Source organism: Eublepharis macularius, chromosome 11 (assembly GCF_028583425.1).
Source record: "Eublepharis macularius isolate TG4126 chromosome 11, MPM_Emac_v1.0, whole genome shotgun sequence".
Taxonomy (NCBI): Eukaryota; Metazoa; Chordata; class Lepidosauria; order Squamata; family Eublepharidae; genus Eublepharis; species Eublepharis macularius.
The window spans coordinates 17,511,042-17,799,399 of NC_072800.1; the positions used below are offsets into that span (position 1 = coordinate 17,511,042).

Genomic DNA, 288,358 nt, shown 5'->3' on the forward strand with positions numbered 1-288,358 from the left:
GTGTCATTCGTCATGTGTAGCTTGGCCCTCAGTGAATATTTCTTGTTCTGTTATCCGAACACAACAGACAACCTTTTCACTGACATTTAATTTCACTTATATCGCAGATTTAAATACTGAGTAGCTAGGCTTTGATGACCTTTATATCAGAAACTCTCTCCCTCGAAAGTACTCAGCATATTAACCTTAGCCGATGTTCTCATTTTTTTCCTAGTCATAGTCTCAACTTGCTCATCTTGATGGACGCCATCAGAACATTTATTAGCCCAATGTCCTACAGCTATGTTATATCTAAGACCCTTTTAGTACCTCTTTCAAAAAAAAATCTTCAGGGATTTATAACTCACCCATTAATGTTTATAACACAGCCGAATGGCTTTATATACGTGTGTGCTCTTCCTTTGGTGGAGCTTCAGGGACATGTACAAAATAGATGTAACCTATAGCTTTCTCTAACAAAAATGAACAATGTGGATGTACATTTAGCTAAACCTCTTCAGATTGGGCATACAGTTTGCACCATATTAGAATGTACAGCCAGCCAGCTTGCAAATCTAGACTTCCATTAAGGTTCTAATACAACTGGAAATCATCATCAGTGGACATAATAGTAAATCTTGGCTGGACAATTTCTTGCAGTGTAATCTATGGGCTAGATCCAAGCAGCTTTTTTGCTAGTAAAAAGAAAGGAGGGATGCCGTTTGACCACCAGAAAGGGCTGTGCTGAGAATCAGAGGAACTACATGTAAAAACGCCACATGAGACAAAGGAAGAAATAGAAACTGGCTAAAAACAAACCCGTGTTTCCATGTCTGATGGGTCACTGAAGATCTGATTTCTCACGAACAGATATTAGGGTTATGATTACGAATTTTTTTCTTACGACTCCCCTGTTTGTTGGAATTTTTGCCTGTACCTAAATAGTGAGAGGCACAATAAATCCAAACAAGCTGGAAGCACCAAATGAGACATGCCTTAAACTTTCCAGTCACTCATCAGAATTAATAACAATAATAACTATGCTTTTATACTGCTCTTTGAGAAAAATTAGTGCCCCACTCAGAGAGGTAAACAAACTCAGTGTTACTATTATTTCTACCAGGACCCCTGGAATTTTGTCCCCTTGTCACCCTGCTCAGTAGTAAGGAATTGCATGGCTCGCACCATCTCCATCTCCATTTCTTTTCTTTTGTTTAGAGGAGAAAGAAAGAGAACAAGAAAGGACAGCCAAATGGTACTGAAAAGGAGCATTCGTACCTCTGTATGAGAAGCAGCGCCTGCCAGAATAACCTCGTCTATACAACCATTAAGTGACAAAACACACACACCGCCCCCCATTGCATTTGGTTAGAGAGAACGAGAAAAACCCGTGTATAAAAAGGCCAAGGGAGCCCTCGTGCTGGGGTTAAAGGTGGGCCGTGCATTTGCCAAAGTTAACAACTACAGCCGTCTTGGAACCAACAGTCTGCTGATTTAATTGCTTGTGAACACCAACCTATTTTCTGTCTTGTGCCAACAGCGCCTGGCCTAAATTGGATCCCAGAGGGGATCCGGCAGAACCAACTTATTGAAGAGCTCAGAGACAGTCGGAAAACCACAAAAACCCTTCGTTATTCAGTCATGCTTCTATAGCCCCATTTCCCCTCTAGTTTCTTAAAGCGTAGGAAATATCATTTTTATATGCCTCTTTGCAAAAGTTAACATACACACAAAAAAACCTTGTTGGTAAAGAACTCAGCAACCTAGAAAGGCACGGAGCCAGAGTTCAGTTAGCAGTACAGGGCACATGGGGAACCAGCAGAGCAACCTCCATCCAGGGAGGCTGATGCGGATCAGAATGCCCCAGAACTTCTGAAAGGATTTTGTCGATAGATACTTGTTTCTTTTGCTCTGGATCTTCTCCCTGAATGGCAATCACTGATCATGGGAACCAAACATGACAGAAAAAATTGCCTCCCCTGGGATTTTAATGAACAAGGTGCAGTAATATATATATACTAGCAACAAATCCCATTGTGGTGGTGGGGGGGGGAGCCATCTGCTCTGCTTCTGATCTCAGCTGAGTGAAGGGGGGTGGGCATTGCCAAGTGCTCCACTCCTAATACCAGCTGAGTTAAGATCAGGGGTGGCATTGCCACCTGCTCTGCTCCTAATAGCAGCTGTGTTAAGGTGGGAGGGGAAATTCCACCTGCTCAGCTCCTAATACCAGCTGGGTTAAGGCAGGGGGTGGGCATTGCCATCTGTTCCACTCCTAATACCAGCTGGGTTAAGGCATGGGTGGGCATTGCCACCTCCTCCGCTCCTTATACTAGCTGGGTTAAACTGGAGGTGGGCATTGCCACCTGCTCCACTCCTAATACCAGCTGGGTAAAGTTGGGGGTTGGCACTGCCATCGGCTCCACTCCTAATACCAGCTGGGTTAAAGCAGAGGGCAGGCATCGCCACCTGCTCCACTCCTGATCCCAGCTGACTGAAGGGGGTAGGCATTGCCATCTGCTCCGCTCCTATAATCAACTAGGTTAAGGCAGGGGGTGGGCATTGCCACCTGTTCCGTTCCTTATACTAGCTGGGTTAAAATGGAGGTGGGCATTGCCACCTGCTCCACTCCTAATACCAGCTGGGTTAAGGCAGGGGGCAGGCATCGCCACCTGCTCCACTCCTGATCCCAGCTGGCTGAAGGGGGTAGGCATTGCCACCTGCTCCGCTGCTATAACCAGCTAGGTTAAGGCAGGGGTGGGCATTGCCACCTGCTCTGCTCCTAATACCAGCTGGGTTAAGGCAGGGGATGGGCATTGTCAACTGCTCCGCTCCTGATCCCAACTGGTTCAAAGGGGGGCGGGCATTGCCAGGTGCTCCACTGCTGATACCATACAAATAAGGCAATAAACAATCAACACGTACAATATCAACTTGTATAAAGTAATACTCTTCAATAAATAATTCAGCTCAGTCCAAATAAGCAACCAATATATAAAGGTGCAAGAGTAACAATCACTAATTGAATGTAAGCAGTCACAAAACATTCATAGAACAGGTAATAACTCTCTTCGTCTTCAATTTCAGGTGGAGCCAGTGGGGACGAGATGCGCACAGGAGGTCCGCCCCGCCCAACATGCAGAGCCGGCTTGAAACTGATGTTTCGTCTAGTCAACCTCTTCAGGGATGAAAAGCTACCACCATACCACATAGCAGTAACAGTGAATGAAATAAGCTTTAAAGTACCAGCAAACAAAACACAGTCACATCTGGCTGATGGGGGGGAAGCTGATACTGTAGTCTGTATAATTAATACTAATCAAAGAGAGGGAAGGAGGGAAAGAGAATTATGATACATCTATGTTTAGGTATAGCAAATGTTGAATGTATTCTTTACTAATTCAGTGTAAGTTCAAACAAGGTGCTTGTACAACTCTCAAAATTATTCTATATTTATTCTATATTTATAGGATAGTATAAGTCTCAATTTCCAATTTAGTAGTTGTATAATCTTTTATTATGCACTTTCTATTTTTACATCTTTTCTCTTTTAAATAAAATCTTTTTTAAAATGAGCCTTATTTATCTCAGAAGACCATAGAATCAATACTACCGTTGAAAGCCATGACCTCCTTGCTGGCGGGTCCTCATGCAGTGATTCTGTTTAAAAGCCTCTTCACGTTATTTATTCATAGTTTGTTCCCGACTATCCAAAGAATGAGCATGTTAGTTAAAGATTTGTCTCCCTTTTTGCGGCATGAAGGTGGAGCTATTCTGTAGCTGAAATAGGATTTCTTCCCTGATGCAAATTCTCTGCCTGACGTCAATGGTTGTGCGTAATCGGGGGCCTATCCATCATCTCCATGTCAGAGGAGAACGCACAGACAGAGCTGCTCTCAGGAACATCAGCACAGGGGCTGCATAAAGTCAGGTCCTTTCAGTCATCGCCCAAGAGGCAAAGACGGGCAAAGCATCCTGAAACAACTCTGGTCCAGTGAAACATCTTAAAAACATTTAACTAAATAAGGAATGTCTGGGTGGGGAGTGTTTTGTTTTTATTGGCATTTCACCAGCGACAGCAGCTCTGAGAAATATTGTCCAAATAGAGTCACTCCATTTGGATGATACTTGCCTTACTTCTTATGCCATGGATTGCTAATGTCAGGTTCTGACTATGTTTCTTGTATGTTCGAACCACAGAGACTCCATTTTAATCCTGTCAGTATTTTAAGTGTTTCTTTTGCAGATGGCAAGCAGTTCAGTAGCAGTTATCTTAGAGAAGAGGAATGTTATGACTACAACCTTTTCAGCCTTGGGAAACTTTCACTTTCTCAGCCTCAAGCCGTTTGTTTTGAGAACTGTGGGGGGAGGATGGGGCCTGCAGGATTGTGCTATTCTGTACCTTAATCTTTGCCTGTCATTCGTAACAATATTCATGTAACAGCCAAGGTATTGCATCTTGGATAGTGGACTATAAGGGTTGTTTATATTCAGTAAAGTCTTTTGAAACCAATGGACTCATGTCTAATAGCAAGAGATAGTCTGGATTGCAACTTTTAGTAAGCCACTATCTGACAGCTAGGACAGCCGATGCAACTTCTGCCCCTTGCGGTGTGTGATCTTTCCTTCTGCACAAGGTTCCATTTCCATCTACTGGGGAGACCAATTCATAGTGGCTTTCCTCACTGTAAGTAAGTTGCCTTATGCACCAGCTGAAATGTCCAAATTGTCTTCAAGGGCAGCCCCCATAGGATGCATTACGGTAGACCTGTCTACCAGTTTTATGCACCTAAAGCTGCCTTATACTGAATCAGGCCCTTAGTCCATCAAGGTCGGTATTGTCTACTCAGACTGGAAGTGGCTGTCCTGGGTCTCAGGCAGAGGTCTTTCACATCATGTGCTGCCTGGTCCTTGTAACTAGAGATTGAACGTGGGACCTTCTGGGATCTTCTGCACACAAAGCAGAGGTTGTTCCAGTGATCCACAGCCCCTTCCCATGAGAAACTGCTGGGCCTTTTAGGTGGTGGTCATCCCTGTATAGCCCCTTCAGGATGCAATATTTTGCCTAATGACAAAAATGAAGAATGTGTTGCAGAACAAACTGTCTGATTGACCATATTAGGACTTAACCCCTATCTAACTCCAAATAGGAATAAATTATTATATCTAGAGACGGGCACTAACCGAAATACAAACCAAAATTCATCATGAACCGGGCTCATTTCTGGTTCGTGAACCGGAGGTTCGTCGGAGCTCATTTCTGATGAACCGCAATGAACTGTTATGATTTTTAGAGCGATTCGTACGATTTGTTTTTTGGTTCGCCACTGGAAACAGCCTGACACCAATCAATCTGTTACCTAGGCAGTGGGGGAGATGGGCTTTCTGCAGACCTTCTACAGCCCCAGAAGTGACAACCTGACAAACCAAATGAACTGGTTCATGAACTGGGTAAGTTCATGGCAGTTCATGGTTTGTGAAATGCAACGAACCACGAACTGCAATGTACCACCATTTTCCTGGTTCATACCTCCCTCTAATTATAGCATAACAGAGTTGCAATTGGTGCTTGTTTGTAAGAGACTATCTACCTTCCTATGCTATCAAGTATTTGATTGTTACATTTTTTTCCATGCCTTTCTTCCAAGGGCAATATACATGGTTTCTCCCCCCCCCCCATCTTATCCTCACAACAACCCTGTGAGGTAGATTAATCTGAGAGTGAAAAAGAGAGTGAAGACCTAGCATCAACCAGTGACTAGATGTGAACCTGGCTAGGTCTCCAGGGTCTTAGTACAATATTTCAACCGCCAAATCAGTTTGACAGTAGTTTAATTGGACTATTTTGCATGGGCTTAGTCCCAGATCAAACTTTATATTAAGATCAATGCCGTGACCATTTTCATTTTCGTTATACAAAACGTTATCATGTCAAGTTGGCCTTCACAACTAGCAAGTCAACAGCAAGAAAACTGTCACCCAAAGATTTGATTTTACTCTTTGAGTTAATATAATAGTACAAATAAATAAAATCTAATTATTTTACTTCCTGTAAACATATATAATATTTTCACTAAGAGTAATGTATACCTACCAAAATAAAATGACTGTGATAGGAAGTATTTTAAACATACAAATTGTCCTAGATTCTCTCTTTCACAACCATTTTAATAGGTTTTTTTAAAAAATACTTTGCTTTAGTCCTATTATTTGGATAGGTGTGAATTATCTTCTTAGTGTGTTAAAAGAAAAAAACATTTGTGTGCATCATTAGCTCTTTGCAGTTCCTGTAAATGAAAATCTAATATAAATAACATAGTTCAAACCAAAGTATTTTTCACCATTAGAGGACAATGGGGGGGAAGTAAGCACATGGTAACAGCCACCTCTAGCTATGAAACATGGTAATAGGTTTTTTACAGCATATCCTACACATAACAGAGCAGTGCTAATAAAGGATATATTTATGTACAGTTTTTCTTGTAATGGCAGTAAATTATATAAAGATGTTCTGCGGTCAAGCTTCCCGATACTTCAGCTGAATACGTAGTGCACCATGTAGCCTGTTACTAGAAGTTCACTGTGATATCATCAGCCTTTTCTTATGCCCATAACCTCAATTTATGAACCATGTTGACTGCAACATGGCATCCATATTTGCAGTTCAGCCTTCTCATATGTGACCACTTTGTAACAATAATTCTCACATTGGAATCCAGCCAACGTTTTCACTGACACTCAACCCAATTCCCCTCTGTTCTGTAGACGCATCCCATGTGTGTTTTGTACACGATGGTCCCTTGATTCTCAGCATAGCATTCATTTATTATTATTATTACAGTTCATAACCCACACATATTGATTAAACAAATAGTGAAATTTACAAAAAATTAGTATAAAAACATTATAAATTTAAAAACAAGGCTCAGGAATAGGAAATAGAACATCGGCTGTGGGAAACTCCCATTTCATGTAGTTATTTAGGTGTCAAACACACGGTGGATATGCTGCAAAATCATCAGATATGTGTAAATGAGGAAGACTTCATGGTCAAGGACGTGTGTTACCATGGAGTGCGCTCTTCATCCTTCCAGACCAAAGTGACATCTTTAAAAGGTTGGACCCATTCTTCATGGCACATCATAAGAAAGGCAGGTTTTGGAGTCCTTCATGCTTTTAGCTGAATAATCCATAATCACGACTGATGTCAGTTAAGTACACAAGCTACACAACACTCCCGTGAGGTAAGTTAGGCTGAGAGAGTGTGACAGACCCAAGGCTACCCAGCAAGCTTCTATGGCAGAGCGGAGTATTCAAACCTACTCCAACACTCTAACCACTACACCACACTGGCTCTCCTTTAGCTTCAACAGACTTAGAAAAAGGATTCGAAGCTCTTTAACTTCAATAGATTTAGTGCCATTTGCTTAGGATGGCACTGTTTACTATCGCAGTCAAAATTCAAGGGCAATGATTGTCAGCATAGGGCCTAAGGGTACAATGGCACCTATTGGTGGGTTTCCTTGTGCCCATGTGATTCTTCAACCAAGCATCTCTTCTTCACATAAAGAGCAGATCCTAGCTGACCTGTCACTGGAGCAGAAGGTGCTTCAGAAAAAGCCAGGAAGCAACACCTTTGTGTCTGCAGGGAGCCTCCACTGTAGGAGTTTGCAACCTTCCAAAATTTTCTACTTTGGCCCGCACCCCAGGCAGCCATTTTACGATTGCTCCCTATGGAAGCCATTTTGTGGTGATGCCCACTCTCTGTACCCACCACAAACTGAACAAGATGTGGGACCTCAGATCAAGGAGGAGATTACTGAGTGGACAAAGCCAGCTATCAGGAAGGAAGCAGGGAGTTGCCTGCTGTACCAAGGAGCCCTTAATTATTACATTCATAAAACGGCATGCTTGGTTTCTTTTTACAGCATAATCCAGTTTTTGGTTCATGCTTTGGAAGGTCCAAGAGAAGCATTTCCAGTCCTTGTAAATCTTAACCTTGTAAAACTTAACGTCTCCGTTAAAAAAAAAAAGATCGCTGCTCATTAACTGTGTATTTATTTTACGCTGCCTACCTCATGAGCTCCACTGAGAACAGCATGAGTCACCATCCAAACGAAGGCATTTGTTAGAGTAGCAGATTCCACTACATGGCGGTTTCACAACTTCCCAAAACTATTTGAAATTAATGAAGTGCAATCTGAGGAGAAAGATGTCAAAAGGACTGTGTGAGCCAGAATAAGGAATGGTGATAAAACCGCACACACGCACCCAGACCTTGCCCATTGATGGATGCTAATTCAAATATATTTACTTTGCAGGTGCCTTCCCATTCATATCAGGGCTATAATGCTGGAACTACACACTCCAAATTAAACCTTGAAATTTCTGTCTTACCTATACTGGCTCTATTCACAGTCAGTTCACAAGAACACACTAATATATTCTGAATGTGGGTAGATAGCATCTGTGAAGCTTATGGAAAAGAGATTTTGTGATGGCAGTAGATCTCTACTCCGTCTATGGATCAGAGTATCTGCTTGGCATCCTGGAAGGCCTAGATTCAATCCCCACCATCTCCAAGTCAAAGGATCAGGAAGTAAGTCCGTCGTTGCCAACAACCCTGGTGCCCCAGAGCAATGAACTTATCCTGGCATTCCTTCACTTCTTTGAAACAAGAATTACTTGAGAAGAGCCCATGAGCCATCAGCAATGTGTCCATTAGAGGAGGATGCTTGGGTTGGAATCACGCAGTATTATGTGACTCCACAACAGCCATTTTGTTCTGGCATCAACTAACTGTTCTCAAAATTACAAAAATACCTATAGGTTCAACAAAGTTGGGGACTAGAGGTGGGCATGAACCAAAATACGAACTGGGCTGGGGTTTGTTTGTTTTTTGGTTTGGAGGGCATTTCTAACGAACCATGATGAACTGCTATGATTTATAGGCCAGTTCCAGTTTGATTCATTTTTCAGTTCATCACCGCAGACAGACTGGCACTGATCCATCAGTTTCCTAGGCAACAAGGGGGATGGGCTTTCTGTAGACCTGCTGCTGCTTTGGAAGTGACTTATTTACAAACCAAACGAACCAGTTCATGAACCAGGCACTTTCATTCCGGTTCATGGTTTGTGGTTCGTGAAATGCAACGAAACTCGAATCACAATGAACTGCCATTTTCCCAGTTTGCGCCCAGCTCTACTGGGGACTCTTGGAGTAGGTAATGTGAAAGACCAATCAGAGAAAGACCAATACTGACCTTGATGAACCAATAGTATAAGGCAGTTTCATGGACTCACACTGCTACTCAACCACAAGTTAAACTCTGTAGGAATTTTGAGGGGCCTCAGCCATTGTGAATAAGCAGGGAGAGAAATGCATTGTGATAATTGTGCTTCCTCCCCCCTCCCCTGGTTGTTTAGAAGGTTCAAAGCAGAACCTACATGCCTTCCATCCTGGGAGCATGAAGAGATCCATGTGCAATTTGGAGTACATTTGCAGGAAGAGATGTAACTCTTCTAACATTTCTCAGATCTGGGAAGAACACAACACACTAATGCTTCCTCCCCCCCTCCCCTTGCCCGCATGGTTCAGAACACTATTGACTCCACATATAATCCAGTAGGGACACTTGAACTGACCCTAGTTTGGAGGCAGGTTTTTTGCTAGTTTATTCTGAATAGTTCTTTTCTTTTTGATCACAGAACTAACAGACACCAAATAAGTAAAGGCATCTGGAAACTTTTACAAGCATTCAGTTCAGAGAATACATTCATTTTGTTTTGTTTCTTAAATGCAAAGCTGCAAGGTTTTTACTCACATAGGGGTTTGTTGTGATAATATAATATTCAGGCTAATGCAGGGCTTTTTTCTGGGAAAAGACATGGTGGAACTCAGTGGGCTGCCAGCACAGGGGACAACTCTTGGTGGGAGGTGGTGCCCCTGGTACCACATGCATGTGTGCACGCTCCCAAGACCACACCATGACATCACTTTGGGTCAGCTGGAACAAGGGGGGGTTAAAAGTTTAAATCACGCTCGGCAAAAATGGCCACCAGCCATGTGACCGTTTTCAAGAGGTGCCAGAACTCCGTTCCACCGCGTTCCAGCTGAAAAAAAGCCCTGGGCTAATGTGATTTATAGAAGCACATAGTTTATACAACAGCTGGGAAAATGTAAAGCCGTCGCTTATTTTTCTTCCTCATAAAACTAGACAGCTCGATTCTAAGTCTGGAACTTGAAATGTATATAGTTAAAATGCATCTCTGGCCTCCTTATGCACTCTAGAAAAGAGGTAGCAAAGCTGTACGATCAGATTCCCGTGCCTTAATCTGTCTGTTCTTATACAAGCAGCTGTACAGTCAGATTCCCCTGCCTTATTCTGACTGTTCTTATACAAGCAGCTGTACGATCAGATTCCCCTGCCTTATTCTGACTGTTCTTATACAAGCAGCTGTACGATCAGATTCCCCTGCCTTATTCTGACTGTTCTTATACAAGCAGCTGTACGATCAGATTCCCCTGCCTTATTCTGACTGTTCTTATACAAGCAGCTGTACGATCAGATTCCCCTGCCTTATTCTGACTGCTCTTATACAAGCAGCTGTACAGTCAGATTCCCCTGCCTTATTCTGACTGCTCTTATACAAGCAGCTGTACGATCAGATTCCCCTGCCTTATTCTGACTGCTCTTATACAAGCAGCTGTACAACCACATTCCCCTGCCTTATTCTGACTGTTCTTATACAAGCAGCTGTACAACCACATTCCCCTGCCTTATTCTGACTGTTCTTATACAAGCAGCTGTACAACCACATTCCCCTGCCTTATTCTGACTGTTCTTATACAAGCAGCAGTCCTCTGATGTGCGAGGAAAATGGAGTTGCATTTGAGGAACCCCATGTGGCCCAGCGATCCAGCAGCAAAAGCAGTTATTGCGGAAATGAATTCCATATTCTTTTATACAAATCCAGCAGGAAATCAAAGGGAATTTTCATGTTCACACAGACTGAGACACTGACATCTTCTGCACAGTTCAAACAGAGTAATATATCCTGAGCACCAGATGGAAATCTTAGATAACAGTCCGATTTTTGGATGCACGACAGACAACGAGTAAGCAGTTCTAGCTTTATTTAACGACCGCTGGTAGGAAAACAATAATGTTAATGAGTGACTGAAAGATCTTGGTGCTCAAACAGGAACATTTAACTTGGTGTGTAGCAAATCTAATGCTTAGTGTTTGATAAAGGGACATTAATGTTCCGGCAACACAGTATTAAAATATAGAGGCTGCTTGCCAGACAGCATTAAAACTATTGAGTGGAGTTCATTTCCCATCCTCTGTCTGGAATATTCATTTCCAGGGGCCTGGCATGAAAATATATCTCCCAGCACACAAATCCTGAAAGGCACCTGAACTAACATAGCTGCTGTATTTTCCTGTTACTAGATTCTACAGGGCTTTTTTTCTGGGAAAAGAGGTGGTGGAACTCAGTGGGTTGCCCTTGGAGAAAAGGGTCACATGGCTGGTGGCCCCGCCCCCTGATCTCCAGACAGAGGGGAGTTGAGATTGCCCTCTGTGCCGCAGCAGCACGGAGGGCAATCTCAACTCCCCTCTGTCTAGAGATCAGGGGGCGGGGCCACCAGCCATGTGACCACTTTCAAGAGGTTCCGGAACTCCGTTCCCCCGCGTTCCCCCTGAAAAAAAGCCCTGGATGTCTCTATTTAAAGCATATCACAAGCACAAAAGACTCTGGAATTCACAGAAATCAATGCTGCTAAAACTGACAATAAAAATGATAGCAGGATTTGAGTCCAGTAGCATCTTAAAGACAAACAAGATTTTTAAGCTTTCAAGAGTCAAAAATCCCTTCTTCAGGTATAGCATGATAGTTTGTTTTTTTAAAGCAAGGCATATAACAGTTCTTTTGTCATTTTTAATCAGCCATTTCATAGCCACCCAATATTATTCCTTTCTAGCACTGCAAAAATAAATCCATATCCTTCCCTTGCAGGCTTTCAGATTCAAGATGTCATCCGTTAAAGGCATTTTTGATATTTCCTTACATAGAGAAGAGTCCACTCAAGGTTGTGAGTTGATTCACAGTTGATTCACTGTGTTTATATACCTCAGAAAGGAGGACAAGAAAATGGCATCTTTCAACAATACTCATGTTATGTCTCTTTGGTGAGGAATTCACTGAAGTTCACACTTATAAGCCCCATCTGTTTACGTTAAGTCCAAAGGATATAGATGTTCAGTGTGCGTACTCATGCGATCTGTAACACACACAGAGCCATGTTGAAAGATTTACTTCAACTGCTGGGTTTCCATCTTGAGTTTCCACAAAACAAACCTCAACAGTTGATAGCAGGTTCAGACCATGTCTTCTGTTCTCTCAATATGGCTTCCACGACAAGAACCACGGCAGTCGCCAGCCACTGGGCCCATTGTCAAAAAAATAGTTATATTTTTGGAGACGTAATGGCTGTAGGTAGTAGGGTTGTGCGGCTACAGAAATATTCACACACACCCGTATTGCTTGACACACGTTTGAAAGCTGGGTGCATAAAACGTATAGAGTTTTTTCCCACCCTCATTCTCAAGCAAGAAAGAAACCACAAGGAATGGTAAGAACAGAAGAGATCACACCAAAATGTCACTTCTCTTGCTGCACCAGACCACAAGCCCGATCATAGCGATTGTTAGGAGGACGGGTATTAAAATCAGCGTGATCAGAATTTTATCTGGCGGGTCTTCCCAATGAATTTTTTCAGCGCTACAGTTTGAAAAGAATTGTCTGTGGATTCCGGTGATGAACCCTTCAGCTAGTGGGTTAGGCCAAAAGCACTTCGCTGTGGCAGCCTCATGTTCTGTACACAGAGTAAAGTTGTTGTAATACCTACAAAGAAAAGAGAATGGAAGTCAGTGTGAAGAATGCGTTCGAAAAAAACTGCTCCTTCCAGCCCAGCATGCTGAAATTTCTGTTTCAACCAGATGTAACAACTACATAGATAATGAATTTCTAAAAAAACATAGAATGGGTGAGCGCCCTTTCTGACACCATTTACCACAAGTGCACCCAGATCTTGGTCCTGAGACTAATATAACCTTTTAATCAGGACTCATTTCGAGGGGGAAGATGCAGGAATGCAGTTCTGGCAGTTCCCCAAAGAGGTCACATGACAGGTGGCCCCGCCCACCTGACCCTCGGCCATGTTGGGCCCGTTTCAGCCTGAATTGGGGCCAAAACGGCCCAGATCGGGCCTCTGACAGGTGGTGGATCACTCTCCCACTCAGCAATGTCCCGATCCTGACCATTTTGGGCCCCTTTTCGGCCATTTTCAGCCCCCCCCCCCTTTTGCCATTTTGGGCCCAATTTCATCCCTGAATGGCCAGGATTGGGTTCAAAATAGCCAGGATAGATGATGTCAGGGGGTGTGGCATATGCAAATCAGTTATGCTAATGACACACTTCTGGTGATGTCAAGGGGTGTGGCATATGTTAATGAGTTATGCTAATGGGTTCCTCCAGCTCTTTTTCTACGGAATGACCCCTGCTTTTAATGCTGGTACCAAAGTGAAAACACACTAGTAGGGACAAAGTAATCACGAAATGTATCAAAAATACTATAATGGAGTACAACTCTCATAAATAGTCAATCCAATCAGTAACATGAGTCAGGTAAGAATACAAAGACAGGTGCACCAGAAGTCATGTGCAGCTGACTAACATATATGATCCAAGAAATCCAACAGGAAGACATCCAACAGGTAAGTCCAGAGATTCCAAGTATTTGAATAAAGTCAATCAAGATTGATAATATTGTAATGCCAATAAAGGTTGCTGAATTGATTGATTGATAATACATATTTTCTTTCAGGTGGAGCTGTGTTCAAAAGCTGCTGCAAAGAAGCCCACGATGCCCAACAGACCGCGCTGGCTGAGTTCCACTGTTTCATGTTTCCCACATCATCAGGGGCAACATTTAACCACCTTAAACAGAAATTAATTCATACTTCCAACATGCCAAAGTCAAGACAGTCAATTAGTTGTATTGAGTCTCACACGGCGTCCATTCACCTTGCTTAGTTACCTTTACCTTTGCCAGTGGGTTCCTCTTTTGTTTTTGCAAGGTACCTGTATCATGGTATAACAGCGCATACCAGGAGAAAGCACAGGAGTAAATAGATTTTTTAAAATACGTTATCTGAGATAAGTTCCCTCAGCAAACCCTTTCAAAGCTCCATGCATCAATTCAGGGCACTGATGCTTCCAAAGCAGACTAACAATGGTTTCATAATGCACCCTAGCATATGTACTACATGTAGTGCAATGAGGAACAAACCTTGGGATCACCCACCATTGCCACATTTTAATCTCCCAGGACATTCCATCGCTGACTTCAAAGTAGCAGTTCTCAAGCAGAGAAACTTCAAAGAATTGCTGGAATTGCGTTTATTTGCAAATCTGGAACAATGAATCCTCTAGAGTTGAATCACAACATAATTTTTTTGCATTACAGATGCTAATTTTCTGCACTTCACACCCCTGCTCTACCAAGCTAATGACAACATGTATTATAGCTATCTTACTGACACTCTAATTTACAATACCCCTCCCACCCTCTGCCTGGATTATTTAGACGCCTTCCTTTTTCCACTCCTCGTATCTGACGAAGGGAGTTTTGATTCTCAAAAGCTCATACCTTGGAAATTTAGTTGGTCTTTAAGGTGCTACTGCTACTGGCTCTGGAGCTTGCTCTATGCACATGGATGCATATGCACATATGCCAGCATGCCCCATTCACAAGTCGCTGTTGCTGTGTTTCAGTGACAAAGTATCTGATTGACATACAGAAGGTCCCAGATTCAATCCCTGGGACCCCCAGTTAAAAGAATTGTATAGATGGCAATGGAAAAGACCTCTGCCTGGAGAACTGCTGCAGTCTGACCAGACAATACAGACCTTGATGACTCAGTATAAGATAGCATCATGTGTTCAATTAGTCTGTCACAAAAGAGAGCGGAGAATTTTGTCCAGGGATATAGGATGACCCACATCCAACTGGCAACTGGTGTGGGTGGGGAAAGACAGTGAAGCTGAGAGGCAGCAGGGGAGATGGCAGGGCAGCATCAGGGCCATAGGAGCCTGACCTCTCACGAGAGCTCAGAGGACGCACGAAACCAAAGAAAGCCCCTCCAGAGGTCTGCCACAATAGCAGAAGAGTCAGTCCCCTTGCAAGCTACAATGCATGTCTGGCTTTGCGGTCACAAGACGTTGTCTGCAGGTGCTACACTTGGAAGGCAGAAGCATGGTAGATGAGCAACAAGAAGAGGCTTGATGAGAGCTTTCAGAACCGGCAACATTGAAAAATCACAGTCAATCATTTCCCCACAAAGGAACTGAATTTCTGCTGCGTTGTCATTCCATTCAAATCTTGCCAACAATTTTTGAAATCTGTCTGGTTTCCAACATCTATGAATCTGAGTTCTTAAAAAACAGCAATTATTGTGTCCCATTTTTGCTAACATCTCATTTCACAAGGAAGGATCTTTAGGCCAAGTTGCCGATGCAACACTTCCGCAGTACCAATTACCTTGGCTAACGTGGGGAAGTGGGCTGCCCAACATTTCTTATTGGCAGTTTGCAATGTCTTGCCTGGACACAAGAGCCAGTGCTGGGATCCAACATTCCTACCTCCAGCAGAGAGTTCTCTGGCAAAACACTAGATGGTTACTTCAATACACGTACCAAAGGAACGTGGTTTTCTTGGCATAATTGCCTGGAGCACCCATTAAAAAATTACATATTTAAAAAAAGCATTCACTGGGGAAGAGGCCAGGAATTCTCATGCCCGTTGCATCAGCAGCTGAGATGAACAGCCATTCACAGCATAATGACACAAGACACTAAAAAAAAAAAATAATGGTAGCCCCGGTAGTGCCCTGCTGTGATATACAGAGAAAATAAATATTAAATGCCAATGTATGTTGGCACTTTGAAAATGAACACGGAGGAGGAAGCAATTGCCCAATAGCAAAATTATGCTGAAAGACTCGCTTAACAGTCCACAGGAATCAAAAACTTTTCAACCCAAGCTGTGAGAATTCTATGCTGGAATACGCTATGGGGCTCTGAGGCCCCAAAGCCACTGGCTGTAACTGATGTCAGGGCTTGCCGCAGCTGCCGCTGGGCGTGGCACTGGGCGGTCTGCTCCTGACGTCACAGGGGGGCCAGGGACTCTGCAGGACCCTGCTCTGTGGAAGGAGGGGCGGTATACCTCACCCAGACTCCCTCTCAGTCCACTCGCTGGCCTGCTCAACCTGGCCTGCTTACCCTCTGTGTCCTCCATCTCCTCCTTCCAGAACTCTCCTCCAAGCCTCCACCCTTGCATCCTACTGCTCTCACTCCACATCATCACTCCTCACTCACACCCACCACCCCAGAGCTCTTCCCAGCCACCCTTTATAGGGTTTCCTTTCTCCACCCCGCCCTCCTTCCAGGCTTGTTCCCTCTCCTGACTGGGCCCAGCTGTGCATTCCTCCAGGTGTTTCCCTCCAACCACTAATCCCTCCTGGGCCCTTTTGCCATGCTGGCAGGGTGGGGTTGAGTGCGAGCCATCCCCAGCTGAGGGCTCCTTGGCCTTGCTCATGAGGAGCTGCCCCAGCCAGCCCTTGTGCTATTGAGCTTGCCTGGCCTTGCTCACGAGGAGCTGCCCCGGCCAGCCTCTGTGCTATTGGGCTTGCCTGGCCTTGCTCCCGAGGAGCTGCCCCAGCCAGCCTCTGAGCTACTGAGCTTGCCTGGCCTTGCTCACGAGGAGCTGCCCCAGCCAGCCTCTGTGCTATTGGGCTTGCCTGGCCCTGCTCACGAGGAGCTGCCTTAGCCAGCTTCTGCGCTGCCTGCTCAGCAATGCTGGGCGGGGTTACCCATCTCCTCCCCCAGAATGCCTGTGGCAGCCCCCCCTGGAGAGGCTTGGCTTCTAGCAACTCCTGAGCCAGGCTGCTGTCTTCTAGCCATGGTGTGGCTCTGGGCTGCAGCGGCGGCGTCCTCTCCCTGCCAGGTAAGGGCTCTGCTTGGGTTGCTGCTGCTGCTGCTGGACCCACCTTCTCCCTGCTGTGTCCCTTTCCCTCCGGCCTGCTTAGCCCCCTCTCTTCCCCCTGGAGGGTGGGGCTGGCTGGTTTCTCCTTGCCCCCTCCACCCCTCTGAGGTACTGGCCTTTTGCCCCTTCCCCATGGAGTAGGTAGGTTCTGGCCCTGGTTGCCGGCTTGGGGGGTGGAGTTGCTGCCACCCTTTTGTCCCCTGCTGTTCCCTCTTGTCAAGTCTGGGGGCTGGGGCTCAGACCCCAGACACACCCCCCCGCTTGGCTTTGAGTTGTGGGGGTCTGGCTCAGTCTCAAACATGCGGGACATATAGTCCGCGTCCACATGCCGTGCCCCCCGGCGGTATTTGATGGTAAATTGGAAGGGTAGAAGGGAGAGGTACCAGCGTAGCACCCTGGGGTTGTGCACCTTCATGCGATGGAGCCACTGCAGGGGTGCATGGTCCGTCAGCAGTATAAAGGGGTTGTTGGCCAGGTAGTACTGCAGGGCCCCCACCGCCCACTTGACCGCTAGGGCCTCCCGCTCCACCGTGGCATAGCGCTTCTCGGCGGGCTGTAGCTTCCGACTCAGGAAGAGAATCGGGACGTCTGCTCCGTCACGTTCCTGGGTCAGCACAGCCCCGAGGCCGGTGTCCGAAGCGTCTGTGGCCAGTGTGAAGGGCCGGTCAAAGTCCGGGTTCCACAGGGCAGTGGCGTTAGAGAGGGCGGAACGCAGGTCTTTGAAAGCTGCCTCTAGTTCTGGGGTCCACCGGACTTGGTTGGGCAGCCCCTTCCTTAAGCTGTCCGTCAGGGGCGCCGCTCGGGAGGCAAAGTGGGGGATGAACCGCCCATAATACCCCAGCAGTCCTAGGAATCTCCGAACCTGCTTCTTGGTCTTGGGCTGTGGGGCGTTGGCTATTGAGGCCACCTTGTCCGGTGGTGGCCTGACTTGTCCTCCCCCGACCACGAAGCCCAGGTATTGGAGTTCCTGGAACCCCAGGTGGCTCTTTTTTGGGTTCGCCCTTAGCCCAGCTCGTTGGAGGGCCCTTAAGACGGCTTCCAGGTGTTGGAGGTGGGTGGGCCAGTCGGGGCTGAAGATAATAATATCATCAATGTATGCCATGGCGTACGCCCGGCACTCTCCCAGCACCTGGTCCACCAGCCGCTGAAAGGTGGCCACCGCCCCATGCAGGCCAAACGGCATCTTCTTGAATTGGAAGAGGCCTTGGGGGGTGGCAAAGGCCGTCTTCTCCCGGTCCTCTAGCCGTACGGGCACCTGCCAGTAGCCCTTTGTTAAGTCCAGGGCCGACAGGTAGCGGGCGGACCCCAGGTGGTCCACCAGCACGTCTGCTCGGGGCATGGGGTAGGCGTCGAACTGGGCCACCTTATTCAGTTCGCGATAGTCAATGCAAAACCGGGTGGTCCCGTCTGGCTTGGGAACCAGGACTATCGGGCTCCTCCAGGCACTCCGTGAGGGTTCGATTACACCCAGCCGGAGCATCTCATTTGTCTCCTTCTCCACTGCCTCCCACCGCTTCCTGGGGATGGGGCGCCAGGTAGCCCGGGCTGTCTGCCCCGGGCTGGTTGGGATGGCATGTTGAATCAGGCTGGTGCTGCCTGGCCTGCGGGAGAAGACCCCGGGAACCCGTGCGCAGAGGTCTCGTAGCTGGGCCCGTTGAGCTGGATCAAGCTGGGGGTCCACCTTGGGCGCCTCAAACTCCAGGGCTTCAGAGGTCCACGGCAGCTCACTGTCAGGAAGCTCCAATGGGTCCTCAGCCATGCCACACTCCTCTTCGGGGCGCTCGTGCCACTGCTTCAGGAGGTTCACATGCAGGGTCTTCCGCCGACGTCGGCCGACCCCGCACTGGACTTCATAGGTAGTGGGGCCCAGCACCCTTCGAATCGGGTAGGGGCCCCTCCAAGCGTCCCCTCCCTCTCTGGGAAATACCGAGTGGTGCACCAGGACCTTCTCTCCAGCCTGGAAAGTCCTCATCCGTGCACCCCGGTCGTAGGCGGCTTTCTGCTTCGCCTGGGTGCGAGTCAGTCTGCGGTTCGCCTCGGCTTGGGACTGTTGCACCCGATCACGGAGCTGGCTCACGTACTCCTGTGGGGTGGGTGCAGGGTTGCTGGCCTGGGGCCCCCAGCGTTCTGTCAGCCGGGAGAGCATCCCTCGTGGCTTGCGCCCATATAGCAGCTCGAATGGGCTGAAGCCAGTGGAGGCCTGCGGGGTCTCCCTGAGGGCGAACATGAGCGGGTCGATGTACAGGTCCCACTGGTGAGGCTTGTCCCGTGGCATCTTCTTCAGGACCTCCTTGACAGTCTGGTTCAGCCGCTCTGCCAAACCATCTGTTTGAGGGTGGTAAGCCGAGGTGAACACCTGCCGGATCCCCAAATTCCGGCAGAGTTGGCGCATGGCTGTGGCACGGAACGGGCCCCCTCGATCCGTCAGGATTTCATCTGGCAGCCCCACCATCGCGAAAAACTTGGACAGGGCCAGGACCACCCCCGGGGTCTGCATGGTTTTCAGCGGGATGACCTCGGGGAACCGCGTGGCATAGTCCACAATCACCAGGGCAAAGCGATGGCCCCGGGGTGTGCGTGGTAGCAGTCCAATGAAGTCCATCGCGATCTGTTGGAAGGGTGTCTCCATGACGGGTAGCGGGGAGAGGGGGGCCTTCAGTGGGCGGCGGGCTGCCACCCGCTGGCAGGTGGAACATGAGCGGCAGTGGGCCTTCACATCTGCATTCACGGAGGGCCAGAAGAACTGTTCAAGGATCTTCTTCAGGGTCTTGTGGTGCCCCAGATGCCCGGCCCACGCATGCTCATGGGCCGTGCGGAGGACTTCGGCCCGGTAGGCCGCCGGCACCAATAGCTGGCGGACCTCCCCCTGGCCACTTGGGGCACGAGCTAGGCGAACCCAAACCCCTCCTTGCTTCTCGATGTGAGGGAGCCGCTGGGACCTCTGTTCATCCCGCACCTGCTCCTCCTCACGAGCGGCTGTCTCTCGCAAGCGCTGCAAGGACTCATCTGCTCCTTGGGCATCGCGGAATGGGCGGTCTGCCGGGGGTCCCGCTGGGTCTTCAACCTGTGGTTCTGCCCCTGGTCTGACAGAGGGACCCTCGCCCGGGTCGTTGGCCTCCTCCACTTGCAGAGCAGTGGCAACTTGAGGGCCTGCCAATTCCCCTGCCGCCTCCAGCAGCAGCCCGGCATTCCCGGGGGCATCTCTTCCCAATTTCTCCGTTGCCTGCTTGAGGAGCCTGAAGAACCCTGGGGCGTCTCTTCCCAGCAGCACTGGCACGGGTAGGTGGGCTACCCGGGCAACTTCCATTTGGTGGCAGACCCCTAGGTACTCTATTGTGATTAGGGCCGTAGGGTACGGCTGGGTGCGGCCCATCACGTCCGTCACCGGGATCCAGCGGTGCACTGGGGTGGCAGCTGGGAGAAGCTGGGGTTGAATTGCTGAGACTGCACTCCCGGAGTCCAATAGGGCTTGTAGGATCAGCCGGCCTATCCTCACGGTGGCGCATAGACTCTGCACCTGCTTGCCAGGCGGTGGGTTATTTTCCCAAACGAAGGCGCAAACCCTTGGCAAGGCCTCTGTGAGCGCGCCGGCTTGCATCTGCGGCTCTGCTGTCAGTGTTAGTTCCGCTGGAGCAGCTGGGTAGGCTGCCTCCAGCCTTCCCCACATCCTATCCTGGCGTTCCTCCAGCCACAGTCCGAGCTCCACTGGGGTGGCGGCCTTGGGAGGCCGCCCCTTGACTGGCGCCTGCGTCGGAACGTCTCTCCCCGTACGGGCCACCAACTTGTCAGGGCTTGCCGCAGCTGCCGCTGGGCGTGGCACTAGGCGGTCTGCTCCTGACGTCACAGGGGGGCCAGGGACTCTGCAGGACCCTGCTCTGTGGAAGGAGGGGCGGTATACCTCACCCAGACTCCCTCTCAGTCCACTCGCTGGCCTGCTCAACCTGGCCTGCTTACCCTCTGTGTCCTCCATCTCCTCCTTCCAGAACTCTCCTCCAAGCCTCCACCCTTGCATCCTACTGCTCTCACTCCACATCATCACTCCTCACTCACACCCACCACCCCAGAGCTCTTCCCAGCCACCCTTTATAGGGTTTCCTTTCTCCACCCCGCCCTCCTTCCAGGCTTGTTCCCTCTCCTGACTGGGCCCAGCTGTGCATTCCTCCAGGTGTTTCCCTCCAACCACTAATCCCTCCTGGGCCCTTTTGCCATGCTGGCAGGGTGGGGTTGAGTGCGAGCCATCCCCAGCTGAGGGCTCCTTGGCCTTGCTCATGAGGAGCTGCCCCAGCCAGCCCTTGTGCTATTGAGCTTGCCTGGCCTTGCTCACGAGGAGCTGCCCCGGCCAGCCTCTGTGCTATTGGGCTTGCCTGGCCTTGCTCCCGAGGAGCTGCCCCAGCCAGCCTCTGAGCTACTGAGCTTGCCTGGCCTTGCTCACGAGGAGCTGCCCCAGCCAGCCTCTGTGCTATTGGGCTTGCCTGGCCCTGCTCACGAGGAGCTGCCTTAGCCAGCTTCTGCGCTGCCTGCTCAGCAATGCTGGGCGGGGTTACCCATCTCCTCCCCCAGAATGCCTGTGGCAGCCCCCCCTGGAGAGGCTTGGCTTCTAGCAACTCCTGAGCCAGGCTGCTGTCTTCTAGCCATGGTGTGGCTCTGGGCTGCAGCGGCGGCGTCCTCTCCCTGCCAGTTAAGGGCTCTGCTTGGGTTGCTGCTGCTGCTGCTGGACCCACCTTCTCCCTGCTGTGTCCCTTTCCCTCCGGCCTGCTTAGCCCCCTCTCTTCCCCCTGGAGGGTGGGGCTGGCTGGTTTCTCCTTGCCCCCTCCACCCCTCTGAGGTACTGGCCTTTTGCCCCTTCCCCATGGAGTAGGTAGGTTCTGGCCCTGGTTGCCGGCTTGGGGGGTGGAGTTGCTGCCACCCTTTTGTCCCCTGCTGTTCCCTCTTGTCAAGTCTGGGGGCTGGGGCTCAGACCCCGGACAACTGACTGAGGGCCAAGCTAGAATTACACTTGAATGGCAAGTGGACAGACTCAGATATATTCCTCCCTGTTCACTTGTGCTCCATGCAATTGCATGGAGCGCAAGTGGAGTGCAAGTGAACAGAGAGGACTACATGTGAGTCTGTTCAGTTGCCATTCAAGTGTAATTCGCCACTTCTAGCTTGGCTCTGAGTTGTAGCGATGTCACAGAATCTTCACAAGACCCTAACTGCTGAGAGAATGGAACTTAAGAACAGAATGATCACAATGTTGTTTATCTGAGACACTTTTAAAGCTGTCTTTCTCTAACAAAAGGGAAGTTAATGATCAAGTTTGTATGAGAATAGAAAGGTTACCTGGAAAGAGGCATGAAAGCTGCTAAAGAGGGAGGAGCACAACAGCAAGATAGATAGGAGCACAGGTCATTTCGTAGAAAAAGAGCTGCAGGAACTCATTAGCATAACTCAAAAGCACTACTCATTTGCATATGCCACACCCCTTGGCATCACCAGAAGTGTGTCATTAGCATAACTGATTTGCATGTGCCCCACCCCCTGACATCACCTATCCTGGTTGTTTTGGACCCAATCCTGGCCATTCAGGGCCGAAATTGGGCCCAAAATGGCAAAAAGGGGCTGAAAATGGCCAAAAAGGGGCCCAAAATCGTCAGGACTGGGCTGCTGCTGAGCGAGAGAGTGATCCACCACCCATCAGAGGCCCGATCCTGGCTGTTTTGGGACCAATCTTGGCTGTTTTGGGTCTGATCCTGGCCATTTTGGGCCCCAATTGGGCCGTTTCGGCCCCGATCCAGGCCTAAATGAGCCCAAAATGTCCAAAAAGGTGGGCAGGGCCACCTGACATGTGACCTTTTTGGAGAACTACCGGAACTGCATTCCTGCACGTTCCCCCTCAAAATGAGCCCTGGATAGGAGGCAAGCATCAGTTTACAGCACATGAGCATGCATAGAGCATACAAACAGTACACTCGGTATACAATGTACGCAAAGCAGAAGAAGGGAACTTCCAACAGTTCTATAGAAAATAGGAGGTAGGCTGAGAGCCATAATTTCTGCTTTCTATTTCAATAAAATACCTTATTCCAGAGGTAACACTTCTGTTCAACTTGAAAATTGCAAAGGGTAGCCTGCTGGCTGATTTGAAAACAATCTGCCCCTCACTTTCCCCCATTTGGTGTCTAATACTTCCCTTCACATCTGCCCAAATATTTCATACTGCTGTGTGTAGGGTTATGGAACGTGTTTGAAAGCCTGTGCCTGATTAAGAATTATGCATCTCTGAGCAATAGGCTAAATATTTATATGGAAATCTCACTTATAAAACAACACACTTGACACACACACACCCAAAAAACCTAGCAATGATATCACCAGATTTGTAAGCTACGAATTGGGACTCACAACAAGACATTGCATATTACAGGAAACCCTGAGTGGCAGCCATTTTTGGACCACTCATGAGTAGACATGGGCATGAATTGAAAAAACAAACATTGCCATCCATGAACAATGAACGAACATTAACGGACATGACCTGTTCATGAACATGTTCGTTGTTCTTTGTTCATGGGGGCCAGCAGGCTGACCTCCAGCCATCAAGATCCCAACCACACCACTCCCAGAAACCCTACCTGAACAGGCAGCAGGAAAGGTACCAGTAATAAAGAATAGCTTGGTTCCAGAGCCTGGCAGCAGACCTGGAACCTGAAGGGGTAGATCCCTATCCCACCACACACAAAGAAAATTCAAGCTCCAATGCACTCTCCCTGTCTCTCTCTCAAAATGCCAACAGCAACTGTCTCTCCCTCACTGTCTGCAAAACCAGAGCTGGGAGCCCCCTCCCCCCTGCTCTTTGCTTCCTTGTAACAAATTTGGAGCTCCACACAAAAGGAAGACCTGTCTATCAAGCTAAATTGGGCTGATTGGGGTTTCAGGGCAACAGCAGGAGTTCAGGCAGAGTTCAGGCAGTCCCTGAATGGTTCTCACACATCTGAAAGAACAAACAAGGAAACAACTAAATAAGAACCCATTGAACTATAAGTTCTGTAAGGACTAGTAACTAATTTACATTTAAGCTGTGTATATTGAGTCATAATCTCTGCTACATTTTGTTTGTCTAAAGTTGTTAATACAGTTCAATTAATGGTTGTTAAAGTGTTTTACATGACTGTTTTTCATTGCTGAAGTAATTGAGGGTACTTTAAAGACTTCAGCTACTATGCAATTGCTAAATTGCCTCCCAGGGTTTCCCCCTCCTTTTTTACATTTCAGCAGGTTCAGAGGTATCCCTTGTTGTTTGGTTGGCTTCACCAACAGCAACAAATGAGGCTTGCAACGACCACCTGTTCGTTTAGAATGGGGCCTCACGAACAGCTTGTTTGTGTACCCTTGGGCTGTTCGTGGCTTTTTAAAATTCGTATTGCTGTTCGTACTCATCTCTGCTCATGAGGTCCAAGAACTACAAAGGATAGTTGTGAGGGGAATCACAATAGAAGGAAATCCCACCCCACCCTGCTATATCCTCTCTTGTAGGAGTTGATCAGGGCAGTCCCCTCTCCCCACCAGCCAGCCAATCAGCAAGACTTTGGAGAGGAAAGCCTGAAGGACTCACTTTCAGTTCCAAGCCTCCTCTCATTCGTTGGCCATTGATTTAAAAAATCAGATTTTTCTTCAGTCGTGGAACATTCCCAGATTTCTAGAAACAACTCCCATATCCACACATGGCCTCATTATGTGGATTTTTAAAAAATAAAGTTTTATTAAAAATTTTAAAATTACTTATAAAACATACAGAGAAAGAAGAGGGAGGGAAAGACATATTTCTAAAAAAGAAAAAAGAGTAGAAAAGAACAAAAGGAGAGAAAGAAAAAGAAGAAAAAAGATATAACTAGGAATACATACCAATTTTCTCTTTGAAAAGGTATAACAATATTACAGATTGTATACTCACTCTAAAATTACCATAGATCATTACTTCGCCATCATCCCATGGGATCTCCAGCTTTGTTCCTGCTTCCCCATACCCTACGTTATAGTTCTATTTTGTTTCCAGACACCAGAAGTGCTTTTGTTCTAGATTACAGGACTAGTAAACATAGCAGTCCATCTGAGCCTTTCCTTAAAGGTACGGACTGCTAGACATGCCAGTCGGTGTGAGAAGAGAGCTAGGACTGGTGTAGAGGTTGATGGTATTTATTTGTACCCGCTCTTCCACCATAATGCTTTCAAGGCAGCTTCCATACAAGAATTAAACTGGAAAAAACAGTAAATAAGAATAGGAAAGACCCACACTAAAGCCATCAAACCGAGCCACTAAAAACGTCTTTGAAAACAATTTTAAAAAACTTTATCACAGACAAAAATACAAATCAGATCAGCAGGAAGGAAAAAGGAATGCCGTAACAAGAAAGGAGAATCAATGGGGAGGGCAAGAAAATCAACCTGGACAGGAGAAGCAGGAACAACTGCACAGCCAGGGATCTCCCATGGGATCTCCAGCTTTGTTCCTGCTTCCCCATACCCTACGTTATAGTTCTATTTTGTTTCCAGACACCAGAAGTGCTTTTGTTCTAGATTACAGGACTAGTAAACATAGCAGTCCATCTGAGCCTTTCCTTAAAGGTACGGACTGCTAGACATGCCAGTCGGTGTGAGAAGAGAGCTAGGACTGGTGTAGAGGTTGATGGTATTTATTTGTACCCGCTCTTCCACCATAATGCTTTCAAGGCAGCTTCCATACAAGAATTAAACTGGAAAAAACAGTAAATAAGAATAGGAAAGACCCACACTAAAGCCATCAAACCGAGCCACTAAAAACGTCTTTGAAAACAATTTTAAAAAACTTTATCACAGACAAAAATACAAATCAGATCAGCAGGAAGGAAAAAGGAATGCCGTAACAAGAAAGGAGAATCAATGGGGAGGGCAAGAAAATCAACCTGGACAGGAGAAGCAGGAACAACTGCACAGCCAGGGCCGGTGCGTCCATTGAGGCCAGGTAGGTGGTGGCTTCAGGGCACGAGGGCACCGGAGAGGCGCCGGAGGGGGTGTCGGGGGCGGAGGTGCGCACCGCGGAGCTGGCATGGCTGGCCGGCAACTGCTGCAGCCAGCCAGCCCCGTGTTGCCGCCGCTGCCGCCACCGCACACCCCCAGCCGGCTGCAGCAGCCATGAGCCACTGCCGGGCGGCATACGGAGCGCGGAGCAGCCTCCGCCCGCCACCCCAGCCATCTGCCAGCGAATACCCCCAGCTTGCAATGTGCGATGACGTCATCACACGATTACGTCATCGCGCCGTCTGTGGCGCGTGCGCACAGTGCGCACTGGGGGGGGGGGTCGCCGCAGACACCAGAAACCCTGGTGCTGGCACAGCCAGCAAAATTCAAGGACCACATGGAAAATAAACAATTAACAAAAAGCCTGGCAAACCAATGTGGAAAGGGAGTTTTAAGTCAAGCACCACAACAAAAAAGCTCCTGTCTGTGATGTTCAACCAACTCACTTCAGAAGGTACGCAACAGGACTTCACTGTTCTCACCACATTTCAGTTATCACAGTTACTGCTGTGACGCATGCTGCTGCACTGACTGTAGACAGCCTACAAGCTCAAAAAATATGAGGAGGAACACACTTGACCTGAGACATAGAGAAGGGACATGGGGGTGGGGGAACGAACAAAGTGCTTTGCTTATTTCTAGCAGTTCATGGCATAATCCAGTACCCTAAGAGATCATCCAAGCGCACAGGCTTTTAAGGGAACGGTGGATTACACTTATCAGGCACTGACATCTGGTCAAATGACATTCATTCAGGGCTCATTTCAGCTTCCTCTCATTCAACAGTGGAATCTGGAAAGCTCAGTTGCATTCTCTCTAGTGGGTAGCTAAAAGAGAAGCAGATGGGAAGCATGGAGGATCAAAGCTCTTCAACTGCTCCTTGAGAGATGTTCCCCTTAGGGAGCCCGGGGCAAAGACTCAATTTTGCTCACCCCAGGAGAGAACACACAACTGTATTCCCTCATGGCAAAGGGATGAGTAGCACATTTCCTCTTGTTCTTAAACCAGTTGTCCTCCACCAGGATGCCCTTACAGGCAGGCTGGACTTTTTATTGCCTTGGGTGCTCCTATGTTCTCCATCATACCAATGCCAAATATTTACCAGAAGCTGTGGCAATAAAGTGGTGGCCTTGTGGTGGAATCTGTGCAAGTGTCCTGCGCTCAGTCATGAAAGAGTTAAATTGTTGTTCTGTTTGTTTAGTCAGCTAGCTAGTTAGCATAGGACCACTTAGGCTTCGAGAGAAGTTCCTGCCAGAGAAAGTGGGAGTCTTTAGTCTTAATGAGGGAATCCAGGGTTGTCTATTGGATGAGCCAGTTTATTGGGGGGCAATTAGCTAGCAACATATACTAAGGTTTTATTGCTCTTTGTTCACTTCACTTGTTCTTCTACTACACTACTACTACTTCACTAGACCATGCAGTCTAAGCTTTTCTCTCTCTAGGACCTAGTTGAGACTATCAAGATGTAGTCAGAAACTGTTTGTTGTTTTTCCGGACCAAATGTACCCTTTTTACCCTATTATGTAGTAAAGTATTTTTATAGAGCTAGAATCACAGAAGTCTGTCTACTTATTTCCACTGTGCTATTATCAAACTCTGCTACTCTGCAAACTTATTATTATTATTATTATTATTATATCTCATTGCTGGTGCAACTGCCAACACCTTGTTTCGCTGGTCCCCCCAAGCTTCTCTGGTCCCCCCAAGCTTCTCTGGTCCCCCCCTAAGCTGTCCTGTTCCTGCTGTGGGCACACTTTATTCAGTTCTAACAATAACCTCTAAAAAATATTAAGGCAAGTGAGCATTCAAGTGAAGGGGGGGAAACCCAGCCATGCCAACAAAACAATCATGAAGCAGCAATTTATTGCTGCAACTCCAACTCGGATTGTTTATGTATATGACAGTTTGACAAGCTGACAAACCTGGAGGCTGAAGAGACAGTTGCAGAGCTGGAACTATTTTAACAGCCTTTTGCTTAATTGAAAAGTAGCTTCATAATCCTAAATGTAAATTAGAAAGTGCAGAATCCAGTAGCCCACTAGTTTAAAATTCCCAGATAAACAGAAGGAAAATGAAACTTTATTTAGAATACATATAAGGTGCTTCCCTATATATCTATAAATGAGGCAGCTTAAACATGTAAAATATAAACAATAGTACAGAAAAGAATTTAAAATAAATAAGCTGGTGTAAAACTTTCATAACTGGTGACATGTTCCATGTAAGTTAAATCTGGTAGCAGCCACATTTTGGGTTAGCCGAAGCTGCCAAACAGTCTTCATAGGCATTCTAATGTACAACACAATGCTAACCTGGATGCTATCAAAGTGTGAATCACTGTGGACAACTTTTGCAAAGGTCTTGTTGTCCCCTGCGTTTCTAGCAACTAAAAGAAATCAACCAAATCAATAAAAGAGGCCAAGACAGGTGTTTTTTTCCTGGTAGGTTAGCCAACCTATCACTTAGTCAGATCTTGTCTGTGATTTCTTTTCCTAGCTAGTAGCCTCTGGAATGGCACTGACTACACCAAACGACCCCCAACCCTATCAATATAAATGACCTTTGAAACTCAACTCCTTCTGTCTTATGACTGATAGACAAAGCAATAAGCATTTTCATGTCTCAACAGGTTAACTGGAGGTGACCACAGGAAGCTAGCATGGTTGATCCGCTATGCTTCCAATCTGTCTGCCAAAAAGCATTATAGCACTACATAGCCTATACCTAGATTTTAAAAAAGGAAGTCCCAGGAGAGGGATACAAATCCTTCTAGAAAACATCTTGTTTTAAAGTTAAGTTAAATCTTCTCTTTCTGGAAAGTGTGTGTGTATGGATGTGTATGGATAGGTGTGTATGAGAGAGAGAGAGAGAGAGAGAGAGAGAGAGAGAGAGAGAGAGAGAGAGAGAGAGAGAGAGCCAACCACATCAGCCAACCACCTTTGTTGCAAGAATAGTTCTCTTTGAACAAAACCAGCCACAGCCATACAACTCCCAGCAAGAGAATACATGTCTTCAAATTGAACGCTCTCATAAATATGGCTTAACCAGAGTGCAACTTTGTAAAACAATTTTTTTTTGCAAGATTTGTTCCAGTCAAGATTTCCTTCCAGTCATCCAATGATATACTGCAGTTCTTGCTTCAGCTTGGTTCGTAATAAAAACCTACGCTGGCCAGAATACTCTTTTCTGTTACAAATATTTGTCTTCTGTTTTAACAATGACTCGATGTTCACGTAAATACCAGTGAGAGAGGCTTAAAGGGTGATTTAAGGTTCTTGATTATCTGCCGATGGTGTGTGCCAGGCCCTTCTGTAACAGGCAGTGCCACCTAGCAGTAAAAATGTTAGTTATGGAACGGGCGCTTTCTGACAGGGTCTTCACTTACAAAACCCTGAATTTATGGATTGAGAATCATGAACAATAGAAAAAAGAGAGCTCTTATGTTTAACTTAGAATAAGTGAGACTCTGAATATATACGATCCATATTTGTGGCGGAGAAAAACAGAACTCAATCTGTAGTTTAGTTTTAGGAGGGGGGGTTCGCTCTTTTTTCTGTTTTTTTCATTTGTTTATGTATTGTTAGTGTGTCTTCTTTTTAGAATGTTTTTAATCGTTTATGTTTGTTGTCTATAGCTTTTATGTTGGGAAAAGAGGTGGTGGAACTCAGTGGGTTGCCCTAGGAGAAAATGGTCACATGGCTGGTGGCCCCGCCCCCTGATCTCCAGGCAGAGGGGAGTTTAGATTGACCTCCACGCTGCTGAGCAGCACAGAGGGCAATCTCAACTCCCCTCTGTCTGGAGATCAGGGGGCGGGGCCACCAGCCATGTGACCATTTTCAAGAGGTTCCGGAACTCCGTTCCACTGCATTCCCACTGAAAAAAAGCCCTGTTTATAGTCTAAATAAAGAAAAATTCCATGAAAAACAAAATCCTGAAAAAGACAGAAAGTTCCTCTCTCCCTCCCTCCCCCCCTCACACACACACCTTTGAAAAAATATTTGTATCCCCCCCCTTCTACAAAGAGAAGATAATGTGAGGTTATACCATTTTTCCTATCTGGTAGGCTATACTGCGAGGAAGTGAGTTTTTTCTTGCACAATATGAAAACACCGTTAGCTTAGCTTGTTTGATCGTCTGAACATAGCTCTCTAGGCAACGATAGTTAGGTGGTTTCCACATGGGGACAGGCTTAAGTGGTCTCCCTGTTGCCAGTGCAGCAGCTGACACAGCGGGGCAGCAAAGGAACTTGCATGTGTCAAGCCAGTGTGACATTGACAGTTTTCATCCTCACTGCCTGCACAGTGTCACCAGCCAATAACAAATGACATGATGGTGACCCAGGGAAGTTTTGCCTTTTGACTGGGGTTGCAAGGCAAGATGGGATAGCATCCAAGTTTTTGAACCGAAGGACTAGGAAGCTGAAAGTCAGACTTGTCAAAACAAACCAAGATTGAAGGATGTTTCTAAGGGGAATCCTGGTTTCACAAACAAACTGAAGTTAAAACAAACAACAGTTCCACATAATGTCTGAACCGAGCCACTGATTTGCATGAACAACCTAGTTTCTGTGAAGCTGAGAAACACGTTAAGAACGCCCCCCTTCAATTGCCCTGCAACTTCCACATTTGACAGGACAATTCCAAGTAGGGCCAAACTACAAGTGACGCCTGCCACAGGTTGGACACCTGTAAGCTTCCCTCAAGTTTTGATGGGAAATGTAGGCAGCTTGGCGGAATGTCGGACAAGTGAAAGTTGAAACATCCCTTGGACAGCAGTCAGAAAGCCAATCTGCAAGACCAGGATGCCTACATTTCCCATCAAAACTTGAGGGAAGCTGACAAGTGTCCAACATGTGGCAGGCGTCACTTGTAGCTTGGCCCTCATGAGTTTCATAGAAGAGAGAAGATACACTTACCAATATGTTACATTTCCAATAATAGTTGCTGTTTCTTTATAAGAGAAAAGCCACAATATTCGGAGCTCTTGATAATATTAGGCTAACTCCCCACCAGAAGAACATAAGAGCAGCCCTGTTGGATTAAACCAATGGTCCTTTTAGACCACCATTATGTTTCCAAGAATGCCCAATCAGATGCTATAAGGAAGCCCTCAAGCAAGGCCTACAGACAACAGCCTCCACCTACTGACAGCTCCTCAGTGTCTACCAGTTAGAACTGTTCTGCCTCTGAACCTGAAGGTCCTATTTAGCTATCATGGATAACAGCCAGAAATTGACCTGTCCTCCATAAGTGTCTCCAGCCCTCTTTTAAATCCCAGTGAAAACTAGAAGATATCAGAATATTACACTTACACTAGCAATAGCTACTAGAGAACTATGAAATGAAGAAGTGTAAAATCTACACCTTGTGGCCGTGAGTTCCATAAGTTGCATAAAGTAGCACTTCCTTTTGTCTGTCTTTTATCAGTTGTCCATCATTTTTACAGGATGACCCTGAGTTCTAGAATCATGGGAGGAGAGAACTTTCTATCTACTTTCTCCACATCATGCATAATTTTGTAGATCTCAAACTATACCTCTAATATGATTTTTTTTCCTAAATGAAAAGTCTCAGGTGCTTTAGTTATGTCTCACAGGGAAGGTACTTCAAACCCTGTGAATACTTCTGCACTTTTCCCAACTGTTGAATATCAGAGCTCGGTACTACCCTATAATCAGACTAGCAAAGCAAACCTAATTCAGTTGCTGTTATCTGTACTACAGCCTACAAACATTTAATCATTATATTCAGGGCTTTTTTCCAGCTGGAATGCGGTGGAACGGAGCTCCGGAACCTCTTGAAAATGGTCACATGGCTGGTGGCCCCGCCCCCTGATCTCCAGACAGAGGGGAGTTTAGATTGCCCTCCGCGCCATGGCGCAGAGGGCAATCTAAACTCCCCTCTGTCTGGAGATCAGGGGGCGGGGCCACCAGCCATGTGACCATTTTCTCCGAGGTCAACCCACTGAGTTCCACCACCTCTTTTCCCAGAAAACAGCTCAGATTATATCTAATAGTAAAATGACCCACCCCTATACAAAGGACAAAAGCCACCAACGAAAGGCCACTCACAGACCTATTCAGGGGACTCTCTAGGTATGCTGAAAATTTTAATTGTGTAAATTTACCAGAAGAAAAACAAATCCTCAAAACGAAACGCTGAGAACTGGAAATACTGCAGAAGGGAGGGAATGTTGAGTGTCAATTCAAAGAAAAAAGAGGAGACACTTTAGCGTGTTGGTTTATGATCTGGAACAGCCAAGTTCAAATTCCCACTCTGCCATGAAAGCTTCTTGGGTGACACTCTCAGCCTAACCTACCTCGCAGGGCTGTTGTGAGGATAAAATGAAGGAGAAGAGAACGATGTAAGCTTCTTTGAGTCCCCATTGGGAATAAAGTCAGGGTATAAACAAAGTAAATAAAATTAAAGGGATATTTGGGAGGGTGGTAGGCATTCCAAAGGGTTCCCCCCACCATCACAGCCCTCCAGTTTAATTAGCAATATTAATCAGGGTGGGTTTTTTTTAGCTTTAAGGAAACATTGTCTCTTGGAAGAAAGCACATTTTCTTTCTTAAGTTAGTACTGGAACTCAGGAAACAAATGCTCTTATGTCATCCCAAATACATTTTGAGCAATGTCACTGGAAGTCCTAGGATGTTTTGTAACATAAAATATAAGGATTGTTGGCCTTCATTGTTACAAACACATCTGTTCTGCTCTTTGCTGCTAGCGAACAAACACAGCTGTGAGCCGAAGAGAATTTATAACAAAAAGGAAAAGGGCTTTGGCAGAGTCTAGCGGTGATGTCTCTGTCAACAGGGTTGGGGCAACGAAGTCTTAAGGGTCCTGAACAATGTAAGCCAAGGACATGAGTTTGATGTCTTATATGCTTTCCTTCCTGGCCTACATCTGTCCCGTTAGGAAAACATTTCATGGAAATACCTTCTGTTGCAATTAAATTCTTCCTTCTGATCCCCCCATTTAAAGTGCATTAGTCAGATTTTAGAAAGGACTGTAATTTCAAAAATGCAACTTTTCACAGGTTGGGTCTGGCTTCTCCAACACAACTCTCACACCATCAGCTTCACATTACATTGCTGGGCATTCATTTTCCAAGCACGGAACTCCAGTTCAGGCGTGTGGAGTGGGGGAAGTAGGGGCTTTAGCCTCCACTAACCTGAAAGAGCCCTGGGAGGTTATTTGCTCGACTGGGGGGGGGGCTGTACATGTAGCCCTTCAGTACATGTGCAGCCCCCCCAACTCCCCCCCAACTATGTTCTCCAAAAGGCAGGAACAGGCTCCACCTACACATAACTAAGTCCTTGTGTTTGTTGGAGAACAACACTAAGACATTGTATGACACATGATGAGTTTTGTTCCTTGCAGGCTGATTCCGCACACGTTGGATAATGCACTTTCAATGCACTTTATCAATCGTTTGAGGTGGATTTTTTGTTCCGCACACAAAAAAAATCAGTTCCAAATGATCTATAAAGAGGATTGGAAGTGCATTATCCAACGTGTGCAGAATCACTTGCAGATGCACACCAGCACTTTTCTATTTGCAACCACAGCACATTGGATATACAGAGAAGTTGCAGACCATTTCATGGAGCCACTATTGTAGAAATAATGTTACTTACATAGCTATATGTAAGTTTCACAACACAGACAATAGCTGCTCCCTGGGGCAGCTCTTTCTCATTGATGGTGGCATCAATGACCATTAGTAAATAAATCCAGAACAGATAAGAATGGCATGTGTGGTAGCAACACTGAGAGCAAATGAAAACAACTGAGGGCATCGAACTTGCAAAGGTTGTCAAAAAGAAGATGATGAAAGGCCAAATCAAACCACTTAAAAATTGGTTTCCAAATGAGAGGCACTCACTGTGGTGGAGTCGGATGGAGATCTTATCCATAAGTATCAGGACCTATACCTTGATGAACCAGTTCCAAACTGAAGGGTGCCACTTATTTTTTAACTGCACAAAAAGCTAACTCAGTACCCTCATATCAGGTGCTCATTAATGCTGACTATTGTAGAAGAGTACTAGTACTGTTAAAGGGCTATGTGTTGCAATGGTTGGAGCGTTGGACTATGATCTAGGAGGCCTCCATTTCATGTCCCACTCTGCCATAAAACTTGGTAGATGATTTGGGGACACTCTCTCTCTCTCTCTCTCTCTCTCTCTCTCTCTCTCTCTCTCTCTCTCTCTCTCTCTCTCTCGTGGTCAAACTAGACGTTATGATGTCCATGGATCTGATCCATAGACACTGTCATGATGACTAGTTTGACCAGAACTAAAGAGAAGGCTCCCATGGGAGAAAATGCTCAACCAACAAACCAAAGATTCTCCCGCTTCAAGAGAATCACCACTAATCACAGTATAGTATTATAGTAGTAAATTCATTAAAGTGCAATGTGCAAACCTGCATAAAGTGCAATAAATATCAATAAATATCAATCATCACCATAAATATATCATATCATAAATACAATAAATAAGATATGAAAGCTGAAAACAATATTTACACAGGTATGTCAATTAAAGGTATAATCCATTTGCCGCCCAGTGGCAGGCTTAATTCGTCTGTGCTGAAGACGAGGTCCAAGAAAATTCCAATGCAGAGTTCCAGTGGGATTTGAGGTAAGAGCAAATATCAGTAACAGTTAACTCACTGGCTTGTTTTTTTTTCAGGTTTCTGTTTTATCCCGTGGGATGCTGCCGGACAAGGATGCCCAACAGACTGCTAGCCCCATCTGTTTTGCATTAAATTATGCTTTTTCAAGGGCTGCAAATAAATACCTGGACCAAAACGCACATACAATGATGATTCCTGTTTGCTGTTAAATCAATCTAACTGAATAAAGCTTACAAATCCTACTTACAATCAGCGCCGGATCCAGGTGCGCGGGCGCCCGGGGCAAACCTTGCCCGGGTGCTCCACGCGCACAGAGCGTGCTGCGTGATGACATCACTTTTGTGACATCATCATGCAGGGCCAGAGCCATGCCCGCCTGCGCGGCAAGCCAGACACTCCAGCGCCGGGTGAGCCGTGGAACTGGCGGTGGCGCGGGTGTGCGCTGGGGCGGCTGGCTGGCTTGCCGTGTGTGCAGGACCTCCCAGCCCTGTGCTCAGCCACCCGCGCAGTAAGCCAGCTGCCCCACTGCACACTCTCGCTGTCGCCAGCTCCACGGCTCACCAGGTGCTGGGGTGGCCGGCTTGCCACGCGGCCAGCTGAGCGCAGGGCTAGGAGGCCCTCCACGCAGTTAGTGTGCCCCACTGCCCTGTGCCGCCCGTGCAGCAAGCTGGCCGCCCCAGCACATGGTGAGCCGCGGAGCTGGCGGCGGTGAGGACGTGCGCCGGGGCAGCTGGCTTGCAGTGCTGATGGCTGAGCAGAGGGCTGGTAGGTCCTGCGCGCGCAGCAAGCCAGCCAGCCAGCCACCCCATCGGCAGGGCTGGCGAGGGTCTCCCAACCCTGTGCTCAGCCTCCTCAGTTGCTGGCAGCCACGCCCGGCGCCCCCTCTTTGGCGGCGCCGGGGGCAGGATACCCCCCTGCCCCCCTTGATCCGGCCCTGCTTACAATTTTGTAGAATCTACTTTTCACCAGATATTTATTGCACTTCATGACTAGACATGGGCACAAACAGCATTATAAACAGAAAAAACCCACGAACAGCCTAATCTGCTGTTATTGAACAAGCTGTTCATTAGGCCCCATCCTAAATGAACAAGTGGTCATTGCAAGCCTCGTTCATTGCCATCAGCAGCCGTTCATCAAGCCAGACAGTCTGGCACCTGCAATCAATCCCCTCGGCAATGGGAGGCAGGGAGGGACTGAACTCCTTCTGGCTTTCCTTCTGGCTTTAACCCTTCAAAGTACTTCCAGCAGAGAGTCCCATTTTTGCCATTGTGAAGAGAAAATGACAACCAAGGGGGGGGCATGGATCATGCCTTTCCTGGGGTGCAATCTCTCTGAAACTTGGGGAGTGGGTCTTCAGAGGACAGTGACGACTATGTCCCCTGCAAATTTGATGGACATTGGGAAGATCACTTTTGTAACCCCTCAAACTAGCTGCCAGCAGACACTGCTGTTTTTACCAGGAAAGGGCCCTTTAAACTATCAGCTGGCAAGCAGCAGGGGGGAATCCCGCCCACCGCCTGCCAGCTGATAGTTTAAAGGGATCTTTAAAGGGCCAGGTAAGTGGGTTTGAGGGGAGGGGGGCTAAGTGGGGGGAGTTGGGGTTAGGGGTGGTTCTGGCCCCCATGAACAATGAACAATGAACATGTCCGGGAACAGTTCATGTTCATCCACGTTCATTGTTCGTGAATGGCAACGAACGACAAACAGAGTGTTCAGGTTTTTTTCCCATTTGTGCCCATGTCTATTCATGACTAGTTTGGCCTCCAACCACACCTACGTTACACAGTTGTTGGGTCAATTAAACAGTGGGAAACTATGTATGCTGCCCAGAGCTTCCTTAGAAGAAGTGGGATACAAATGCAACAGATAGATGAACATATAACTTGTAATTAGACAAGCTCTTCTCCACCCCTGCAAGTCTCCTTGAGATTTTCTCCCTCTTTAAGTTCTAGTGTAGTGGTTAAGAGCGGCAGGACTCTAATCTGGAGAACCAGGTTTGATTCCCCACTCCTTCACTTGAAGCCAGCTGGGTGACCTTGGGTCAGTCACAGCTTCTTGGAGCTCTCTCAGCCCCACCAACCTCACGAGGAGATTGTAATGAGGATAATAATAATACACTTTGTAAACCGCTCTGAGTGGGCATTAAGTTGTCCTGAAAGGCGGTATATTAATCAAATGATATTATATAAATCGAAGGTTGTTATTGTTATTGTTTCGTGTTTCCATACTGTAGTTTAAAAATTGCAAATAAAGTTTTTAATTCCCCCCCCCCTCCAATTTTTAGAAAAGGGTTCCATTCTGGGTCAGATACTTGAATAATTTTTAAGTTTCAGATTCAGCATTAATTCAGTCATTAACCTACAAAGTGATTCAAACTCTTGCCGTTACAATGTCTCTCTTATAAAGCGAATACAACTGATAACTAAAACAATACTTTTTAAACAAAGGATAGTTGCATGAACAGAACTCTGTCAGTCCTAACTGATCACAAGTATTTTTATTTTTATTTCTATTTTTATTTCTCTTTAGATCATATAAAACTTTCACCTTTTATCTGACTGCTAGCACGACAGAATGAAGACTCCGTTGCACCAACTTTCTTTTTTTGTTGACAAGTACGGTGGGTAAAACAATTTTAGATAATTTTATGTTTTCTTATTGTTGTTTTCCCTTCCGGATAAGAACAATGAATATAATACTATTCTATAAAAGTGTGGAGAAACCATATTTGGACAGTGTGCAAAGCTTTAGAGATCTCATCTCAAAAAGAATACTAGAAATGAAAGAGACACAGAAACTAAAATGATTCATAGGGTCAGAATACTTTCCTATTAGGGAAGTCTAAAGCATATCAGAATTTTTAGTTCAGGAAGAAAGGCAACCTTGATGAAAGCTTATACAATTCCAAATTGTTGGAGAAAATCAACACAAAGTCATTTTTTTCAATCGTTCTTAATAATAGGATTCAGGGACACCCAAAGAAGTTGGTGCAAAATAGATTCAGGCAGATGAAGGAAATATTTCATCACACTGAGCTTAATTAACTTATGAAATCACAAGATATAACGACAGCCACTAGCTTAGGAAATCTATTTTTACAGGGATCAGACAGATTCACGCAGGCTGGTTTCTGCTGTGCTGTCAGTTAAGAACATTAAATGGATCCTTTGTATCCAAGGCAGTGTATCTTCAAGTGCCAGATGGCAGAGAGAGAAAAACGGAGGATGGCTCTTATCTTCAGACCCTGCTCAAGAGCTTCTGCAAGATAGCAGCTGTCAGAAACAGAACGTTGACAGGTCTCAATCTTATCTTACATTTTGATTGGGATTGGGTGTATTGGAAAGAGAATGTTTATGCCCGAGCCCCTTTCATACATTATATCCTAGGGTTGCCAGCCTCCAGGTGGTGGTTGGAGATCTCCCGGAATTACTATTGATTTCTAGGTGACAAAGATCAATTCCCCTGGAGAAAATGGCTGCTTTGGAGGGTGGGCTCTATGGCATTATACCCCACTAAGGTCCCTCCCCTCCCCAAACCCCATTCTTTCCAGGCTCCACCCCCCAAATCTCCAGGAATTTCCCAACCTTGACCTGGAAACCCTATTATATCCACATGTACAGCCTGCACATAGATCATCTCAATATGTGCAGTCACCATGCTGTCTGAACAGGGGTTACACAACAGTTTGCATATAAGATCCAACTACTGGATTTTTCAAGGTCAGCCAACCTGAGCGATAACTTATCATGCTAGTTAATTAAGAGCTTGCTGCCAACTTCCCTGCCTTTATGCTGCTCTCGAGCTGACTTCCTGTTCCTGAAGCAAAGGTGTGTAGTAGTGACCGTCTTACTTTACTGGTCTTCAGATTCTTCATGTAAAAGCTAAAAGGCCAGTTTGTGCAAGGATTTCTGACTTTAGCTTAGCTCAGACAGCATTCATAGAGTTGCCAACCTCCAAGTGGTTGCTGGAGATTTCCAGGAATTACAACTGATCTCCAGGCCACAGAGATCAGTTCCCTTAGAGAAAATGGCTGCTTTGGAGGGTGGAGTCAATGACATTATACAGGGCTTTTTTTCTGGGAAAAGAGAGGGTGGAACTCAGCGTGGAACTCAGGACCGCACAATGATGCCACTTTGGGTCAGCTGGAACAAGGGGGGGAGTTTTTTAAAGTTTAAATTGCCCTCGGCGAAAATGGTCACATGGCTGGTGGCTCCGCCCCCAATCTCCAGACAGAGGGGAGTTTAGATGTGACCATTTTCAAGAGGTGCCAGACTCCGTTTCGCCACTTTCCAGCTGAAAAAAAGCCCTTACATTATACCCTGCTGAGCTACCTCTCCTCCCCAAACCCCGCCTTCTCCAGGCTCAACCCCCTAAATCTCCAGGAATTTTCCAACCTAGAGCTGGCAGCTCTAGCATTCTACCAACAGGTTATGAAGGGGTGGCCCACAGTATGCTGCCCTGTCCTTGTAGAGAAGGTGGAATGAAATATGGCAAAATATTATTTGTGTGTTGGATGTGGTTGATCCTACTTCAGTGTAAGAGGCTTGCCGAAATGATCTTAAGAACAGGTATAAAATCTCAGTGGGGGAGTATTAGGTATGCAGCAGGTTCTGCTGCCAAATCAAATTGATTCTTTCTAACTCTAGTATAATCTGGGATCAGCATCTTGTGAAAATGAATCAGAAGATGCTAGAGTGGAGGAACAAGTACAGCCAATGGCTTATTTTATGGCTTATACCCCACCAACTTTTCCTTGTGGAGCAATACAAGCAAAAATAACCAACTTTTCAGAAGTATTACTTTAAAATACATAAACAATTCCAGAAGAGTAGAGGTAAGTAAACCCTGACCTGGATAGCCCAAGTGAGCCTGATCTTGTCCGATCTCAGAAGCTAAGCAGGGTCAGCTTTGGTTAGTAATTGGATGGGAGACCTTCAGCAAAGACTAGGGTTGCAGAGGCAGGCAATGGCGAACCACCTCTGTTAGTCTCTTGCCATGAAAACCCCACTAAGAGGTCACCATAAGTTAGCTATGACTTGTGGGCACCACACACACACACAGAGGTAAGCAAAGCGACAGATTTCAGAAATCAGCTTGTTAATCATGATAAAAGTCTCGAGCTTTCCAGAGCAAACACTGAGATGGCCTAGAGAGGGAGTTCAACAACAAGCATACTGATGCAACAAAGTCCTCAATCTTTCCCTCATCAATTTAGCAAAGGTGACAAAGATGGTACTCTGAATATCAAGTGGTATCCTTAACATGTGTGGAAGATGGGATGTGAGTACAGAGTGTGTAATTCATCTGGTTGCCATATCTCCAAGTGATGTTGCAGAGCTGAAAAAGTGCAGAAGAGGGCAACCAAGATGATGAAGATGTTGGAACACCTTTCCTATGAGAAAAAAAAGAAGACAGAGGGCCAAGCTACACATGACGAATGACACTTGAACGGCAAGTGGATTGAGTGGAGGGCAAGTGAACAGGGAGAAATACACTTGCCATTCAAGTGTCATTCGTCATGTGTAGCTTGGCCCTAAGTGGAGACAAGCTTTGTGTGTGTGTGTGTGTGTAAAGTCAAGTCATTGCCACCTTAGAAAGGGTTTTCAAGGCAAAAGACTAACGGGTGGTTTGCCACTGCATGCCTCCGTGTTGTCACTCCAGAACTCCTTGGCGGTCTCCCATCCAAATACTAATCAGGACTGACCCTGCTTAGCAGCCAAGATCTGACAAGATCGGAGTAGCTTGGGCCATCCAGGTCAGGGCAATAAAGGTTTATATAATTATGCACAGGATGAAAAAACAAAATAGAGAGAACTTATCCTCTCTCTCCCTGGATGCTAGAATTCAAGAACACCCAATGACATTAACAGATAATAAATTCAGGATGGACAAAAGGAAGTACTTCTCTACTTAATAAATAATTAAATTGTGGAATTCACTGCTAGTGGGCACAGTGATGACCTCTAGTCTTAATGGCTTTATAACAGGATTAGATGAATTCAGGGAGAATAAGTCCATAAACAGCTCTAGAACCTAAAGAGAATCTAGCTCTGAATTCCAGAGCTAGGAGGGAACATTAGAGGGAAATTTTGGCCTCTACACCCTGCTTGCTGGCCCTGAACGGCAACTGGTTGGCCACTGTGTGAGCCAGGATGCTCGACTAGATGATCCACTGGTATGTTCCAGCAGATCACATTTGATGGTCTTAGAATGAATGTGGAGAAAAGCCTGGAGGTTGGTGGAGCATGCATTCACCAGACCAACCCCTCTGCAAAATATGCAATTCACATGCAGATCCCTGTGGAAGTATCAACTGTTGTGTTAATGATGATCCTCGGAATGATTAATGTGACATGTATTTATACTTAACAACACATCCCCACCCAAAAATCCAAATCTCAAATCCAGTTCTCCTAAAAAAAAGAGCATCAGAACAGATGGTGGAAAGCTGCAACTGGAAGAGAAATCAGATCCCCACCCTTAAGGACTACTTTGAGCCAGTGGATAGCGAGACTTTCCGTATCAGCACACAGGGACTGAACACGTCCGGCTTTATAAAGACAAGCAGAGAGTTTACAGTGAAACAAATTGAGTTTGGCTCAGATCCAGGCCTGAATAATACAGCTGGCAACCAAAGCGGTAACCCGGAAGACACCTGGAATGAATCATCTGTTCCACGTCATAGAGGGAAAAGCTGAGGAGATGAGAGCCAGTGATTAACTCGAGAGAGCGCTCAAATCTTGACATTTGGGCTGCCAACCACAAACTTAATGTTCACAACCCATTTTTCAAAAGGGTCATTAAAGTGCCATTTGCTGAGAACTAATCAGGCTTGACCCGGGCCAACATCTTACCTTTTATAAAATGATACTGCAGAGATTTACCAGCAGAAAGAATAGATGGAGGGGAAGCAAGCGATGGTCTCTGACTGTAGAAAAACTTAACAGATTGGTTGTTTTAAAGAATATTTAATTCTTCACCTGCAGCTTAAACAAATTAGAGTTTCAATCCACTGCACTTTTACTTTTTCTGATGTCTTGATTCGTGGGCACTTTGTTGTGTCAGTCAAGCAGTGTTTGTTTCCACAACAAAGGAGTCACTTGCGCAGTTACTGCAATTAGGGGAAGAACATGGAACTAGTTAACTTGTTCTGCCAGGCCCAATGCTAAATGGACTCAGTTGTTTCAAAGTGTGTTATCTCTCTATATTAAATACAATCTATGAACAAACTTTAAATAACATTTACAGAGCTCCCTCAGTCTAGGCCTCCTCTCCTTCTACAAAGACCCCAACTGAGGGGACACAGAAAGTGGGTATTACACCCACCTACTTCATGGCTCCTCCCAGGAACTACAACTTAATCAAATTTTTTCATTATTTCTGCATTGGTGTTGAGTGGTGGTCACATTGGTTGAATTAGATTTTTCAAATACAGCCAATAAGTGTTGCTGTTGATATTTTGGCCCTCTTCAGACAAACTAACTCCAGTGTCACGACTCCTATGCTCCCAAACGATGACTGCTTCCAGTGGAATGAAACTGTCCATCTTTATTTACTGCTTGGTCAATTGTCTTATTGTTTGTGTCAAAGCAAAGTATAAATCTATAGCCAAAATTCACCTAATCTCAAACTGAATTCCCTTGAACACATGAAACTGCTTTCTACTGAGTCAGACCACTATAGAGTTGCCTCCTCCAGGTTAGGAAATTCCTGGATTTTGGGCGGGTAGAGAGTGAAGAGGGTGGGGTTTGGGGACTAACCTCTGTGGCTTGGAGATCAGCGGGGATTCTGGGAGATCGCCAGTGACCAGTCCTAGACCACTGGTCTATCAGGGTCAGTATTGTTCACACTGACTGGCAGGCTCAAGTAGAGATCTTTCACATCACCTGTTTTCAGATCACTTTCTCTGGAGTTGTTGAGGATTGAATCCAAATCGGGGACCTTCTGCATGTGAAACAGATGCTCTCCACTGAACTGCAGAACCCAGGGCACTTCAATGGCCCCCTTCATTCCCAGAGATGCCAAACTCATAGGGAGACTTCAGCAGGCTCTCCTCCACCCACCCTCTAAAAATGCTCTAAAAAAGAAAATAAGCAAAGAAAATTAAAGAAAAAAAGGGTGCCCTCAGTTAAGCTAGGCCCCAGAGCCAGGCAGTGCCCTGAGACTGGGGGTGGGTGGGGTGGAGGAAAGAAGGCACCCTCACCCAATGACCTTCCCAGCAAGGTCAAGAGCTGAAAATAAGAAAGAGGTTTTTCAGTCTCTTTTAAAGCAGCAGCAAATCCAGCCAAAATCTCCACTCTCTCACTCCAAATCCCAGCAACAGGTCCTCCCTCTCCCTCTGTCTACTGGAACTGAAAAGCACGAGGCAAAGAGCTGTGCCTTATATAAGAAATGCTCACATAGAGGAGAACAGGATGTCGCTGGTTGGCAGACAGACCTGCCTAACAGGATTTGAAAGGATGAGATTGGAGTTCCCATGGCTACAGAAGGCCAATTTCCTCAATTGCCTAAGGGATTAAACCCCCCCACTCCTTGCTGTATAGGGCAGAATGGAAGCTCTCCAGTTGGCAGGGAGATCTGCCTATCAAGGTTATGTGGGCTAAGATTGGGGTTTCCAATTTCAACAAAATTGATTCGTATTTTGATTCGTATCCATGTCTAAGTCAAAGTCGCCATTGCAATATGGATGAAAATATTTTGCCTAGGAGATCATCTGTAATTATAGACAACATTATGAATTGTGGCTGTAGACCTGGTTGGTTCCTGAGATTTCCCGCCAGTAAGTTATGTATTTAAGGAATAAGCAAGTTGTGAACTAAGGGCCAAGCTACAAGTGACGAATGACACTTGAACAGCAAGTGAAGAGACTCACATGTGAGTCTGTTCACTTGCTGTTCAAGTGTCATTTGTCACTTGTAGCTTGGCCCTCAGTTGTAGTTATGCACTTTTGGGAATAATTTCCTAGCGCTATTGCATGAATACAGAAGCTTAGGTCAAAACTGACCCTTTTACTTCTTCTCTACATGACTTTTTAAAGACATAGACAAGACTCATCCAAAACATAAAGTTGTACTACATAACAGGTCCCTGTGCTTTTCTTCAAACAACTTCTGAAATATGTTACAGCCTTGGACACAAGACAGACCCTGAACATCTAAGAATCCTGCCCTTGAGATGGTCTCTGATTTTGTTCAGGAAAATAACATACATATTTATGCTATAAAGCAGAAGGAAAATCATCTCGCTCTTGTCCACCCCAGCAAAGCCGCCGGGGAAAAGGGATGTGGTGACAGAAATGTAATCTCTGACTATATATACTCCACTTGGTTACTTCAGTGCCTGGATCCATAGTAATTGCTGAAAACAATACAGCTCTGAAAAAAATATAAGCCGTGTAAAAAGCGTACAATCTTACACAGTCAAACAGCTCATTATAGCACCTCTGCTCTGGAAACACAGTCTTAGTCTAAGCCCTGGCTTTCACTAATCCCTGTCATACTGATAATAGTAGCCAAAATGGTGCACAGTTCAAAAATAATGAAATATATGTTTCGTTAAAGCCTTCTGGGTACAACTCTACCTTAAACAACAGAGCACTTATACGCATTCTGCCTTCTCAAAAGTTCATGAGAATAACTGAAAATTCTGATATTCATTCTAATTTCTGTTCACTTCTTAGAGATAACCTTTGTTTGGATGAGCTTGACTTGCTACCTGAAGTGGAACTCATACAGCAGTGGCAGATTGTTCTCACGACTGTGATTTGACTACTTTCCCAAAGCACTGGAAATTTCTGAACTGTTGAAGGCAACCCAAACAGTTCACAATTTCTTCCTTCTTGCTCACTTTTCCTGAGTCCCTTTGATACACCTTCAAAGATAGGAGGATCCTCCAACATAGGTCACTGAATTGACCAAGAAGGAGGGGACGGGAGGGGATGGGCTAGGGGTCTGGTATTTGAGGAAGGGTGCAATGACCTCATTTCCAGGCGTGACATCATTGCGTTGCACTGGGAGTGCACACGGGAGGAAAGAAAAAAGGTGAGTGCCGGGTCTATTGTAATTTGCCAGTTCCTGACTATTAAATGCTTTTCTTTAGGAAGAACTGCTTTTCAAAAACAGAGGAAAAAATAGAAGGCATTCTGGGTAATGGATGACACCCATTTCTTTTTTGTCACTTCTGTCACAAAGATCATGTATGGGCTTTTAGCAGCTTTGTTGGGATTTTTAAATAGCATTTGTGGTGGGAAGGCAATGAATGGGAGAATGCCAAGAGATTGGTTGATAAAAATGACTCAGGTTTGGGTAATTGTTAGGTATTTGATGCTAGCTGCAACCCTAAATGGAATATCTAAAAACCAGTAGGAGAACACTTCAGTCTACTAGGACACTCCATCACCATAGTTCAACAGAAACATTTCAAAAGCACAATCCAAGGGGAAGTTGCTGAACTGGAATTCATATGTAAATTTGACTCAATCAGACTTGGATCGAATAGAGACTCTGGATGGTTATCTCATTATCAGAAGTAACTCAGGCATTCCGTTTAGATTCAGCTATGGAGGGGAGGGGTCACACCCAGCCTGGATTGTGCCCTCCACCCCTTTCATGACTTTTGCAACTGATTTGCATCTACTCCCCCCTCCCCTCCCCACCTATATATCTCTGGCCAGTTTCTTTATATCCCCCATGCATCTGATGAAGAGAGCTGTGGTTCTCAAAAGCTTATGCTACAATAAAGTTGGTTAGTCTTAAAGGTGCTACTGGATTCTTTACAATTTTGCAACTACAAACATGGCTAACTCCTCTGGACCTAAATAGAATGGACACCTTCCTCAGCCTTCAATGGGCTGAGAAGACTGTAAGTTTGGTAATGATCATACAGAATCCATGATCTTTGGAAACCTTCATCAGAAGTGGGGAGGATGTCTCTAGGTGACAACGAGGGGTGCATCCTGCTATCATAACAGTGCCTTCATGGCCACCATCATTTGGATTAGGAAAAGATAGGAAGGGGAAGAGTTAAGACCTCCTTCCCCCCGTATTAAATCTGCACCTTCAAGTTGCATTCAGCTTTTTAAAAAATCAGACAACTGGATTTGTCCTGTTATGCTTGGTTCTTACAAGGAATATGTTCCAGCGTTCTTGATTTCCAGGTTTATAAAAGGAACACCATTGCTCAATGTTATTTTTTTTAAAAAAAATCCATACAACAGCACAGTTTTTGGTAGAAATTTCTGTTCTCTTTGGGGCAGGACTGTTATTTATGTATATTAGTAATATTCATTAATTGAGTATCATTTTATCTTCCAAGAACCTCAGGGCAGTGTCCATCAATCTCTATGGACCGTATCCTCACAACAACTCTGTGAGGTAGGTGAGGCTGAGAGTATCTGGCCAGCATCACCCAGGAAGGTTTGACAGCAGTGTGAGGATCTAAATATGGTTCTCTCAGATCCTAGTCTAACACTCTAATCACAATACCATGCTTTCTCTTTGGTACAAGCAAAGGACTTTATTGAGGTGGCTTAGGGTTGCAAGCCTCCAGTTGAGGGCAGGAGATCTCCTCAAATTACAACTGACCTCCAGCTGACAGAGATTATTTCCCCTGGAGAAAATGGCTGGCTCGGAGGGTGGACTCGATGGCATTATACCCCACAAAGAACCGAACTACACAAGACGAACGGCACGCGAATGACATGCATATGGACTTACACGTGTCTCCCCATTGCTTTCCTGTACACTCCCCAGCGTGGCCAGACTGTGCTTGATCCTGTGTCCAAGCTAGCACGGGTTTCTTCTGCGCTCCTCCAAGATGCAGGAATGGTATCCTATCACGCACTGCCAGTTTGCGCATGCTTAAACCGTCCCCTGTAACCATCCCCTGTTCCCTATTGCCTTTCTGTGTGGGAAGAGGGAAGCGGAAGCAAAACAGAATCACTACTCTGCAGCAGCGACTCAATGATATTGACCGCAGACACTCACCAATGTAAATACACGTAAACTGCTTTTTTGCCGACACGTGCACAGAGCAGAGCCATGGATGTGAGTTCACCAGGGGTAAAAGAGACACGGAAAGGTAAGGAAAAATAACGAATCTGGCCACTCGCATAGACTTGAGTAATTCGTCTCGTCTAGTTCAGCTCTGAGTTTCCTCCTCTTCCCAACTCCAGCATCTCCAGGCTCCATTTCCAAATATCCAGGTATTTCCTAAGCATGAGTTGGAACCCTAGGGGCTTGCATTATTAGGATAGAGTCAGGGGGGGTTAACCCCAAAGGCTAAAATTTAATTGGTCAGATTTTTCTTTTAATATTGTGAGCCTTGTTCATTCATTAACTTTCTATCCTGCCTGAAGGCCTTCAAGGCAACCCCCACAATGAAAGAAAAGCAATATCAATTCAAAATTGTCAAAATGATCAATGCAATATACTTGACAAAAGGAAAATAAAAATGTCATGGTCCAAAGAAAACTCTTAAAACTAGAGTGAGGTGGGAGGAGAGAGCATTTTCATTTCTTATGCCTATCCCACTTCACTGGTCTTCATTCTCATTTTGCTGGCAGACAAAGGATCTATCTTGTTATTGCCTGGCCATAGCATCCCAGCATGATTAAGCCAAGAGCTCCTTTGGGCAACTTGAGTGTGTCTCTTACACTCGCAGGCTGTCACCTGCAATAACAGCACAGCGTGGAGCTAGCTCAAAGAGAATTACATCCTGCTCTTGGGAAGATACTACATTATTAAATCGGGAAAGATCATACTCCATCCAGTACTCTGTTATTTCTCTCCAATAGGAAAAAGCACAGATTAGCAAACTGGCCTCTCCCTTTGAAGAACATTTATCGGACTGAAATGTTAGGAAATATAACTCCACCATTAGGTTAATTGTCAGAAAATACGGAAATAATGACAGAGGTTTCTGAAAGGATGACTGAGTTAGTATGTATGAAGTACTTGGAATGCTCTTAAGCATGCTAAAATGTATTATTACTAGCATTAGTCATCCTGATAACAAATCCTAATTATCCCAGAACTGAAGGCATAAACGAAAATGCAATTTCAACTCAGTTCCACGAAAGCACAAGCATATGCTTGGAGAAGATACAAGGGAGTTGTTCTCTCTCTTTCAAAATATTAGTAAATCCTTGAGGTCACCCAACAAATGGATTGGCCACAAGTTCAGGACTAACAAAAGGAAGCATTTCTTCATCAGAGTACATAACTGTGGAGTTTATTACTACAAGCTGCGGTGGTAGTCCTTCAGTTTTGGTGGATTTCAAATGACCAGACAAGATAATGGAAGATGGGCCTATCTATTAGAATCCATGTTTGAGCAATGGATGCCTGGAGTAAATATCAGGTGGCCATCACCCCAGTTGTGCTTATAAGATTCCAGAGATATCAAGCTGGCTCTGGTTGAAGCTGGGATGGTGGAAGCAGATAATGGATCTTTAGTATGGTCCAGCAAAGGTAGTTAGTGTGCATCCTGTTCTTATGGCATAATCCATGTGAAGGACCATTTGATATACAAGATGTGCACACAGAAATACATGTGCAAAATGTCAGAGCGATATGCAAAGATCCCGCACACAGAACAGGGAGAAAGGAACAGAATTTGCACTGCATCGACGCTTAATAGCAGCATAAAGCAACCATTTGCCAAGATTATAATTTTTTTATATAATAATAATATGAATAGAAAAAAATCACAGTAACTAAGGTCAGAACAGTTAAACTCAAAGTGGTTTTTAACAAATATAAAATACTCCCAGGTCAGATCAACTGATCTGTATCAGTTGCATAGTTGATTTCCCTTCAGAGGGACCATCATTACCATCACAAACACTAATCAAAAACCAATTTCTACCCAAGAGAATAGAAAAACCATCATACTCAAAAGCTAGGAGGAAATCACTATCTCGTTTATGAGCGAATCCAGTTTCTTTCAACTGCTCTGAATCTGATCTGATACTGTCAAGTCAAGGAGTGCCCTTCCTGTTTCTTTAGTACAGCCCTAAACTGCATTCCACTTTTGCTTGATAGTTAACCAGTGTAGAGTAGTGGTTAGAGTGTCAGACTAACATCTGGGAGATCCAGGTTCAAAATCCCCACTCTGCTGTGGAAGCTTGCTGGATAACCTTAAGCGGGTCACACAGTCTCAACCTAACCTACCACACAAGCTGTTATGAAAGTAAAATGGAGAGCTACGATGGCCACTTTGGAACCCCATTGAGGAGGAATGTGGGCAATAAATGAAGCAAATAAACAGCCTAACCCTATTCAGTTTTACTGAGCAGCTCTGTGGCTTCGTTGTTCCCAACTTGGAGGGACAGGGAAAAAGAAAGACTATGCAAGCTATTTTTTGTTGTTCCATTTGTTCGTTCTTTCTTTCTTTTTCTTCCCTCCCTCCCTCCCTCCCTCTCTTCCTTCCTTCCCTCCTTCCCCTCGATATAGCAATTCACACTTTCCCAACTTCTAGAGTATACTCTCACGAAAAGAAGGAACAGAGGTCTGTATGTACATCTGGGAAAGGATGATGGTTTGGAATTAATTTTTAACCCAAAATCTTGCATTTAAGCAGAAAACAGAATCAGTCTCATGTCCGTATTTCAAGATTGCAATGCTTTTTAGCGCAAAACTCAACCATCACGCAAAAAAATCCCTCTTTTTAGCCCAAGTAACTTCAAACTTAATTTCTTTTTTTTTCCAAGAGAAGCATCAGTACAGCTTCCCCATTATTCAAGAACGTCATGTTAAGAAATTGAATTTATTCAAGACTTTCTGGCTGCTTTATCCTTTTCTCTTATGAAATGAGATAATGCCATCCAGCAGGTCTACACAATGCAAGCTAAAACAGAAAATGATTTGAACCTATTGAAGCTGAAAGCGATTTTTTCTCCTCAGTGTATTATTTTGAGACTGAATTGCCAATAAATTTCTAGCCATCATGTAATTTAACATCTTCCCCACCTTGTTTTTCGTTGCAAATTCAAATTATATTTTAGATGGTCTTAAACAGAATCCCAATTCTGTTCTTCAGCCTTCACAAATCAAATATATTTCCCTCCTGTTGAGGTGGAGATTGAATTAATCAAGTAATTTGCTCAAAACCAAGACAAAGTACAAAAGAGATCTCCTTATGTTCACTATACTGAAAGCCCAGTTGTATAAGCCAAATGAATGCTGTTTTCTCCTTTTTTTCTGCCTAGTTTGAATACCAAAGATTTAATAATTCACTATCTGTGAAGCACACTATGATGGACCCCCCCCCCTTCACTCCCACACTCTAAGGCAGATTTTCCTGCCAAAATCAAAGTTCGCTCGCTATGGCTGAACAGCCTCAAGTTGTGTGTCTCTGTTTATAGTTTAAAGTTCTTTTTGTTCCACCCCAAGAGCAGTTATATTTTAGCCCATCCCAGAAACTTGATGGGGAAAAGCAGGAGCCCTCTTCTTCCTTTGTATGAAATGGCACTAGAGACTGAATAACTCTCAAAAGAAACAACAACTGTATTAAACAGGCAGGAATGGAATATGGGCAATCAGGGGATGAAATTGCTGAAGTAAAATTTGTTGGTAGAATGGAATATTTTAAAAGTAATAGGCAGAATAGTTTTCTTACAGCTTAGTTTCTATGTTTACAATTCTTAAGAGTGAGAGGTGTATAGTTTAAGACTTAGATTGCAGCACAATGTTTCTACATTGAGTTCCTTTTTACCACTCAGGTTTCCAGACATTAATTCTGTTTTCCCTTTACACTAGACCTGGGGTCCTCCACAGAGCCAAACCCGCTTTAGATACTGGGCAGGAATTATTCTTCCTTTCCTCAGAAGAATTAGTCCTTCTTCTATTTGGCTGGAATGAGAGTCTCCACTTACTACCCAAACCCTCTGTGCCAAAACACACTCCAGTTGTGACTGTGTAAATAGATTTCAGTAAATAGATTTCAGCTTGTGCTGGCTTTTATACTGGGAATTCTACTCCCTCAAAACACTGATGTTTCCGTTAGGACAAACATTCTTTTTTTCCCTCATGCCAGAGGGGAACCTGTCTGATCTTCCCCACTAGACACTTACACTCTCTCAACTCCCAACTCCTTACTGAACTCAAAATCCTGTCAGCAACCCACTCTCACTCCTTAAGGCAGGTTCTGACTGGCCAATCGGCGACAAGGGGGAAGCCTGCGAATCAAGTTCTTATTCTAGGCCACTGCTAGCTCCTCCCCTTCAGCATTCCCTGCACCTAGGAAATCCTCCTTTATGCTTTCCATCACATGTGCCATTCTGTGCTCCTCCCATAAGCTAATTTCCTCTCTTATGGCTATGCATCTCTGAATGCATATATTACAAACAATCACACTAAACCTTGACTGCTGTATCAGAAATGAGCAAGCAGAAAACACCATGGGATCAAATCCATTCCCTTTCTGAAGGGGCCTTTTCTGCTAGATCATGTGGCATGTGGAAATGCCAAGCTCCCTTCCCAATGTTGTTCGATATGCATGAGAAGCCTCTGGATGAGATCCCAGGGATCCTGGGAGAGAGGATCCATATTCAGTCACTACTAATCTCATGCCCATCTTGGTCTCATTTCTCAGTGTAATGGACTTCCAAGGCTGGAAGAATGGATGTCAAAAACCTCACTACTTTTGGACCCAGAAACAACAAATATCTGGCATTTACATTTTAAGGAGAGCTATTTTAAAAATTAGCAGTGCCGTTTTGAGCAGAAGTGGCACTTTGTAAAGCACATGCTGATAGTTTCAGGAGGATGGCTGTGTTGGTCTGCAGGAGAAGAGTGTCAGAGAAGCCCCAACATATCTGCCATGTTTTATGCTTTCTGTTTCTTATGTGTTTGGCTTCAGTACCTCTGAGGGAGTGCAGAGAGTTGTGTGAACTGTTTCTCTTTCAGGCAAAGCATTTCTCTTTCAGGCAGAGGGAACCAGAGTTGTGCTGTTTCTCTTTCAGGCAAAGTGTTTTGATTCCTAGTTCATGCTGAGCCTGGGAATGTGTCCTTGAAGCTACTGCACAGAGTGAGTAGTGCTCCTCTCCTTCCCCCCTCCCTTCTTCCCAGGCGAAGTGCGCCTAAACTCCTAACTGACTTTCTCCCTCCTGGAGGAGGGGACACTGACCTATAATTGAACTGCCTTTCCTGTCTTTAGACATTCCGGTCAATGGCCATGTTACAGCATCTTGAAACTGATATATTTCCTTAATAAAATCATCTTTAACTCAAACACTGGAGTGAAGTGATTGGGAAAGTACCTGGCAAGACCTGACAAAGACCAACAAGATTTCCAGAATGTAAGCTTTCAGGAGTCAAAATTCCTTCCATTCCTCTTCTTATGAAGAGAGCTTTGACTCTCAGCAGCTTAGAACCTGGAAATCTCGTTGGTCTTTAAGATGCTACTGGACTTGAAGGTTGCTCTTCTAAATCATATGATAGTAACCATGCTGTCTAATTAAATTAAGGCAATTTCTTACATCAGTCAACTCAGAATATGAAATTATCATCAAGTTACCAGCACATGAGTACAACCAGGGCTGTTTCCAGTTGGCTTACCTGAAGCCGCTCCATGCCGCAATGTTGTGGATCGTGCCGGGGAAAACACGAAATATCGCGTTTTCTCACGCGAGTTTTGCACAACGTCGCGCAAAACTCGTGCGAGAAAACGTGATATTTCGCGTTTTCCCCGGCACTATCCACAACATTGCGGCATGGAGCAGCTTCAGATAAGCCATCTGGAAACGGCCCAGTTTCAGGATATCGAGTCTTGAGGGCCTTGGTCCTGAACCTTACAACTCTAGTGCTTCAAAGAAAATACAGTTCCAGTTCTCAGATGGCTAACAGCTCCAGGGTATCATCAAAAACTCAACAGATAGAACTTTTGTTGTGGCTTCCTACCGAAGTGCAGTGAACAGTCTGGCTTGTCTTTTGTGGATGGACAGGCGCTGTGTCTTAATTCTAGACTTAACACCTCCTTGACAGGAAAGTATGGCAAGCTGGGAAAAGTTTTCTTTCAATGGCCATTCTCTTGAGGCTGTATTAGCAGGCCCAGTCCTTAGCTGTAGAGGCTAGCCTGATTTCTACAACTCTCATCAACTGATAGAGAGTTCTGAGTGATCCCAACCCTCAGCAACAAAGCTATCTTAACTATCTTTATTGTTCTCTGTCTGGTGTATTCTATAGGCATGGCCATGTTAGTCTGTTAAAGCCAAAACAAAGAGTCCTGTGATAGGTTTCATTCAACTTGATACTTTCCTAAAGCACATTAACTGCTAGGAATTCAGTAGGGAAGAGACTCTTAACAGGAAACTCCCAAGTGAATCATGAAGGGCCACCAGGACAGCATCTACAACTGATAGATGGATAAGAACATGATAATGAGATTATGAACCATGAAATAAAGCATGAATAGAACTTCAAAATCCATAAGGTCTGGTAAGAGATAATAAATTCTGCATCTTTAAAAAGAAACAGATGAAGACAAGTCTAGAACCAAAAGTCATCACTAACTAATTACCTAGGAAATGATGTCGGTAGAGGAATTGTGGAGTGAAAATATGTGGCCTCTGAAACGGGACAAATCCCAAAGAACCCTAGAATTTTTCATACCCGAAAAAACAGGATCTGGAGGTACAAGCTGCAGCTATGTTGTTTGTATGTCTCTGCATATTTATAGTTCTGGTTTTAATTGTTTTAATGATTATTTGCTGCTGCTGTTGTTGTTTTAATGATTTTTAAATGTGCTTTTACTATGTAAGTTTTAATTTGTTCGCTGTTTCAGTGTCCTTTATGAGGGCAGAAAGGAGGGATATAAATTATTTTTAGAAATGATCAGGATGAAGGTGTGAAGGGATTACTGATTAAATTTGCAGATGACACCAAAGTGGGAGGAGTAGCAAACACCCTTAAAAACAGGAATAGAATTCAATGAGATCTGAACACACTGGAACACACTGATTTTAAATGGATACATGCCGGGTTCTCCACCTGGGAAACAAAAATGCAAAGCATCCATACTGGATTAAGGGATATACTTCTGGGGAGCAGTGTTTGTGAACAAGATCTTGGGATATGGGTGGATGGGGATATGAGTAGTCAGTGATGTGGCAGCAAAAAATCGAATGCAATCTTCAGATGTATCAACAAAGGCATAACAGTCAAATCACAGGATATTATTGTTCCACTATATACTGTTTTGGTCAGATTCTACCTGGAGTACTGTGTGAAGTTCTGGAGGCATCATTTCAAAAAGGATGTGGACAAATTGGAATGGTTGCAGAGGAGAGCAACCAGGATGATCCGGGGCCTGGAAACCAAGCCCTATGAGGAAAGACTGGGGGACCTGGGAACACTCAGTTTGGACAAGAGGAGGTTGAGGGGAGACATGATTGCTCTCTTTAAGTATTTAAAAGGCAGTCGTGTAGAGAAGGGGAGCTATTTCTGTTGACAACAGAGGACTCGAAAGAATGGATTTAACGGGGGGAAGGTACCAGCTGGATGTTAGGAAAAACTTCTTCACATTAAAAGTACTTCAGCCGTGGAATCAGCTGCCTAGGGATGTGGTGGGTTTCCCCTCATTGGTAGTCTTCAAGGAGCAACTGGATGAACACTTGTTGGGGATGCTTTAGGCTGTTCCTGCATTAGGTAAGAGATTGGTCTTGATGGTCTGTAAGACCCCTTCCAACTCTATGATTCTATGTTAAATAAAATAAACAGCTGGAATTGCTATGCATACTGCCTTGAGCTCCCGAGAGAGGTGGGACATAAACAATACATACATCTGTTTTAACAATATATTTTGTAACTAGAAATATTCCCCTCTCCTGTGTTGCACATGTCATATTCCAATTTCTGTTATCTGGTGTCCTTTTTTCATTTGTTTTGCACTTCCGAACACAATATTCTCTATGAAAAATGATTCGGTCTCGGCAGTCCTCAGCAAAATAAGGGAACTTGATCTGCCAACCATTAAAAATGGCCCCATGTGGTCTCTGTCTAGTGTTATGATTTGAAATGCCAGCTCTTACAAACCTTTAATGGAAGGAACATGATTCAAATGGCCAGATAACTTGCTCTATCATCTATAATCAATTTCCCCACTCCAAGTTTTTGAGTCTAAAATACTTTACTGTTTCACATCAGCAAGTTCACATTTCAGTACTTTTACCTATCTGGGTTTTTCAGGATTCAGGCCAGCCAAGTGGAAAACACTTATATGTTCTCTTCCTTTCCCCCAGATATATTGGACCCTCAGAAAATGCAGAACAGTTGTCCAACTGTATCATTCTGTGCCAACTGAAAGGTTGATCTTTGGCGCAGGCACATGGAAAACACCTCTGCTTTAGTGTCAAAACATCTACACTTAGAAATGAGAAACAGAGAAATGTGTGAACTATGGAAACATATTAAAAGTTCAACAGAGGTCACTGAGTGCCACAGAAATGTCTGAACCTTTCTTGAAGCATGCTCACTGTTGAACTACCAAGGCCAAATTATACATTACGGTTGCCTGTTGTTGGTATTTTTGGTGTTAATTGCTAAGGCTGTGAGTAGAGATGGGCACGAACCGGAAAAAAATCCGAACCATGTGGTTCGTGGTTCATCAAATTTCACGAACCATGAACTTTCACGAACTTGCCCCTGGTTCACGAACTGGTTCATTTGTTTCATGAAAATGTCACATCCAGGTCAGAAAATCGTCACTTCTGGGTCAGCCAGGCCAGCAGAAGTTCACTTCCGGGTCAGCAGAAGGTATGCAGGAAGTCCATCCCCTGTTGCCTAGGAAACTGATAGATTGGCACCAGGCTGTCTGCAGTGATGAACCAAAAAATGAACCAAATGAACCAGCCTAAAAGTTCGTGGCAGTTCGTCAGAAATGGGATCTGAAGAACCATGGTTCGCGAACCACGAACTGGCCTGGTTCGTGTTTAATTTTGGTTTGTATTTTGGTTCGTGCCCATCTCTAGCTGTGAGCCAATGCAATAAAGCTTATGATGATGATTATGGTTGCCTCCAGGCCAGCCCCAAGGATTTTCAGTCAGACTCTGATTTGTAAGTTGCCTGCTGAGAATGCAAGTCCATGCACAGGGGAAATAGTGGCTCCACGGTGTCATTTCAGATCAGAAAAATGGTGTGTGGAGGGGGAGGCTTCAGCTCCCTGTCCCCATGTGTTATAGCTGTAATCTGGCCAGAATGGAAGCCTTTTATGGGATGAGGTGAATTCCTATTAGGGTGGAATTTGTCATTAAATCTTGATCCTCTCCCCATTTTTGGCAAAACCTGCTCTATGGGAGATCAAATAAGCAGTCGGATGAATACACATACTGGGATGTTTTTACTCGTTTCCCTGTTGTCTGTATCGGCCGTGAACACTTGAAGGTGTGTGTGGTTGAATAAGGTTTCAGAGATGGCATGAAAAGCACACCTGTGTGCTGCAAAACAGAAACAAAAAAAGGAGAGTAGCCTGTGGGTGAAAAAATTTTAAGCCAAAAGGTCTAGTTTGGACGGGGCGTATTTTGTTGTCATTGTGTTCATGCTGTAACACATAAGTGCGCTTTTCCAATGACTCCAATTGTGGGGGGTTATGGAAGTGCCCATACATGGGATGTGAATTTCCCCCCCTTGTCCATGATCTCCACCTTTGATCCTCCAGTTCAGTTTTTTAAAATTCTATGAAATTTAGCAGAAAATCATTAGATCAAAACCCCTGGGTTGAAGGAATCCTAATCGGAATAGAGCAGGAAAGAAATTCTTCCCCATCTGTAGGTGTTTTCCCCCCACTGTGTGCCCAGTAACAGCTGTCAGAACCAATAGCTACAGACATCTGGAGGCTTCTGAAAATGTGTACTCTGGACAGATAAGTCATGTTCCTCTCTTAACAAAATAAAGCCACCCAATTAAATGCACTCTGACAGTTTCCTGCAAGCCAGAATTTTCGACACAGCTTTAAATATATTTTTCATTGGAGTTATGCAACTGTTAAGCAGGGAAAGAGATAAGAAGCTGACAGCTTGAAGAAAGAAATGGAACCTTGCCATAACTTCAAAATCCCTTCTATGTATGTGTGTGTATGTCTGTGGGAGAAACCAATGGGACTAAGCTGTTAATGCCAGCATCTAGCAAACAGTAGAACTAGCTGGAACAGTTCAGACATGATGGATCCAGTCTAAAACTGGTTTTAAAGCTCTGCCTGGCAGAAAACAATGGAAAGGAGGAATTACTGCTTTCAATTGAGGGTATTATTGCTCAAGACAGAAATAACATATGATGTAGGGCATTCCTAAGACCTGCTTTCAGATATGAGTACAGATATAGATCAGCTGTTTTCTTATGAGCTCAATGTGTTATAGATGGAAGTATGCGTAACATTTTGACAGCTTTGCTTGAAGGCTTCATGTTTCTATCCTGAAGACTAGCTTGCACTGATATGAAACAGAGGATAACAAAAGATGGAAACAGATCATTTGACTTATTCTGTATTTAGGTACCCTAAATACAATTAGGAGTGATTTCTGGAGATGTAGGGGATTGAACTTGAAACCTTCTGCATGGAAAGCAGAGGCTATTCCACAGCCACAGCATCTCCCCATAAGGATACAGACATTTGCAGTACTATCCTAAGCAGTCTGTTGATTTAGAAGAGTGTATATCTGTTAAAGGTTGTACTGATAGTAGAATATTTTAAAGTAATTGTGGCTGGCAAACTGGCGAGATATCATGTAATATGGAGCTGTTGCAGAGCACATAACAGCACATGCACCATCCACCATGCCTTGGGATGATTTTAGTAATAGTAATAATAATAACAGTGTGCTTATATACCACTCTTCTGCACAGATTAATGCCCACTCAGAGTGGTGAATAAAGTTAGTGTTATTATTATCCCCACAATCCAGCTGGGACTGAGAGGAGCGGCTTACCCAAGGCCACCTGCAGAGCTCATGGCAGTCATGTGAGTTGAACTAGCAGAGTGCTGACTCACAACCCAACCACTTAACCACTATGCTACATTATGTTATGGCACTTTTACTTAACAACTATTAAGCTGATAAACATTTCTTATAGCTAATATACAATTAAAAAAAAATAGATGTAGCTTTGCTTACAGGATAAATTCCGTTAAATTGCACCATTTCCTAGAGTCCACTTTGCGCATCATCTCTTCGAAGGATTTCCCACACACAGGCAACTTTTGTAACATGAGGGATTCATTGCAGACAATCCCCTGTTGTGCACCTAGAATAAAAATTTAAAAAGTTCTTCTCAAATCAACAAAGAAACATGCACAATCAATCTCTCCCCAGAGAATCCGTGGGTTTGAAAACACTTGAGAAGAGCAGATAACTGAATAAAATAAAATCATTTTGTCTTTTTTGCAGGGTTATCCTAAACAGAGTTACACCCTTTTAAGCCCCCTTGGTTTAAATGGACTTAAAAGAGGGTAACTTTTTTATTATTGTTGTTGTTATTGTTTATTTATAGTCAACCTCTCTCACTGAGATCCAAGGCAGATTACATACTGCAAGTGAATACAATGTAATCAATAGCTAGGACAGTCACAGAACAAAAATACAATATGATCAACAGTTAGGACATATAGGCCGTTTCCTCACCTCCATAAAAGAGCGGCACGCTCCCGGAACGCTGGTGGCTTCTTTGCACGATTTTTTTTTTATATTAAAAAATGGCTGCGGGGCGTTTTTTCAGCACATATCGTGCAAAGAAGCCACCAGCGTTCCAGAAGCATGCCGCTGTTTTAAGGAAGTGAGAAAATGGCCTTAATGAAAAAAGATACAATATGTTATGGTAGCCACAAATTTGAAAACTAGCATAAAGCTGAACACATAGATGAAACTTTTCTGAATTAAAGTGTAAGTAATTACCTTAATTAACATAGATCCAGACGAGTTAGCCATATTAGTCTGTAGTTGCAAAACAGACTGATCTGCAAAACAGATGCAGACAAAGTAGGGTTGCCAGCCTCCAGGTAGTGGTCTCCAGGCCACAGAGATCATTTCACCTGGAGAAAATGGCTACTTTGGGGGGCGGACTCTATGGAATTGTGCCATGCCAAGGTCCCTTCCCACCCCAAACCCCACTTTCTCCAGGTTTCTCCAGGTTGTACTCCTCAGATCTCCAGGAATTTCCCAACTTGGAGCTGGCAACCCTAAGACAAAGAGAACTTTGGTTCTCGAAAGCTTAGGCCTCAATAAAGTTGGTTAGTCTCAAAGTTGCGACTGGACTTTTTACTATTTAGTAATTAACATGACCTCTTTAGGATGGCACTCTTTGTAGCTCAGGGCAGATACAGATACTGAAACAGCTGCATAAGTAAAAGGGCCATAGCTTGGTAACAGAGAAGAGGGCCCAGGTTTCAATAATCTTCAGCTAAAAGGAACTAAGGAGTCAGAGAGGACAATTTTGGCTAAATACACCTGCAGCTATAGGGCTGCATTATATGTAAGAATTCTACCTCTGAAGGTTTCACAACCATGAAATGGCTAAAACAGATTTCTGTCACTACACCCTGCTCTTCCTAATAAAGCCATGCTCACGGATAAGCAAGCTCATATAGTATAGTCCTTCTTAGATCTAACCATTTTAGATTGTAGGAAGGAGATTTGTATTCCCATAATTAAAAAAAAAAAAATCTAACACAGCAGGGACAAAGATTTGAGTCAAGCTCTAAGGGACTGGTTTTATTAGAAACATTGCCCATCATAAGGCACTTGCACAATGCATTAGGAATATTCAAAGCACTTCAGCTCTCTTTTCATTAATTTTGCATAAAGTGATTTTTATGTGGGGGATTTTGCTGAAAGTTAGCAGCAGTAAGTCTTCTAGGACTATCCATCTGAGAGCAGCACACTCTGTCATATCTTGACACGAGGGTTTGAGATTTTCTGTATTTGAGTTATGATGTCCAACTACAGGGCAGCAGGAGTGGCACAGGTGATATCAACCTACCCTTTCCCCGTGGCACAGAGTGGTAAGCTGCAGTACTGCAGCCCAAGCTCTGCTCATGACCTGAGTTCGATCCTGTCGGAAGCCGGGTTCACATAGCCAGCTCAAGATTGACTCAGCCTTTCATCCTTCCGAGGTCAGTAAAATGAGTACCCAGTTTCCTGAGGGTAAAGTGTAGATGACTGGGGAAGGCAATGGAAAACCACCCTGTAACAAAAAGTCTGCCAAGAAAATGTCATGATGTGACATCCCCATGGGTCAGTAATGACTTGGTGCTTGCACCCTTGCCTTTAGCTACCTTCCTAGTAACTAGGGTTGCCAGTTGGCCAGTTATCACCTGTGTCAGGTCTTCCTTGGGGTGCCGCGGCAGCGGCAGCAGCGGAGCCCGGACTTTGCCTGCCCAGCTTCGTCCTGGGCGTGGCTGCGCTGGGCGTTGGCGTGCTAGCTGGTGGACCCTGGATGCTGCTAGAGAATATGCAGTGTCCTGCTTGGTGGAAGGAGGGGAGGTATACCTCACCCATGCACCCTCTCAAGCCACCAGCAAGCCCTCTCAACCTAGCATCTCTCCGGTGTACCTCCTCCTCCTTCCTCTCCTCCATCAATCTTCCTCCTTGCATCTTCACATTCTCTCGCTCCTCCACTCCATCACTCACTCCTCTGCTACACAACCCACCACGACCACTCTCCTGAGCCAGCTTTTATAAGGCATACCATTCTTGCCCCTTCTCCCAGGTCCCTGCCCTTGCCTGATGCTGCCCAGCTGTGTCTGCCCCCAGGTGTCCCTTCCTTCCCATTACTCCTGCCCGGCCGCCCTCGTATCTCTGGCGGGGGTGGGGGGGTGGGGCTGAAGGCGAACACCTCCCAGCTGGGGCTTCCCCCAGGTGTGTCTCCTTTCCCTTTTTCCTTCTCTCTCCGTCCTCCCTGCAAGACTGGGCTGGCTGGGTCCCTCCAAGCAAAGTGTCGCGTCCTCCTCTGCCTTTGCTCACGAGGACCAGTGTTCGTTTCCCAGTGTTTCGCCCCCTCCCTTTCCGGGCTGGGGTTGCCGCTTTCCCCTCGTGCTTGGTCTGGTGTTTCCCATATCTCCAGCCCTTCTGCAGAGTTCTGGCCAGGACCGTGAGTCTCTTGCCCTTTTAGGTGGGTTTGGGCATTTTGTCCCTGTCTGGCTTCCCCCTCTGACTCCCCTTTCTCTTCCCTGTCGCTGCCTCTGACACCCCTTTCCTCTCCCCCGTTGCTGCCTCTGCCTCCCCTTTCCCGGGGCTTCCTATGTCCACTGCTGGCATTCCTTCAGGGGGCTGTGGCCAGTCCGGGGCGTTTGGGTTACCCAACCCCAGACAACCTGGCCCATTTGGTATTTTGCAGGACTGTCCAGGGAAAATGGATTAAAAATACTGGACAACCAAAGTCAGGCTGGAGGGGAGGAAAAAGAAAAGGAGGAAAGGGAAGGAGGAGAGCAGTGTACTGGAAGCTGGCCATGGAACAAGTGGGACTTGGCAGGGGCCCCAGAGCCCACAAGGGCTGGACTGGCCAGGCAAGGGAAGATTTGGTGCAGCACACAAGAAGCCAGCCCACTTACCGCCACCTGCAGAACAGGTGGGACTTGGCGCAGGGGCCAGTGCCACTCGCAGGCCAGGTCCATAGTGCCCCTGTCTCTCCACTCCCCATTGAGAGGTGCACCTCTGGGAGGGCTGGCCTGGCCAGGCTGGCTCCTCCTCACCCCTGGCCCACAGTTACATGGCCCTGTTGTGGACAGACTGCAGGGCCTGCATAGCCTGAACCAATGACATCACTTCTGAAAGTGATATCATCACTATGAGCCCAGGACTGCATGTGTTGATTATCAGGGGGCCCCTGTGTTCAGCATTTTTTAAAACAACTTGGCAACCCTGCCAGTAACACAGACTTGGGGGGTGGGAGAATTCTTAACATCTTCATGTGAGTGGTTCCCTGTCCCCAACAGTGCTATAGCCAAATGGAGAAGGAGGGAGAGACACAGTAATGCAATAATGCATCATCCCTTCTATCCACGACCAAATACTTCTTTTCAGATATTATGTCCACATGTACAAGGAGCCTGAAACCATGCTGTGACACATGTGGTTGCCATGTTGCCTGAACAGAGACAATGGGCGTATTTTGCATGTGCGTACAGGTTTGATACACATGAGCCAACCACTGGGTCTTACATGTTTGGACAACATAGCAACCACATACATCAGGAGCTTTGTGAGTAGCATGCAATCCCAATATACAGTGTTTGGTTGCCTAGTGTGCCTGATGGACATAATGTCTGAGAACGGCTAGCATTACTGCACAGAGGAGAGTCAGTCTGGGCTACAGAGTAACATCTGTTTCATCAGAAGTTTTTTTGCAGACCTATGTGATTTGTTTTCAACAGAAGCAGAAAGTTTGCAGTGGATCAACTACAGCTAACTTTGGGCATCACTGGAGGCCAAGAGAGAATCTGACAAGCTGAATTACATTAAGAACACCAGAGTTCAACCATCTCAGTAAATACACATTCTTTTAAATGCCAGGAAATGCATCTGTGCAGTCTTCAAAAGCAGGTGTCAGCTAATCAAGAACGGGAGAAACAGGATTCTCCGTTGTATATAAGTGTTTTCACTTTAACTAGCCTAACAGCTTGTTTAGGTTTAGCTAGCACCGATTCCTCAGATGTGACAGCTGAGAAGGGAAGCAGAATGTGAATCATGATTTTAAATGTTTATTTATATTGCTCATTATGTAGCATTCTGTTCCTGGATATGGATGGAATTAGCTTTATTACACAAATAAATGATGCACATGAAGCGTATGCACAATGCAGTGTATTAACAACCAGATAACTTTACACAGTATGTCCTTTGCATCACTCACGGACTATTTTCATTGCACCAGTACTTTAGATTTACAAGACTCCAGTCCTAATCACACTTTCTTGTAAGTAAACCTTACTGAATGCAGCAGGACTTTCTTACCCGTAAACATAAGTCTCACTTACAATCATGATTCGGCTAGCAGAGTCACCAGCACAGGTACCAGGCCCTGCAACAGACCCAGATGCCAGCTCTGCCCTTATATCTACCCAGGGAATACAATTACAGGACCCAATGGCATCAACTACACTGTCTCTGGCTCTTACAGCTGCTCATCCTCCAATCTGATATATGCCCTCATGTGCCAACGATGTCCATCTGCTCTGTACATTGGACAAACCAGCCAACCTCTACGCAAAAGAATAAATGGACACAAATCTGACATTAGAAATGGCAACGTCCAGAAACCAGTGGGAAAACACTTCAATCTACCAGGACATTCCATCAAAGACTTAAAGGTCACTGTAGTCCGACAGAAATCTTTCAAAAACAAAATCCAATGGGAAGCTGCTGAATTGGAATTCGTATGTAAATTTGACTCTGTCAAGCTGGGACTGAATAGGGACTATGAATGGTTATCTCATTATCAGAGGTAACTGATTTCCTTAACAGAAGCAAACTGATCTCCATATCAGAAGGAGCTGTTTGCATCTCCATATCAGAAGGAGCTGTTTGCATCTACTCTGCCCCCCCTCTCCTCCTCTATATCTGACCAGTTTCTTTTTGCCCTCCATGCATCTGACGAAGAGAACTGTGATTCTCGAAAGCTTATGCTACAATAAAGTTGGTTAGTCTTAAAGGTGCTACTGGACTCTTTTTGATTTTGCTACTACAGACTAACACGGCTAACTCCTATGGATCAGTGAAAATGGTGGGCTATAAATTAAGCATGCAAGTAATGAAAATTCCTACGTCCAGACCTGTGAGCCTCTTTTTATTTTAGATTTAGAACTCTATTCGAGATAGTGTTGCGAACTTCCAGGTGGGGCCTGAAGATCTCTTGGAATTACAACTAATCTCCAGACAACGGTTCCCCTAGAGAAAATGGCTGCTTCGGAAGGTCGAATCTATGGCATTAGATCCCATTGAGCTCAAGTCGCTCCCTCAACCCTCACCGCCCCAGACTCCACCCACAAACTCTCCAGGTATTTCCCAGCCTGGAGCTAGAAATCCTAATTCGGGACAATAGTTTGCAAGTCAGATTCAATGGTGGGTGCCATTTCTGCCTTATCAAAAGTCATGATCTTCTGTGAGCTGAATTTTCTTAGCAACCGCAGACAGCTCGTACATGCACACATCACTTTGGTAGCAATCAGCTGGCACAAGTGAGGTTAAGCATGCCACATATGCACGACACCCACTCATTCTCTTTTGGGGCCATGTGCTTGCTGAGAAATCAGGTTGGATCCAAACTCAATTGGTGATTTCCATCAATTCCTCCTTCCCACTGCAGACCCCCATGTAGTTCCTGAGTGTCCCTGCCCCTACGCACCATGGGCATCATTTCATGGAGATCAGTGGCCTGCAGTGGATGGGGAGAGGCAAGGTAGTTCCATTCTGCCATTCGAGAACTGAGTCCCACCCAACAACTAGATCAGCACACAGTAGAGCTACTGGAGAGAACGCACAAGCCAGTGAGACTCTCACCTTGCTGAATCTGTAAACTTCCTGCTCATCAGGAATCCAACCTGCCTCTCACCAGTACAGTCCCATGCAACTCTCTTCATGAGTAAGTGAAGTCCACGTAGGGCAGCAAAATGCTTACCCTGTCGTATGTGAAGTATGCCATGGCTATTTATCATAACTTCCAAGCCCGCATGCCCAAGCAAAATAAAACGATCGCACTGAACTCGCATGAGTTGGTGTGTACACCATTTCTCCCATAATCCCTCTTTCTCACTAGGAAAGACAATACATGTGAAGCAGTCCTTCCAAACATTTTGGCATTAGCCAGGGATGTAGGCATGGTTTTCTATCCTGAAGTGGATCCAGAGGAGTCAGCCGTGTTAGTCTGTAGTAGCAAAATCGAAAAGAGTCCAGTAGCACCTTTAAGACTGACCAACTTTACTGTAGCATAAAGGACGCATCTGACGATGTGAACTGTGATTCTCGAAAGCTTATGCTACAGTAAAGTTGGTTAGTCTTAAAGGTGCTACTGGACTCTTTTCGATTATCCTGAAGTGTAATCACTTTGGAACACCCCTGCAGCTGTTTCCCTACCAGCTGCTCGCTCAAAATACTATCATGAGACCAATCACCTATCTTTGAACAGATTGAGAAAAAAAGCTAATATTAGAAGGAACTATTCAATTGGTAAACATTAACTTCTTACCTGCTAATCCAATGGTCATTAGGCCATTCACTAAGAGAGAAAAGAAGGTAGTTGTTAGAGTGTCATTATTACAAAAAGATTAAAATTATATTAATAAGAAATGTAACATACAAGGTAGACTAACCATATAGCAATTTGGCAAATGGCCTCAAGTTCCCCCTCACCTCTGTTGTACTATTTTACATCATTCCAAAGAAGATTGGGATTTTCTAGGTACTAAGGGGCAGTAATCTCCTTATAACATTTATTTTATGTCCGTTTTTTAATATATAAAAAGTGGTTGCTAAAACTATAAAGAATCCCTTAAGGAAACCCACAATTTTCTAGGATTCTCTTCTGTTAGAATTCACAGGAATCTCCTGGAAGTACCAAATACATAACTGCTGGTCTCCAGTCCACAATTTAAGAGTGACTCATCTATAGAGAACATAAATCAGTGCGTATATTATTATGCAAACTGCCCCCGAGTTTCACAAAACTGAGAGCTCCCAACATATTGGTTCATATCGACTAAGGTTAGTGATCAAAAAAGACTGCACTCATTTGAACTTAAACCTTCAGAGCAGTGGCTAAACCATACGATATAGCAAAGCAAGTCTGCTTTTGCATACATAGGACTGCCAGGTCCCTTGAGTCCCCTGGTGAGGGTCTGGGAACCTGGTACTCACCCTCTGCTTCCCTTTTGCGTCCCTTCCTATGTCCCTTCCGTGTCACTTCCAGGAAGTGATATCATCACGCAGGTCAAAGGGCGGCCCAGCGTGCACTCCCACACTCACCAAAGGGCTGAATCGCCTCCCCCATGGGCTCGATTTGGTCACACACACCCCGCTGGCCAGGTAAGTGGGGTCGGGGGGAGGAGGAGGGAAAAGGGGATCCCCTGCGGGATTGGCAACCCTATTCATACAGCAAGAATCTAACTCAGTCACTGGCGCAGTGTTTCCCAAACTTTGACCCATGAAGGAACACCTAGATTAATTTTTCGAATCCCAAGGAACCTCCACCAAGGAAAACTTTTACTGGCCAGAAAAAGCTGAGGACAAGAAGTGTAATTCAATTACTGCTAAATTATTATTAAGAAAATCTCTTTGTAAAGAACTGCTGCACACAAATATCTATATGTTAGCTTACATAACCTTAATCATAGTATCTGAGGGATATTTGGATTTTTTTTTGGCATGTCAAAAATTTTATTTATTCTATGATTTCTCACTGAACCACTGCGGAATCCCAGGGTTCCATGGAACTCTGGTTGGGAAACTCTGTTCTGGCCTCTCCGTTTTAAAGCATCTCAGGGCCAAGCTATAAGTGACAAACGACACTTGAACGGCAAGTGGATTGAGTGGAGGGCAAGTGAACAGGGAGAAATACACTTGCCGTTCAAGTGTCATTTGTCACTTGTAGCTTGGCCCTCAGAGTGCTTGGCAGGGAATGATTCTGCTTAAGGTCTCTGAGGCAGTGTGAGGAGATAAAGTGGGCTTCATTGACAAATGGTATGATGGAATATAACATAAGGCGGCTTCATAGGGTCACCATTGGAATGCACAAGGTCAAATCTCTTTAACAAAAAGAATAAGAGCTATATCAAGAACAGTTTAGTTTATCAGCTGTTGAAATTTAATTTTATTGCCATGAATTTAATTTTCTGATTTGATGGTGACTTTATGGTATTTTTAGGAACCCCGGAGTGGTAAGCTGCAGTACTGCAGCCCAAGCTCTGCTCACGACCTGAGTTCGATCCAGGCAGAAACTGGGTTCAGGTAGCTGGCTCAAGGTTGACTCAGCCTTCCATCCTTCCCAGGTTGGTAAAATGAGTACCCAGTTTCCTGGGCGTAAAGTGTAGATGACTGGGGAAGGCAATGGCAAACCACCCCGTAAAAAAGTCTGCCAAGAAAACGTCTTTTTTTTTTTTTTTGAAAAATTTTTATTGGGTTAGAATCCATTATTTCCACATTTACATTCAATTTTCCCCAATTTTTTCATCTCTAACCCCCTCCCTTTCCCCCCCCTTTTTGTTGACTTCCAACAGCTTTCCAACCCTTTGTCCCCTTTCCCTTACTTTTATTAGCTTCCTCTATCTAAAACAAATATATATTCTCCATTATTCTAAGCAGTACATCCTTAACTATTTTTAACATTATATGCCCAAACTGTAAGCCTTTGTTTCCATCTTAGATAAACAATTTATCCCAATTTTTCAATTTCAGGTGTTTCTATATATCATAAACCATATAGATCATACATTCGTTTATATCAAACAATTTGACTTATTCTCTATATATATTACTCATTCTATCTTTTTATAATAGTTCTATATATATCTCCTCACGTAGTCAATCAATTTGACCCATCTATATCTTCAGACATTCAGTTTGGTACAAAACTTGTCAGAAAAAAAAGAAAATATTGTTAGTTAATCGCTCCTTATATTTAGTCCTTATAATTAATTATTTTCTCTATGTTCTGTTTGTTAACCTATATATATCTATATATATGTCAATCTATTAATCTGACTGCTTATTAATTCACATTTATCTCTTCTCCCCCCGGTAAAGTCTCCCCCCTCTACTTCAATACTTCAGTAGTTCTCAAACTGCCACAGTTTTCCTCCCACCTCCCATTTCTTCTCCAGGTATTGTTTCAGCTTCTCCCAGTCTGTGTTGAACTGCCCTGAGTCCAGATCTCTCAGTTTTCTTGTCATCTTGTCCATTTCAGCCATATACAGCAATTTGTAAGTCCAATCTTCAATAGTTGGCACTTCTTGTACTTTCCATTTTTGCGCATACAAAAGTCTAGCTGCTGCTGTCATATAAAATATCAACGTCCTGTGTTGGGCTGGAATTCCCTCCATTCCCAAGTTCAGTAGCAGGAGTTCTGGGTTCTTATTAATTTGAAATTGTAAAATTTCACTCATTTCTCTTATTATTTCCCCCCAGTACTGCCTGGCTACCTCACACGACCACCACATATGATAGAGGGAGCCCTCATGCTTCTTACATTTCCAGCATTTATTAGAAGTATTCAAATTCCCTAGCGCAATCTTATTTGGTGTCATGTACCAACGATAGATCATTTTGTAAATGTTCTCTTTGATATTAATACATGTCGTTGTCTTCATTGTAGTTTTCCACAAGTATTCCCATGCCTCCATTGTTATTTCTTTATTAAAGTTTATAGCCCATTTCACCATTTGTGTTTTAACTATCTCATCCTCGGTATACCACTTCAACAGTACTTGGTATACCTTGGATATTCTTTTCTTATCTTCTTTAAGAAGGGTCTGCTCTAGTTCCGAATTCTCTATTCGTATACCTCCCTTTACAGAGTCCGAATTATATAAGTCTCTGATCTGTCTATACTGGAACCAATCGTAGTTAGGTGATAGTTCCTCTTGTGTCTTTATTCTAAGTTTGGATGCTTCAGTTTTAGTTATTTCTTTATACGTTAAACATTGTTGTTCATTATCAACAGCTCTCGGGTCTATCACCTCATATGGAACCACCCTGCCAAGAAAACGTCTTGATGTGACTTCCCCTCATGGGTCAGTAATGACCCGGTGCTTGCACAAGGGACTACCTTTACCTTACTTTATGGTATTTTACATTAAATATTCATATTTTTCCTGGTAAGGTATCTTGGGAGCCTGGTGGGAGACAATTTTTATAAAGAACTCACTGTACGGTATCAACCATTTTATAAAGTGCAAAACAACATAAATGACACGTTACAAAAATATGCAGCTTAGAAAGTGTTATTAAAATGTATACAAAAACCTTGTATAATACATTATCAACGATCAATAAATATTGAGCTCAAAGTAAATTCTCCTAACAGCTAATGATGGGAACAGTCTATAAGGTCAATGTTAGAGCTCCTGTTGATTTTTCACTGAAAGTATTTTCAACCTCACTCTAGTAACTTCATATAATTACAAAACTTAAATCTTCCCCTGAGAATATTATCCCTATAAATCCATGCCTAATTTCTCCATTCTTAAGTATTCAGTAGAGGCATTTTGCCTGTAACAACAATGACAATCTTTCCCTCAGTTACTCATATACACACCCACCAGCTGCATGTTTATGTATGTACTAGAAACAAAGCCTGTTGTGGGAAAAAATACAACGGGCTCTAGAAAGGGGGAGAGCGGGCAGGCAGGCATTCCCTCCTCCTCTGTCACTGATCCCGGCTGGTGAAGGGGGGGGCGGATTCCCACCTGCTCCACACTTGATCTCAGCAACATGAAGGGGTGGTGGGCTTTGCTACCTGCTGCACATCTGATACAGGCCAGGTAAAGGGGGGCAGGCATTGCTACCTGCTCCACTCCTGATCACAGATGAGTGAAGGGGAAACGGGCATTGCGTTCCGCTCTGCACCTGATTATGGCTGGGTGAAGGGGGGCAGGAACTGCTGCCTGCTCCAAGCCTGATTCCAGCTGGGTGAAGGGAGGAGCAAGCACTACCTCCTGCTCCTTGCCTGATCCCAACAGGCGAAGGTGGGTGGTGGGCTTTGCTGCTTGCTCTGCTCCTGATCCCAACTGGGTGAAGGGGGTGCAGGCATTGCCATCTTCTCTGCTTCTGATGCCAGCAGGTTGAAGGGGGACAGAGATTGCTGCCTGCTTGGCGCCTGATTCTGGCAGGGTGAAGGTGGGGTGGACATTGCCGCCTGCTCAGTGCCTTATTTCAGTAGGTTGAAGGGGGCGGGCATTGCCACCTGCTCCACTTCTTGTCCCAGCTGGATGAAGGGAAGAAGAGAATTGCCTCCTGCTCTGTGCCTGATCCCACCCAGGTGAAGGTGCTGGGTGGGCATTGGCACCTGCTCCACTCCTAATGCCAGTTGTGATAAGGTGGGGCTGGGCATTGCCACCTTCTCTGCTCCTAATACCGGAAAAACCACGGGCGGCCCTGGAACAATTGTTGCGAAGAAACCACACAATACCAGGACACCACTATAACAAATGTACATATATTCCTGTCCACATGTAAAAGTGCAAAGTGCAAAGTGCGATGTGTTCAAATATATACAATACAGAAATACACAGTATAATCATACACAGCACATATGTTATTCAAACAAGTCTTTACAGTCCGTATAGTTCCTTGCTTTCATTTAAAGTGCAACATGCAAAAAAAATTTTATATGGAAGCCCATGGAGAGAATCGTGGAAGATGTAATAACATTCCCAGTCCCAAAATTCAAGATTTGTCCAACAACGCCGACGGGGATGTGCAGGCAATTGTCATTAACCCGTTTCGTGAGAGAACTCACTTCATCTTGGGCATACAAAAATTCAGACTGGATACAAGAAAATTGCAAGAACCAAACTCATTCTCTGAGGGCTTGAGAAGAAGGTGGTGTTAACGGACTCAGTAGGTTGAAGGGGGCGGGCATTGCCACCTGCTCCACTTCTTGTCCCAGCTGGATGAAGGGAAGAAGAGAATTGCCTCCTGCTCTGTGCCTGATCCCACCCAGGTGAAGGTGCTGGGTGGGCATTGGCACCTGCTCCACTCCTAATGCCAGTTGTGATAAGGTGGGGCTGGGCATTGCCACCTGCTCTGCTCCTAATACCAGCTGGGTTAAGGCACGAGTGGGCATTGCCACCTGCTCTGCTCCTAATCCCATCTGGTTTAAGGGGGACAGGCATCGGCACCTTCTCTACTCCTAATACCACCTGGGTTAAGGTGGGGGTGGGCATTGCCACCTGCTCCACTCCTAATGCCAGTTGTGATAAGGCAGGGGTGGGCATTGTCACCTGCTCTGCTCCTAATACCAGCTGAGTTAAGGTGGGGGTGGTCATTGCCACCTCTTCTGCTCCTACTACCAGCTGGGTTAAGGCAGGGGTGAGCATTGCCACCTGTTACACTCCTAATGCCAGTTGTGTTAAGGTGGGGGATGGGCATTGCCACCTGCTCCGCTCCTAATACCAGCTGGGTTAAGGTGGGGGTGGGCATTGCCACCTGCTCCCCTCCTATTACCAGCTGTGTTAAGGCAGAAAGTTGGCATTGCCACCTGCTCCTCTCCTAATACCAGCTGGGTTAAGGCAGAGAGTGGACATATCTACCTGCTCTGCTCCTGATCCCAGCTGAGTGAAGGGGGGGGCAGGCATTGCCCTCTCTCTGCTCCTAATATCAGCTGGGTTAAGGTGTGTGGGGGGGTAGGCATTGCCACCTGCTCCACACCTAATACCAGCCAGGTTAAGGTGCAGGGAGGGCATTGCCACCTGCTCCGCTCCTGTTCCCTGCTTGGGCTTCCCACCACAGCATGTTTTCTGGAGCTATATGGTGAGTTACCTGGGCTTTCCTCTGTGGCAGTGCCCTCTGGTGGTGCACTAGGCTATAAAGTGAATCACGCTTACTCATTATATAGTAAGATTTATTGGCTTCATTTATAACTTGCCTTTCTCCCCAATAAGGACCCAAAGAAGCTTACATTGTTCTCCTCTCCAATAGGTAGGTTAGACTGAAAGTGTGTGACTGACCCAAGCTTTGATGGCAAAATGGGGATTTGAACCTGGGCCTCCCGGATCTGAGTTTGCCAACCTAGGAAATAGTCCACACTGGCTTTAGGATATTCTCCCAGCCTATTGGCATCGTTTGCATCTCAACTACTAGTTTCTCCAACCTCACCCCATCCCCTTCATTTTTTTAGGCTGAATCTTATTGGGCCATTCCATCTACAAAATGCCCCTTCTGGAAAGGTTGCACAAATTAGGACGACAAATCAAGGTCTTCCAATAAAAAACAAGGCCATACCACTTAATTACATTTTAAAACCAGCATTATTAACAGGGCTTTTTTTCTGGGAAAAGAGGTGGTGGAACTCAAGACCACACAATGACGTCACTTTGGGTCAGCTGGAACAAGGGGGGAGTTTTTTAAAGTTTAAATTGCCCTCGGCAAAAATAGTTAGATTGCCGCAGAGGGCAATCTAAACTCCCCTCTGTCTGGAGATCAGGGGGCGGGGCCACCAGCCATGTGACCATTTTCAAGAGGTGTCGGAACTCCGTTCCCCCGCGTTCCAACTGAAAAAAAGCCCTGAATTTTATTACAATACACAAGATAACTGCCAAACTATTAAATAGCAACATAACTAACAAAGGTTCTGATAAAGACTACTGTCTTAAGCTTGCAGCGTAATGCCAGCTGTTGTAAAGGAAATTTAGGAGGGTCTTCCAGGTTCCCCAAAGAACTGATCCCAGCTGCTTGTGAAGAAACTCAACAGGTTTTATTTACATCTATATAAACTCAGCCTAGAGGCCCCAATCGCAACAACACCCGCAAAGATAGAACAAGAGGAACTTTGCTTGAGAGGGAATGCCAGATGCAGAATGCAGCCACAAAAGTGGCCCAGCCCTGTCTGTTGGGGACCCAGGCAATGCTCCTTATGGTTGCCAGGTCCAGGTTGGGAAATTCCTGGAGATTTGGGGAGTGGAGCCTGGAGAAGGCAGGGGATGCAGAGGGAAGGGACCTCATCAGGGTATAATGCCATACAGTCCACCCTCCAAAGCAGCCATTTTCTCCAGGGCAACTGAGCTCTATGGCCAGGAGATCAGTTATAATTCTGGGAGATCACCAGGAGGCTGGCAACCCTACCTTACAGTGAAGGAAAATAGAGAATGTCTCCCAAAGACAGAGGTAGTCCTCCAACAATTTAAATGTGCTGACAGCTGATAGTAAGGAGCAAATCATGAAACACTGGTCCCAGACCATTTAGGGGTTTGAAAGTTTCAATCAGCACTTGGAATTGGCTCCAAAAACTAAACTGGCAAGCAGTGAACAAAATGTTATTAATATGCCCCCAATGGCTTGCGGTTTCCAACAGTTTGACAAACTGCCTTCTGAACTGGTTGCAATTCTGAACTGTCTTCAAAGGCAGCCCCACACAGAGTCCATTACAGTAGTCATCTCGATAGAGGTGAACAGATGTGAATAACTGAATCCATATCCTTATTATCCAGGATTGACTACAGATGGCATACCAACCAAAGGAAGTTGAAGGCATCCCAGACCGCAGCTGCTACCTGGCTATCCAGAAGTAGTGGAACATCCTGGGTTTAACCAAAAGGGCAGCCAGAAGAGCGTCCATAGCTTAAGTATGATGTATCAGGAAGTTGAAAGTAGAGTCCAGTATTCAATATGAAAACCTAGTCATGGACTGATTCCAGTAAATTAAGCTGAATTAATACAGCTAAAGATTAAAATGTGGTGCTGGAGGCTTCAGCAGCAATCTCCTTTCCATCTGATGAAGGGAGCTTGACTCTCAAAAGCCTATATCCTGGAATTTTTGTTGGTCCTTAAGGTTAGGGCTGTCAGCCTCCACGTGGGCCTGGAGGTCTCCTGGATTTATGCCTCATCCCCAGACTATTGAGATCAATTCTGCTGGAGAAAATGGCATTATACTCCTGGAGAAAATGGCATTATAATCCGCGGAGGTGCCTTCCTTCACCAAACCCCTCCCTTCCCAAGATCCATCCCCAAATCTCCAGGACCTCCCAAACCTAGAATTGGCAACCCTACTTAAGGTGCTCCTGGACTCAAATCTTGCTCTTTTATTGCAGACCAACACAGCTACCCACCTGAACCAATCTACTTTCAAAACAGTCATCACAAAGATCACTTGAACTTCTTAATTAAGATGCATTTTTTAAAGAAAAAATCCAAATTAACATGCCAGATGTTCAAGGCTTAATTTTACCAGCAGTGCTCCAATGGACCATTTAATATGCCCTTCACAGAGATGCAGAAATCTACTCTTATTGTGACAGGTAGAACACTGAAAAAAGCCCCAGAACTCAGGAGCCAATGACAGCGATGCTCCAAACAACCAGTAGCAACGAAGCTGGGGAAAACGGTTAGGAACCGAGTGCTGCTTTGGTAGGCAATGGGGAGTTGGAGTTTTAACCCTTGAAGTTGGCTATGAAAAAAGGAGGGTTTGGTAAAGGGGTTGGTGTGACTGGACAGTGAGCTAAAGATAGCAACCTGAAACTGAGTGGGTGAGGTGGATTAAATGTAACTCATGCCATTTCCCCAAGTCTTAAAAATAGCACCCCACTATGGAAAATGAAACATGTATTAATGTTTTTTGTTATTTCTAATTTCTGTCTCTTTTTTCTTTTCTTTTTTTGTACTCTCTTTTCTTTCTTTTATTTGCTTGCCCTTTTTACTGGGCTTTTAATTCTCTTAATAAAATACAAATTTCTTGGGGGGGGGGGAAATAGCTCCCCATTTACAGAATGCTTTGCGCGATTTCTGACATCACTGTTTCCAAAACAGAGGCAAGCAGTTATGGTTCCGTTTTCGTGGTGCCACGAAAATAGAATCATAACCGCCCGCCTCCATTTTGGAAATGGTGATGTCAGAAACCGTGCAAAGAATTCGCCAGTGTCCCATGAGTGGGGTGCTATTTTTAAGACGTGGGGAAACGGCCATAGTAAAAAACAGAACACCCTGGAAAGATTTTCTTTTTAAGCATGGACTTTATTATTTTTATTATTATTTATTATTTAAAACATTTCTATGCCTCCTTTCCATCCATCTCAGACTCCTCAAGGCAGCAAACATTAGAACAATTAAAACATTTCAAACATTAAAAGACCTTGAATGTTAAAACATTTCTAACAGTAAGTGTGTTTCAAATGCAAACACACATGCGCACATATATATTTAAAATAATTTAAAAGATATAAAAACATCAACACATATAAACACACAAATAGGGAAGAGGGCTAATAAGAGAGTGAAAAATGCCAAATAAAACAAAGAAGTCTCTACTTGCTGGTGGAAGGCATGATAGAGGGAGAAAGAAGAATGTCCCTGGGAAGGGAATACCAAAGTTTTGGTGCCACGACGAAGAAGGCCTTTTCTTGAATTGCAACCTATCTAACCTCCAATGGTGGGGGCATCCAAAGCAAGACCACTGAACATGACAAGAGTTGTCAGCCCTCACACTTCTCCTGATTCATTGTTTATATTTTTGTGTTATTTTAAATAAACTTAATTCTTGTTCTGTTTTTTTTAAAAAAAAAAACTATGTATGACTGTCAGTTTACCTGCTCACGCGGTTATCAGCCCAGGCTCAGGTGGGATTTAAACGCAGGCTCACATTTTATGCTTTGCCCTGGAAACCATCATAGCAGCTCCCATAGAGGGCTGAAGCCAAAGGAACAGAAATATTTGAAGAAAGCACAGGAAGAAACGGCAACCAGTAAGTGATTTACTACAGGATATCAGAAGCACCTTGGACTCATGAAGATGCTGTATACTAAATCAGACCAATGGCCCATCAAAGCCAGCACTGTCTGCTCGAGTTGCTGGCAGCTCTGCCAGAGATCTTTCACGTCGAGGGTTGCCAACTCTGGCTAGGGCAATTCCTAGAGGTTCGGGGCAGTGCTTGTAAAGGGATTTTATCTGGAATCTATGGTAGATCATATTGTTTGTCCTCTGAAGCTGCCTCTTTCCCCAGGGAAATTGATCTCTATAGTCTGGAAATCAGCTCTAGTGCCAGGAGACATCAAGATCTATCTGGAGGCTGGCAAACCTATTCACATCATCTGCTGCTACCTGATTTTTTCAACTTGAGATAGCAGGAATTGAACCCGCATGCCCAGGTTCTACAGTACTTCTGAGCCACGACCCCTCCTTGGCTCAGTGGTAGAGCTTATAGAGCTATAAAAGCTTGAGGGTGGCCCAGAGGTGCTTACTTTGGCATGAGCTAAAGGGCTGCTGGCCTTTTGGCTCGTAGCCTGAGGCTTTGGATGTGCCAGCCCCTGAATTTCAAGCCCAGCCTAAGATGTAATGTGTTGTTTTGTTGGTTGGTTTACTTGTATTTCTGCATTGCAGTAAGACATTTTGGGTCCCTCCAAGGGGAGAAGCAGGATTTAAATATCTAAACAAATAAAAAGTGTTCTGCATTTAAAAGATATAACAGGCCAACCTCCAGGGGTAGCTGGAGATCTCCCCAAATTACAATTGATCTCCAGGTGACAGAGATCGGTTCCCCTGGGGGAAAAATAGCTGTTTTGGAAGGTGGACTCTATGGCATTATACTCAGCTGAGGTGCCTTCACTCCCCAAACCCCACCCTTCCCAAGATCCACCCCCGAAATCTCCAGGAATTTCCCATCCCAGGGCCAGCTGTCCAACCAGCAGCTACTCCTGTTGATGAAGCAGGCTGCCAGCTACTGAGAGCCAAACTACAAGTGATGCCTTACACAGATCGGACCCTTGTCAGCTTCCCTCAAGTTTTGATGGGAAATGTAGGCATCTTGGTCTTGCAGCTGTAATGGAGAGCCAAGCTGTAAAACCAGGACGCCTACATTTCCCATCAAAACTTGAGGGAAGCTGACACGTGTCCAACCTGTGTAAGGCGTCACTTGTAGCTTGGCTCTGAGCTCTCCTCCACAAAAGACAGGGCACAGATTCATCTGGAGGTGCACAGGCAGAGAGCAAACTCTTTGTCCTGGGGCTGCCTTTTTATTAAGTGCCGAGTGCCATCTTTTTCTCTGCCTCTTACCCTTAAGATCGTCATTCAACCAGCTGGGCTTGCTGTAAACAAAGCTGCTGCTGCCATGTAACATTTAACATCCACATCCACGTAGGACAAAAGACCTCCTTGCCAATCACCGCTGGCTTTTTTGCCAAGAACAAAAGCGCCCTGTTGATTACCTACACACAGAACAACTGGAGCTTGTCAGTGGGAGTTTCATTCTGAGCAGAAGCTGCTGCAACGCATGGGGAAAATTTCTGCTCTATAATTATGAACATGAAGTAATTACACCTCCAGGTTCTGGTACATTTACTATATTTTAGTCGTTCTAGCAATTTACACCATCACCAAAACTCGTAGATGGAGAGGAGAATTTTATTTGGCTTCTGCCACGTTTTGGAGGATGACAGTTGCGCTTTTTTTAAAAAAAAAGAAAGCCAGGAAAAGGCAAAAAACAACAAAATCCACAAGGAGAAGCTTCAGGAGCAGGAGGGAAAGGTGTACACTAAAAGAAGTGGCGATGGAAATAAGAAGGAACGAGGAACCCAATAAGGCCAGGGATAATGAGGGAGGTGGGATTCTCAAGTCAGGAAACTTTGAAATTGCAGACCAAAATACAAGCACGTGCCAAGCACAGAGTGGTAAGCTGCAGTACTGCAGCCCAAGCTCTGCTCACAACCTGAGTTCGATCCTGGCGGAAGCCGGGTTCAAGTAGCTGACTCAAGGTTGACTCAGCCATCCTTCCGAGGTTGGTAAAATGAGTACCCAGTTTCCTGGGGGTAAAGTGTAGATGACTGGGGAAGGCGATGGCAAACCATCCCGTAACAAAAATCTGCCAAGAAAATGTTGTGATGCGACATCCCCCCATGGGTCAGTAATGATTCGGTGCTTGCACAGAGGACTACCTATACCTTTTTACTCCACTACTCTGTCCTGCCTCTTTGCACTCCCTAATTTCCACCTTAACAAAATATATCAATTTGGTTTTTGCAGGTCTGTTCTGCTAGCAGAGATGTTTTCCTCCAGAGGGTGCATCTTGTGTCTGGATTAGGTTGCCAGCTCCAATTTGGGAAATTCCTGGAGACTGGGGAGTGGAGCCTGGAGAGGGCAGGGTTTGTGGAGGGAAGAAACCTCAACCAGGTGTAATTACATAGATTTCATCCCCCAAAGCGGCTATTTTCTGCAGGCGAAAAGATCTCTGTGGCCTGGAGATCAGTTGTAATGCCAAGAGATCTCCAGCCACCACCTGGAGGTTGGCAACCCGGACAAGGGTCCTTCCACTGGAGGAAAGCACTTTCACCAATGGAACAGATCTGCAAGATCCAACCCTGCCTCCCCAAGCCCCACCCCCAAATTGTCCAAACCACAGTTGGGAACCCTAAAATCACCCAATATATTTTGTTGCTTTGAGCTTTCATTGCCATTTTTAATGGTTTTTATTGTTGTTGTTGTTGTTGTTGTTGTTAACCACTTTCTGAGTTTTTACAGAGAGGCAGGCTACATAAATTTGAAAAATAAAATAAATATTTCCATCCTCCAGATGCTCATACTCGAGGCTGGCTTTTTCAGAAGCCAGAGCCTGCAGATATCTTGGTTGGGGGGGGGCTGTTTTTGCAAAAGTATTTTTATCAACCAATGTTTCTTTTCTTCTAGATATCCTAGAGTATTGCTTAAGGTTATGATATTTTGAAGTCAACAGATCAACGGAAACAGCTACTGTGTGTTGCCTAAAGGGTAGAAAATAGTGAGGACTTTGCTTAGCTGTTCAAAACACAAAAATGCCACTTTTAAAAAGTTTGCTTTGAGTACACCATCAAGAAGAGGATTGGCAAAAGTTGCCTAGAGCATAGAAGGAAAATCATATCAGCAATCATCCCAGAGGTGTTAGGATCTTGCCCCTGGAAAGAACTGTATACCAAGACTGGACAAAATGCATGGCAAAATGTGCTGGAAAGGTCATTTGCCCAAAGATTTAGTTTAGCACTGCCTGGGGAAAACAAAAGCCAAGTTTATGCCTAACTACTATATTTTACTTGTGGGAATAGGAGACTCTCAATTTGGTTTTAACAGAGGCATAGTATCGTTCAATATACGACCATCCTTTATGAAGAGCCCCGTGGTGCAGAGTGGTAAGCTGCAGTACTGCAGTCCAAGCTCTGGTCATGACCTGAGTTCGATCCTGGCAGCAGCCAGGTTCAGGTAGCCAGCTCAAGATTGACTCAGCCTTCCATCCTTCCGAGGTCAGTAAAATGAGTACCGTTTCCTGGGGATACAGTGTAGATTACTGGGGAAGGCAATGGCAAACCACCCTGTAACAAAAAGTCTGCCAAGAAAACGTCGTGGTGCGGCGTCCCCCCATGGGTCAGTAATGACTCAGTGCTTGCACCGAGGTCCTTTACCTTTTTACCTTTATGAAAAACACATATTCAGTGAGATGAGGAGAACACACGAGGCATTTCTGGGGGTACTGCTGGACTTGGGCGCTAAAAATATGCAGCTTTCCTTTCTAAACATAAAAAAGATTGATGGTATATATGTTGCATGTGTTCAATATCTCCTTAGCTCAGTGACATGACTTGGCATTTCACAAATGAGCCCTACTAAAATCTATGCCCACTCAGACAACATTGCAAACCTGGATTAAGCCAGGTACGTTCAGCATATGTGTCTACCGTAACATATATGCAGGGTTTGGGCTGAGTCATAGCAGAGATGAAAGTGATCAAAGCACCTGCCTGGAATGTGATGTGGGTTTGGTTTATGGGAGAATTATACTGTTCAGTTAGGTAGGGCTAATGCCACTGTCAATTAGATTTCAGGTCTCCTTATTTCAGAGCCCTGCCCCATATATTTGTGGGCGTAAAGTGTAGATGACTGGGGAAGGCAGTAGCAAACCACCCCGTAAAAAGTCTGCCAAGAAAACGTAGTGATGTGACGTCCCCCATGGGTCAGTAATGACTCAGTGCTTGCACAGGGGGCTACCTTTACTTTTTTAGGCCCATTGACTTCAATTGTCTTAGACTGAAGTGACTCTGTTTAGGATTGCACTGCTAATCTGTGTAATCTGCCTTGAGTCTCAGTGAGAAAAAATGATATAAATAACATAAATAAACAAAAAACACATTGGCCGTTTCCGTATGGCTTACCTTGTTCCAGAAAACAGGAAAATCTCACAAGAAATCTCACGAGAAAACGCTGCTATTGCGTGAGAAGACGCAATAACAGCGTCTTCTTGCGCGCTTTCGCACAAGATTTTGCTGTTTTCCAGAACAAAGTAAGCCGTGTGGAAACAGCCATACTTTGGCTAATATAACACAATATACAGCATTGTCAAATGCATACATGCCAGTTAAAAATTTTTTCCCAAATTATTGTTATTGTGCCTTTGTAAAAATACCTACCTGTGAAAATACGCATTTTGTCATAGCATTCAAAGCAATATTTGTACATCAGTGGGAAACTCTACTGTTCCTACTCTGTATTAAAAATTACTTAACAAGTGAGTTGAAATGTTTATCAAAGAAGATGACTAAGAAGAAAAATAATTACTTTTCTTACCATTTTTGTTAGGTTTTATAAGACCACTGAAAACTCAGCAGATTTGTTTATAGTTAAATAGGTTCAGCCTTAAAAACCCTGGAGGTGAAGAAACCCCTCATCACACACTGAAGGTCATTATTTCAGGGGAAAGACTTCTTTCTTCAAAAAATCACAGCACTAGAGAATCAAAAGTAAACCACTAGTAGCTCAGTAATGCAAAACCATGGCTTTAATGTATTCATTTGAATGTAATTGTCTTCTTTTTGCATAGCTGCATTTGTTAATTTGGTGGTAATTATGTGCATCTGTGCAAATAGGGGACCACCACCTTTTTCATGACTGCCCTTGGTTATGTGTTATGCCCGATTGTCTATCTAAGTAGCCATATATAGAAGGCGCCTGGACTGTTTTAATGATTGTTTTAAATTATTACTGATTTTATAGTTTTTATCTTTCTATTGTATGGATGAGCCATCCTGAGCCCACTTTTGGGGAGGGCGGGAAATAAATAAATAAATAAATAAATAAATAAATAAATAAATAAATAAATAAATAAATAAATAAACGAACGAACGAACGAACGAACGAACGAACGAACGAACGAACGAAAAGGCCTGGTTTGCTGTTTTTATGGCTTTTCCTCTGTAGGCATGGAGGGCAGTTATGGAATGCCTTCCTCTTTATGCTGCTTGCCTTTCATTAGAAAAGATCAGGATATTTTTTAGGTGAACAATTTTCAGAACAAGGATTTTATTTTGAATGTAAGTTGTATTTTTCTTTTGAAAAATAATTGTAATTGTCTGGTATCTGCAGGTCGTGGAGGCTCCCCCCCCCCCGGGAATTGTCCTGGAGGCATGTAAATAGTTAATAAATAGGGGGTACTTGATAATAATGTTATGTGGAGAGGGGTGGATTAAAGGTTAAGAACCATTAAACTGTATGTTAACATAATACAAGGTAAGAGGAAAAGAAGGCAAGAACAGCATATTATTCATCCATCTTGTGTACAGAAACCTTGGGCACCAACAGTCTCTGGTAGAGTGTTAAGGGACGGAGAAGACGGACTGGTGTAGGGGGCTAAGTATACAAGACAGCTGGGTTTACATGAAGCTGGAGCCAATACTTTGCCAATTATTTAGTGCAATCTCCATACTGTGGATATGAGCAGATCTAGAGACAACAGCGGTTTGCCTAAACCAAACTGGTAAGCTAAAAGCCAAGACATCTTTCCCAACTCATACCATTCAAACTACACATGATCTTTTCTTCTGTGATCTTTTTAAAAGATTTTTTCCCTTTTCCAAATACAGCTGCTTGGGGTGCTTCCTTTCAGAGAGGGGAGGACACACCAAGATTTTTAAATCTTTTCCTTCCCCCTTTTCCATGAGGAAAAAGCCGCCTTGAATGCTTTTTCCTCTTCTGGGGAAAATGTATGGGGTACCTTGTAAAGGACTCAGCAGGGTTACAAGCAGCTAAGGGACAGCTTTTTCCAGTGTGGAGAAAGGCAGAGAAGGAAACAATTCTAAAAAAATCTCTTCTTTGAAAAAGAAGCCGCAGCCAATTAGGAATTCCAGATCCCCTGGGGGGGGGGGATCACCTGCTCCTACCCTTTCCTCCGCCAACACTCTCCTGGCCAGAGTGGGGGTGAAGGCAAGGAAACAGGTCTCCCAGTGGCACTCCCAGAGGCACTCCTAGGGCAACGTGACAACACCACTCCCTGCAGTGATGTCATCATGCCATCCCAAGAGCATGGGAGGCCAAATAGGGGGGCAAAATTGGCCCACTGAGAAGCACACACGCTTCTGGGCCTGCATGATGACGTCACTTCCAGGGAGTGACATCACCATACCACCCTGAGAGCATGTGCACACTCCTAGGCCTGTGTAATGATGTCAGTTATGGGACCACCCCGGGTAAGTGCTAGGTTCCCCATCCCACCAGGAGGGTAAGGGGAGCTGGCAACCCTACAGTTAATGCATTGGCGGGGGGGGGGAGAAAAATTGTAAATCATTGAAGAAAATGCAATGTAATTTGAGCCTTAGCTGACATACTCATTCTCAGAAGTGTCTCAGGAGACATGATGGAGAATACTGAGGTAAGATCCCTGACAGTTCAGCTACACTTACTAAATTTTAGTCTCTCACAGAAAACAAATCAACGTACTAAGGTTGATTTGTACAACTGGGCGTTAGAGTTGCCAGCCTCCAGGTGGTAGCTGGAGATCTCCTGGAATAGTAGCTGATCTCCAGCCGACAGACATCAGTTCCCCTGGAAAAAATGGCTGCTTTGGAGGGTGGACTGTATGGCATTATAACCTGCTGAGGTCCCTCCCCTCCCTAAACCCTCCCCTCTCCAGGTTCCCCCCCCCAAAAAAAACCCTACTGGCAACCCTACTGGCTGGCAACCCTACTGGGTGTTCATTTTCTGGGAAGAAGCTCCCTTCTGCTGTGGGTAGAAAATGACCTGCTGTAAGTCAAGCATCACTGGAGAAACAGGTAATACCTATTTTATTTTTATTTTAACGCAGCCCAAAGGTTGCCTGCTTCTTGAGGCAAAAGGTTGCCTGCTTCTTAGGTTGCGTCCTGTTTAGAAGGTTCTCTTTTGTTCTGGTTTTAATTGCCCATTATATGATTTTACTCACATAAGCAAAACAACCTGCTGCGGGAAAAGAGGGTGAACAATCAGAATTGTTGTGAAAGGACCAAAGGAAATGAGGCAAGTTAAGTTCACAAACGGAGATAATGAATGCTACACAAAGCAAGGATGTGGGGGTATAAACGGAAGACTTCATAAATATACTGCAGTAAAGGAATAGGCCTGGCACAATTAAGAATAGATAGGAGGGAAGATATTTGCCAAAGAAAGGAGCAGGGCTTTTTTTCAGCTGGAACGTGGTGGAACGGAGTTCTGGAACCTCTTGAAAATGGTCACATGGCTGGTGGCCCCACCCCCTGATCTCCAGATAGAGGGGAGTTTAGATTGCCCTCCGCGCCGCTGCACAGAGGGCAATCTGAACTCCCCTCTGTCTGGAGATCAGTGGACAGGGCCACCAGCCATGTGACCATTGTCACTGACGGTGATTTAAACTTTTAAAAACTCCCCCAGCTGACCCAAAGTGACGTCATTGTGCGGTCCTGAGTTCCACCACTGAGTTCCACCACCTCTTTTCCCAGAAAAAAAGCCCTGGGAAGGAGCATTAAGGGGAAAGAAAATACCTATAAAGAGAAAAGAAGAAATAATTCAGCATCAGCCACATAAAAATAGGACCACAGTGGAGGCCACAATGTCCTAAGAGTGAAGGAAAGTGGTATGAGGCACAGAATTGAGGTTACCAAGAGCCTCAACAATTCAGTGTGTGTATGTTTGAGAGAGAGGGAGACCAAAACTTTATCTGCAAATGTAACCCTTGGTCCACTAGAATGAGTTAAAGAGTTGGGGTATTCATTATAAGGGGAAAAAAGGTGCCATTTTCCCTGAGAGATTGGAGGGCTTGAAGGTTGTGGAGGGCCTGAAGTTGCCGGGAGAAGCGCTCTCACCTCAGAAGCACTCCTTTCTATGAATACTCTAGATTAATATTTTAGCTATGAGAATTTCTTCTACTACTTACTGGAAAGGAAGATTATGTTTATAGTAATTGGCTGTTGGTTTATATTTTAATTATTGTTGGGACTATTTGAAATGTTATATTTTCCCCTGAAAGATTGGAGGGACTGTAACTGCAGGGAGAAGCACTCTCACCTCAGAAGCACTTCTTTCTATGAATACTCTAGATTAATATTTTAGAAGCTCCTGAAAAGAACAGAAGATATCCCAAGGCAGAGCACAGGTCCAAGTTGATGCATCTTCAAGGGGCTGGCTAGACAGAAGTCAGAAAGACTGTGGCCCGGATCTGCTCGAATACAACAGGCCTGAATTGTTCCATGATGGTTGTTGTATATGCTTTATTTTTGTTTCAAATAAGATGTCTTTTCAAGTTGGTTCATTACTATTTTCATAAATGCAAGTGTCAGAACATGGGATTACACTGTCGTAGATGTGAACTCTCTCAGTTCTTTAAATAAAAATAAAACAGCAATACATTTGTCTGGTATCGCTTCTTGAATTAAATAGGTTACACAATACAAATATATGCATCAGTTCTCATTTATAGATTTCTTTTGGCTGCTTTTTTCTCTCTTGCAAGTATTTGCTTCCATAAGCGATGTAACACCCAAGCTAAGAGTCCACAGATTTCACTTGCAACATTTTCTGACCACCAATAGTCCATATAATAAAAATCTACAATTTAAAAGATGATAAAGTGCTGTTTATTATGAGGATGAGTAAGTGGTAAAAAAAATGGCTCACTGATAAACCCTTCTGCACAGGAAGCCTAAAAACATCCAAACAGCATGTGATGCTCAAGCAAAGATGGAAATGCACCTGACATTATCAAACCGTGCACCTGCTATAACCTTCTTAGGTATTACTGACAATGCAGAGATGTTACAGAGAAAGAGCATGGCACGGACAAGCAATATTAAGCAGGACGGTTAGTATTGGCTGTCTGGAGTTGCACTTTTGCTAACCCGGAATTAAAGAAGGGCCAGCTGCTCACGTACCAGGAAAACTCTGCTAAATCAGCTCCAAGTTAATCAGTATACAACAAGTACAAAACTCACATCATTAATAGTCACAGTACAGCACAATCATCAAGTTAAAACAGAAAATGTTAAATGCTAAATTGGCTCCATATTATGCATCACAAAGACAATTGATTTCTTATACTTAAAAGTGAACTTTGGACATTTAAATTTGGGGGTATCTTCCAGCATCCTAGAAAGACAGCTAGACTGCCAGGAATCCCTTAGTGGTCAGTTCCATTATCTTGCGACCATCAACATTTGAATATTTGGAAGCAGAAGACCAATGAATTCCAGAAACCTTTGAATACAACCAGGCAGATGGCCCAGAAAAATATGCTTTGATGAGTCAAATATTTTGTGTCATATTTGCCAATTTCTACAATAGCTTATGGAGATTAATTTGCTTTTCAGAGAAAATGTTGAGATAGAATGTTCTGAAGGAGCAGTCGGAGGTCTGGACCTCTTCATACTTCAGGTTCAGATGTTTCTACCTTATGGCAACATTTTACATATTTGTTGTATGTCCCTATCATTTCTCTAGTCCCTAGCATAGAATTTGATTCTTTTGTTGCCCGCAGCCCATCAGTTAACATTTCCGCTGAACTATCCATCACCCCAAGCTGTCAGGTCAGACGAGACTCCCATTATCATATGTAAAGTTGAGAAAATTTCCCCTAATGTGTACAGGTCCTTATATTGCAGCCCAGTCAACCCAGCTCAGGGATAACTCCTTGGACACCTTCACTCTCTGTTTTTTGTTCACCATCCTAAATAATGTTATGTCATCTGCAACCGTAGCAGCTTTACTGGTCTCACCCCCTACTCAGGATCACCAAAGAACAAACAGCCTTAGCCTTAACACAAATTGCTATGGGATGCTCTCACTTCCACCCATTGTGAGAATTATCCATTTTCTCCTACTCTGTGTTTCCTACGCATTTATGGAGGAACACTCAAGCAACTCCAGGTGTGTTTTTTAAAAGCCACCTATCCATCTGCTGACAAAGAGAATTGTTCCTATGAATCTTGGACAGCACAGGCCCTTGGAGTCTATTCAATGGACTATTAGTGTCAGAAGAAAAGCATTTTTAGCCTATTAAGGCAACCATGCTAACTGCTCATTAGAAAAACACTGTGTGAAGTGCTTTTCCCCCAGAAAAAAAAATAGCTTGGCTGCATAACACAGATTTATACAGCAAAAGGAAACAGGTCAACAAGACATTAGTTTAATTATAAAGCAGACCACCTGCAACATAGCCATATCCTCTCTTACAAGACGAAATTATTCACAGGAACAGCCTGAACAAATAAAAATATCATGTATTTTCATGTTATGATGGCACTGTTAAGATGTAATGGGTAAACCACAGGGATTCTTGGACCCACTCTCCTTTGTCTCATGACAAGTAGTCAGCTAATTTGAGATTTTTGCTTTTATGATAAACCCTAGCAACCTGTGGTTTGCAGAACAAAATCTGAGTCCAGGGGCACTTTTCCAGGGTAGAAGCTTTCATGACCCCAACCTAGATGGCCCAGGCAAACCTGATCTTGCCAGATCTGGGAAGCTAAACAGGGTGGGGCTGTGGTTAATACTTGGATGGGAGACCATCAAAGAAGTCCAGGGCAGGCAATGGCAAACCATCTCTGTTTGCCTCTTGCCTTGAAAACCCCAGCTGGTGTGGGGTGGGGTGGGGGTCACCATAAATCAGCCAGTGACTTGAAATCCGCCCTGAGCCTGCTTGTGCAGGGAGGGCAGAATATAAATCGAAAATATAAATAAATAAATAAATAAAAATGGCACTTTCCATCACTAACTTTCTACCACCGTAACCTTTTGTGAGTCAAACCACTCTCTGACTTGTTTCTGTTCAAGAGAGCTTTGACCCAGGAAAGCTAATACCGGAGTCCAGGGTGGAGGAAAGGTATGTAAGCAGGACAATCAGACAACGAATAATTGTTTATGGTAACAAAAGAACTGTTATTAACAGGCCAAAATGGACTTCAGTGGAAAACCCATTCCTCTCAATTATATGTTATGAAACAGGTTCCGACATGGAAGGGAAGCAGTCAGTGGTACGGAAAAGAATATTTGAGGAGAGTTTCCTTGGTTCTATAAAGCACTCAGTCTTTGAAATACATTGCTGCTATCAGTGCTACGTTATCCAGGATTGCATGCCAACCTCCAGAATTAAAACTCATCTCTAGATGTCAGAGATCAGTAACCCTGGAGAAAATGGCTGCTTTGGTGGGTGGAATCGGCGCTATTATACCCCACTAAGGTCCCTCCCATCTCCAAACCCTGTCCTTCTCAAGCCCCATCCCCAAATCTCCAGGAATTTCCCAACCCAGAGTTGGCAACCCTAGGGTACCTCTCAAGTGTATAGCTGTGCTGGTCTGCAGTAGAGGAGGAAGATTTGCATCCAGTTGCATGTTAGAGACCAACTGGAGAAAATACATATTATCAAATCGAGAAAATACGTATTATCAAAGAATATTATGAAGAAGCACATAACAATCTGCCTATAATCTTGGCTTGAAAACAGCCAGCCAGGCACAAATGATGCTGTTTCTTCATGCAGGTATCATATTGAAGAAATGAAGCTCCAATGTGGCTCAGTATGGAACCAATTATGGCCCTTAAAATAAGGGGGGGGGGACTTTAAGTTTACTGCAGGGATAGCTGGAATAACTATTATGTGAAGGAAATAGCAGGCATGAATTCTGATGGGAAGGGGGTTTCTAAGAAATGCTTTACAGAAAAAGTATAAGCTATATGCAAATTTATACCAGTGGATAACAATAACACAGAGGGCTCCTGTATACATTTATAACTTCGTGTGAAACCTTGTGTGTGCCACTTCCTACTAAAGGACTCATAACAAGCAATGCTTTGTCTACAGCAAGGCCGAATCCACACTCACTCACCATCCGCTTATCTTGCGCAGTCGTGGCAATTGGGTTCATTCCGCTACCATGCTGTGCATCTTCACATTCACTCTTCCATTGCGTCTTTATGGCGCAATCAGTTCTCCACACGCCACTGAGTAAAGAGTCACAGTGGGTGGTTCCATCCTCCACCGTCAGAACTGACGGCGCTCATCACTTCCTGTTTTTTTTTAAGGGTCAATTATCCAGTATATCGATATCTTGACTCCGGTGACCGTTTCTTTTCCCGCGCAAACCGCTGCTCACTGCGGTTGGTTTACCGGTATACCGGCCTTTATGCACTGTGAAAAAACCGAGGAGAAAACGGATTTCCGCCAATATCACGTGGTTTTGAGGGAAGGCGGAATAGTGACGCGGTGATGGCGGGGAACACGCGGAATGGGAAAGCGTGTGAGTATCTGCATGAATAGCGCGCCGCTTGCGAAAAAGGCGTGGAAACAAAAAGGAAGTGTGGATTCGGCCCAAGTTTACAGGTTATTAACCAACATGTCAACTATCACAAATGTTAAGTTGTATGTTTTCATTTATGCAAATAGGCTTTGTTATACTAGCTCTTTTTTATTCTGAATTTTGCTGTTGTTTGGTTCTTCAGTTATGGACATTTGTTGAACCCTGAAATAAATGTAAAATAGGTAGTTTTCACTGACTTCCTTCCACAATAGGACTCCAATTCTCACCTCATGCTGTTCTCCAAGGGTCCCTTGTCCCCCCGGAGCAGCATTATGGGGAGCATTTGGGAGCTGCAGTGGGAGGGGGGATGTTGAGAAGTTTTATTCCACTAATAGAAACACTCTCCATCAGCAGAAATGTTTCATGGGACCTAGTACACTAATACGGACACCACGCCCGATTTTATCTGCTATGTATGACAATTATATGACCAAAAAAAAGGATTCAGCTTTCTTGTATGCCATTGTTACTTGGTTCATCATTCAGAGAATTCTTGTTGTCATCAAATGACTTCAGTGCCACTTGCTGCACTTGCCAGATGGTGTTATTGCTTTAGGAAACAAATTCTTCTCAAACGTCACTCTAGTGTGGCGTTCCAGAACTCTGAACGCTGAGCTGATATCCCCTGTCTAGTTTTTGCATGTTTTAGAGGGGAGAAAGAGGAATGGCATATGGGCAGAAAGTATTTAGAAATTATATATTGGGTTTTCAAAACACAACCATTGTTACAATGATAATAAAAGTATGCAAACCTTTCCATTATTTGCAGTGCAAGCTAAGCATGTGAGCTTGGTAAAGAAAGCTAACTACGTTCAATGAGGTTTATTCCCCCATCAAGCCACTGCGCAACTACCACCTTAGCCAATTAATCAATACTCTATTTACAACTTTTGAATCACAAAGACACCCACAATTAACACTTCTTTGCGAACATGCAAGTTTTTAATTTTTTGCAAAAAAAGTGTTAATATATCAATTTTTTTGCACACATGTAAGCTCTTTTAATAGGAGCCCCATGGCGCAGAGTGGCAAGCTGCAGTACTGCAGCCCAAGCTTTGCTCACAACCTGAGTTTGATCCTGGTGGAAGCCGGGTTCAAATAGCCAGCTCAAAGTTGACTCCGCCTTCCATCCTTCCGAGGTCAGTAAAATGAGTACCCAGTTTCCTGAGGGTAAAGTGTAGATTACTGGGGAAGGCAATGGCAAACCATCCTGTAACAAAAAGTCTTCCAAGAAAACATTGTGATGCGATGTCCCCCATGGTTCAGTAATGACTCGGTGCTCGCACAGGGGAGTAACTACCTTTAAGCTCTTTTAATAGGAGTACTTACAAATGCTTCATACATGAGGTGTCCTCTTAGAAGAGGCATTCCCTGGTCATCCTCACATTTCAGGGAATGCTTCTTCTAATATGATGGTGTCTGTCATGACATAGAAATGCATAGTCTAAAAAATGGCTTTTTTTCTTCAAAACTAATGGTTTGGATCTGAAGATACTCTTATGTGAATGGAAGAAATGTGAGTCATGTTACAAGGAGAAGGTCCCTGATTTTTCTGCCTTCTGATTCTACTCTGTACCTTCTGGCAGCAGCTCCTTATATCCCCTCCTACTGTCTCCCCAGCATTCAGGAGTGGCTGGAGGAGTTGGAAGTTCTGCGGTTGGGCGATGGGACAAGGACATATTTGAAGGGCAGAACTTCTGCTCACAGATGTAAGAATCCAAAGCATTTATGCTGATTTCATCAGTGAATTGCTTTAACTCATATAATTCACTAACTGGTTTTTCTCCTTCAGGCAAAACAAGCATTTCGAAGTTAAGAATGATTAAGGCCCAGTATCTGCATTGGGGGCGTGGGGGGGACTGTTTCAAAGTGATTGTAGAATTAACAGTACAATCCTAAGAGGAGTTACTCCAGTCTAAGCCCATAGATTTCAATGGGCTTAGACTGGAGTAACTCTTGTTAAGATTGCACTGTAAATGTGCCAACTGGTTTTCTCCTTTCTCACCCCCTCCCCTAATTTTAATCTTTCTCTTCTCTCCCAGCACTTGTACCATTATAAACAAAAGCAGAAGGGGGAACACACAATGCCAGTGGTGCAACCATCTTTATGTCAGTGCAGGGTGCCCTTGTGGGTCCCAAACTCACCAGGGCCGTTTCCAGACGGCTTACCTGCCTCTGGAACATCGCGCCATCTTGCGGGGAAAATGCGAAATATCACGTTTTCTCACGCGAGTTTTGCGCGACGTCACAAAACTTGTACGAGAAAACGCGATATTTCGCATTTTCCCCACAAGATGGCGCGACGTTCCGGAGGCAGGTAAGCCGTCTGGAAACGGCCCAGCAGAAGGGCAAAGCCCTATGCTATACTGATAGGGAACTGCCTAGGAAAGGACCGAATGGAGTCCTAGCTCTGCTCCTTTAGTTAAGTCGTGCTCAGTATGAACTGTTTTAAATGACGGCTTACCTGCCTCCGGAACGTCGCGCCATCTTGCAGGGAAAACGCAAAATATCGCGTTTTCTCACGCGAGTTTTGCACGACGTCACATGACAGCAGGTAAGCCGTCTGGAAATGGCCCAGCAGAAGGGCAAAGCCCTATGCTATACTGATAGGGAACTGCCTAGGAAAGGAGCGAATGGAGTCCTAGCTCTGCTCCTTTAGTTAAGTCGTGCTCAGTATGAACTGTTTTAAATGCCAGTTAATTAAAAAAAGACACTGTGAATGGGACCCTCGAAAAATAAACAGCTGTAGGTATGAAATAGAGTATTAGGCTTTTCTCCCACTGCATCAGCTCTTATTTCCACACACCAAAAATACACTTCAGACTTACTAAAAGTACTGGAAAAAGAAAATAAAAGCACAGTAATTTATTTGGATGTTCTAAGGCTCTGGGACATAATACAGGCAAGATGTGCCCTCCCCGTACCGTGATCTTTCTGCGTGGCTGTCACTTTTCATCTCTTTCATCAATGTGCTTCAACTTGTATTAAGGCAGCAAAGGCTGTTTAGAGAAGTGAAATGAGGAAGGACGTTGCAAGAATCTAGGAACTGCCAACCCTAACCTGGAGAAATTATGCTGAGCTCAAAGCAGCTCCAGAAAATGGGTACGTGGGGAATGGGAGAGATTAACGGGCATGCTAAAAAACTAATGAGCAAAATATATGACCTCTCCCCATTGGAATACATATTTATCTATTCACATTATTTATAGTCTGCCTTTGTCACTGAGACTCAGTTTCAAGGATATTTCAATGAACAATGTAATAGGGTCTATAAAAGCAAATTTGCAAGATTTAAAACCAGCAGAAATCCAATACAGAGTTGTAGAAATCCTGAAACAGAGCATAAGCAATCCTTAGACTGATACATTAAACATTGAATAACATAGAACTACCCAGTAGCATCATACCCAAAGCAACAGATAGCAGACAGTAGTCATGTTTCTAGTCCCTATCCCCCTGAGACCCTTACAGTACAGCCCTCCTATCTGAGAGTCTCTCTACATGAGACACCTCGGCATGTTTGTCAAGTGTAGGGAGATGCAATGTTAGCAGGGAAGCATAGTTTTAAAAGACGGAGCTGGCAGAGATCACTCCTCAGAGAGTTTGTTAATTTCATCTTCGCCTCCCCAAAGGTTCTGTCAATTTCACCTCTCCATTCTAAAATTATGTGGGATTGCAACCAGAGAGCAGCAAGGAAGGGAAATGGTGTGGAGCTGCCTTCCAGAGCCAGACTTAGACCTGGAGAGGTTATAATGGGCTGAAGTTTCCCTGCTCGCTTTTCACAGCCCCTTCGCACAGCTCCAGTGCATAGCAAAGCCTTTGCCCTGCTTCCGCCTCTGTCTTTTTTAACTACCCTTCCTGGCTAACATTGCATCTCCCGATACATGTTCTTCACATGTCAGATGTCTTGTGTAGAGATCCAGAGGAGTTAGCTGTGTTAGTCTGATTAATAGAACTGTGGTTCTTGAAAGCTTATGTTACAGTAAAGTTGGTTAGTCTTAAAGGTGCTGCTGGACTCTTTTCTATTTTGCTCATGTAGAGAGAATCTGAATAAAAAGCCCTCTTGAATAATTCAGTTTTGCATTGTTAGCAGAGAACCAGGAGAGTGGGAGCTGTCCTTACCCCTTCAGGTGTCCTAGTAGTAATGCAAAGACAAAATGAAGTATTATATTGTGGAATTAACACAAAATGTGACAATGCTGGTCACTACTTGAGGTGACTTTTAAAAAGGTTTAGACAAATATAAAGAATGGCCAAAACTATATGTAACTCAGTTTGTTCTTTTCCTCCTTTTGGAATAGGCATCTGTGGGGGTTGCACTCTAAAGGTTAAACCCACACAGAGGGGAAGTTTTTACCCCCACCCTCTAGCAGCTTTCCATTACAAAATCACATAAACTCTAGCTGCTCTCCCCGCCCCCCGCCCTTGAGTGCATGTGATTTTTAATGGAAGCCACCGGGACGGAGAGTTGGCAAGTCCTACCCCCTGCACAGATCTTCTTATTTAATTGCAGCTTCTGTAGCTACATTTCTAAAGGAACAAATACGAGGAACAAATTCTATGCATCCAAGCATATAATATCCTTTGGTCCCCAGCCATCAAAGCATTAATACTGTGGGGGAGGGGGAGCCTCAGTGTAATAACGTTAAATCACTGGGCCTGACTTAAGATGAGCATGGATAAGCAGTAATGGGTTGATTTGGCCCAACAGTCAGAGCTCCAGGATAGAACCTGGCTTTCAGGGCAATGGTGATACTTCTGGGATTCTTTTTTCTCTATCTGCTGTCGTTTAAGCTGTGTCAGAGAATACCTATGAGACCCTATTCCTTCCCTGAGGATATATCATTCATTAACCCAGGGCTTTTTTTCAGGGGGAACGCAGGGGAACGGAGTTCCGGCCCCTCTTGAAAATACTCGGCAACAGTGCTTGAAAATAATATGATTTCAAAGAATCCCATGTGTTTCTTCCTCATTTCCCTCTTGAGAGTTCAGCCACCTTTTCCCAGAAAAAACAAACAAACCCTGCATTAACCTACATGTTGCAATCTGCCTTGACCCTCAGTGATAAAGGTGTGATAATGGAAATAATAATGTAAATAAAATAAATATTGCTGGCATGGGGAAACTCACTGCAGCATAATGTGGTGTGGTAGTGATGGCTATTAGCTTCGGTAGCTTTAAAAGGAGACAGATTCAAGAAGGCTGGCTCTCCCCTTATTTTGGCATTCAGAAAAAGACACAATGCTGATCCCAGAAAGCCTTTGAGGATCATTTTAAGATGGTTTTAAGGTCTGGGCAGTCATTTTAGCTTGGTACTATTTTAACGTTGGCAAGAAGCGATTGTGTTTTGCAGGTTTTAGTTTAGTTTAGTTTATTCAGTGCTTAACCCGCCCTCCCCACAAGTGGGCTCAGGACGGGGTACAACAGTCATAAAATACAATTACAAAGCAGATTCTACAATAAAATCCAGCAATTAAAATCATATATATACAAAAACCTCCAATGGTTGGCTACACATTCCTGCCCCCAGCATACAAAGAGGAGACGGACAGACACACGAGCTGTACTCAGATACCGGAGACCGGTGGGAGGCTGAGTGATGGTCCTGACGCTGGCCTCAACCGTAAGCCTGGTGGAACATCTCCGTCTTGCAGGCCCACCGAAATGATACAAGATCCTGGTGGGCCCGAGTGTCCTCAGACAGAGAGTTCCACCAGGTTGGGGCCAGGACCGAAAAGGCCCTGGCCCTGGTCGAGGCCAAATGAGCCTCCCTAGGGCTAGGGATCACCAGTAAGTTCTTACCCCGCTTTTTCCTTTTCATTGTGAGTTTGCTCATGGCTATTTCTTTTCAAACGAAGCCGGAGAAACTAAGGGCAAAGCTAGATTTGGGAGGCTGATGGAATACCTTGTAAGGTTGCATTTTGCCCCTTGTTTCTCTAAAAGTTCCCCTGCCCTGCTCCACCACTGTCATTTTACACTCCTCACTTTAAAGGAGGGGTGCCAACTTTTAAACTACTCCTTCTAACTGTCCCTTTAATATTGTGTGCGTAAAGTACCATCAAGTCACAACTGACTTACGGCAATCTCAGCAAGGGGCTTTCAAAACAAGTGAGAAGCAGAGGTGGTTTGCCATTGCCTTCCTCTGCAGAGTCTTCCTTGCTGGTTGCCCATCCAAGTACTGACCCAGCTTAGCTTCCAAGATGTGATAAGATTGGGCTATGCTGCCTTCCCTCCCCCTCTTTAATATTAGTTTGATCTTTAGTAATTAGCAAGTGATGTTATCTACCTCCATGCCATGAAAAGCATCAGCTGTCTATTTCTGCTTATTGAACTTCTATTCAAAGGACAGAATTTCCTTTTCCCCCCTAGGCAGTCGGCAACCTCACCAAGCGTCAACTTATGCCCAGTCGACAGAGATAAGTGCTTCGCTGCTGGATTCTTTTAATGGCCTTCAGGCAGACAAAGGGAAGCTACACAACCATACATACTTGCTTCGCAAGACATTTTATTATTCTGAAAACTCTGGGCTAAATAAAATGAACAGGGGGTCTACATCTGGGTCATAGTGAGCGAACCAAAGTGTAATTGGAGCGGGTGGGGGGGGGAGTTTAATGAAGCCCAAAGCAAAATCTCCTGTGGCTATATAACCTCTCGTAGATTGACCACTGAAACCTCTGTTTTGAACCTCTGTTGTAATTCAACATGGTTTGATGTCATTTTGCCCTCCCAAGCTTAAGAATGCTTAATTTTCATTTTGTTTGAGGACAAAGTCAGGGCTATTTCATCGCCTACACGGCAGCAACCACAGGCTCATTTGTTTATTGCATTAAAATTTTCTTCAGGGCACCCGAGGTGATGTTTACCACTGAATTCAGATGTGGCAAAGATTTGAAAGTGACGCTGGCGCATCTACCCACTTTATGCTGAAACATCTACCCATAAATGCTTCAGATCTTGGTAGGATATAGTCTGCAATGAAAGGAACCCCACTGACTGTTTGTTCGCCAAAAAGGAATGTGTGCGCTCCTTGTAGCAATCAGCCTGCACCCCCACTCTGAACTCAGTCCTCCCCACGAACATTATAATAAACAAGCCAAGTGCACTGAAGTTCTTCGTACTAAAAATGGAATCTGATAGCCAAGAAAATTAAAGTGCTGCATTCACCTAGATTTAACAAGCTTCAAATCCTCTTGTTTCTGTAATTGACTATGGGCCAAGCTACAAGTGACAAATGACACTTGAACAGCAAGTGGATTGAGTGGAGGGCAAGTGAACAGGGAGAAATACACTTGCTGTTCAAGTGTCATTCGTCACTTGTAGCTTGGCCCTATGTTGACTATTTTTTTCATGATCTGTAGACAAGCCATGTAATTCTGTAGGTGCTTTAACCAGAGATCATTGCTAACCTCTGGTTCTTATTTAATCTTTTTTTTTTGCAGAAAGCAAAGTAACCCCAAAAGCAGGAAAAAACCCTTGATTCTTAACAAAATGAACGCAACGAAGTCTAATCTAACGATAAAGTCCATTCAAAATTCAGAAAAACAAGTCTTTAGGAAATTATGATTGTTACATTACTATATGCTCTTTAAACATAATAATAACATATTTTAGGGCTTAATTTCTTAGGGCGAAAAGAAGAAGATCTAGAGGAGTTAGCCATGTTAGTCTGTAGTAGCAAAATAGTAAAGAGTCCAGTAGCACCTTTAAGACTAACCAACTTTATTGTAGCATAAGCTTTCAAGAGCCACAGCTCTTTTCGCCAGACGCATGACGGGTTCCTTTCCACAACACTACCTGGTTTGGAAGCTCTTCTCTTGATACCTGTTATGTGGATTCCCTATACAGTTATTTTGGATTTTGGCTTTACCCAAAGGCGCTCCTGTTGCCCTGATGAGGGCCGAAACAGGACTCCCCTCCCATAGGGCGCGGGTACACCTGGCAGTTTTAAAATACTGGGAAAGGGTCAAATTTTCTAGTTCTGACTCCTTAAGTTGCCAATCAGTAAATTACATACTATCCAAAGACCCCACACGCCTTGGCTTTCTATCCACCATTTGCCAAAGGTATACCATCCCGGATCACCTGTTAGGAGTCTCAGCCAACAACCTCCCACTTAAGGAGTAGATCTTCAAGTCAGATGCAGTGATGGATCGGCTTTCAATATTAAAATCTAAGACAGCTCCTTGGTATAAACTAATCAGATTTGACCATTCAAGATCTCCCTACCTAGCCAGTATTTCTCATTACAACCTCCGAGTGTCTTTCACTGCTCTGAGCTTTCAGATGATGCAGACAGCTCTCTTGGCAGGGCGTTATTCTCACACCCCTATGGAACATCACACCTGCATTTGTGGATTACCTACAGTGGAGAACCTTTCCCACTACCTACTTTATTGTCCATGATATAGTGTACCCAGAGTCAAATTCTTGGCCAGAATCCTATCAGTTCCAAACACATATTCTGAAATCGAGAAGATTGTGTTTTTGTTATCTGACACTGAGTCTCTCAGTTTGCATCGCAGCCAGAAAGATAAGATCTAAGGTGGTACTGGATGAGGCTGTTTCGTGACTCCTGGGATAGTTTGGCATACTATATTGTTTTAATTACACAAACTGTGATAAGGGATTTAATTGTTTATTAGTCAATGTTTGGTGAATTGTGACGGCCTATGGCTATAGACAATAAACTCTTTTGACTTGACTTTGACTATACAGTTATTCAAACTGTGATCTCTCCATATGCTCAGAGGGACTTCAGTCTAACTTCAAACCTTTCAAAAATTGCACCCCAGCAATTAAAACAGTTATCAGCCATGGAGAATTATAGCGCAGCTTAAGATCTACTTATAAATTAAATGAAAAACAAACATTCAGCCACCAACTATGATACTCTAAGCATGAAATGCACAGGGGAACTCTGGACATTATGCAGAAGTAAGTCAATTCATCATGAGGAAAGAAAGCAGCAGTCCAGTTCATAATTTATTTCTTATAAGCAGGGCTTTTTTCCCAGCTGGAACGTGGTGGAACGGAGTCCCGGAACCTCTTGAAAATGGTCACATGGCTGGTGGCCCCGCCCCCTGATCTCCAGACAGAGGGGGGTTGAGATTGCCCTCCGTGCCGCTCCAGTGACGTGGAGGGCAATCTAAATTCCCCTCTGTCTGGAGATTAGGGGGCGGGGCCACCAGCCATGTGACCATTTTCTCCGAGGGCAACCCACTGAGTTCCACCACCTCTTTTCCCAGAAAAAAAGCCCCGTCTATAAGTGTGCATTCTGCTCAAGCTTGACTTGAACCAACACACATGGAGTCAGACTGGCTTACTCTGCACCAGTACAGACTGGAAGATGACCTTCTGGGGACGACCATTGGGTGTACATCTGCTTTACGTGCTTCTCTTTCTTAGGCACTCTGCAAGTCCTTTGGCTTGGTTGCAACCCCCAGGTGGAGTCTGGAGGTCTCCCAGTACTGCTGATCTCCAGAAGTCAGAGTGTCTCTCTCTACACGAAACATCTGACATGTTTAAAATGTGTCAAGAGACGCAATCTTAGCCAGGAAGGGTAGTTTAAAAAGACAGAGCTGGCAGCAGGTCAAGGGCCCTGCTATACACTAGAGCTGTGTGAAGGGGCTGTGAAATGAAAAAAGGGAAACTTCAGCCCATTAGAACTTCTCCAGGTCCAAACCTGGCTCTGGAAGGCAGCTCCAGCCCATTTCCATTCCTTGCTGCACAGTTTTAGACTGGAGAGGTGAAACTGACAGAGCCTTCAGGGAGGCCAAGATGAAATTACTAAGCCCTTTTAGGAGTGATCTCTGCCAGCTATGTCTTTTTAAACTATGCTTCCCAGCTAACACTGCATCTCCCTACACTTGACCAACACATGCCAAGGCATCTCGTACAGAGGGACTCAGAGATCAGTGCCCCTGGAGAAAATAACTGCTTTGGAGAGTGGACTTTATGGCATTATATCCCACTGAGTTCCCTCCCCGCTCAAACCACACTGTCTGCAGGCCACACACCCCAAATGTCCAGGAATTTCTGTTAGCAACCCTATTTTTTTCAGACCCGCATTTTGCTTCTAGTGCACCATAGTCTGGCCTTTATAGCTCAAGTTTCAGTATCCGGAGACCCCCTAGTCAAACCGAGCACCCCACTGGCTGCCAACCCTGAGGCAAAAGCATTGTACAGAGAGAGAGAGAGAGAGTGGCCACTGTTGGGGGATTTGCTGGCAGACGTTGAAGCGAAGCCAGCTCCACATTGCACACATCCTTATCAGCCAAAGCTGCACTCTTATGAAACTATTTCCTGACAAAAGCTGTCGACTGGCGGGAGCGGAAATGTGGTGTGATATGCGTTTGTGATCTGTTAAAGATCTTGCCTTTAGGACTGGCAGTTCGTATATCTCCCAGATTCTTTTGGCCCTGTCTGTCAACATTTTCATTCGTTGATGCGATTGAGCTTTAATGTTTGCCTAGCACAGGGATCTACAATCTACAGCCCCAGAATCAAATGCGGATCAGTACAGAATAAAATGTGGCTCTTTAAAAAAAGAATAGGAAATATTTCAGTGAAGGCTTATTGGAGGGGTAGGTGGGATGTTAGAATGGCCAGTGTGCGAAGGGAATGACAGGAAATGATTTTTATGGGACTAAAAGGCTTCTTAGAGGTGCTTTACAGAAAGGGAAAAGACAAAGGTGATCAGTAATTCAAGTGATTATAATTTATGGCAGTTCATTATATTATGGTATATTACTGATCATGAAAACTTCTGTATGCCATTTCCTGTTAAAGGAATTGCGACAATAGAAGTTTCGTGATCAGTAATCAACTATAAATAATAAAGTGGGAGATCTGTAAGGACTTGTGGGGGGCATCTCATTTCCCCCTGTATCCCCTTTCCTCACTATGTCCCTCCCCTGGAAGCCCCCATAGCCTCTCCTCTTTTCCTGATTCCTTTCCCCCTTCCCATCCATCAGCCTAGCCCTGGCAGCATCTTCCCAGGAACAGTCTGGCCGAGTTGCGCAGTGGCTGCCAGCATGGACCCGGTCACAGAAGCATGGTGGCCTCCAGCGATGGGCTGATCTCACTTGAGCAGAGATTGCCAGCACCAGGGAAAAGAGGTGGTGGAACTCAGTGGGTTGCCAGCAAAGTGTGTGCACGCTCCCAGGACTGCACAATGATGTCACTTTGGGTCAACTGGAGCACGGAGGGAGTTTTTTTTAGTTTAAATTGCCCGCAGCGAAAATGTTCACATGGCTGGTGGCCCCACCCGCTATCTCCAGACAGAGGAGAGTTTAGATTGGTGCGGAGGGCAATCTAAACTCCCCACTGTCTGGAGATTAGGGGGCGGGGCCACCAGCCATGTGAACATTTTCAAGAGGTGCCGGAACTCCATTCCACTGTGTTCCAGCTGAAAAAAAGCCCTGGCCAGCACCAAGCCATGCCAGGTGTGCACTGTTCGTAATGCCCCCAGTATTAGGCAGTACCAGACCCAATGACATGGAGACTGCCTCCACTGAGCCACGGCCAGTGGCCTAGTGACCATTGCCACTGGGCCTCCTTCCTTTTCACCTTCCCATCCACCAGCCAATCTACCTTTAACTGCCCAGATTTCCCTCCTTTCCCACCTGGCAGCCTTTTAGGGATCCCATTCCTCTCGTGAGGGTGGGGGATCCCCTGCTCCCAGCCTAGGATTGTCAGGTCCTGGCAGGATGTGGGGAGGGGACCCGGTATTCACCATCTTGAAGATCTTTGCGTTCGTGAAAGCACACATGTGCTCCCAGCACCAACATGATGGTGTCACGTCCATGAGTGACATTCATGTTGGCTGCAGGAATGCTCCTTCCCCCCCTCCACTGGCCAGGTGAGTTGTGGCAGGGGGGCAGAGGCTGGGAGCAGGGGATCTTTTACAGAAACCAAGGCTTGGAAGGGTTGGCAATATTACTGCGGTTTCCTAGCAACTCCCCAACAGCCACTGAGATTTCAATGGGCATTCTTAAAGATACAGGCATTGTTTCTCTTATTTTCAGGAGTTTGTATTTCAGATTTTTCTGTAGCCTTGAGACTGTCCTTAGATTTCTAGAAAAAAAACCCTGGTCTGTCCCTAGCTCTATTTTACAGCTCTGTCACTCATATCCTCTATGGCATAGTTCAGAAATAGATATATTGCTGATAAATTATATCACTTCAGTTATGTAAAAAGGCTTGCTTATACTGGCTGCTTGCTGATCTCTTGCTCTGAATTTTGTCATAATGTGGCTCGCCAACTATAAAAGGTTGCAGAACCGTGACCTGAAGGTTCATTCCACACCTTACGTAGCATCAGACTTGGGTTTCCTGAGGGTACGCTTGTAGAGAAGCCACAGTCTTGTCTTGGCAGTCTGATAATAAGGGTTTAGACCTGTCCCTATACCTGTCCCCTTAATATATTAGGTAGGTTGCCAACCTCCAAGTGGTGCTTGGAGACCTCCCAGAATTTCAAATGATCTCTAGCCAACAGAGATCAGTTCCCCTGGAGAAAATGGCTGCTTTGGAGGGTGCAGTCTATGGTATCAAAACCTGAGGAGATCCCTCCCCTCCTAAACCCTAACCCTCCCCTGGCTCCACTCTCAAAATCTCCAGGAATTTCACAACCTAGAGCTGAGAACCCTAAGAAATTATCAGGCGATATGATGTTCAGATCTATGCTTGCTTTCAAATTTTCTGCAATCATACCCTATTGTATCCGTTCATTAAATATCCGAACTGTTGATCATGTTGTATTTTGCTCAGTGAGTGTCTTTGCTGTAGATTATATTGTATTCACTTGCACTATGTAATCTCCCTTGGGTCTCAGTAAGAAAGGTGGACCATAAATAAATAAATAAATATTATTCAACTTCATGCTATGAAAAACTTCAACAGTCTATTTCTACTCATTAAACTTCTATTAACAAGATGGAACATTTTTTCCCCTTGGCCAACTGGCAACATTATTGGTGTAACCTGTTGTTTCCAAGTATATTTCTCTTCTCCATATTATTATGGAGCCAGTTTGGTGTAGTGGTTAAGAGTGCGGGACTCTAATCTGGAGAACTGGGTTTGATTCCCCACTCCTCCACTTGAATCCAGCTGGGTGACCTTGGGTCAATCACAGCTTCTAGCGCTCTCAGCCCCACCCACCTCACAGGGTGTTTTGTTGTGGGGATAATAATGGCATACTTTGTAAGCCGCTCTGCGTGGGCATTAAGTTGTCCTGAAGGGCGGTATATAAATCGAGTGTTATTATTATATATAATAAACCTCCCTTTTATACCTCCCTTCAAAGGGAGGTATAAAACCCTCCCTGTGAAGGCTGTCCACCATCCTGTTTTAAATGTGTTGTTTTTAATGAACATGAATTTTTAATTGTATTTGAATTGTATTTTTAATATGTTGTTATCCACCCTGAGCCCACTCATGGGGAGGGCGGAATACAAATTTGAAATACATAAATAAACAAACAAATAAATAATGTTATTATTATTACCTTTTCTAGATTTACACCTAAAGGTTTTTTTAAAAAAAAATGGGTGAAACAACCCTGAGAAGAGAAAAGACTAGTCAATTCATTATTTCAGAGAGTCATAAGCCAACCTCTAATATTATGAAACAATGCCTGCTTATTATCATGCATCAAAATCTGTTAAAATACAAAGAGGGGAAAATCAGTGTCCTTGTATACATGTACAAATTGTGTTTGCAATCTTTGTAATGATAAACGTGGCTTTATTTTTTCAATTCTGTTTCAGGCTTGCATCTCAGGCCATCTGCTGAGCAGCCGGGGGGTTTGTTCCACTCTCCTGACATCATTACCAAGCCCTTGGGTGAAACAAATATTTCACACTGCAACTAATTGATAATGGGGGAGGGAGAAGATGAAGAGGAGAAACTGGAGTGGACAAAGTCTCCTTTCCCAAGGGATCCTTAACTAGTGCTGGGAACAGATGTTTGCTATTGCAAGGAAAGGGGGGAAGAGCTATACACACGATCCCGCCCTTACACGGATGACCCACTGCTTTTAAAAAAACGAATGGCAGATTGGTTTTTACTAGTTTTCACTGACAATATATAGAACATGCTAACTATGCAATGAAATTTTCATCTAATCAGAAACACGGATCTGAAACAAAGAGAAAAGTAACCCCAGCCGCCTCGCTGAGTTGCCTACACAAAACAAGATACAGAATTTGGATAGATTGGCTTTTTAACTTACTAGAAAGTTACCTGTGGGCCACAGACCTGGAGAGCTGTTGAGAGCCAGGAACAAAATGAGCCAAAGGGCCCCCTGCTGTACTGGCAGTGAACAGGGTCCATTTGGCTGCAACATGAGACACTGCCATGACAATGTGATAAGCCCCATCTTTGCCACTACTGCAGCCCAGGTTTGAGCTTAACGGACCATGTGGTACTGCTGCTGCCACCGAGACTACTTCGCTCAGCTTGTTTCAGGGCTGTTTTAACATCCCAATCTGCCCCTGACCTAAATAGTGGAAAGGATAATGATGCAAATTTGTACACAGGCAGGCAAGCAGGGAGACGATGTTCCATCTATCACAGATGCAGTAAGGAAGCCCATGGTCCAGCAGACAAAATGCTGAACACAAACATGGGTTCAAGCTCCACCAGTGTGGAGCAACTTCTCTCCTAACTCATTTAGAAACAGTCACCTAAAACTGACATGCAGATACGCCGCACAAGCACGCTTGTCAAGGAGCTGTGATTGGTGTAGTTCCCTCTTTCGTCTCCCCCTCGGTGGCAAGCTTGAGTTTGTCTGTATTGCTGAAATGGCCCTTAGTGGGAGACCTGAGCAAAGTTTGCAGGCACTGCTTCAGTTATGAAATCCTCTTTTCAGGAAAGCAGAATTTCCTGCATCATAGGATTGATACCAGGATAAATAAAATGAAAGTTTAAAGCTCTGCAGTCAGTTAAAAAGGTACAGGATGAATGATGAATGTCGTGCCTGTAACAATGTAAAAGAGCTGTGTAGATCTGCAAGCAGAGGATGAAATCCAGCCGACGCTTGTGCCCCAAACACCTCCGCAAGCATCCCATCCCTCACAGCTGCAGGCATCAGCTTCTATAAACATTGCTGCTACATAATTCAAGTGAGAGGCTACAGAGGCCAGTGGGCGGTTGTGTTTATCTGCAAACTTTTATTATTTTTCCTCCCTTTCTTCTGGCACATCATAAAAAATCTTTATCAAACCTCCTTTATGGAACTGCCTTGTTTTTCTAAACAAGATCACAATACGGCCAGGAAGATCACAATACAACACCAGATACATTGAGCACTTTGGGAAACTCATTTTATCTTTGCGAGCGCAAATCATTTTATCTTTGCGAGCGGAGCCCATACGCTGCCCAACCGTGCCTTGCGAGTACAAGACTCGGAGATCAAGCTTATGCATATCTTAAACATAAAACACATCAATGCAGTGCAATGGCAGAAACACTCCTAATGCTTTCATTGACATTGGCTCGGAACAAGTCTGAGACCAGCAACGCGATGGACTTACCCCACAGCGCAAGGAGGAAAAGTTGCACCCACCCCGAAGTGGGCATCTCCATCCCGAGCCTTTTGCTAGCAGAGAAGGCAGCCAGGAGTTTTTGAGAAGAGCAGTGGGCATGGGCAGGGGAGGGGGGAGAACGCAAATCCAAATCCTCCGCAAGCAAAAAGCACCCCCCACTCATCCGCTGCACGCTCCAGCAGGGGACCTGTTCTTCATTTCACAGCATCAAGCCACAAGCAGCAACTTGGGAGCCGAGGTGGGGTTTCGCCAGCACAAAATCCTGCTCCTCCTCACAGAGACAGCCACCGCCTCCAACAGCCAGCTCCGAATTCCATTTCCTCTCTCATTCCTCCTTCCCCCACCCCCAGCTCGCTCTGGCTTGAGAAGGAGGATGAGGATGTTGTAGGCTATTCTAGGATCCTCCAAGGGAAGGAAAGCACAGCTGGAAACCACCGGCCAGCCCAGCCGCTACCAGAAGGTGTCCCACTCACAGACACAAAAAATGTGGCTTGACAGAACAGTTAGTGGGTAGAGGAAGAGAAAGAACAGCGCAGGGGTTCTCCTCTAATAATCTTCATATCCCTGTGATTCCCTTTAATAATCTTCATGTCCCTTTTTCCCTGCAGCTGACGAAGAGAACTGTGATTCTCGAAAGCTTATGCAACAGTAAAGTTGGTTAGTCTTAAAGGTGCTACTGGACTCTTTTCGATTTTGCTACTACAGACTAACACGGCTAACTCCTCTGGATCCATGTCCCTGTGTGCTCTTCTGTGCCCATCTCATCCCGCCGTTTGATGCTCACTGTTCGTTTTATTCTTAGATCATCCCCTTCTGCGCTGGAGGTAGGGAGTTAGTTCACAATTAGAAGCAAGCTGTTCATTAAAAAACAATCAAAGACGTGTATTTAGATGTATGTGTCTGCTTGAAGCTTGCCTGCCTGGAGCCAGCGACAGTATCACCACATGCCGCCGCCACAACTTGGAGAAAACTTTTGCCAAGATGGGTCAGGGCTATGACAGCAAAATGATTTCAGCCCCTCGGTTTCAGGGAGCCAAAAAGAGGGGCGCCGTTTTGTTAAAACACTTCAGGTGCATGTTGACAGCAAGAACTTCAACCAGAAGAGAGGAGGAAGGCATGTTAATGCAAGGTTCCCTTATCGGAACAATGTCATCCCTTTCGTGACCAACCCCATGCTGAGAGGAAGAACAACACACCTGGTCTTTGAATCTGTTGACAAAAAATGGTTCAGTAGCAACAATCAAATTAAGGTTTTCTTTTGTTTTTAATCAGGATATACACGGATCAGAGACAGCAAGGGAGGGCCTTTCCGGGGATTAGAGAGCAGCTGTGTACATTGACTGACTCAACTTTATTAAATCTGAACAATAACCAAAATCCAAACTCTGCTTAGGATGGAATGGCACATTACACACAAGTCCTTGGTGCGTTTTCTTTGACAAACTGAAGCACAGAGGGTTTTTTTTGGGGGGGGGACTTCTTCTCCCCTCTGTGTAGTTTTCCCTCCAAAAATCGCCACATCCAAGTTGCTCTTACCCCAATGAAGAAAAAGAGTTACCCCCAGTGAGTTTGGAGCTGATTAGAGGAGCAGTTTTAGCGGGATAAAATGGGGAGAAGGGGTTATAAAGTCCCTATTTCCTTCCTACCACCCCAATCAGTTTGTTCTAGCCTCATTTTTTTTTAATAAAATTCTCTGAATGGCTTATTTACCAAAGGAAGCTAAAAATTCTCAGGGGGGGGGAGGGAAGGCACTCCTATTGGGCAAACTGAGGAAGCAGAAGTCAATTAAATGGTTATTATGAGAGAGAGGAGAAAGAGTTACCAAAGAGCTGCTGGATCCATCCCCAGCTGCTTATTTTCTATACAGACACTGTATAGAAAATAAGCAGGTTAGAGGTTGATGAGATTACTGGCACGGAAGACCCAGTGACCAGGCGCCCCTTTTCACCAGTGATTTACATCCACATTGTGCATTGGTGGTTCTGTGTTAGGCTTTCTGAACAGAACCATGCTACCATGCTTTCTGAACAGAACCATGCTAGTGAATCCCTTGGCTGAGATGATTGATCGATTGATTACATTTATAGCCTGCCCTCCCCGCAAGCAGGCTCAGGGCGGGTTACAGCAATAGATAAATTGCAACAAATAAAACAGTAGAACAATAACATCACATCTCGACACAGCAGCGCCATTCCCCTTTCCCTGCACACCATACACGAGGCAAAAGAGGGTGGAGGTGTGGGTTGGTGAGCTCTAACTCCCCAACGCATAGGGGGGGCAGGTGGACCATATGGCCCCCCCACTGGTCGGAGACCGGCAGGGAGGCTACTTAGATGGATCCAGTGCTGGCCTCAACCATATGCCTGGCAGAACATCTCTGTCTTACAGGCCCGCCGAAAAGATATAAGATCTTGGCGGCCCCGAGTGTCTTCCGAGAGAGTTCGACCAGGTCCGGTCAAGGATGGAAAATGCCCTGGCCCTGGTCAAGGCCAGCCGCGCCTCCTTGGGGCCAGGGACCACCAGTAGGTGTTTGCCTGCAGATCTAAGGGCTCTCCAGGGTACATACGGGAACAAAGATGGTCTCAGATGAAGGCCTGTCAGATTATGGGTACTGTGGGATTTCAATTTATCTTTTTGTGACAGGTTCCTGCAAGCCGTGGTGGCACAGTGCTGGGACAGTCATACATTTCTCACAGGCAGATCAGCATATGGTATGGTCATCAGCTACCCACATAGTGGGATTTGTGGAACATGTATGTCCCAGTTATTCCACCTTTGGACCCAGATCCCTTATACTCAGGGCTTTTTTTCTGGGAAAAGAGGTGGCGGAACTCAGTGAGTTGCCCTCCGAGAAAATGGTCACATGGCTGGTGGTCCCGCCCCCTGATCTCCAGACAGAGGGGAGTTTAGATTGCCCTCCGCACCCCTCTGTTGAGATCAGGGGGTGGGGCCACCAGCCATGTGACCATTTTCAAGAGGTTCCAGAACTCTGTTCCACCGCGTTCCTGCTGAAAAAAAGCCCTGCTTATACTGCAGTTGAAAATGGCTCCATGGCCTCAGTGTGCAGTTTATTGTAGAATAAGGATGGACTTTTTGCAACCACATGTGCAAACTTGCTGTGGAGCATATATTATGATCTTATATTCTATATGTTGGTGGCAGAAGGGTGGCACTTAAGATGGGATTTGGCTCACTCCTTGGCACAGATGAGAATAATTTTTCCCATTTTAGTGTTAATTTTTAAACATTCTCTTTATTATAGTGATTAGAAGTTTATTTTCTTATAATTTTACATTTCCCTAAGTTCCATTGGAAGACATATTTCCAGCTATAACATTATCCCCCATCCAACTGGGTACAAATTTTCAGAAATTGTATCATTTGCACAAGGGATCCTCCCTAACAAATTTCAAGTGATTGGGGCGGGGGGGGGGGGAGAATCCTCCTTTAATATACAATTAAATTTCTCAACTTTACAGGCAGCAAAGACATTCGTTTGGCAACCTTACTTCATTGCATTTCCAGAAACAAAGTCAGTCTGATTTGTTCTGCAGGGCATTTATTTTAGTTGCAACCTAATTCTCCTGAGAGAGCTGCAGACTGTTCTACTGATGTTCTTGATGCATTTTCAATACATTGTGTTTTTAATGTTCTTATGCAATGGTTTTAATTTCCACATTGGAAGCTACCTTGCATTTGCCACAGGAGAAAGACAGGCTATAAATACTGTTAATAAAGAAGCATTCTTCTCCATGCATCCTCACAATGCATTGATATGATTTGTTTAGATATTTCAGTCAATCAGTCAGTCAATACGTTTATTAGCATAAAATAAAATTAAACACGACTAACTGATATTTAACCTCTTCTCCTCAACAGGAAGTGACAGTTTACAGCATCATTCTTTTTCCCTCCAATTTTCCCTCACAACCACCCTGTGAAGTAGGTTAGGGCGAGAGCGAATGACTGGCCCCAAATCACTCAAGTGAGTGTCTGTGGCAGACTGGGGAATCAAACCTGGGTTTCCCACATCCCAATACAACATTCTTACCTCTATACCACCCTGGCTCTCCCACAGAGCTACAACAATGTCTATAATACAGCCAATTCTATCATAGAATAGGACTTAGGAGCCTCAAAATTTTTACATAATTCTCTGCACACAGGGATGCTTCTTTTATATAGTGCTTGCCAGGGCTTTTTTTCTGGGAAAAGAGGTGGTGGAACTCAGTGGGTTGCCAGCACAGGGGGCAACTCCTTGTAGGAAGTGGTACCCCTGGTACCACATGCACACACGCAAAATGCGCACATGCTTCCGGGACCGTGCAATGACGTCACTTTGGGTCAGCTGGAACAAGGGGGGAGCTTTTTAAAGTTTAAATCGCCCTCGATGAAAAAAGTCACATGGCCGGTGGCCCTGCCCCCTGATCTCCAGACAGAGGGGAGTTTAGATTGCCCTCTGTCTGGAGATCAGGGGGTGGGGTCACTGGCAATGTGACCATTTTCAAGCAGTGCCGGAACTCCGTTCTACCGTGTTCCAGCTGGAAAAAAGCCCTGGTGCTTGCCCAGAATTCCCCTGGCCCATAAGCTTCCTCCCCTTCTGAGGCATCCGGGTTGTAAAGTGCCTCAAAACAGGAGCTCAGTTACCTCATGAGCATTTCCTTACAGGTCTTAAGTGAGGGCACAAGGCCTGCAGCCAGTCCTCGCCTTAATCCAATATATTGTTCCCGTTCAGGAATTCCCACTTTTTGTATCCTGTTTCCTGATAAGTTGCCATAACCACTTGGCATGATCGGGTCAGGTACAGGTGAAGAGAGGGAGAGGCAGCCACAATTCATTACTCAAGTTTCCCAGTCGCCCCTGTTCTCTGCCACTGAAAGGAGGCACAGTGTGTTTATGGGCACACACCAGGGGTTTTTTTCAGGGGGAATGCAGGGGAACGGAAAATACTCGACAACAGTGCTTGAAAATAATATGATTTCAAAGAATCCTATGTGTTTCTTCCTTATTTCCCTCTTGAGAGTTCTGCCACCTCTTTTCCCAGAAAAAAAACTCTGGCACACACATACCCAACACAGAATTGATACCACCTATCCAATAGGGAGTCATACTAGAAGAGCCTGGCAGGCAATCCTTAGCCCCTTTGTCACAACATACATACACACAACCACAATACCAGCCTTAGGTTACTGGTTGGGGATGCATAGAAGTGATCAAAGGCAGTCACAGGCAATCAGGGCCGGAGGGGGGCACAAGCTTTGATCTGGGGCTAGTGACCAGCTGGGGTGCAAGCTTCTCCCTTCCTTCCCCACAGAGAGACTACTTCCCTTTCTCGTTCACAGGTATTTCTCAGGATATGGGCTTTTAAGAGAGGCCTTGCGCAGGAGATGTGAGCTGGAAGCTGAGAGCACAAGCGCTTTTGGCTCATGCTCTTAGAGCCAAGCTACAAGTGATGCCTGACACAGGTTGGACACTTGTCAGCTTCCCTCAAGTTTTGATGGGAAATGTAGGCATCCTTGTAAAGGGGGAAGGTAGTTCTTTGCTGGTAGCTGAAATATTTAAACAATAGATAATGATAGATAAGGGATTTTTATTGTTAAATATAGTTTAATAGAAGAGATAGCAGACAGACTGCAATTTAAATAGGGAGGTTGGAAAACTGTTGGACGTCTATTATAAAAAGGGGGGGAATGGGTGGGGGAACCGAAATGGGATGGAGATGTTAATTGAATGTTATGAGTGATATATGTTAACGCATCCAATAAAAACTTTTTTTTAAAAAAGGAAATGTAGGCATCCTGGTTTTACAGCTTGGCTCTCCATTACAGCTGCAAGACCAGGATGCCTACATTTCCCATCAAAACTTGAGGGAAGCTGACAAGTGTCCAACCTGTGTCAGGCATCACTTGTAGCTTGGCTCTTAGCCTGGAACGCACAAGGGAGCAGGCATCACTTGTACCAGGTAGAGGAAGCTAAAGGAGAAGAAGAGCTCCACCAATTACATACCTGCTTACCAGGAGCAGCAGGAATGGAAACATTACCTCTTGGCCAATGCTTACCTAAACACACAATGACTGTAGCCCTGGGCAGAGTTCTTTGTGGCCACTTGCATATTGGACAAGCGAATATGTGGTTTTGGGGGTGCATTTTTTGAGCTTTCTCTACAATGTGCAGGATGTATGGTGAATATAGCATTCCAATGCAGATGGGAGCTGGGAGATATAAGAGAGGGGTTTATCAATGATGCCCACTGCTCATCTGACCTCTGTACCATTCTAACAGTTGCAAGGCAAGGGACACTACCTCCCCCACTGCTACACCAATATTATGCAAATATTATGCAGATCTGTAAGGAACAAAGCTATATGCCTTGCTGGGTTGTTGCAGGAACAGGAAATAGACGTGGCTTGCATAACTGAGACTTGATTGGAGGAAAATGATGTCGTATGTCTGGCTATGTGGTCCTACATCAACCTTGCAATGGCTGAGGAAGAGGGGTTGCTATTATTCTTCATGAGTCATTCAACTTCCTCAGACGTCAAGTACAAAATATAGCTGGCATTGACTGTATGCTCCTTTCATTGGGAACTAAAGATAGGTTGGGTGACCTAAAGAACGCTGGAAGATGTCTGGAAAGACACTGGAGGAAAACTCACGCTGAAACTGATAGAGTGTGCAGCAGAGCCCATTGGAAGACCTATGAAGCAGCAATGAGAGCAGTAAAGAAACGATATTTCTCTGCAACCATTGCATCCACTAGTTCACAACCATACCAGTTGTTCAAAGTATCTCAACTAAAGGTTGGCATGAACGGAAATAGGAACCAAAATTCATCACGAACCAGGCCAGTTTGTAGTTTGCGAACCGGCGATTCGTCAGAGCCCATTTCTGATGAGCCGCAACAAACTTTAGGCCAGTTCATTTGGTTCGTTTTTCGGTTCGTCACTGTGGACAACCTGGCACCAAATTGGGGGATGGGTTTTCTGCAGCCCCAGAAGTGACTTCCTGCTGCCCCGGAAGTGACGTTTTCACGAACCAAACAAACCAGTTCATGAACCGGAGCAAGTTCATGGTTCGTGGTTCATGAAACTTGACGATCCACAAACCACATGGTTCGGTATTTTCCCAGTTCATGCCCACCTCTAATCTCAACTTTTCTAATTTCTCAATCTGACCCTTTACTAGGGTTGCCAGGTTCCCTTACCCTCCTGGCGGGGTGGGTGGGAGGAACTGGCACTTGCCTGTGTTGACCTCCTTGTGTAAGAGCAAAGTGTGCATGTGCTCCTGGCACATGTGATGATGTCACTTCCAGAAGTGAAGGCCTCGTGACCAGCAGCGGACATGCTCCTGTGCTTCACAGCAGCCAATTCTAGAAATGCAGTGGCCACGCAGGCTTTTTGTCTCTCAGGCCCACTCCCCCGGCTTTTCCCCCTGCCTGTCAGGTGAGTGGCAGTGGGGAGCAGATCCCCCGCCCCCACTGGCTGACTGGCAGCCCTAACATCTACAGTCTCATGAGCAGACAGCTGCAATATTGGTGAGATGGAAGGAACGCTTCATATATAATCTGGCTCATGTATGGACCACTTTGACCCAGTTACAACATTAGATGTTAATAGGATCCTGGCATCTGTGAAGGCCACTACTTGTGTGCTGGATCCTTGCCCATCTTGGCTATTAAAATCATGTGAGGACCACATAAATGAGCCATTAATGTTGATCATAAATCAGTCACTAACTCAGGGCAGCTCCCAGCCATTCAAACAGGCAATTATATGCCCCCTAATTAAAAAACCATCCCTAGACAAAAATGACGAGGCCATTTATCGCCCAGTCTCTAATCTGTCCTTTTTGGGCAAAGCTGACCAATTCCATATATTCTTAGATAACTCTTTGGACCCTTTTCAGTTTTGATTCATGCCTGGTGCTTTGGACCCTTTTCAGTCTGGATTCAGGTCAGGCTATGGGACAGAGGTAGCTCTGGTGGCTTTAGTGGATGATCTTCGCCATGATGATCTAGGTCATGCTTCTCTGTTGTTCCTCCTGAATCTATCTGCAGCCTTCAATAAGTAGACCATGCCATCTTGCTGAAACGTTTGGAGACAGAAACTAGTATTCAGGAATGTGCCTTAAACTGGTTTAAATCGTTTCTCATAGAACAGACTCAAAGGGTTGCTATTAGAGATCAGCTATCTCCAGAGTGGGAATTATCTTGCGAGGTTCCACAGGGTGCAATCTTATCCCCCACATTATTCAACCTCCATGTAAAGCCTTTAGAAGAACTATTTTGTAGCTTTGGAATTGGGTGCCATCAATTTGCAGGTGATATTCAACTCTATGTCTCACTATCCAAATCACTGTGGGATGCAGTAAAGATCCCTGGTCACTGCCTGACAGCTGTGGTCAAATGGCTGAAAGCAAACTGAAACTCAACCCAGACACGGAGTTCATCTGACCCCTGCAGACTCGGTAAAGAGCCTAGGGGTTATACTGGATCCAGTGCTACAACTAGAAAGGCAAATTAAGGTAGCTGGAAAAAATGCTCACTACAAACTTAGTCTAGCCTGGTAGATGGCTCCCTAACTCAACATGGCAGTTCTGGACATCTGAATCCATGCTATGGTAACATCAAGACTTAACTACTATAATGCACTCTACCTAGGTTTCCTATTAAGTTAACTCTGCAGATTGTTTATTATTGGGAGCTAGGAGGAGCATGAATCCCTCTCCCATTCTGCATTAACTCCATTGACTACCTATCAACTACCAGGCTCAATTCAAGGTATTGGCTATCATATACAAAGCTCTTCATGGCCTTGGTCCATCTTATCTACGGGTCCACCTCTTTCCCTATGTTCCATCACGACAGCTTCACTCATCTTAACAGGGACCTCTGCAAGTGCTATTTTGCACATGGGCAAAATCAACAGCTGCTTGTACACATGCATTCTCTGTGGTGGCCCCATCTTACAGAATGGCCTCCCACTTTCCTGACTTTCCATAAACTGTGCAGAACTGAATTATTCAAGAGGGTTTTTTACTCAGATAGGAGGGCTGTACTGTAAAGAAGTGGTCTCAAAGAGATGCATCAGTAAAGGGATAGGAACTATAGAATCTACTACTATGTACTGTCTGTTGCTGTAAATATGATCCTACTGGTTAGTTCCTGTATTGTTTTATACATCAGGCTTAGAATTGCTTTTGTTCTGTTCTAGCATTTCTTCAACTCTGTATTGGATTCTTGCTAGTTTAAATCTTTGCAAATTGCATTGATAAACATTGTTTGTTGAAAAGTCTTTGACATTAACTATACTGACTCACACTGCGTAATCGGCTTTTGAGTCTCAGGGGGACTATAACTTACATAAATAAATAAAAAATAAAAAAAAACTGGATAAGGAAGAAAAATGAAGCAAACCAACGATCAACAACTGTGTTTTCTGTTGTGGTCTGCCTTGCAGAATGGCCTGTCTGAAGAAATCAGGCAGTCTTTCACACACCCATCATTCTGCATATTATATAAAACAGAGCTTTTTCTATCATGGTAATAGGCTATACTGTAAAAGAATAGTTCAGGAAGGCACTTTATAAAGGAAAACGGACTGTGGGTTATACCGCTATGTACAGGACGTATTATCAGTTTGCTGCATGCTACTAGCTTGTCGTTGCTTCATTGTTCTCTTCTGAGGTAATACAATTTTTCTTCATTATATCCACACTCTGTATCATGTTTCATATGCTATATTCATTCAGATGTCTGTACATCTGTACACTGACCAGTAGAAAACTCTCTCGCTAACCGGACACTGGCAGCAGCTATATACTGGCCAATTAAAAACAATCCACCTGTATAAATCACGAGTTCCCTCACAAATCCTCATGATCTTTTTTTTGACAGGAGTCTGTCATTTCTGTTGAATCATCATGGATTTATCTGCCGGAAAGATCAGGGGTGCAAGGGGGAGAGGGTAGTGTGGACGGAGTAGGAAACTCTCGTCCTCCTTTCCATTTGGAGGGAGGAGAGAGTCCAGCAAGCTTTGAGATCAACTCGTCAGGAACTTTTGACTGCTACGATCTCTGAGGAGATGTTTCGAAGCGGCCACAGGCGGTCGCCACTTGAGTGCAGAACCACAGCCAAAGCTCTCCACCTGGAGTACAAGCGTGTAATTGTGCATAATTTTGAGTCAGGGAATGCCCCAGCTATGTGTCGTAATATAAAATCTCTCTACACAAGACGTCTTACAGGGTGAGGCTCGAGTGACTTAGGGCCAAGCTACAAGTGACGAATTACACTTGAACGGCAAGTGTATTTCTCTCTGTTCACTTGCTCTCCACTCAATCCACTTGCCGTTCAAGTGTCATTCGTCACTTGTAGCTTGGCCCTTACTTTCTGTGTGGTCTTATATTCAAGTGCACTCTGGGCCAAGCTACAAGTGACGCCTGACACAGGTTGGACACTCGTCAGCTTCCCTCAAGTTTTGATGGGAAATGTAGGCATCCTGATCTTGCAGCTTGGCTCTCCATTTAATTGAAGTTTACAGAGGGGCAGTCCATGGGAGGGAGACCATGCGGTCGGGAGGGGAGTGGAGGCGTTGGGCTCTCGCCGGGCGCCCCCCTTCCCTTTCGCTGGGTGTGTGTGGGGGGTGGGGTTCTGTAAACTTCAATTAAATGGAGAGCCAATCTGTAAGACCAGGATGCCTCCATTTCCCATCAAAACTTGAGGGAAGCTGACAAGTGTCCAACCTGTGTCAGGCGTCATTTATAGCTTGGCTCTCTGTCTCCCTAGCAGTGCATGTGTATCCAACAACGGGAGAACAATTGTAAAGTCTTTCACTTGAGCATCCCTGTGAAAGATGTCTTGTGTAGAGAGGCTCATAGGGAGTGCCACAGAATTTGAAGGGAGATCCCAGCACGAAGCCAAAGAGGCTGACATGCAACATCTCGTTTGAAGTACAGCTACCGGCATGTTCGGATTTCCTCCCTGACATAAATCAACAAGAGAACTTGCTACAGGAGCTGTTCTTTCATGAACGTACCACTATAGATATCAATGACATTCGTTGTATTTATACCGCATACTTTAGTTGTTCTTGCTTTTTACAAGATCATTACTATTCCGAGGAGATTTACACCTCATGGGAAGTCTTTGGTTTCCATTTTTAAAAAAACCCAAAAAACAGACATTCTGATGTTTAAACCAAAGATGTTGCGTCAGTAGCACATTTCCCGTAGCTACATACCCTATGAGATCTGGTCTCAGCTGATGCACCAAAGATGGCCATGCCCACTGAGGCATGCAAACTGTACTTGGCCAAATCTGGCCCTATGTGTATTTCCTACCTTACAGGATTGTTGTTTGCCTTTCCAATCAGAACCAGAAGATCACAGCCTCGTCCGAGTCCACTTCCTGCCCATGCCAACAAATGATTTTGAATGTTACAAATTAAATCTGAAAACAGAGAACATTGCAAGCTGTATTTGGTTAGTGACCATCTGAAGGGGAATCAAGGCAACATTTCAAAAGCTGGCTTTCTATTTGGCCTGCGGGGATGAAAGCTGTTCATCTTCTGTGGACGAAGAAGAGAAGCTAATCTCTGGATGTCTTTTTACATAGTAACCTCTAATGTTTTCAGAAATCCCCAGTTTGTCTTATTACTTGATTTTCACTTGTGTAGATGACTATTAGGACAAAAAATTGATAAGGGTCAAGTTGCATCAGCTTCCAGCACTAAACAGTTCAGCGACTTGCCATGAATGCATCATACATCTAGGCTGAACTCCAAGCATCTCCATCAATTTCGGGCTTCCTAATCTCAGCTCCTCTCTCTTTGAGAATAATGTGTCTGCTTTGATGTGACTGAAGCATGGGTTGCTTGTTCCTTGGAGAACTGGAACATAACTAAGTGCCATTAAGTCAGAACTGACTCATGGTAACCCCTCGCGGGGTTATCAAGGCAAGAGACACACAGGGGATGTTTGCCACTGCCTTCCTCTGCATAGCGGCCCACCCCTTCCTTGGTGGCCTCCCACCCAAGTACTAACCACAGCTGAATCTGTTTAGCTCCCAAGCTCTTGAAATGCTTGCACTAGCCTGGACTGTTCAGGCTGCAAATTATTGTGGAGAACTGGAAGGAACTTTTATGAAACTCTGTTAACAGGATCTCCCTGCACAGTTGGGGATAGGTTCACTGAGGGGGCAAGTGAGCAAGAGGGCCTCCCGCAGAGCCTGAAGAGGTGTCAATGGCGCTAGCACTTCACCTGGCCTTTTGCCCCTAGCTAATAATAATGATAATAATTTGATTTATATACCACCCTTCAGGACAACTTAATGCCCACTCAGAGCAGTTTACAAAGTATGTCATTATTATCCCCACAACAAAACACCCTGTGAGGGGGGTGGGGCTGAGGGCCAAGCTACAAGTGACGAATGACACAGGTTGGACACTTGTCAGCTTCCCTCAAGTTCTGATGGGAAATGTAGGCGTCCTGGTCTTGCAGCTTGGCTCTCCAACTGCTGTCCAATTGACTTTTCAACTGTCACTTGTCCAACATTCTGCCAAGCTGCCTACATTTCCCATCAAAACTTGAGGGAAGCTGACAAGTGTCCAACTTGTGTCATGAGTCACTTGTCGTTTGGCCCTGAGAGAGCACCAGAGAACTGTGACTAGCCCAAGGTCACCCAGGTGGCTCCAAGTGGACGAGTGGGGAATCAAACCCGGCTCTCCAGATTAGAGTCCTGCACTCCTAACCACTACACCAGGTCAGGCTGAAGCCATAGGGCCAACTGCTGCAGAGAGGGATTTGGTAGAGAGGAAGACAAAATCAAGTTTTTTAAAAAAATCCTCTTTATTGGAACAAAAGTGAGCACTCTAGTAGCTCCAATGAATCCCAACCGAGCCCTTCACTAGCAGAGTGACACTAAAGCCATTACTGGAACGGCTGGCCATCTCAGAGGTGCTTGAGGTGGGGAGGGGAATGACTGGATTCTGCAAAAAAACAGTAACAATTAGTCAAGGCCAGCCCAGTATAATGTTTATAGGGAGTAAGTCCTATTGAATAAAATGGGATTGACTTGGAGTGAACATACTTAGGATTTCATACTCCATAAAACGGTCTCGGTAGACCACAACTGTATCGCCACATCCCTAAATGTTAACGTATACCTCCCACCACTACTTCTCTATCTCACACACGATACTAGGGGCATTGATTCTTTCTCTGTCTTTTTAAATGCTTGGGTTAGGGAATAATTGCAGAGTTTTAATGAGTCCCACAAGGAAGCGTACCAGTTACTGCAATTTCCAGCACATAGTACTATTTATTACAATATATTATTTAGAAACAGTAAATTGGTCATTTGCCCTGTTATAATCCACATCAAAGGAGATCAAAATGGAGGGGGAAATAAAGACCAAGACTGCCACCTTGTGGAGTTTTCCATTCTAAGCATCTGAGTAATTATTCAGAATTGATGGTGAACTTTCTCAGAGAAGTGTTGGATGCTTGTTTGGGGTGGCCTGGGGCCTTATAGGAGTAAAGGGACTTCTAGAGAACCTTGGAGCCCTTATGAATCTCCCTGTACTCCCACCAAAGAGACCCAGAAAACAATTTCTAAGAGCCAGAACAGCCCCCAGCCCTCAAGATCTTTATCAAGAAAAACTACATTGAAATGTTCTTAATTTCCTGCAATGCTCTGCCAGGCTATGGATGACAGGCTATGGCAGATAGATCCCTGTACCATTGTAGCAAGAAATCCAGGCTCTTGGTTAAATGGCTTTATTCAGAATTCAGATCATTTCCACAGGTATGTCCATCAGATTACTCAGAGCAAGGTAAGCATCTAAGCAGTAAGAACAGGACTGACAGGAATGGTAACCTAGAAGGAAATCCTTCTTCTTAACACACGTTTGCTCCTTCCCCCTCCCAACCGTAAAACAGGACTTTAGGTGCAAACTCGTCCCGAGAACGTCTCACATATTTGTACTATCAAGTCTAGACACTGAGAAAGCAAGAGATCAAAGTTGAGGCATAGCAAGTGCATGGGAGTGAGCAGTATACAAGGTCATAAGCATTGAAAGTTTCTACAGTAGTCAGATAAGGCACCTAGAGGTTCAATAAGCCTGGGAAAGGAAACAGTTATGACATTGGTAATATGACATCAAGTTATAGCATGAAACATTGGTTCAGAAACAATAGGTCAGCATTAAGTATGGCATGGATAGGGCACAGACATGACATGCTCAGCCCTAATGCAAAACTAGGAGAGGATTTTCAGAGGGGTGAAGTAAACACATTACATCCCGGTAACCAAGAACAGAAGCTTCCCAATGGTTGTTGTGGATTTTCCAGGCTGTATAGCTGTGGTCTTGGCATTGTAGTTTCTGACGTTTTGCCAGCAGCTGAACCTCCTCAGGATACAGTGAAGCCTCCCGCCATTAGCATTCCACACCCTGGGAAACTCTTACAAGATGACTCAGCCCAAACCCACCTTCCTGAGTAGATATAAATTACCTGCCAACATCTTCTCCACACTGACACTGAGAGATCTCTGTCTTTCGGTGCTACACCTCTGAAGATGCCAGCCACAGCTGCTGGCAAAACGTCTGGAACTACAATGCCAAGACCACGGCTATACAGCCCTGAAAATCCACAACAACCATTGTTCTCCGGCCATGAAAGCCTTCGACAATATATAGAAGCTTCCCAGTTTGATTCTGCAATGTCAGGTATGGGGAATCCCATAAGCGGGCCATGTCTGATTGAGCAGGGTGATATTTAAAAAAGCGTAAAAAACCAAAACTAACTAAAAAAGTATAACAAAACACCGTGTATTGTATTGCCAAACCAAAAACCACATACAACGATTCATGTAGAGCAGCGAAGTGTGGCAGCAGTCATTTTTTAGATGTAGAGAAAATTATAGCAAACCGTACATGTAAAGCAAGAGTCTAGCATTCAGAATAGAGCAGGCAGAAATTCAACAGTAGATCTAGCATACGAAAACAAATTACAGAAGATCTCACATGCAGGCAAATCTTGCACCCAGCGCAGAGGTCTAGGACAATATTCATCCGTGACCTCAGCAAGGGGCTTTCAAGGCAAGTGTGAAGCAGAGGTGGTTTGCCATTGGTTTCCTCCGCAAGGTTTGGTGCCCCATTCAAGCACCAATTCTGCTTTAGCGTCTGAGATCTGACAAAATTGGGCTATCCCATGCTGTCTTCCCTCCCTACATGATAAGAGACCCTTGGCACCTTCTTTCTCAAAGCTCATCTTTCTCAAGCCATCCGCCTCTCCCTGAGAATCATGGTAGAGATCTGGCCCTTTGCCCTCTCTGGGATGGCCTAATAAAGGATTTCCTGGGTAGCCTTAATGTAGTGCCCCCTTTTTTTCTTGAGCTGATACAGCCCTTTGCTCTTTTCTTAGCTGCTGCAGGAAGCTTCAATTGGGTTTTGCTGCTTGAGGGTGGAAGGGTAAGAGGGTTGAAAGATATTAGAATAATTTATTCCTGCTTTATAGCAACATTAGCTTTAAACTACTGTCTTGTACTTAACTTCAAAGCTTGTATTTAACTTCAAAGCTTAAGGGCTTTTTTTTCTAAGCAGAAATTTGGAGATAAACTTCTCTATCTCACACACAATACTAGGGGCATTAATTTCTCTTTCTTTTTAAACGCTTGGTTTAGGGAATAATTGCAGAGTTTTAATGAATCCCACAAGGAAGTGTACCAGTTACTACAATTTCCAGCACATAATACTATTTACAATTGAGAAACTGTAAATTGGGCACCTGCCCTCTTATAAACCACATCAAAGGAGACCAAAATGGAAGGGGAATTAAAATCAAGGCTGCCACCTTGTGGAGTTTTCTGTTCTAAATATCTGAGTAATTGCTCAGAACTGATTGTGAACTTTCTCAGAGAAGAGCTAAATGCTTGTGGGTGGGGGGCTCACAGGAGTAAAGGCAATTCTAGAGAACCTTGGAGCCTTTACAGATACTTCCTCTCAAACAAACTCAGAAAAGCTGATCAATCAGTTTCCTAAGCAACGGTGGGGATGGGTTTTCTGCAGCCCCAGAAGTGACCTTCTGCTGCCCCGGAAGTGACATTTTCACGAACTAAACAAACCGGTTCGCGAACCATGGCAAGTTCATTGAAGTTTGTGGTTCATAATTCGTAAAATGTGATGAACCATGAATGGCATAGTTCAGTATTTTCTTGGTTTGTGCCCACCTCTAATCCTTACCCTCCTTAGGCTTAAGAAAGGTGTCAAAATTGGCTAAGTGAGGTGGTTGGATACAAGATCTCACATTTGTCTGGACCTGTGCAGTCCATATGATTATCTGTGCAACTCTCTGCCACAACTGAACACCAAGACCTCAACCAATAATCCCAACTTTCACGTTTAGGAGTTCATAATCATCAGGGAAGTAGAATTTGAAAATGTGAGCACTCAGAAAGGGGCTATTAAGACTTTGTTCAGTCATTCCCACAACCTCTAGTATTGCAGGAAATTAAGAATATCTAGGTGTAGTTTTTCTTGATAAAGACCTTGGGGACTGGGGCACGTGCTGGCTCTTAGAAACTGTTTTTTGGGCTTGTTTGAGAGGAAGTATAGGGAGATCTGTGAAGCCTGCAAGGTTCTCTAGAATTGCATTTACTCCTGTGAGCTCCCCCCCCCCCCGCAAAAAAAAAAAAGCATTTAGCTCTTCTCTGAGGAAGTTCACAGAAAGAACTCCTATGGGCATATTTTGCCTAGATGGCCAGAAAACCTGCACTGACCCTGGATGGGTCACTGCACCAAGTACATTTGGATTGTAGGACACTATAACCAAAAAGCTGAGAACCGCTTTCTGACAGAAGGTGCTTCAACAGCACCACCTTCTGACCAGTGCTTGATATTGCCTCCTGCAATCTGCATCTTATTCCTATTGGCAGTTGCTGAGGGCAGAGCTCTGGGCTCTCTCTTGAGACCCTAGCATCTCACCTGCATGGCTAAAATGTTAGATGTGTTCAGGGGTTCTTGGGTGTCAATCTGCTTTATATCGACTCTATACCGATCAGTACTGTCTACTCTTACTGCTAGTAGCTCTCCAGGGTCTCAAACAACAGGTCTTTCACATCACTTGCTACCTGAGCCTTTCAACTGGAGACATTAGGCTCAGAGGATGTGCTTATCTGCTTATGTTCACAGGAGGACCAGTAGTGCACAGTCTGTGGCTGACGAAACAGCAGGGGCTTTGCCTCAGAGGTAAGGTACTTATGGAAGGGGGAGTTTCTTTTTCCAAAATTCACTTTTTAAATACAGCCATTGATTCCTCCTGTTCTCTTTTTCCCCCTTTTAAGATAAAGATTAGGGGCGTAGGCTTTGTGTTTCCAATTTGGGTTTTTAATCAAAATCGGGCCCGATTCAGAAAGATTGAGTATTTCCAAATCGGTCCTAGCATTGCTGAGCCGATTCAGAAATACCGAAGCAAAGCTTACCAAAGTGCTTTGGAACACTTCGGTAAGCTTTGGGTAGAAGAGCAGCAGCCACAGCAATATTTTCTTGCTGTTTGCAAACAGCAAGAAAAGCGCTGCTTTGAGCTTCCTGCCTTTTTTTTACCCAATGGGGGGCATGAAGAGGGGGTTGAGTGAATGAGAGGCAGAAGGGGGAGGAGGGAGGGGGATCAGGGAAGGGAGAGGGGACCTACAGAGTGTCCAATCCCTGCAGCACCTCTCCTACCATCCAATAGGGATTCTCTGGAAAAACTGCTACTTGTTTGTTCTTGATTGCTTGAGTGTGTGGTGTGGTGCCTGCTCTTGGCTTGAGTGGCTGGGGTGTTTGATTGGGGTGTTTTGCTTGGCTTGAGTTTCTTAATTTTAATTTTGTGTTAATTTTGTTTGCTTGTTAAAGGTTTTTGCTGGGGGGGGCTTGCTTTGCTTGATTGGGGGTCTTTGCTTGACTGCTTTGGGTGGAACGGATGTGATACTCTGGTGTTCAGTTATTCCCTTTGCATCAGTTTGGTTCTGCTGGGGGGGCAGTCCCTTGCTTTCTTTTACTGCTAGTTGCAAGAGTTTCTCTTGCTTCATAGGGTTCAATTTTTACATTTTGTATTTTTGTTTAACCTATATTTGTAACTCAGTTTGTAACTGTATGTTGCATGCTGTTGCCCACCCTGAGCCCGCTTGTGTGGAGGGTGAGCAAGAAATCTAATAAATTAATTTTTTTAATTGATTTTTGTTTTGTGTGATTCCTTGGTGTGATGGTTGGCCCTCATAGGGAACAATGGAGTCAGCCTGCTCAGGGGGTGCTTAGTGTTTTTTGGTGGGCTTCAGTTCGGTTCTGTTGGGGTGGGGATCCAGCCCCTGGCTTCCATTTACTTCTATTTGCAAGAATGTCCCTTGCTCCATAGGGTTTTATTTGTGCATTTTGTAATCTTTGTTAATTCTGTGTTAGTAACTGTAGTGTCTGTTGTGGCTTTGTATTACCGTGATGCAACATTAATGCTGTTACCCTCCCTGAGCCCACTTGTGTGGAGGGTGGGCAAGAAATCCAATAAATAAAAGTACTTGAAATTATTTCTTCATTTATGTGATTCTCTGGTGTGATGGTTGGCCTTCGTAGGGAACAATGGCGAGAGGCTGGCCAGCCTGCTCTGGAGGTGCTGGGGTTGGGGGTTCTGTTGGACTTTCTCAGGGATGAGCTCACATTCAGGAGCTGCTGTGGCACCATTGCCCAGTGCATGAGCGCCCCTGGGAGAGAAATTGTAAAAGTTCTCAGCTTAGGGAAGCATGGAGAGTGGCTGGCCAGCCTGCTCTGGGAATGCTGGGGCTTTTGGGGATGTGTGTGTTTGGAAGTGGCAGTGTGGCTGTGGCCATTGGCAGCCATGATCCATGTGTTTCTGCTGTGCTAGTTTGTAGCAAGGGGCTTTCAGTCATCACGAAACTATACATCTATGCTCACTATTTCCAAGCCTGAAGCCCCCCTCTGGCTCAAGGAGTAGAATATCCTTGTGTCTGCAGAGCCTTCAGGAGTTTGATGTCTGCCTGTCTGATTCTGCCTGTTTTTCATTCTGCAACTATTGGTTAGAAAGCACCTACACCCACTTTTGAGGGATACATGAAGACCTGCATTTTCCTTGCCGTTGAAATATTCTGCCAGGGCTCCTTTGAATGTTACCATCCACTATATCTGCATTAGATGCATCTCCAGCGCTGAGCCTGAACATTCATCTAGGGTGCTTCTCCTGGGCACGTGTGTGATCACCTGTATTCATGTTCATTTGTCCTTGGAAGTCGGTCTTCTCCATCCTGTAGATGCAGGTACTCCATCCCTGACACCGGATGTAGTGAGATGACCAAACCTGGGATGGAAAGTGCTACAGGATATTCCTCTTGTGGATAACTTCATCCATTGAAGGGAGGGAGGACACTGGACTTGCTGTGATAAAGTCATTCTTTTGCGTGGATGGAGGGAATCCTGGCCGGCTATTACAGGATGTTTTGCTATCAGAAGTTACTCTGGAGGGTCCTCCTATTCCCAGGCATATTATAATTTGAGTTCTGGAAATAACTGTATTTTCTTACTTCCTTTCTTCTTTGTATACTTTTGTAAGGTGCTCTTTGGTGCTGGAGAGAGCCCTCAAGTCAGAGTTGACTTATGGCAACCCCTAGTGGAGTTTTTATGGCAAGAGACTAACAGAGGTGGTTTGCCATTGCCTCCCTCTGCAGCCCTGGTCTTCGTTGGAGGTCTCCCATCCAATTACTAACCAAGGCTGACCCTGCTTAGCTTCTGAGATCTGATAGATATTTTTTCCTGATGTACACAGAGACGGTTTCTGTGCAAGACTTGCTTACCAGAGCAAGTATACAAGGAAGAGAATGAATTTGTCACAGAAACATTTACTAGCACACATAAACTGTACACAACCACTACTGCTTTTTGTTCGAACTGAAATACTTTTAAAGATTTATTTAATGAAAATGTTTCTAAAACAGTTAATTCTCTCCACAAAACACTTCTACCATTTCTGCTTCAGAATGGGATTTTTTAAGTATTTGCAATGCATTTGTGAAGACGTGTGAGAAATCTCACTCCTAGAGATGCTGGTTGCAGTCCTACACAAAGTTGGACTACTTAGACATTATGGAAAGAGAGATTTACGCGCTTTCAGTGCAAGAGCAAAGCCAACGTTTCTGATCTTTTTTATTATTGTTAATGATTTTATTGGTTTTTAGATACATATACAACAGGAGGGGGACGGATCAACACAGTCAATAAAGGTTGCAATAAGGAAAGTACAGCAGAAGGAAGGATAAAGGGGGAAAGGGTAGGGGCACAGTCTTCATAGTGTCTTGCTTACAATAGCCTACCATATACCAATCAACCGTGTTAACAATCAATTTATATTAAGTAACTTGGCACATATAAGCCTTCTTTTCATATTTTGGGGATTACAAAAGAAATTATTATTATCATCTAACCATATATGTATAGTTCAACCTTGTTTATAATGGTCATTAATCAATTGTTGGAGCTTTTCTTCTTCTAAATTTATATAAACAGTATTTTCTTTTTCCATCACTACTTTGTCATTTTCTATTAGTATATAACTAAGTTCCATTCCCTGTCTTCAGATATCCATATTTTAGTTTCTCTAACCATTTCTCTTCCTCCCTTCTAAGTTCATAATATCTAAAAAGTTGTTCCATCTGATCTTTCCTGTATACTAATTCCATATTGCGACTAACAGTGCAATCCTATGGAGAGTTACACCAGTCTAAGCCCATTGACTTCAATATGCTTAGACTTGTGTAACTCTCCATAGGATTGCACTGTAAATCTACTGCATTAATAATAAGTATCATTATATTATTCCACTATATACTGGTGGTGCTATTTCTTCTATATTAGAAAGATATTTTCCTCAGGGCTTTTTTTCAGGGGGAACGTGGGGGAACGGAGTTCCGGAACCTCTTGAAAATGCTCACTTGGCTGGTGGCCCCGCCCCCTGATCTCCAGACAGAGGGGAGCTTAGATTGCCCTTCACACCACTGGAGCGGCACGGAGGGCAATCTCAACTCCCCTATGTCTGGAGATCAAGGGGCGGGGCCACCAGCCAAGTGAGCATTTTCTCTGAGGGCAACCCACTGAGTTCCACCACCTCTTTTCCCAGAAAAAAAGCCCTGATTTTCCTTTCATCGGTTTTTAAATTCTTTTTTTGACCTCCCGACTTTTTCATATTTTACCAATATATATCAGGTTAAATTCTAAGCATTATATTCTGATATCCATATCTATAGTTACATGACAACCTATATTTAGTTGTAAGTTCCTTACACTTAATTTCTCACACACTACTGGTCAGTGCATAGACCAATAAACCATACAACCAATTTTCCTCTTAATTTCACAATCTAGACAGATCAATACAAATAGTAACAATGCCTGGCTTAGTTTAAGCACTTCATATCCAACTGCCAACGTTTCTGATCTTAAGGCTGTGTTCCCCTTCTGTTATCTGATGCTTCTCTCGCCTACTACAATGCTGGAAAAAGATGGGAAACAAACCAAAAGTCTTCGACAGTGGGCAATTTAGTATTAACAGAAATAGTGTAATAGAAAGTTTAAAAATCCCCTATATCAGTATTAATAAAAGTTGAAATAGATAATTGACTCCATTTAACATTCATCAGGCTACCACAAAATTAAAACAGTTTGTTTGTTTAAAACAGTTATTAGCTGCCTTTCTACCTTGCAGGAACTCAACACAGCTGAGAAGATAAATAAAATAACAATAAAAATACACTGTGCATGACTCATTAGACCCCGCAGGACTAACGTTCCATTAGAAGCTAGCCGGACTGAAAATCAAGTGAAATGATTCACAAAATCCAGAGGAATTAGCAATGTTAGTCTGTAGTAGCAAAATAGTAAAGAATCCAGTAGCACCTTTAAGTCTAATCAACTTTATTGTTGCATAAGCTTTCGAGAACCACAGCTCTCTTCTTCAGATGCATCTGTAGCATACGCTTTTGAGATCAAGTGAAGCGCAAGTGGAGTGCAAGTGAACAGGGAGGAATACATGTGAGTCTGTTCACTTGCCGTTCAAGTGTCATTCGTCACTTGCAGCTTGGCCCTCAGTGAGAAATAGTATGAATGAATGAATGAATGAATGAATGAATGAATGAATGAATGAATGAATGAATGAATGAATGAATGAATGAATGAATGGAATGGTGGAACAGCCTGCAGTGCTGGCGCTGTACATTTGAGCTCCTGCTGTCACCATCTTCTGCACAAATCCTTCCCAGAACTCCCCTGTGATTCCAGTCTCTGTGCCCGTAAGGGATTTTTGCTCCTTTAAAGGCCAGACACAAGTATTGCTTTGACACTTCTTGTTCGGGGTGTTGAAACTCCTTGAGCCAGCCTTGTATCCACGTTGCAAATGCAGAATCTCTTGAAACCAAAAAGAGTCCAGTAGCACCTGGACTAGTAGTAGACTCTACTAGTCCAGTAGACTCTTTTTGATTTTGCTACTACAGACTAACACGGCTAACTCCTCTGCATCTTGAAACCAGTTTCAGTGCATCAGAACTCAAGCAACTTTCAAGATTAGCAACGAGATGGGCAGAAGCTCCCAAGAAGGAGCCACCACTACCTAGGCTGCCTCCTTTTAGAGGAAATCCACGATGTCTCACTCCCCCACCTTTCTACTCGTCTATATTTATTTACTTCATTTATATCCGATCTGGACCCAAAGTGGATTACATTGCTCTCCTTTCCTCCCTTTTATCCTCACAACAATCCTGCAAGGTAGGTTAGGCTGAGAGGGTATGACCAGCCCAAAGTTACTCAGCCAGATCCCGTGGTAAAGAGAGGATTCCAGCCCGGGTCTCCCAGATTCTCTTAAGGAAGGCGGACATAGAACTTTATAAATGTAAGTCTTGAAAGTTGATTTAACCATAAATACTGAAATACATAATTTAAGAGAACTGAAAAAGAGGAATATAGCTAGAACAACTTATCCATATAAGTACTTTGAAAGAAAGTTTTATATATATGCATTGGTGGTTCAGTGGTAGAATTCTCGCCTGCCACGCGGGAGGCCCGGGTTCGATTCCCGGCCAATGCAACTTACATTTTTCGCACCGCACTTCATATTCTGTAGTAGTGAAAGTGTACTTCTTATAAAAATTACAAAATGTTTTGTCCAAAATAAGGAAAGAAAGCAATACGCAAGCAGGTGACAGCAGCTGTGGAAGCAAAAAGTTTACCTATATCTAGAAATGTCTAAAACCAAGCAGGCAAATGTTTCTGTAGTGAAGGGCACAGCAATTTGAAACGTGAAGAAACAGACATGTAGCAAAAACAATGGAGATGCCGGGGATTGAACCCGGGACCTCACACATGCGAAGCGCGCGCTCTACCACTGAGCTACATCCCCCAGCTGCCAGTGTTTGCTCAGTGAAGTATATGCATTCCACTCAGAAAAACCTTTAATCCTTAAAAATTAATTGGTGTTTTATTGGTCTCCACACAAAAAGACAAGAATGCAAGTCAGAACATTTGAATGTGAAAGCCCATTGCAAAGAAAGACAATAGGATGCTAAGAGAACATTTGTTTACGGTAGAATTACATCATGCAAAGCTCCTCCTCTTTCCCTTCTCTGACGTGATCCGCTGTCCTGAGGATTAACCCCTTCATATACAAAACTAGAGAGACTTTCCGTTTCAGTGGAACAGATCTTTAGGAAACAGACCATTTCTGCAGATGGTACAAAAAAGACTGCTACTATAAGTGGATTGCAAAGAAGAGGGGTTTTTTAAAAGGGAGGGAACAGTAGCTATGCTTCCATCTGTTTCGGCCCCAAGAAACACTTTTGAGGTTTGCTAGAAAGAAACTTGAGTAGTAAAGTATTTATTACAACCACAAAAAGTAAACGTGGGACTGCACAACAAAAACAATGAGGAACAGCACGTCACATTAGTATAAAGTGTGAACTTTCTGCAGCAAACATAAGAGCTACCTTTTCAACAGGAGGATTTGAGTCCAGTGGCATCTTCGAAGCCAACAAGATTTCCAGGGTATGAGCTTCCAAGAGTCAAAGTTCCCTTCTTCAGATACAGGGAGGAACAGAGATCCCTGAGCCTTTGAATCCCTGTCAGGAGGTGGGTGGGTTGAAGCAAAGAAGGGAGTCAGATGTAAAGGTACAATGCAGCTGAGTAGAAATGAAAATCAGATTCACGAAAACCGCTCTGTACAGTGTCTCTCTCTCTCTGGTTATTTGAGTAGGATAGCGAAAGGTGCTATGAAACATTTATATGTTATATGGTTTTTATACGGTGAGCAGGTGTTTTGTTAGAAAGCTGTGTTAATTGATTGTGATTTTATCTTCTGTTGTGACCTGCCCTGAGCCCGCTTGCAGGGAGGGCAGGATATAACAATAACAATAACAATAACAATAACAATAGCAATAGCAATAGCAACAATAACAATAATACTTTCTGTTTGCTTGTAAACCAGGATTACAATCCATAATTTGAAGCTAGTTTTCAAGCTTGGTTTGGAGGGGAAGAACAAACCATAGTTAGTCAATTCAGATGTAACAGTAAATGATGCGGTTTGTGTTAATGCAGAAGGCAGAAATGACAATGAACATGGGTTGGTGGATAGGAGATGCCCAAACACAGAGGCACCAAACTGTGATTTGGCCTCACAGCTGATCCCTGCCATAGTGTTATGTATACTTTTAGCATGAAACTGGCTTTTCTTTCAAAACATTTCTGTTTGTCTTGCCTATGAAGGAGCCACACATTTAAAAAGACAAAAATACGAGATGGATGTTGTGCTCTCATAATTTCAAACACTAGCAATTGTGCATAATCTTCTATATTTCTGTTCTGTGAGTGAGCAATTCTGTCCCTGCCTGTGGAACCCCAGACCAGCCACTATACCCCCATTGAAAAAAAATGATACTCACAGAGAAACCTAAGATTCCCTTAAGTGGATCTCAAATGAATGCCACTGTCATTCATAAAATTCTCACTATCTTATTTGAGGCCATTCCCAGAGACTTTAATAATAATAATAATAAATAATAATAACTACTACTACATTCATTTTATATACCACCCTTCATGACAACTTAACACCCACTCAGAGTGGTTTACAAAGTATGTTATTATTATCCCCACAACAAAGCACCCTGTGAGATAGGTGGGGCTGAGAGAGCTCCTAGAAGCTGTGACTGACCCAAGGTCACCCAGCTGGCTTCAAGTGCAGGAGTGGGGAAGCAAACTGGTTCTCTAGATTAGAGTCCCGCGCTCTAAACCACTACACCAAACTGGCCATAGGCAAAGAACAGAGGCCGTATGAGGGATATGCAACATCAATTTCAGAGGATGGTACAGTACTTAATCTGTAGAAGCAAAAAGTAGAGTTCCTCCTGAAACATGTTATCCTATTTCTGCTCTGCAGCAAACAAGTGCAGAATTGAAAATTCTGCGAAGTTCTTTAGTTTCTTACAAAGAGTATTACCCAAAATAGTTTGGTATAGTTCATGCTTAGTTAAGTATAAATGGGCTCTAGTTTTCTCAAAAAACTTTCTCTGGTAGATTTCACTTATGGTCAGGGCTTTTTTTTCAGGGGGAACGCGGGGGAACGGAGTTCCAGAACCTCTTGAAAATGGTCATGTGGCTGGTGGCCCTGCCCCCTGATCTCCAGACAGAGGGGAGTTGAGATTGCCGTGGAGGGCAATTTCAACTCCCCTCTGTCTGGAGATCAGGGGGCGGGGCCACCAGCCATGTGACCATTTTCTCCGAGGGCAACCTACAGAGTTCCACCACCTCTTTTCCCGGAAAAAAAGCCCTGCTTATGGTAGATAGTTTCAGGTGGGTAGCTCTGTTGGTCTGCAGTTGAGGAGCAAGATCTGGGTTGAATAGCACCCTAAAGACCTAAACTAAATTTCCAAAGTAAGAGCTTTCAAGAGTCAAAGTTCCATTTGATTCTCAAAAGCTCATACCTTGGAAATCTAGTTGGTCTAAGACGCTATTGGACTCAGATCTTGCTCTTCTATTTACAGTAGAGTTTTTAGCAGTCAATGAATGGTCTTGTCCTAAGCTAGCGACTTTTGCTGTTGCAGCCAGACCCGGTAACCCTTATTACCCCTGCCTGCCTAGATGAGTCTTGGCAAGTCAGCATGCCTCTGCATTGGAAGGGGGTTGTAGACTGATGTGCTGCCACATAGCAACAGACATGTCCAGCTATACTAATATTCTTTGCCCTCTGCTCGACAAAGTATGCTTAGTGTATAGCGCAGGAGTTAGATAGACTTTAAAATCAACTACTTTTATTAATAATTTCCCTGTGCTGGCACGGAGGGCAATCTAAACTCCCCTCTGGCTGGAGATCAGGGGCCGGGGCCACCGGCCATGTGACCATTTTTAAGAGGTGCCGGAACTCTGTTCCACTGCGTTCCCACTGAAAAAAAGCCCTGTCTTGGGATAATTGTACTACATAACAACAATCTCAAGAGCGCTGTCTAAAGAATTATCTACAAAAGCAAAAATGTGGTCTTCACACTAGGAACAGAAAATTGCAGGTATGTGTGGCAATCTATTTCTGGGACAGATTAAGCCATGGTACTTTCCTCATCCAGTATTCTTCGGTTATTACTCTAACAGTACAATCCTAAGAAGAGTTACTCCAATCTAAGTCCATGAGTTTAGACTGGAGTAACTCTTTTTAGGATTGCACTGTAAATATACCAGAAGCTTATATGGCACAGTCCAGGATAGTCACGGTGAGTAACTTGTTCACAGTATCTGAACTTAAGATCCTTTCATAAAATACATAGGTGGACGACCACCCCAAACTTTTCTTTGGCCAAATTTCCTTTTGCAGAAGCACAACTCGGAGGCTCGTTATCTGTTTAAATAACTGCTATGGCTTTTAAAATTGTTTACAGATTGAATTCACTTCTGATCGTCTAAAGATGTATGAATGTAAGATTGGTGTCTTGTAGAAGGAAGATTTTTACCTATTATTTTTTTAAAAATGCATTTCCACATATTTAAACTCGTATCTTAAAATGCATTGGAGATAATCCATAATAAAATTCCAGTTTAGAGATTGTTTTTATAAATCAACACAATGTCTAGCCAGGTTTTTAAAAATACTTTGAACAACTTAAACTATACAATGCAGTAATACAGCGGAGTACAGTAAAAAACTTTTGAAAATCAACATAAAAGAAGGCCATGGTGCACACAGAATTATTCTTGGTCAGCATGTTTTGGTGTTTGAAAGTGGTACGCTGCAGAAGCAAAGGGGTTTCAGGAAAACTGCTGTGTGAATGATAAGTTGCAGACATCGGAATGATGCATGCACAGGAATTCATTTATGCCGCTGATGTCTGCACTGTGTCTGAATTCGTTGTATAAACTTAAGCGAAAACACAGCATTTACCTTTCAGCATTCTTCTATATTTCTGGATTATTTAAAAGTTAGTTATACTGCAATGGCAACTTTTGTGAGCAAGAGGGATGTTAACCAGTTACATAAAACAGCGCTACTACTGCCGTTAATTTTTGTATTTCATACTCATTTAAAATATCGACATATGTATATTTGTAGATTCTCTCAACATGTTTAAAACTTAGACTTGTTCCCCATAATTACATGTCAGCACTTTTGAACTTTTGGTATATAAATCCGTTATTTAAAAAGTGGTGTAGTGGTAAGTGGTAAGTTTATTGCAATTAGACATTGGCTGTAGCAAATTTACAAATAACAAATAAAATATACAGTTGATATTGATTTCATAAACTCCAAGGACTGCAAAATATTAACTACAGCAAATAATACCCTAGGACCATAAGAAACATCTATCCCATGGCGTAAACAGGCTAGTTTGTGTAATCTGGTTTGTACATGTGTCTTTCTTTACTATGCTTATGTATGCTTTGTATGTTTATGTCTTTACTATTTCCCAGTATTTTTTCTCATTGCAGGGCAACTGGTTCATGGAAGAATCTATAAAGCCCTAAACAGACTGGGACCAGCATACCTAAGGGACCGTCTCTCCCTGTATGTGCCCCAGAGAGCACTTCGTTCAACCGGAAAACATCTACTGGTGGTCCCTGGCCCCGCGGAGGCTCGGCTGGCCTCTACCAGGGTCAGGGCCTTTTCGGTCCTGTCCCCAACCTGGTGGAACTCTCTGTCTGAGGACACTCGGGCCCGCCAGGATCTTCTATCATTTAGGCAGGACTGTAAGACAGAGATGTTCTGCCAGGCATATGGTGGAGGTTAATTTTTAGCCCATCATTGCCGAGCCTTCTACCGGTTTCCACTCCTGCTGGTTGCCCCGAAAGGGGCACAGTATTTTATCTGTTTTTCTAATTGATTTTTAAGTTGTATTTTAATCAATGTTATACCTTGCCCTGAGACCTCTTGCAGGGAGGGCCAGTTTTAAATAAATAAATAAATAAATAAATAAATAAATAAATAAATAAATAAATAAATAAATAAATAAATAAATAAATAAATAAATAAGAGAATCAGGGATCCCTTTAGAACACTGATATTAAATTCTGCCTTTTTTATCTGTCATATGGATCTATCTGATATGGGCATGTACTCTTATGATGGTGCTGAGAAGTTCTTTTGCAATAGCATGTAGATATGAGTTTCTGTGGGAACAAACTTGTGGGGGAAAGGGAACTCTGGTGTGGTGGCACAACCATTTTGGGAGGCATCCGGTTGAAAATTATAGATTAGGCTATCTTTTCCAGGCCTTTCAGTCTTACTGCAAAGTTGCTGTCAGTATAAGTCTCAGAAGGAATCGACCTGCTTAATCAAGACATGCAATAGTGCTGGGGAATGTATTTTATTTTATTTATCGTATGTATTTCTATTGCACCTTTTCCTCCACCATGGAACTCAACTTGTTCAGGATCTTAGAACATCTTCGTCTGAACCACAGTCAACCCTTCTGGAAGATCATTATGGTAAATATGAATGAGCAAGTATTCACATTTTTTTAGCATTTAGTCACTACAAACTATGGATCTGACAGCCTGAGAAACTGAATGAGCTTTAATCTAACATCCGTTTCACTGGAATCTTTTTCTTGAAGAAAAAAAAATCAAAAAGGAGACTTGAGCCTCAAAGAAGTATAGGGGTGCTCTGTTTTTAACTGCCAAGAATTTGCCATCATACCAGACGGCAAAGTATTTCCAACTTTTATAACTGTCTAAATAAAGTTGTTTTTTATATAGTAAGATAATCGCATTAGGGTATATTGAGATTATTTCTTTTCTTCTATGCTGTTTAAGCTCAGTGTAGTGATTATGTAATTGAACTGCAATGTAGCACTCTCTGGTTCAAATCTCACTACTGCCATGAGCTCAACAGGTGGCCTTGGGTAAACCACTCCTCTCAGCCCCAGCTCCCCAGCTGTATTGTGGGGATAATGAAAGCACTGATTTTCCAAGCATATGCTGCTGTAGCATAGAGGTTAGATGGTTGGGCTGCGAATCAGCACTCTGCTGGTTCGAATCCCATTACTGCCATGAGCTCAACAGGTGAGTTTGGGTAAGCCACTCCTCTCAGCCCCAGCTCCCCAGCTGTATTTGCGAAGGCGGGGGGGGATAATAATACTGACTTTGTTCATCACTCTGGGTGGGCACTAATCTATCCAGAAGAGCAGCATATAATGGATTATTGTTGTTATGAAAAAGATGTAAGATTTTAACAGTGCTATTCTAATAACACTTACCTGGGAGTAAGCCCCATTGAACAGGCTTGAGTAAAACTGCTTAGGTTTGCTCTCTGAAAGAATTGGCAAATGAAAACTCCCTATACATTATCAAAATGGTACTTTAAACAAAAGTTTATCTTTTCCCATCTAATATAAATGACTTAACAATTACTACTCTGTTGCAAAACGAGTCTTCTATATTACAGATACAGATATTATTGAAGAAGGATCAAGCAGAGCAGCAGATGTGTTTTTCCTGTATCTTGTGGCCTTCTGGATCACAACCAATTTAATTTGTGTTTGTATAAATAAATGTTTTGTGTACGTGCCTTGCTGTAACTATGCAAGTTACACTAAGTTGGACTTAAATCTAGTAAAATATTGCTACATAACATGCATTTTAAAGTTTCAAAACAGTTTGATATATATTTAGAGGATAAGTGCTTAAAAGAAAAATGGCAAAACTGTATTTGATCTTATCAGTGATTAATGGATTGCGTGCAGAACTTCTTTCTGCATTAAGACATAGGGGACAGCTGCTGGGAGAACCTCTTGTAAGTTAAGTACTATTCATATTTATTTTGGAGTTAGGCGCTATTATATTGAACTTTGTAATGGGGAGGGGGGATTCTTTAGAGTACATTTTGATTAACCACAGTCACATTTTTCAGTCATTTTCTTGAAAAAGATTCATTTTTGTTCTAAATTCCCTATGGTGACAAATGAGTTGCTGTACTGTTCAACTTTATGACAAATATTACTTCATAGGCTCATGTGGGTTTTTAAGTCAAACTACAAGTACACAGAAGGGCACATCAGACTGGGATCTGGTATGTTCCACCATCCCCTTCTACTTTGTCCTCCATCTCTGCAAGGGGACTGGTTTGATCACTCATGGGCCATCGTTACATTACACAGGAAGAAGAAAGGGGCATGTATTTCATCAGAGAATAAACAAAGAAGAGTCTACATAACAATGCTTTAAAAAATATTGACATTTTAACACTAGTACATAAAAATGTAGAGTGTGAAGGGATTTCTGTATTTCTATCAGTCTTCAGCAGAAACAAGGCCAGGTACAAATTTACACACACATAAAAAGCTCTCTCTCACACACACACACACTCACACAGAGAGAGAGAGAGAGAGAGAGAGAGAGATTAAAATGTGAAATAGAAAAATAAGGTTCAATGCCCTTGTTGCTGTGTACTTTGGTCAATATACTTTATATGGCACTTGTAACAAGGTAAAAAAACCCAAAATATTGAGAAAGCTATCCATAGCAACATTCTTGTTATGTTTATTTTGTTTGATCTGCCACTGATCTAAAATAATCTCTGTACACAGCAGTATACACAGGTATGTCTCAGAAATATCATGTGCTCAGTTGTTTCCTTTTTATTCAATAACCCTGAATTTGTGCAAATGGGCCCTTGGGTGTGATCACTACACAGCCAGTGGCTAGGATCACACAGTGGCTAGGCTCTGAATTTTAAGCATTTAGCTTTTGACGGTAAACTAAATTAGCAAAATGACTTTTTGAGGATGCCATCTTGCAAATGGGAAGGTTCAACAATCGCCTGTACATGTGCATTCTCTGTTGTGGCTCCACACTTCTGTCATTCCTCCAACTATGTAAAACATAATTGTTTTGGAGGGCATCTTACTATATAATTGAGTAAGCGTATTTCAGACAACTCACTTTATACCCTGGTGCACCAAGAGAGGGCGCTGCCATGGAGGGAAGCTTAGGCAAGGCACCATGACCCTCCAGAAAATGTGCCATGGTAGGAAGCCCAGGATGGGAGCAGATGGCAATGCCCGCCTCCCACCTTCACCCAGCTGGTATTAGGAGTGGAGCGGATGGCAATGATTACACCCTGCCTTCACCTAGCTGGTATTTGAAGCAGAGCAGGTGGCAATGCCCACCCCCCTTCAGTCAGCTGGTATTAGGAGTGGAGCAGGTGGCAAAGCCCTCCCCTGCCTTAACTCAGCTGGTATTAGTAGCAGAGCAGGTGGTAATGCCCCCCCGCCTTAACCCAGCTGGTATTAGGAGCAGAGCAGGTGGAATTTCCCCTCCCACCTTAACACAGCTGTTATTAGGAGCAGAGGAGGTGGCAATACCACCCCAACCTTAACCCAGCTGGTATTAGGAGTGGAGCAGATGACAATGCCCCCCCCCCACACACACACACACCTTAACCGGCAATGCCTATCCCCCTTCACTCAGCTGAGATCAGGAGCAGGGCAGGTGGCTTTGCCCACCCACTGCTTTAACCCAGCTGGTATAAGGAGTGGAGCAGATGGCAATGCCCACCGCACCCCCCATCTTAACCCAGCTGGGATCAGGAGCAGATCAGATGGCAGTGCCCACCCACCTTCACCCGACTGGGATGAGAAGTGAAACAGGTGACAATGCCCTCCCCCACCTGAAACTAGCTGGTATTAGGAGCGGAGAAGGTGGCAATGCCCACCCCCCACCTTAACACAGTGGTATTAGGAGTAGAGCAGGTGGCAATGCCTACCCCCTGCCATCACTCATTTGGGATCAGGAGTGGAGCAGGTGGCAATGCCCACCTTGCGCCTTCACCTGGCAGGTGGCAATGCCCATCCCCCACCTTAACCCAGTGGTATTAGGAGTAGAGCAGGTGGCAATGCCTACCACCCGCCATCACCTATTTGGGATCAGGAGTGGAGCAGGTGGCCCACCTCGCACCTTCACCTGGCTGGGATCAGGTGCAGAGCAGGAGGCAATGTCCTTCTTCCCTTCACCCAGCCAGGAAAAGGAGCAGAGCAGGTGGCAATGCCTGCCCTCCTCAACCTACCAGAATAAGCCACTGAGCAGGCCGCAATGCCCACCCTGTCTTCACCTTACCAGAGTCAGGAGCCAAGCATGCAGCAATGTCTGCCCCCCCTCAACCTTCCAGAATCAGGAGTAGAGCAGGTGGCAATGCCCGCACCCCCTTTACCCAGCTAGGATCAGAAGCAGAGCAGGTAGCAAAGCCCGCCACCCATCTTCACCTGTCAGGATCAGGCGCAGAGCAAGAGGCAATGCCTGTTCCTCCCTTCACCCAGCAGGGAGAAGGTGGCAATGCCCACCCCCCCTTCACCCAGCTGGGATCAGTCTCAGAGCAGGTGGCAATGCCTGCCCCCCTTCACCCAGATGTAGTCAGGCGCAGAACAGGAGGCAATGCCCCCCTTTTACCCGGCATGTATCACACATGGAGCAGGTAGCAAAGCCCACCACCACTTCACATGGCCAAGATCAGGCAGATCAGGCACACAGCCGATGCCCACCCCTGTCCTTCAACAGCTGGAATCAGTGACAGAGGAGGAGCGAATGCCTGCCCACCCACCCTCCCCTTTCTAGAGCCCGTTGTATTCCCCCCCCCCCCGCAATGGGCTTTGTTGCTAGTTGCTACATATAAGGATAGCAAAAATTTACATTCTAATTCAATAGGAATCATCTCACATAGAGGAGGCCAGGGCTCATTTTGAGGGAGAATGCAGTTACGGCAGTTCCCCAAAGAGATCACATGTCAGGTGGCCCTGCCCATGTCTCGGCCATTTTGGGCCCGTTTCAGCCTGGATTGGGGCCGAAATGGCCTGGATCAGGCCTCTGACAGGTGGTGGATCACTCTCCCGCTCAGCAGCGGCCTGATCCTAACCATTTTGGGCCCCTTTTCAGCCATTTTCAGCCCATTTTTGCCATTTTGGGCCCAATTTCGGCCCTGAATGACCAGGATTGGGTCCAAAACAGCCAGAATAGGTGATGTCAGGGGGTGTGGCATATGCAAATCAGTTATACTAATGACACACTTCCAGTGATGACAAGAGGTGTGGCATATGCTAATGAGTTATGCTAATGAGTTCCTTCAGCTCTTTTTCTACGAAATGACCCCTGGAGGAGGCTGAAGATATTTCATCTCTTTTGCCACATCTCAGTATTGTAAGAAGTAGAACTACAGGATAAAACGACAGTGCTCAGATGTGATTTATAGATTGTCAGGGGTTAATTCAAACCAAGGCTCACCAGGGTCAGGCCTGGAATAGTTTTAACTGCCAAGACTGAGCCTAAAAACAAGATGGGTAGTCTTTTAAGCATGCGTAGAGCTCATTTTCTTTGGCATGGACTAACCAAACCCACTGCTAGGATTATGGTTCTAGGATCCCGATCCAATCCCCCCCCCTTTTTAAGAAAGTAAGCAGGTACCTGTCTGCTCCACCAGTAGCGAATATTATTTTGCAGACCTCAGCAGAACAATTCAGTTAAACTGAACTGTGCTGAGGGTTTCACATGAACAGAATGTGCTGTTCGAGGACAACAAACATGAAAAATAATTCTGTGAATACAGCTTTATATCATAATGGAAAGGTAATGCATAATCTCTTTGAGAGATTTATATGTATATATTGTTTTCGCAACTTTTAATTTTTACTGAAATCTGTATTCACCTCCCATGTAATTAATCTATCATTTCCTGTGTAAATTTCTGTGTTTATTTTAGACCCAGTTACCTTAGGGCTTATATATAGCAGTAACTGCATTACTATTAAAAAGGAAATTAATCTATGTGCCTGAATGCAGTCTTTTGTAATTACAACCACCTGCATTTTCTCCCAGTTGTTGAAAGCAACATTCATTTATTTGATCTATCACTTGTGTGTGAATTTTAAAAAGAGACATTTTTACTGTTTATTGTGAAAGGAACATGTTTTCCTGTATACTTCTTCAATGGTACCAATAAGAACGATTGGAAATCCATCTTTTAAAACAAAGATTTCTAATGTAAAACTATCTTGAAGATCACTGTGCCAATTATGAATAACCCTCAAGCATTTTGAATTTCAGTACTTATAATTTGTGAAAGTCATGTACGTTGTATATAAATTGCAAATATTTAAAGGACTGCAATACCTCTCTTTGATGTGTGCCTCCTTCCATTTCTCTTAAGATACATCAAGATGGGTAGCCATGTTAGTCTGTCCATAGCAGTGAAAAAGAGCAAGAGTCCAGTAGCACCTATAAGACTAACAAAATTTTTGGCAGGGTACGAGCTTTCGTGAGTCATAGCTCACTTCTTCAGAACCAACTTCTGAAGAAGTGAGCTGTGACTCAGGAAAGCTCATACACTACCATAAATTTTGTCACTCTTATAGGTGCTACGGGACTCTTGTTCTTTTCTCTTAAGTAAAGCGAGATCAGGTAATAAGGAGATAGAGGGGAGTTTAGTCAACCTCACAGTCTCTCTTTTTAGTTCTCTTTCCCTAAAAGTAGTAGTGCAGTAGTCTGTACAATAGTCTTTGTATTGTCAAAAAGTACACTATCGGACCTAAGAGCAGCATCAATGAAGGCATCTGGTATAGTTCCATCTGGGCTCAGATCCATAAAGAGAAAGACATGTTATGGTCCTTGATCATATTTAATACCGTTTTCAAGTGTTTTCTCGAAGTCAAAGCATACTTGTAATTTGCCAAATTTCTGCTGCACTGAAAGTACACAGACAACTGTCTAATGTTCTGGGCCACTAGACAAGAATCTTATTTCAAATCATGTGAATAAATATTTTCTCTCAATTTTTTCATAATTACTTTTTAACCAAATTAGTAACAGAACCAGCTTTAGACACCTGCAAAACTGACAGCCACAAGAAGGTCCGCAGTTCGAGGGCAAGTGAAGTCCAAACTGAAGTTTTAATAATATAAAAACTTTTTTCAAAGGTACATTTCCCAGAAAAGTCAAAAAGTGTCCAGTAGCACCTTTAAGACTAACCAACTTTATTGTACCATAAGCTTTCGAGAATCGCAGTTCTCTTCGTCAGATGCATGGAGAGCAAGAAGAAACTGGTCAGATATATAGGTGGAGAGGGGAGGGAGGAGTAGATACAAACAGTAGCTTCTGATATGGAGATCAGTTTGCTTCTGTTAAGGAAGTCAGTTACTTCTGATAATGAGATAACCATTCATAGTCTCTATTCAATCCAAGCCTGACTGAGTCAAATTTACATATGAATTCCAATTCAGCAGCTTCCCATTAGATTTTGTTTTTGAAAGGTTTCTGTTGAACTACAGTGACCTTTAAGACCTTGATGTCCAGGAATGTCCTGGTAGATTGAAGTGTTCTCCCACTGGTTTCTGGATGTTGCCATTTTTAATGTCAGATTTGTGTCCATTTATTCTTTTGCGCAGAGGTTGGCTGGTTTGTCCAATGTACAGAGCAGATGGACATTGTTGGCACATGAGGGCATATATCACATTGGAGGATGAGCAGTTGTAAGAGCCAGAGACAGTGTAGTTGACGCCATTGGGTCCTGTAATTGTATTTCTTGGGTAGATATAAGGGCAGAGCTGGCATCTGGGTCTGTTGCAGGGCCTGGTACCTGTGCTGGTGATTCTGCTAGCTGATTCATGATTGTAAGTGAGAAGTCATTTCAGGTTGGGGTGCTGTCTGTAGGCAAGGAGAGAAGCATCATTTTCCAGGATGGGTTGTAGATCATTGATGATAAGTTGGATGGGTTTGCGCTCAGACTAACACAGATAACTCCTCTGCATCTTTCCCAGAAAAGGAACCTTCAGGGCATGGTGAGTTTGGATTGCAAACTAAAATACAGGAATAAGATCATCTTGTGGTATTTTCTGTCATTTGATATGTTAGCAAAGGAAATTCCAGACTTGGAAGATTGAAAAGTTTTACCTTACCTTATATACATGAAGGAGAGAAGTACACTTTTAGGCTGGAATCACGCACATGAATTGCTTAATCAAAAGCTCTACTTACATCATTGCAACTTTTTCAAATAACTGCACAGAATGGAGGCTTGCCAAGCAAATCCAGTAAACAATTACACAGGTCTATGCTCCATTATCTTCAGGGCGATTTTCAGTGCAATGCTAAGCAAATGTACAGCCTTCCGAACCCATTACTGTCAATGAACTTAGAAGGATCAAGTGTTAACTCTGTTTAGGATAGCACTGCCACTCTTGCGTAACTGCTTTCTGGACTGTTTCCACGGTGAATATGTATATTCGTATATACACTTCTAATACTGGAACGCTAATGCTGCTCCATTAGCAGTTAACTGACTAGCATTTCTACCAGATGTCCCCATACCTGGATGTTATGTTTAATGTTTAAATGTTACATTAATGGATTATGAATTACAAGAGCAGTATGCTTAATGCTGATACATTAAACATGCGAAAGAGGGAGAGAAAAAAAATTCTCGCGGGAACCCAAAAAGAATTGTTCAATTCTTACGTGATTATACTTAAGTATTTTCAATACCAACTACAAGAAAAATTATACAATCTGCTCATATACAATCTGCTCATATACAAACAATAATATGAGAAGACTTTGTGAAGACTCATCTGCACACCGTGATTAAGGAATACACACAGATGATAGACATTCTGGACATCTTTATTGTTTGTATATGAGCAGATTGTATAATTTTTCTTGTAGTTGGTATTGAAAATACTTAAGTATAATCACGTAAGAATTGAACAATTCTTTTTGGGTTCCCGCGAGAATTTTTTTTCTCTCCCTCTTTCGCCGGTATATTAGCGGGAATTGCCTCCGTTCTCCTTTCCCGATACATTAAACATAGCACATACTGTTACAATAAATGCATTTGTCACTGGAAAAATACATGGAACAAATTAGCCAAATATGAACAATATTTAAGTCCCATTGATTTCAAAGAGTTAAGCATGTGCTCAAATCTCTTCCACAGAAATACAAGAAACTTAAGCTCCATTTTTATTTGTACTTCATTTATACTCCACCTTTCTCCCCAATGGAGACTCAAAATGGCTTACATAGTTCTCCTGTCCTCTATTTTATCCTCACGACAGCCCTGCGAAGTAGGATAGACTGAGAGTTTGTGACGGGCCCAAGGCCTTCCATGGCAGAGTGGGAATTTTAACCTGGGTCTCCCAAATCCTAGTCTGACATTTTAACTGCTACATCATGCTGGCTTTCTAGTTTTGGTTGGAATGTGCTCAGTTTTACTATTTTCTCACAACAGTTCTTCACAAGAACTGTGCACATATTGTGCAACTAGCAACAAAGCCCATTGTAGGAAAAATACAATGGGTTCTAGAAAGGGGGGGCAGGCAGGCGGGCGGGCATTCCCTTCTCCTCTGTCACTTATCCCGGCTGGCTGAAGGCAGGGGGTAGCGGGCATGGCCACCTCCTCTGCACCTGATCCCAGCTGAGTGAATGGGGGTGGGCATTGCCTCCTGCTCCGCACCTTATCCTGGCTGGGTGAAGGGATGGCGAGCATTGTGACCTACTCCACTCCTGATCCTAGCTGGGTGAAGGGGCGGACCTTGCCGCCTGCTCTGCACCTGATCCTGGCTGAGTGAAGCAGGGGTGGGGATTGCCACCTACTCTGCTCCTGATCCCAGTTGGGTGAAGGTGGGGGTGGGCATTGCCACCTGCTCCATACCTGATCCCAGTTGGGTGAAGGCAGGGAACAGGCTTTGCCCCCTGCTCCGCGCCTGATCCCAGCCTGGGCTTCCCACCGTGGCATGCTCTCTGGAGGTCTGGCTGCCTCATCCGGGCTTCCCTCCACAGCAGCGCCCTCTAGTGGCACACCAGGGTAGGAAGTGAGTTGTCTTGAATACGCTTAACCTTTTATGTAGTAGGATAACGCAAATTGTTTACAAGAGAAGTTCATACCATAATGTCATTAAATGCAAAGAACAGAGAACTAGTCTGACTTTCTTCCCCTCAGACTAATATGTTCTATATTTGAACAATTCAAAATTGTAGTAAAACCAAGCTGGGGGCTTATGGGAAACCTCAGGGAGATCATGACTGAGAAATCCCTTTGCTACCTGCAAATCCAGGCATAAATGAATGAGATTGCTGAGGATCAGGAGGAGATGAATAGCTTTCCTGGTCATCTAGCCCTGACCCTGAACCTCAAAAGTTGAGCACTGCCGTACAATTCTCTTTTAGCAGGGACAGACGAGATTCGTAGCTAAGAGTACAGGACACCATTCATGTTATAAAGCCAATGTTATAAAGCCACAAGGATTTTCAATCCAACAGTGCTGGGAGTTCCTCTCTGAGAACTCAGTTTAAAGGTTCCCAATTCAAATTAGAACCCTGGCCCAAAGGAGCCTGGTTCACCTTTATTTGTATGATAACCAAATAAGACAGATATGTAATTTGGACTTTGCTACAAACCTAAGACATCTGTACCTGCAGAATAATTGCATTGCCTGAATTGAAAAATCTAACTTGAAACTTGAATTGTAAGTGAAAAATAATTAATTTTCTCATATTTATCTATAAATTGGCCTAAAGAATGCAAGAGTAAATTAATTGTGCTGAGTATGTTACAAATATGAAAAGATTTTGCTGTATAATAATTTTGTCTTTATGTTCAGTAAATCCAAGGAGGAAAGCAAGTCAAGTTTACCAGTTCTAAGTCCTATTATTGATTTTGATGGACTAGTTAGATATGTGTTTGACCAGGGCTTTTTTTCAGCTGGAACGCGGTGGAACGGAGTTCCGGCACCTCTTGAAAATGGTCACATGGCCGGTGGCCCCGCCCCCTGATTTCCAGACAGAGGGGAGCCAAGCAGCGCGGAGGGCAATCTAAACTCCCCTCTGTCTGGAGATCAGGGGGCGGGGCCACCAGCCATGTGACCATTTTCGCCGAGGGCAATTTAAACTTTAAAAAACTCCCCCCTTGTTCCAGCTGACCCAAAGTGACATCATTGTGCGGTCCTGAGTTCTACCACTGAGTTCCACCACCTCTTTCCCCAGAAAAAAAGCCCTGTGCTTGACTCTCTTCCATTTAAATCAAGGGATAAAGAACCAATTACAATCTTCTGTTTGCCTACACATAAAGAATGTACTAAGTGGGGCATACAGCTAGTAATCTTATTTATTTATTTAGACTATCAAGTTTAGGACAGCTACTCTAACCTGTGAATGTTTCCAGTTCCCATGAAACTGTTTCTTTCTGAAAATTTGAAGTCGATGCTCTCGTATTATACTGCACTTCAGAACTACTTCCTAAAATATGAGTTCCTAGCGATATCTTGTGTCTGGGATCTTTTCTCCATGATCAGTTTACCAAAAATTGATTCATTATAAAGAATGTGAAAGACTCTTCGGGTCCATTTTATCTCAGTTTTATGAAGAGTCAGCTCAGGCTAAACTACTATAAGTATTGGTAAATAAAGACAAATTTGCTACTTGTAAAATGGCAAGGTTTGTTGCATTTGTTAGGTTGGGTTAGGTTAGGTTGATTATTAGATTAGTGCTACCACTTTGGGTCATCTGATATTTTACATGCGGTATTTGGTATTCAGTACTTATAATTAGTTGATACCAGACTGATACTTTTTTGTTGTTGTTAAATTTGCAGTGTGTTTTTGGTTGAGTTTTAAATTATATGTGTTATGTAGTATTTTAATCTTTGGAAATTTTATTTATGATTTAGGCATACATGTGTAATATGTTGCATTTTTACAGCATTAGAATTGTATTATTTCCCATGGTTTCAGAGCTAATACAATAAAACAACTGAATTTATTTATTATAAGTTTTACAAACTGTTACCTGTTTCAGACCAAATGTTTTAAAATGAGCTGATAATTCTAAGTTTTCTAAACTTTGTCCAAAAAAACCCTTTTTTCTTTTAATACGTTTTATTTGTTTCATTTCAGAAGTCTTTATCAGTTCTGAATATCAGCAATAATATTGATGAACTAAGTGAATTAGCAGTTTGGAAAACATCGCTGATTGCATAGCTGCGGACAAGCAACTTCACCATGTGGAAGTAATAGAAAGGAAATGGAGATTGATCATTAATTTAAAAAAATGAGGTAATCAATAAGGTAAAGTTAATTTAAAGGTTTAATTCCTTCACCATGCAATAATCTGTTTATTACAGTTTTGTAAGGTTTCAAAGATAGTATAGGAAAGCAGAATGAAAGGTGATTTTACATATTCATTTTTGTATTTTAAATAAAGCAATCTGTGCAAAGAAATATATTTTTGTGCATGTTAAATGTTGTGAGAAGGGAAATGCCCATACGCAGCATCCCAGAATATACCAATGTTGCTCCTCTATGGTGCAGAGACCACCAAGCATGACCGGCAGTGTGTTTTATAAACTGGTCATAGGATGACAAGGAGGTGAGCCTGAATCCAAAGTGCATTCGAAGAGCCTCGCACATGCTTTGGATAAGCCAGTAGGTTCCACTGAAATAATGGGATTCTTAAAGTTACATGTACATAATCAAGTTCTTAGAATTGTAACAAGGAAAAAATTATATATAAAGTCCGGGGAGAATGGTGTGGGATGTGACATGAGGTGACTACAGTGGGAAGAAAGAATCAGCAGAAATCACACATGAACCCTTATGAACTCACTCAAGAACTTCACTGATTCCTCCATTCTACTGCAGCTCCCTGCACAATATCCCATACAATTCCCGTGGCTCCTTCAGCCCCCGGGAGCATCTTTTGGGGAAGGGGTTTCAAAAGGCTGCAGTGGGAAGGGGATGGCTTCAAAGATATGTTAGGCCACCTCAATCCATTCACAACTGATTGAGCGTTGCTAGAATTTTTTTTTCAACTTGAGATTTACAAAATATTGGAGATGTTTCTGCTAATCTTGGGATTTGTTGACCTTGAATTCTGCAGATTCTGTGGAATTTGGTCTATTTTTTTAAAAGTGTATCAAAAATAAAGGCATAACGATTTATGTGGTTCTAAACACCTTTGCTCCAGTTCAGAACCTCTTTTGGGATATAAAATCCCAAGGTGTGCAGAATGTTCACCCAATGAGAAATGCCCATGAAGAACAGATGCATTTTACTATTCCATGTAATAACTGCAGCTAGAATTCTATTTGCATCTTACTGGAAACAACAAGCGATACCCAAACAGGAGGAAATAATAGAGAATATAATGGAAACTGCAGAAATGGACAAATTAACTTCTATATTGAATGGAGAAGTGGAAGACTTCTTTACACCTTAAAATCCCTTAGAATCCCTTTTATGAATGGATAAATAATAAATGTACAGAATAGAATCCAACATGATGGCAGCAATGTATGAAATATCAGAATTTACAGTTATAAATTTTATTGAGATTAATTAGAAGCCTTGGAGAATTATAATGTTGAGTTAAGCAAGCCTACTGAAACCGTACTGAAAACTTTATTGCTCCTTTTATCTGTTTTCTTTTCTTTGTTATCTGGAAAAAATAATAAAATATAATTTTTAAAAAGAGAGAAATGCCCACAAAAGAGTGAAATGATAAAGCTCTTGCATGTGTGAAGCTCTTGGTTAAGCCTGTAAATTCAGGCTGTAAAGATGTCACTCTCGTATCTATCAAAGGAGGATACACAAAAGAAGGGCCCCGCGTAGTAGAACAAGGCAAAAGGACAACAACCTACAGCAATGAATAAAAGACAAAGTACCAAAGTCTTAATCGTTAGTCTACAAAATCTTACCCACATGGGAGCAGAGAAGAGAAAATTTGAACGAGAGTTTTGTATTGGGAACTAATTCTGACTTTATTGCGGGTTATCAACACTCTTGAAAAAGCAACATCGAAACAGGAGTCCAGCTTGCGAGCCGTCGAGTTGTTGATAGCTGGGACCGCTTCACAGCATGGCAGGTATCTCCACTACGGGGTTCATCACAAGGGCGCCGACTTCTTCGCTTACCTGCATATTGGAATCCATTCAGAGACTTATGGAAGGTTTTCCATTTAATTTGAATTGACTGGAGAACTGAGGACTGTGTTGGGCGTAGTGTTGTGTGTCACTAGCCACTTATCTCAAGTGTTGTGTGGCACTAGCCACTTATATAAAGATTTTGTAGACTAACGGTTAAGACTTTGGTACTGTGTCTTTAATTTACCACTGTAGGTTGTTGTCCCTTTACTCGCATATCTACGGCAGCATATGGCTTGTTTATTTCGAAAGGACTTGTGATGTTTCAGTGTTATGAGGCGATAGTTGTAAATCTTTAATTTATTCAACCTTTGGACATTATTGATTACGACAACAAGATATCAAAAAGATGAATTCCTTTACTTCACAATTCAGTCAGGAACAAGAGGGGAAAATATAGATTTTTCTGAAATAGATAATGGCATCCTGTCAGAAAGATGACAAATTGCTGTCCACAGATGTAGTTAGGGCACTTGAGCTAGACACAGCCGATAAAAAATAGAGCGCACTGGTCAAATATGGGTTCTTAAATGGCCATCATTAATTGGGAAGAAGGCTACAGTCGGTGTTATGGATGTCATTTGAGGCTTTCACACACACGTATGACCCACTGTGCCTAGAACATAATTTGCTTTTTAGTATTTTGTAGCAGGCCTCTGATAGTATGACATGATCATTTATCAAACACAGACTGCCCTCAAAAGTGTCTAGTCCCTTCGGTACAACTTATTGAAAAGCTGAAAAGTGAAACACTTTATTAGAGACAGGAAGGCAATGAACAACTAGAGCGTATCCAAAGGGTAATCATATTTCATCACGGGATTAGTACATTCTTATATAAACATACACTGGCGTGAGCATGTTCTCAATCAATTATCAACTGAATACTGGTCAACAAAAATTTGCAAAATTCTGTGGGTGCATTCATCAAAGTTTAGCTGTGTAATTGGTACATATTTAACAGACATACTATTGGGCATTTTCAAATTTGACTCTAGTTGAATTCATGTTGAGGTGCATTCCCGGTTTTGAGTATTAATTTTTATGATGATTGCTGTTATATATATGGAGCCGAGGAACTTACAATCAAAGAAACAGAGGCAACGAAGGGATGGCAGGAAAAGCTTAGGTTTCTTTTCGGTACTGGAATTAAAATGCAAGTTTGTGCAAATAGGGATTACATAGTAAGGAGACAAAATTTTGATATTTAAATCTTGAAGCAAAACAACATCATTATCTCTGGAAAATAATAAAGCAAATTGACCTTGAATTCTGCAGATTGTTTGGAATTTGGTCTATTTTTTAAAAAGCATATAAAAAATAAAGGCATAAAGATGTATTTGGTTCTAAACACCTTTGCTCCAGTTCAGAACCTCCTTTGGAATATGATATCCCAACGTGTGCAGAAGCAGCTCATTTTCTTCTATAGGGGAAATATTATGTTCACCCAATGAGAAATGCTCACAAATGGGAGAAATGATAAAGCTCTCGCATGTGTGAAGCTCTTGGTTATGCCTGTAAGTTTAGGCTGTAAAGCTGTCACTCTCGTATCTACAGCAGCATAAGGCTTGTTTATTTTGAAAGGACTTGTGCTTTATTAACTGGATACTGGTCAACAAAAATCTGCAAAATTTTGTGGATAAATTCATCAAAGTTTAGCTGTATAACTGGCACATATTTAAAAGACATACTATTGGGCATTTTCAAATTTGACAATAGTTGAATTCATATTGAGGTGCATTCCTGGTTTTGTGTAATACTACAACAACAACAACAAAGTTTATTAGCCAGAGGCCATCACATTCTCGAAATCAATTCAAAATTACATGATTGCACATGAGCGAGACAGACACCATTTTAAAATAAACATTTAAAAGGTACATATTTCAACAAATTGCCACTTTTAGAAATTTACTTAATAAACTAATCTTTAAATAAAATAAAATTGATCACTCCTAAAAGCGTAATTATTTGGCAACAATATAAACTTAAAATATCCAGGCAATCATTAAAATTGTAGCTTACTATAATTTACATAATATAAATACCTAAAATTCAAGGGTTTTGTGTAATAATTTTTATGATGATAGTTGTTATATATATGAAGCTGAGGAACTTACAATCAAAGAAACAGAGGCGACTAAGGGATAGCAGGAAAAGCTTGGGTTTCTTTTTTGTATTGCACATGCTTAGGTTTCTTTTCGGTACTGAAACTAAAATGCAAGTTTGTGCAAATAAGGATTACATAGTAAGGAGAAAAAAATTGATATTTAAATCTTGAAGCAAAACAACATCATTTGATCTCTGGAAAATAATAAAGCGAATTATATCTGCTGAGCAGAGTGTTACGCATAGAAGTTCTAATGCAAATTTATTTGGGGGTTAATGCTACAGAAACAAAATAGACCTACATATAGCTGATTTGTAGATGGGTGAATGCCATCTGTTGCTTTTTTTTTCCTCTTTAGGTTTGACTCAGTGTTCCTGAGGAACAGACAGACACCAGAATTTGATTTTAATCAGCTTTAAAGAATTTGCAATGTAAAGCATTCAGAAAGTAATTCAGGCTCCCTGATCTAGCCTGCAGCAGTACATACATGAAAGAAGGATTCCGTTCTTGTGTTTCAAGCTGGAGTGGGGACTGTGTCACCGATGGCTGTTGCACACATATTCCCTCCATTAGGCTGTTTGTGCAAAGGCCTTTCAAAAACAATACAGTTCCACCACTCAGCTATTGTGACTAGAGAGCAGAGGGTTGGGATTTTTTAATTTTCTATTTTGTCAGGTAGAAACAGCATGTTTGGTCTCACAGTGTCATAAAGTTTGTATTCCAGAGGCATTTTTAAACTTGTTGAAAGGGCTCTGCTTGCACACTGCTTTGGATCTGGATGCAAGTCTGTCACAATGAAGGAACTGTAGGAATACAAATGCAATAATTGTGTGCAGTTAAAGATACTGAGTTGATTCTTACAAACTACCAAGGGCAGATGTACATCTTTCCTTACCTTCACCTTCACCCAGTAGCCCCTAAGAATCCCAAATGCCAAAGCTGTTAAGGGTGCCTCATGGACAAAATTCCATTAGATGCCAGGAGCTGCAGCAAGGAGTGGAGGAACTGGCCTTTAGTATGTCCCCGTTCCAACCGTCATTCTGTTACTCCTTTTACTTCATGGCTTTAGTCCGGCATACCTACGGAACCACCTCCCTCCCTATGTTCCTCCACGGCAGCTTCACTCATCTGAACAGGGTCTCCTGAGGGTACCAGGCTGCACACAGGTGAAGTCAGCAGCAGCCTCTACATGGGCTTTCTCTGTGGTGGCCCCTATCCCGTGGAATGACCTGCCTGAGGAAGTCAGAAGAGCCCCCACTCTCCTGGCTTTCCGTAAATGATGCAAAACCGAACTATTCAAAAAGGCTTTTTACTCAAGTGGGAGGGCTGCATTGTAGGGATGGGGTCTCAGGTACTTCACTAACAAGTTGGGGATCATAGACTTCATCACCATTTTTGCCTCATATTTTATCTGCTGCTTTAAATATGTACTCCTATGTACAACCAGTGCTCCATGCTGCCTAATGTTAGTCCTAGAATTGATTATGTTTTGCTTCAGTATCTCTACTATGTCTTGGATCCTAGCTAATGCTATGTCTTTAAACTTGTATATGTTTACCTTGTGGTATTGTATTGAAATGTACTTACTTGATACTGATTGTATTAACCTCATACTGTGTAATCCGCCTTGAGTCTCAGTGAGAAAGATCCAGAGGAGTTAGCCGTGTTACGAAGAGAATGTGATTCTCAAAAGCTTATGCTACAATAAAATTGGTTAGTCTTAAAGGTGCTACTGGACTCTTTTTTATTTTATCAGTGAGAAAGGCGGACTATAAATGACGTAAATAAAAATAAATAAAATTTAGTATGCCCCAGTGAAAAGAACCACATGCTGGGCAGACGTCAATCGAGGTGCAATTGTTCTTTGTCACCTTCTTCAGAGCTCTGACCAAGAAGTGGCAAAACAAGTCAAAGATGGACTAAAAAGCCTTATTCCAAGATTGAAAAAGACTAAAGATGCCAAAGAAGCAGTGAAAGCATTGTTAGAAAAAGTATCATCTTAATGTAAAGAGTTATGAAATGGACACGTTTAATATATATAAATATCCTTAATTTATTTATTTATTTATTTATTCAATTTATATACCGCCCATCCCAGGGGCTCTGGGCGGTGAACAGTTAAAATTGATAAAAACAAAAACTAAAATCAATATACAAATAATAAAACAAATTAACAAGGTGCAGTGGTGGGGAGAACCTTCCCCACCCCAAAGGTGGGAGGCCGACATGGCACCGCCCCCTTCAATCACCAAACGCCTGGCGGAACAGCTCTGTCTTACAGGCCCGGCGGAACGATAATATGTCCCGCTGGCAAAAATGAATCATTGGGCTAGCTTTTTTTGCAGCTAACTGTAATTTTTAAACAGTTTGGCAAATTAAACTCCTTCAGGGAAAAAAAAGAAGCAGTGTGGATGAACGTTCTACTGGCGCAAGAATGAAGAGCAGTTTCAGCTGATTTCTCCTTCTCACTTCTGAAGAAGGGAGCTTTGACTTTCAAAAGCTTATACCGTTGACAATTCTTGTTGGTCTCTAAGGTCCCACTAGACTCGTATCTTCCCTTTCGCCGCGTCTCTCTACATGAGACATCTAACATGAGAGCGCTCAAGTGTAGAGAGACACAATATTAACCAGGAAGCATAGTTTAAAAAGACAACCAAAGGCTCTGTCAATTTCAGCTCTCTACAGAGCCAGCAAAGATCACTCCTCAGAGAGTTTGTTAATTTCCTTTTCACTGACGGCTCTGATATATTTCACCTGCCCTTGGGAAGGCGAAGAGGAAATTAACAAACCCTCTGAGGAGTGATCTTTGCTGGCTCTGTAGAGAGGGGAAACTATGCTATCTGTCTCACCAGACATGCAGTTCTACATGTGTACAATAGGATTCCCTATCAGCAGCCCCCTAATCAATAACTCACAGCTGTGCATTCATATATAGCCGTGTGTAGAAAGAATTAATTGAAATAAAGTGTTGCTTGATCTCTCTGTTTTATTAATGGAATCCACAGACACACATCTGCATACGGAGCGGCTATTTTCTTCGTTTATGCCACTGGCAGTCAGCACCTGGGAAGAAAAACAAGCTGCATCTACACATCTCTCTTCTGCATATGAAAGCTCAGTGCCCATCTTACATAAACACATGAAGAAATGTGCAAGTGGTGTTTGTGCTTCCACTTTTGGTGCCTGGATTTTAGCCTTTGTTTTACATCTGACCTTTGCATTAGAAAAGTTCCAGAAGAGGTTGGTTGAGATCACGGATAAGGAAAACAGAAAATCATAACAAAAGAAAAATAATCAGAATGCTACATACTTGGATAAAAAACCGTGCATATCTTAATTGCCTTAATGAATAATCATTTGGAAGATAGGCTAAAACGAATACATAGAATTATGAATATGCTGAGTTACAGCATCTTGCTAAATAAGCAGCTATATTGTTTTTAATGCTATTTGCAGGACATGGAGTTTGTTCTGTGTGGACAAAGCTGTGCAAAATAGAGCTGAATTGGAATCCTGTTTGCCACAAACCAAAATATTGGGACAGGCTCATACTACAGTCAAAAAGTCTTGGTAAAAGAACAGTCATAACTTCAGAGCACTTTTACTTTAAATGCTGCTCATTAGTGCACTAACAGTGTTCTAAGAATGCTATCCTGGGAGTAAGCTCTATTGAGTAGACTTCACTAGGATCCTGAGAATATCTCGACACAAGACATTGGGGCGCATGTCTGTCAAGTGTCGGGAGATTTTCACACATACATATAACCCTCCAGAAAATTGCGCAGAACTCACGGCATGAAGCGTCTTCCTAGCGCGATTTCCCGGCACAATCCCCTTTAATGGCACAATGACGTCAGAAAACACACCATTAAACAGGATTGTGCCAGGAAATCACACTAGGAAGACACTTCATGCCGTGAGTTTTGCATGATTTTCCGGACAGTTAGGGCGTGTGAAAACGGCCAAAATGTTAGCTGGGAAGCATAGTTTTGAAAGACAGAAATGGTTTAAGAGGGTGACAACGTGGCAAATTAAAGTCAGTGTCCAAAAGTGTAAGGTGAGGCACACTGGAACAAAATAACCGGACTTTAAATATATGCTGATGGGGTCTGAACTATCCAAGAATGAGACTGCAAGAGATCTTGGGGTAGTAGCATTGCCACTTCCATCCTATTCTTCCTATATCTGTGATACAAACAGACCATGAAGAAGAAAAACAGGTTGCCTGCTTGTAGCCAGTGTTCTTTGAGTGATCATCTCTTTGGTCATATAACCTGCCAACCTTTTATTTTCTCTTGCTATGTCACTTTTGGAAAGAACTGAGTGGGAAGGTGTGGCTCTGCCTACTTGAGGTATGTATGCTACTGCTTCTCTGGAGGCGGCTCCAGAAATAAACTTTAAATTTAGTTTTGAAAGTTCCAATTAGGAGCCAGCGTGGTAGGTTGGTTAGAATGCCAGTCTAGAATCAAGGAGAGCTAGGTTCAAAAACCCATTTTGCCATGAAAGCTTGCTGGGTGACCTTGGACCAATCCCACACTCTCAGCCTAACCTACTTCACAAAGTCATTGTGAGGATAAAACAGAGGAGAGGAGAACAATATAAGATGCTACGTGTCCCTGTTGAGGAGAGAGGATGGATAGAAATAAAGTCAATAAAATAAACATTCTGCACTGGCTCGAGTTGCTATATGTGTAATTGCGCAGATGAGAAAGATCACTAGTTACAGGAAAGCAACCTGATGACAAGTTATTGTGTGAACATACTTTTATAAAGTTTTTCATGATTTTACTCATTCATGTCAATTTCTACAGTTTCTGTATAAAAAACAATATTGGCAAAAAAAATCGTAAAATTTTGTGTCTTCCAATTTTACTGGAGAGGTTGCATAAATAATGTTCTACATGACACATATAACACGTGAAGAACATGTGTTGGGAGATGCAATGTTAGCCAGGAAGCGTAGTTTAAAAACACAGATCCAGTGGCAGGGCAAAGGCTTTGCTATACACTAGAGCTGTGTGAAGAGGCTGTGAAATGCCAGAAGGGAAACTTCAGCCCATTAGAACCTCTCCAAGTCCAAGCCCGGCTCTGAAAGGCAGCTCCAGCCCATTTCCATTCCTCGCTGCCCTCAGGTTGGGATCCCACTCAGTTTTAGATCGGAGAGGTGAAACTGACAGATTCTTCCAGGAGATGAAAATGAAATTAACAAATCTTCTGAGGAGTTCTTTTTAAACTACGCTTCCCGGGTAACACTGCTTCTCTCGACACTTGAGCGTCCCTGTGTAAGGTCTTGTGTAGAGAGACTGATTCACTGTTCAAGGGCCAAACAAATCCAAGATTTCTCCCACATGTAGGAGTAAAAATAGACCAAATAGAAAATAACATCTTCCTTTATCATGTTCACGGCCTCCAGTGGCTGCATTTCAGCAAACATCCATCTCCTTCATCACATCTAGTTTAGCCCACAGTTCAAATTATATGGAACTTAAAACTGTTTTACATCATATCCTCAATACAGTTGTTTGGAAGATGGTCTCATTGATTTCAGGGGAACTTAATGCTAAATAAATGTGTTTTAAGAGTGTGCCAGTTGGCTTACGTTCATGCACTTCAACATAAATGGGATCATAACTGTGTAAGAGCAAAAATCCCCGAAGAAAACATTGTAAGAAATAAAGAAATTATAACTGCAGTCGTAACATGTTTAATCTGTTTAGTCTAAAAATCAGTAGGACAACTCCAGAAGAAAACAATATAAGAACTGCAATGTAAATACCTTTAAAAACAGGACAGGTCCTGTGTCTTCAACATACTGCAGGCTGCACCTTGTTTTTTGTCCTTTAAATCACCTTTTCTCCAGACCGCATTTCCTAATTACAAATTATACTTGAAGTTTAAGCTTTTAATTTTCTTGGCCAAATAAGGGACAGCAAATAATTCAGACTTTATTTTTCTGTCTTGCTGGGTCAAAGATTTGATTTATTGTGTCTATGTTATCATACAATCAAAATTTCATTCCCAGTGTTTGGCTGGGATAATTCTACACCCTGCCTATTTGTTTTGAATGTCTCTTCTCATTAATGTTACAGGACTGTAATTACCAGCCATCCACATATAACTTTTTTCACTGGTCAGACACCCACATATATATGGTTGTGTGTGTATCCGTATCTTTAGGCATTCTAGCAGCTACAAATTTATCAGCTAAATATATTTGTAATCCATTTTCCACCTTGGAACATAAAATGTTTAAATAATGGAATCTTTAAATCCAAAAGCTACTTAGTTAATATTGGAACTTAATTTTTGTTGTTGTTGAGCAGCTAACTCACATGCCCTGTCACAAACAGTTGTCAAAGTGATTTGCCGTACCGATTGGTGGTGAAGGAAATCTGCTCTTCAAGACACAAAAGCCTAAATTACTTCTTTGGTGTTTTTTTAAAACAGGGTTTACAATCTTATTTTTTTTGTGATTTTGACATTTGGGGTATCCAATTCCCATCATAGATCCAGAGGAGTTAGCCGTGTTAGTCTGTAGCAGCAAAATCAAAGAGTCCAGTAGCACCTTTAAGACTAACCAACTTTATTGTAGCATAAGCTTTCGAGAATCACAGTTCGCACGTTTCCCCTTATTGAGGACTGTACCACAATTTGTCAGTAAACTCCTGAATGGTTTCCCAGATTTGTATTCACTGAAGTCAACCTCTTTCCTGTATTAACTCTGGTGGAAATTTTTGAAAAATCAAAAATGTATATTAATTTAAAACATTCCACACAAGAGTGTGGTGATAAGAAAAATGTTGAGAAACTTGGAGGGGCCCATTTAGCCTATTCCTGCTTGCTGTTAAACTATAAACACATCACGGTCTGTCTTCCCAGCTTGATTGGAACAGAGTTAAAATTTAAGTACATTATTATGTTGAAAAATTTTGGAAAGATGTGCTAAGGCAAATAAAGGACATAACTGGATACAAAGTTCCCTTGGAACCAGAAATATTATTCTTTGATCAGTGGAAAAATATTTTAATTCCTCAGATTAGAAGTGATTTTATTAATAATCTATTAGTTGCTGCTAAAAGCATAATTGCTGCAAATTGGAAATCACATAATCCACCAACAATAGACAGTTGGTTTATAAAAACCTGGGATCATTATATTTCTGCTAAAATAAACGATAATATATATCAGACTGAACATTATCCTAATACAACAGAATTTCTAGAAAAACAGTTCCCCTTTTTTGAGTATATTACAATTAATAATATTCAACCACTTTTAAGCTCCTATCAATCATTTATAAGTTTGTAAGGTATTACAGAAAACGTCTTATTAATGTTATATAGTGCATAGCATGACTACAGAAAGTAGACATGAATTGCAACATTTTAAATAGTTGTAAGTTGTTTTGTATGTTTTGTTTAAAAAATTTAAAATTTAAAATTTGTAAAAAGTATCATTATGTATCTTGTAACATATCAATAAAAAAATTAAGTACATTATCACAAATTTCAACATTTGTATCTATAGAATATAGGCATGGCTTTCAGTTGTGCAAATGTCTTCCAGGCTTCTAATGAAAAGATGATTAATTCATAGCACTTGGAACTATTTCCTTGTGAGATATGGTGCTAGCTGATAGTTTGTTGAGGGCAACTATTCCCGTCTTGCGGGCCACAGGTCGCAAAGCATGACTCAATGCCCTAGAAATCAAATACAAAGCTGAAGGCAGAAGGAATTAAAATCTTCTAGAAATGCCCAGCTAATTTAGTGCACTAAAAAGTTCATAATCATTTGCACAAAATGTTTCTTGGACATCAATGAGGTCTGCTTGCAAATAAGAATCCAACAGCACTGATGTCGTTGGGAGACATATACATGCTGACTACACCTGTTGAAATCAATTCGTGAAGAGCTTAACTCTCACTGAATCATGCCTCAAATTGTGTGTGTGTGTCTTCTGTTAGTGCGCAGGCAACAGTTGTTGAGCAGTTTTGCTCTTGTCTTCCAACATATGTGTAGATGGTGTCTTGTATTCCAATTTAGCACCTCAACTCTCATGATCTGGCTTCTGTTTTCCTTTCTGGCTTTGGATCTTCTGAAGAAGGGAGCTTTGATTCTTGAAAGTTTATACCCTGAAAATGTTGTTGGTCTAGAAAGTATTACCGGTACTGGATGCAAATCCTGCAGTTCTACTGCAGACCAACATGGCTACTGACCTGAAACTATCTTTTTGGATCTTCCAAGTGAATGCAAAGATTAGCAAGTGGCAATTCTGTACAACTGTTGCTTCTGGGAGGCCACTCTGCACTTATGATAACAGTTTTGCACCAAACCAAAGAAATTAAAAAAATAAATTAAATTAAAACTGTAAAACCCATGAAAATACAGTAAGATAACAGTGTAAAACAACAAGCAATACAACATAGCTTTCTGAAGTACAAGAAGATACAGCTGGTTGTATAAGTACATGTTCAGAGAGAATATTAGCAGTATCCAACTTGGTAGCACAAAGTATAAGCATACACACACACACACACATATCGAAAGCCTAAATGAAACGTACATATTTACATACCTGTTAAAGATTTTCAATCCAGATAAGGAACTATTATTTTCTATATGATCAAAGAACAGAAACCATTTCTCAATAAAGTTCGTGGTGTTCGGAAAATGCTCGATATTATATATTTTGTCGTATAGTTTTTCGGAAATGAAATGATCCCAGATTTTAGAATAAAAGCAAGGGTCTTTTGAAGACCATTTGGTTTCCTCAGTTAAAGGTGTGTGTCGCTGCCTTCTCAGAAACCTTAAATGTACCTTGTGTACTCCACAAACAAACCAAACAGACCCTAAATACCACTTTGTAAATCACACAGAAGTAACCGAAGGAGGCATGCATCAAAATATGACTTCCAAACATCGTACGCTATTTACCCCACCACCCAGCACTTCAAGGAAATAGATGGGTATGTAGAACCCTCACATGATTACCAAGTGTCTCCCACTCCCACCCACCATTCCACAATATAAGGAAACTGTACTAGTTTAATAACCATCTCTCCCTCAACAATTCAAACCTGTGGCTTCCATACATGAGCAGGGGACAAGGGTTGGCTATAAACATACTAAAATTAGGAACAAGTATGAACAACAAGCTTTCCTTGGACTCCTGAATTTTTAAATCATATATTCCTTTATCATAAGACCACAGCCTCAGAATTTCTGCATCGCCTTCTACTAGCAATTAACACGTTGGGTAAGCGGATAGATGAGATGAAAAGGACTGGGCAAATGTCTGGAATCTTGGGACCCAAAGAGGTAATTACACTAGTAGGGCTATTGGTCACTTGCTTCTATTTTTCTGAGAAATTAGGCGCGTACAACTGAGGAGAAGAGTAAACCTTTGGAGGGGACGAAGTTCCTCTTCTGCCTGATGTCACAGCTTCCTTAGCGATGGTCTAATTTCTAAATCGAGAGAGGCTCGTGGGCTAGAAGCCATGCATCTGATCTTGAGGGTTAATTCTGTTGATTTGAAAGGAGATGTATTCGGTAAATGCGCTGGTTCCCTCTTCATGATGCCTTTACATGTTTCAGGAATGAAACCATGAAGAAAACAGCTTCCAGGGATACAGCCTGGGAGTTTCCAGTTGAGCCCTGGCTGCCAAGAGAACATGGGGTTTGGGGGGATGGCTGCTTGATGTCCAGCCTTGAACTCTTTGCAGGAGAAAGAGTTTGAGATTGCCTGCGAGGGACAGGGGCGATGCAAGAAAAGGAGGAGCAGCTGAGCAGGAGGTGGGCACGCTCTTCCTAGTCCCATAAAAGGGACAGGCTCTGCTCCCACGCCGAGCTGGATTGGCGCTGCTTTGCCGTCTTCCTCCCAGCCAGGCAATACAGCCAGAAGGCAAAGTAAGTTCTTTTTTCTGTAACTTTCTGCCCTGCTCCAGTAGCCAATTGCTCTGCTTTGAGAGAGGAGCGAATTTGATCCCCTGATTCTACGGCAAATCCTGCTGCAGCCTTAGAACTCCATATCAACCATGCCTGCTTGGAGGCAAACCCTTCACTAGAACTTATTGCCAAGTCCAAATGTTGCTCAGTTCACGTCCAAGGGTCACTTGGAAGTGAGAGTAACATCCAAGCAGCCCGTCCAGAATATCCTTAAGGAAAGAGCTGGCGAAATCTGAGAGGAACAACGGGCAGAAACGGAAGATCACTTAGAAGGAATTAGTTTAAGGTGGGTAGACGTGTTGGTGTGCAGTAGAAAAGCAAGATTTAGGGGAAGTAGTTTAAAGTGCGACTGGACCCGAATCTTGCTCTTAGAAGGAATTAGTTACCTCTCCCTAACCATCTCCTCCTGCTTACCTTGAGTAGTAACGAGTGAGTTTTTATACCTTTACATTGCATCACTGTATACGAAGTCAGACTTCTAATCTGGATTAGCAATCAGGGTTAGGGAGCAAGAGATGTAAATCTGCGCTCTCAGAAGTTTCCGCTTTTTAGAATGTGAAATCAACAAGAGATAAAAAGTCAGAGGGTTTTTTAAAAGCTGTAAAAGGGGGAGAGACGGTTGCAGTCTTCTCCGGCTCTAAGCAGCATCCAAGCTGGCTTCATTCATTACCGATCTGCCAAGAGCGAGGAGAAAAGAGAAGAGGTTTTTTGCAGGGAACATGTTTACGCCCCAGTTGTAAAGAGGTGGGGACGCCCTTCAAGTCAGGTTATACATGAGGCTCAAGGAAAGTAAGAACCTGGGACCTTGTAAAGCACCTGTTTGGTTGGGCTGTCCAGCAAAAAAAACAGAAAGTGATGCTTTAAAAACATTATTTATAAATCCAGAGGAGTTAGCCGTGTTAGTCTGTAGTTGCAAAATAGTAAAAAGTCCAGTAGCACCTTTAAGAGTAACCAACTTTATTGAGGCATAAGCTTCCAAGAACCACAGCTCTCTTTGGCAGATCTGATGAAGAGAGTTGTGGTTCTCGGAAGCTTACGCCTCAAATTATCTATAAATGCTCTTTTAGTGAAAAATTGCTGTACATCCCTGACTTAGTTGCAAATTATACTCTTATATAAATTATACTGTCTTTTAGGATGCATTTCAGGTGGGAAGACACGTTAGTCCGTTGTAACTAAAACAGACTTTGTAAATCTGAAGAAATGGCATCTAGCCCGTGAAAGTGTTAGTTTCCTCTTGGTGATGCCTGAAGACTATTATCTTTCAAGAGTTTTCTTACTCAAAAGTTAAGAGTTCCAATCCTAAATTCAGTTCTCTCTTGGCTGTTTTAGATTTCCGGAGTTTCCAGACAAATATATTTTAGTTTGAGGTGTTTTTTCATTCATTTATTTGCAAAGAAGTCCTCTCTGCCCAAGACTAATGGAGTTCAGATAAATGGTTACATGGAATATTAGTACTAAAGTCAATTTAAGTTACTGTTTCTTTCTCTTGTTTGACTAGCACTGCTTGTAGTGGCAAAGAGATGCTGAAAGCCCATTAAATACACCGAGATTTAGTTGTAAATTGGATTTAACTGTAAAGGATCAGTCAGCTGAATTCCGCAACCTGTAAACTCTCCTTTACTACCATCTAACATTTGGAACATAATTAATTTTAACACAAAATGTATAAATTTTACATAAGCCCAAAGGGTGCAAGTAACCTTACCTGGGCCATTAAATAAATTCAACTGTGTTCAGCAAAACAAATGTATGTAGAAGAATACTGATTCTTCTACTTAAATAATTTAAGGGGGGAATAATTGATTGGACAGTAACTATTTGTAAGTAATATTATTAGATTTTATTGATACTAATGCATTTAGAAAATCATAAACTAATAAAGGTTTATAAATTGTGGATGACACATAGCACATTAAATATCTCACCATAGGTTTTGTTCAGTTATTTCCCTGTGTATAAATAATAGTAGTATTTTTATTTTTCTGTCAATTATATATAAAGTGCTGAATGTGGTAGTTTAAATATATACAGTGGGTCCAATCCAGCAAAAATTAGCCGTTAAGTCTCAAGAAAGTGAAGAGTATAGCTAAATGCTGATGGCTTTATTTTAAGCACACTTACTTGGAAGTAAGCCCCAATAAACTTGGTGGGATTTACTTCAGAATAAACAGTTAGGATTGTACTATAACCCTTTAGACCTTTCAGAAAGCTGGCCCTGAAGGAGTATTATCAGGTACAATAAAAATCTATAGTACAGGAGAAAATAAAAATGAGCAAAGCTTCTTTGCATGTTCAAAAACAATTTAGCCACGTGCATAGGCTTTTTTGATTCTTGGACAATATATATCCACATGTATGCATACAGATGTATTATTTCTGTCTATCTATATGCAATTAACCTCACAACTTGTTTTGAATAGCCAAGTGAACAACCCTATGCCACAGAGCTAACTGCTGTTCAGCAAAAAATGGTTTTTTAAAAATCCCACTGAGTGTGCAAAGGTGTGCCTAAAGTAACTTTTTGGACCTTAGCCAATTTGTAATGAGATCCATTCACCGCTGCAAAACCATTACAATATAAATATTTATCGGAGCAAGATCAAAATGTATTTTCTACACAAACATGTTAAAAGGCTCTTCCATTACAAAAAGGCAGACTTTTATCTTTCCTCTTTTTCAGTCATTTATAGATTAACCAATTTTTAGATTAACTACAGATCCAGTTCAGTCTTAGGTAAGTAGTTTGATTTTAATGATACTGAATTACCTTCTTAACAGGAATTTTCAACAAGACTCCCCTGTTCATGCGATTATCATTCATTTTTTCATGGCTGCTGCTCAAACTTAAGGCAGAATTTTCTGCCTAAGAAAAATGGTTATTTATCTGAAAATGTCTTTTATTGATGCCAATCATTTGTAAAGTGGTAGTCTCAGCCATGTAGAATTAAAATAGAATTTTGGGATCACTATTATATGGGCTATTCAAATCTGAACATTTTTAAAATCTAATTTATTACCATTATTTATTTCACTGCCAGATTCTTTTGCATAAAGCCACATTAATGCTAACATCAAAAAAAGAAAAGAGGATATTAAGCTGTTTAAGATTTTATTTCCACTGTAATACCATTTGTTTGCAATTTTATTTCCACGGGAGCATTTGTGTTCGGAATCAGATGTATGAATTACAAAATAAACTGTCAAAGTCACAACCCACTTATTAGAATCAGATTCTGCATGCTTTTAAAGATGCCGTAATCGACAGATATTCACAACAGACTGCTGAATTATGGTCCAGATAGATATACTTGGATTCTTTCGAACAATCCCTCTGTTGAAGAAAATAACACCAGACTAACTGGATAACTTTCATTTGACATTGTTTATTTGTCAACAGGGAGAAACTGATTCTATAACAGACATAGCTGTTTCTGTACCTCGATTCTAAACATGTTTACTAGAAAATAAGCCCATTGGTTTCAGAGAGAGTTATTTCCAAGTTATAGATCCAGAGGAGTTAGCCGTGTTAGTAGGACTCTTTTTGATTTCCAAGTTAATAATACTGAACTCATCGGCAGTTACTCCATTCTAAGGCCATTGAAACTGGCTGAGTTCTGTTCTGCTGCTCCGTAGGCTGCGATGCATATGAGCATGATAGAACTATGATAATTGTGAACCAGATGTTTCAGCTATGTGCCAAGATCACAGGCCTTGCCACAACAAATGTTTCTAAACTGGGTTACAATTTGTGTTGGTGTTATATTGTTTCAATAAGCTATTAATATAACCAGGGCTTTTTTTCTGGGAAAACGAGGTGGTGGAACCCAGTGGTGGGACTCAGGACCGCACAACGACGTCACTTTGGGTCAGCTAGAACAAGGGGGGAGTTTTTTAAGTTTAAATCGCTCTCGGCGAAAATGGTCACATGGCCGGCGGCCCCACCCCCTGATCACCAGACAGAGGGGAGTTTAGATTGCCCTCCACGCCACATGGCATGGAGGGCAATCTAAACTCCCCTCTGTCTGGAGATCAGGGGGCGGGGCCGCCAGCCATGTGACCATTTTCAAGAGGGTTCCGGAACTCCGTTCCACCACGTTCCAGCTGAAAAAAAGCCCTGAATATAACTCTAGAAGGCTCACCCCCTCAAGTGGCCAGCTATGCAAAATAAATGGAAGACTGACAGAAAGGGTTAAATGAATTCATCAACTTTTATTTATTCCATGAAAAGAACCTCTGCTGAAAAGTGATGCAGAAATGTCATAGAATCAGATCATGATATAATTACAGCAATAATTTTAAAAAACTTCAGGCATCTGTCCTAAGCACAAACCCTCAGAAATACGTACTGGATTTCTCCTTGTTGTCCACAGGTTCACCTTCCATCCATGGACTATAGACACATATCTGAGAAATGCAAGGAGTTCTCTGTACCCTGCTCGGACTCCCAAGCCCTGCTACCCTCAGTGTCTGGCACCAATTCCTCTTCCTTGTCTTTGGCTGGACAGCAGACTGGGATGGCCCTGGGGAGACCAGCTGCTGCCAATGCAGCCCGAGAGCGCAGCCGAGTGCAGACCCTACGGCATGCCTTCCTGGAGCTGCAGCGAACTCTGCCCTCTGTGCCACCTGACACCAAGCTCTCTAAACTGGATGTACTGCTCCTGGCCACTACTTACATTGCTCACCTCACCCGCAGCCTACAGGATGAAGAGGAGCTCCCTGGAGAGAGCTTGGGCACACTGAAAGGAGATGGCTACCTTCATCCAGTTAAGGTAAGCCACGGAGAAAATTCTCATTAGAACAAATTAAGTAAGAGTGTGAACGTTTACACAGAATTCTTCATCAGAAAGAACCCAAAGTAGCTAGACTCAGAGTCTCTCTACACAAGACCTCTTACACGGGGGCTGAAGCGTAGGGAAATGCAATGTTAGCTGGGAAATGTAGTTTTAAAAGACAGAGCCAAAGGCTCTGTCAATTTCACCTCTCTACAGGAAGGTGATTTTAAAAGAAAAAGCCAGCAGAGATCACTCCGCAGAGATCTGTTAATTTCATCTTCACCTCCCTGAAGGCTCTGTCAATTTCACCTAGTGTAGAGAGGTGAAATTGACAAAGTCTTTGGCTCTGTCTTTTTAAACTACCATTCCCGGCTAACATTGCATCTCCCTGCACTTGAGCATCCTGGTGTAAGATGTCTTGTGTAGAGAGACTCTCAGCTGCATACTAATCAAGGTTGCTAATAATGACGATACTTTCATACCGCAACCTTAATCCCATCCCTTAGCCAAGTAACTCTTTCACTCCTTGCTTAACGACTTCTGCTCACCAACCCTTCTTCTTCTTTGAGATTCATAAGCCACAAGCATGCAACCTACGACTGGATTTTTGGTTTCATGGGCTGGGGCCATTCCATGGAGATAATTTCTGCAAGGCTGATGTCAGTTGCTGAAAGGACACTTGGAAATCCCACTGATAATTGTATTTATTATTTTACTTAATTTATTCTCTGCCTTTCCCCACTGCGGGGAACAAAAGTGACTTACATCATTCTCCTTTCCTCTATTTTTTCCTCACAACAACCCTGTGAGATAAATTAGGTTGAAAGTGTGTGACAAGTCCAAGGTCACCAAGCAAGCTTCCATGGCAAAGAGGGGTTGCCCAGATCCTAGTCTGTCTCTCTAGCCACACTCCACCATGCTGGAAATGTGTGGTGTATCTAGAATAAATATTCCACAGCATTGCTCTTCTTATCAGTGCCACAGTATTTTAATTACTGTGAAAGTCTGGAGGAAGGCCAGTTACCTAAAGCTCGGTTCACATGAGACTAAGAGTCTCTCTACACGAGATATCTTACATGAGGATGCTCAATGTTAGCCAGGAAGCCTAGTTTAAAACAGAGCCAAAGTCTCTGTCAATTTCACCTCTCTACACAGAACCGGCAGAGATCGCTCCTCAGAAGGTTTGTTAATTTCATGTTTGCCCCCTCCAAGCTCTGAAGAAATAAACAAACCCTCAAGAGGTGCAATCTCTGTAGGCTTTGTCTTAAACTATCCTCTTGTAGAGAGGTGACACTGACAGGGTCTTTGGCTCTGTCTTTTTAAACTAGGCTTCCCGGCTAACATTGCGTCTCCCTTCACTTGAGCTTTCTCGTGTAAGATGTCTTGTGTAGAGAGACTCTGAGTTAGGGTTAGCTGATAATATACGAGGTTTAAAGCCCTTCTAGACAGCATTAGGCTGCCTTCAAAGAGCAGGTTTGCAGCCTGGGATTGCTTTTAGAGCTATGTTTATAGATGGAGATGCAGGTCTCATCCATAGCATATAACACCTCTAAACAAATTCAAGTTGGTTTACTAGTTGCTGCTTTTCTTGAAAGAGCAGGATGGTATCTGGCAACTGTTATCTATGCTCTGATCACATCCATATTAGACTACTGAAACATGTATTATGTAAAACTGCTTTTGAAAACTGGAAACTTTAATTGATCCAGAATGCAGCAGTGAGACTTCTGACATAACTAGGATATTGGGAGCATATCTCCTCTGTTCTAAAAGAACTTAAGAGGCTTCCAATTCATTTCTAGTTACAATTCAAAGTGCTGGCTCTTACCTCTAAATTAAGCCCTAGGTGGCAGTCTGGGACCAGGAAAACTGGGGGGGGGGGGGGGAAGACACCTACCAAGTGAGAATCGGCCCTTAAAGTGCCATGAAAATTCCTGGTGGACTGTTGTCCCAGAGAGCCACTGGCAGCCAAGAGCAAATCAAACCAAGGCCCGGTGCTGCTGTGAATGCTACAGGGGGCAGTGGCTCCTTGGCTTGACCCCAGCCAGAGCCAAGCTACAAGTGATGCCTGACACAGGTTGGACACATGTCAGCTTCCCTCAAGTTTTGATGGGAAATGTAGGTGTCCTGGTCTTACAGCTTGGTTCTCCATTTAATTGAAGTTTACAGAACCCCCACCCCACACCCAGAAGAGGTAAAGGGGGGCACCCGGCGAGAGCCCGATGCCTGCACTCCCCTCCCGACCGCATGTTCTCCCTCCCATAGACTGCTGCTCTGTAAACTTCAATTAAATGGAGAGCCAAGCTGCAAGACCAGGGCACCTACATTTCCCATCAAGACTTGAGGGAAGCTGACAAGTGTCCAACCTGTGTCAGGCGTCACTTGTAGTTTGGCTCTCAGAATTGGTCCACCTACTGCCTCCTCCTCTGCTGCCGCCACCTAAGCTGATCAGCTCCTGTAAAGCAGTACTGCAAAGGTTGCTCAGTTAGGCTAGCTCCTGAGCATTTTGACTTTCTGTTCTGCCCTGGCTGCCTGCTCCCATATGAACCCACCTGGTTGCTATGATCATCAGTGGAAACCAAGTCTTGTGTGCCCTCACCTTCTGAAGTCAAGAGGGAACCTTCCACCGATGAGGGTTTTTCCCTTGTAGCATGTCACATTCTTGAGTTTTAGATACCAGGGCTGCTTCCACACACGTTGGATAATCCACTTTCAATACTCTTTAGTGAAGATTTGAAACTGATTTTCCATGTGTGGAACAAAAAATCCACTTCTAAAGGATTACGAAAGTGCATTGAAAGTGCATTATTCAACGTGTGTGGAAATGGCCCAGATGAAGACAGTTCTATTTCCCCCGTTCTTTGGTGATAGGTGAGGTTTTTCATTTCTTGCCATTTTTACTTAATATTGTTAGCTGTTGTGTTTCTCTCCTCATGTGGTTGTTTTTAGTACTGTCTTAATTTTAATTTTCCCTTGGGGATTTTTTTTGAGAGCCGGCAAAATCTAAATAAATTAATGTAAGTCAATTCTCTAACGGTGAATTGTTCTTTTTCACCCCTTCTTGCTGCATGCAATGTGCATCATATCAAGAATGGTTCCATACAACTGCTTCATTTGGAATTGCCATCATAAATTCATGCTGTTTTGTGGAGCATCTATATTACTCCGTGCTTTATTTTCTTAGACATGATCATAGCAATGTTTAGGGCTTCAAATGCAAGTACCGTCTCAGCCTGCAGAAGTGGTCTGATAAAAACATTACAGAAGTTTCCCTTTTAAATTTCCTTCTTTTATTTATTAACAGAAAAAGACATAGAAAACCATGATCTATATAGGGGGAGGGGGAAAGAATATGCATACAAACTCTCAGCAGTTGAGCCTCTCTAAATGACACCCACAATATCCATGTACAAAAATTCAGAGATATCTCAACCTTTACATTTTCTACCCATTTTACCTTATGCCGGTAAGCAATGAAAGGCCTCCATCCATCTTATGAGTATGAACTCAGCCCTCAGGATCATTTCCATGGAAAAAGACATGGTGGAGTTGTCAAGGGGAATATGGCGCTACGTAAGGTGTTATGTGGAAGTATGATTCTTATCCCACTCTCAGTTGATAATGGAAGAATAACACATCAGCAGTGCTAACAGGCATTACTGTGAAAAGGACACAAGTTATTTGGTGATATGAGGAGGGGGAAAGTCCTAACTTTAAACATATGCTGATGGGGTCTGAAGTTGCTGAGAATGAGAGTTGTTCTACACGAGACATCTGATGCGTGAAGAACACATGTGGGGAGATGCGATGTTAGCCAGGAAGGGTAGTTTAAAAAGACAGAGCCGGTGGCAAGGCAAAGGCCTTGCTATACACTGGAGCTGTGCAAAGGGGCTGTGAAATGCCAGAAGGGAAACTTCAGCCCATCATAACCTCTCCAAGTCCAAGCCCGGCTCTAGAAGGCAGCTCCAGCCCATATCCACTCCTGGCTGCCCTCTGGTTGCGATCCCACACAGTTTTAGACTGGAGAGGTGAAATTGACAGAGCCTTTGGGGAGGTGAAGATGAAATTAACAAACCCTCTGAGGAGCAATCTCTGTCGGCTCTGTCTTTTTAAACTACGCTTCCTGGCCGAGGCATCTCATGCAGAGAGGCTCTGGGGCAGAAAGAGATCTTGGGGGTTACAGTGGATAGCTCAATGAAATTGTTGACTTGGGTCAACTAGTCACAGTGACTAAAGTAAACTTCCACATTCCAAGGCAGTGGACAGGAGACAACATCAGGGGAAGGTCTTGGCTTCTATAGCCAATTTTGGCCCTCCATGGTAACTGATTACCTACTATGTGAAACAAGATGCTGGACTACGAGGGCTACTGGTATGATCTTACTTTCTTATGGGCAGTTTCCACATGTGACATGTGCAGCCTGATACTCTGCATGTTCATTTCTACTGCTTTTTATTAACTGTGTTTAGATTTTTTCTTTTTACATCTGTAATTTGAATGTTAAACCTGTATTTACTAGCCCGTGCATTCAATTTAAAACTAGCCTTTTGCTGCTACTTGTCTTACAATACATTTGCACAAAAAGTGCGTGCAAGAGGTCCAATGTTGCTTTAAACATCATGTGGAAAAAACCCCCGATCTTTCCTTAAATAGTAAAGAATCCAGTAGCACCTTTAAGATTAACCAACTTTATTGTAGCATAAGCTTTCAAGAACCACAGCCCTCTTCGTAAGAAGCATGCGGTTTTCAAAAGCTTATGCTCTCTTCCTATTTACTCTTCCCTAAACATTCCAGCTCCGGTGATATTCTTTTTGTATTGGTCAATAGTTTGTGGGTGATTGCAACTTGTTTAAAATTAGATTTGACCTTATCAGTGTTTTCCCATGTCTGAGTTGTTTTTCTTTTACCTAATTGCAAGCTTTTTGCAGAGATCTGCTGAATTTAAATTTGTAAATAATAATAGTTATAATTTACATATTGTATGTGATAGCAGAACATATCAATAGGAATTTTTTAAAAAATGAGACAATAGTGGAAACACCCATTATATTAAAACTTACCCTCCATTATTCATTGTCTAGAGCTGGTAACTACTTCTGGAAACAATAGATACCTTCAGCACTTCTGTGTGTGATCTCAGAATTATCTGGTTTCTTCAAATCATGATTCCTGAGCAATACTAACCTATTGTGCATCCTGTGTTTGTATTTTCGTATAGAAATGGCCAATGAGATCACGGTTATACACTGGAGCCACGGGACAGTTTCTGAATCACCCCATGCAAAAAGATGATGCACATCAAGGAGAAACATCAGCAAATTCACCAATGTAACCCCCATTTCTCTTTTGCATACGCTTGTATTTATTATGCCAGATCTATTTAAATTAAAGTGCTTCTTCCACGAACTGCAGCATTTCTTCCAAAGATAGATATGACTGACAAGACCTGAAACAGCTGGTCATACTGGAATTGAGGGAATGAACAGATGTAATCTCCTTGTATGAAAAGCATAATGTGTAAGCTAGAAGGACAACAACTTTCACAATCAGTGAAATGGCCAAATGTAATTTTCTTTTGAACATACTGGCTCTACAGAGATCCATGAGCTTTTGGGTTACGTTACGCTGCTTGTACAAAGAACTCCATTCTGTTTGCGAAGGAACCAACTGATTATAACATGTGAACTATACTAGAGCCTGTACAGATCAACACAATGGAAAATCTACAACCATTTAAATCAATGAGCAGGCCTGCCATTACTTCCATGAAATGTGAACTTCATCGCATGATAGTTATCTCAGTTCTGAACATACGTACATCATGAACTGCAGGTGCATATTGTAGCTTAGCACACATATACTGGCCTTCCAGTGTGAGAGCCAGTTTGGTGTAGTGGTTAAGAATGGCAGGACTCTAATCTGGAGAACCGGGTTTGATTCCTCACTCCTTCACTTGAAGCCAGATGGGTGACCTTGAGTCAGTCACAGCTTCTCAGAGCTCTCTCAGCCTCACTCACCTCACAGGGTGTTTTGTTGTGGGGATAATAATGACATGTTTTGTAAACCGCTCTGAGTGGATGTTAAGTCAACCTGAAGGGTAGTATATAAATCGAATGTTGTTGTTGTTGTTGTTGTTGTTGTTGTTATCAGGGCTTTTTTTCAGCTGGAACGCGGTGGAATGGAGTTCCAGAACCGCTTGAAAATGGTCACATGGCTGGTGGCCCCGCCCCCTGATCTCCAGACAGAGATCAGGGGGCGGCACGGAGGGCAATCTCAACTCCCCTCTGTCTGGAGATCAGGGGGCGGGACCACCAGCCATGTGACCATTTTCTCCGAGGGCAACCCACTGAGTTCCACTACCTCTTTTCCCAGAAAAAAGCCCTGATTATTATTATTCCACAACATAAGAGAGCCCTGCTAGTACAGATCATCTATCTCCTGTTTCCAGCAATGGCTACCCTAAGGCCTGCCACCTTTTTTGTCCCCAACATCGGGTCTTCAGAGAAATAACTCGCAGTAAATATGTCATTTCAGCTTTGCTATTGTGTCTGTCTAATAAACCTATTTTTTGTGACTACTCAGGATACACCTGTTTCTAAAAATCTCAGCAAGATTTACAATGTGGTTCAGCTGGTCATTGTGAAGATATATATATTTTAGTAACCTCGATAACTTTCATCACATATAATATTTATATATTATATATCCAAACTTATTTAAAATCAAACTATATACACATGCACACAAAATGACAAAGAAAATATGGAGCATGTATAAATGGCAGATTATCCATTATATAGCCACCAAGTTCTAACAGGCTGTGCAATTACTTTTTTTTTATGGTTCTCATGGTGATATATCAAAACCATGATATTTCCCACATGGTCACCAAACCTTGTTAGTGAGATCAATGGGCTTAGACTGGAATTAAATTTGCTTAGGATTTCACTGTTTGATACCTTTTTTGAGAGAGGATGGTAAAGTTCATCTAGCTAGCCCATCAAAGTGTGGCAGCCTCAGAACAAATGTCCTTTCCATGGGGCTGACGTGGGTCTTCCTTGGCTTTGCCCTTTGTTCCCATATACAGAGCTAAACGGTGGCACCATTTAGGAACAGAAGTGGGGGCAACTGCATGCCCTGCTAGGTTTTAGACAGCATGTGATTATTTCTCAAAATCCCTATCACCCCATCAGATGTATTGATTCTACACAGAGCGATTATAGGTATAATTAAGAACAGTTATGTGGGTGGGTATACTAGGAACAGATACAAAAGGCAGAAAAATTGACCGGTGCTCATAATGTCATATTTCTTAAGAGGTATAAAAGAAAATAACCAAAATAAATGCTCTTAAAATACACTTTTTTGTTGTTGAAATTTCGTGTCGAATATATTCAAGATTAACTGCGTGCTCTATCCTAAGCAGACCTACACCTTTCTAAATTTATTGTAGTCGATGAGTTGAGAAATGTGTAATTCTATTTAGGGTCACACAGTTTGCCTTTAAATCTAGGTCTCAATCTTCCCCTGTTGCCACTTTGTCTTTCTTCCTTCCACCACTGTAACCCACAAAGAGGCTCCAGCCGTGTAGTCCTCCAAGTCATGGAAGAGAAGTTTCCATGGGCACTTCAGGCACGACACCACAGCCCTGCCTATCCCAGGCATGCTACCACATATTTCCTGTTACCTTGTCCTGTCCCCCAGCCCTAACCTGGGGGACAAAATGTATAACTGTCTCATGGTTGGCAGTACCTACCTTGTGATTTTTTGGCATGTAGGAGGGAAAAAAATAATATATTTAGAGCCATAATTTGGAATAAGTGATGACTTTATTCTGATTTTTTTCTATTCATTTTACATCTCTCCACCTTCTCTCCACCTCAAGTTTTTTACTTTACACAAAGACACCTCTGTTCTAAGTGGTCTCTAAGGGAAGAAATGGTGATTGGCAGAGAATACATTAACACAGAAAATATTTAACTTGAGGGTATCGTACTGTAATTATAGGTGAATATTTGAGCCAAAGCGCACTGCATAGACTATTTTGAACATGCACATTAATATGTGTATTATTTTATTTATTGACGTTATATATTTTATTTATTGATGTCATATATTTGTTTTCAGTTGTCTACCAGGATGTTTTATTTAATCTTATACAGCATCATCTAATTGAGGTTGTTACATAAATAAATAGCTATATAAATGTACGTGCATTATATATTTCTGGAAACAGAAGCTGTGATAACAGCAGTAAAGATTTTTAAAAGAGTCTATATCAACTCTTATTTTACATGATTAGTTAAAATAAATGTTGAGGGGGACTAGTTACAGTTAAAGCCAGTTATTTTAAACTGTATCTGTAACACCTTTTTGGAAAGAAATACAATAAGAAAAGCTTCCCTGGCATAGGAGTCTTGTTAGAGATGACATAAGAACACTCACGCAAATTATACCACCTACCCCATGCTCAAACAAGACTAGTCAGTCAGTCATTATTAAGGATCACAAGCCATACAGAAGCAAACACACACACACACACATTGTTATTACACTAATCACTAGGCTTGCCAGATGCCTGCCAATGGTAGGCAATCTCCCAGTGATTCCTGCCTCTACCCGATGATCACCAGCTGATTAGCAGAAGGCAGGCATGGGAAATGGGCCTGCCAGGAGGAAACAGAAATGGGCATGCATCCCCTTGTCCCCATCCAATGACATCACTTCCAGAAGTGATGTCATTGGCTGGGGATGTGAGTGCGCACTAGGAAGACAAGCGAGTACCCGCTGTCCCAACCTCCTGCTGGTTACTTAGCAATCCTACTAATCACCTATGATGATGATGATGATGATGATGATGATGATGATATTCGATTTATATTCCACCCTTCAGGACAACTTAACACCCACTCAGAGCAGTTTACAAAGTATGTTATTATTATCCCCACAACAATCATCCTGTGAGTTGAGTGGAGCTGAGAGAGCTTTGGAAGAGCTGTGGCTGACCCAAGGTCACCCAGCTGGCTTCAAGCGGAGGAGTGGGGAATCAAACCCAGTTCTCCAGATTAGAGTCCTGTCACTCTTAACCACTACACCAAATTGGCTCACCAAACTGGTATTTCCGCATACATCATCAACCTAGTATAGCTGACAATCTAAGGGTCAATATCAGAATAAATTATGCACAAGACCATCTTTGCTCAAATTTTCATTGCAGAGAACAGAAACCTGGCTAAATACAGTAATTGTTTGGTCAACCCCCGCCAATAAAATTTTGATCCAAATCCATAATTTACTATCACGTACCTGAGCTTAGAGGCTATTGGTTGCTACAGCTGAACATGAGAATGTAAGCTGAGCCCTGCTGGATCAGAGCAACAGTCTGTCTAATCCACCATCCCGTCTCACACAGTGGCCAACCAGTTACTCTGGAGAGCCAAGAACAGGGCACAGAGGCAGAAACCTTCCCCTGATACGGCCTCCTGGCACTGATGTTCAGAGACTTACTCTGAAGGCAGAGCAGTAACGTAATTCCTGTGTCCCTCTTGGCTCTTTCTGGGCAGTCATCCAACAGGTCCAAGGCAATAATGGACCCTATACACTATGCGGTGTCAGCCACCGTTGTATTGTGAAGTTGCTAACTCTTGCTCTAGATTGGTTCCTGCACCATTGTATGGTGCTTAACGGAGTTGTTTGACCAGCATATTTACATCTATTTTAGTCATGCAGCAATGGGGACAGCTCTACCTATGATTCTGCAGTCGCTGCAACCTTTAAAGGCTCACAAACCTTGTTAGAGGCCTGTTATCACTGGAGACATCCCACCCACCTGTTACTATGACACAAAGGCAAACTGCACATGGCTACTACATGCTCTAAAAGCATTGAACTCTGTCAGCCCCTGGGACTGAAACTTCCTATATCAACTTGAGTCAATTAAAGTCTAAATTCAAGATGTCAAGATTGGCAGAGAACAGCACCAAAGGAACGCCAAGAGCAGAACATAGAACAGTCAGCACCTCTCCGATCTATACCACCAGCAACTTTAAAAGATCCAGCAAGAGATGCCGCATCCTCTTAAAGACTCTGAGAGATGTGTACACAAGACATCTTACACAGGGACGCTCAAATGTAGGAAGATGCAATGTTAGCCAGGAAATGTAGTTTAAAAAGATAGAGCTGGTGGAGACTGCTCCTCAGAGGGTTTGTTAAATTCATGTTCACCTCTCTGAAGGCTCTGTCAATTTCTCCTCTCTAGAGGAGGGTAGTTTTAAAAAGAGCCTTAATTTCATCTTCACCTCCCCTGAAGGCTCTGTCAATTTCATTTCACCTTTGGCCAGAGAATAATACTTGGTGGCATAATAGCAGAGCGACATGTTGGCATAGTAGCAGAGCATCATGCAGGTGCTCAGGGCACCTGCATGACGGATGTGAACTTGCGGCACGCCTCAGCATGCTGCCCTTTGAGGTACAGCAGGCAGCCCATGTTTGCCTCTGAGTTCAGTACCTCTGAAAGGTCTTTGCTGGCCACAGAATTAGCTTCTGTGACATTGAACTGCTGGAGCTCCAACAGGGCCCTGGAAGTAGACAGGGTCACCCTGCACATAACGGGCAGCCACCTGGAGGTGCAGGGCCCGGATCTGGAAAGCCAGGACGTCAAGGAGGGGGGCTGCGATGTGCAACACCTCCAAGGTCAGCCCAACCTTGTAGATGGCCTGTGCTAGGGTTGCCAGCTCCAGGGAGAGAAATACCTGGAGATTTTGGGGAGAGTGGGCTTCGGGGAGGGGCTGGAGCTCAGCAGGTTATAATCCCATAGAGTCCACTATCCAAAGCAGCCATTTTCTCCAGAGGAACTGATCTCTGTCACCTGGAGACGAGTTGTAATTCCAGGAGCTCTCCAGTCACCACCTGGAGCTTGTGCGTGGTAGAGCTGGTATTCGTGGAGTTCCAGGTACAGCGCCATCAGCTGCTTGTAGTACTCGGCCTCTGCCACAAGGTCCTGCAGCTGGCAGTACCAATAGCCCAGCAAGGACAGTGCAGCCCAAGAGCGGCAGCTCTTCAGCAAGTTGGTGCTTACTATCCCCACCACCTCCATAAAATACCCGACTCGGATCAAGCTGTAAATGACTGCCATTAACTCAAATCAGCGATGGCAGCCTCTGCCGATGCCATCCTGGCCTCAGCCACCTCGCATTGCCTGGGCAACAGCCACTGTCAGGCACGCCGGAAGCCCCACATCCAACCAGCATCCGTTTCTGTGGCAACGACCAGGAAGTCATTCCTTGTAGCCCCTCCTTGCCTCCGAAAGAACTTCACCACACCCAGAAATTAATATTTCTCAGTGTGCCACGTGATTACACATCCCAGAATTCAGTGGGCTCTAGGTCAGGTCGCTGAGCATTCTGGGATATGTAGTTTCTTCTGGAGGAGTTGCTAAAAACGCCCAGAAGTTGTGTCAACCATTGCAGAGGGGGAGGAAATTGTTCCCAGGATCCGTGGGCTCTCTGGAGCGTTGGGAGTTCTGCTTGCCCTGTCTCCTGCCTGTTTTCCCAAGTTGGGTGGGGGAAGAGAAGGAACTTTGGCAGGCTAGCCTTCAGACCCTGCTAAGACTGATATGTCGTTTGTGCTGCTTGGGGCAGTCTTAACTTAAAAATGACCAGTGCTCATAGAAGACATTGAGGAAATTCAAGACTTTTCTTCCATCCCCCCCCCCCCCAAATTAGGGCTTTTCTTCCACACACACCCTTGATCTCACACAATCACAGACGTGCCAGCAACCTCGAGTTCCAGACTAACAGCAACAAAACTAACACTCCACACACAGAGATACCAGCAAAAGACAGGTATTCTACTTCTGATTTTTTAAAATATCTCTCCTAACAGGAGGATATACTAAAAGGAAAGGCAGGATTGCCCATTAGAAATAACAGGAGAGGCTTGAAAGCCCCTTGGAGATCACGGGAGGCAGGAATGCCACTTACTTGCATGGGCTCCACTGAAATACATTACAACACAAAAAAGGGGTGCAAAGAAAATGCGGAATGGATTTTCTATAAAGGTCTCTGAGCCCAGACAGGCTACTCTGGGACTGGAATGACGGCCCCTAGTCGAGTAGACTCAGTGCTCTGCAACTGGGATCACAAACCGTACAGTGGAATTAAATACTTTAGATTTTAATTGATATTTCTGGAAGATGTGTGTAGCTATTGCCCAATCAGCTACCCCTCAATAATTATCCAGACTGTCAGCTCCTCAGTTTCCTTACACAACACTTCTGCTGCCCACAGGGGCTGTCATTCCACTCTGAGGACCCTCATTCCACCCCCAGAGCAGAGATGCTGTTGCTAGGGTCCTTCATTCCACTCTGGGGGCTGTCATTCCAGTCCCAGAGTAGTCTCTCCAGGCCTAGAGTCCATTATGGAAAATCCATTCCGCATTTTTTTACACCCTTTTTTGTGCTGTAACGTATTTCAAAGGAGCCCGTGAAAGTAAATTGGCATTCCTGGCTCCCATAATCTCCAATGGGCCTTCAAGCCTCTCCCATTATTTCTAATGGGCAATCCTCCTGTCATTCCTTTTAGTACACCCCTCCAAAGGGGGACTAGGCAGAGCTGGCCTGTGATCCTGGAAGTCGAGCGCACATGGAGAAGCCCGTCCTGGGCCCACGGTAGCAGCGGCCGAGGGGGGGCTTTGTCATCTGCCAGGAACATGTTCCCGTGGTGGTAGAACATGAGGTAGGAAGACCCCACTATTGCTGAATGTTTCTCCTCCATCATTGCTTTAAAAATGAGCACAAGCAGACTGTAGGCTGGACAGACCACGCTGGGCTGCAACCTCTTTCTGGTGTGCTCACTTATTACTTACCGAGATAGATCAAGATGGGTAGCCATGTCGGGTCTGACTGTAGCAGCAGAAAAGAGCAAGAGTCCAGAAGCACCTATAAGACTAACAAATTGGTGGTAGGGTAGGAGCTTTCACGAGTAACAATACCTGAAGAGGTGAGCTGTGGCTCGCAAAAGCTCGTATCCAACTACAAATTTTGTAGTTGCTCTTTTCTATTTACAGAGAGAGCCTTTAATGCAGAAAAACATTATTAGTCAGTGATATCTGGCTAGCCTCATTGCTTTGGACTAGGTCTCAGTTTGGCTTTTTTAGGCTCATGAAGCATAAGCTGAATCCACACGTGGCATGAAACTGCCGGAATGCCAGTGACTTCCTGGAGTGGTTTCTGACATCATCGTGCCACGAGAGCCACATCATGGCGTGATGACATCAGAAATCGCGCCAGGAAGACGCTGGCATTCCGGCAGTTTAGTGCTATGCCAGTAAGTGTGGATTCAGCCTCAATTTAGCTTATGGGCAGGATATGTGAAGCCTGCTTGTTTGGGCTGATGTACAAATACCTTCTAGACACGTGTTCTTGGCGGAAGAATTGGGGGTGTTAAAAGCCAGGGTTGTCAAACTCCAGGTAGTGGCTGGAGATCTCCTGGAATTATAGCTCATCTCCAGGCCACAGAGATCAGTTCCCCTGGAGAAAAGGGCTGCTTTGGAGGACTAACTCTATGGCACTATACCCTGTTGAAGTCCCTCCCCTCACCCTCTCCAGGCTCCATCCCCCAAATCTCCAGGAATTTCCCAACCCCAGGTTGGCAACCCTAAGCAGTAAACTCAGATTTGGATTTCCCCTCTATAAATCAAGGTGTACACTTTAATAGGCAGTGTGGGTATTTATTTATTTATACCCCACTTTCTCCCCTTTGGGGATCCAGAGCAACTTACTTCATTCTTTGTTCCTCGATTTTAGACTCACAACAGCCCTGTGAAATTAGGCTGAGTGTGTGTAGCTGGCTGAAAGGACACCCAGCAGGCTTCCGTGGTAGAGTGGAGATTTTAACGTGGGTCTCTCAGAACCTAGTCCTACAATTAAACCACCACATACCATCTTCAATCAAACCACTACTGGCTCTCTAAATAGAATAATACGATTTTTAAGAACAACTCTTTGGCTCTGATTTAAATAAAACACTCAGTGGTGCTAGCAATCTGATGCTTTTCCTTAATATGGCTATTGTGATTTTAGTTGCCTATTAAAGTGTTCAGGTTTAAGAAGGTGCTAGCATTACCAAATACTAAAAGCAGTTTTTAACATTTTCATCAACTTGAGAAAGTGCAATAAGCGTAGATACCGAGCATACGTACATTATTGAAAGAATCTTGCTACATCTTGTGTTATACACATTTACACAAGCATACAACTCTTGTTAAGAGCCACTTTATGAGTATTGTGACTAGGTTGCCAACCTCCCATTGGTGCCTGGAGATCTCCCTGAAATACAAGTTATCTCCACCCATAGAGATCAGTTCTCCTGGAGAAAAAGGCTGCTTTGGAGGGTGGACGCTATGGCATAATACCCAGTTGAGGTCCCCCCCCTCCAACACCCCCTTCCTCCTGCTACACCACCAAAATCTCCAGAAATTTCCCAACCAAGAGCCAGCATATCTAATATTTTATCTAATATCTAAAAGCCAGCATATCTAATATTTTTCAAATATTAAAGGCAGTTCGGTTTACTGTAATGTTGTAGAACAGTAGGAGTATTGAGGAACTTACTGTAATAAATAAGGGGACAGACAAGATCCACATTTTTATTTCACCTTTTGCTAGCACTATTTAATCATTAAAATAGTTGCTCTTTCTGTAGGTACATATCTCATTTTCCTTTTGACTGAACTGTGGTTACACTGTTTTAATAAATTTATTGTTTGCCCTTTTATGTTTTTAACCTAATGGGCTATTGTCCTGTCACAGAAAACATCTTTTGTGTAAATCCAATATACTAGTGTGTTTATATACTTTGCCCTGACCTGGATAGGCCGGGACAGCCTGATCTCATCAGACCTCAGAAGCTTGGTTAGTAATTAGATGGGAGACTTCCAGCGAAGACCAGGGTAGCAGAGGCAGGCAATGGCAAACCACCTGTGTTAGTCTCTTGCCATGAAAACCCCACCAGGGGTTGCCATAAGTCAACTCTGACTTGAGGGCCAGATTTCATTTTCATTTTCATATACTTTATTCTTTTAAAACCCATTCCAGTTTGTGAACTGTTACAGTTTTTGTCTTCTTGATGTGCTCTGAATGCTTAGCTTCCAAAGTTATGGAAGTTGCAGTAAGTTTTTGTCCTTAGCTCCTGTGACAGATAAATGCCATTCTAAAAGTGCAAGTACATTGAGCCATCAAAACTCTTTTTTAAAAACAAGATTAACTTATTTGTGTAATTGATGGCAGCATCTTTCTTTGAATACATGTGAAACTGGCCCTTTGGTATGTATTTTGTAGAACTGACATAGGTTTTAATTGGGTGGTATATTGAAGACCCAATGGGAAAATTTACTTCCAGTATTGATTACTGTGAGTTACTTCTAGTCTTCCAAGTTGTCTGAATGGTGATGAATTAGACAGCTAAACATCATTATTGCAGCTGATGTCTTCATAAATCAGCGGCACCAGCTGGATGTCTCGGTGTGAATGATAAATTGCCTCTTTGTCACCTGGGAGATTGGTTAAACAACAGTCATCCCATAGCCCTGACCTCTTCACAGCATAGCAATGTATGTAAGTCTGGGGGATCCCATTTTAATGAGGTTTTATCTTGACGGTGCTAGGAAATCCCATGTACTTAGTTGAACTGAGTCTGTAGAGAGTACGTTCTGCTTGCTTAGATATCTGGAGTCCCAGAGGTACAGAAGTTGTAATCTTTAACCTTGTTTCATCTTTCATACTTGACAAACAGGATTGACTAAAAGAACAATGGTTATTCTTTAGAAACCCCCTGAAAAAATGTTCTGCCTTTGCAAAAAGACCTTCCTTTTGTGGACTTATGAGCCATTAGAATATTGTCGATAAAATGGGTATTCACTGTTTTAACTTAAACTGAGTCATAAATTGTATTAATTTCATTAACTGAGAATATTTGGTAGGACTCAGCAAAGTTAATTGTGGAATGAACTGAAAAATGACAGTAAGTGGTTTTTTTTTTAACTGAACTGCAGCCCGTTTGTTTTGTGTGTTTCTGCAGGCCCTTTCATCACGTGCTGAAAATGGAGTCTAAAATTCTGTTTATATCTAATGGCTTCACAATCATTTGGGTTGGACTGTCTTGTTTTTTCCGCCAGCAAGGTATAACATGAATCTTCAAGTGTATTATTTTTTTCCCTTGATGATTTAAAGGCACAGAACTGGGATAATGCGTTGAACCTAAAGCAACCAAACTTCTTGTTTTCCAGCTTCAAAGAGGTTTAATGGTTCATTTGAGGGGACATATTTAAATGCAACGGGAGAAGAAGCATATGGTGAGTTGCTTTTATTCATAGCAATGTAGGTAAAGGTAAAGGTAGTCCCCTGTGCAAGCACTGAGTTATTACTGACCCATGGGGGGACGTCGCATCACGACATTTTCTTGGCAGACTTCTTGTTACGGGGTGGTTTGCCATTACATTCCCCAGTAATGTAACACTGTTAAAATGTTTACAACTGCATAGATTAACTAGGTAAATTAACAACTGGCTACAGCCAACCAAGAACGGAGTGATAGCACATTCCTAGGTTTTCAGCAGCAGCTGTCACTGCTTTGTTATGGAGAAGAAATTGAAACAGGCGCCTGCCTCATGGCTGTTGTACATGGATCTTGCTAGTAACGTGCAGAACTGTCACGATGCATACACTAATCAACATGTGTCGACTCTGGAATGGCAAGCCAATGGGTTAAAAATATGCATAGGAAAGTGTAACCTGATACCCAGTATTTCATAGATAATAGCAATATTAGGTGGAAGCTACTGGTACTATGGCTTGGATGCAGATTATAGTATCTTTTAAACTATTATTATTAACAGTAATGGTAACAACAACAATAATCTTTCTCACTGAGCCTCAAGGCAGATTACACAGTGCAAGTTGCAGGCAGAATGCTGGCTTTACTAATGTTTTGGTAAGCAGCATTTTCTCAGGTGTGAATGGAAAATTTGTGGAGCACGTTTGATAACTCGCTCTATTGTCATGGCAGATTTTGTGCAAGGTACAACTAAACGAGTGGCTCTGTGCCCTGACTTTTCTTGGATTCTTTAGAAATACAATAATCATATGCAGGGGTCATTTCATAGAAAAAGAGCTGGAGGAACTCATTAGCATAACTGATTTGCATATGCCACACCCCTGACATCACCTATCCTGGCTGTTTTGGCCCCAATCCTGGCCATTCAGGGCCGAAATTGGGCCCAAAATGGCAAAAAGGGACTGAAAAGGGGCTCAAAATGGTCAGGATAAGGCCACTGCTGATCCACCACCTGTCAGAGGCCCGATCCAGGCCGTTTTGGCCCCAATCCAGGATGAAACAGGACCAAAATGGCTGAGTCAGGTGGGCGGGGCCACATCATGTGACCTCCTTGGGGAACTACCCGAACTGCGTTCCTGCGTGTTCCCCCTCGAAATGAGCCCTGATCATATGTCTTTTTTTCCCTCCACACCCATTAAGTGTGCCCAGCAAATCAGGGCAGGGGAGCGATCGTTTCTAATGTCTGTAAGCACGCATAGAGACTTCCCATGGAGATGCCATCAGGATGAGTAGACAGGAGGACCCAAGTCCCGTAACTTAAAATGGCCCTGAACTAGTATCTATAGATTAACAGTGCAAATTCCAGGAGCAAGAAGATGCATATGTTAAGAAAATACTGAATGCTCCTTTAGCTAATTTGTTCCCAAAGAATTCTGTAAATATTTTCTGAAGAATGAAATCACTTTCATCACTCAATAATCTCTTTGTTGACATACTTTCTCATATAGTTGATACACATTATTAATATATTTGAGAACAATGATTCTGAATAGACTGTTAATTTAGGCACTTCTAATTTTTTAAAAAATAACATTTTAAAATGCTGTTTTATCTCCTAAGGTTTTGTCACGGTTTGCTGAGTACCATCATCAAGATGCCTCTTCGTTCACTAAGACAGAGATAACAGTGAGTGTTTTATCTTACCAGTAGCCCAGATCCCATTCCTAACCCAAACTGCATTTTTGAAAATACATAGGATTTAAACAATAAAAATAGTAAGTCTCCTGTTCTGGAGTCATCTTAGGTAAATAGCTAGGAGACTGTTGTCATTTCATACAACCTCATATTGTCTTGTGTGTAATTTCTTTTAATTCCGGTATTTGGGCATTGACAGAATTTACTTTGCAATCAAAGTACTGAAACAGGGACAATATTTTAATAAAGAGAATTAGTTAATTTATGTATGATTTTGAAAAATTATATTTCTGGCACAGTGATGATTTCCTTTTGCCGTTTACCCATCTGAAATCTTGCTGATGGATATTTACTAATTCTGAGGTGCCAGTTAAAGTTTAAATAAGCCAAGCGATCAGTTTAGTCTAAACATTCAAGTTCTGTAATTTTATTTTTTCTTTGCAGTGAGTATCTTGATGGAGTGGATGGCAGACTTCAGATGTATTCAGACATCTGACTGCCGCATTCTTCCTGCTTACAACAGTGAAAGCAACACTTGGCGTGTGAGGTAATTCTGTCTTCCATCTATAATTTGTCTATCTAGAGTGCTATCGAAATGCTTTATGAAGAAGAAATTAAACATGGCATTCTTGTGAAAAGCAGAATCAGAATTTAAAATGCCAGAATAAACTGTAAATTATGCAGGAGAGACATTAATTTTGAAAGTAAAAGAAGATTGGTGATAATGCTTGAAATACTGTGTTGCACAGTACTGTTTTGAAAATTGATTTTGAATTCAGTTCCATTCTTCAAATCAGAACTATTTTAAAACCAAGTTTAAAGTTAAATTGAGATGCCATTCTTCACAGAATATTCTAAAGGCTTGTCTTTTTTGTAATATATATTTAAATTTCCCTGTTTAATTGAAAATAAAAATGACCACTTTAAAAGAAGCAAACAGCTTCAACATGGATGAGACATTGGCTTGTTTGATGTATTAGCCTAATATAACAGAGTAACTGGCAGCTATTTGATCTGACATACTACCTTTTTCATTGCAGGTTAGCGAGAAGAGATTTGACAGAACCGTTGTTGCTTCATGAGTGAACTTAATTTGTGACATTAAAAGAATATGTTTATTGCGGCTGGATATAGTTTCTGTAGCAGGATGTTGAGAATTGTTCAACTTCAGCATTACCTATCCTAAGAGAATTTCCCCTCCCCAAAACAAGGCATGAAAAAATGACTTGCTGACTGTACACTTTGTCCAATTTAACACATTCATAGTCCAAGTACATCTTGGTTTTGAGTGAAAATTAGATCATAGAGGATGTGAGAATAGTGTACCCTTATCTCAATTTCTTCATCTCTCCCAGCCCTTCCCACCAACTTTCCATATCTTGGTTTCAGGCCATTGGTTGTATTTTTGTAAAATTCTGGTATAGAAGGGCTTGCAATAGCAGAAAATGATTCTGCATTATTCTTATCTATTGAATCGACTTACTGATAAACAGACATTTTTAAACACAGCTTTTATTTCTCTACATGCTAAAAATGAAGTACTTAGAATGAAATACTGTTACTCGAATAAAATATTAGCCATTATTTTTTTACTTGTCTTCTATTCCAACACTGCCCTGAAATCAAATCTATTAAGTGAGAGAATGTGTGTTGTAGGCCCATATGTGGCAATGAACCGCATAAGCTGTTGATGATACTGCTCAAGGGCATGCCTTTTTTTCTGCCAGAACGTGATGGAAAGCAGTTCCGGCACCTCTCAGCACCAGGAGCTGGAAGAGGTGGCAGCGGTGGGTGGGCACCTGCATGGCCTCTATGCAAAGCCCGCCGAGTAGCCTCTCCGTCCCGGTGCCGGGAGCCAGGAAGTGATGTCATCGCGTGGTCCCGGGAGCATGCACTTTGTGCACGTGCCTGTGGTACCACCACCTGCTGGGAGTTGCCCCGGGTGCTGGCAACCCATGCTACACCACTGAGTTCCAGCACCTCTTTTCCCTGAAAAAAAGGCCCTGCTCAAGGTTGAGTTCCAATGGGAAAATGGCACTGGGAGCAACACAAAATACAGAGGATCGTATATAGAAAATTAAAGTTAGGATACTAAATTATATTGTAACAATTGTCAACATTTATTCTACTGTGAGATAGTACTACTAAAATGTTTGCGCGTGCTTGGATTTGCCATAGTTATATGGAAGTTTGACATCAGGGGCATTTTCATGTAGAAACTCTCTAGTGACGTGTGTTGCTGACAAGTCTTCTGTTGAGTGGTCGCTCACCACTCAACACAGATGAACGAGACCATCTGTACTTTTATAGTTGTTGTGGATTTTCCGGGCTGTACTGCCGTGGTCTTGGCATTGTAGTTCCAGACGTTTTGCCAGCAGCTGTGGCTGGTATCTTCAGAGGTGTAGCACTGAAAGACAGAGATCTCTCAGTGTCAAACTGTGGAGAAGATGTTAGCAGGTAATTTATATCTACTGAGGGCTAAGCTACACATGACGAAAGACACTTGCCTGGCAAGTGGATTCAGTGGAGGGCAAGTGAACAGGGAGAAATACACTTGCCGTTCAAGTGTCATTCGTCATGTGTAGCTTGGCCCTCAGGAAGGTGGGTTTGGGTTGCATCATCCTGTAAGAGTTTCCCAGGGTGTGGAATGTGAATGGAATGCAACAGTTGAGATGAGCAACATGGCAAGAAATTTGTCCTATCAAATCTTGGGAACACGAGTAAGTCAGTGGGCTAAATTTTGTATGAGACGGCAGAAGCAGAGTGCTGATTAGTGACCAACATAGTAAGTTACGAGGAGCCCTTACTTCGATTCGCTTTCAAACTATGCAATCAGCCATGCTTGAAGGTTGTTATTCCAAGACCCCAGTTGCCCAGTGTTGCTGCTTGTGTGGAGGCTGTGCCAGAAGATCTGCGCCATTATCTCCTATATTGCCCCCGACACCTATCTCCCAGAATGAAATTTTTAATCGCAATTTTAGCTAGGCTGGGCTCTAGACAAGATAAAGACAATATCACAGCCTTACTATCTGACGAGGACGCAGTGACCTCGTACAAGGTCGCTCTTTTTGCTCTTGCAGCAGGAAAAATCCAAGAAAAGGCTGTGACAGCAAATGGATGTCTCCTGGCTGCAGGTTCTACAGTCATTTTAATAGTGTTTTTATCTTATTTGGCTCGGGTTGCATATTTTATTTGCACTGTTGTTTATACAATTGTTTTTGTCTTATCATTTGCTACGGCCTTTGGCCAATTGCAATAAATTCAAGTATGAGTATGAGATTAGGGACAAAGAATCACAATGAGATGCAGCCAACAGCAGTTCCATGAACTGTTCTCGGTGTCATATAATAATAGTAATAAATAAATAACAACATTCAATTTATATACCACCCTTCAGGACAACTGAACACCCACTCAGAGCAGTTTACAAGGCGTGTTACTATTATCCTAATGACAATCACCCTGTGAGGTGGGTGGGGCTAAGAGAGCTCTGAGAGAGCTGTGACTGATCCAAGGTCACCCAGCTGGCTTCAAGGGGAGGAGTGGGGAATCAAACTCAGTTCTCCATATTAGAGTCCCGCCACTCTTAACCACTACTCCTGGCATGAGAATAAACTGGCACAGATTTGCCCTGAGCCTTTTGATAGAAGCATTCTACTTTTGTCGTCCTTTCACTTGCACTCTTATTTTACAGCTGTGTGTTAGAATTGCTGACTTGTTTGTGCAGGCCAGTAAGGAGGAGGACACCTTTCCAAAAGAATTCTATTGCAATGAAGATTGTTTGGAAAGATCCCACAAGTAAACCCAGACTTTAATTTGAACCCAGGTTTAAGCCTGAAACGTATGGAACTGTAGAACTTCTTTTGTAAACTGCCTGTAGGGCATAAAGACATTCTTTCAGATCATGATCTTGTAGCCTCTCTTATACTAGTGTCTGTGTGACTCAATTATATCCCTTAAAATGTTTTGAAGAGAGAAAACTGTAAACATGTGTCAGAAAAAAGGGTTTTCCGTTGTAAACACAAACAACTAAAGAAGAACTGGTGCTGTACGGAAGTGCTGATACCATTTTCTAGGCTTCTTTTTTCTGTGTTCAATAAAGTGGTCATGTGACTTCACATTTCATTCCTATATCCAGGGGTCATTTCATAGAAAAAGAGATGGAGGAACTCATTAGCATATGCCACGCCCCTTGCCATCGCCAGAAGTGTCATTAGCATAACTGATTTGCATATGCCAAACCCCCTGACATCACCTATCCTGACTCTTTTGGACCCAATCCTGGCCATTCAGGGCCGAAATTGGGCTCAAGATGGCCGAAAAGGGGCCCAAAATGGCCAAGATCAGGCCGCTGCTGAATGGGAGAGTGATCCACCACCTGTCAGAGGCCCGATCATGGCCGTTTTGGACCCAGTCCAGGCTTAAACGGGCCCAAAATTGCCAAGAGTCAGGTGGGAGGGGCTACCTGACATGTGATCTCTTTGGGGAACTGCCAGAACTGTGTTCCTGTGTGTTCCCCCTCGAAATGAGCCCTGCCTATATCTGTTCATTCTCTCTGTCTATTTAGTAATAACTGGATCTCTTATCACAATAAATACTAGAGCTGTAAGCTTGCATGCAATATCAATTATTAATGCATACAATGCTGACATGCAAATAATTTTTTTTTAAAAAAAAACCCTTGCCTTCTGAGGAGAACATGGGTTCTCAAGTTACTGTTTTCAGAACACATACCTCACAACTACTCCTAAAGATTTTTGTTACAGCCAAAAAAACATACGACAAACATCCTTCGTAGTGCTATTCAATTATTCATAACAAGACAACATGAACAGTGCAAATCCTGCTATTTATTTGTATAAGACTTTAAAAAACGAGAGCACACCTTACATTCTAGAGTGTGAGGAATGAAAGGAGACAATAAAATAAGAACAATTATCAAAATACCTTAACATCTCTTATTTTACACATTACAATGAAAAGCTCTCCAAGGCTGAACATTTCACGATACATAAAAGTAGCAAAAGTAACAAAAGTTCCTGAATAAATTATTACATTATCTTTTAAATTAGCATTAGACAAACCCTGCCTCCCTCAATAGTTACTGTCTGTTCTGTAAAGTGTCAAGTGACAAAAAGATAACATGGCACAAGAATTCATATCTTAAACATCTCGGATTTGCCTTCAAGTGCTAAGAGTACCACTCATTTTTTTAAAAAAATGTGTCAGAGTTCATTTAAACGGACGTATATGTTAATCCCAATGAAGTAATGTACATAACTGTATAATACACAAAATATATTAGTTTTCCAAACAACAAAACAAAAACACTGCTACAGTTAAGTTTTCTCAAAATGAGCAATGTTGGACTTAAAACATCATTCAATCTTTACCACAAATCAGGGGTCCCCAACCTGGTGCCCAAGGGCACCATAGTGCTGCTGACACATTTCCTGGTGTTCACCAAGTTTTTAGAAAGTGGGTGGGGCCAGGTGGGACTCTGGCTGTGCAGATTTTTAAAAGCATTGCTTTGGCAGAAGCTGCTTCCACAAGACAAGGATCTTCACTGTGTGCTTGAAGGTAAGCTGTGGCAGCCATTTTGTGGCTGGCTTTGCCTCTTGCAGTGGCCATTTTGCGGCAGCCATTTTGTAGCTGTACTCAGCACACTATGTCAGAATTTAAAATGTGCCCCCAGGCTCAAAAAGGTTGGATACCCTTACCATACTGTTATCCATTACAGCTTCATAGGCAATCTTTTGGGCTTAATTCAGTTTAGACATAATCAATGCTAGCATATATATGCCCCAAGAAATCAATGGAACTTAAGCATACTAGTAACTGCGCATGCTCCCACTCACGATTTTCACTGTTACCCACGGGATAAGATTATATTTCTCCAAGATTAATACTCACCATAGCTGCTTTCAAAGCAGGTTTTGAAGCTAGTTTCATACTCTAGCTTTACAAACTATATAGCATGGAGCTCAGTAGACTTAATACTGTAAAGATACAGAAAGGACCACATGATCTTATGAAGTTCTCTCGATCTCTAAACCGTAATAAAAAAAAATCAGGAAACTTGCCTGCACCAGAGGCCTAAGGTTGGACGATTAAGTTCACAATGAAAAAAATCTCGTAAATAATAAGATAGGATTTTAGCTTTTTTATTTATTTATACCCTACCTTTCTCCCCAGTGGGGCCCAAAGTGGTTCACATCATTCTCCTCTACATTTTATCCTCACAAAGACCCTGTGGGGTAGGTTAGACTGAGACTAGCCCAAGGTCACCCAAGACCCAGGCCAAGATCACACGGTCACTTTAAGTGTAGAGGTATGGTTATTCTGTACCCACTACATTCCCTCTTTTAATTCACTAAATGTTTTAGAATATTTTTACTTGTATCACAAAACATGAATTTTGGTTACAGAGGGTTTTCTTTTGTTTTTCATTGCTTTAATTGCCACTCTCAGTTTGGTCAGGTCGTTCCAAATTCCATTTTGAGGATAAGCTAAAAAGCTCCTCCTTCTGTCAGAAAACCCATTTCTCCAAATGCAAAATGGGAGTTTCCTTGTATGTGCGTGACACTTGCAGCTGCAACCTAGAAGTCCTTCCTAGTTCAAGTGATAGGCTAAGTGTACAAGTGCTGGTTTGGGCTGCGAGTCTCCTTTCCTCTTGGACAATCTCTAAATGAGAATGGTCACTTAAAGCCACAAAGCAACGAAAGGGCAGGAGATGATTCAAATTGAGGCCAGTCTGAAAGAATAACCAATCAAAGAGAAATCAATCCATTTTGAGTGAGTGAGGACTAATTCTCTGTTGATGACAGAAGTAGGACTAACATAGGATCAGATCCCATCAAGGAAGATGCAGTATGAAACATGGTAAGCAGAACTAATTCAAACCAGTAAAGCGTGGATCATGCTGAGCTAGTAAGGCTTGTTCAAGCCTGGATGAGACAGTGTAGGATCTCCTGATGAATCCTAATTCAGCACTTTTGCATTGGATTCACTCTCTGAATTTCTTTCACGAGAGCCCAGTAACCTCTATTATCCCTGCAGTACTAAAGACATATATTTAACTGGTGAGGTTTTCATGGCAAGAGACTATTGCCTGCCTCTGCAACCCTGGTCTGAATTGGAGGTCTCCCATCCAATTACTAACCAAGGCTGACCCTGCTTAGCTTCTGAGATTTGACGAGATCAGGCTCACCTGGCCGATCCATGTCAGGGCAACTCTATGGTTAATGGCAAGTAAAACAGTTAAGGGATTTTTTCCTAAAGGTTTGGATCCTTGATTAAAGCTGCTGTAGCCTAGTGGTTAAATTTTAAGAATAACTGTTTTAAAATTGTAAAATGTACGTTTTTTAGTGTGTTGTTTTGCAGAGTGTAATCCGCCCTGAACCTGCCAGTTCGGGGAAGGTGGAACAGAAATTGAAAGTAAAAAAAATAAAAATAAATAAGTGGTTGGACTGTGAATCACCACTCTGCTGGTTCGAATTCCTCTACTGCCTTGAGCTCAGCAGGTGGCCTTGGGGTAAGCCACTCCTCTCAGCTCCAGCTCCCCAGCTGTATTGTGGGGATAATAATAACACTGATTATGTTCACAACTCTGAGTGGGCACTAATCTGTCTAAAAGAACAGTATACAAGCACACTGTTGTTGTTATTAGGTCAGAAGAGAATCAGTCCAGCTAGACGTGGCAAAATTTGTGCTAGAAAGTACTCTGACTGCATGAACCAGAAACTAGGATCTACACCACGCTTGGCACTTCTATAATTAACAAAACAAAATCATTAATTGGAGAGCAAACCTGAAATCTTCAGAAAGAATTACTTCAACACACAAACCATGAAACTAAAGCCAGTCCCACTCCCGGTGAAATCATTAGGCTTCAGCTATTTAAGTTTTATATACTGTACACGTCATAAAAAGCTTCAAAAATACAAAAACAGTAATATTTTTCACAACTGAACTTGGCTCCAGCTCATGCCATGATATTTTAAAATGTACTAATGAGAAATTATGTTATTTGGGACGGAACAAATATTCAAATGAGCATGCCTAAATTTTGGCCTTCTGAAACCCTGAATCTTAATTTCTTTGATAAAATATGGCATATTTAGAAGTCCGAAAGCCAAGCAGGTCTCTCATTTCATTTCGGAATTTGGATAAGTCCTGTCGGAGTTCATTGAGGTTTTCTACAGTTGCCTGATCTGTACTTTGCATTCTTTGTCTCACGGATGTCAAGTACCGATGAACCAAGCAACACATCACTTTTTGGTAATTCTCATCCCTCTTTTGTTTCAGATTTTTCCACTCCTTTAAAGAAACAATGGCAGGTTAAATAGGGTTTTGTACAACTGGCAGTAGGATGTTCCAAGATTTAAAAAGTATGTTCAACACTGAATATTACATAGGCTGTAAAATAATAGTGTGTGTGATTTAGTCAAAAATTATGATGCTCATCTCCATTACAATAAACAAAACTGAAAAGTGCTTAACTTTCACTGAATTTTGTGCTTAGCTGTGTGTGCTTGGTAAACGAAGAGGGTTCTCATCTCCAAAATATTAGTGACTTCAAAGAATCCACTCTTGCTAAGATTCTAGTTCCGCCCACCATCCAGTTCAGGCTTCTGGAGCTCCAAAAAATGCCTCCGAGGATCTCCCTTCCATCAACTTTGAAGGCAAACAAACCTCCTAACGCTTTGCATGTTCACTGAACAATCTGGTGCGTGACTGAAGGAACATTTGCAAAGTCATTACAAAATCAAATGCTGTAATTAAGCACTGACATATAATTGTCACTCTTATTGTTTTGTTGGCTTCGACTATTTTTAGTCTCTGGGCTGGCTACTAAATGAAAGCTGGCTGTCAAAAAGGGAAAGTTGTTTATTTTATCCCCATCAGTTTTCTCCCACTATCATAACTGTGAAGTGTTGGACTCCTTGCCGATAAAGAAAACTGTGCAACAGGACCAGCTACAACTAACACTCCAACTCTATCAAGCTAATTTTATTAAACCTTATACCCTTACTTTAAATACCCCTTCACCTTCTGGCTGGATAAAACCCTACATACTTCCACTTCTAAGTGGATCTGAAGAAGGGAGCTCTGACTCTCAAAAGCTTAACATAGCTACCCACCTGAAACTAACATACACGGAGGTTTCCAAGATGGGGGTAAAAAACTCAAAGCACCAACTAGTGACGTCCAATGTATGCCCAGATGCTGAAAAAACCAGATGGGGTTTGGATGCCATCTTGGTTTGCTGCAGCAGCCACAGTGAATGGTGAGGCATCTGCCTCACAGGTCAGAGTAGGACCCTTGAAGTAGGAGCCACGATGAGAAGGCAGTGGTGATGCTGAGGGAAGATAGTAGGAACTAGGAAGAGGGGGAGGAAGAACTAAGGAGGGGATTTCCCTCCCCCATGGGCCTTCATCGGTCCCCATTGTTATTATATATATATGTGTGTGTGTTGTGTACAGGGCTTTTTTCAGCTGGAATGTGGTGGAATGGAGTTCCGGAACCTCTTGAAAATGGTCACATGGCTGGTGGCCCCGCCCCCTGATCTCCAGACACAGGGGAGTTTAGATTGCCCTCTGCGCCGCTGAGCGGTGCAGAGGGCAATCTAAACTCCCCTCTGTCTGGAGATCAGGGGGCGGGGCCACCAGCATTGTGACCATTTTCTCCAAGGGCAACCCACTGAGTTCCACCACCTCTTTTCCCAGAAAAAAAGCCCTGGTTGTGTACGTATGCCTGCACAGTACTAGGAAAATCCTGGAAAATTTCCAGTCAGTATTTGGATTTTGCTATAAGGCTGTACAGTACAGGAGTACAGTTATAGCATTTATCTTTATCCACAACAATAACTCCAATAAAATCAGGCACTCCAGTACCATCGATTGCCTAAGTGGCTTGAAAATAAATTATTCTACAGATGCAAAACATGTGTGTCCTTATTGTTATTATTATTATTATTATTATTATTATTATTATTATATTTCAATTTATAAACCACCCATCCTCAGGGGCTCTGGGCGGTAAAAAAAGGAAGAAAGCATCCTCCTCTGTACCAAGGATGCTCCTGTAACTATTTTTACCGGCTAGAGGGAACTCTAGTAATTATTGAACTTAATGATAGGGTACCATGACTATGTTTACTCAAAACAGTTTTAAGACTAAGCAGCTTCAGGGGTTTTTTTTTGGAGTATTTCATTTTGATGTAACATGGGCACATGATGTGGGAAAGCTCACAAATCCACAGATTTTAGAATTAACAATACATCTTACTACAGGAAAAAATCGTTTGCCTTGACTGAGGCTGTTTCCACACGGCTTACCTTCCCTCGGAAAGACCCAGAACATCGCGCAAAAAACACGGAAGATTGCATGTGAGAAAACGCGATCTTCCGTGTTTTTTGCACGATCTTCCGGGTCGTTCTGAGGGAAGGTAAGCCGTGTGGAAACAGCCCAGGTTTGCATCTCCTGCCTTTTATATTTTAAAAAATACTTTGAAATGGAAAAGCGCAAAGAACTCCAGATGCTGCTCTCATAAGGCTCTTGACTAACCTGTGGAGAAGTTACTGCCTCAGAGGCTTAACGCTCTTATCATGTCCAACTAGAGAAAATACCGAGAACTGCACAGCCTCGATATATAACATGTTCATTTTTGTGACTCACCAAACCAGGAAGAGACCGTTGCTTGACTATGGATTACAGACTAGCAAGCAGTCTCAGATACATTATAGATTTAACCCCCGCCCCCAGCTAAAATTCCAGCACAGTGCACAGGCATGACAATAAGCTACAGTTATGACTATCAGGAATAAATGTGTTTGCTGTAACATATGAATATGGCCTAAAACCTTTCAGTGACTGAAAAGCAGTATGGAAGGGCTATTATTGTCTGCTTTTTCTATCCTATCATGGTCTTACAGAATCCTGCAACGTGTCAGGTGGTCTAACTGGGAAAAACCAAAGTTTGCTTAGTAGCACAGTCAGTTCTGCTGCAACAGATGTTACTATGGGCATCACAAGCAACTACCGGATTAGAGCCCATAACATCACATTATATATCGCATTACAAAAATTTCTGATAATGTTTTTGATGACTATACAAGAACATTCAGAAATTTCAACAATGGAACTTCTGAGAGGGAGGGAGGGAGGGAGATTTGTTGAGGCTACTTACAGAAATTAATTATTTGTAACAAAGGACAATACCACTAAGAGTTTAATTGGACATCTTGTCTTACTACTATGAAAATGTGTCATTGCAACAAATACTTTACCTTTAAGCTATTCTGCCGCTTGACTCTGCCAGACGATGTATGAGAACAGATCCATTTACTGAGGCTGTTAAATAGATAGCAGATGGTCTTGGGAGAGGGAATAATATTGAAAGGTGGAGGTAATGTACATTTGTCATCAAAGTAGCTAAGCCAAAGCTTTGCACGAGCAAACTTCCATTCTTTGTCCTCGTGATTCTAAATGATCGAAAATGAGAGATTTCAGAGATTCTACTAAACCAGGATTGTAAATAACACTGCATTTAAACATTTAATAAGAATGGGTTAATGACAAATAAATGTGATTACAAATATATTTACTGAAAAAGACGGTTTCAATCCGAGAACATTTTGTCCATGGGTATCTTAGGTGATCATACACAGAGCCACACATGTCAGGGCTTTGCATTCGCCATAGTGCTGGACACCACCTCCACGTGAACATTCTGGACACTTCAGGAAAGTCTCCAGAAGTTAATATTTGTATCATGGCCCCTCACAGGGTTGCAAGGGACCTGGACTCCCTCAATGGGAGACAGCCAGGTCCCTGGACTCTCCCGGTGGGGATTGGGAGCCGGCACATACCCTGGCTTCCTTCTTCGTGTGCACTCCTGGCTCATGTGATGACATCACTTCTGGGAGTGACATCATCACACGGGGGTCAAAGGGCGCCCCCAGGTCAAAGGGGGCCCTTGTCCTCGCCTGCGTGGGCTGCTCTCGCCGCAGCCCACTCTCGCCACCACTGCTGCAGCCTGCTCTCATTTGGCGCAAAGGGGTGCAGTGGCGGCGGCAAGAGCGGGCTGTGGATGCAGTGAGAGGGACCCACTCTCACTGCCGTGGCCCGCTCCCACTGCCACTGTGTCCCACTCTCACCTCTGCCACCATGGCCTGCTCTCATAGTGCAGGAGCGTGCCCCCCCCCACCTGGGCGCATGCCCCCCAGCCCCGCCAACCAAATAAGTGGGCGCAGAGAGGGAAAGGGTGGGATCAAGGGATCCCCCACTCCGGACGGGGGATTGAGAACCCTAGCCCCTCATGTTTTGGACTGTAATCTTCAGGAGCACGTACACATTCCAAAGCTTAGTACAGGCGCAAAACCCATTGGTGTCATGCAGACTACCAAGAAGAAAGTGCTGCAAACCATCCCACTCTAGGCCCTTATGATGGGAAGGTCCAATTCACTGGCCTGCCTTTCCACCACCCCGTTGTAGGACACAGGTGCTGTTTATCAGCAGAGGCCTGATTATGCCACGAATCATGCAAGGTACCATGTCAGAAGAATCCATTTTGATACGATACATTCTCCCTCTGCATGAGGAACAGCGCCCCCGCCCCCCCGAAGATTAAGATCCCCATAAACAAACGGCTTCACATCCTTACTTATAACACGCTGTGAAATCAGTCAAATCTACTTAAGAACAAAAGATTAACCCAGTTGAATAAGACAGTGGCCCACCTAGTCAGCCCTCCTGTTTCATATGGGGGCCAACCAGTCACTCTGGAGGGCCGACAGGGAACAGAGGCTGACGCCTTTCCCTACTGTTGCTTCCTGGCACTGACATTCAGAGGTTTGGTGGTGGGGGTGGAGAGTGCCGTCAAGTCATAGCTGACTTACGGTAACCCCTGGCAGGGTTTTTCATACCAATTAAAATGTTGAAGATGCTGACTTGCCCTATGCCAGGGCTGTTCTGTGAATGAGGTTGTCACTCTTGTTTCAAGTGAACTAGGCACCTCCTTCAATTCAGCTGTATAATTTGGATGTGTAGAATCTCATACCCAGATGTGATAAAATACAGTGGAGGATTTGACTCAAATGTTTGCTGTTCTACAGGTGTAGTAACCTAGTGATCAGTGACCCAAAGGCCTGCCTTGCATATTTATATGGTGATGGTGGTGGAGAATGCCCTCAAGTCATAGCTGATTTATGGCAATTCCTGTTGGGGTTTTCATGGCAAGAGACTAACAGAGGTGCTTTGCCATTGCCTGTCTCTGCAACCCTGATCTTTGTTGGAGGTCTCCCATCCAATTACTAGCCAAGGCAGACCCTGCTTAGCTTTCGAGATCTGATGAGATCAGGCTCAGCCAGGCTATCCAGGTCAGGGCTTTCAGAGGTTTACTGCCTCTGAATAAAGTTTCCCTTTGGTCTCCATGGCTAGCACCCACTGACTGACCCATCCTTCATGATTCTATCTAATCCCATTTTAAAGCCATTTATGCTCATGACCATCCTTCTCTCTACCCAGCCGTAATTTCATAAATCTCTATCATGTCCCCCCCCCACCCTCTTTAAATTGTCTCTTTGCTAAATAGAAAAGTCCAAGCCTTTCCACGTAGGAAAGGTGTTCCAACCCCTTAATCATCTTGGTTGCTCTCTTCTGTACTTTTTCCTGTTCTGCGATGTCTTTTTTGAGATAATGACTAGAACTGCACGCAGTATTCCAAATAAGGCTGCTACACAGACCTATACACTGCCAATGACCAACTTATTTTCAATCCTTTTCCTAATAGTCTCCAGCAGAGAGTTTGCCTTTCTCACTGCTGCAGCACATTGGGTCAGCATTTTCACTGAGCTATCCAATATGACCCCAAGATCTCTTTCCCTATCAGCCACAGGAAATTCAGACCATGTTAGCATATAGTTAATGTGGGGGGGGGAGGGTTTCCAATGTGCATTACTTCACACTTACCTACACTGAATTTCATTTGTCATATTCCTGCCCACTCACCCAATTTGTGGAGATCCTCCTGGAGCTATTTACAGTCGGTCTTTGCTTTCACCATCCAGAAGAATTTTGTATCATTTGGAGACTTGGCCACTAGACTGCTCACCCCTAGTTCTGATCATTTATGAACAAATTAAATAGCACCAGCCTCCATATCAGTCTTTGAGGCACCCCACTGCTAACTAGTTACTCAAGGGAATGATGATGCTATGTGGAACTAACAGCTAAGTATGCACTTCAGTGGTGGTGGAGTGGTGGTTAAGTGCCATCCAGCCATAGCTGATTTATGGGTTTTTCAAGGAAGGAGTCTAACAGTGGTGCTTTGTCATTTTCTGCCTCTGCAACCCTGGTCTTCACTGGAGGTCTCCCATCCAATTACTAATCAAGGCCGACCCTGCTTAGCTTTCAAGATCTGATCAGATCAAACTTGCCTGGGCTATCCAGGTCAGGGTTTGCATGTCATTATAAAAGAATGTTTGTTTTAAGAACACTTACCGCTATCAGCTGAAAACTTTTATGAAGCATCGCCACCAAGAGCTTAGTAAGCACAATCACCACGACTACATTGTATGTGCCGACAATAACAGCACCCACAAAAGACTGCAGCTCTTCGCCGTAACTAAATCTAGTAACAAATATCGCTACGTGTGCCAGGGAGAATATGTACCAGAACAGGGCAAAACAGGTGCCGATGAACCTGAAACAATGGGAACATGTGATTACATGACTCACAATGATACATGAGAAAAAAACCCAGCTAGCATGCAGTCAAGGCTAGAGCATTTCATTCTATGAAAGCAAAAACATTTCTGAGATGCTGTAATGGGTGTGACCTTGTTTGAATTCAAATCCACATTAAGATTTTTAAAATTAGTATTTTCATTTTTGTTCATCTGAATGTGCCACTAGGCACAGGGGACACCAGTGAAAAGGGGGAATACGGCAAAAGAGTCCCCACCTCACTCTTGTGCCAAGAGAGCATTTATTCCATCACCCCTTCTCTGCCCAGCTTTCTACTGGCTCCAGAGCAAGGTGGGGACATTTCCACTCAACCCACCCCTTTGCTGCAGCCCCTGATGAGATGTGACTTTTTTGCCATGGAGGACCCCAGCAATGCTTGATGTGTCTATGTGCACGCATGTGCATAGGACTACTGTGAAAAGAGGAAGGTGGAAAGGATTTGTCACCATGCATGTCCTCTATTGTCCTCTATTTGTGTGTCAACAGAATCCAACCTAATGGGACTTACAATGTGTGCTCTTATTTTAATAGGAATTGGCTTTCTCAAGACAGCATTCCACAACAACAGCGCTGAAAAAATCAGTGGAATAAAGAATCTGGGATATGGAGCCCAAAGCTGAGTTGGTGATGTGTTGTGACTGGAAGCGTGAGAAGAGTTATTCCAGTGTAAATTTTGCCCCTGCCATGAACTGACTTTGGTAGGCAAAACCTGAATCCTCAGCTTTGTTATTGATCCAAAGAAAACAATATTGACCTACTTTATAGGCTTGTCATTCTGCTTTACAATATATACTACAATGTATGGAGAAGTATTCTGTATATTCCAGGGGTCATTTCGTAGAAAAAGAGCTGGAGGAACTCATTAGCGTAACTCATTCGCATATGCCATGCCCTTGCCATCACTGGAAGTGTGTCATTAGTGTGACTGGTTTGCATATGCCACACCCCTGACATCACATATTCTGGCTGTTTTGGACCCAATCCTGGCCATTCAGGGCCGAAATTAGGCCCAAAATGGCAAAAATGGGCTGAAAATGGCTGAAAAGGGGCCAAAAATGGTCAGGATGGGGCCACTGATGAGCGGAAGAGTGACCCACCACCTGTCAGAGGCCCAATCCAGGCCAAAATGGGCTCAAAATGGCCGAGAGTCAGGGCCACCTGACATGTGACCTCTTTGGGGAACTGCTGGAACTGCGTTCTTGTGCATTTCCCCTCGAAATGAGCCCTGGTATATTCTAAAGCGCTATATCAATGCTAAGTATAAACACGATGTCACCAGCTTAGTGACATGAAGCCTGCCTTCAGATATGTTCTGGTGTTAAAAGTTACATAAAAAAACATAACAGCTAATTTTTACCACTGCCTTCTCAATGAACTCTCTGCAACTCACGAGTGGAATGTGTCATTGCTTTGCTGTTCGCAAAAGATCCCAGCACAGTCCTTCTCTTCATCTACAGTGAATCCTTTGTCATAGAGTTGGGTCAGTCCAATAGTGAACGAGAACAATACGAGGAGAAACATTCCAAGAAATTTTCCGAAGTCTTGCAACATCTGCCCCATTGAAATCTGTAGAACAGACCCACTGTTACCAATTTCAGTTATCAAAAGTTAAGAACTGCTAAACATGCTAAAAATCTATTATGAAAGCAGGATACAATTCCAGCTGAACACTGTAAAAGAATCAAACAGTTAAGCAGTTGTATTCAATACTATTGCGGTTGGTAAAGGTAGTCCCCTGTGCAAGCACCGAGTCATTGCTGACCCATGGGGGGATGTTGCACCACGTTTTCCTGGCAGACTTTTACGGGGTGGTTTGCCATTGCCTTCCCCAGTCATCTACACTTTACCCCCAAGAAACTGGGTACTCATTTTACCGACCTCGGAAGGATGGAAGGCTGAGTCAACCTTGATCCGCTTACCTGAACCCAGCTTCTGCCAGGATCGAACTCAGGTTGTGAGCAGAGCTTGGGCTACAGTACTGCAGCTTACCACTCTGGTACATTGCTAGAAACCCCTGAATTGAAAAGGTTCCATTTTGCATCTTGATTCTCAAAATCTGCAAGCAGTCAGGTACAAACTATATCGTGAAGTGTAAATCCTATATCTGAATCTAAATCAGAGAGCAAATCTAGACATTTTGCCCATATGATGATTTACCTGAAGTGGCCCCAGGACAGAACTTGTTGTATACATGAAGAAAAGTCGAAGGTAACTGAGAACATTCGCAAAAGCAAACAGACCTTCTGCCACCAGTGTAGGATGGAAGGCGTCCCAATCTTTCCTCTCAGCAAAATCATGGAACTAGTTATTAAAAGAAATTGAAAATTAATAACAATAAGGTGGACAATGGTTGTTGTGGATTTTCTGGGCTGTATGGCCATGGTCTTGGCATTGTAGTTCCTGACATATCGCCAGCAGCTGTGACTGGCATCTTCAGAGGTGTACCACCAAAAGACAGAGATCTCTCAGTGTCACTGAGATAAGGTGGACAATCTAGTGACAGCTATTAACCATCAAGAGCACATTGGAAGGCTACAAAAACGGGAACATTCTCCAATGCCTAACAATCCAGAACAAAATGCAAGACCACCCGAGATAAAATAAAGTACCAATGATTAAACTGCTCTCTTTCATCCATTATAGGCAGACGGAGGCATAACATTTCCTGGCCAGAGGTTCATGTCCCCAGATTCTTCTCACAAGCTAAAATTTCCTTCTTAACCATAATTCAGTGTCATGCATGAATATCGTTTCAACAAATCAATTAATGCTAACCAGGGTTCAGCTCAACTCAGTATTTATTCATACAGCACCCATTACAGTATACAGTACTTTACAGACTTGGATAATATATATTTTCTTTTCTTCACTACTAAATTTCTTTCCTGCTTTCAAATTTTTATTTTTGCTTACCTCTCAGGTGGCAAAAAATAAGATGTATGTGTTATGGTAGCACAGCAATTTGTAACGCATTTTCAAGTACTGGGTATACCTGCACTTTTTCTCATAGAAAATGAAGAAGATACCTTTAAATTCCATAAATATGCCAATTAGTACGATTTTATAAGCTAAGTTATAAACAATGCATTTCATGTTGTTCTATCAGTAACAGAAGTTTACATTTGATAGGAATGTAAGCATTGTATGTATTTCAATTTCCTACTACATTTGTACTTTTTTCTGCAACAATATGGGGGGCAAGTCTTTTTTCCCCTTCTGGCTTCAAAGCTTTTACATCTCTAATAAGCATTAGGTGATTCAAAGAAGTTTTTGAAAAATGAATTAAACTGCATATTTATGACAACATGCACAGCAATATTTACCTTGTTATGGGCAACTATTTTGAGAGCAAAAGTCGCTAGATAAAGAGAATTCATGACAAAACTCAGTTGATTCCGTGATTCATCTAGGAAGTCTTCTAAGCCTTGATACCAGAGTCTTTTAACATCAGACCACACCATCCCTGACAGAGATAAGAGAAAAATAGTTGGTGGGCTACACAACTACTTCAGTGCCTATCAATTTTTTTAAAGGAAACATGACACCTCTATTATTTAAAAAACTATTTGGGGATCGGAGGAGTGTCAAGATCATGTACACTTTACAACAACACCGGGTTTGAACACTAAGTTAGTACATACATGTAAAAATATATTTGGTATGTACACACTTCCATATTTAGTCTTTTCTAATAAGTCCACCTTTCACAGCATGCTTTATTGAAAAGTATTGTAAAGTCAGCATAACATCTAAATAAGTTTATATAGGTTTAGAATCTGACTGTATCCAAATGAACTGCTATTGGCACACTGGTAGGACATAAAGATCAGTATTGCTCTAACAGTGCAGTGTTTAGGATTGCACTCTAAAATCATCTGCTACTAGTCTGGTTTATGTCATAACTGTTGTTTCAAGAATGTAAACGTAATAGTTTTTTCCCTATTTTGGCACAGGGAAAAAAACCAGACCCTTTAGAAGACTAGGGTTAGCTAGTCTTAAACGAGTTTGCTACAGTCTTAGAAAATAAAACAACTGAGGCACCCACAAGGATTTGCAGAGTGCATCTTATTTTCCCCTCCCCTACCATGGCCGATCCCAGATGGGCACAAATAGAGCGAGAGCTTTCGCTTTTTCAGCGACCTCACTCATAAAAACCCGCAATTTCCCATCCTGGCTTACCTGCGGTCCATGGCACTCAGTTGCGCTCTATAAGCGGATGGTGTGAACGTGGTATTGCGGGTTTGCACACTTCTGGACGCTTCATCGCCATGGAGAGGCCCTCCCCTTTCCCTCCTTCCTTTGCCGGCTGGCAACAATATTCCCTTAATTTTTTTTCTAAACAGGGCGCCATTTGCGCAGTCGCACGTTTGCACAAATACACAAAAGCGCACAAAAGTCAACACTGCATATTCGCGTACCTGCACGTTTGCGCATTTGCGCAAAACACGTAAAAAATTTTTTTTAAAAAAAACGATATGCGAACCAATGAAGACCCCCGACGTCAACTGTGACGGGGAGGAAACAACCAATCCTGGGTACCTCAGTTGGCCGTGCGAACATCCGGAAGCGGGACGGCACGGCACACTGTGAGACAAAGCGGATGGAGACGAAAGTGAACGTGTGGCCGGTAAGCGATTATTTCCGCAGAAAAACCGCAATTTCTGGCCATCTGGAATCGGCCCATGTCTTCTTTCTTGTCCCTGCCCCCCCCCCTTCGGGGCTTCCTTCTCTCCTCACCCAACTTTGCCTCCATCTTCACCCTTCCCACCTCTGACAGCCTCTCCCCTATGGCCCAGGTGTATGCTCCTTGCCAGTCAAACTTCAAGATAAATAAGATATTCCTTATCACACAATGGTACTGGAGATGAAGAGGCACTCGTATTAGAATTTTAACAAATAAATTTGTATCTCTGCTATACTTACCAATGAGCCACAGTATTAGAAGATAGTCTATTCTCTCCAACGCTGGCCCCATTGTGTTTTTTTTATCTTCATTATAAACTACAGAGTACAAGTTAAGTAATAGCAAAAATGTGAAATATGAAGCTCCATGTATAATAAACTTCATAAAAGGAGTGTGAATTATTCGCCCTATTCGAGATTTGGGGGCCAGTAAGTAACAAAAAGACAGTACTGGCCAAAAGATTCCGACTGTCAAGACCGTAAAAATCTTCTTAAAGGTGTGTTTGCGGCGGTAACCAGCCATCTGTCCAAACCAGACAGTGTTGAGAAATTGCTGGCAATTGGATTGAGAAACAAACTGCAATAGAAAAACATTTTTACAACAATAAACTTTTTCTAAAGTAACCACTGAATTCAATGTTTAAACCTTTGTTTAAACCGAGAGTCCCCGACGTGGTGCTGACGGGCACTATGGTGCTTGCCAACACTTTTCCTGGCACCCGCCAAGTATTTTTAGAAAGGGGGCAGGGCCAAAGGGCTTGTGCATAGCAGGGCTTCTGATTGGCTGTGCACTTAAAAGGCATTTTGTTAAACAGGGCGTCTGCCTTAAATGTTGAACAGTTACTAAGAGAGTTATGCATAATCTTGATGCTTGACATTCTGTGGTTGGCCCCACCTCCTGTGACAGCCAAATACAAATAAAAATACCAAAATAAGGACCAACTATTATATAATTGACATAACATCAGGAATAACACAAATAAACAATCATAAACTTTAAGGAAGAGAGAAAAAGGACGTTTTCCAAAATTATTCACAAGTATCACATGTATGGCAGTCATTTTGTTACGGCATCAGAATTCCAAAGGTGCCTGCAGGCTCAAAAAGGTTGGGAACCCCTGGTTTAAACTACTGAGAGCATCCGTTGCCATTTGAGAGCACCCCTTAAAATGGTACTGTATTTTGGAGGCTATTTTTAAATAAGAACTTAGGGCCAAGCTACAAGTGACGAATGACACTTGAACAGCAAGTGTATTTCTCCCTGTTCACTTGCCCTCCACTCAGTCCACTTGCTGTTCAAGTGTCATTTGTCACTTGTAGCTTGGCCCTTAGAATCGAGGTGGTACATGGAACCTTATAGAATATTCAGACAGCACAAGTTTAATTTTTACTATTTCATGTGGTGGCTAGCAGTTACTAACAAAACTAATGAACATATTTTTAAATGTAATCCCTTCAGTAGCTACTCCACTCCACAATACCCAAGCATACAGGGCTCTGGCTTCCACAAAACAGTTAAGTGGAAGGTAGACCGCTCACAGCAGAGTTCTTCTCTTTCCAGAAATATTTACTGTATACAAAATCTCGTCTGGCCTGTAACCCTGCCAGCTTTTTTGGCTTTTCTCCAGAAGAAGGAATGGCCTACTTACTAGAGAAACTCACCAAAGGTCGCTGTGTTAGCTCATTGCAGCAAAAGCAAACAGGAGTCCTACGGCACCATAAAGAATAATAAAATTCTATTCCACCACCCAGAGTGTCAGAAGAAGTGAGCTCTAGTCAACAGTTACAAAGTTACTCTGCTCTGGTTAGACCTCACTTGGCGTAGGGCAAACACCAAGTGAGAGAAAAAGTGGAGAAAAAGTGGGACGTGAAGGGGAGAATTAAAAGGGAGATAGAAACTTACTTAAGGTCAAAAAGGGGTATATTTTATTGTATTTTGTTGGATTAGTATGGAGTTATAGTAATAGATATTTAAGGAATAGTATGTTACACATATATATGTATCTTTTTTAGTTAGTATATTTAGTAGTACTTATTATATACTTATATAATTTTTATATTTTTAATTAAGATAAGTAATATAGTAAGTGTAGATAGTTAAGATAAGTAAAGAGATTTGATTAGTATGCATAATATAGATATACATTATAGACTTTAAGAATTTATATGATATACTTTTTAGATTAAGTTGGGTATGGAAAACTGCTGGGAGTCACTAGAAAAGGGGGGGGAGGATGGGGAAATTGTTATGGGGTAGATAATGTTAATGATTTCTGTGTATGTTTGTGAACCCATCCAATAATTTTTTTTTTTAAAAAAAGACCTCACTTGGCGTAGGGTATTCAGTTTTGGGCACCATCGTTTAAGGAGGATGTTGACAAGCTGGAACATGTCAAAAGGAAGGCAACAAAGATGGCGAGGGATCTGGAGATCAAGTCCTATGAGGAAAGGCTGAAAGAGGTGGGTACGTTTAGCCTGGAGAGGAGATGACTTGAGAAGTGATATGATAATCCTCTTCAAGTATTTGAAGGGCCCTCACATAGAGGATGGAGCGCAGTTGTTTTCTGTTGCCCAAGAAGGTCAGACCAGAAACAACAGGTTAAAATTAAAGCAAGAGTTTTCGGCTAAACATTAGGAAGAACTTCCGGACCGAGTAGTTCTTCACTGGAACACGCATCCTCGGGAGATGGTAGATGAGAGGTATTTAAGAGGCTAGATGGTCACCTGACAGCTATGATGATTCTATGACTCAGAATGAACGTACACAGATAAGGAGAGGGAGGGCATGAAGAGATGAGCCAGTGCAAGGCTCTTGTGGCCCTTTCTTAGATGCCCAGAGAAATGCCAATCATCATTTTAGGGTCAAGAAGGAATTTTCCTCCAGGTCATATTGGCCAGGGACTCTGGAGATTTTTTTTTTGCCTTCCTCTGGGCATACAGCAGGGGTCACCGGGGGGAGGTGAGGGGGAGATAGCCAGGGGTCATTTCGTAGAAAAAGAGCTGGATGGACTCATTAGCATAACTCATTAGCATATGCCACGCCCCTTGTCATCGCCAGAAATATGCCATTAGCATAACTGATTTGCATATGCCACACACTCTGACATCACCTATCCTGGCTGTTTTGGACCCAATCCTGGCCATTTAGGGTCGAAATTGGGCCCAAAATGGCAAAAAGGTGCTGAAAGGGGACCCACAGTGGTCAGGAACAGGCCACTGCTGAGCGGAAGAGTGATCAACCACCCATCAGAGGCCCACTCCAGGCCATTTCGGCCCCAATCTAGGCCAAAACAGGCCCAAAATGGCCTAGAGTCCAGTGGGAGGGGCCATCTGTCATGTGACCTCTTTGGGGAACTGCCAGAACTGCGTTCCTGCGTGTTCCCCCTCGAAATGAGCCCTGGAAATAGCTATGAATTTCCTGCATTGTGCAGGGAGTTGGACTGGATGACCCTCGGCGTTCTTTCCAGGTCTACGTTTCTATGCTTATGCCGGAACAATTTTTTTAAAAGGTTTTAAGATGCTACAAGTCTCCTGTTTCTCATACCAAAGAACTTTAAAGTCATTACACAGCTGCATTGGCCTCCAAGGTTCCAAAAGATCCCAAAAAGACCACAGGAGATCTTTTTAAAAAGATGAGGAGATTCTGCACCTTGCAACACAAATAAGATGAATCACTAGTCTATCTCATCTGTTTATTATGGTTGTAAAACGTTTGTATAATGAATTAACAAAGATATACCTCCTTCTGATTATACTTAATGGCAAGTTTTAGGCGACTCAGATTCATTCGTTCTTCTAACAGTCCTCGTTTATCCACATGCTCATCACTTGCTGTATGGTTTAATATAACTTCAAGTTCCCGTGAATTCCGTGCCTGTGCGAGCAAGTCTTTGGCAAAGGTTTTACACTGCTGGGCTAGTTCTTCATAATCATTTCTAGGAAACACAGAAGATGGCAACCATGGTATTATTCCAGGTACACTCCTCAAACCTCAGATGAAAAGAATAATCTTACGCAGATTTATTCATAAGTAAGTCCCACTATATTCATAAGACTGCACTGTAAAATCCTGTCTAGACGCCAAGTGGATGTTAAAGTAGAGAGTTTTGCATCTAAGTATTTTCTATCAGTAACTGAAATCTTTATTTAAATCAAGTAAAAAAAGAACAATTTAAACCGTTTTTTCCCCAAGGTACAATTCACACATTCCCCAAATGCTGAATATACACGGGTTGCTATAATAATTAATACACATTGGTTTGACCCAAAATAAACCTTTTATAAAAGCAAGGTCCATATACCAAACTATACTCCACGTGCTTTTTGTACCTCATATGCATTCAGAGACAAGGTGGATAGCTGTAAAGATGCTAAGAATGACACAATCATAGAATGTTTTTAAATTCCCAGAAATGGTGGATAATAGATACTAAGAAGTAGCCCATGGGATGTAAGATGAGGTGCAATCCACCAGATGCTACGCATATTTAATTTCCATGGATTTCTTGAGAAGCAGGTTTTGACTACAGTTATCCACTGGGTCTGTCAATCATTTAAGAGTATAAGCTTTCAAGAGTCAAAAATCCCTCCTTCAGGGAGCACCTTTTTAATTCTAAAATGAGGCAGAAGATTGGAGAGTAGTAAACGTTACACAAGTTTTCAATGGGGTCCAAAAGAGAACCTGGTAATTAGAGGTCAATAAGCCTAATGTCTAGTAGAAAATGTAATCAAAGATGGAATGAGGGCTCATTTTGAGGGGGAACGCGCAGGAACGCAGTTCCAGCAATACATTGCAGTTCCAGCAGTTCCCCCAAAGAGGTCGCATGAAAGGTGGACCCGCCCACCAGACTCTCGGCCATTTTGAGCCTGTTTTGGCCTAGATTGGGGCCGAAATGGCCTGGATTGGACCTCTGATGGGAGGTGGATCACTCTTCCACTCAGCAGTGGCCTGTTCCTGACCACTGTGGGCCCCTTTTCAGACCCTTTTTGCCATTTTGGGCCCAATTTCGACCCTGAATGGCCAGGATTGGGTCCAAAACAGCCAGGATAGGTGATGTCAGGGTGTGTGGCATATGCAAATCAGTTATGCTAATGGGACACTTCCAGTGATGGCAAGGGGCGTGGCATATGCTAATGAGCTATGCTAATGAGTTCCTCCATCTCTTTTTCTACGAAATGACCCCTGGATGGAATTATTAGGCATATAGAGGAACAAAGCCTGCTGAGAGAAAGGCTTCTGCAAGGAGAACTAACGTAAGAGGACAGGTTCTCTTATGGATTAAAATTTGGTTAAACGAGAAGTAAAGTCTAGGAATAAATGGACAGTTTGTGTAATGGAGGGAAGCAGTGAGGTCCCTCAAGGATTGGCATTGGGGCCAGTGCTATTTCATTTGTTCATAAATGATTTAAATTGGGAGTGAGCAGTCTAGTGGCCAAGTCTGCAGATGACACAAAAGTATTCAGCATGGTCAAAACTAAAGCTGACTGAAAACAGCTCCGGGAGGATCTCCTCAAATTGGGTGAGCGGGCAGCCATGCGGCAAATGAAGTTCAATGTAGGTAAGTGTAAGGTGATGCATATTGGAACAGAGAAGTCCCAATTTCAAGTATATGCTAATGGAGTCTGAAATGGCTAAGAACGAGAGGAAGAGACCTTGGGGTCATAGTGGACAGCTCAATGAAAATGTCAATCCAGGTGCAGTTGCAGTGAAAAAGACAAACTCTATGATGGGGATTGAAAATAAAATGGTCAGTATTATAATACGCTTTATATATGTATGGTGTGGCCTCATTTAGAATACTGTGTGCATTCAAGTCACAATAAAAAAAAGTACATTGCAGAGGTGGAAAAAGTACAGAAGAGGTCAACCAAGATGATTAAGGAGTCGGAGCACCTTTCCTATGAGGAAAGGCTGAGGATTCTGGGACTTTTCTGTTTAGAAAAGAGACAACTAACGGGCGACATGATACAAGTTTATAAAACTATACACAGGATAGAGAGAGTGGACAGAGAGAACTGTTGCTGCCTCTCCCAGAATACTAGAACTTGAAGGCATCCAATGAAGTTGATGGGCTTCATTCAGGATGGATGAAAGGAAAAACTACTTTACTCAAGAAAAGATTAAAATGTGTAATTCCCTGCCAGAGGATGTGTTGACGGTCACATAGACATCTTTAAAAGGGGATTAGACAGATTTAGGGAAAATTAGTCTATCATTGGCCATGGTAACTACAGAGAATCTCCACGTTCAGAAGCTGTAACAAGTGCCAGGAGACGACATCAGGGGAAGGCTTCGGCCTCTATGCTCTGCTATTGGCCCTCTAGAAGAACTGGTTGGCCACTGTGCGAGACAGGATGGCAGACTCGATGGACCCATGGTCTGATTCAACCGGGCTTTTTATGTTCAGTCTCCTCCCAGAGATGCTGCTAATTAGGTTTAGTCTAGGGAATCGCGCCTGAAAAGTGCAGCCCCCTGTGGGGACTCCATGTTGGGATCCAGGACCTCCTTGCCCCGACAGTGACTTCTGGCCAGTCACACTTTCATGACCTAACCTGCCTCACAGAGTTGGTTGTTAGGATATCATGGATGCCCTGGTCTCTTTGGAGGCAGGACAGGACAAAAAGTACACTTAGATAGCAGATTCATGGTTTTGAACCAGGATGCGTGAAGGTTCTCTGATTTCCTTTTGGTCCTGTTTAAGAATGAAGACAAGATCAGACATCCCGCTCTGCTTGCCCCTACCGTCAAGTGCGTGTCCCCAAGAGGCCAGTGTCTCTTCCGTGGCAGCATCCCGCCTTTGGAACATCTCCACTGCTGCTGAACATCTGGCACCTGCTCATCTTGCTTTCAGGAGCCAAGCCAAGATCTTTCTGCTCAGCCAGGCTTCTTATTAGTGAGTGGTTTTATTGTTCTTATGTTCCTGATGGATTTTACGGTGTTTTACGCTGTCGTTTTGTATGTTGTTTTATGTTTCTTAAGGATTTGGTTTAATATTGTTACTGTAAGCTGTACTGTAAGCAACTCACAGTAAATTAGGCTGATATTTCCAAACCAAAGAACTCCCTCATTCATTTAAAATAGTTAATCTTAGCTAATAATCTATATTAGTTGCCATTTCCTTAGCAATAATAGGACATTTTTTTCCATACACATAGAATATTCTTCTGTCATTCACAATTTATCATTTGGATTTATCTGATTAACAGTGCAATCTTTTATCTATGCTAGAGCCCTCTAGTTTTTGCCACAATCTCTGTCTAGAGAGAAAATCAAAAGCTGCCTTCAAGTCAATGAAGTCAGCATATAGAGAAGTTGGACCTTTGGCAGAGTATTTTTCTATCAACTGTTGAAGCACCAGGCAGTGCTCAACCATCGACCTCCCTACCCTAAAACCTGTTCTAACTATTAACTATTCTATTGATTGCTAAGGATGTATTGCCATTGTTATGGTCTCTGAACACAAATAAATTCATTCATTCATTCATTCAACAGTGCAATTTTAAGCAAAATTACTTCAGTATAACTAAGCCCATTAGACTGGTATAAGTGCTTGGGATTGCACTGTATGTGAGGTGAGACTGCATCAAACTCAATTTACATACAGGATATTGAAAATGAAACAAGTTTTAAAAGTTCAACTTCATCTGTACCTGAATTCAACCTCTACAAGGCTGAGTTCTTTTAAGTCTGCACTAAGCTCAAAGGCTCTCAGAATCGGATCCTCCTCTGTCAACATTATTAAGGCAGGACTGGCCAAACACCGATATATATCAAGACGAAATCTGTAATTAAAAAGTCAAAGAAACATTATAAGATGGCTAATTTTCATTTGATTAGTGTTTTCAACTCACTGTAAAATATGCTTATTTTAAAAAGCCTAATCTACATTTAAAACTAATTTCAGTAAGGAAAAGGGATTTGAAATAATCCACGTCCTCCCCAGGACTGTGTGTACTGGCAAATTACTTAAGTGTTCTACCTGCCCTCTGCTTAGATGCTAAGCTGGAACCGCAAGCGAGTATGCAACCACAATTGGTTAGGTCTCATGTACGAGTTATCAATAGTTTCAAAAGAATAAGTAAGTAAGAATAAGTAAGTACACTGCTACCAAAATGAAAACTGTAGTAAAGGAGTCCTGAACATTTCTGAACCTGTAGCCACCTTTGGAATTCTGACACAGGGTGATGGGCGCAGCAACAAAATGGCTGCCACAGGAGATGGAGCCAATCACAAAATTGTTGCCATGGAGGCAGAGCCACAAACACAGAGGATGCCCAAATGCAAGGGAGAAGAGGGGTAACTTTAAAAAATACACTGGGAAAGAAGAGTGAGAGAATAAAACCAACACTTTGGAAGTAGTTGCCACCAAAACAACTTGATTTAAAATATGCACAGCCCATCAGATCTCCAATGGCCAATCAGATGCCCTGCTGAGCAAGTACCCCACCCACTTTCTAAAAACACTGGGCGGGTGCCAGGAAAGGTGTCTCCAGGCACCAGGTGGCCACAAGTGCTATGCTGGGCCCCTTTGTTGCAGTAGGTTCTGTAGCTCATTACATATGCAAAACTCCCATTATACTGGCAGCCCATATATAAACATGTACACTCCTGTGATGTTGCTACACACACTATGATTAGACAGTCTTCTAAAACAGGGCAACCAGGAGATGTTTGGAAATAGCAAGCAGCAAGGACTGCCAATCTCATTATAGAAGCTCACTAATACAGTTCTCCAATGCAGTTGGCTCTCTGGAGCCAAGGCAACACACAGAAGGCACTGTAATAATAAATCTGACTTAACAGCATGCTCCGCCACCACCATAGCCTTGCACAGCACCAAAGCACTATGTGAAGAGGGCAGAAACTCTTAACCCCATCTCATAACTCAATGATCCTCAAACCACCACAACAAAAATGTCAGAAACGATCACCTCGCCCACAAACTTCTCCCATGCCAAGATAAAGGAGTACCCTTCAAAAAAGCAGCCAAGCCTTACAAGCACGAATCATTTAACAGCACAAAATATGTCGTGGTCTAAAATTGTTTGGGAAATGTGCAATTCTGCTTCTCAATTTAGTAAGTCCCTACAACTGACATTTAGTCCATATGTATACTCACTGCAGAGAAATGAAAATGCAGTGCTGTCACTACCACAGCCTTGCACAGAAACCCATCTTTTTTTAAACCTATCTGGCTATATGCACACATGTATATAGTCAAGGCTCATTTCGTAGAAAAAGAGCTGGAGGAACTCATTAGCATAGCTCATTAACATATGCCACGCCCCTTGACATCACTGGAAATGTGTCATTCGCGTAACTGATTTGCATATGCCACACCCCTGACATCACCTATCCTGGCTGTTTTGGACCCAATCCTGGCCAGTCAGGGCCGAAATTGGGCCCAAAATGGCAAAAGGGGGCTAAAAATGGCCAAAAAGGGGCCCAAAATGATCAGGATCAGGCTGCTGCTGAGCAGGGGAGAGATCCACGACCTGTCAGAGACCCGATCCAGGCCGTTTCGGCCCAAATCCAGGATGAAACAGGACCAAAATAGCCAAGTTAGGTGGGCAGGGCCACCTGACATGTGACCTCTTTGAGGAACTGCCAGAACTGCGTTCCTGCGTGTTCCCCCTCGAAATGAGTCCTGCATATAGTGATTTATAATAAACTATAAGAAAAAATAATTTTTCAGTTTACAACATTGCTGCCTGATCATTTGGATCCAGCCAGATGTTTCTGTGGGAAGGACTAGCCAGATGTTTCTGTAGGACTACAACTTTCTTCCTTTCCACCTCCCACTACAGCTTAAAATGGCTCTGAAAACCCCACGACCAGCATTTGGGGATGAAGAGTGAGGGAGAAGGGAAGGTAGCACTCCACAGGTGTAAATCGTTCCACTCGTGGAAATGTTTGGCTGGATCCGAGCCCTTCCCAACCTGGCAAGTGCCTATTTACTAGTCTGCACTAAATAGGTTTGACGGTACTGCTGAGAAGCAGAGGAAAAAATAGCATGCAAATATAAAAAGGCAATTACTGTAACCTGGAATGTCTCAGGCTATCTTTTTTGTTCTTGGCTGTACACAACGTGCATTCACAGCCCACAGCATGAGGTTTGGGTAGCGATACATCCTGCTTTAACAGCATAGTAAGGATTTCATAGTTGTTACGGTGAGCAGCTAAAATGACAGGGGCCACATCCATGGTTGTTGAATATTCTGGATTCTGAATACGTTCCATTAATTTCTGCAACAGACAGACAGGAGTCAAACACGATAAATTAAATTTTAAGAAAAGCTCAAAACTAAAACATGCCTACTCTGAAACCAAAAGTATTCTTTTTCTTGAGGTCTTGTGCACTCTTCTGTTCAAGAAATTCAGAACTGAATTTGTTGCAAAAGACTAGCTTCAACATTGTCATCCGTTGTCCCTCGATACTACCAGTATTTGGAGACAGCATCAATAATTAGAAAAAGAACTAATGGAAGATCATGAAGATGCCGAAGTAAATTACTTGCATCCAAGATTCGATGGATTCCTGGTCTGACTGCCCACTGGTGCCACATCCCGAATTGTTCTCAACAGTCCCCCGAGTTTATGTGAGTTATTGGGAGGGAGGGGTAGCAAAAGCAAGAAGTGGAAAAACTCTGTTCCGTAGTTAAGTTCTGCTTCTACCCCTTTGAATCCAATCCAGTATTTCTTGAGACGTCTTACACAGGGACACTCAAGCGTAGGGAGACACAATGTTAGCTGGGAAGCATAGTTTAAAAAGACAGAGCCAAAGGTTCTTTCAGTTTCAACTCTCTACATGAGGGTAGTTTAAAAAGACAGAGTCTGCAGAGATTGCTCTGCAAAGGGTTTGTTACTTTCATCTTTGTCTCTGGGAAGGCTCTGTCAAAGAGAAAATTAACAAACTCTCTGAGGATTGATCTCTGCCAGCTCTTTTTAAACTACGCTTCCCGGCTAACATTGTGTCTCCTTACACTTGAGCATCTCCATGTTTGATGTCTCGTGTAGAGACTCTACACATTTTAATATTCAACATTATGCCTACCGTGGTTACCTTAATTTGCATAAAAATAAATATTTAACTTAAAATTCTACAGCACTCACAATTCAGTGTATTTTTTCCCAAGCATATGGGGCTCCAATAAAGATACAGTGTCACCTTCCCACGAAGATTATAAATATTTTTAATATTAACTCCTCTAGAGTGTTTTATTTTAAGGTACTTTATAAATAATAACCGGTCCATCCAATATGGATGATGAAAGCTGCACAAAAGAGCCACTCACTGACAAGGTTAGAGTTCTACATATTCAAAGTAAATGTACAATATATGTACAATATATGTAAATTAACCAAAATTTTAAAACGTGGTCTGATGAGGACTAAATATGCTCCAGAAAGCACAGAACGTTTAATATAGCTGAGTGTCAGTGAAAGTGAAGGTGGTAGTGAGGAAAAGACCCTCGCTACCCTCCTCAAGAGGAGGACATTTTGAAAGCTGATAAAGGATTTCTAAATTCTTTACCTCCTCCAGTGGGTTCTTCAATGGCTCCCAGACTGTTATAATATCGAATAGTGAAATAGGACCACTTATGACAACAACTGCAGCAAAATCAGGTCATCCACAGACAAGATTAAGGGCTTACAAACTTTAGGGATGCCCAGATACGCAGAAAAATATTAGCCAAAAATTACCAAAAGGAAAAATACAGCCCTAAAATTAGCTATATGAGAGAGAGTAGCAGAGCGTAGCCAAAAGGAGAAAAGGAGGGGAAGGAAAATTAGCCAACTTAAGCCCTGAGATCTTAAAGAATCCTAGAGGGGAAAATGAAAGCTGGCATGATGGGATTTCCAAATTGTCCCTCCTGCAATTCCTTGTAGGCTTGTAATAATTATAATCACAAACTGATAGAGAGGTCAAACCCAAACCTCTCCTGTACGACACTTCCTTTAAAACAACCAGAAACATGTGCACACTGGGATGTACACAGGGCTCTGATTTACAGAAACTCTATTTAAACGAGTTTAAAATTTAGGCTAAATCTAAAACAATATTGATACATTTTCATGTTACAGCATTCCAATAATTTATCTTCTAAAACAAGGGCAAAATGCTTCTTTTCAGTTGCACAATCCAAATACTTTCAAATATGTACTCCAACGTTTCAGATACCAAAACTTTTCTATTATCATCCAATTTAACAAAACCGTGCTTCTGGAAAAGAGCAAGAGTCCAGTACAGTACCTATAAGACTAACAACATTAGTGAGCCACAGTTCACTTCTTGACTAATTTTGTCAGTCTTATAGGTGCTACTGGACTTTTGTTCTTTTCCACTGCTACAGAATAACATGTGACACAGCTAACCATCTTGATCTAAAACTGCGCTTAACCGAGATGTAAGGTTGGCATCCGGCATGCCCTTATAACTGAAGTATATGTTACTAACAACAATTGTTGGTCTAGAAGAACGTTTTGGTCGATGATTGAGTAGTATGTCCACAGCTCCAACAACTTCTGAGTCAATGGCCACCAAGAGTGCATCTGTGGACTGAAAACAAAGGAATATTAAATCAGAAATAATAAACTGCATATTAGGAAAGACAATATGAATATTAAAATTACAAATCGTGGTAAAAATAAAGAAGATGGTTTTCTTTTTAAAGGACCGGAAAGGATAAATTAAACTTATTCTTATGGTTTTTTAAAATGATTTTAAACATGATCATACTACCTGGCACCCATAATCCAGAAGCAGTTGTAGTATGTCTAGATTCTCATTTTCAATGGTTATCGTAACAGCATTTCTCCCCAGCACATCCACACAATTAATGTTCATCTCACCAGAGCTATTCTCTTCCAAGAGTTTCTTCACCATGTAGTAGTCACCTGTATCAATAACATACAAAGAGGTGTTTGGGTGCCCCATGATATTTTCATTTGCAAGTATCTAACACACACTATTCTGGGAAATGTTTATAAAATGCAACAATTTATTTATATTTTCAGTGTCTCTGCAAGTTCAAATCTGTATGCATATAGAGCAAGTAATCCCCTTAAATCTGCGACGTCCTCCATTCTATATTAAGGCTCTAGAACTCCTCAAATTTGAAATGTGAACATGCCAGAGCAGGAACAGTCAGCAATAGAGAACAATAATCGTGACAACATAACGAAATAAACACTTACAACAATTGCAGAAATATTCTTATTGTTATTGCATCGTTCAATTTGCCATTCAATATATATCAATACACACAGTCTTCATATACAGACCTATACATAAAGTGCTAGCGCAAGGCAATGATGATACTACCTATAAACAGTTGATACTTTTAAAGTCCATTAGTATTCCTTAGGATCACTCAGAAAGTTCATAGGATCCAACTTCAAGTATAGGTCCAAGTACATGCAGGTTGGAATTTATACCATCTCTGTAAAAAAGTCTTTGTCTCTAGGCTAACTGGACAGAAGTGATAAACAAAAAAAGGGGGGGGGGGGAACACAACCTTGCAGAAGAAGGGTAACCAAAGAGGCTGGAATAAATAAAGTGAATTAAAAATAACCCCAAACGTGATACAAATGAATAAAACACAGGTATATAATTTAATTCCACAAATGAAAGTACAAAAATATGATCAAAAACATCAACAGTGTGGTTCAACATATAAAGACCATACCCTTCTATATAGACTTAATAAGTTCTCGTATATTCAGATATGTTAGTACATTTTCTCTCCATATGTACAGAATCAGAACTAGATGTGGAGTGCCAAGACTTAATGAAGAGGTATTTAACAGCTTTTTGTACAATTTGTTCCATATTTAAAAGTCCTATAATGTAAACAGATCTAATTATTTGGAACAAAATAAGCATTAACCGCTTGAAAATGCATGTGCACATTTGGAAATAGAATTGCACACACACAGAAACTACAAAATGCTTCTATAATGTTGTGGGTTTTTAAACTTTCATTTGTTTAAAAAACCCACGGAGCATAAAATCATACATTACTCAATTAAATATTTATTTTCTGCATTTCATTGTATGTCCTTCCAGATCTCAATGGCTTGTACTTTGTTAGCCCAGAATGTTTTTTTAAAAAAAGGGGGGGGGTTCCATTTGATCACTATCTTGCTGCCACTTGTAAAGAAAGAATAGCAACAGTTAGTTAGGACTTCACATTACAGAGGGAAAGCTTGCACCAGGACCAAAGCTCTCATCTTACTAACTAAACCGCTGTCATGGGTAGAATCAGCACCCTGACACACTCACAAAGAAGCAGATTTTTAAAAATCCCCCTTAAAAGAGTAGCATGAACTGCAGTAGAAGCCAGGACTTTTTCCCTTGACTTTGCTGAAGGTACTCATTAACAGACATCAATCACCATCACATAGTCACAATAAAGGTATTTAATCGATTTGCAAACGGGAGCCTCTCCCGCCTCCGTGCGTGATGACGGGTAGGTGGGAAGCGCACTTGGATGCAACCAAGGAAAAGGGGAGAGCGGCCTGTGCCCGCTCAAGAGGGGCTGCGGCTCCCCGAGCCAAGGCCCTTGGGGTGGCCACAAAGCGGCTTCTTCTCGCCACCCAGTGGGATCCCCTACCTTTGTCGCATGCCAAGAGAAAGAGCTTCTCGTCCAGTGTGGTCTCCTCCTTCACCTGCCTGACGTCCTTCAGCGCCAGAGGCTTGTTAGGGGAGGCCGAGGCGGACGGGTCCCCGCTCTGGTACAGAGCAGCCATAGCGCCAGCTTCGCCAGGCTGCTGAGGCTCATCCGGAGAGGCCGCGCTGGGGATCCTCCTCCTCACGCACAAACAGGCAGAAACCCACCCGACCCGAAAGGCAGCGCCAGCAGAAATGACATGAGCCAGAGGCAGGTCGGGCGACGCTGGAGCGAAGGCTAGCCCATAGTGCGCACGCGCAGAAACGCTGCTTGCTCTCGTGGGCATCTCTGAGGGAATAGAGCTGCTTCAACGGCCCGTTCCCTCAGTCAACAACACCCATGACGGCAGTTTCCTGAGAGACTGATTCAAAAACTGAATCCGAGGCACGGATGCTCTTGAATTTATAGGATTTTACCTTGAAACAAAATCACAACTCCGCTCTGAGTGGGCATTAAGTTGTCCTGAAGGGCAGTATATAAATTGAATGTTGTTGTTGTTGTTGTTGTTATAAATCTAACATCAAATCACATATCACAGTCAGGCATGGGTCCTCATGGTCATATAATTTTTACCTTGAAACAAAATAAAAACACCATCATATGATTGTGGCTTACTGTATAAGCAGCATCAAAACAATCACACATCCCCTGATTCATGGCGCTGCCACAGCGCAAAAATGTGGTTGCAAGACATGGATCCTCAGGATTTCTACACAGAGTCACCCCAAATACACCATACAATAACAAATCGTGTCTGCAGCCACAGACTGCACATGACAAAAATCATGTATCCACCACTTCATGGGGTTGCCACTGTGCAAAAACGTGGTTCCAAGGCATGGATCCTCATGAATTTATATGATTTTTACCTTGAAACAAAATAAAAACACCATCATACTGTAGATTATGTCTTAGCCTGTAGACAGCACCAAAATAACCACAGATCCCGTTTTATGCTACCAAGACACAAAAACGTGGTTGCAAGGCATGATCCTCAGGATTTTTACATGGGATCACCCAAAGTACACCATACAATCACGTATGATGTCCATATCCACAGACTGAACCATAAAAATCATGCATCCACCACTTTGCGGGACCCCTGACATGCAAAAACATGATTCCAAGACATGGATCCTTATGAATCCTCCGGATTTTTACATGAGATAACCCAAGTACATCATACAATCACATAAGATGTCCACAGCCACAGAATGAACCATAACAATCATGCATGCACAGTTGCACGGGGCTGCAATGGTGCAAAAACATGGTTTCAAGGCACGGATCTTCATGGATCCTAGTTTTTAAAATATAATGCCCACAAAGAGCCAGTTTGGTGTAGTGGTTAAGAGTGCGGGACTCTAATCTGGAGAGCCGGGTTTGATTCCCCACTCCTCACCTTGAAGCCAGCTGGGTGACCTTGGGCTAGTCACAGCTCTCTCGGAGCTCTCTCAGCCCCACCCACCTCACAGGGTGTATGTTGTGGGGATAATAATGACATACTTTGTAAACTGCTCTGAGTGGACATTAAGTTGTCCTGAAGGGCGGTATAGAAATCAAATGTTTTATTATAAATCTAACATCAAATCACATATCACAGTCAGGCATGGGTCCTCATGAAGTCATATAATTTTTACCTTGAAACAAAATAAAAACACCATCATATGATCGTGACTTATTGTATAGGCAGCAGCAAAAAAAAAAAAAATTCACGCATCCTCCACTTCACGGCACTGTCCTGGTGCAAAAACATGGTTCCAAGGGACAGATCCTTAGGATGCTCTGGATTTTTGCATAAGGTCACCCAAAATGCACCATACAATCACAAATCACATCCAGAGCCACAAAAGTCATTCACCAAATGAAGGCATGGATCCTCACATCAGGTCACCCAAAACTCAGCATATAGTCTTGTATCATGTCAATAGCCACAGACTGAACCACAAAAATCATGCATTCACTGCTTCGTGGGGCCACCACAGCACAAAAATATGGATCCAAGGTATGGATCCTTTGGATTTTTACATGGGGTCACCCAAAATTCACCATCTAATCCCATATTGTTTTTATAGCCACTGATTTGACCACAAAAATCACATACCTATTCCTTCTTGGTAAATCATGGAGCAAAAACATTGCTGCAAACCATGGATCCCTAGGATTTTTGTATGGGTTCCTGGAAAACTCACCATTAAATCACTTACAACATCCACAACCATATATTTCGCCGCAAATACTGGATCCACCACTTTGTGTCACCTCCAGAGCCCTAAAACATAGATCCTCAAGATTTTTACACGGGAATCACCCCAAACTCATAATGAAGTGTCCATGGCCGCAGAATGAACCCACAAGCCTCTATGAATCGAAGCTTCTGTGGCAATGCCGTTGTGCAAAAACTCATTAAACATATAAATCGTCATGGACTGTTATGATTATTAAATGGACTTCACCAAAATACATTGTAAAATCATCCCTCTCATCAAAGTCCATGGAGAGACCCACAAGAACAACAGGTGTATGACTTGTTGTTAGCTTCACTGCCAATAAAACTTCTGAAATGTCAAATATATTGGCATTTAGATTGTAAGGCACAATTTACATTCGAACAATGGAAAGAAATCTGGTCATCCATGATACTAACTTCACAGATAATCACATCTAAAATCCAGTCATATAAGATATTACACAGATGGCATCTCACACCAAAGAAATTATCACTAATATCTCCCACAAATTCTCCCTTTTGTTGGAAGGGCTGTGGCAACATAGGAACATTTTCCCACTGCTGGTGGGAGTGTCCCCGAATCAGGGTGTTTTGGTTAGATGTATTAAAGCAAATAAAGGAAATAACAAGCTACAACATCCCTCTTGATCCGGAAATTTTATTTTTAGATAAATGGAACACAATAAAAATTCCTTCCATTAGAAGAGACTTGATTAACAATTTTCTAGTAGCAGCGAAGACCTTAATTGCGACAAATTGGAAAACACAAAAAATACCTTCAATAGAAAACTGGTATGAGAAAATTTGGGAATATTATGCACAAGCAAAAATACACGATATTTCAAGTGGAAAATTACCCAAAAGAAACCGACTTTACAGCTAAATGGTACCCCTACCTTGAGTATATAACTATTATGCTACCTCCCAAAACCTTATTGTTTATCACTATGGAATGTTAAAGGTTAACTTAACTTAAACCTATATAGTAATAGTGTTTTGTATATTTAGCCAAGTTGTTTATTTTATAATTGAGTTACATGTAAATAGCAGGTAGTACTATTACTAGTTAAATCAAGTGTTTCAGTGTTGTTGTTTGAAAGTTTTAATTGTAACATTTTGTCATCAATAAAAGTTTATATAAAAAAAATAAGAAGCCACTATTATGTTTGAAAAAAAAGAAAGAAAAGAAATTTTGAGGCAGTCGCAGAAAAGAAAGCTTTCACAATCGCTGTCACCATCACCTTTGAAGGGCAACAAAATCCCTGTGCGCCCTACTTAGGTTTTTGTTGTGAACTGCACTACTCTCAACTAATCATATATGATTTGTTTGGGGGAATGGGGGGGATGTGATTTTCTGTGTGTGCTCCTAGTGTTTTAGTGAAGCAGCACCAAGTTATTGCAGGGGGCAATACTGCTGTGCATTTTAACACAGTAGTACTCAGGTGCTGTTAGTTCATTATACATAGTCATTTTGTAAATGCAATTTTGACGATATTCATATTAAGGATAAGAAAAAGTTTAACAATTCACTTCAACTGCTTAATTACATGTTCATAATCAATTTTAAATTCAAATACTTATTAGGGTTAATTACAAGGGGTGAAATAGAGCTGCTTAGTTTTAATCTAACTGGGGGATAAGGGAAAGAAAGGGAAGGGGATAAATTATTAATTTCAACGAATATCTTTGGATATTTTCATATAGCTGCACCATAATATTTCTAGCATTAGTTACTGTAGTAACACTGCATTTTAAGGTGCTTCTAATTAGACTTCATTTATATTGTGATTTTGGAAATATTAATTACTCAATTACATATTTAAGGATAAAATAAGTCTAGTAGTTAATAATAATCCTAATTTTACGTAGTAAATTCATTTTAAAAATATTTTTAGGTAATTTGGAAATTGAGATCTCATTACTGCTAAGGTACAAGGAGAGAAGAATAAGGGGGGCACCTCATGTCATCATAAAAAGTGACAGGTGCCCCGCCCCTTTCTGGGAGGAAGTCCCACCTCTAGACCCCGGAAGCAGTACCCCACGTGACCAGAAGGGCCTAGCAGGTGCCCAGCCCCTTTCTGGGAGGAAGTCCCACCTCTAGACCCCCGAAGCAGTACCCCACGTGACAGGAAGGGCCTGGCAGGTCCATGTGACCCCTCTACGAGCCCTGCCTGCCCCTGTGGACCAATAGGAAAGAGTTTTGAGTTTATGGGGTGCTAAGGTGGAAAATTGGGGGCAGACCAGCCCCCTGCTCCCTAGAAGAGCCTGGCTGGTTCATGTGACCCCTCATTTCACCCCCCTGGACCCATAGAAATGGTTTTTGACAGCTCTAGCCCCCCTGGCTCTCTATAGGTCCCCTGAGGGGCTCATGTGACGCTGCTATGCACGCGTCATGACTGGCCCTACCTCCTGGATGTTGTTCAAATGCGCCAATGAGCAGGCAGATGGCAGGGGAGCCTGGTCTTTAAATGGAGGAGCAGCAGGACGATCACAGCTTCTTCTGCGGCTGTTTTTACTGATGCAAGATGGAGAACACACCTACAAACATGCTTGAAATGGCAGAACCGGTGCCCGGGGTGAAGCATAAAGCCCTCAAAAGAACGTATGTCAAGATGTCCCGCAAAGGAGATGGCGGCATGTCAGTTGTGAAGCGCCGGTTTGGTTCACCGCCGAGGACTAGAAAATGACCAGGCTGAGCCAAATTTGAACAAAAGAAGTAGCCCTGAGGGAGGCCTTTCAACAACCCGGCAGGCTGCAACTATAATAGAGGTACGTATGCTCTAATTTTACAAGGCTCACCCAAGTATATGTTTGCAGACTGTAAAAGCTCAGTCTAAACACTGTGTTATTAATTCCTGTAGGAATGCTGCTGTTCAGATACCCCCGGCCTGATATGGCCCCTGCACGACAGTGTGGATAGATATTTTGAACTGGGCATCCTTCAAGAGGATTACGTCAACCCTAAAAATAGAAGATCTGCAATGAATGAAGTAGTCAAAGCTGTTTCATATTCCATTTTGAACCATTGTTTCAGCAAGATAATGTTTTTTTAAATGTACAGGGTGTGTTGAAGATATCCCCGCACAGCTGGGCCACAATTGCCTGACATGGGAAGAGGATTTCTATAACCAGAACTTGAAATATGTATCTACTAAACTCTCCATGGGGCCCATGCTCTATATCATAACACTGCTAGCCACATGTATCCATTGTTTTACAATGAATGAGGGGCATATTAAACGGCTAGGCAGGTATATAGAAGCGATTCAAAATGCTAAGAATGCACAAGATGCTCTAAATGGATTATTAAAGCAGTGAAGACAACGTTATGTAGATCCGGCTATGATGATTATTAGAAATAAATTCACACATCATAACAAAATCTATGAGCCTCTATGCATTATTTAACACCAGGGATAGAATAATTTGTGTAGAATTATTCAGGGGATGAAACTACAGTTGATCCTGTTCACATCTCCTACATGTCCCCAAAGGGAATGTTTCTGGCATCCTAAAAATATGATTCTGGTACCACAGGGCAGAACATGGCAACAGTCTGCTTTCAAAAGATAAGGCAAAAATGTGCTGATTCCTACATATTAGGGGGGGAGTGCCATAAAAGAAAAGCGCCATATTTCAACTGTTCTTCAATGATTTGGGGTATGATGGGTGCGGATCCGAAGGGTTTAAAAACCGCACAGACGGCACAGCTTTTACACACGCTTTCTACCCCTGGGCGCCAAGAAGAGAGAGAGAGAGAAGGTGACAAGCCATCCTTGGTGAGTATCTATAGGTTAACAATCCTTAAAAGGGATTCTAATATTATGTACTTTTCCATTTTTAATAAGGACAAATTATGAGCGACCATCATCACATTCTGGATGATCTTGAAGGTGAATTTTTAAATCAGCATGCTTTTTCCAAACTGAGAAAGGGCTGAAGGGTTTTACCCAGCTGCCAGAATACTGTTTCTCCACTACTGCTTATAACTACACTTTTTAAAACTAGCACTCTCCTACAACTAATATGTATATGAGCTCTGTTAATGAAAGTGATATAATTCACACCTCTGTCTATATGTTTCGGAGGGGGCATTAACTGCTCATTCTTTATCCAACTGTTTATCAAATAGGGGTCAGGTAACAGCCTGTGCTCTGCTCTGAATGCTGCACACAGCTCTTTTCTAACACGGCCTTTCATTGTAAAAGTTATTGCAGAATTTGTGTGTGTGTTCTAGGATTCATTTTTTTGAGGGAAGGAAGCATACAGTGTTTTTTCTAGTGGCTGTGATTATATAAATTTGCCCCATAACTGCTAACTGTACTTTTAATCTGAATTTATGATGCTATGCTCTTTTGTTAATGAAACTGATATAATTCACACCTCTGTCTCTATGATTCGAAAGGGGGGGGGGTCTTTTCAGAATACTGCTCATGCTTTCTCACACCTACTAACTTTAAAGCGGGCTGTTCTCTCAGTCAAGTAATATGCATGTATATTTATGCTAAAATTAGGATTGCCAAACTCTTTGTTAATGATGCTGGTAGAATAGAAAAATGCATGTGATGATTTTTTTGTTAACTGATGAATGTATCATATGATGTATTTTGTTTTTTTAATTGACAGGCGCTGAATAAATAAAAATAAAGTCTCAGCTGTATTGTACAAACAAACACACAATGTGCACTAATGCTCACCCTTATCTTGTGTATCACTTTCATTATAGCAGCAACTTATAAATTTCCATATTATAGTTGCAACTTTTAAATATTGCCCATATTATAGCAGCAATTTTTAAATATTCTCACCTACACATGACATAATGCTGGTATTTGGGTGTGTGGGGGTGGGGTGGGGTGCTCAGGGCCTTACTACTGTATGGAGTGTGCATATACTCACACTATGAACCCATTCCTGCCAGAGAAAGTCAATGTGCCTCATGGTAAGCATTCTACACCAACCATAATGGGTACTTTACCACCCTCCCCCACATACACATCTTGTACCTATTCCTACAAATACAGTATACATCTGTATCTCACCCTCTAATGTTTCTACACAGAAATATTTCTTGATGATTTGAATATGCCCCTGGAAACTGCTCCTCCCAAGAGTGCTCAACAAGCCAGCACTCGCCGCACTACAGATGTGCAAGCAGAGGTCCATGCCTACGGCCCAACTTTCTTCAGTGAATAGGTAAATCCCACCTCTCCCTAATATATACTATAAAGCTGTATCAACGCAGCTAGATTAACCCCGTCCCAATCTCTTACAGAAATTGTTTCAGAGGGAAGCACCATGCCAGTAGCACCGAGAAAGTCTCCTCCAGCAGCCCCTAGTAAGTCTCAGCTTAACAGGGGTCTGAGAGTTACGCTAGATAGCCATGGGGGGAGGCAATAATCTGTTTTTGTTTTCTAGATACATCAGCTGCTGTGCCCCTGGGTGGCCAAAGATGCCGGAGTACAGCTCACAGCCTGAGACGACAGCCAGAGTCAAGTGCTAAAGGAGTACCCCCTGCTAAGAAGAAGTCCAACCCACCACAAAATATTGAGGAGAGTTACAAAAAGCACTTTGAACACTGCCAGAGAATTTGTGACGTCCTCAAGGGGCTAAAGGAGAAAAAGCTGATTCTGGAGAAAACCCAGCAGTCCGTGGCTGAAGATGAAATACGTCTCGGCAAGCTATGTGACAAATATACAGCTGATATTAAAAATGGTAACATCTATTCTGCCTGTAATGGTAATTTATTACAAGGGGGTCGTGGGGGACCAGAGTCTGTGGCCGTAACACCACAGGCCCTTTCCCCCACCCCAGGGGAGATGAGGATGCCAGAGGTGCTGCTCCACCCTCTCCACACCATATGCAGGAACAAGAACGTGTGTGGGATGCCGGGGGGCTATCTTTTACCCTACAGTGCTCACAACCCCTGTCACAGGAAGTTGCAGCATCTCCTCTAGAGACGCCCTCAACTGAGAGGGATAATCCATCTCTAGAGGAAGATGACAACTCACCGGGTGTGGAGGTTCATGTGGAGCGCGTCAGGTCCTGGGAGAGGCCTTTTGAAAGAAACAGGTCACTAATGATTAGTGAAGAATTTCGTTTTGTTAATTTAGACAGAGAGCGGAACTACAAATGACAAAAGGCACAGATTGGACACTTGTCAGCTTCCCTCAAGTTTTGATGGGAAATGTAGGCAGCTTGGTGGAATGTTGGACAAGTGACAGTTGAAAAGTCCATTGGACAGCAGTTGGAGAGCCAAGCTGCAAGACTAGGATGCCTACATTTCCCATCAAAACTTGAGGGAAGCTGACAAGTGTCCAACCTGTGCCTTTTGTCACTTGTAGTTCCGCTCTGAGTGAACTCATTCCCCCAGGCTATTGCAGCGCTATTCAGAGGCATTCAAGAGGTTCTGGATGAATTGAATGGGTGAATAGAAGATGGGGACTATGTCCAGTTGCGCTTAGAGGGTGGTGGGTTAGAAAATGCTCTGTATTCATTTAAGAAGAAAAAGAATGAACTAAGCGCGGGGGAGTTCCTTGAATATATTAGTGCCTTGCTCCAGAGCAACAGGGAGATTCTGGGTAACAGCACATTACGCCTAGTAGCTACCATTGTAAAAGCTCCACGGGGGGGGGGGGGGCGCCACTCAATCAAGTCTATCCCTTATAGCTCTATTATTGAAAAAAAGAGACAATTTCTGGTGGACTTCAACAGTGAGCACCACAACCTCTGCTTTGCAGGTGGTCTCTTGTCTGTTATGGCAAAAGGGCAGCCCACAGATGCAGAATTGTTAAATGCCGCCAGAAAATTGCACAGAGATCTAGGGTGGTCGGATCAGAAAAGGGTGGGGCTCAATGATGTAGCATGTATTGAAAACCATTTAAAAGTCAACATTCATGTGCTTACATGTTCTGATAAGGGGTGGGGGATCTTTAAAACACAGGAACCACATTATCCAAATACGTTCTTCATCCTGTTACATTTGGATCATTATTATGGTGTGCGGAATGCCAAAGCATTGATGGGCACACGAAATTACTGTGGGCACTGTCATACCCTGTATCGTCATAAACGCAATTGTTCTAGGTACTGTAGAATGTGCACAAACAGACTGCAAGAATGAGGTGGGGGTTGCAAAGAAATGTCCACACTGTTGCATGTACTGCAGTTCAGAAGCATGCTTTCAAAGACATTGCGAGTTGACAAGAATAAATGAGGTAGACTGCCCAGCTAGGGAGTGGTGTAAGAAATGCAAGTCTTATACCAATGTGAATCATAAGTTCAAAGAGTGTCACGGGAGGGCCTGTAAAGTCTGTAAAGCGGAGCTCGCGGAAGATGAGGATTACCACCTATGTTACATAGAACCTCTTAAAGAGCCTGCCTGCTCGACACACTACATTTTTTATGATTTTGAATGCATGCAAGAAACAGGGGAACATATTCCTAATCATGTCCACGCTAGAGCTTTTAAAGACGACCCCAAATGGGCAGCATCTGGTCAGTCACGGGAGTTTAAGGGTGAAACATGTGTTTATCAATTTGTTAACATTCACCACAGATAGTACATTCAAACACTGCACGTTCATAGCTCATAATGTGAAATGCTATGACTCCTACTTTATCGTAAAGCAGCTGATCATGGAGAAGCTTGACCCCCAGCTGGTAGCCGTGGGGGGAAAGCTGATGTGTGTAACAATAACTAGTCTTGACATAAAATTCATAGATTCTTTGAACCACCTGCCTATGGCACTCTCTAAACTTCCCAAAGCCTTGGGATTCAAGGGATGCAAGGGTCATTTCTCACATTTTTTTAACACTGTTGAAAATCAGGCCTATGTAGGACCATTACCCGATGTAAAATACTACAGTGTGGATCACATGATGCCCAAGGACAAGGACGATTTTTTGAAATGGTATGAGGAAAACAGAACAGCAACGTTTGATTTTCAAAAAGAGTTAGCATTTTATTGTCAGCAAGATGTTGAAATTTTGGAGCGGGCCTGCACCCTGTATAGATCTGAAATTATGAGTATGACTCAAAAGGGGACCCAGTCTATAGATCCCTTTCAGTACCTCACTCTTGCGGGGGTATGTCTTGCAATGTACAGGTTTAATTTCCTGGCCCCGGGTACCATCGCTGTCCCACCCCCAGACGACTATCACCAGCTAGTGAAGAGATTTTCAACCGCATCGGTCCAATGGCTCACGTACACCGAATACAGTGAAAAGATCCAAATACGTCACTCGTTAAAGGCTGACGAAGTTAGGGTAGGCTCTTACCATCTAGACGGCTATGCGGTCATAGATAATAAGAAAACTGCCTTTGAATTTCATAGCTGCTTTTGGCACAGGTGTGTACAGTGCTATAATCCATCAGATTGACAGGATGACAGGCACAACGTTTGAATCTCTTTACAATGCAACCTGCCGCAGGTCCGACGATCTTAAAAGGCGGCAGTTTGAAGTCAGAAGTATTTGGGAACATGAGTGGAACCATTTAAAGAACACTGATGAGTTTGTCAGAGAATTTCTTAAAACCATGCAGTTTCCAGAGCTGCTAGTTCCCAGAGACGCCCTGTTTGGTGGCCGTACCAATGCAATCATCCTCTATTACAAGCCGGCACCAGGGGAACAGATACACTATTATGATTTTACCAGCCTGTATCCATTTGTTAATGCAACAAAATTGTACCCTGTTGGGCATCCACAGATCATTCAGGATAATTTCAGACCTCTCACATATTATTTTGGATTTGCTAAGGTTAAGAGTTTATCCCCCAAGGGGCCTCTTCTTCCCGGTGTTACCTTCTAAGGGGGGTGGGAAACTCCTTTTTACATTGTGCCGCACGTGTGCTGACATAAAGCAGCAGGAACCATGTACCCATAGTGATGAACAGAGAGCCCTTGAGGGAACGTGGTGTACTGTGGAACTGGAGGTAGCTCTGGTAAAGGGTTATCGGATAGTCAAAATCTTTGAAGTCTGGCATTTTGCAGAAAAATCTGACAGGTTGTTTTCAGAATACATAAAAAAACACCTCCGTCAGAAACAGGAAGCATCGGGCTACCCCGAGTGGTGTGTGACAGATGAGGACAGAGAGAAGTATATTGCTGATTTTTATAAAAAGGAGGGGGTCCTTTTGCGCTCTGATCACATAGGGGTGAACCCCGCCAAGCATCAGATTGCCAAACTGTTTCTTAATTCTCTGTGGGGTAAATTTGCTCAGAGAACAAACTTGGCAAATACCGAAATTGTGAGAGATCCTGACCGTTTCTTCTAGCTGGTATTTTCAGACAATCACGATGTGTCATCATGCAGCTTTATAAGTGAGGAAGCAGCATGTGTATCATGGAAATACTCTAAAGGCAGACTGACTACATCTGCAAACACCAATGTCTACATAGCCTGCTTCACAACCGCATATGCGCGCTTAGAACTCTACAATTTGCTAGACAAACTGCAGGAGTGCTGCTTGTACCACGACACAGACTCTGTTATATTTGTGACCAGAGCCGTTTCCAGACGGCTGACCTCCACCCGGGACGTCGTGCCACGTTTCGGATCGTGCTGGAAAAAACGCAAAATATCGCGTTTTGTCACGCGAATTTTGCGCGACATCGCGCAAAAGTTGTGCGAGAAAACACAATATTTCGTGTTTTCCCTGGCACGATCCGAAACGTGGCGCGACATCCCGGGTGCAGGTCAGCCGTCTGGAAACGGCCCAGGAATGGGAAGTGGAGCCCCCCCTTGGGGGATTATCTAGGAAAACTCACAAGTGAGGTGCCCCCGGAGCAGCATATAACAGAGTTTGTTTCAGCAGGCCCTAAGACCTACGGGTACAAGCTGTCAGGGGGGGAAGCGGTGCTGAAGGTAAAGGGAATAACTCTGAATGCAGCCAATGGTGAAAAGATTAATTTTGACAGTTTGAAAGATTTGGTTTTTGGCCACGTCTCAGACTCTGAGCCCCGTGAAATAGTGGTGCAGCAGCAGGGGATTGTCAGAGACAAAAAACGTTTTGTCATTGAAACAAAAGCTCTTAAGAAAACTCAGAAGGTTGTTTATGACAAACATGTAATCGTTGACGGCTTTAAGACGCTACCTTACGGTTACTGATATGGATACAAGATGGCAGCACCCTTTCTCAGCCATCCTTGCAGGCCCCAGCAACTGCGGAACAAGTTATTTTATAAAAAGCCTGTTTTTGAATGCAAAATCTACACTCTCTGTCATGCCGGAAAATATTGTATGGTTTTATGCTTGCTGGCAACCCTTGTATGAAGAATTGTGGCACCGTTTCCCCTTTATAAAGTTTGTAGAGGGTTTGCCCTCAAGCTTGAATGATGATGAACTGCTGCCACCTAATAAAATAAACACAGTCATTGTGGATGATCTGATGGCCTCAGCGTGTGGTAGCGCCGAAATTGAGAATGCGTTTACTAAGTATGTACACCATAGAAATCTGAGTATTATTTACATAGTTCAGAATTTATTCTGCCAGGGTAAGAGTAGCCGTACCATCAACCTGAATGCGAAATACATTGTGTTATTTAAAAAACCCCGAGATAAATTACAAATAGCAACTCTAGCCCGCCAAATTTACCCCAGTAAATCATCCTTCTTTATGGAAGCTTATGAGGATGCCACACGAAAGCCCTCGGGGTACCTGGTGATGGATTTAAATGCGGCCACTCCTTATCCCTACAGGTTGCGCACTGTTATGTTCCCTCCCAACCTGCCTGCATCCTATGTTATTAAAAAGACAGCGGGTGGGTTCAAAAGGCGCTAACATTCAGCTGCTGCGACATTTTAAGGAGAGGCGGCTGACCATTGCAGAAGCATGTTGGAGTGCTTAAAAAGAAACGGGCTGCTACTGAAACTCGTCTCCAAATCTTCCCCTCGCCTAAGGAAAGCTATTCTGAGTGCATCCCCAAATGATCTAATCATGTCTATTGGAGAGATAGCTCTAAACGCCCTAAAAGGCATCATCCTTCTATCACCGTGTCAGAAGAACATCCTGCGGAAAAAACGAGGCATCATTAAATCCCTGAGCAGCGGTAAAACTCCTCTAACAAAGAAGAAGCGGCTCGTGAGGAAGCAGGGAGGCTTTATCGGGTCCCTGCTAGGTCTTGCTCTGCCCCTGATTACCAGCTTTTTAACCCCTTCCTGATGGAGCATGCTGAGACGATGTACCTGGTCCTGAGCCATCAAATAGATCGGCTAGCTATTCAGAGGCCCCCCGAGGGTGAAAGCATCAGGCATACAGCTGTACACTCTCTAGATACGGAGATGAAGACCGTTCTAGAGAGAGGGGACCTGTCTGAATATGAGAAAGCCAAACTGTATGGGTCTCTCCTCCAGAAATATTTAACCCATGTCAGAATGGGAGAAGAGAAAACTAAGCTTAATCTGTATCTCCCACAACCAGGGTTAACAGCAGGCAGCGATGAAAAATATGCCACTCCGATACAGAAACAATGCTCGCATGCTGCTGAAGATGGGTCAAAACAGTAAAATAGCCTCATGGGATGAGAGGGGAACTTTTCTTTACAAGGGGGTACCAGTAGCCGTTAGCCACTTACTCGACCTCATCAAGGCTATTACTCACGCGCGTCCTCCCTCTTCTGCTCCCCCACCTAAAGGCTTTGATGTGTTTATGACGGCTTTGGCTGAACTCAATGCCACTGCTTCCGTCGCTGGCACCCCAGCTACTAGAAAAATACTAGGGGGCCTGAAAAGCCCCCAGCATTCGGTTTTAATCCGCCCCCATTTCTTCTTCTAAAAAGAAAAAAAGGAAAAAACAAGAGGTACTGGCACAGTGGTTGACCAAAGAATAAAATATTTTGAAATGTAAACCTTTGTCTCTTGAGTGTTTTTAGACAAAAGACATGGTTTAGTAGGTTAAATTTTTTTCAGAGGGGTTTATTAGGGTTTTATTAGGCTACAAGAAACACAGGTTTGAATCCGAGTGTACATGTTTTGTAAAATCCTTGAATTCTCTCTGTTTTTCACAAAACTTGTGACCATCCTGTCATTCTGCTCGGGATTGGGGGAATACATCTTCACAATGGTGTCAAAGGGGGCTCCTCTGCAACGCTGATGTAGAAAAAACAGAAAGTGGTGGCCGCAGGTGTTAGATGTGGGTCCTTGGAGCCTGTTCTGCTGAAAATGGACCTCCTCAGAATTTTTGCTTAAAATTTTCATGATGGCTTTTGGGAAGAGGCGGCTGCCGGGTGAGTTCCCGTAAGAGTAAAAAAATTCTTCTGTGACATGGTCTGGAAGGTATATTGCTAGCCAATGCTCCCCGGGGAGGCAGTGAGGATGGGTGTTCACCACTAGAGATGCCGGCCTCCGAGCCACTCTTTTAACAGGAAGTTGATCACTGGGGAAGACATCTAAGGTTTTGCGGGTGCGTGGTTTGTCAAGTAAGGCCTGTGATAACTGGAATGTGTCCATCTTACATGTAGTCAAAGAGCATGTTACGGTTGTGGTTGATCTCTATGACATTATCAAACACCCCATACACAATCAAATTAACGGTTCATGGTAGGGCCGCAGCAAAACGTATTTCTGCTCTCAGGTTCCCTGTTTTAATCAAGGAGTAATGGCTGGTGCAGTCCTGATCAGGAGAGAGGACAAAAGCAAACAGGGTGTACCCATGCCGATACTCTTCACGATCTACCAGGAGGGGCCTGTCCTGAAGGTGCTTCCCTGTTTGCACGAGGCTCATGTATTCTCTCACGTTGTTTCCAGCTTCAAAGTCGGGCTGGAAGGGCTTGGAGGGGACTTGCTCCCCGTCCACGTACAAGGCTAGAAAGTTAATGTTGTAATGTTGGAAGTGAAAAGGGGTTTTGGTGAAGGTGCCACTGAAAGTGTCATTGTCCACCAGCCCCATGACTACCATTTTGGGGAGCTGTCCCAAAAACAGGTTGTCTTGGTTGCTCACGCGGGCACCAGTAGGGATGTTGAACACCTTCATGTCGACACGGTCCACAGGGTATTTTGCTGTGGATGTCAGCAGAGCTTCAGCATGGGCCAGCCGTACGCCTGGGGCTACTTTCACTTTTTTCACAAAGCGCGGCGTAATCCATGTGGAGCTTATAGCGCACAGCAGCCCCCTCGCCACTCATCAGGCAGAAAGAGTCTTTGTTACGAGCTAGTTTGATTTTGACATACACGCCATCTTGAAAAAATATATCGGCGTGGAGGTGGCCTAAAAGGTCTACGGTTTTGCTTTCGGCAGCCAGCAATGCCCTTTTGGCAAATCCTCTGTTACCTTGGTTCAGCAGGGTGCTGTCCATCAGACTCGCTGTATCCTTATAAAATCCACCAGAAGAAAATTGGGTAGATAGGGTTTCAAAGCTGTAGTTGAGCACCGTTTCAATGAGAGCCCTGTAGGGATAGCAGTTGTTACTCTGGCTGATGAGCCGGTCGCCTAGGGTAACATCCAGCTGGCTGAAAATGGAAGCGATTGGGTAGTTCACCAGTGCCACTCTAGCATTCTGTGCGATGTCGATACTATCTTCTTGAGTAATTTTACATTTCACATACAAGAGAGTATTGTTTAAATCGAGGTAATCTTCACCATTCCCGGCTATGTAAAACTCTAGAGGCACTGACCCCGTGAGGGCCTGAGAGGGGCAGAACCTCGATATATACACTTTTCTCAATGCTGGTCTGGGTAGGGGCTATCTGGAACAAGACCCACAGTGGATGAAAGCCATTGCCGTTTATAGTATGTCTTTGAGCCTTCTGTGAGACCCCACCTTCTTCTTCTTGTTCTTTACTTTCCCCTTCTTCACATTTTTTCTGTTTCTTAGCTCCCCCACACCTTCTTTTAATGGGTCCTGGGCGGGGCCTCTGCGTGTGCTTTTCTTTTCAGCCCTCCCCTTCTTTTAAGATATAGAAAGCCTGACCCCTCCTGGGGGGCCAGCTTATTCATAACGCCGTGAGTCACACAACTCACAACATCTTGAGCGATATTACGTGCAGCGGTTTTCAGGTGTGGCTTGACAATATCCACCCCTTTTCTAAAAAGCGGCACTGCCATTCGAAAAAGGCGCCGGAAAATCCCCACCACCACCACCCCATACATAACGGTTGCCCAGTGGAACCCAGGGAGGCCATAACCCGCCTGAGATTGGTAATATCTCCTAAGCATCATGGGGTCTCCATAGTCTTTCATGATCACCATTTCTTCCGCGGGCGTACGTGCAACCTCACTGTAATGATTCCAAGTAAATGTGTGCATGTATCTTTAAATGCTTGATGAGATAGGTGAAGAGTGGGGGGTGAAGGAGATGGATGAGTGATATGACTGGTTGATGACTGAGAGGGTGGGCAGAGTGAATGCAGTTTGAGACTGAGAGTGGAGAGCAAAGTTGCAGTCAGAAGAAAGCAGGCTAGCTGTGTGCTGCCTGAATATGTTGAAGTGTTTATGAGAGAAATATAACCTGTGTGGAACCTGAAAGGACACTCAGTCAGGGAAAGAGAGGCCAGCTGTGTGAATGAGAGTAAATGAAGTAACTTTAAGAACCGAGAACTACGTTCATGAAACCAATACACTTCTTGACTAAATAAAAGTTTATTTTTGTTTTGTTATATCCCAGTGTAGCTGTCATTGCTATATCCCATTCCTATCTTCAGGGCCACATAGAACCATGAAGGAGCCTGACGCTTAGGAACGTTACCAAAGGGAAAATTTAAATAAAATATCTTGAAATAAAATATTCCTGGTGGAAGCAGACTGCCCAGAGGATTAAGGGATAGATTAAAAGAAAAATCTACCCTAAAGAAAGTAAAGGTCATAACACTCACAATCACCTTGCCGTAGCGGAATGGCACGGCCCGATTCTGATCCGTGTTTATTTCTATGCGGATGGTTTCAATGTGGTGCTTATTTATTGGAACATAGTGAGGCTTGCCATATGTGACTGTGATAAAGTCATTGTGCTCCCCCTGTACAGGAACACAACGTAGAAGGGGCACCCCTGTGTCCCCCACCAACTGGTGTTCTATGATATCAGTGTACAGGTACAAGGTATTAATCCCTCCTGTAATATCGCCGCAATTGTAAATTCTTTTGATCGGAACATTAGGGGGTGCCCCCACCACATGGCCTAATTCTTCACTCATTGCGACAGTGTAAATATCAAGCCCGTTAAATCTGAACATAGAATTGTAGATCAGGGGGCGTCCCTGCCTGTCTTCTGACAGCAGTATTCATAAAATCTGATATGCTGTGCAGGTCATAATAATAGCCTGAACGCACATGATACTCGTTGCTATTGGCACCTTCAGAAATCCAGAATGATGCATTCTGGCTAAATGTGTACCAATTGTGAGGATACTGAATTTCAACCAGCCCCACTTCCCATCCCCCCCCCCACTTCCCATTTCCCCAGCAAATCAAGTGGCTTAAACAGCCGCACTGTGAAAGATGTGCTGGTATTTTCGGGAAATAGGTCCTTAGACGCATTGCTAGGGAGTGTGATGTAAAAACCATCATCCCCATAGTGGCCTACTATGTCATCAGACTGCACCCAACTGTTAAATTTAGGTGGCCAGCCTAACCATTCACTAAAAGATACTTCTTTTTCTTCTCAGTTCGTGTAGCAATAATTTTCTCAACCCTGTATGTCCTGTCCTCTTGAGCATTAATCTTCCGCAATTACTCAGGGTAGAATCTCCCTACTAATAGTTCACCATCAAAGTCTTTTAGGCAAAATAAGGGCCGCTCGCTTCTCCTTGTGATATCTTCTATTATGAAAATTTCGTCGGTGAATGTCTGCTCATAACCCTTCTCAAAAGTGCCTTTAGTTTTCGATACTCTCACGTGATCTCCTTTACTTAACAAGGTATCTGTTTCTTTTCTTTGAAAGTGGGGACCATAAACACGCCTCCATACCAGGAGAGAGTTAGATGCATTAACATCTACGGGGCGTGCCTGAATAGTTCTATGAAAACTGTGATTGTAGCCTTTTAGAAGCTCTTGTAACACATTTGTATATCTTAAAATATTATTGGCTGTGAAATACTGCCACATCTTTGACTTTAAAGTCCTGTTAAATCTTTCAACTACTGCTGCCTTGATTTCATTGTTGGTCACAAAGTGGTGAACCCCATGTTGTTTTAGTACATTGCTCACTTTTTTATTAAGAAATTCTTTCCCCCTATCTGTTTGTAACTTGCACGGGATGTGGCCCTGCTCCAAGAGGTCAGGGATCAGAGGCAGTGGATACCGGTCTCGGATGGAGATTTTGTTCAGGGCCTGGTAAGCATTACACAGCCGGAGTTCCCCATTTTTCTTTTTAACGAAGAGAACTGGGGCAGAAGTAGGTGAGGTAGAGGGGCGGATGAACCCTCGCCGCAGGTTGGTGGTGAGAAAGTCCCGGAGTGCTGCCAACTCTGGCTCAGACAACGAGTACAGCAAGCTGCTGGGGCTCCATCCTGATGCTACTCATCATCGCTCTCCAGCAGCTGGCGTCGGCTCAGGAGACAAGCACTGCACCGTCTCTCCTGCAGTTCCAGTCTCTGGCGCTGTCTGTGGCGCTCTCTAGGCGTGGGTGAACCTGGTGGGGTGGAAGCCTCTGGCTGGGCTTCCCCTGTGGTGCTGGCAGTCCCTGACTGAGCCTCCCCTGTGGAAGTTCCTGGCTGAGCTTCCGCCGTGGTATTGGGGCTAGAAGGTGAAGGTGCTGGGGTCTCAGCTGCTGGCCATAGGCTTTGATCAGCCAGCAGCTGCTGCTCCTGATTGTCAGCTTCTGCTGAGTCAGGGCTAGGGCTGGCTACACAGAACTCTTCTTCTCCTCAGGAGTCCTGGCTGGCTACACGAGGCTCCTCTCCTCCAGAGGAGACCTCACTCTCAGACTGGGCCATGACACCGCCGCTCTCCGCAGCCCCAGCTGAGTTGGGAAGGAGAAGGAAGGCTGAGCCGCCCTCTGCTCGCCCAAGTCGTTAAGGTTGTTAAGGTTTGTTAAAGTTGCTGTAAAATATTTGAGTAACTGATTGCGTGTGTATGGTTGTATCAGTAAGTTTGTATTTCTATGTGTATTGTTAATAAAAAAACCAATGTTTCTGGGTGGTGTTGCATTGTAGATTTAATTTTTGGTCACATGAAGGATCCATGAAATTAATACAGTAATGAATTTTAGGGATCTTCTAAACTTTGATTTCTTGCTTGGTCAGAATTTTGTACATAGAGACAAAATAAGCAACAGTATATCCAATACAGGCATGACTCTAATACTGAAACTCAGAATCTCAGTAACATAACGAAATGTTTTTTTAGCCTCTAATTAGGAAAATGTTAAAGATCTCTCAACAACAAGCAACAGGAAATATTTAACTCAAAGTCAACACAAATAGATTTGCAATGTACCATAAGAAAGAGTTTAATTTCTTCTACTGTTCTTAAAGTAATAAGCAAAAACTTGTTTAATGTAACATTTAAAATTCAGAAAAAAAAATCATCTAGATTACCAAAAGCTAAGTTCAGTAATAAGTTTTACTTTTTAGGGCGCAATTCTATGCAGTTACTGTAGTCAAAGTCCATTAACTTCAAAGGGTTTAGGATCAGATTACTTCTTCATAGGATACCAATATTAATATTACAAATTTATAAATCAAGCAGTACAGGATAGAAGTTAATCTGAAAGGTTTTTCAGAGTTTACACTTTAGGAATTTTTGATTTAAATTTTCATCTTAATCAAATTACACTGCTCCAATGTGTTTGTTGCCTTTAAAGTATATCAGGTTAATCTGGAAAAACCTTTTTTTAAAAAAATTCCAAGCATGGTAACATATGTGTAACAATACAACTGTTAAATAAACCATGAATGCTAAATAGTAACATAACTTATGAATGGGCAAGTTGTCCAGAGAACAACTGTTTTTTAAAATTAGACTACCAATACTGAATGAATGAAACCAGAACATAAACAGGTCAACTATTAATATCATTCATTCAGAATCTGTACCGTGCCGGGGCATTTCGTTGACGTTGCATTAAAATACGTTTTCTGGAAGAAATGTTTACAGAAGATTCTCTATTAGAAACTTTGGAAATTTTCACTCCCTCTTCAGCTCGTTCAATAGGGCAGTTATCGTAGACTATTGTGGCTAATGGAATATTTGCTGGAGAGGCTATAGCAGCCACATTTTCATTACCTTCAACAGAAGGTACCAGTGGTGCTGATGATATTAGTAGGCGCTCCAGCAAATAATTATGGTTCTCAAATTGGGCTGACATAAATTCTTGAGATTCTCTTAGGGCACGAACCATGTCACGCAGACATGAATCTGAGCGTGCAGCCTGCATTTCTGATGCTTCCACTGTTCGTGTGAGAAGTGCCTCATGCGATCTTCTCGCGTCTTCTTCACGTTCTGCTATCTTCGCCATGTCTGTTGTCATTTTTTCCACTGCTAGACGTGTTGCATCCAGGGTTACGAGAGCCTCATTGCGCTGCCTTTCCCTGCGACATGGGCGTAGATTTGTCATTCTTTCTGCTGGGCTATAGCACCGAGTTCTTGGTGGAGCTGTACTTTCCTCTGAAAAACAGTGTTTATCAGTGACACAGTGTTTATCAGTGACGCTGATGTAAATCTAATAAAATGGATGTGATCCATAGTTAAGAATAATAATTTTCTTAAAAGGTTATGACTCACCTGTAATTACACTTGTCCCTTCTTCTGCTGACACTGCAGCTGTCACAGATTCAGGCAGAACATCTCCAGCAGGCTCCTCAAAGAAATCCTCCATTGTGATATCATGCTCCTCAGCACCTGCATCTCTTCCCCTGCTACTTGTGTCACTTTCCTGGCTTTTACGTGATGTTCACCTTCAACGGTCTACCAGAGTGGATAGGACTGAGGTTCCCAAAACGGTTTAGTTCTTCGAAATATGGCCAAACTCTACATCCATGGCCAGATCGATTGTTACCATCAACACAATCTTTATAGCCTCTACGAAGACTCTTAGCACGCTCCCTACATTGCTCCCAGTCTCTTTTGAATCCACGAATTGACATCTCATTTGAGATCCACTGAAATTGGCTCACATTTCTGTAACTGGCTGAAAGACGGCACTGTACTGCATCATCTCCCCATATTTGTATAAAAGCATGGGTCTCCTCATCTGTCCAGTGAAGATGTCTTCCTTTACTTTTACCAGTACCAATGGTGCTAGGGGCCGCGGTCAATGTGAACACAAGAGGCAAGGAGGAACATAAGGATGAAATAGGACTTGCATTTACTGCGGTTGGCTGATCCATCTCCTCCTATTTAAATGCTTCGTTCTCCATGAATAAAAAATGGCTACTGTTTAATTATGGTTCTGTAGAGTAAGATATTTGAAGCTACCAATTCAGTGACTGTAAAACAGAATTTAAAATATTCTGAGTTCTCTGAGGGGATTTTCCTTTCTTTTCAGAATGCTACCTAGCCACACACCAAGGTGTTTTGGCGCGTTTTACTTGGAATGTTGACAGTCAACTGCCGATGCACGTGCTACTTGAAAAGTCAAACGTCGGATTGGAAGACTGTTGAGAATAATGACTGGTGAAAGAATATATGTGTCAGAGCAAATTTTCAATCAGCGGCTATGCCAGTGCTTGGCATTTTTCTCTCAAGCACAGGTGTCTGTAGCTGAGTTAGCCAGATTTAAGGAGTCCTTAACTGATTTACATATAGTATTGTTGGAAGACATGGATGCCTCCGTCCTGCAACGATATCAGGGAGGTACCAGTAGAAGGAGATTTCGTCAGGTATTAGCTTGTTTGACCACTATAGGACAGATGGCACATAAAGTGCATTCATGTGAAATCAGTAAAAGATCAGTATGGATCCTATCTAAGCCGTTGCCACACTGGTGGCCATGTTGGATAAGTGAACAGTATGACGATAATCAGTGGCTTCGGCAGTTCAGAGTGAGTAGAGGAACCTTTCTATATATAGTGGATGAGCTGAACGATTCTCTACAGCGTGAAAGTACGAAGATGCGTGAGCCAGTTCCACCTGAGGAGCTTGTAGCTATAACAATATGGAAATTGGCAATGGGAGTATCAAATGCTGCTTGTGTTCCCGCATTCGGACATGGTGTTTCTACAATATGTGCTGCTTTTGACGAGGTATGTGAATTGATCGCTGCAAAACTTACTGAGAAGTGGACTGGCATAGATGATATAGAGGTCATACTACAGGGATTTGTGGACTGTGGCTTCCCTCATGCCTGGGGAGCAGTTGATGGAACTCATATTCCTATTCGCTCTCCACCGTTTTCTGGTGAGAGTTACATAAACAGAAAAGGATTCACCTCAATGATTCTTCAAGCCGTTGTGGTCACAAGAGCCTGATTTTTGGATATTTTTGTAGGTTTCCCTGGTAAAGCACATGATGCACATGTCCTCCGCAATTCACCACTGTTTCAAAGGATGGAAGAAGGAAGCAGGCTACCAAGAATTCCTGGAAACATATGCGGTGTTACCTTTGATCCAGTAATAATAGGTGATCCTGCATACCCCCTTCGCCCATGGCTCATGAAGCCTTATCCTGCTGCGCGTACCAGGGCACAGGAGATGTACAATTACAGATTAAGGAGTTCCAGGATGAGTGCTGAGAGATCTTTTGGAATTTTGAAATCCAGGTGGAGTTATCTCCAGAAGGCCATACCAGTAGGTGAGAGATTGATTACAGCAGTCATCACAATATGCTGCATACTCTATAATATTTGCATTGCTCATGGAGATGCCTTGCTAGGTCAGATTCCACATGTTGCTCTTCTGGATCAGGGCTGTGAACGTCCTTTGATCCCTCTATCAGATGCTGCAATTACTGACCGTGCTCTCAAAATTAGAGCTGCCTATTGCAAATATTTCTCAACAAATACACTGCAGTAATGGGACATCATATCCGGTTGACACATTACTGTGCTTCTTCTACATGTACAATAGTAATAGCTCATTCTTGCAACTGTGGTTGTTGTGCTGTTCCTTCTTTAACCTAACGAGATCTGATATGTTATGATGGTACCTATTTACATGCCAAATAAAGATTCTCTTCAAATTATACGTAAAAGCTTGGAATTTTGCTTTCAGCGATTCACAGTCAAAATAGTGGAAAACATGACACCGTACTCTGCATGCTGTGGTGTTTTGCAATGGGTTGGCTGTCTTAAGAAAATTTTCACAGACATCTAGGTATAAATATGGGAGATAGTAGCATTTGATATTGTGTAATAGCTACAATAAATTAACAATACAACGGGCTCTAGCTGGGCCTTGTGAGGGCATGTGGCTTTGCATCAGCCTGATTTGGCCTCAAACAGGTGGAAATCAGACTGGTACAGAGCACAGGATCACTCCATAGCCCCAGCAGTATCCCTGCGCCTTATGCCGGCTTGATATGGCTTGCCTTTTCTATGGTAGGATATTTGTAGTCCACCTTTCTCACTGGGACTCAAGGCAGATGACACAGTGTGGGTCAATACAGTTAATATCCAAGACCATTTCAATAAAACATGTAATGAATATATCCATTAGGGTTGTTAGCCTCCAGGTAGTGGCTGGAGATCTCCCAGAATTACCACTGGTCTCCAGGCCACAGAAGTGTATATTTTTTCCCCTGTACCAGTTAATGAAAGCTACTTATTAAAGATAAACGTTGGCTATTACTGGATTGGTCTAAATGTGCTCATCGATTCCTTTTTCCCTGATTTCTAGAACAACCCAAAGTTACCACTAACATGCGTTTGATTGGTTGGGGAGTGTGGGTTTTGCCTTACTGCACTCGAATGTAACTGTAGGGTTAATATATAGGGACCTAGTGTCATTTGCATAATAAAGGTTATGTAAGCTATAAAATTATAATTTATATTCACTCGGTTTAATTGTTTATTTAGACATTACGTATTTTTAGTGGTAACAGCACAAGTATGGTACATTAGAAACGTTCAACTATCACTGTCATGAACAGTGTGTTGTACCAGCCAAGGTACTTGCATAGGAGAACGCAAAGTAACATGAGTCATATGGTTGAAGGTGGACAGGTTCCTATTTGTGGAAAAAATGACTGCATTCAGTCATACATACTACTAGTTCTTCTCATACAGTAACTGGCTGAATAAGATTTAATATTACAGCGGCCAATATGTGTATGCTTTTCTCATAGTGCTCATTAATCAGACACTTCACTTCTCAAGAGCTTGATCAGGATTGCGTGTAAACAGTTTCCTCAAAAATCTTGTAATTTTGCATCAATACATCCTCTTTATTATAATTGTAAAGAAAGTCAATTGAAAAACAAAACAAAACCAATGATATTTCTTAGCCTTGGATGGAAAATGCCCTCCCTGAGATTTATCCACCACCAATCAATTGACAAGATAGAATACTATTGATTGGCCCTTGCAAAAAACGGAATGCTACTTTCAACCAATAGCAACTGCCGTACTCAAGAAAGTTCCGTTTCCTCTCATTTGGGATTTCTCCATCAACCGGTGAACACCACTGTGGCCTTCCAAGAGATCACTGAAGAGAGAGTGCGTGCAGGTAAGTGGGTAAATGTTCATAGCGGCTTGAATGGGCGCGGCAGGGGATGGGAGGGTGCGCTGGCCGACGCATGGCGCCACAGTGAGGCGCCTCCAGAGCTCCCCCGTTAGGACTGCCTGGGTGTGGCAGGAGACGGGAGGGCGTGCTGGCCGACGCACACTGCCAAGGTGAGGCTCCTCTGGGGCTCCCCCGTTAGGACTGCCTGGGCGCGGCAGGGAATGGGAGGGCGCGCTGGCCGATGCACACTGCCAAGGTGAGGCGCCTCTGGGGCTCCGTTAGGAATGCCTGGGCGCGGCACGGGACGGGAGGGCACGCTGGCCGACGCACGCCGCCACGGTGAGGCGCCCTCGGGGCTCCCCCGTTAGGCAATGCCCCCTTCCTTCTGCTGTACTGTCCTTTCCCCCATGCTGCTCCCAGGGTTCAAGGAATCCCCTGGAATAGCTAGTAGAGGGAGTCAGAGGTCTGCTTCAGGAAGAGGAGAATGGAGAAAATCACCCCCTTTTCCTACAACTTCCTTCCTATCTTGTCTCATTATGGAAGGGTCAAATAATTTGTTAAAAATCAGAAGTTACACACCAATATAGTTTTTCTTCCACTAACAGCACAGCTAACTCATGGAACTTGTTACAACAAGAAACTCCAAGCCAACAGGTAGGAGCTGTACAATGAAAAGAATAGCTGTTCACCTATGAATCATATGATTGTCTTCTGTTTAGCTAGACTACCATTTTGGGGGGGGGCAGCTCCACCTTCCAGTCAAATACTTCTTGATAAATTGTTGAAGGGGGGGAGAGGCGCGCAGGCAGCCATATGCTTATATTTCAGGATATTTATATTTTCTTTTCTTATCACACAGCCATTTTAGGTCCAGGATGATTTCCACAAGCATTGAGGGAATAGCCAATGCAGATTCCATTCCAGTGATTGGAAGAAATGGAGAAGCCTGCGAAGCTCCTCCACGACTCATGGGACGGCAGGAGAAGACAATTCAGACTGATGAAGAGAAACGTAAGTTACTTATCAATATTAATATATATAACTATAGTTATTACTGTTGAGTTCTCAAGCTGGTCTCTTGCACTAGACGGGCAAGGTAGAATAATCTCCATATTTCCTCCCTGCTCACTTTAAATAGTTAGGCAATCTTCAAGTGAGGAATGTCACTAGACTAGCAAGGGAACACAGTCAGGCGTTTTCTGTCAAGGTCACGAGGCAAACAATATTACAACACTTGACCAAATACATCGCAAGAAGACGGCAAGTGAATAGGTAGCAGTAGACATGATTCTGGAAACTGGCCAGAATAGTGCCGTTTGTCACTTGTACCTTGGCTCACAGTCAGCCCATACAAGTGGAGAGAAAGTGACAGCCAGCCGTGTGTACAAGGAGAAACATGTTTGAGTATGTGTACCTCCTATGGAAGTGCGCATCATCATCTTCTGCCTTGCCTGTATTGCAATGAAGTTGGTCACAAGCTGTCACTGTTCCCTTGGAGGGTTGGGGGGTTAAAAAAAAAATTGAGTACACGGCATATGGCCACTGATGGTCAGTGTTATCCGTTGTTACAGAATACACAAAAAATGATGTAGATGCAGAGAAAAAGACTACTGCCCGGGTCCACAACAACATCTTTTACGATGTGGCAGAAGAAATAGAATACAAGTTCATGCTGGACTTAAGAGAGGATCAGGCTCAGACAGAAAGGTATGTGATTTCAAACGCTTCACTCTCCACATCCTGTATACATACTCAGTTTGATTGTCTATCTTTGGATGACACCAATGAGGAAGCAAATCTAGCATGAGCAAGTTACGGTATTTCTGTCTGATATATTTGCGTGATTACTGGTAGCACTATCCATATGTCCTAATCCTCTCCAGAGTTCCACCCAGCCAAGCTGCAGGTGAAGGATAGACAGTGGTTGGCCACTTGTCTGCTTACCTCCTGTTATGATTGGAAATGTAGGCCTCCCTGAGTTACGATTTTGCTCTCCAATCAAGTGAATTATAAATAGAAGCCAAATAAATGGTTAGCAAAGCTGCAAGAAAAGGGTCAATTCCCTTGTAAACAGGAACATTTCCCATAGAAAGTCAAACAGAGGTGGGGTAAAAAACAAGCAATGTTAGGTGGCGCGTGTTCCTTGACTAGGGTAGCCACCTTTCATGCATATTACGGCTACGCCTTAGGTAAAAAACTGCGTATGCTTATCAATTGTTAAAACAACCATATTTCCCCCTATTTCACATCACAATTCGCTTTTGAATTGAGTGGGGTACAATTGCCAAGCAAATTTGCGAGAGAGATCAAAGTCGAACCTCATCTTTAGCCTTCCAAGCTATTTTAATGTATGGAAAAATGGCATTCAATGTACTATCTCTTCTTTCCCATAATACAGTAACTGATGTTGAGCGATGACGTCTGGCAAAGGACAAAGCAATATCCTTCTGGACCAGGAACCGACGTGCCTAAGGTTCATTGTACCACAGGGAAAATTTGTTTGCTGCTTCAGAGGAATCCAATTTTGATAGACCGCCAAACACCTCCCATAACAAAGCTCCCCCGCCCCAATAAAAAAATAAAACCGTAGCCAAGGCTCTGCTCCGGATGCAACCACATATTGTTTTCTCTGATATCAGGGTAGATTTTATTTTTTATTACTCCACAGGCAAGACAAACTTGTTCCCTCACGTTGCTACCTTCAAAACCTTGCATGTCATTTGCCATCCTAAAGGAAACAACTCAAACATATCAGAAATAATACTAATAAAAAATCTGAGTGCCAAGTGATGCCAAGCACGGGTTGGACCACTGTCCGTTTCTCTCACATTCAGGTTGGAATTGTCGGCAACCAGTGTTATAAAACCATTTAAGTTTTTATTTCCTGCTGTGTTACTGAAGTTGTTCTATGTTAAATCGATAAATGCTTTGAAAGTTTATCGTAGTTTGGAAGTCTTTCTAACCCTTGCTTGCTGCAGTCCAGTCACTGAAAACTCATTGTACAGGTCTACCTTGTCCCTTAGTGACTACAGATTTCAAAAGATGCTTCTTTTCATGTTTTTTTTTTCAACAGACACTGTTTTAGGTTCTTATGATTAGAAGATGGTTTGCTTACAGGATGCTGAACATCAGCAATTTATGCAATATTTGAGTCAATTAGCACCATAAAAACCAATTTACCCCTACCCAGCACACCAGGGTAAGGCAACGCCTCCTAGCAAGTTGGCCAGCCAGTGAACCAACACGCACACAGCTGCCTCCCTCCATGCCTGCTCTGCATGGACGGCGAGGCACTGCGTTCAAAACTATAAATCTTTTAGCTGACATAGGTACAAACCTTTGCCAGATATTATATCAAGCTCTGCCCTCAGTTTGGGGAGACCCAAGTTCAGTTCCTAACTCTGTCATGAAGCTCCCTGGATGATCTTTCTCAGCTTAACATACCTCACTGTTATGTTGTGAGGTTGGAATGGTCATGGGAATTATCCTTTCTTAAATGGATGGGACAAAAAGAAAGTAGTGTTGTGTGTTTAGAGTGGTGGATTAGCATCTGGGAGACCCAGAATCTATATGGAAATCTTCGTAGTCTGAGCTTTCGAGAGTCGAGACCCCTTTGCTTGACTCTCAAAAGCCTATATCTGGAAAATCATTTTTTGGTCCTTACGGTACTACTGGACTTGCATCTTGGTTTTCTACTGCAGAGTAGCATTGCCAGCCGAATGAATTTAAACAACATTACCATTGCAGAAAAGGTCTTCACTAACAGGATTTTGCCTTAAATCGAAGACAATTTAAGGATATATAACTGTAATAGAGACATTATACAACTATGCATAGAGCCCTGTCCCAGCAGCCAGAGCCCAGCAGGGTCCACATCAGGGCATGTGGAGACGCGACTGCGGCAGCAGCAGCAGCACGCCGAGCCAGGGAAGAGGGGTGGGGAGCAAGGGACGGAGGGGAACCGCGGCGTCGGGTGCCAGGATTCCTGCCAGGGGGTGGCGCCAGGCTGGGCTAGCTAGCCATGGCAGAGAAGGGGGGGACGGGGGAAGCCGTGCGAAGTCTGGACTGGAGGCATCAGCCACCAAAGCAGCTACCGCCGCAGAGCAGCCTGTCACATCTGTGCGTCCGTCTGCCCGCACCATGGTGAGCCGCTGATACATTTCAGAGCTGGAAAAAAAAGTTATGGTAAAATCATAAGAGTTGAACAGGATCTTAGAGACCATCTCTTCTGACTCCTTGCGCAGCGCAGGCAATCCCAAAACGAAAGCATCCGACACATTAGATGCGATGCTAAAACACACAAAAGCCTCCCTAGAGAAATGTTGTAGGAAGTTTCTGTGCCGCAAGAAACAATCCCAAGGACTCTGACAAGGGGAGGGACTGTACAAACGGGAAGGAAACCGCAGGGGCGGGGCGGGGGAGCCGAGGGATGGTTGCTCTGGGTAAGCAGCATAAAGCTCCTGCTTGCAGTGCCTGGCAAGTCCCTGGCCCCTGCCCGCCCCTCCTGCTCCATAGCTCAGCTGGCTGAGCCCACTCCCCAGACTGCTCCCTCCCTCCAGGTTTTATCACACTGTAGAAATAAAGGGTGATATTAATGAATAACTCACTTAGGAACACATCCCCAAAAGACCTCGTATTTTTCTAGCAATACACACTACTTACACAATACCACAACCTTAACAGTCCCCTCGATTAGGTAGAGATGCAAACAGAGAACTGTAGAAATTATTGACCAACAGACAGCCGAGATTTACCAGAGTAACAGATCACGAGACACACAATAAACAAGATGTGAGCAAGAGCGCCCTCTAACAGAGAAGTGATTATTAGGCGGGAAGCGAAAGCAGACTATCTACACTGCCGACTTACTGATGAAAGACGCTTTACACTCACTGTTATGACTACACTACCAAGCGGGAGTAAGTAGAGGCGTGTCCTGCCGAATACACGTGGTCCTTTCTTATTGTTAAACACGTGAAAATATGATTCCTGCCACTTGCTCCTTCCCGTGCCGTTCGTCTCGTGTAGCGAGGCCCTCAGAGTTATACAGCCGTATTCTTAAGAATTGCATCTGGCTGTTTGTTCTCTGCCCATGCCTTTCCTCTAGAGCCTCCCACAGACCTTTCACTGTGCTGGCATTGATAGTTAGAGGAGCGTCCCTTTTGTTCAGGGTAGGGAGCATTATAAGTTTTACTCTTGAGTCGTTTTTCATGAATGTGCAGCTCTCTGCCTCATTATCAGGTGGCTCTTGAGAGATTACATGGCTGAGATCATGCACATCTAGAGCACACAATACACTTGCTCTCCATATGAGATAATTATCTTCCTCCAATTTAGGGATAGAAAAAGGAATGGATTTGATCTCACCAACTTGCAGTTCTCTTGCTTCTCCCGTCGGGGCTGCGTTTTCCCTCGGGGTTGCACTCGTCCCAGCAGCTTGATCAGTATTCATCTTTCTGTTTGAATGGCAGGGCAGGTTCCTTTGAAGTGCAGAGATCCTGTCTGCTTTTTGGCTGATGCAAACGAAGGTAATCACTCTCTGGCTGTCCCACATGGAGCGCTGGCACAGGGAGCCTTCTGCAGTTTGCAAGTCCAAAAAAGGAGCGTAGGAAAAAAGTCTGCTTTCCCTTTCAAGCTGAAAAACACACAATGCTGTGATTAACAAAGGCTGGTGTCCATAACCTTCGTTGGGTTAATGACTTAAGATTTTTTATTATGATAATATTTAGCAGAGTAGAGCTTTGCACAGCATATAAAGAATCACAGAGACATGTGTTCAGCTTCTAGAATAATGTTTACTACATAAAGGATAAAATAATAAAGGTTACATTGGTGATAAAATAAAGAAGAGCTAACTAGCTTCTACTTCCTTACATGCTGGAGGTAACTGTGCAACAGACTAGTGGGCAATGGCGTCCTGGACAAAGGAAAGAATGTTAATTGCCCCCAATAAACTGGGTCAGCCAATAATCGATCCTAGATTAGTTCATTAGGCATGCAACTCCCCTTTGCCCTGGTGGGAACAGTTACTCGACACTTAACTGGCCTCATGCTAATTAATTATGCCTAGCTAAGACAGAAACAGATTAACCCCTTCAACAATCTTCTTGTACTCCAAAAAGCTATGTTGTATTGCTTGTTGTTTTACACTGTTATAATAAAATTTTTCAAGAAAAGAAAAGAAAAAGACAACACGCCAAGTAGCACGATTTTGTGCCCAGGTCTGTAAGTACCGTAAATTGCATATAGCAGTCTGAACGTGCTCTAACTCTATAAATAATTAACCTATGGCATGTTTTACTTCTACTTTTATATTTGTATATCTATTTATGAACTTTTACACCGTTTTAATGTCCTGCTCATGCTGGTTACAGACCATAATCAATAAACTTGTTAACTTGATAAACTGTAGTGTGTTCAATGGAGATGTTGGTTTTCTGAGGGGGGGGGGATATGTGCAACAGCATTTTGGAGGGTTTATTGGGGGTGGGGGGAATAATGATGCTGTGAGCATGTCAACTGGCCCCTGCAATTAGCACTGGTGAGAAAAAAAGGACAGACAGAGCAAAGGTGGTAAACTAACAATCTTTAAACTTGAAAAAAAATGATATTTACAGATTACATCAACCATCAGAATAAACTATCACAGCAAAAATTCACTATTTACATATACACTTAGGAGTCCTGCCCCCGAGCCTCCGTGGCCACCCTCTCCCGCTGATGCTCCCTCCTTTCAAGGGAACTGATGCAACATCCAAAATGTGTCATCCTCCCCTCAACATTTGTTAGTCTTCTTTGAAACTGTTGACTGCAAAATAAAGTTCTGTTTAGAAAAGGTTAGAGAATAACATTCTAGGATAGGAAAATGGGAACCTGCATATGTTCACAAGGTGCCTTTCCATGCCTTCAAAGGCAGAGAACAGGTCATCAATGGTGTGTGATTTGTTGTCCAGGCAAGGAGCCTGTTGACTAGTCGACCGTGTGGGTTCCTCAGACAGCATCCCACTTGCTTTGCCTATGTCCTCCTCTTTATCAAAAGAAATAATTTGATTTTAGTACTGCAGTTAATATCTATACTACTAGGGGGACTTCCAGTAAGATGGCCGCGAGCTGAAAATGATCTAAATGATACAACAGTCACAGACCAGGCAGCTACTGGGTGCCGTTCAGGGTGATCACACCTTCGATGTCAACTGTGAACGCCCCTGTCTAGCCCTATCCCACCCTTTCCCCACCGTCTCCCATAATACTCTTCTAAGGTTTTGACTTCATTTTGCACCCCTAAACAGTTGCATAAATCACAGTTAATGTGCAGATTAGAGTGCACAGTTAGAGTGCAGGTTAATTAACCATTGACTGCCAGGAGTATGTGCCCGCATGAGAACGTTACCACGCAGCCTCCAAGCATCCAAAATGGCCACGCAACACAGGGGGACTTTTTGGCAATCCAACAAGGTCTCGCTCCTGCTATTCAGAGCCATCATAAAGAGCGGACATGCAGCAAAACTTATGTCAAGCACTCACTCGAAGAACAGGTAAGTTTATCAGAGCGTGTCTCGCGTGCTTCACAGCCACAACTTCTCAAGAACCCTGGACCAGTGCTGCACAAAGTTTAAAAGACTGAAAGGTGACTTCCTGAAATCGCTAGATGCATGGCAGGGCATCTCAACACAGAACGGACAGATTCGGCAGCACGAGGAAATGATGCACCTATGGGAGGTGGCAGAGCGAGCACGCTGGAAGGACAGGCATCACGAAGGTATATTGCTTTTTCTCTTTCCAGCGCCCACCCAGTCCCCCACCTGTGTAACGTTTTGACATAACTTTTTGAGCACTGTACTTTGTAGAGTCGAGTGCATGACACAGTAGCCACCCCAGAGTAACGATTGGTGCTGTGAGTCTGCAGTCGCAAAACAGGCAAGACTCCAGTGGCATCTTCATGCCTCCTGCATTTATTGGGGATTGAGGTTTAGAGAAGCATGCCTCTCACTCTAGGGCCCCTTTCGCACTAGGTTTTAATAGCGTGTTTGTACCTGTTTTTCATCCCATGTTTGCGTGGGTTTCACACTCAGGAAAAAGTCACGGAATGCCGATCCACAGTATGTCATCGGTTTCCCCGCTTTTTCCTCCTGCGGACATACGGCGAAGTTTACTGGCATTCGCTGCCAAATGGCTCCCGGCCCGCCACATGCCAGTGTGAAAGCGTTTTGTTCCGTTTTTGCTTCTCTAACCCCTGATTGGACAACCTGCTGGTTTAACCACACCCACCTGCCTCTGCTCTCAAAGTTTATTCCGCCATTTTTTTTTTTTTTGGTTTAATGAGGGATAGTAACATTTCAGTGTTTCATTTCGCCCCTTCTTCCCTTTCCCTGACGGTCCGATTGTGGATGCTTCAAGTTCATTCTTCTTCCCCCTTTTTTCATGAAGCACAATCGAGAAGCGTGTCAGGGTGCAATAACAGTACATGACATTATGTACCCATTTTTGATTCTGCAACTTTTCCATTTTGTACTGTGTTCTTTTTGGTTAGCAGCCTCCCAGCATGGCCACAAAACCCCATTTAATTTTTTTTTTTTTTAGGAACCATAGCAAAGTTTAAGCGTTCCTGTCACCCAACGCGGGAAACAGTGTCCAGAATGGCGGGAGGGACTTCACTTGACTGCCAAAAATTGGCTCATGTGACCAAGACAGACCAGTGAGAGCTCGAGTTTTACTGGGCGGGAGAATCTCCTTTGCGGTATTTCTAACAGTAATGGTTGAAAAGGAATGGCAGCACCGAAAATGGCTGGACAAGGAGTATTGTGGAGGGAGAGGGAGACACTGGATCTCCTCAATTTCTGGGGAGAGAAGGTCCAGGAGGCACTGACACTGTGCCATAGAAACATTGATGTGTTTGAGAGGATCGCGGAGCACACACGAGGGCACACGAGAACAGCAATAGAATGTCATACAAAGACGAAGGCGATGTGCCAGGAATATAAGCGAGTCGTGGCACACAACTCAAAATCAGGCAATGCACCCACAACATGCCCATACTACTCTCAGCTCCATCGCATCTTCCGGGGCGATGCCAGCATCAGGCCGCAAAGGGTTGCGAGAAGTCTATCCCTGCAGCGCGCTGTCACCACTAAACTCGGTCAGTTCGAGGGGTTGGAAGAACTGTTTACCCACCCAATGGTGACTCTCGATCTGCAAGCTGTGGATATTTCAACATCAAACGAGCATGGTAAGTCTGTTGCCTGCTAGGCAGAAGTAATTATCGGACAAGAGGTGGAATCCTGAGGAGAGATGTGATCATTGGGCGACATGTTAAAATGGTGTGCAGATATACAATTCTTATTCTTCTAACGAAGATTGCCACTGGCATGCCCTTGTCTACAACAGAATGGAATTGGGTAGGGGGGTGGAGGATAAAGGAGTTGAGTGCGGCCCCTCCTACCAAGTCACTTGTGGGGGTCTCTCACCCTGGCTATGCCTTCACAGGAGAAGAGGTAAGTGTACTTTTAATGTTGGGTGGGCGAAGGGGGGGCTAGGGTAAGGGGCTTATAGTCACTTCTGAGAGGTGAGGGTGAAGTGTTCAAGTGCATATTTACTTAACTATACATTCCCTCTGCAGGGACAGGCACACAACTCAAGCAGAAACAACCTGGAGTCTCAGCAATCTCCACATTTTAAGATGCACCTGTACCATTCAGAGTTTGGCGTCATGGCATTGGGTGATTACATGTTGATGTATAGGTGTTCATGTTTCCGGACAACAACTGTTCTTCCAATACGAGTCTTCCTCTCATGTTCTCAATACTTAAAATGATGCCACAATTTCTAAATATAACGACAGCATGTACTTCTTCCAGGGGCTGCTTCTGCCCAGGGGCCATTCACCAGCAATGAGGATCACTTGATGGAAGCATGTGACAGGGAAGAGGCGGGAGAAGAAGGTATGATCTAATGCCATAATATTCTTTTGCAGATTTTGTGTTTGCGGTGGCGTGCATTAGACGGAACGAGCACTGCGTGTTCCTGTTAAGGAGACCAGTAAAATAAAACATTGAGAATTCAAGGGTGATTCTTTTCAGTCACAATAAAGAGTAAAATTTTGTGGCATGCTGTAAGAGGATGCAGTTGTTGGAACCTGGACAGCACTGGTGGCAAGAACCACTGTTCACAAAGGTGGAGGGATTTCGAGGGCAGTCTTCCTACAGAAGGTGAGTGTGCTGTTGAGGTTGCAATACCCCAAATCCTTTCTGAGATCACAATGCCTCGCCCATGTGATGATCTCTGGTTTTAGTTACTGAAAACCCGCCTGTTCAAAATACACCAACAACCTCGGCACAGATGTCACCAGCATCGAGGCTTGAGAGGGCAAGAACCAGAAGTAGATGCGTTGCCTTGCTAAGCAACGTGGCAGAGAAAATGTTAGCCCAAGCGGAGAGGGAAGAAAACAACAATGCCCAAGAACGAAGACAATTCTTTCTGGAGACTCGTGAATGGCATAAGGACATTTTGGAAGCGGAGCAGAGCAGACATGAGGGAGGCAAGAGAAGACCGAAAGGTTTTTGTTGAGGCACAGCAGCAGAACTATGAGGGCCTTAACAAAGCGGTCAGTGCCTTGAGCTCCCTTACAGAAATATTTGTGGGGGGGAAACGGTGCCAGGAACCTCATCTGCAGGGGACAGGGTGCGTAGATCACCGCAAGGGAACCCACCCAGAAAGGGGGGGCCGTATAATTAAACCCACCAAGAAATATGATCCCTCTGTTTGACCACTGCTATGACACTGGCAGCCACCTCTAGATGATGCTGTGCAGAGCACCTGCACCTTCAAGACTGCAGTTCGTAGCTGGAATAAGGCATATGTTATTAGTTGTGGGTATGTTTGGGGGAAAGTAAAAAACCAAGAAAAGTTCATTTTGCTGTATTGCATGCAAATTTCTATATTGCACCATGGATTCAATCATAAGAAATAGTTTTGTTTTTAAGGTTGAAAACTTTTTACTCTTAATTGTCAAAACATGATTACTGTTCTTGTGGATAACGAATAATTTTGTCTAGGTCGTTCCTCAGTTTGCCGAGCTCCTGCTTGGTTTCCTGTCTCAGACTCCTCAGCTGTTTCTGAAGCCCATCAATCCTCTTGTGGGTCTTTTTCACTGGGAAAATAAATTACAGTCACTAACAGGCATATCACTAACCATCACCCCTCACGTATCCTATCTTCAGAGGCTGTTCAGCAAAAGAAGTGGAAATTGCTGGGCTTACCTGAGAAACATTTGCCTCAGTCAAACACCTTTCCTGTCCAATCCTCACACTGAAAAGGTATGCTTAAGGGAAAATGCATGGGTGTCCCAAACTCAGAGTCACACTTCTATTCTTCCATCTCAAAATCAAAATCAAACCTGTTCTGCTCCCATTACATCAGGGATGCCAACCTTTCCCAAGACATTCGCTAACTCAAGGGTAATCCAGTTATTTTGCATTTGTTGTCTGCAATTAAAACTTACACACACTGAGGCTCTGCTTAGTTTATTGTTATTACGATCTAGGATCCGAATTTGAGTCAGCATATACAATAATATATAACAAATACATTGGTTACATGTCTAAGCACATCTAGGGAACTGAGCAATATATTTAAATACATAAAATTGTTAAATATTGATTAAAATTTCTTAAGGGAGTTGTGGTAGTCTATCTAATTAAACTAATCAGGGTGCAGCAAACTGCTAAAAGGATAACAGAATAAAATTAACTGTAAGAGTACATTAATTTTAAGTTTACACATGTCTAAAAATTAAGTACATCAATGTGCTAAAATGGGTAAAATAGTTAAAATCTTAACTAAAATTTCTAGAGGAAGTAATAATGTTCTGTCTGATTACACTAGCCAAAGCACAGAACCTTGCGGCCTTAGCAGTAATTTCTTTGCAGGAATCAGTTAGAAGGAGGGCAGAATAAGACTGACTTGGTCTGCCTGGGTAGGCAGCAATAACTGGTAAAATATACTTGGTTCGACTCTCCTGATAGAACTTACAGTATAGAAGGACATGCTCTATTGTCTCTACCTGCCCGGATTGACAGGGGCAGAGGCGATTTGTATATGGAGTATGAGCATATGTCCCCTCCAAGACAGCAGATGGGAGAGCATTAAAACGTGCTAAGGTGAAAGCTCTGCGGTGTTTTGGGAACTCCAATGAAAAGAAATAGCTAGGTGGAGTAAAATTTTGTTTTCTGTTCCCCACTAACGTGACATTTAAGGCCTGTGCTCTATCTACTTGGAGAGAAGTGTCCCATAGTCTCTGTTTGATAATCATTCTGGCTCCTTGATGGCCAAGGTGCATCAGCACTGTGCTGGAGAAGCCCAATAGTGACAATTTGTGTTCTATTGTTGAGATCCAGCTTAAATGGAAACTGTCTAGGAAAATTAGAGGAGTTAATCCTGAAGAGGAAAATTTTATCTTGAGCTACAAACAGATGGCATGGAACCAGGCCTGGGTTTCCAATGTTACTAATCCAGCCTCTAGCCTGAGCAAAGCATTATGGATGCATCTTGGCACTCCTAATAAGGATCTTAAAAATTTTGATTGGATTACTTCAAGCTTGGAGTGATCATTGTACAGGGATACCTGAGCACCATACATAAGCTGAGGTATTGTCTTGCCTTGAAAAACCTTCAAGGCATGTGGAATGTAAGCACCTCCTTTTGTATGGAAAAATCTCAAAATGGCTGAGGCTGTTTTATGGGCAGATTCTGTGACCTGAGAGAGATGTGCAGCCCATGAACCTGAGTATTGGAATGTGACTCCCAAATACCTGAATACCTTTACCTGCTCAATCTTATGTCCATCTATTTGCCACCTGTGTAAGGTGGGTCTTTTGCCAAAGACAAGTACTTTGGTTTTGGTAAAATTTATGGTGAGATGTTCATTGTTGCAATATGATCCAAGTGCTTGGAGGCCTCTTCTTAGCCCTACTTCGGTATATGACAGGATAACCGTGTCATCTGCATATAAGAGTGTAGAGACGGGTCTGTTTGCAATGAATGGAGGGTGGAAATCCGGATTAGATAGGAACTGTGTCATGGAATTGATATAGAAATTGAACAATAAGGGAGCGAGTATGCAGCCTTGTTTCACACCCCTCTTAACTGGCACCCTATGAGATAAGTGCCCTTGTGGGTTGCATCTTACTGAGAGTTGGTTATCCTCATAAAGGGCCCTTATAAGGGCCAACAATCTGCGTTCTATTCTAGACTGCTCAAGTTTTTCCCAGAGTCTGTTGCGCGAGATGGTATCAAACGCCATTTTGTAATCAACAAAAGCTGCGTACAAGGCTCCTGATGGCCTACCTGTGTATTTCTCTATCAAATGCTGCAAAAGCAGGCACTGGTGCATTGTAGATCGGCCACTTCTAAATCCAGCTTGTTCTTCTGCTAATATGTTTTCCTCATCTATCCAGTCCCGAAGTTTCCAAAACAAATGTCTAGCATATAGTTTTCCCACCACACTGAGCAAGCTAATGGGTCGATAGTTAAAAGGGTCTGATCTTGCCCCTTTCTTGTATATTGGGATAATAACTGCCATACCCCAGTCTCTAGGAATTATGCCTGTTTGGTCAATAGAAGTAAAAAGGGTTGCTAACACCGGAGCCCACATCACTTCCGGGAGCCTTCCCTGGCTTTAGCTGAGATATAAGTCTCTTAACTTCTGTGATTGTGACTGGTGACCATGATGGAAGCATGTCAATATTAGTTGCAGGGCACTGCATCTGAGATGTCTCAGCTGTGTATAATGCATAAAAGTGATCTTCCCAAATCTTTGCAGGGATTTCACAAGTGAGTTTGGGACCTTCCAAAGAGAGACCACTTGACACTATTTTCCAAAAGAGTGCATCATTTTTAAGTTTTGCAGCCAAATTAAGATGTGCCCAAGTCTTTTTAAGTGCCTCTTTTTTCATTTTAATTAGGTTTTTATATTGCTGCTTTAAGGCATGTAGTTCTGGTGGCATTGATGATAAGTTCTGAGACTTATAACCGTTGTACTTATCTATTAACTGCTTTTTAGCTTTTCGACATTCATGGGCCGTCGTCACACGGGCTTTTATTCCGTTAAATATGCAGCATATAGCGTTACAATCGCTGTCGTTACATGACGCATTTTTCTGTCAGATTTCGTCCCCCTTGCGCTTCCAGCTGTTCACACCGTGGCGCTCTGTGCCGGCATATCGAGCAGGCACAGATAAAACTCCTCCTTTTTTTTTTTTTAATTTTTTTCCGTTTTATTGCGTTATTGCGAAATAACAATGAGAAACCGTGATGATAGCCCAACCTCTAATGAGCTTGATAGGCGGGCCAAGTTTTCCCGCTCATTGACCAGCCACATCATTGGATGAAAATGTTTATCTGGCAAATTTTGACTTCCATAAAGATCCCATCGTCCAGAGAAAAATCCCTGTCTGACGTGATCCCCATCGCAAAGACTCAACCATGGCTCCTCAGAGAGAACTTGTTCTTCTGGTGGGGCAGCTGGTTTGTTTCATGGTGCAGAGTACACTGACACTATGCCTCGGACATCTGAGATCCCTCCGTCGGAGGAGAATGGCTGCGGAAAGACTGTTCTTTTCCACGGAAAAAAACCCTCCATCTGGCATCATAGGCGGGAAGGGAAGTAGACGGAGGTACCGCGAACGGTGGCATTCCCTGGCCAGCCTGAAGGCACCAAGAAGATTTTGGGCACGAGAGCGAAGTCAGGACTGGTGGGAAAGGATCGTTCTCACCACCTGGGATGACGATCAGTGGGTTGAATGCTTCCGAATGGACAGGGGAACACTTGAACGGCAGTACACCAATATGAGTGAACCTGTGTCCGTGGAGCAGCGCGTTGCAGTGACCATTTGGGTTCTTGCCACCGGTTCCTGCTACCGCGTTGCAGGTGACCAATTCGGTCTTGGAGCATCAACAGTGGCAACCATCGTTTTGGAGGTCTGTGAAGCCATGGAAGTTGAACTTCTATCAAAGACTGTGTGCCTGGGATCAGAGATTGGCAAGGTATCCCCCCCCCTTTCCTAATTTTTTTTTAACTTTTTTTACTTTGTGACGCTATAGCATCATTTCTAAATTCCCCCTAAAAAAATGTACCATGAGAGACTTCAATTGGATGTCCCTTTTTCAAAAGTGCTAACCTGGATCATTTCCAATCCTGGCAATTTTTCCAAATTGTTGCCACTTTTGTCCAACACCTCTCTCTCTTTGCCTAAACTAACAAGTGTCTCTTTGCCTAAACTAACCAGTGTCGTTTATTCCAGATTATGGATGGATTCTCCGCGCTCGGATTTCCTCACTGCATTGGGGCCATTGATGGGACACACATTCCTATTTGTGCTCCTGGGGGAAGCCCCGAGCAATACGGGAACCGAAAAAACTTTTCATCCATGCTGCTGCAGGGGACAGTGGACCACACTGGACGATTTGTTGACGTTGAAATCGGATGGAGTGGTAAGAACCACGATGCCTTCGTGTTTAGAAATTCATGTCTCTGTGTGGCGATGGACAGTGGAAGTTTTGTTCCAGGAAACCCCACTTTGCACCTTAATGGTGTTTCTGTACCACCTATTATTATTTCGGATGGTGCATATCCCATGAGGCCATGGCTTATGAAGCCTTATGGAAAGCTGGCCAGGACACCGAGGGAGCATAACTTCGACCGTCGCCTCTCTCGAGCCAGGAATCAAGTGGAGAAGTGTTTTGGCCGTTTGAAGGGACGCTGGCAATGCCTCCTCTACAGACTGAAGGCCAGGGAGGAGAATGCTGCGACAATTATCACCGCCTGTGTTATCCTCCACAACATTTGTGAGGCACGAGAGCAGCGGTACCTAGGCAACCTGAAAGACCCCTCACCTGTCATGTTGCAAGAGGAGGGCTTAGAGTCGCTGGACAGCAACAAGACCCTGTTGGAGGGGGGGAAGTTGGTGAGGGATGCACTCGCTGAATTTATGGATTCTCAAAATCAAAGCTGTACTGATTAGAGCTGATTCACGAATTGTTGATTTTTTGCATCAGCGAGCATTATGATGGCCTTGCATTGGAAACACAATTTGTTAGCTGAGTGGATTATTGGCTTTGTTTACAGTAAATATAAGTTTTTTTCCTGTAAAAACAGAGTACTTTATTTTGTCCATGTGCACCTTTTGAAGATGCATATTTGGTTGTCGTTGATTCTGGGGGAGGATGGTGGTGAGAATAAAGTCTGCGCTGGGCTTACAAGGTGATGGCTCGACATGAAGCGGTTATGGTGCTCGTGGGTTTCAGGTGTAAGTGTTGTCGTGGACATGATTTCAACCAATGACTGATAAACTCCCTTCCCACCCAAAAGATGCCAATCATTTATAAAACTAATTATGACTGTCCATGGGAGGGAGTTGATTCTCTGGGAGCCCTTCTTACAATACTGATAACAAGGGCTTCCGGAAATTAAAAGAAATAAATATTGAAGTTGTGCCTCCCTGCATTGCTGTTATAACGACATAAGAAGTAAGGTCTCACATACTCCGCGAAATGAATCATCGCTTCACATAGGGATGCAGCATGCATGGTGGAGGAGTAAGGTGACATGCTCAGGGTGGAACAGATTAAACATTTCTGGGTTATGAACTGACAGGAGAGGACCGCAGGAGCGAGTGCTTTCTTGATCTACATCCAAAGTAAAGCACCCTAAAGAATCGATCTTTTCATATCGCCACCCCAATGAAGTCCTGCATCCACCATGTCCTCCCCCGCTACAAGGACGGATGAGAATCAACTTTTCCTTGTGTGCTGTTAAATTTGCTGGAGGGGGGGAAATTGGTCAGGGATGCCCAGGCAGCATTTGTGTGTTCTCGGAATAGGTGCTAGTATGACTCATACTACTTAAAGTTTTGTTAATCATTGCATTTGCGGACATGCTGAGAGTCTTGCCTAGTGGTCATGTTTTCTGGGCTTGCTTTCTTATTTTATTTTCTTACCATTCTGTTCCCCCCCCCCCTCCAAATGACTGTCCAGGGGAGGGAATGGATTTTCTGACAGCCCGTGCAGCATTCCGAACACCCAGAGCAACCGAACATTGGCAATAGAGATCACATATAGATGAAGTTGAGGTTCTGTGTGGTTTCATTATAGCGACATAAGACGCCTTACACTGAGAATATAACCTGTTCTCCACAAACGAATGTTGCTTGCTTGGACAAAAAAGAACCGGCCCAAAACGACCTTTTATCCCTCTTTATTCATGCAATTATTAAAAAGAAAACCTTCAAAATAACATTGCAGCAGTTCGTTTTACAGGAAGTTCCAATACGAACTTTGAACTCACTTTCCCGCTCAAAAAACTGCCGAGCATGCTCAGAAGCGGCAGAAGCCTCTACTGTCGTTATTACATCTGATCGACAGAATGCCTTCCAGGCGACGTGGTGCCTTCTGGAGCGACCAGGAGGTCGAGGCCCTGCTTGATGTCGTGTCCAGCAGTGGGAAGGAGATGCGCTTGATGTCAAGCACCCACCTTCCCACCCGGGCTATTTTTTTTAGGATTGCAAGAAGACTTGCTGCCAGGGGATTCCAGAGGACACCTGACCAGTGTCGATCAAAATTTAAGCGTGTCAAAGGCACCTTCTACGAGGCACTGGAGTCATGGCAGGGGATCCCCAGGCACAGCGGCAGGCCCCTGCACTTTGGAAGCATGCTCAGACTGTGGGAGGCTGCCGGAAGACCAAACTGGGAAGAACGGAGGCATGCATGTGAGTACCTAGATGACCCAATACAACTAAATCTATTCAATGCATCCTCAGAGTCACAGCAACTTCTATTTAAATTGTACTGGACACCTGTATTATTAACAGATAAAAATATGCAAGACTTCACTGGTGAGGTGCACTGTCATGCACGTGTGCACAGATGCCCAAGGCATGCCACTCTCAGCGTTGGCTTGCAAGCCTCACCAAGCATTGTTTTCACAGGCGCAATGCATGATGCACAGCACCAAATGTCTCTCTGAGCATCCCATGGGATTTTCATTTAGTGTTTCACACGTCTGTCAAAGCAACTTTTCTTCTCTTGGCACAGAGGGGATGACATTCCAAGAACGTAATTCTAAATATAAATAGTCCCACTACACAACAGCTATAGTTATATTCCGGGGTGCCCCTTGTGTGTGAGAATATCTTTTTCCCACCCTGCACAAACCACAGATGTGCAATGCATGATGCACAGTGGTGCAGTGCAATGCATGATGCACAGCACCAAATGTCTCTCTGAGCATCCCATGGGATTTTCATTTGGTGTTTCACACGTCTTTCAAAGGAACGCTTCCTCTCTTGGCACAGGGGGGAAGAAATTTCAAGAAGATAACTCTAACAAGAAATCCTCCCACAACACAATAGCCATAGTTATATGTCAGGGTGCCCCTTGTGAGTGAGAATATCTTTTTCCAACTGTGCACGGACCTCAGATGTCTGTGCAGTCTCCAAAATTGGTGATGGGCTCATGGTTTTGCTCAATAACCTTTCAGCACTAGAGAATCCTCATGACCATCCTAGCCTGATTATTGGTGGAGTCATGGTTTGTCTACTCAAACAAGAACCATGATCAATGTTTTGAGGTGTTTGAGCATTGAACACTTAATCTTGCCATATCAATCTTACTGTTTAAGTAGCTCCTTGTTACAGAGTAGAATCAATTAATTGACACTGCTTGTGCTGAAATGCAAAATGTTTATTTTTCAGCTCTTAGCAGGGGTAGAGAGAGGCACGCAGCCGTTGGAGAAATTGCTGGGGGTTCTCAAGGTCAGGAGAAGGCAGCTGTGGGTGAAGAGCATCTGGAGGAGGGCGGCGAGGAACGCTCCGGAGATGCACCTGAAGGTAAGAGCAACCCACCCAGAGGAAATGTGCACTGGTTTTGCCTCCCGGGATTGATGCCCATGGCCAATTTAATGTGCTTCTATCGCAGCATCAGTTTGTGTGCTATAGCTGCTTTATCGTCAGTTGAGTAGGCGATATGCAGCCATTCATTCAGCCATTTGTGGCTGACTGTGAAAGAGTTTTACAATGCCTTCCTCTCTGATTGACCAGATGTGTTGCCTTATCCTGCTTCTATGATTGGCAACTCTAGGTTGGGATACTCCTGGAGATCAAGGCGGTGGATCCTGGGGTGGGTGGGGGTTCCGGAGGGGAGGGTCCTCAGTAAGTGCACTGGTCAAGAATTTTTCCCTGCTCCCAAGAAATCAGAGTTATTTGAACAATAAAATCCACCCACATATAACTAATGAAACACCATTTTTATTTGTTAAAAAAAAAAATTTCTCCATGCAACTACTTGCCAGAACTGGAGACAGTATTTTGCGTCACACCAATAATCAACTGTTTTTATAAACACCAATTATTCAACATAGAAAAAGGGAACAATTGTAATGTTTGCTTTCAGAACTCACTGGAGGAGAAGAGAGGGGTCAACAGGCGGGGGAGGAAGCACCCTCTACTAGTGGTCGGTCCTCAAGGCCAAGTGCAAGCAGTGATCCCACCTTGGGCACCATACAGTCCTCGATCCAGTCAATGGAGGAACGCATACTAACCTCCAGTGGGTATCAACATAAATCTGTATTGATTCCAGGAAATCCTTCATGTGAATCCTTGGTGTGTATCACAAAAAAATATTTTTCCTTCCTTACAGTCAACAGCATACAGTCCCAAATCAGAGGAACTGAGACCAGACTGGCAAGACATGGACGCCGGCTGCTGTCCCTTGAGCGACAGCAGCGCCAGAGGGATCCGCAACGACAAGTCATGCTTGCGCGGGGTCATGACCCGTAGACCGTAACAACGAAAACGTTGTTAAATGTTAAAATGTGTAAATAGGTTCTTTGTCCAGTTTTCATTTTAGCTGTTAATGTGTACATAGTTTCATATTTAGGATGACACAAAATGCTTGGTCAGATGTTCATGTGTTCCTTTTTTATTAGAAAAAGTATAAACTTGTTTAAATTTGAAACGCTTTGTCTGTCTTTCCAGTAGCATAATTCAAGACCTAGATTGGTTGAACAGTTGCACTCTACAGGGTCAAGCACTCTCTAGCCTTCCCAACACAGGATCTCTTGACCACCACCTTTCTTCCAGTCTCTCCATTGCTCTCGGGCTGTCTCTCAGCAGCTGGGGCCACCCCTTGAGCAATGGGAACCTGCTGAAGCATGATTGCCTCACCCAAAGTTTTAAGTGTGTCCACAGCCGCACGCATCACATCTATGTTCTGTGACCACAGTTCCTGAAACATCCTGCGTTCCTGCCGTGTCTCCTCCATGAATTCCTGCTGTCTGCGGCTCTCCTCCTCACGCCACCTCCACGTTGCCTGTTGCTCCTTCTCACGCATGGCCATCTCCTCTCGGTGCTCCTCAGATGATTGAGAAAGGAATCTTTCTGCGGCATGGTTGATCACCGCACCGCCCCTTCTACGCCTGCGAATGTTTGCCAGACGTGTCCCAGGGGAGACTGCTTCTGCGGTATCAGGGGCTTCAAATCCCTGTGGAGCTGTAAAAATTTGAGACAGATCAATGTTTCCTTGAAAAAATGTGACCTCATCATCACAAGAAAACACCTCTAAGTTATACACCAAGTGTTATGGTTTAGTTGCATCTTGTTTTTGGGGGCCATTGCAAAAAATTCAACGTGCAACCCAGAGAAGCAATATAACACATGGTATCAATCATGGTTGGTACATATCATCGCCCTCACAATTCCATTGATGAGCCTGTGCAACAGATTCATGGAAGCCAACTCAAAATACTCTCTCAAATCAAAACACTTAATTTTTTTCAAATTTTGGACCTTGAACTTGGCGTGCAGGGTGGCCCCCGTGAAGAGTGGATTCTTGGAATAACTATCTGCGATGTGCCCACACACAATTACCTGCAACTTCAATTTGATCCCGGGGTGGGTTGTTCTCCTTTTCATTCCATGCTGCTTGACCGCCTCCGCTAAATTGCTCTTCATCTGTAAATTCAAATGAGAAAGACACCAATTAGAAAACAATGTATAGCGCAGATTCCCCCTCTCTAGAAGCTGCCCCTGAATGAGAACAGCATGGGGTGGGAAAAAGGGAAGATTGTCTGCTCTTGCAGCAGGATATTTTCATAACCACTATTTTGGCTTTGCACGCACGATGTAATCAGAACAGAATATCTACCATCAAATGGACACCAGACATCACTTCCTGTGGTACATAAGGTCTCCCTGCAAGCAATTTTGAGATAATGCTAATTTTTTAAAGACCAGAAAAAATGCTTGCTGTCATATCATGATGTCACAATGTGTGAATTGTGAAATAGCTTTACCAGCAATCCAAGATCATGTTTAAGAAATTTTAAAAAAAAAATGTCACTTCCAGGACCTACATTAGACAACATGGTATTCAGGTGGTACATAGGAGTATGTGTTTAACGCAACAGAAAAAATGTAAGGCGAAATAGTAATGTGGTCTACAGTCCCTAACTCAATTCCGAATAATCATAGACCCCCCCTTCCCTACAGTACAGCACTCACTTTTGAATAAAAGGTTTTTTTGAGCTGTTCGGTTTTGCATGGTGTGTTGTAGGCCAGGAGAGAGGGGGCTCTCCTGACCTCCTCAGGCAGGTAGTTCCACCAGATAGTGGCCACCACAGAGAATGCTAATGTACTGCCCTCTATTGATTTTACCCATGTGTAGATTGGCACCTTCCGGGGACCCCGTTCAGAGTATTGAAGCTGCCACGGAGGAACATAGGGAGAGAGGTGGTCCCGCGGGTATGCCAGAAGAACGCTGTGAATAACTTCATATGTAACAACCATAATCATGGACAAAGCACAGTAAATGTTTGGTGACCAGTGGAGCTGCTGTTGGATGGAAGTGAATTTGCCCCCCCCCCCACACACCAACTCACCCGATGATAGGCTCTAAATTTAGCCATGGTCTCCAAGAGTCAGTAAGGTGTCTGTACAGCCATTGGAAAAAATGTTTTCACATTTGGGTATTTTATAATAAGCTGAGTGTTGGAAAGTGTCTTACCGTGCTGATTGAGACCGTCCGGAGTGGCGTCCAGGTCCACTTCAAAACCGTAGCCATTCTCATTGCAGTGGTCACTCAAGTCTCCTGAAATAGAAAATCATAGTTATTGTGACAAACCATTCATAATCCATATAACACAACAATGTACATGCATAGATGAACCAGAAGATGTCACCTGCCCCAATGTGCGTGGCAAGTCCTTCTAAAGGGGCCATCACAAGCAATGCTTAAGCTGTGTTCTTCACCACCTCTCATACATATCGCATTTGAGAGTGCTTTAAACCATGGACTGTGTCAAATGGTGTGATGACAAACCTTGACTTTCAAACCCCCACCTCCCTGATAATGCATTGTCCAGGGATCAAGTCCATCTTTCCCCAAACTGACAGTAAAAAAAAGTATTTCCCCCCCAGCCCATCATGATTGCATTGGCTCTTACCTGAGGGGCAAGGTGATGAGATCATAATATCATCTCCACTTATAGTCACCAGATCATGAGAGAACAGCTCCTCAGATCCCTCCTGAAGAACCACCTGTTCTGTTCGCACCTGGCCCATCACCTGCAGCACCATGCTCTGTGCAAGCCTTTTTGGGTGCACGCTGGCATCACCTCTGAGGATGCTCTCCAGCTCACGATAGTAAGGACAAGTTATGGGTGCATTTCCTGACCTGGCATTGTGTGCAACGACCTTTTTATATTCAAGACGCATTGTCTTTGTCTTGGATCTGCACTCAAGAGCTGATCTTCTATGTCCCCTAGTAGCCATCTGCTCTGAGATTCTCTGAAAATAATCCAGGTTTCTGTGCGTGCTTTTAAGCGCCTCCTGGATTTTCTCTTCCCCCCAAAAGTGAAGCAGGTCTAATATCTCTCTGTGTCTCCAGGAGATCCCCCGTTTACCACTGCTCTCTGTTCTGAAGGCCATTCTTCCAGATTACAGATGTAGTGAGAGGAGAATATCAGAAGTCGGGTTCCTTTTTTCAGGGTTTGAAGAGATGAGTTCTTGCTCATGCGAAGCCAGGAATGCTGCCCCGCGCTGCAAGGCATTAAAATCCCGCCAAATAGGAAGCGGAAGTGGATGCGACGGTTACAGATAATTCAATTTTTCCCGCGGAAAAAAGACACTGTCGAAGTTTCGCTATTATGATACAATGTTTAAAAACAAGAACGGAAAACAAAAAATTTAAAGGGAAGAACTTTTCATTGGATTGATATGTCAACCTAGCATTGCTTTGTGCCCCGAAAACGAATCTGTATTTTACCACGTCGCAATAGCGACATAAGGTCAATTAAAAAAAAAAAAAACACCGCTGTGGGGGAGCGCGAAATGCCGCGCATGGCGAGATAACCCGTTATGAGGCGGTATGAATCGCTGCTGGGTAATCGCACGGATACTGATTACAGCGCGAAAAATGAGTGAGAAATAGAAATCAGACACTCGCAACAGTGACGGAGTAAGGTGGGTTTTTGCAGGGAAAGAGCGCCATTTTAGCGCTAAATAAAAGCCCGTGTGATGACGGCCATGGTCAAACCACGGCTGTGAAAAAATTTTAAGTTCCTGAGGCTTGTTGTTTGTTTTATTAGGGCAGCAAATATCAAGCCACCCCTTAATAATTTTCTCATAGCATTCTAAGATGGCTTCTGAGTTGAAATTTGTGATCAGTTTGTTATGAAGTTGACTAAGCCCTTCCGAGTTTAAGAAAACTTTTGTTTGATTGGCTACTTTACTGGACCATTCGATTCTTTTATAGTTGGAAGCTTGTGGTTAGATGAAGTGGGGAGTGTTGAAATTTGAGCAATATGTTAATTGGTAGATAATCGCTATCTTGTTGAGATTCAACTCTTAAGAAAACTACATGTTCTAACAAGTTACGTGAAGCAAGTACATAATCAATTGTGCTGGCTCCTCGATTTGACCAGAAAGTAAATTTGCCAGGTAGGTCTCCATTAACAGAACCATTCAGGATGAACAGGTCTATCCTGTTAGCTAGATTTGCTAGACACAATCCCTTCCAATTTGATTTAGCATCTTTTGAACGTCTAGGGAAGAGGGTCGGCATTGTGAGCTGAATACAGAGACTCAATGGAACAACCAGTTCTAGCATTGAAATCACCACCAATCAAGAAGTAAGCATGGGGGAATTTCAGTAACAATCCTTCAATGAAATTTTCTAGGCTAGTCCAAATCTCCTGAAGTTTGGGCTTGTACTGTAAAGGAGGTATATATACATTAACAACCAAAAGTGGAAATTCTTAAATTGGACCAACAGTGCCTGGGCATGGTGAGCATCAAGTGTCACCATGAATCTTTTCACCATGGCTTGTAATTTTGTAGAGATTAAAATAGCCAAACCTCCCCTAGGTCTCCCCTTTTTCCCTGAATTGGAAGCCAATAGTACGCTGACAGAGAACCCATCAATCAGCAAGGGTGTTAATAACCAGGTTTCCTGGAGAAGGACAATATCAAAGAAGGAAAGATAGTTCAGAAATGAAAGGTCAGATTTCTTAGAATGCCAACCCGCAATGTTCCAAGACAAAATTTGGACATTTCCATGCAGTGGATCTAGTCAATCTTGGGAATTCCAAGTGTTCCAAGTGTTCTTTTCCCTATGTTCGGCAGAAAAGGTCACTTCATCTCCAACTGGTAATAAATCTTGCATAATGAGGTCAGTTGGTGTTTTGGTAAGGGGATGAGAAGTCTCGGGTGCTGAATTCTGCACACTTGAAATAGTGTCTCTTGATTTGAAGAAGTAAGAGGCAAACTACATGATACGATCGGCCCGCAACCGAGCGAGTGTCAGAAAACCCACCTGCACGTGTCTTATAGTCCTGGTATGGACTCGTGTCCTTGATAGGCATGTGTCCGAAGATCCCCAGTTCAACGTGTGTCCGCCGCGGCAACTAACAACAAGTCGTTAGTGTTGAGCGGCCAAAATCAGTTTGCTTCCTTTTTCCGTTTTCCATTTTCGCGTTTTCGTTTTCCATGGCTGCGGCTAGAGGGCGCCAATGCACTTGAAAAGATTCAACATGCCCCTCGAACGTTTGTCCGCATGTCGAAGTATTCTTGTGTTCCAATTGGTCGTTGCCATCAACGCACAACAGTTTCCCGCCTGTAAGGTTTTTTCCGCAGTGTGTGCCTCGACGCATTTCCACCATTGTGGATTGGCTTGCATCTCTGTCTCGTTGATCGTTCATTCCACGGCGCCCTTATCCGGTAAATATCAAATTACTGAACTGCTCACAATTTCGGATCGATTTCTTATGCAATAATATTCCAGTTTAGTTTGGACATTCCATGTCGCCCCAGGATGCAACCATATGTCCGCGGCCCAGATATCAGTGTGGTGTTTTCCGAACACGTTTTCCACAGTTGGGAGGTTTTGCCATCATCTGCTACTCCAACTGGTTTTCTCTCTAACAAGCCAAATTTTAGTGCGCAGAGTCCAGTAAGTCTTTGTTATGCTCCTTCAAATGTACACTCCATTTATTTTTATTTTGGAATTGATTATCCTTTGGGTTTCCCGCGGACATTATTTGCTTTCCTCAATCTTTGGTATAAGCATTCCAATGTGACAAAGGCAACGAATTTTCTTCCTGCGTGTGTCCTTGGAAACCCTCACCCAGCAGAAGTGGAAGTTCAAGTTTCATGATGATATTAAGAGCCAAAAAAAACCCAACAGAATTCAAATTGTGATTGAAACTAAAAGCGTGCGTGCGTACACGACCTGCTTTATATAAGGTGTTAATTCATGCATTATTTTGTTTGCATCATCAGATACTTGAAGAGATGTCTCAGGAAAGGGTGGAAAACGTGATAGATGATCTACCAGAGAGAGGTTAGTGAGTTTTCTGGTTTTTAATGTTGTTTTCATGTGGGGAACATCAACTCAGTTCGACGAGTAAATTCCGTTACCAATGTTCACCTTTTTTTTTTAGATGATGTGGAAAGAGACGGACCAGAGATCTTCTCAGAGGAATGGTGGGAACATCACGGCTTCTTTAATATTATTCTCCGCATTGAGATACAGTGGAGGAAGGATATGGAGAGACTGGGAAAGAGGCCCAAAGGTGATGGCAACAATTACATTTTGCAGATTATCCAAGGGAAAAATGTGCTTAGAATAATAGTTTTGCGTTCTGGCTGACTCGGAGTTTAACTGACGGTAATTAGTCTTTGGTTTGCCTTGAGAATGCATGTCAAGGGTTGCAATTCTCCAGGATTGATCTTGTTCGTGATCCTGAAGAAATGTAAAAAACATAACACTGGTTTTCTTGTGATGTGTATGGCTGCAGAAAACATATCCACTGAACGCATTAGGTTAGGATTGCCTCAGATGGGTTGTTGTTGTTTTAACAGAGCGGAAGAGTTTTGTGTGCATTTTTCAATTGACATTATGGGGTGGGTTTTCTGCCACCATGAATATATATAGGGTGTTTTTTTTTTTGTTAAGTACTCCCCTTGGTGAGGTCCCTATGTATCAGGCACCTTCATGGATCTATGTCGTGGCAAGGATAAGACTGGGCAAGAACAATGTCTTCTTGTTTTGTACAGAACCACAACATTCAACTTTTTTAAGAGGACTTTTTAGTTCATAATGGTTGTTCACGAGTCATCGAGATGTTTGAAATTGGGTCATTCACACAGTTCCCTTCTAAGGCTTTGCTTACCATTTTCCTATTCTCCAAACACAAAATTGATAATACATGACTGGGTAGTCTCCTCAGGAAGCTCAGGCCCCCTTGGTGGAGCATTTTCTGGCTAAGCATAATGACATCAAGGAGCTGTCTGTGTCTGTGTTAGAAGTCTTGGATACGCATGCTGCAATGAACTACACTAAAAAGTTGTTACAAGCTGAGGCGAGGTGGATCTTTGACCTCCAGAGTCTGACGCCGGATGGTTTAAATTTATCCTTGGATTATTCCTGCTTTTTAGGGTAAAGGTAACCGTTTCTATGCTGGGTTCCCTTTTAGGTAGTATGTATTTGAGTTGCGGTCTCTGGTATATGGCAGCTTAATAATACTTGTTTCAGGTAGTACTGTTCCTTTAAGGGACCGTTCATTCTGTCAATTTCGTGACCCAAGGAGTGTTATTTATACATGGGGTGTGTCTTGGATTAATTGTATCTATCGGGTTCTTTCTAACTGGTATGGTGTGTGCCGTGAGGAGAGTTGCCTTTGGACAGTAAGGAAATGACTGTTTCTAATCTTTTAATTTTTGTATAATATAATAATTTATAATACTGATGGGAAAAGTTCTTTTTCCAGTCCATAGAGTCTAGCCCAGGAAGAAGAAACACCAAAACGGGAATTGGTAACAGCAAGCTAAAGCCCGTCGGCTAGGTGTCTCTGGACACATTCGCATTCCAACTTTGGACATATGGACAGTTTCCATGCACTCTTTGCACTTCCTCAACACCAGTGATGAATTTTTAGGATTGTATGAATGTATTTATTGACTTATGATCCGACAGACTACTCCTGTTTTGATGAAATATGCATTTCAAATTGTTGTGATATTGTATGATGTAAAATATCTTTGCACATTTGCACTTCTGCACTTTTTGAATAATACACTAATTATATTTCTATTGAGTGCTTGATTTTTTGTGACCCTGGGCCTTGTATTGTAACCTTTTCTTTTCGGCAAAACATGCTGACCCAGGAAAAAATAAGGTAAGCAACTGCCGAATTGAACAATGTTTTATAATGCATATTTACAAAAAAGTGTTAAAATACTGATGCTCATGGTTACAGCCAAAATTAGAAACATAAATGCAATAATTTTGAAACAGGATAAATTTGAATGAACAACCAACTCCAATACTCATAGGTAGCGGAACACAGCACTCCATACAAACCCGTTCCACGGTCCAAAACATATGCATCACAAGGTGTCAGATTTTAGAACAAAGGTCCTCTAGCCTGCAGGGGAAAAAAAGTTCAGACCTTATTCCCTTATAGGGAGTGTGAACATTTGAGACACGCACACGCCATAAAAATTTCTTTCTCAGGTGACATACGCGGCACGTCTGCTCACGGGCACTACAGATTCTGGATGCTGGAAAAGTATTGACAATAGGCGGCCCTTATCTTTAGCGTTCGTTTGGTCAAAGCCACGTCTATGATTGGAATGAGGGGTGCATCACGACTCTGATCCAGCATCTCCACTCGTGGAATTTCAACCAGAGCGTTGTCACCACGAGCGAGGCATATATTATGTAGAATGCAGCAACTGGTGATTACCGCTGTCATCAGTCTCTCGCCTACTGGTATGGCCTTCTGTAAATAAAGCCATCTTCCCTTCAGAATTCCAAAAGATCGTTCAACACACATTCTCGAACTACTCAAGCGATAATTGTATTGTTCCTGTGCTTGAGTGTGCACCGCGGGATAAGGCTTCATAAGCCAAGGTCTTAGTGGATATGCTGGATCACCTATTATGACCGGATCGAAGGTCTCACCACATATTGTCCCCGGAATGCGCGGGAGCCTTGTTCCCTCCTCCATTCTCTTGAATAGTGGAGAATTTCTCAAAACACGAGCATCATGAGCCTTCCCTGGGAAACCAACAAAAATGTCGAGAAATCTTCCTCTGGTATCCACAACTGCTTGCAGGATCATGGATGAGAATCCCTTTCTATTCACGTAGCTTTCTCCAGAAAAAGGCGAAGAACGCACTGCAATATGTGTCCCATCCACGGCCCCCCAAGCGTGAGGGAAACCGCTGTCCATAAACCCCTGAAGAACAACCTCGATGTCATCCACACCAATTCACTTTTCAGTAAGTTTGGCGGCGACCAGCTCGCACACCTCGTCAAAAATGGAACAAATAGTTCAGACGCCTCGTCCAAAAGTGGGCACGCAACCAGCATTTGAAACACCCATTGACAACTTCCAAACGGCAATGGCAACCATCTCTTCCGGTGGAATGGGATCACGCATAATTGTGCTCTGCCGAATGAGGTCTTCTCGTAGCTCGCTCACAAGGTATTCAAAGGTTCCACGGCGCATTCGAAATTGTTGCAGCCACTGACCATCATCAAATTGGTCAGAGTACCAGCAGGGCCACCAGTGCGGGGAGGGTTTCAACAGGATCCATGCATACCTTTTGCTGATCTCTACTGAGTGAACCCTATATGCCATTTGCACCAGTGTCACAAAACACGTCAGAGCCCTTTGAGAAACATGTTTCTTCGATGAGCCCAGCAATCCTCTCACGCTGAGGACAAACATCTCTGAGTGCGTCTCTGTAAGGAGACAATTCAATAACTGCTAAAATGTTGTGTTCATATAGTTCCTTCAGTCTGATTAATTCTGCTGACCAGCGCTGCTCTGACAAACACAGCTCCAGTAGCTCTTGCGACTTCTGCCAATCCGTGCTGAAGTTTGCCATAACAAAGTCAGCAAGAAAAAAATATGTGGGAAAAAAAACCTCTGCTAAACACCGAAATGAATCAGACTTTTCTCTTGAAATGGCTATCTCCAACTGCCCCGCTTTCAGAGACCAACACCGTGTTACAAAAGTCAATTGCTGGAGCTGTAGAAACAAGTTTGAATGTTTTTCCCGCCCTCTCTAATCCAAGCAGAGCATACAGCGTTATTTCCCTTCTGCCCATGCGTGCTTTCAGTCTGGAGAAGGCGGGAATAAACGTTGAGTTCAAGGTTTTGAATTTAATGTTGAAATCGCCAATAGTATGCTCCACACTAGAGGGAAGAGTAATTGGCAGATCACACCCACATGGGCAGGCTTAAATTTAAAATCCTTCTATTTTGAGGTCACCCTCGCTTGCAGTCCATTTAACGCTTCAATGCTGAAAGAACACACGGTAGATGTCTCGGAATAAGAATCCATTCATCCTATACTAGCAAGGTCTGGACACCGCAAGATATTGGAGCATTTTTTTTTCTTCCTCCACAGCAATAATCTGAAGAATAGGTGATGGATCAACTACCTTCCTCTAGCCTGTCGGCTGCCTCTACCACCTCGAACTCCATGCCTTTGCTTATCACCCTCACCGCCACTCCAGGCAGCATCTTGGGTGACAATTTGCAGCAGCCATCTCAAGACAATGGTAAAGGGAGACACTTACAGTGGACAGACGAGGAGACTCGTGCGTTCATACCAATTTGGGGAGATGACGCCGTTCAAACTTGTCTGTCAGCCAGCTACCGCAACGTCTCCCAATTCCAATGGATATCGAGTGAGATGTCACTTCGTGGATTCGATAGAAGCTGGGAGCAATGCCGCGAACAAGCAAAATCTCTTAGGAGAGGATTCGAGCAATGTGTGGATGGGAACAACCATTCCGGTCACGGAAGAAGAGTCTGGCCGTATTATGAAGAACTGAATCGTTTCCTTTGTGTCGAGCAGGATCTGGTGGTCCCTCGTGTTATGGGCACCTCCGTTCCTTCCACTCTTGTTGATCGAAGAAGAAACTCTTCTCGCAGATTGCAAGAAACCGACAGCAGCAGTGGAGGGAGGGATGGGTCCATGGACGAGCAGGAAAGCACGCCAGACGGTTTCTTTGAGGAGCCCACTGGAGATGATCTCCCTTCCTCTGTGGAAGCTCTTGCTGCAGAAAGAAATGAGGAATCGCAGAATCAAGGTAAGAGCAGATTATCAGGTGCTCCTTCTCTGGGGTCTACAGGAAACTTGTTTCTGAAGAAGCATTTGCTTGTGATATGTGTCACATTTTTATTAGGAGTTGCTTTTCTGTCCCCTCTGTTGTAACATTTTTAACAAGGCTATGCTTACATGACTCGCCACTTCAAGGCATGTGATCCCGACATATGCATTCAAGGTGCATTCTCCCCTTATATAGGGGAAACGCAAACCTTGAGGACATAGTAGGCAAAATCACTTGGATGCATCAAAACTTAAAATGCAGCCCTCTCCTCCCGCAAAAGAAACAGATGTCCTAGAAAAATGATAACATTTTGTTTTCTGCTCATTTTGAAGATGGCATGCCCCTCCGCTCGCCATCACGTTGCCGGTGTCAATAACTTGACCAAGATTATAAACGCATGGTAGGATTGAAATTTTTCACGCATGCCACGCACCGTCATTCAAGCATCCTTTTTAATAGCAACAAATATATTTCCTCCATGTTCTGAATGAAACATTTTTTCAGTGTCTCGCTGACATGATTCCATCCTAAGAAAAATAAAAAAAAACAAGTCCATCATAGAATGCTCACACCTAACATATATGTCTTTACCAATTCATTCTTTGTAGTGGTGAATCCAGAACCTCCACGCACTAGATGCTACACTCCTGTCGAGCGTATGGCAAAACTGCATCTGCGTTGCCGAGAGAGACACCGAAATGAGGCTCAAGCCACCCTTGACACCACACATCAGGCAGTGGAGAGAATGTGTGATGACATCAAGAAGACCAACGAGCGTGAAGCGGAGACAAGAAGGTTTTAGGAATCTATGCTGACTAGAGCCGTAGAAGCCGTGGAGAGACAGGCATCCAGTGCTGAAACAAACCTGCATGACATTGTCTGTACCCTCCGCGATTCCCAAGAGTTCTTCACCACTCAATTGGAGAGACACAACTCACTGCTCGAACGCCTAATTTCCTCGATTGCAATGCGTTCACCAGTTGAGGAAGTGATTCAAACGGAGGCTCAGCCTCCCCCCTCCAATGATGCTCCTTTCAACTTTCACCAGAAATATCACTTGCCAACAAGCATTTTCGCATCAGAAGATCACCAGAGAGGCTGGCTAATAACCACCTATTTCAGAAAAGGCAACACTCAGCACCAGCACGGTACAGAAATTGATTATCAGTACCAGACAAGATGGTTTATGAATGTCCAGGCAATTGTCGTGTTGACAGTTTAATGTTTTGTTTTAACCTGATGTTAGACAACAAATTTGTTGTTTGTTTTCTGAGGTATTGTTACATCTTATAACATTTATTGAGAAACGTTTATTCATTGTCAGCTGACGGACAAGACCGGTGATGGTAGTGATCGCAAATTGAGTTTACACGCTGACTGAACATCAGTCAAATCAATGTGCTTCTTTTTCAGTATTTCAAAGTGTGTTAGTGCTTTCACGCCAGATATTTGATGTATTGTTAGGTGTTGTCGAGGGGCTGAATCGTAGTAGGAAGCACTATAAGGAGTTATCAAAGTTCACAGACACCATGGCATTTTTTTTCCTTACCAATATAACCACTTTATTTTGATTTATTTTTCAGCACTCCCCCTCGCCTCTTTTATGCAGTCCAAAATTTTACTTTCGAACAGCAGTCTAGGGAAAATACCTGTATGCTTTTTGGAGGAAGTGCTCAATGGTTCACTGACTTTAGTTTTTCACTTCATGTTATTAAGTACACGTTTTTGAATTTCTAATATGCTTTTTATTGTACAGCAGTGATCAGCGAGATCTCATTAGAACATCATTTGTGTTTTCCCATTAAAGAACAATATTTTCTGTCTCTGAGTTGTTCATTTCCAGCAGGTTATAAAATAATAAATTTCAATTGACTAATTTTTTTTGTTGTACATCAATGATCGCAGAGATATCAATTAAGAACATCATTGGTTTTATTTCATTAAAGATCTATATTTTCTGTCCCTTCATCAAATATCTGAAATTGATTTTAAATTCCTTTCCCCAACTCTCACTCCCAAATAATCACTCACTCTTTCCTTTTTCCAAATGATCCCCCTCAAGTCAAAATTTTTTCTACTTTTATCTTTCATGACCATTCCAGGGTATTCGTATCTCATTCGTTTAAAATGAAGAAGCATAGCTGCTTCCACTCCTCAACGTAATCATAGCTTATTTTTCTCCACCCAAAAAGATTATTTGTAAAGTTCATGATTGCTTGCAGTAAATTGTGTCTTCATTTTTTCAACGTTTGCTGTGATTATGTTCAGTCATGAATGTGATTCAATTTTCATCTTTAAGGATAACCACATCTATTACACGTTGGGGGGGGGGATTTGGGGTCAATGCATTCTTTCAATTCTCAGTTGCGGCATGTCCAAGATCACTTTTTTCCCCAATTGTAATTTTGGTGTGTATTTGCTTTTCTGCACGACCTGTAATCGGTTGCAAAAAAAAAAAACACCCCTATATACAACATCAACTTTATGGTAGACCTTCGATCAAGTCCTTGTTTTTCAACAGGAAAACAGGGCTTGAAGAAATTTTTACTCTCCAGTGGGATGTTATAAGGCTGCACCCCCAAACCCCATGACTGGTAGTAATGTGGCCTTTTAAAAAAAATGATTTTTTTTTAATGGTATCGAGAAAATAACTGTCCTCGAAGCATTGTGCAACTTTGTTGTTAAATGGATTTGCCCCACTGGGATCGATTGATGTAGAGACAGAAGAGGTGACAAAGAGAGAATAAACGTTATCGCCTCCGGTTAAAAATTGTTCTTTCACTACACCTTTATCCCACATTCCGCTGTTACTCAGCTCACCGACAGCAAAACATAGCTGTGATGATGGCTCCTATTGGCTGTATAGTGAGACTTTGAACTGGTGTCATTATACAAATCAGTGTTCAGATCTCAGTGAGAAACACGCACATTGCCAGATGTGATATGCCACTCCTAGAATTTTTTTTCTCTTGGCCTTGTCCGTGGCCGCAGGTGAGTCGATGGATGAACAATCAAGGGCAATTCAAACATTATCCACCAATCCTTCATCACAGCGTTTGTCTCGCAATCCATATGTGATGAATGGAAATCCTGGTGTGACACTATATATAATGCATTAACAATGACATGCACAATCCAAAGAATAACCCACGTTAATAGTATTAAATAAATAAATGATTTTTTAAGTGGTAAATAAACTAATGAGATGTCCGGGTCCTCGACCTGCATATCTGGAAACCACTGACTGGCTTTTCAATGCAAGCCATTCGTACGTGTCACCATGCAGACACGTGTCACCCCGTTTGCTGCACTCTACCATCACAGAAGTGTCCTCTAGCAAGAAATCAATATCAACAAATCACTCACAGTGCTAAGCGATACGGTTAACATGATGAGTCAATTATGTTTCCAAAAATGCCAATATTTATCGCTCATAGGGACACCATGCAAGTTATAACATTTTGCGCACAACTACGGTGACCAGCTTTTCAAGTGTGAGCTTGTTCACAGACACCATGGCATTTTTTTTCCTTACCAATATAACCACTTTATTTTGATTTATTTTTCAGCACTCCCCCTCGCCTCTTTTATGCAGTCCATATTTTCTCCAGGTTTCACCTCCCTTATCTCCAGGAATTTCCCAGGTTTGAGCTGGCAACCCAAGTGAGACCAGCGCTGCTGAATTACTGTAATCTGTACGGTCTGTGAGACCTCTTCACCTCAGCCACTCACCACCATATTATTGAACCCTTGACCATGTGGGCTTTAAAAATACCAGAATTTTTCAAGGAAACGTATTACTTTTTCATTTATTTGTATGTAGAAGCCAGCTCAGTATATTGGAAACAAGCCTCTGCTTCATGGGAGGGGATGCATTGGCAGAATTGTAACCCTTTCCTGGCTTGATTTTTCAAAACTACAGTGGTACATGTTTTCCCCCAGAAGTCTGCCACCAATTGCCTCTCCAGTGGTCAGAGGACAGCCCAATCAGCAAAAAGCGGGAAGGGTTCCAACATTGCAACGTTACTACTCGTGCTAAGATTTTTTTTAAAAAGCACAACGTGAATTGCAATGCCCCAAAAGCCCAAGACTGCACCAAGGGTTCAAATTAGGTTTGAAATGAAGCACAGACAGAAAATGAAAACAGCATTGGACAGTGCTCAGCATTAGAGAGAGCAGGAGTTGAAGCCTCTTGGAATGTTTAGTGTTAATCTTTGGCTGACCTGTACATCCCCAGCAGGAAAAGTCAAATTTGCATCAGTATTTATGTTTATGGCCAGTCATAAAAATGCTGCAGTGTGTATGAATCCTTACCTTCTGCAGCCTCCCAAAGCCACATCATGGAACGGTGGTGAGGTATCTGCCCACTTCTGCGATGCAGACCTTGCCACGCCTCGAGGGAGTTAAGAAAGTCGCACTTCACCCGTTTAAACTTGGTTCGGCACTGGTCTGCTGTCCGAGCGAAGCCTTCCTCCGTGAGCTCCCTTGCTATAGCAACGTATGCCGATTTGTTCCTCTGATGTGTGCTAGACATGAGGTCGGGAGCGAAGCCCAGATGAAGCACAATATCTAGCAGTAGGCAAACCTCTTCATGCTGCCAGAAGGTTCCCCTTCCTCTCCTACGTGGCATTTTGACCTTCTGCTGCAAGAGCAACGCTTTAGCATCTCTGCTGTGGGCTCCTATTCTCCTTTAATGTTTCTTTGCCCTTTCCCCTTCAAATGTCTGGGCCACCAATGAACTCTAGGGAACCATTAAGTTTCAAAACCAAATATTGATGACTGATCACCAGTAAGAATTAACGCGCACACACACAGAATAGGAAGTGAACAGTCATTGGCAGACCTCCTTGTCCATCCTAACACTGCAACATTACTACTCATGTTCATTTTTTTTTTAAAAGCGTGATGTGAATTGCTAGACCCCAAAAGCCCAAAACTGCTCCAAATAATTATATTGATATTATCTGTGGACCACGACACTCTATGCTCAAAATAAACATTGCTTTCACATACAGAGACTGTACAAACGTGCCAGGAGATATAGTGGCATTACAGCATCTTTGCTTGTTCCTCCCCCACCTCCAAAATGGGTCTCTTGGGCAAGCTGTAAGTAATGGCACACACAAATATCAATGTCTTGCAGCCTATGCTTAAGCCCGGTGGGGAGGACGGCGCGCTGAAGAACTCAGAATGACAAGAGTTGGAGGAAAATAGGCCACAACTTTATTGCGAACAAAAACAAACAAGGAGCGTTGGCAAGCATATGGATCAGATCCCAAGCAAAGGCTGGCCCGCCTGCCAGCCACTGAGCCCTCCCCCCCTTCAGGACTCCCGCTGAAGGGGGGGACACCAAGGAGTGACATTAATGGGGGGAATCAGATGGGCGTATACCCCTGCCTGATTCCCCTTCCACCTGGGAGTGAGCACCTCGCAACCTCCGGCCGGGTCTGCCACTCACCTCACTCCCAAGATTCCGTATGGGAATCCCCTGAACAGGGTACCAGAGCCGTGGCACTGGTCCCCCGGATAGAGATCTGATCCAATGCTACCCGCCACAAGAGCCACGAGTGGCTCCCGCCAAGGCTCCTAACAACCAAACCACCCCAGCAAAGCATCCCTCAGGTCCTGGAGCCAGATGTCATGGCCCCAGCTGGAAAGGTGGACCCCGTCCGGCCGATACAGAGCCTCTAGGTGAAAGGAAATGTCTGGGTGCCGCGGAGATGTGGTGCCCCACGGCCCGGGCAAGCCGCTGCCTGCCGCCATCGATCTTCTCTGGGTGTAAGGCCCCTCGCCACACATGCCTTTGGAGCAGGTCGGACCAAAGAAAATAAGTCCCAGGAAGGATGGAGAAGAGATAGTCCAAATCCTTGCACATGGAGAGCTTCAAGTCCAGGCATCCCCGCTGGACCAGATCATTCTCGCTGAGCTGGATGATCAGTGCGTCTGGTGGGCCACGCCGCCGGGCCTGGTGCTCGATGACTGGGACCAGCGACTCCCACCGCATGCCGCGCTGGCTGAGCCACAGGACGTTGATGTGCCGGTCCAGGCCGAGGTTGCTTCCCCATCCGGAACCCGCCGCGTACTGACCGGCCCAATGCACAATGCTGTGGCCGCAGATCCAGACCGTCCTCCGCTCGCCTGAGGAATGAAGAGGGGAAAACCACACAATTAGAAATGCAGGACACGTGCAGGGCGGATGTACAACCGGAAGGCCCTGGACCTCCACCGGCCGATCCGCTGGATTAGGGGAGGCGAGATGCCCAGCCCTGCTGCCAAAGTGGCTGCCCCGATGCGGAAGGAATGCGTGGCGAACTCCCGGGCGGGGAGCCCAGCCGCCTGAAGGCAGGCGTGGAGCACGGAGGCGAAGTATCAAGAAAGGACCAGCCGGGTGTGGGCGCACCTCGAGGTACTCCCGCACAGTGGAGACCAGGCAAGCCACCCCGCGTGGGGAGGCCCGCAGGGCGATGGACGCTCCCCGGCCAAGCTGGTCTGTTTTTGACCTACGAATAGTAAGGGTGACCCTCTGCCATGCCAGGGCCAAGTCGGCCAGCGCAAGAGCCCTGCCGTGCGGGAGCTTGCCACCAGCTCGCCGACCCGGAGGGCCCCGAAGAACGCCAGTGCAAAGGCTGCTCGGAATAGCTGGGCCTCCAATGAGGACCAGCACAGGCCTGACATCTCCCGCAATATCGCATCCAGGATGGGCAGAGTGATGGGCCTCTGCTGGTCGGGGAGGGGGGGGCAACCCGCCCCCAACCCGCCACCGCCCACCGTGCGGCGAAGCTAGCGCAAGAATTTGGGAACCCCTGGGCCCTGCTGAAAAAGGAGATAGCGGCCAAGTCCCACTGCATGGTCCTAGGGGCAACCCCCCGGCCCTGTAAGTGGGCCAGGTACTGCATCACCAGTTCCTGAGATGCCGGCCATGGGGGCTGGCCCCCTGCCCTTGTCGCAAAGGAGAGGAATTTTTGCGCCACCGCCGATTAGGCCCGCAGAGTCGATGGCGCTACGGAGCTGCAGATTCCTTCCCAGATGATATCCCTCCAACCGTCCACAGTTCCGCTGGGAATGGGTCGGGTGTCCGATGAGCATCAGGAGCCAGCGCGAAGAACATCTCCATCTGGAAGCGAGACAGCACATCTGCTATGCCATTATCTACCCCTGCCACGTGACGTGCTGAAAAAGAGATGTTAGAGGCAAGGCAAACCAACACAAAACGACGCACCAGATGCATGACCCGCTTAGAGCGAGATGACTGCTTGTTGATGACTCTGACCGAGGCCTGATTATCGCACCAAAACAGGACGCGTCTGTCCTGGAACCCCCCCTTCCAAATTGTTATGGCAACCAAGAGGGGGAAGAGCTCCAGGAAGGTGAGGTCCTTGAGAATGCCCGCCGTGACCCAAGATGGAGGCCAGCGCTGAGCGCACCACCTGCCTTTGAAGTACACCCCGAACCCCAGGCTGCCCGCCGCATCTGATCGAACCTGCAGGTCCGAGCCCGGGGCGAGGGCTTCCTGCCATAATGACACACCGTTAAAGTTTGACAAAAAGCCTTGATTCCCCGTGTCAAGCGGATGTGATGGTGAGGGGAAGAAGCCCCCTTCATGCCCAGGAAAGGCGGGCACAGAAGGCTCGCCCCGGGGAGACCACCTTGCAGGCAAAGTTAAGGTGCCCGATGATAGCCTGCAATTCCCTTAAAGTGCACTTCTGGTGCACCAGTAGCTGGGAGATAAGTGCTGTTAAACGGGCCAGCTTGTCTGGGGGGAGCCGGGAGACACCCGCCACTGAGTCAAGCTAGATGCCTAAGTACGTTAATCTAGAGGCTGGGCCCTCTGTTTTGTCCTGCGCAAGGGGGATGCCCAACTCCTGGGCCAGCGACTGGATAATACGCAGCCGCTCAGTGCATGCGGGGGTCCCGGGGGGACCATTATCAAAAAATCATCTAAATAATGGGTAATGTGGGGGGAACCCATGCGATCCTTGGCCGCCCATTCGATGCTGCCTGAGAAGCCGTAGGCTTGCGGGCCACCCGCTTGTGCTGCGGGGACAGAGCTGTCCTGACCCTCCCAGACGGAGCTGGCCCAGCGCCACCCCCCCGGCCTTGAGCCTGGCCCCCTTGTCCTTTAGTGTGGGTGCCATCCCCAGAAAAAGAAAGCCTGCCTCTGCCGTGCAACCTCGATGTGGCACAGAAGAGGGGAGGGAGCCTGAAGCACTCTCAGACCACCCTGCTCGGCAGAACCGCCTGAGTGCGGTGGGGGCCTGGAAAGCAGCCGCTATTGGCAGGCAATTCCCCGTCTGCCCCAGCAGCCACGAGGCCGAAGCTGCTCCGCTTGCAGCTGCTCTGCTCTTCACCGCGCCAAGGTGTGGGCTCAGCCCTGCCCGACCTCTGGCCACGGCGCTCCCACCTGACCTGGGTCAGGGAGCCAAGCGAAGAGGACGTCAGGGAGGAGTTGTCCGCCCTGCTGCCCGTGCTCCGCTTCTTTGTCGCGCCGAGGTGCGGGCTCAGCTACACCCGACCTCAGGCAGCGACGCTCCCACACGACATAAGAACTGTTGCAATGCTTCTTGATGATCTGTGTTGGATGCCTGTTATCAATATGCAGGTCTCAATTAACATTCAAGATTGGGTGGGGTACCATGGAAAAGAAGAGACATATACAATCAACATAAAAATTGTTCTAGTAATGGCAAAATAAATCACTATGTCAATTAGAAATGGTTTTTCGATGTTACAGTCAAGTTTTGAGTAAATACAACCGTGTTCCCATACATTGAACTGCCCCCAAGAGCAAAATAAGATCCCCCCCCTTTTTTGTAAGACAGACAAGCGTGTTAGCTATTTCACAACCAATACACACTGCAATCTGGCATTGAATTCTAATCTAAAGGCTCTGTCTGCTTATCACCTGCAAAATCAAAATATTTTTGGATGTCTTCTTTCAGCCTCCTGTGATCCTTTTCCAGTGCTAACAATTTTCTCCTTAGGACAGCCATATTTCTATGTCTCTTGTTTCTTTTCTCGAGGCTACAGAGCCGGTTATGGTATCTTTTCACTGTGGAGAAAGAGAACACAGGTCACAAATCTTTCTCAGTGCTGTTCTTGAGTGTTTTATTCATTAGTGATTAAAATATGAATTAAGTGCTCACTAGTCTCCAAATAGCTTGTCTGTATTGCCTCAACGTTCCTTGACAGGCTGTCAGCATCCAGGTGGGATCCCCAGGGAGTCTGTGTCCCGCACGTTGCTCGCTCAATCTGTAGTGGTATTCCAGCATCCATTTCCCCTTGTGAGGGTCCTGTGGGAAGTAAAGGGATGGTCAATTGTTGACACAGTCTGTAATATCTTCAATGTACTGTAAAATTTGTAAGATCCAGTTACGTGTCTTTGAAAACCATTCCCACCTGGACTTAGCAGTGGTTCTGCAACGTGGGCTTGTTCTAAGTGGTCATCCTGGGTCATCATAGCATGAACCTCAACCTCCTCCACGGTCTCTGAAGAGTCCATATAGATAGGACCCTCCAAATCTTCCTTGTCAGACTGTGTTCTATGTTCCTCGACTACGGATCTTCTCTGTAGTGCTGACCCCCGCCCCCACAAAGTAGTTAAAGATCTGTGCAGTGTTAGGACTTATGACTGAATGCAAATTAGAATAGGATGGGGGGAGGGAATGCGGGAAGTTTTTAACAGTCCAGATTCTTCTGTCAGTCTGAGGTACTCGGGCACAGGATATGCTCCCCGCAAGCACAGCTCCCTCTGACAAATGATTCCTAGATGTTTTTCGCACTAAGAGCTTACCGCGCCGTTAATGAGCAGTAAAAGTGATCGTGTCCTCTTTGGATTTGCACCTGCAACCTTCACACCCATAGGAAGCCTTGAGTTCGTGTTTCACAAATTATCCAAAATCTTCACACCCATCTCTTTTACACTTGCTCCGTTGCCCCGAGTTTGTTGTGCTCTTTTTGTGCTTTCCCGTGCTGTCATGCGCAGTGTTGCCATGATAGGGAATGTCATCCGTGCAGCCCCCTTTAGGTTTGGGGGGGGGGAATATTACTTCTAAGGCACTTTTTATGCTGTTTCCAGGCATGGTTACTTCCTGGGTCTGTCATGGGCTTCAGCTGCCTACTTTTTTTTTTTTTACATTTGTGCATGTGTTGTAACGTTTATTCATTGCCACGTGTTGAAATTGACCACCGTGTCGCATCAACATGTCTGCAGTTAAAGCTCTGATTTTGGCCTTGCTACAGATAATCCTCATTTACCTGAGGCGATCGACCGAAGCAACCAACAACTTTTGGCACCGTGTGGTCAAAAGGAGGAAGATAATGCATTCCTTCTTCGCTCTGCGTGTCATCCACCAGGAACCACGGAGAATCCACAGGTCGAGCAGAGCATGCGTATGATGGATGGCACTGGCAGGTATCCGTGTTCAAAGACGCTACTGGGTCTATCACAGAAGCAATGACTGGTGGGACAATTTTGTCACCGCTATATGGGATGACGAATTATGGATTCAGAACTCTCGCATGTCCCGGTCAATCTTCAATGAGCTGGTGGCATGCATTGGGCCAGACTTGGCAAGGCAGGATACAAGACTTCGTTGTGCGATCCCCATGGAGAAGTGAGTTGCCATAGCTATCTGGTACCTGGCTAACTGCTACCACTACAGAGGATGCATGAACCAGTTCGGCGTGGGACTGTCTACAATTGTGGGGATAGTTCTGGAGGTTTGTTTTACTATTGAGGCAGAGCTGCTCAGTAAACTTGTCTGTTTGGGATCAGATGCGGCAAAGATAAAGATCCCCTTTTTTTAATGCCTTGACTGAGGAGGTATGCTATGAATGACTCGATTGCTGCTTGCTGATGGTGGGGTATTTGTCAGTTCCCATTGGAGATTGTGGAAACATGCAATGGAGACTGGGTACAATGGGCAATTTTGAATTTAATAGCAGGATTCGATCCTTACTCAGACTCCATCTTGTACTTACCTCTTGTCTCTCCCACTCCCACAGTGATTATCATACTCAGCCATGGATTATTAGCCAACACTCATTCCCTCTTTTACAGCCCCACGTCGGAGTTCTTATTACATAACTTGTTTCGTGGATTGCCAAACTATATAATATCAGGGGATTTTGGGGTTGGAGAAGGGTTACAATACTGCACATGCATTTGAATGGTCATCACTTTTATACACCACCATGATTGGGACTCCCTTACCCCGGCATATATTTTTCACTGCAGCTAAGTTATCCTAATAGTGCCTTTTTTATTTTACTGGTTTTGTGTGAATTTCTGTATAATGCATGAAGCTTTGGTGATATTTTTAACTTAACTCTCTTTATAGATCATGGCTGGATTCCAGCAGCTTGGATTTCCTCACTGCATTGGTGCAGTGGACGGTACGCACATCGCCATTTGCCAGTTCAAAGGTAGAGGTCACGAGTACAGCAATCAAAAGAAGTTCAACTCCATCCTGATCCAGGGAACAGTTGATCACACTGGGCGATTCATTGATGTAGAGGTGGAATGGAGTGGCCGCAACCATGACGCCTTTGTATTTGTTAATTCTGCACTTTGTGAAGCCATGGATGCTGGGGTATTTGTGACTGGGAACCCATGTCTTACTCTGGAAGGGGTTGCTGTGCCTCCCATCATAATCTCAGATGCAGCATATCCCGAGAAGATGGCTGATGAAGCCTTACAACTTGCCAGCCACCCCTGCAGAGCGGTACTTCGACAAATGTTTAACTAGGGCTAGAAACGTGGTGGAGCATGCTTTTGGGAGGCTGAAGGGCCGCTGGAGGTTGCCTACTCGTTGCGGAGGAGAATGTCACCAGCATTGCTGTGGCCTGCGTTGTCCTCCATAACCTGTGTGAACAGAAGGGACATGGCTATGTCGAGGATGATCTCCCTTTGCATTAGGTGCAACTTACAGAGGACCAACCACCTGTGCCAGTGTGATCTAGACGTCACCTGGAGCAGGGAAAGGTGGTTCATGATGTCCTTGCTAGGCATATGTTCAGTCAAGCACAGCATCACTAAGTTACTTGCCATTGCTTGCTCACAAGTTGTGATTTGTAATTTGTTTTTCTTGACACTGGACCACTCTCAGCTTAAGCCTCCCATGTTATGTGTGAACTGTCTAGTCAACTTACACAATTTCTGCAGAAAGCTGAAGATTGGGGGGGGATCACGCCTGGGGGGGGCGCGGGCCGGCTGACCGCTGCCAAACACAGAAGACACGGGAAGGAGTCCTATGGGGTAAGAGGTTGTGGGGTGGGAGGGCGGCACAGAGCGGAGGAGATAAGCGGCGGCATCCTTGTTTATCGGGGGTTAATTTGAAGGGGGGAGTGTGACGGGGATCATCTCTCTGGCACTCTGTTGGGGGTGGGAGTGCTGCTCTGGCCGGGGAGAACAGGCGGCGGGGGTGGGGGAGGGGGCCTGGCCAACGACAAACCGCACGGCTGGCAGCTGGGCGCCACGGAAGTTGACCTTGGGGTGCCCGAGAATGAGGGCCCGAATTTGGCGGTCCCCGCCATGGCCAGGAAGGGGGATCGGGCGCTCCAACAGACACGCACCTGCTTGCATCGGGCGGAAAAGGGCAAATGCACATGCGTGGACGATTGTTCAGTTTTACAATCGCCCACATATGTGCACGCTGGATTCGATCGCGGGGCGTCGTCGGCAGTGGGCGTGCGCTTTGCTCACTGCCCACAGGGCCCTACTAAGGGCCCTGGTGCTATTCGGGCTTATCTCTGGCCCTGGAATAGGGGGTGGGGCCTCGGTGAGGTCAGATATTGAATAAAAGAGTGGAGGGTCCTTGCCGGAGAGTGTCGCGGGCACATGGGCGAGCAGGATTGGAACGCGGGACGGCGGGGCTGGGAGGCCGTTACGTGGATGCGCGCGGCCTCGGCACACACACAAGAAAAAAGAAAATCTGGAGAAAACAGATTAGTAATCCAAAATAATCTCTATACTGTGCAAACACAACTTTCTAAAACTTTAATTGCTACTTTCCCTTGCTGCAAGACACTGTATGATGCCCGGTTGGCAAATGTCTACGTTCTCGTTTTAGAGAAAAACAAAAGGTTTCTTTATTAAACTGTTGATGGTCTACAAGAAGACAGCGCTGCAGTAGCGTCTATGCCGCCAAACTATTGCAGTTTCTTGTCAATCAAAATTAACCGGCATACCTTATTTGCTCTCATTCTATGGTACCATGGTATGGAACAGTTGGGAATGCCAAAAAGTTGCAGGGCAGTTTACTTTTAAACACTAAAGCATTCCTCTTTTTGGTCTCAGCAGAACAGCATGACAGTAAACAAATGCTGACTGAACACTTGCTTGGTCATCCTGCTGCCCTTTCTTTTTAAAAGTAAAAGCAGTTATTTTCAAATAATGTTTTCTCCTTAACTGTTTGTATGCTCAATTGCAGTGCTTGTTGATGTTCAAAACAGAATAAATTCTGTTCAGTTATGCTGAAAACACTGTGCTGTCATCAATCTTCCTTTGTCTTGGTGTAGCTACCCAAATCACAGATGCGTGGCAAATCCCAGAGAACACCGCTGAATTGGCTTCTACCCTGTTTTGAGGGATCAAGAGAGATTACTAAATTAAAATTCATCTACCATCAAGGCATTCTAACATTGCCTTTTATGCAGAAGCACTCTTTTGCCCAAGGGCATTTTTCTCTGAAACTTCTGCTCCTTAGTCCTACCTGAGGAACTAGGAAATGAGGTGCACTGTGCTGTGAGGAAGTGTTTAGTGAACTTCCTAGCAGCAAGTCACCTAATGAATTAAGAGCCCTCACTGTATTCTCTATTGCATTCAGATTCTGGGTCAACCCCCCTCCCCTAAGTATCAGCCTACCCTGCCTTGCTTCATCTAGTATTTCTTTGTGGCACCGCTCAGATTGCGGCTGCCCCACAAGCTCCCAGCGTGGAGGCCTCTCACTGGGAGCAAAGAAGACACCCTTCGGCCTGCCACCCAGTCCTCCCAACAGGCCTCCCAACTTCAGAGCCACCGAGTGTTAGCTGCTCTGCTCCTCATTCCCGGTTTGCACAGCTGCGCACCCAGCTGAGACTAAAAGTGAGGGTTTGGAGCTCGGTGGGGAGAGGGGGAAATAGTTCCTTGGGGGGGGCCTCACGGGTCAAGTGGCAGTGGGCCCACTGGTTCTTGGCCTCACTCGGCCCTGCTTGACTTGACGTGACGTGAAAGACCTCCACCTAATGTCAGGTTCAGAGATGCAAGATGGCAACAAGCTTTGTGCTTGAAGTGTGGCCAAAGTGGTCACTTTGCAGCGCAATGTCCGTACCAGCCTTTGCAAAAACCTCCGCTCCAACTAAGACGTCCAGCTCCCACAACCTACTCGGCGCCACCGCGCCCAACACCAGCTCCCAGGTCAGCGAGGGGCAGAGGAGCTCCTCGGAAAAACCTCCCCAAGAGAGGGTTAGAGCTGGAGGAAGTTATGGAATATGATTCAACAGCTCTAACCGGGGAGGAGAATCCTGAGAGTCCCACTTTGGGAAACGAAATGGATCTGTCGTAAAAGGACCCAAACGGCAGATCAAACCTCAGTCCGTTCCTGCTTTGAACAGACCTCCAGGGTCCATACTTTTCATACCTGTAATATTAGTAAATCCAGATAGAAAAATGCACATCCGCGTGCAAGCACTGATAGATTCGGGCTGCTCAAGAAACATTATCGCTCCAGCCATGGTGAATGGATTAGTGCTTCCTGTACAAGAATTGGAAACGCCCGTCATCTTTGAGCAAATGGACGGCACCAATATGAACCCAGTCACTACTGAAACCACTCCAGTCGTAACCGGCATGGGGCATCATTGGGAAGTAAGATCGTTCGTCATTAGTGCCACTGCCAAATACCCCTTGATCCTGGGAAGCCGGTGGTTGTGCGACCACAACCCCTATATAAATTGGACAGAAGGAAGCATCACATTCAGCCATAATGCCTGCAAAAGTCACTGTTGGGATAAAAATTGGGGCAACGATCCTACCCACAAAGAATCAGCTCTCCTCACTCAGGAAGAAATTAATCAGATTCCCAAACAATATAGAGCCTACCTCCAAGCCTTCACAGAGGAAGAGGCCAATACTCTACCTCCACATAGGACAGACTGTGCTGTAGAAATTTTACCGGGCGCCTCACTGCCTAAGGGCCGCCTGTATCCCATGAGCCCCAACGAAAGAGAAGAACTCCCTAAATTCATTGACACTAATCTCCAAAGAGGATTTATACGACCTGCGAACAGCCCGCACGCTGCACCAGTGCTCTTCGTCAAAAAGAAGGATGGGGGCTTAAGACTGTGCACTGATTTTCGGGGACTTAACGCTGTGTCATCCAGCAACGCATACCCCATCCCGCTCATCAGAGATCTTCTCAACGTCGTGGCTCAAGGTAAGATCTTTACGAAATTAGACTTAAAAGATGCCTATTTCCACGTTCGTATCAAAGCAGGGGATGAATGGAAAACTGCGTTTAGTGTGCCCCTCGGCCAGTTTGAATATTTAGTTATGCCGTTCGGCTTAGCTGGGGCCCCATCTGTTTCCATGTCCATGATTAATGAAGTATTACATGAATTTTTGTACAAAGGAGTGGTGGTTTACCTAGATGATGTCTTAATATATTCAGAAACTGAGGAGGAACACGTAGATCTTGTAAAAAAGGTTCTGACCACATTGATGTGTACAAACTGCCCATCAAACTATCGAAATGTGAATTTCACCAAACAGAACTCACTTATTTGGGCTACTGCATCTCCAAAGATGGTTTAAAAATGGATCCGGGCAAAGTACAAGCAATCCAAAGTTGGCAAACTCCTGCTACTCGCAAGGAACTACAATCCTTTTTAGGTTTCGCCAACTTCTATAGGGAATTCATTGCTAACTTTGCTCAACTTACACTCCCCCTAACCGAACTGTTAAAAACTAAAGACAAGGGGGACAATGCCAAAAAGCCGAATGCCAAATTGCCCTGGACACGAGAATGCCAAGAGGCATTAGATCTCCTCAAAATGCAGTTTGTTTCCGAACCCGCCCTCCAACACCCCGATGAAAATCACCCCTTTGTAGTGCAAGTCGATGCCAGCGACACCGCGATTGGGGGCGTACTTTTGCAAAAGGGGGAGGATGGAAAACTCAAGCCCTGTGCCTTCCTATCCCGGAAGTTTTCTGAAGCGGAGAGAAATTGGAACGTGTGGGAAAAGGAGGCTTTTGCTGTAAAGGCGGCCCTCACTACCTGGAGGCATTGGTTAGAGGGAGCCCGTCACCCATTCGAGGTTTGGACGGACCATAAGAATTTAGAAGCCCTCCGCAGCCCTCGGAGGCTAAATGCTAAACAGCTGCGCTGGGCAGAATACTTTTCCAAATTCAATTTCACTTTAAACTTCTTGCCGGGCAAAACGAACTTTCTTGCTGATGCCCTATCGCACATGCCCCAACACAAAAGCAAAAGGGAGGAGACTATAGACACCGTCTTTTCCCCTACGCAATTAGGGGGTGTGGTAACAATGCGCAGTCACACTGCTCATCCCCCTCAACCCGATCAGGGATGGAGGTTAAAGCTGAAAGCTGAAGTGGAAAAGGAGGGGGGAAAGTTGCCCAAAGACAGACTGCAACAATCGAAACAAGGAGAATGGCTTTGGGGGGACCACTTTTATGTTCCCGACAGTTTAAGAAAAGAAGTCTTGCAGCGCTGTCACGATGCCCCTACAGCAGGACACTATGGTTACTTAAAAACACTTCATTTAGTACAACGCCAATTTTGGTGGCCAGGTATGCGTAAGGACATTTCCCAATATGTAGCATCCTGTCCCATTTGCCTCAGTGCCAAATCACGCAAGGGCAAACCTCCCGGATTATTACAACCGCTAGAAACACCAAGCAGAGCATGGGAAGTAATATCCATGGACTTTATCACTGATTTACCCCCCTCCAAAGGTCACAACTGTATTCTGGTCGTAGTGGATTTATTCTCCAAGCAAGCACACTTTATACCTTGCACCACTATACCTTCAGCTAGAAAACTGGCGGATATTTTTCTGAAACACATTGTAAAATTACATTCTTTTCCGTCTAAGGTGATCTCGGATCGCGGCGGACAATTCGTTGCCAACTTCTGGCGGGAGCTTTTACAAATGCTAGATATTGAACCAGGTCTGAGTTCCAGCCATCATCCGCAAACCGACGGGCAGTCTGAAAAAACTAATCAAATCCTAGAACAGTTTCTTCGCTGCTATATCAATTTCCAACAAGATAATTGGGTCGATTTACTCCCCCTAGCAGAATTCTCTTACAATAACAGCGTACACGCCTCAACAGGAGAAACTCCATTCAAAGTCGTTTATGGCTTCCACTTCAAACCCTTCCCGTTCGAAGCGCTCCCCCCTCCTACTGCAACTTCCAGAGACGTAACGGAGTGGTGGGGGGAAGCTGCTCACCAGTGGACTCAAATTAAAAAACATTTCAACAAAGCCAAAGAGGATTACAAACGATACGCCGACCGCCACCGTGCGGCTGATTGGGATTTACAACCCGGCGACCTTGTTTATCTTTCCACGAAAAATCTGAAAGCGACTCAAACCAGCCGTAAGCTTGCGTTAAAATTTCTTGGACCCTTTCCTGTTCGTAATCAACAAAGTGATGGTTGCTCTGGATTTACCAAAAAACTTGCGCCACGTACACGATACTTTTCATGTTAGTCTGTTTAAAAAAGCTCCTCCTGCAAACCAGTGGCACGTCCGTGCCCCTCCCATTCCAACATTGATTGATGATCAAACTCATTACGAAGTACAACAAATCTTGGACTCTAAAATAAAAAGAAATCAGCTATTTTACCTCATCAGGTGGAAGGACTTTGACTCTGGGTTTGATGAGTGGGTGAATTCTGTACATGTTCATGCTCCTAGATTAGTTAAAGCGTTCCATTCTCGCTACCCACATAAGCCTGGAGGGGGAGCATC

The 288,358-nt window shown here is 43.6% G+C and overlaps 3 protein-coding genes, 1 long non-coding RNA gene and 3 other non-coding genes across 8 annotated transcripts; 4 read left to right on the plus strand and 3 right to left on the minus strand.

Annotated features, from left to right (window-relative positions):
- Nucleotides 1-11,659: 11,659 nt before the first annotated feature.
- On the minus strand, nucleotides 11,660-103,769 carry RAMP3 (receptor activity modifying protein 3). Its single transcript, XM_054991578.1, has 4 exons — nucleotides 103,515-103,769; nucleotides 64,941-64,970; nucleotides 57,878-58,007; nucleotides 11,660-12,885 (listed from the first exon to the last, which is right to left on the minus strand). The coding sequence occupies exons 1-4, from the start codon at nucleotides 103,687-103,689 to the stop codon at nucleotides 12,630-12,632; spliced, it is 591 nt and encodes a 196-aa protein (XP_054847553.1). The 5' UTR covers nucleotides 103,690-103,769; the 3' UTR covers nucleotides 11,660-12,629.
- A 22,795-nt stretch (nucleotides 103,770-126,564) lies between these two features.
- TRNAG-GCC (transfer RNA glycine (anticodon GCC)) lies at nucleotides 126,565-126,635 on the plus strand. The gene has a single exon. It is a non-coding gene; the product is annotated as a tRNA-Gly (tRNA).
- Nucleotides 126,636-126,875: 240 nt separating this feature from the next.
- TRNAA-CGC (transfer RNA alanine (anticodon CGC)) lies at nucleotides 126,876-126,947 on the minus strand. The gene has a single exon. It is a non-coding gene; the product is annotated as a tRNA-Ala (tRNA).
- A 35,475-nt stretch (nucleotides 126,948-162,422) lies between these two features.
- LOC129337213 (transcription factor 24-like) lies at nucleotides 162,423-168,142 on the plus strand. The gene is made up of 2 exons (XM_054990737.1): nucleotides 162,423-162,806; nucleotides 168,029-168,142. The coding sequence occupies exons 1-2, from the start codon at nucleotides 162,423-162,425 to the stop codon at nucleotides 168,140-168,142; spliced, it is 498 nt and encodes a 165-aa protein (XP_054846712.1).
- Nucleotides 168,143-175,284: 7,142 nt separating this feature from the next.
- LOC129337929 (uncharacterized) lies at nucleotides 175,285-182,314 on the plus strand. Of its 2 annotated transcripts, none has more exons than XR_008597864.1 (4): nucleotides 175,285-175,544; nucleotides 180,762-180,827; nucleotides 181,281-181,383; nucleotides 181,877-182,314. It is a non-coding gene; the product is annotated as an uncharacterized LOC129337929 (long non-coding RNA). The 2 variants fall into 2 exon arrangements; XR_008597865.1 differs by lacking the exon at nucleotides 175,285-175,544 and adding an exon at nucleotides 179,090-179,160.
- LOC129338106 (small nucleolar RNA SNORD87) lies at nucleotides 181,126-181,207 on the plus strand. The gene has a single exon (XR_008597891.1). It is a non-coding gene; the product is annotated as a small nucleolar RNA SNORD87 (small nucleolar RNA).
- A 3,354-nt stretch (nucleotides 182,315-185,668) lies between the features above and the next one.
- Nucleotides 185,669-215,147, minus strand: TRPC1 (transient receptor potential cation channel subfamily C member 1). The gene is made up of 13 exons (XM_054992086.1): nucleotides 214,887-215,147; nucleotides 213,014-213,168; nucleotides 212,729-212,830; nucleotides 210,314-210,516; nucleotides 207,921-208,052; nucleotides 204,010-204,205; nucleotides 200,511-200,847; nucleotides 198,911-199,050; nucleotides 197,745-197,888; nucleotides 196,978-197,153; nucleotides 195,342-195,543; nucleotides 192,128-192,322; nucleotides 185,669-189,155 (listed from the first exon to the last, which is right to left on the minus strand). The coding sequence occupies exons 1-13, from the start codon at nucleotides 215,020-215,022 to the stop codon at nucleotides 188,928-188,930; spliced, it is 2,346 nt and encodes a 781-aa protein (XP_054848061.1). The 5' UTR covers nucleotides 215,023-215,147; the 3' UTR covers nucleotides 185,669-188,927.
- Nucleotides 215,148-288,358: the final 73,211 nt, after the last annotated feature.

What these genes read in the sequence shown, in the direction of transcription:
- RAMP3 (XM_054991578.1), bottom strand. Translation starts at nt 103,689, where the DNA reads ATGAGTGGGGGGTGCTTTTTGCTTGCGGAGGATTTGGATTTGCGTTCT. An exon ending in TTTCCTCCTTGCGCTGTGGG is followed by an intron (nt 64,971 to 103,514) that starts GTAAGTCCATCG and finishes TTTCTCTCTTAG; the next exon opens with TGAATGGCCTAATGACCATT. An exon ending in AATTTAACGGAATTTATCCT is followed by an intron (nt 12,886 to 57,877) that starts GTAAGCAAAGCT and finishes TTTTCTTTGTAG; the next exon opens with GTATTACAACAACTTTACTC.
- LOC129337213 (XM_054990737.1), top strand. Translation starts at nt 162,423, where the DNA reads ATGGACTATAGACACATATCTGAGAAATGCAAGGAGTTCTCTGTACCC. An exon ending in GCTACCTTCATCCAGTTAAG is followed by an intron (nt 162,807 to 168,028) that starts GTAAGCCACGGA and finishes ATTTTCGTATAG; the next exon opens with AAATGGCCAATGAGATCACG.
- TRPC1 (XM_054992086.1), bottom strand. Translation starts at nt 215,022, where the DNA reads ATGGCTGCTCTGTACCAGAGCGGGGACCCGTCCGCCTCGGCCTCCCCT. An exon ending in TTCTGGATTATGGGTGCCAG is followed by an intron (nt 212,831 to 213,013) that starts GTAGTATGATCA and finishes CTTTGTTTTCAG; the next exon opens with TCCACAGATGCACTCTTGGT. An exon ending in AGCAATGACACATTCCACTC is followed by an intron (nt 195,544 to 196,977) that starts GTGAGTTGCAGA and finishes CCATTGTTTCAG; the next exon opens with GTTCATCGGCACCTGTTTTG.